General features: G+C 40.2%; 1 long non-coding RNA gene across 1 annotated transcript; it reads right to left on the bottom strand.

Moving 5' to 3' along the window:
- Positions 1-144,925: 144,925 nt before the first annotated feature.
- LOC132523764 (uncharacterized) lies at positions 144,926-249,405 on the bottom strand. The gene is made up of 4 exons (XR_009541644.1): positions 249,343-249,405; positions 246,117-246,214; positions 149,975-150,036; positions 144,926-145,111 (listed from the first exon to the last, which is right to left on the bottom strand). It is a non-coding gene; the product is annotated as an uncharacterized LOC132523764 (long non-coding RNA).
- Between the last annotated feature and the right edge of the window lie 38,953 nt (positions 249,406-288,358).

Raw genomic sequence — 288,358 nt, 5'->3', positions numbered from 1 at the left:
TTTGGAACGGACCAGACATCAAGATACTGGGAGAACACAGAAATGTATTAACATAGATAGATCAGTGGCTTTCCTTCTCTTTCTCTTTCTTAAATAAAAGCAGCCTTCAGCTAGGAAAGCTTTCCTCAAAGGTTCTTAATCTGGGAGTCTGTGGAATGAAGGTCCAAAAGGATCATCGGAGAATCTGCGAACACCCTATAATTACATGAAAAAAATTTCTCTATGTGTGTATGTGCATTTTTCCGGGGATTAGGGGTCAAAGTTTTCATTAGATTCTCAAAGGGGTCCACTGGTTTATGTGAAAACCTAATGCTTAAATAAAAGAAAAAGATGCTGTTCCTCATGTAGGGACTTTGGCCCTTGTCACTTCCCTCATGAACTCCCCCTTCCTCCATGGGATCCCCAAGGAGGCTCCATGAAACCCCCTGGGCTCTGCAGAGCACATTTAAAAAATTCTTGCTACAGGAATCACTTAAATAAAAATCTAAACTCAAGAGTTTTGAGCTATATGTTGCCCATAGACACTCCCTTCAACATCTGTGGATGGCATGTGGTCCAGGCCTGCCAAAATGAGGAACTTATAAAGAAATTAGGACATGATGAATATCTGCTAATAACTTTGGGACTTTCACTGCAATACTATGTCTAGAAGCAGTCTTGCTCCATTCAAGAAAACAGGTTAAATATTCTCCAGACACATCTCTTAGAATTAACTACAATAGCAGGAATTAGAGTATTTTCAGAGTTAATAATATCTGAACATTCTAACTTTTACTAGAATTAAATAAAAAATAATCTCTTACAGCCAAATAAAAAATGTTCTTTAGCCCTAAATCTACAGAAGGTAAAACATGAGGATAGAAGGAAAACATGAGATAATGTTGGTCAAGCTGATACTACCCAAGTGATAAGAAAGATCATCATCGATAATTTTGAGCATTCAGTATACTCATCTAAAAATATTTCGAGGTGCAAGTCATGTAAAATGTTTGCACTAGCCTGGGTTCTTGGTAGCAAGCAACAGAAATGGACATTGGTTAACTTAAGCAGAAAAATGAACTCAATGAATGGGTGTGGGTACCTCAGGGAATCTACGAGAAGGCTGGAGAACAAGATGTGGAGGGACTCTGGGAAGGCAAAAAGCAACCAAGATCCAGCCACAGGAACTGTCTCTTTAGGACATGCCCAGTGGTACCAGGGACAACAGGCACTCATTGTCACCACCCTCCATCAATAGACTCTCCAGTCCACTGTGCTGGACATCAGCCTCTGCAGCAGGAGCAATGAATAGTCTCTAACTAACCCTGGTCTTTGTATCAGTCCCTGAAGACCCTCTGGAAATTCTGTTCTGTATTTTAAAAAGATAATTTGTGGTGGTGTGGAGAATGCACAGACTCAGTAAGAGATTAGAGGGAGGGTGACCAGTTGTAAGGTTTTTATAATAATATAAGCAAGAATTGTCAAAAGTCCTGTGCTTGGTGTACTCAGGGCAGGAGTGCATCTACCCAGGAAAGGGCTGAAGACAGTGGTTCTCAAACTTTAGAGGGTGTGAGGACCACCTGGAGGACTTGTTGAAATACAGATCACTGAGTGCCACCCCCAGGGTTTCTGATTCAGGAGGTCTAAGGTCAGACCTGAGAATTTACTTTTTTAACAAGTTCTCAGGTGATGCTGATCTGGTTGGTCTGGATCCACATTTACACCCTCAATTTAAGAGACAAGTGGGGTTAGATGTGTGGTGAGCCCAAACAGTCATCTTAAGAGTGGTGGTGGGATCTTGAGTTTTGGCATGAGCATGTGAGAACAACACAGAGATTGCTTATCCTGACAGCTCTCCCTGAGAATTTTGGGCTGGGGTCAGGAGGAGGGGGTTTCATAGAGACAGAAAGAATAGAACACAGCAGACTTCCCTGACTCCACCAGCAGTACAGAGACCAACAATGCGGTAGGAGAACTTCATGACTACAGTAAGTCCCCTACATACGAACGAGTTCCGTTCCAAGAGCACATTCGTAAGTCCAATTTGTTCATAAGCCCAACAAAGTTAGCCTAAAGTACCCAACTAACACAATTGGCAATAAAGTACTGTACTGTAATAGGTTTATAATACTTTTCACACAAATAATACATAAAAAACAAACACAAAAATTAAAACATTTTTAATCTTACAATACAGTACCTTGAAAAGCACGGTAGTACAGTACAACAGCCGGCATACAGGGGCTGGCACTGAGTGAACAGCAAGAAGAGTTACTGACTGGAGGAGGGAGAGGAGGTGGGAGATGGCAGAGCTGAAGGATCGTCAGCAACAGGAGACAGAGGGCAAGCTGCAATTTCACTCACACCTGACGCTGATGGCACAGGTTCTGGCTCCTTGCTGGATTCAATTCTATGTACCCTCTTAAAATAATGATCCAGTAATGTCTGGGTAGTAGCTCTTTTTATCTTGTCATAGATGACACAGTAGCACTGGATTACATTCTGTATTCAGGTTCTGTGCCTCAAAAACTAACAGTGCCTCCTCAGATAAAGAAAATCCCCTTGCCATTTCCTGCATCATGAATCTTTTCATTTCTTCAGTTGCTTCTGCCTCTTGTCTCTCTTTATTCTTTCTCTGGGCCTCCAATTCAAGCAGGTCTTCATTAGTAACGCACATTCCCATCTTTGAAAGTTCTCAACTTGAAGGTTCGTATGTAGGGGACTTACTGTATTGATTTTCATCAAATGCATGTAAACTCCCTCCCACTGGGGATAGAACCATCTTTTATTCATAGTTTTTATTCCCAAAGTACCTGGCACACCGGAGATGCTAGTACATTCTTAATTGATTTCGTTAGTTCTAGACTAAGCTACTTATGATCAAATGTCAACTTATCTTCTTCTTTCTCCATCATCTCCCTGCAGAAGATCATATCCATTAATATCATTGGTGGGATTTCTCTTTCTTGTAAATATTGTAAATCAAACCTCAGAAGACCAAGGTGGATAGGTAAGAGATCAGCAGCCATATTTTCCAATAAATGTGCCCAAGAATTAAGCAATAAAACACCTGACAAAAAAAAGATCATGGAATATTATCTAGCCTTTAAAAAGAAAGAAATCCTGACACATTTGTGACAACATGGATGAAACTAAAGTTATGCTAAGTGAAATAAACCATAGGACTTAAATGACGAGTTAAAGTTAGGACACTATTAGATTCTATCAAGCAGATTCCTACAAGCTGATGGGAATTAGGCTGTTGGCCAAAGGGAATTATACCTTTTGGGATGTTCTGTGGTTATTCCCAACCTTGAGAAGGCTAGATGCAGTTAAATTTGTAGGGGCAGAACTCAATTCTCTCCTTCCTCATCATCAGAACAAATGAACTCAGAATTTACCACCAACATATTTCTGTTGATTTAAAGAATAATTTTGTAGGGAACCATCTCTGAGTTTTCTGTCTTTCAGGAAATTATTACAAATGTGGACCATCTTGAAGAAGGAAACGATCAAAGAATTATTAAACATGCTACAGAGAAAATGAATTTACTGAAGCAATAGAAAGTTTGAAGATGTTAGAAAGACAGAATTAGTAGTAGACTGTTAAGATTCGAAGATAATAGTATTGTGTTGGCGTGATCTTAACAGGGTCCTTAGGCAACGTGGTTAAAAGACCGAATCATGAATGTCAAAACTGGATCTGTTCAGGAGGTCCTCATAATGGATGCCCTAAATAAACTCTGGTTTCATCAAAATATTTCATGAATTACTAACAAAAAATTCCAGAAACTCGGTTACCAAGTCTTCTGGGACAATCTGATGTTTCAGATTTTTATTGGAGTTTGCCTTCAACCAATCGTTTCATGTCTCTGAGACCCTATTTGTTCATCTATAAAATGAAGTGTTAACGAAATTATTTAAATATACATTCCTCTTTTAATACTCAGTGAGGTCTATAACTCTTCTTTCAGACACATTGCCTTTATTTTTTAAAGCAAAAAATTACACAGGTAATACATGAAAATATTTCTTTATAAAAGGAATAAAACATTATAAATTAAAGTCGACTTTCATTCTCGACCCCAATCCCCCAACTCACCTCTTCTAATCACCATGATTACCCGCAAATTTTTTAAATGCTTTTGCTTACATATATCTGCGCATGGAAAATATAGAACCCTGTTTTATTTGTGTGTTTTCACATGACGTGTATTCTATTAAATATGTCATTCTGTGATTTGATTTGATTCTTGTTTGTTCCACAACATTCGTAAAGATCTTCCCACATCAGTACATTTAGATCCACCTAATTTCATACTATGCATGTACCATCATGCTCCCAGTCATACCCATCTTAATGAACATTTGTTTTACTGAACGTCTTTGAAAATGCCTTCTTTTGTGTACATGGAAATGCTAGAGTCGGTAGTGCAAAATGAATTTTCTCAGTCATGGATTTGAATCCTTTAAATTTTACTATCAACCAAATTATCCTCCAAAGTAGCTATACCATTTGATACCAGCAGTTCATGAGACTTCACTCTTCTCATGGAGAAGACTCTTGCTCACATCAAACTTTAAAACATATATACAATGGAATATAACTCAGCCATAAAAAGAAACGAAATTGAGTTATTTGTAGTGAGGTGGATGGACCTAGAGTCTGTCATATAGAGTGAAGTAAGTCAGAAAGAGAAAAACAAATACCATATGCTAACACATATATATGGAATCTAAAAAAGGTTCTGATGAACCTAGGGTCAGGACAGGAATAAAGATGCAGACATAGAGAATGGACTTGAGAGGAAAGGGTAAGCTGGGACAAAGTGAGAGAGTAACATTGACATATATACACTATCAAATGTAAAATAGATAGCTAGTGGGAAGCAGCTGCATAGCACAGGGAGATCAGCTCGGTGCTTTGTGACCACCTAGAGGGGTGGGATAGGGAGGGTGGGAGTGAGACGCAGGAGGGAGGGGATATGGGGATATATGTATACATATAGCTGATTCACTATTTTATACAGCATAAACTAACACAACACTGTAAAGCAATTATACTCCAATAAAGCGTTAAAAAAAAAAAAACTTGCCACCAGACTGGATGGAAAGAAACATGTCGTGTGACCCTGATTACAGGTGACATTGAGCACTTTTTCACATTACCTCTTTTTACATTTCCAGTTTACATATTGTGCCCACTCAAAACTTACTGGACATGGTCTCAATGGTCTGAGTTCAAATCCTGTCTCTGGTATCTCTTGGCTGTGTCAAGTCACTGAATCTCTCTGCCCACAGTTTCCTCAGCTATAAAAGGAGAATAACAAGGCCTGTTCTGTTTGGCTCGGTAACAAAAACTGATTGAATATTTTCTAGGCATTGTTGAGAGCTATGCAACTATATCAGGCAAAGGTGATAAAAGGAACAGAATCACTAGGAGTGATATAAAATAAGGGATTTATTACAAGAATATGACCTTTCACAATGATGGGGAAGGATTAGTGCTGTTGTTATGACTGGCACTGGCTCTAAAGTCAGCAGGGCAGGCGGTTGGGAAAGAAGTCGAAAGATAAAGATGGAGTTGAAGTGGAGAGAGCAAGGACAAAGTGGGACCCCTGACAATGAGCTGGAACCCACAAGGACAGACAGAAATCCACACTGGTCTCTTCAAAAATTCAAATTAAATGATGTGACTCTGGTGCCTTTCATCACTAAGCAAAATACACACTTGGCCCAGAAGTTGAAGAAGCTGAAGGATAATCCAGTGGACCTGGGGAAACTACCATCAAGATACAGGAGGCTGGTGGCGCAGTGGTTGAGAGTCTGTCTGCCAATGCAGGGGACACAGGTTCGTGCCCCAGTCCGGGAAGGTCTTACATGCCGTGGAGCGGCTGGGCCCGTGAGCCATGGCCACTGAGCCTGCGCGTCAGGAGCCGGTGCTCCGCAACGGGAGAGGCCACAACAGTGAGAGTCCCGCATACCACAAAAAAAAAAGATACAGGAGCAGCCGCATGTGAGAGGTGCAACAGCACCAGAGCTTGGTCTCATGCTTCTGGGGTTAATGAGAACACTGCTACATGTCACTTCCGCCTCCAACATCTTGTGGCTCTTGTCAACCTGGAACACTGCAGGCAGAGATTTCTGGGAAATGTAGTTCCACCTCAGCTAAGCATGCACACAAACAACATTATAAATCCACAACAGCAACTCCAGGAAATAATAACAAACATCAGCTGTGCTAGTTGCAAACCCATTATCAAAATGTTTGATCTGTGCACATCATGCTCATTTCATTCTAAATGCTGCATCTTTCTACACTGGTCCATGAAGAGTAACATCAAGGGAGAGAAGTGGTCAATTTTCTCTGCCTTCACAAGTCACAAGGAAAACAAAATTTTATAATAAAAGAGAAAAACAAAATTTGACAAGAGAAGAGACTGATAACAGAGGCTGAAATAAAATCTGTGGATCTGTATGCTGCTTTCAGGGAAGACAGAAGAAGCTGAACTCAATTCCCTTCTTTGTAGATCCCAGCCATGCAGAAGTGCTCAGAGAGCCCAACCTCATGGGTTTTCCCTATTGCCAAGTGAAGTGCATCTTTGTCTCTTGGAACAATCCTGCTTTACAGGAAAAGAATTAAAAAGTGAGGACCATATAAGGACTACACTAATTATGAGCTGGAATGTGTCAGCCAGAAATGAGTTACAAGCTGGCCAGGGCCTGCAAACTATAGTTAGATATTTAATAAAGTTCAGGCATGCAGCTGCAAGCACTCCTGGATGCTTGCCACCTTTTATTATGGTGGCGCCTGGCAACATGCTTGTAGTTAAGGGTCTGTCAGCCTTTCCATTAGACACTCCATCTTTTCAGGACTCTCTAAATCTCTTTTTTTTTAACCACGCAAATTAAAAACTTGTATGTAGCTTGTCCAAAATGAGGCTATTTTGTGGTTGTTGTTATTGTTTTTCAGATTTGGAGAACCTCAATCTGGTTTTGCCATTTACGGTACCAAAAAAAAAGAAGGAAAAGGAGGAGGAGCAGGAGGGGAAGGGGAAGAGGAAGGGAGAAAGAGAAAGGAAAGAGGGGGGAGAGGAGGAGAGGAAGAAAAGGAGGAAGGCATCCAAAAAAGACAAAGTTAGTAGACAGATTGTCAGTTTGGTCCCAAGTTTTCCTACAGAAGTGATGTGCTTTTTCTGGGACCACACTGAAAAAGGAAAATACACTTCAGCAAAGTGTTTTATATAAAATCTGTTTTTAGATAAGTCCAAAGATAGCTAAAGATGTGGAAAAAAAGCTTTCTGTTTCTTAGCTCGGTATGAGATTGTTAGCTTGATAACAAAAAAGAAATCAGGGAACAATTTTATGCTTCACCATATATTCTTCCCCACCCCTTCACCTCTGGTAACCACTAATTTTAAAAAGCAATCTTCCGTTGGGAAAATTTTATATACAACTCAAGAATACTGGGTTAAACAGGAGAACTTGTAGTAATTCCTCAGTTCTAAGGAAGGAAGGAAGGGAGGGAGGCAGGAAAGAAGGAAGGAAGATATCACCTCTGTAAATGTGCTCACTGGTGTTAAGATGCATCCCAAATTCAGAAAATAAATATAAATAAATAAATATATACATATTTGAGGGAAAGAGAAAGTGTCTTAGAATAAGAAAATAGGGCATATAACTCATTATCATTTACAAAGAAATTTCAACCAAATTTTGCCAAACCTTTCTTCTCTGCCCTCGATGAAATACTAGGCAGATTCCAATTATTTTTCTATCTATTATTCAGGTTTCAAAAAGCCAGTTAAGTGTAGAATCAAACTTTCAAGATCTTATTGAATTTAAAATTTCTCCCCTACCTCAGCTTGAGCCTAAACCTGCTTGGAAGTCTGCAGGAGTAGAAGGGATGTGTTGAACCTCTCTGTGATTTCTTTTACCTTGCCACTATCTCTTCTCCTCCTCCCCTCCCTCTGCTGCCTCTGGCTTCTCCAACTTTGGAGTGAGGTGAGGATTTGGTCTTAGTCAAACTGACCTCACAGCCAGTTCACCCAAGACAGTCTTGACTTACCTTGGGGGCTTGCAATCATACCTGTGGTCTAAGATATTTCTGTGAAGTGTTTGTAACCAACAGTTACATGAATTTCACTAGGAGGGGTCTGGTAAACCTCCACTCCCTACCTCCAGCTCCTATGATAGTTTTGTCTTGTAGCATGGGAGAAAGCAGAAGACAGACTTTCCATTAACATGTGGTTAAATCTGAGTGATGACCACAGTGACAGCCTCCTCCCTATACCTGACTTTTTTCAGATACAAAGGGACAACGTTTCCTTTATCAGGACAGAATGCAGGGCATAGCTATTGGCATCTTGGTATACCAGGCAGTTGTGCTAAGATTTAGACTGCACTGCAGCCTTCAACATGCTAAAAGCAATGAGGCTACCAAGTGGAAGGATCAGTGGGAAAGATGAGAAATTTGTAGGCTGCTTGCATGTGAAATATGTGTGAGAAACAGAGGCCGAGAAATCCCACCATGTAAAAAGTAATATGAAAGTTTTTATTACAAAGGTTTTTGGCATATTATTTAATGTACATCTGCAACTATTTATTTTATACTTTGATAAGTAGATATTGTAGATAACAAGAGCCAGATTTCTCATTATTGTAGAAAGAATTAAAGCTAAGGAAAGGGAGAGACTAGAATGAACTCATGTGTTGGATTGGAACCAAAGGTATGAACTCATGAATTCAATGTGAACTCATATATATGCAGATAGATAAATATAGAAATATAAATGTATTTGTGTGTACATATGTTTCCTAGTTCTGTCTGCTGAGGGAGCCTAGGAGCAATGACAATCTCATAGCAATCTGAGTACACCCAGCACCCAGATCTTGTTTCTAAATAACAGTTTCCAATTAAAAGAATCAGAGCTCCTTGGGAAAGAGGTTGATTCCACCACTGGGCCAGGAAAAATACAAGATGAGCCTGGAAGGTCTTGTGATGCCAGAAAATAAGGAAGTGTTTGAGAAAAGATAAAGGCATGCCAAAGAACAAAAACCCAATCTAGAGGGGCTCCCCATGTCAAAGCTGCAACAGTTTGATCAAAAAATAATTATAGGGGCTTCCCTGGTGGCAAAGTGGTTGAGAGTCCGCCTGCCGATGCAGGGGACACAGGTTCGTGCCCTGGTCTGGGAGGATCCCACATGCCGCGGAACGGCTGGGCCCGTGAGCCATGGCCGTTGAGCCTGCGTGTCCGGAGCCTGTGCTCCGCAACGGGAGAGGCCACAGCAGTGAGAGGCCCGCGTACCACAAATAAATAAATAAATAAATAAAATAATAATTATAGTACTTATTGTAACCCATAGAATAAAATAATTATCAATGAATGCATAATGGCATAAATGAATAATTGGATCGATAAGTGAATTGTGGGGGGCAGACAGCTCTTCTTTACAGAAGAATCCCAATTAATTAATGTAGGAATGAGAGAAATTTAAAAATCACCATTAGGCAAATACCACAGTAATAATTGTTGCAGGCAAGATGTACCAAAGTATGCTAAAATCATTGGGCAAAATTTGAGGAAAAACAAGATATTAGCATAGTCGCAATGTATCTCACCTTAGATATTTATCAATTATATAGGGGAAAATAGGAACATTACAATGAAGAAACCCAACAGACACTTTAATCAAGTGATTGAGATTAATATCATAAGCAATAAAACATTTACCATCATGAACACCCTGATATGATGCACTAAGAAGGACACAACATCACTTCTGTGGTATCTTTCCAAAAATGCACAATCTCAATATAATCATGAGAAAACACATATTGAGAGACATTCTACAAAAAAAGTGACCAGTACTCCACACAAGTGTGAAGGTCATGAAAGACAAGAAAAGAATTCAGAACTGTCATGACTCGGGGAGACTAAGGTGACACAGCAACTGAATGCAGTGGGAGTGGGCCCAGGAATAGGAAAGGAGCATTAGAGGAAAATTTGGTTAAATTTGAATAAAGTCTGTAGTTCACTTAACAATATTGCACAAATGTTCATCTCCTGTTTTGGTAACAGTACTCCGGTTACAAAAGCTTTCAACATTAGGGAAACTGAGTAAAGAGAATATGTGAACCCTCTGAACAATATTTTCAACTTTTCTATAAGTCTAAGATTGTTGTAAAATAAACTGTTTACCAAAAATGTCCTATAAAGGAGAAAGGTATTTTGTGTTTTTAAATTATTTATTTATTTATTTTATTGAAGCATAGTTTATTTACAATATTATATTAGTTTCAGTTGTACAACATAGTGATTCAATTATTTTTATAGATTATACTCCATGGAAAGTTATTACAAAATAATGGATATATTTCTCTGTGATGTACAATATACCCTTGTTGCTCATTTATTTTATACATAGTAATTTGTAACTTTTAATCTCCTACACCTATCTTGGCCCTCTCCCCTTCCCTCTCCCCACTGGGAATCACTAGTTTGTTCTCTATATCTGTGAGTCTATTTATCTTGTGTTATATTCATCCATTTTATTTTTTAGATTCCACACATAAGTGATAACATACAGTATTTGTCTTTCTCTGTCTGACTTATTTCACTAGGCAAAATACCCTCTAGGTCCATCCATGTTGTTGCAAATGGCAGAATTTCATTCTTCTTTATGGCTGAGTAATAGTCCATTGTATACAATACCACATCTTCTTTATCTATTCATCTGTTGGTGCACACTTAGGTTGCTTCCATATCTTGGCTATCATAAATAATGATGCTATGAATTTTGGGTGTATGTATCTTTTTGAATTAATGTTTTTGTTTTCTTCAAATATATAGGCGTGAAATTGATTGATCATATAGTAGTTATATTTTTAGTTTTTTGAGGAACCGCCATACAATTTTCCATAGTGGCTGTACCAATTTACTTTCCCACCAACAATGTAGGAGAGTTCCTTTTTCTCTACACCCTCTCCAGCATTTATTATTTATAGACTTTTTTGATGATAGTTATCCTGACAGGTGTGAGGTGATATCTCATTGTGGTTTTGATTTGCATTTCCCTGATGCTTAGCAATGTTGAACCTCTTTTCATGTGCCTGCTGGACATCTGTATGTCTTTTTGGAAAAATGTCTATTTTTTGGGTTTTCTGCCCATTTTTTAATCAGGTTTTTTGGGGGGTTTTTTTGGATATTGAGTTGCATAAGCTGTTTATATATTTTGAATATTAACCCCTTATTGGTCATATCATTCACAAATATTTTCTCTCATTCAGTAGATTGTCTTTTTGTCAATGGTTTTCTTGGCTGTGCAAAGGTTTTTAAGTTTAATCTGGTCACATTTGTTTATTTTTGTTTTTGTTTCATTTGTCTTAGGAGACAGATCCCCAAGTTTATTGCTATGATTTATGTTAAAAACTGTTCTGTCTATTTTCTTCTAGGAGTCTTATGGTTTCTGGTCTTACATTTACTTACATCTTTAATCCATTTTGAGTTTATTTTTGTATATGTTGTGAGGAAATGTTCTTACTCTTTTACATGTAACCGTCCAGTTTTCCTAGCACCACTTAGTGAAAAACTGATTTTTTCTATTGTATAATCTTGTCTCCTTTGTTGTAGATTAATTGACCATAGGTGCATGGGTTTATTTCTGGGCTCTACATTCTGTTCCACTGATCTATCTGTCGGTTTTTGTGCCAGTAGCATGCTGTTTTGATTACTGTAGGTTTGTAGTATAGCCTAAATTTAGGGAGGGTGATACTTCCAGCTTTTTTTTTTTCCCTCAAGATTGCTTTGGCAAATTGGGGTCTTTTGTGGTTCCATATGAATTTTAAAAGTATTTGTTCTAGATCCATGAAAGAAAGTCATGAATATTTTGATAGGGATTTCACTAACTCTAGAGAATGCTTTGGATAGTATGGTCATTTTAACAATATTAATTCTTGCAATCCATGAACATAGGATATCTTTCTATTTTACTGTACCATCTTCAATTTCCTTCATCAGTGTTTTATAGTTTTCAGAGTATAACTCTTTCACCTCCTTGGTTAAGTTTATTTCCAGGTATTTCATTCATTTTGATGTGATTTTAAATGGGATTGTCTTCTTGTTTTCTCTTTCTGATTGTTCATTATTAGTGTTTAGAAAAGCAACAGATTTCTGTTAATTTAATTAATTTTGTATCAGTGCAAATTTGCTGAATTCATTCATTAGTTCTAACAGTTTTTTGATGGAGACTTTAGGATTTTCTATAGATAGTATCATGTCATCTGCAAAGAATAACAGTTAACTCTTCCTTTTTGTTTCTTTTTCTTGTCTGACTGCTGTAGCTAGGACTTCCAATACTATGTTAAATAAAAGTGGTGAGAATGGGCATCGTTGTCTTGTTTCTGATTTTAGAGGAAAAGCTTTTCACCATTGAGTATGATGTTAGCTGTGGGTTTGTCATCAATGGACTTTGTTATGTTGAGATATGTTTCCTCTATAACAACTTTGATGGCAGTTTTTATCATGAACAGATGGTCATTTTTGTTAAGTATTTTTCTTTATCTACTGAGATTATCCTGTGATTTTTATCCTTCCTTTTGTTAATGTGGTGTATCACATTAATTAATTTACAGCTATTGAACCATTCTTGCATCCCTGGAATAAAGCCTACTAATCATGGTGTATGTTCCTTTTTATATGTTATTGAATTCAGTTTGCTAATATTTTGTTGAGGATTTTTGCATCTATATTCATCAGAGATATTGGCAGATTGTTACAATTACACAGATTGTTAAATAATCATACAGATTTAATAACAGTTTGAGCTCAAGAGAGTAATAAAAACTGTGACTATCAACCAAGGTGGCACTTTACAAATGATCTTCAATTCACACAATAATCTGGGCTGGGGAGGGGGCGGAGAGATGTCATTTGAACTTTAAAAATGAAGAAACCCTAGCTCAGGCATGTAAAGTTCCAGTGTCAAAACCAGTGAAAGGTAGAATTAGAATCAGTAAAACTGAGTGTGACTGACTCTAAACCCCAAGTTCTTCTTCAGTGCACACCTCCACTGTAGAGAAGCCAGTTCTGCATGGAGCAGGACATGTTTTGTGGATGTCAGTATAATTAAGAGCCTTACAGCTCAGTCTCTAGAATCAAATGATCAAATTCCCAGCTCTGCCATACCTTGGCTATGGAACTTTGGATTCTGAACCTTATTTTTCTCATTCGCAAAATGGGGATAATGGTGCCTACCTCACAAGTTCATTATAAGAATTTAAAAGATCTTAATACTCAGCATAGTTCCCAGCACATAGAAAGCTCTCAAGAAATGGTAGCTTTGTATAATCAATTAACATCCCTAAAAATATTTGAATAAAAGAACCTCTGTAAATATTGCTGAAGATCTAGTATCTAAGTGCTCTTTATGAAAAGCTCAGTTATCATGCTGCTGTTCATAGGAGATTTTATCAAAGGTTGGGAGTGGGGCAAGCTGTACTTGGATTCAGCATAACTTAAAACAGCTTACAGCATTTTTTCACCATCTTCCCTTGCTATGCATACTAAGCATTTGATCTTCAATTCTGATACATGCAAAGAAAACTTGATATTGCTTGTATTCGTTTTCTATTGCTGCTGTAACAAATAACCACATACCTGGTGGGTTGAAACAACAAAAATTTATTTATCTTACAGTTTTGCCGGTTAGAAGTCCAACATGGTCTCACTGGGAAAAACTCAGAGCTGTGTTTACTTCTGAAAGCTCTAGAGGAGAATCAGTTTCCTTACCTTTTCCAGTTTCTAGAGACTGCTCATATTCTTTGGGTCATGGAACCTTCTTCCTTCAGAGTCAGCAAAAGTGGGACTCCTTCTCATATCACATCACTCTGACCTTTCCATTGCCACATCTCCATCTCTGACTCTTTTCTGTTGCTTTCCTCTTCCATTTACAGGGAAGGAAACTGGGGCTCAGCAAAACTAAATAATCTGGCCAGCTGGTGTATAGTAGAGCCAGGATTGAAACACAGTTTTACATCGCTCCAAAACCTCTACTCTTAACCACTATGACAGAATATAAATCTAAGGTATGAAAAACAGTTCAGGAGTAATTCATTCTCCTATTAAAAAAATAAAATAAAAAAGACTAAAGCCTTGAAATGAATGTGTCCCTGTGTGACACAATTACTGGCAACACCTTGTTTCCACCCAGCACCTTGCTAGGGAGAACTTGGTTTGGAAGCCACTTTTAGGGTTCTGCACCGAAAAAGGTAACATGATGCTTGAGTTTATGTCTGCTTCTGAAAGGGCTGTAGGCTGAGACTCCACAGTTTCCATCCCAAGGATTTCTTGACTCAATCACACTCCCCTCTCCCTTGTAGGTTTCACCCAAAACAGACACATGGTTTCTATTCTAGACTGAGTCTTCACTGAACACTCCCAGGAAAGCCTGCCATGTTGTTTTCCAGCACATTCTTTTCAAACAAGAAACAAGCCAAAAATTGTTTCTGTTCTTTCACTTAAAAAGAAATTATGAAGCTTTCCCTGTGTGTGTAATGTCTTTATAGTTGTCTCTAGTAAATTATTTTCACATGTTGTCTACCAGACCCACTGACTCTGCTGAAAACCCTTATCCTCATGCCTGGGATGACCTCTCACCCAAGGGGCTGGTACCCAAAAGGCAACATGGTCCAACTGTGCTGTATGCTTCATTACCCGGGTAATTGCTGAGGCAAATGAGTTCTAGCTAATTACTAGTGTGGTCTTAATCCCAGCAACAAGTGAAAGCAAGAACTCTCACTGACATTTCACTCTATACTATAATGAATACAACTTGCAGTTTTAGTTGATGCCAAAACATTCACTATTATGAACAGAATGTGAAATCCCAAGAGAATTAGATAGATGAGCGTTTAAATGTATGGGATTTTTCTTTCCCTACCTTTAATTTGCTGCTAGGTATATTTTTAGTGCAACTCGATTTCCTCTTTACCCTAGGCAACAGCATGAGCCTTCTACTATAAGTTGCAATTACTATTAAGAATCACCTGACTTTAGAACCTGTTGAGAATACCATGTATCAGAAGTGAAGACATCGTTTGTAAGGATAAAAATGAAATACTAGATTTTAAAGTTCTTTTCAAAGATGAAAGCACAATACAGTCATAAGGCATCATTATTATCCCCTTATAACTATGATCTATAATGCCCATATAAAATATAATTTGTTAATTATTGCATGTGGTGTCAGTGATAAGCAGTAAAATGTAGCCTTTTTGGAATAAGTAATCCAAGAGTATTTTCTCTCATTCCCCAAATGCATATTTGAATTGCTCTGATTTGTGGATGCTTCCAATTTCCTACAAAGAGTTACCTTTGAGACTGATAGCACAGGTGGAGATAGGAGCATAGCACATTATTTAGCAGCCAGGCCAAGACTAAAATTCAGGTCTTCTGATGAGTAACTAAGTGCCCCTCAGCAAAGTATGTAATCATTTTGGGTTATAGCTTTCATATCCTTTAAGATGGGGCTGATAACTTACATCTAAGAATGTTACAAAGATAAAGTGAAACAAAAAGGAAAAAGCACTTTGGAATGTTAAAGGTATATGAAATCAAGGCTTATAGGAACAGTAGAATGCACTATTCATAACAACATTAGTAGTTTCCTCATGAAACGAGGACATTTAGCTTATTTTCTTGTTAAAACTGCTTTAGTACCACGTTTCTGCACTTAAGCGTTTTGGCAAGGGTGAAAGTTTTGTTTGAGCTACAAAACCAAATAGGAGAAAGGAGACTGTCACCAGTTCTTCTCTGATTTGAGCCCCAAGAAAAGATGGTTTAAGGATTTGTACATCTCCCAATTGTGTTGAATTTGGTTTGTTCCCAGCACTGCCTCACTTTATCTAGAAATCTCTCTGCATTCTCAAATGAGCACTGTTCTCTAGGGAAACAATGGCCTCAGTCAAACAGGGAACTTCCAAGAAGAATCCCTCCATCTTAATCTTTTTCAAAAAGAGGTTTGGACTATAGTCCAGGGCCCCGGGGGCTTAGATGAATTTAGAGAAGAGATGGGGATTGTAAATGCAATTGCTAATCCACCCCACTAGCATTTCCTATCTTGCCAGAACACAGATATTGATGGGCTCTCCTTTTCCTAGAGTACATAAATAAAAGCAAAGCTGGGCGCAGGCAAATTTACAAAGTATGCACGCACTTAGCCAACTAGCATTTATGGAGTGTCTGTGTGTACAGAGCACACTGTAGGTTCAGGAGACTCAGCAGTGAACGAGACAGATATTTATCTTTTACTCTAGCAGAGCAAGAACGACAGGAAACAAATCAATAAACAAGAACATGTCAGTTATTACAAAGCCTTTCTAAATCATTAGAATAAGGCTACATGATAGAAGTAAGTGGGTGATCAGAAAGTTCTTTCTGAGATGACATTATAAACTGAAATATCAAGGACAGGAAGGCTCGGGAAGACTAATGCCCCATCTTAGTGTGACCTCCCCACCTTTACACTGCTCCTTTTCCCTTCTTTGCTTCCCCTACTGCAGATCTAGGGCACCTACATTGAAGTAGCCTTCCTAGTTGCTTGAGCATCTTCTTAGCTTCTTGATTCATTCAGTCAAGACTCAAAAAAGGTTTTAGCCTTTGTTCACCACCTCTATCCTAAGTGTTGGACCACCTCAGACCAACCTGCAATGGTGGTATTAATAAATCTATGTTACTGATGGAGCTCAGAAATAATAACCACCACAGCAACCAAAATTCATTAGGTGTTTACCACGTATCCAAAATCTGATAGGTCAAAGCAAAAGATCGATGGCCACAGCAATCACCAGAGACTTAGGACCAAGGGTCTGCATTTTCCTGGGCTATAAAAACTTGCAGGGAATCTATGCACCCAAGGGACAGTGACAAAATACCAAAATCAACTGACAGATTATTTACCTCAACTGTGGCAGTGACGGATTGAGCCAGATTCATTTTTATTTTAAATATATATATATAATATTTAATGTGTACATAGTTTACATAAAATAAATATATATATTTATATACATGAAATCTTACTAGCCCTTGAGAACTTTTCTTTTTAATGTATTCTTATCCAGAGTAAGATATATATATTAAGTGAGCATCGTCTTTGATTAACTAGTTAAAATGCAATTAATGTTCTACGCTTGCTAATTAATTTTACTGATCAATATCTCATTAACAGTCCAAACACAGCAAATAGGACTCTTTTAGGGAGTGGAGAGGGGGAAGGGCACAGAATAGGCATTAAACTGGTAAACATCAAAACCTTGCCCTAATCAGGGAGCTATCATGACTTTAGAGGAAAGGGCTTTTGTGATAGGAAGAGTCAGATCCTCTAAGGGTCTAGTTATTTTCCTAGCTTCCTGAACAGAGGTACCTATTACATTGTGGTTACCTCTGGCTATTATTTTAAATTAGCTGGTAAAAGCTCAAGGTTCTTGGGGATTAGGATATATAAATATAAACAAATAAGTAAATAAATAAATAAATATTACATATTGTATTCCTTTAACTAAATTCTTTTAATATATGTCTTTATAAAATCTAAGGTGAAAAGAACTCCTTATAGATTCAGTTAAAGAGTCACATTAGCTGTGTGAGACTGACCCAGTGACATCAAGCAATTATCTTGGTGCCCTAACTAGCTAAGTAAAGTTTTTTTGTTTTGTTTTTTTTACATCTTTATTGGAGTATAATTGCTTTACAATGGTGTGCTAGTTTCTGCTTTATAATAAAGTGAATCAGTTATACATATACATATGTTCCCATATCTCTTCCCTCTTGCATCTCCCTCCCTCCCACCCTCCCTATCCCACCGCTCTAGGTGGTCACAAAGCACCGAGCTGATCTCCCTGTGCTATGCGGCTGCTTCCCACTAGCTATCTATTTTATGTTTGGTAGTGTATATATGTCCGTGCCACTCTCTCACTTTGTCACAGCTTACCCTTCCCCTTCCCCGTATCCTCAAGTCCATTCTCTAGTATGTCTGTGTCTTTATTCCTGTCTTACCCCTAGGTTCTTCATGACATTTTTTTATTTTCTTAAATTCCATATATATGTGTTAGCATACGGTATTTGTCTTTCTCTTTCTGACTTACTTCACTCTGTATGACAGACTCTAGGTCCATCCACCTCATTACAAATAGCTCAATTTCGTTTCTTTTTAGGGCTGAGTAATATTCCATTGTATATATGTGCCACATCTTCTTTATCCATTCATCCGATGATGGACACTTAGGTTGTTTCCATGTCCTTGCTATTGTAAATAGAGTTGGAATGAACATTTTGGTACATGACTCTTTTTGACTTATGGTTTTCTCAGGGTATATGCCCAGTAGTGAGATTGCTGGGTCATATGGTAGTTCTATTTGTAGTTTTTTAAGGAACCTCCATACTGTTCTCCATAGTGACTCTACCAATTCACACTCCCACCAGCGGTGCAAGAGGGTTCCCTTTTCTCCACACCCTCTCCAGCATTTATTGTTTCTACATTTTTTGAAGATGGCCATTCTGACTGTTGTGAGATGATACCTTATTGTAGTTTTGATTTGCATTTCTCTAATGATTAATGATGTTGAGCATTCTTTCATGTGTTTGTTGGCAATCTGTATATCTTCTTTGGAGAAATGTCTATTTAGGTCTTCTGCCCATTTTTGGATTGGATTGTTTGCTTTTTTGTTATTGAGCTGCATGAACTGCTTGTAAATTTTGGAAATTAATGCTTTGTCAGTTGCTTCAGTTGCAAATATTTTCTCCCATTCTGAGGGTTGTCTTTTGGTCTTGTTTATGGTTTCCTTTGCTGTGCAAAAGCTTTTAAGTTTCATTAGGTCCCGTTTGTTTATTTTTGTTTTTATTTCCATTCCTCTAGGAGGTGGGTCAAAAAGGATCTTGCTGTGATTTATGTCATAGAGTGTTCTGCCTATGTTTTCCTCTAAGAGTTTGATAGTTTCTTGCCTTATGTTTAGGTCCTTAATCCGTTTTGAGCTTATTTTTGTGTATCGTGTTAGGGAGTGTTCTAATCTCATACTTTTATATGTACCTGTCCAGTTTTCCCAGCACCACTTATTGAAGAGACTGTCCTTTCTCCAATGTACATTCCTGCCTCCTTTATCAAAGATAAGGTGACCATATGTGCATGGGTTTATCTCTGGGATTTCTATCCTGTTCCATTGATCTATATTTCTGTTTTTGTGCCAGTACCATACTGTCTTGATTACTGTAGCTTTGTAGTATAGTCTGAAGTCAGGGCGCCTGATTCCTCCAGCTCCGTTTTTCATTCTCAAGATTGCTTTGGCTATTCAGGGTCTTTTGTGTTTCCATACAAATTGTGAAATTTTTTATTCTAGTTCTGTGAAAAATGCCAGTGGTACTTTGATAAGGATTGCATTGGATCTGTAGATTGCTTTGGGTAGTAGAGTCATTTTCACAATGTTGATTCTTCCAATCCAAGAACATGGTATATCTCTCCATCTATTTGTATCATCTTTAATTTCTTTCATAAGTGTCTTATAATTTTCTGCATACAGGTCTTTTGTCTCCTTAGGTTGGTTTATTCCTAGATATTTTATTCTTTATGTTGCAATGGTAAATGGAAGTGTTTTCTTGATTTCACTTTCAGATTTTTCATCATTAATGTATAGGAATGCCAGAGATTCTGTGCATTAATTTGTATTTGCTACTTTACCAAATTCACTGATTAGCTCTAGTAGTTTTCTGGTAGCATCTTTAGGACTCTCTATGTATAGTATCATATCATCTGCAAACAGTGACATCTTTACTTCTTTTCCGATTTGGATTCGTTTATTTCTTTTTCTTCTCTGATTGCTGTGGCTAAAACTTCCAAAACTATGTTGAATAAGAGTGGTGAGAGTGGGCAACCTTGTCTTTTTCCTGATCTTAGTGGAAATGCTTTCAGTTTTTCACCATTGAGGATGATGTTGGCTGTGGGTTTGTCATATATGGCCTTTATTATGTTGAGGAAAGTTCCCTCTATGCCTACTTTCTGCAGGGTTTTTATCACAAATGGGTGTTGAATTTTGTCAAAATCTTTCTCTGCATCTAGCCAGATGACCATATGGTTTTTCTCCTTCAATTTGTTAACATGGTGTATCACATTGATTGATTTGCGTATATTGAAGAATCCTTGCATTCCTGGAATAAACCCCACTGGATCATGGTGTATGATCCTTTTAATGTGCTGTTGGATTCTGTTTGTTAGTATTTTGTTGACGATTTTTGCATCTATGTTCATCAGTGATATTGGCCTGTAGTTTTCTTTCTTTGTGACATCCTTGTCTGGTTTTGGTATCAGCGTGATGGTGGCCTCGTAGAATGAGTTTGGGAGTGTTCCTCCCTCTGCTATATTTTGGAAGAGTTTGAGAAGGATAGGTGTTAGCTCTTCTCTAAATGTTTGATAGAATTCGCCTGTGAAGCCATCTGGTCCTGGGCTTTTATTTGTTGGAAGATTTTTAATCACAGTTTCAATTTCAGTGCTTCTGCTTGGTCTGTTCTAATTTTCTATTTCTTCCTGATTCAGTCTTGGCAGGTTGTGCATTTCCAAGAATTTGTCCATTTCTTCCAGGTTGTCCATTTTATTGGCATAGAGTTGCTTGTAGTAATCTCTCATGATCTTTTGTATTTCTGCAGTGTCAGTTGTTACTTTTCCTTTTTTATTTCTAATTCAATTGATTTGAGTCTTCTCCCTTTTTTTCTTGATGAGTCTGGCTAATGGTTTATCAATTTTGTTTATCTTCTCAAAGAACCAGCTTTTAGTTTTATTGATCTTTGCTATCATTTCCTTCATTTCTTTTTCATTTATTTCTGATCTGATCTTTATGATTTCTTTCCTTCTGCTAACTTTGGGGGTTTTTTTGTTCCTCTTTCTCTAATTGCTTTAGGTGCAAGGTTAGGTTGTTTATTCGAGATGTTTCCTGTTTCTTAAGGTAGGATTGTATTGCTATAAACTTCCCTCTTAGAACTGCTTTTGCTGCATCCCATAGGTTTTGGGTCGTCGTGTCTCCAATGTCATTTGTTTCTAGGTATTTTTTGATTTTCTTTTTGATTTCTTCAGTGATCGCTTCGTTATTAAGTAGTGTATTGTTTAGCCTCCATGTGTTTGCATTTTTTACAGATCTCTTCCTGTAATTGATATCTAGTCTCATAGCATTGTGGTCAGGAAAGATACTTGGTACAATTTCCATTTTCTTAAAATTACCAAGGCTTGATTTGTGACCCAAGATATGATCTATCCTGGAGAATGTTCCATGAGCACTTGAAAAAAATGTGTATTCTGTTGTTTTTGGATGGAATGTCTTATAAATATCAATTAAGTTCATCTTGTTTAATGTATCATTTAAAGTTTGTGTTTCCTTATTTATTTTCATTTTGGATGATCTGTCCATTGGTGAAAGTGGGGTGTTAAAGTCCCCTACTATGAATGTGTTACTGTCAATTTCCCCTTTTATGGCTGTTAGTATTTTCCTTATGTTGAGGTGCTCCTATGTTGGGTGCATAAATATTTACAATTGTTATATCTTCTTCTTGGATCGATCCCTTGATCATTATGTAGTGTCTTTCTTTGTCTCTTCTAATAGTCTTTATTTTAAAGTCTATTTTTTCTGATATGAGAATTGCTACTCCAGCTTTCTTTTGGTTTCCATTTGCATGGAATAACTTTTTCCATCCCCTCACTTTCAGTCTGTATGTGTCTCTAGGTCTGAAGTCGGCCTCTTATAGACAGCATATATATGGGTCTTGCTTTTGTATCCATTCAGTCAGTCTGTGTCTTTTGGTGGGAGCATTTAATCCATTTACATTTAAGGTAATTATCAATATATATGTTCCTATTCCCATTTTTTTTTATTGTTTTGGGTTTGTTATTATAGGTCTTTTCCTTCTCTTGTGTTTCTTGCTTAGAGAAGATCCTTTAGCATTTGTTGTAAAGCTGGTTTGGTGGTGCTGAATTCTCTTAGCTTTTGCTTGTCTGTAAAGGTTTTAATTTCTCCATCAAATCTGAATGAGATCCTTGCTGGGTAGAGTAATCTTGGTTGTAGGTTTTTCTCCTTCATGACTTTAAATATGTCCTGCCAGTCCCTTCTGGCTTGCAGAGTTTCTGCTGAAAGATCAGCTGTTAACCTAATGGGGATTCTCTTGTGTGTTATTTGTTGTTCTTCCCTTGCTGCTTTTGATATGTTTTCTTTGTATTTAATTTTTGACAGTTTGATTAATATGTGTCTTGGTGTGTTTCTCCTTGGATTTATCCTGTATGGGACTCTCTTTGCTTCCTGGACTTGCTTAACTATTTCCTTTCCCATATTAGGGAATTTTTCAATTTTAATCTCTTCAAATATTTTCTCAGCCCCTTTATTTTTCTCTTCTTCTTCTGGAACCCCTATACTTCAAATACCGAGTGTGGAGCAAGCCTGCGGTGGCAGAGGCCAGCATGACATTGCACCAGCCTGAGGCACACTGTGCGTTCTCCCGGGGGAGTTGTCCCTGGATCCCGGGACCCTGGCAGTGGCGGGCTGCACAGCCTCCCCAGAAGGGAGGTGTGGAGAGTGACCTGTGCTCGCACACAGGCTTCTTGGTGGCGGCAGCAGCATCCTTAGCATCTCATGCCCGTCTCTGGGGGCCGCGCTGTTAGCCGCAGCTCGTGCCCATCTCTGGAGCTCCTTTAAGCAGCACTCTTAATCCCCTCTCCTCGTGCACCAGGAAACAAAGAGGGAAGAAAAAGTCTCTTACCTCTTCGGCAGGTCCAAACTTTTTCCCGGACTCCTTCCAGGCTAGCCGTGGTGCACTAACCCCTTCAGGCTGTGTTCATGCCGCCAACCCCAGTCCTCTCCCTGGGATCCGATGGAAGCCCGAGCCTCAGCTCCCAGCCCCACCCGCCCCGGCAGGTGAGCAGACAAACCTCTCGGGCTGGTGAGTGCTGGTCGGCACCAATCCTCTGTGCGGAAATCTCTCCACTTTGCCCTCTGCACCCCTGTTGCTGCACTCTCCTCCGCGGCTCTGAAGCTCCCCCTCTCCTCCACCCACAGTCTCCACCCACGAAGGGGCTTCCTAGAATGTGGAAACCTTTCCTCCTTCACCACTCCCTCCCACTGGTGCGGGTCCCATCCCTATCCTTTTGTCTCTGTTTATTCTTTTTTCTTTTGCCCTACCCAGATACGTGGGGAGTTTCTTGCCTTTTGAGAGCTCTGAGGTCTTCTGCCAGCATTCAGTAGGTGTTCTGTAGGAGTTGTTCCACATGTAGATGTATTTCTGATGTATCTGTGGGGAGGAAGGTGATCTCCACCTCTTACTCTTCCGCCTTCTTCCCCCTCTCCTAGGTAAGTAAAGTCGCCCTTGAGAACTTTGAATCAGGTCAGTGTGGTCATGTCACTCCTTCAATAAACTTTCAATGATTTCCCACTTCCCACACTGGGAACTGTAAACAGGTGACTTACAGGTGACCTACAGGCCTGCCAATGTCTTAGCGGGGAGTTCAGGAGAAGACACACAATGTTGTAAAGAACAGAAAATTTCACATTAAAACTCCCAGGTTCCCCCAGAATCCTTTGAAAAAAGAGGATTTTTGGCATGTTTGGGCCCCATTTCCATGTGGCATAACCAGCTGGAATTGAACATCAACTGTCTACAAGTTTCCATAAAAAGCAATTTCATTAAATGTCAGTTTCACATAATTTTCTAAATTCCATTTTAGTTTCTTTGATTCCCGAGAGATTTAGGAGTGTATTTCTGAATTTCTCAACCTATCCTGCTCCTAAAGTTATCTTTCTGTTATCAATTTCTAACTTAATTGTATTCTTTTACATAATGAGGTCTAAATGACGTTCTCAGTTTTTGTTGAGAATTGCCTTATGTGTAAAAACAAGGTTAGTTTTCATAAATCTTCTGTATGTTCTCTACTGGTTGGGAGAAGTGTTCCATATATGTCTATTAGATCTGGTTAATCTATACACTTACTTAGTGCTTATCTGCCTTGCCTAGAAATATCTGAGGGTATAGTCTGAAAACCTCCCACTAAGATGGCTGGTTTGTTTGTCCATTACTGTAATTTTGTCAAATTTTGAAACTCTTTCAGTAAGTGTGATATTCTCCAGACATTTTCCCAAATGTCTTTTGCCTTAAAATAAGCTTTATCTAGTATTAATCTGGCTATACCAGTTGTCCTGAGTTCCTATTTGTCTGGCATAATTTTTTCCATCCATTTACTTTCCATCTTCTGTATCTTTTCATGTGGACTTGTGCATATCTGAATTTGCTACACTGATGTTTATTTGTTGGTTTGTTGACCCAGTCAGAAAGTATTTGTATTTTAACTATAAATTTTAGTCTCCCAATATTTGTTTTGATTAATGATATATTTGGATTAATTTTTACAATCTTGTTTTGTACTTTCTCTTTGTCCAACTTTTGAATTTTTGCCACTTGTCTCACCTTCTTTTGGCTTGATAGTGTTGCTTTCCCCCTCATTTCACTTTTTTCCTCTTCTGATATGAAAATCTTATTTTGTACATCTATTCTGTTATTGGTATCCTAGAAATGATCACTATGCATATTTAACATATTTAACTTTTAAAAATAAACGTTAATCAATATTTTTATCTTCATTTTGAAAAACATATGAATCTTAGAGCACTTAAATATTGATCATACTTTCTGAGTTACCATCTATGTATTTGAGGATTTTGTTTCTATATCGATTTTATATGCCCATAAATTAGATTTTTAATTGTTTACATTTATCCCCATGTATACCATATTATTTATTCACCATTTCGTCTTGAATCTCAGGTGCTCCTCTGGGCTCATTTTTCTTCTTTCCAAAATACATTCTTTAGACTTTTATTAATGAAGAATTAATGGTAGTAAACACCTTCAGGGTTTTGGGTTTTGGTTTTGGGAGGTTTTTCTTGTTTGTTTTGTCTTAAAATGTCTTCATTTTGGCCTCATTTAAAAAAATATTTTCACTGGATATTCAATTTTATATTTAGTTGTCTATATCAACAATTATTTTCTCTTTGGTACATTGAAGAATATTATATTTTCTTCTGGGTTCCACTTCTGCTGTTAAGAAGTTAGCTGTCAATCTAGTTAATGTGCCTTTGTAGATATCTTTCTTTTCTCTCTGGTTGCTTTTTCTTTTACTGATTGCTTTCAAGATCATCTCTTTGTCTTTGCTGGTCTGCAGTTTCACTACAATGGTTTCAGATGGTTTTTTATTTTAATTCCAGTTGAGATCCATTGAGCATCCTTAATCTAAGGATTGTAGTTATCCATCAATTAAGGAAACTTCTCATCTGTTATCTCTTTGACTGTTATCTCTCCTCAATTTTCTCTATTTTCTCTTTCTGAGTTTTCAGTTAGACACTTGCTGGACTTTCCTACTATATCCTCCATGTCTCCTAACTTGTGTTTCATATTTTCTATATTTTTATATCTGTATTCTACTTTCTGGGTAATTTATTCATATCTGTCTTCCAGCTCATTAATTTTCCTGTTGGCTGCTTTCAATTTGCTATTTACATACTCTGTTTTTTTTATTTTAATTATTATATTGCTTATTTATGGAAATTTTATTTGGTTTTGCTATACAAATCTACTTCATCAATCTTGACAATTTCTTGTTCTTTTACCATCTTTTCAATATCCTCATTTATTTATTTAAATGTATGAAATATATTTATTTTATAGTCTATATCTGATGTTTATGCAGTTCTGGCAAATCTGATTCTACTTTGTTTTTTGTTGACCCTCTCTCATGGTATCCAGTGTCCTTGTATATTAAAAAAAAATTTATTATGAATTCATGTTCCTCTGACTTTATCTATGGACATTCTCTGAAATCTGTGTTTAAATCATATTCCTCAAAAAAGCCTCTGTTTTCTTCCACCAGTTGCCTGCAGGTGCTTATCAACACGGGCCACTTTGACCAAATTTTTGTCTGAGAATATTTTTAGACTACTCAGGTAGGGTGAATTATGGTCTCTAAAGAAAAGTGAACTCAGATTTATGGTTAGAAATTCTCACATGACGTTTTTGGATTTTTTTTCTTTTCTTTTCTTTCTTTCTTTTTTTTAAAAATATCATTCAGAGCAAAGTCCAAGATAGTCAAGACCCTTTTGTGGGGTTGGACTTTCTAGTTTGCCCATTGTGAGTGTCATCCTTTAGGGTCCTGTTTTTAAACAGGGTTTGTCAATCAGGCTTCTTGCCCTCACTGGGATTTAGGCTACGTCTTTTGACTTCCATGCTGTAAACCATTGAAACCAAGTTTGTACACAAGGATACACTGACAGATGCCTACAAGGGGAGAAAAGGCGTTTTCTCATCACTTCTTGCCTTGGGTTATTTTCTTTACTGTCCACTCATTTGGGCTTTTTAAATGTTTTATTTTAAAATATATTATCCAACATTTTAAGTGTTCTACACCTAGAGAAGAGAGAGAGAGAGACAGTCTGTGGCATTTTTGGCTAACATTCTTCTTTCCCCCATCAGATTGTAAATACTGTAAATAAAGCTACTGTGCTCTGTTTAACTAGATGTTCCTGGTACACATTTAGCATTTAATAAATGTTTGTTGTTTGAAATAAATCTGTTCTCTATTATTTGAATAAGATTCTGAAAAGACCTACAGAAAGAACATAATTTCCCTCTCTTGGCTTCACTCTTTTACTCACTCATAGTAATATTCCTTTTTGATTAGCAGATAGTCTTTATTCATAACATGTTAATTCACAATAACCCTCTGAATCAAGTCACCACATTTTTTACTGGAAAACTCAATTATCAGGAACGAGCCCAACATCAGTTGTTTGAAGTGAGATGATTATATAAAGTGTAGGAAGGCTTGACTTGGCAGTGCAATTTATCTATATTTAAGCTTGTTGTAGAATTCATTACCCAATGGTATCAAACTTTTACACCTAAGTGACCCTTTCATAAGAGATGAGTGAATACATAAATGGGGACCGAAGCTACAGTTTTTTTAATCTTAAAAAATTCATTAAAATATTTATTTTAATCACTTAACTTGATGCTTTTTTTTAGCAGAAATATTTTAAATTATTTACCAGTAAATTATATACCACCACCATCACCACCAATTTCAGAGCCAGGTGTCCATCAGAAAGGTGTACTGCATTTGCATTATGGCTTTGCCTACTTCCAGGATATGGGTGTGTACCCTATTTTTGAAAGCACCGCATTACCAAGTTAAAAAGGAGAGATATGTGACAACTCACAAAAAAGGACTACTCTGAATAGAGAGCTCTTTCACAACTCAGATGTTTCAACTCTAACCTTACCATACAGCTCTAATTCAGGAGTAGTGAGCTTAATCACATAAGAGGTACTGCTTGGAACATCACTGACCATAAAGGGCAAGGTAGGGACCATGGCAAAACAAGAGGACAGGACCTGTCCAAAGGGGTGGGGTTGCCACTCACCTCCAGCCAAGTGTTTCCATGTGGGAGTACAGGTCAGTGCTGCAGATCTCCTGAACCAAGAATCCAGGTTTTATGTGCATTCTCCTAATTTTAAAAGTTTGTCTCATTCAGGTGGAGTGGGGAACTTTGTGTTATTAAAAAGTTATAAAACAGAACAGAAGAGATGATTTTCATAATTTTAGAGTGGAGAAAAAGCTTTCTAAGTGTGACAGAAAACTCAGAACATAAGAATATATATTATATACCGAATACATAACTGGGCTACATATTTTTTTTTAATTCTGCATAACAAAACACCATAAACAAAGCAAAGTCACATGCAAAAGCTAGCAAATATTTGCAGACAAAATGCTAATTAAGAAGAGAAGGATGGAGACTGGTTCAAGATGGAGGAGTAGAAGGATGTGCACTCACTCCCTCTTGTGAGAGCACCGGAATCACAACTAACTGCTGAACAATCATCTACAGGAAGAAATTGGAACTCACAAAAAAAGATACCCCACATCCAAAGACAAAGGAGAAGCTGCAATGAGATGGTAGGAGGGGCACAATCATAGTAAAATCAAATCCCATAACTGCTGGGTGGATGACTCACAAACTAGAGAACAAATATACCACAGAAGTCCACCCACTGGAGTGAAGGTTCTGAGCCCCTCGTCAGGCTTCCCAACCTAGGGGTCCAGCAACGGAAGGAGGATCAGAGAATCAGACTTTGAAGGCTAGCAGGACATTGACAGGACTGAGGAAAATAGAGACTGCACTCTTGGAGGGCACACACAAAGTAGTGTGTGCATCAGGACACAGGGGGAAGGAGCAGTGACTCCATAGGAGCCTGAACCCAGACCTACCAACTACAGATTAGGGTCTCCTGCAGAGGCGGGGGGTGGCTGTGGCTCATGATGGGGACAAGGACACTGGCAACAAAAGTATTGGGAAACACTCCTTGGCATGAGCCCTCCTGGAATCCGCTATTAGCCCCACCAAAGAGCCTGTAGCCTCCAGTGCTGGGTCGCCTCAGGCCAAACAACCAACAGGGAGGGAACTTAGTCCCACCCATCAGCATACAAGTTGATTAAAGTTTTACTGAGCTCTGCCCACCAGAGCAACACCCAGCTCTACCCACCACCAGTCCCTCCCATCAGGAAGCTTGTCCAAGGCTCTTAGATAGCCTCATCCAAAGGAGGGCAGACAGCAGAAGCAAGAAGAACTAGAATCCTGCAGTCTGTGGAACAGAAACCATGTTCACAGAAAAATAAGCAAAATGAAAAGGCAGAGGACTATATACCAGATGAAGGAACAAGATAAAACCCCAGAAAAAAACAAAATGCAGTGGAGATAGGCAATATTCCAGAAAAAGAATTCAGAATAATGATAGTGAAGATGATCTAGGACCTTGAAAAAAGAATGGAGGCAAAGATCAAGAAGATGCAAGGAATGTTTAACAAACACCTAGAATAATTAAAGAACAAACAGAGATGAGCAATACAATAACTGAAATGCAAAATACACTAGAAGGAATCAATAGCAGAATAACTGAGGCAGAAGATCAGATAAGTGACCGGGAAAACAGATGGTGGGATTAAATGCCACGGAAAAGAATGAAGATGAAAGAATGAAAAAAAATGAAGACAGCATATGAGACCTCTGGGATAACATTAAACACACCAACATTGGCATTATAGGGGTCCCAGAAGGAGAAGAGAGAGAGAAAGGACCCAAGAAAATATTTGAAGAGACTATAGTCAAAAACTTCCCTAACATGGGAAAGGAAATAGCCATCCAGGTCCAGGAAACACAGAGAGTCCCAGGCAGGATAAACCCAAAGAGAAACACACCAAGATACATAGTAATCAAATTGACAAAAATTAAAGACAGAAAAATCATTAACAGCAACAAGGGAAAAATGACAAATAACATACAAGGGAACACCCATAAGGTTAACAGCTGATTTCTCAGCAGAAACTCTAAAACCCAGAAGAGAGTAACACTATATATTTAAAGTGATGAAAGGGAAGAACCTACAACCAAGATTACTATACCCACAAGGATCTCATTCAGATTCAATGAATAAATCAAAAGCTTTACAGACAAACAAAAGTTAAGAGAATTCAACACCACCAAACCAGCTCTACAACAAATGCTAAAGGAACTTCTCTAAGTAGGAAACACAAGAGAAGAAAAGGACCTACACAAACAAACACAAAACAATTAAGAAAATGGTAACAGAAACATAAATATTGAGAATTATGTTAAATGTGAATGGATTAAATGCTCCAACCAAAAGACACAGGGTAACTGAATGCATACAAAAACAAGACCCATGTATATGTTGGCTGCAAGAGACCCACTTCAGACCTAGGGACACATACAGAGTGAAAGTGAGAGGATGGAAAAAGATATTCCATGCAAATGCGAATCAAAAGAAAGCTGGAGTAGCAGTACTCATATCAGATAAAATAGACTTTAAAATAAAGAATGTTACAAGAGACAAGGAAGGACACTACATAATGATCAAGGGATCAAGCCAAGAAGAAGGTATAACAATTATAAATATATATGCACCCAACATAGGAGCACATCAATACATAGCAAATGCTAACACCTATAAAAGAGGAAATCGAAAGTAACACAATAATAGTGGAGGACTTTAACACCTCACTTACACCAATGGAAAGAACATCCAGACAGAAAATTAATAAGGAAACACAAGCTTTAAATGACACAATAGACCAGATAGATTTAATTGATATTTATAGGACATTCCATCTGAAAGCAGCAGATTACACTTTCTTCTCAAGTGCACACGGAACATTCTCCAGGATAGATCACATCTTGGATCACAAATCAAGCCTCGGTAAACTTAAGAAACCTGAAATCCAATCAAGCATCTCTTCTAGTCAGAACACTGAGATTAGAAATAAATTCAGGGAAAAAAATGTAAAAAACACAAACACATGGAGGCTAAACAGTATATTACTAAATAACCATGCATTCACTGAAGAAGTTAGAGGAAATAAAAAAAAAAAAAGAAAACCTGGAGACAAATGACAATGAAAATACAACGATCCAAAATCTATGGGCTGCAGCAAAAGCAGTTTTAAAGGGAAGTTTATAGCAATACAATCCTACCTCAAGAAACAAGAAACATCTCAAATAAACAATAAAAACTTACACTCAAAGGAACTAGAGAAAGAAGAACAAACAAAACCCAAAGTCAGTAGAAGGAAAGAACTCATAAAGATCAGAGCAGAAATAAATAAAATAGAAATGAAGAAAACAATAGCAAAGATCAATAAAACTAATAGCTGGTTCTTTGAGAAGATAAACAAAATTGATAAACCTTTAGTCAGACTCATCAAGAAAAAGAGGGAGAGGACTCAAATCAATAAAATTAGAAATGAAAAAGGAAAAGTTATAGTGAACACCACAGAAATACAAAGCATCATAAAAGACTACTACAAGCAACTCTATGCCAATAAATGGACAACCTGGAAGAAATGGACAAATTCTTAGAAAGGTATAACCTTCCAAGATTGAACCAGGAAGAAATAGAAAATATGAACAGACCAATCACAAGTAATGAAATTGAAAACTGTGATTAAAAATCTCTAAACAAACAGAAGTCCACGACCAGATGGCTTCAGGGTGAATTCTATCAAACATTTAGAGAAGAGCTAACACCTATCTTTCTCAAACTCTTCCAAAAAATTGCAGAGGAAGGAACACTCCCAAACTCATTCTACAAGGCCACCATCACTCTGATATCAAAATCAGACAAAGATACTACAAAAAAAGAAAATTACAGACCAATATCACTGATGAATATAGATGCAAAAATCCTCAACAAAATACTAGCAAACAGAATCTAACAACACATTAAAAGGATCATACAATAGGATCAAGTGGGATTTATCCCAGGGATGCAAGGATTCTTCAATATATGCAAATCAATCAATGTGATACACCATATAAACAAATTAAAGAATAAAAACCATATGATCATCTCAATAGATGCAGAAAAGCTTTTGACAAAATTCAACACCTATTTATGATAAAAACTCTGCAGAAAGTGGGCATAGAGGGAAACTACCTCAACATAATAAAGGCCATATATGACAAACCTACAGCAAACATCATTCTCAGTGGCAAAAAACTGAAAGCATTTCCTCTAAAATCAGGAACAAGACAAGGAGGTCCACTCTCGCCACTCTTATTCAACATAGATGTGGAAAACCTAGCCATGGCAATCAGAAAAGAAAAAGAAATAAAAGGAATACAAATTGGAAAAGAAGAAGTAAAACTGTCACTGTTTGCAGATGACCTGATACTATACATAGAGAATCCTAAAGATGCCACCAGAAAACTACTAGAGCTAATCAATGAATTTGGTAAATTTGCAGAATACAAAAATAATGTACAGAAATCTCTTGCATTCCTATACACTAACAACAAAAGATCAGAAAGAGAAATTAAGGAAACAATCCCATTCACCATTGCAACAAAAAGATTAAAGTACCTAGGAACAAACCTACCTAAGGAGGTTAAAGACCTGTACTCAGAAAACTATAAGACACTGATGAAAGAAATCAAAGAGGACAAAAACAGATGGAGAGAGATACCATGTTCTTGGATTGGAAAAAGCAATATTGTGAAAATAACTATACTACCCAAAGCTATCTACAGATTCAATGCAATCCTTATCAAATTACCAAGGGCATTTTTTAAAGAACTAGAATAAAAAATCTTAATATTTGTATGGAGACACAAAAGACCCTAAATAGCCAAGGCAGTCTTGAGGAAAAAAAACGGAGCTGGAGGAATCAGACTCCCTGACTTCAGACTATCCTACAAAGCTACAGTAATCAAGACAATATGGTACTGGCACAAATACTGAAATATAGATCAGTGGAAAAGGATAGAAAGCCCAGAGATAAACCCACACACCTATGGTCAAATAATCTATGACAAAGGAGGCAAGGATATAGAATGAAGAAAAGACAGTCTCTTCAATAAGTGGTGCTGGAAAAACTGGACAGCTACATGTAAAAGAATGAAATTAGAACACTCCCTAATACCATACACAAAAATAACTTCAAAATGGATTAGATACCTAAATGTAAGACTGGACACTATAAAACTCTTAGAGGAAAACATAGGAAAAACACTCTTTGACATAAATCACAGCAAGATCTTCTTTGACCCACCTCCTAGAGTAATGGAAATAAAAACAAAAATAAACAACTGGGACCTAATGAAACTCAAAAGCTTTTGCACAGCAAAAGAAACCATAACCAAGATGAAACGACAACCCTCCAAATGGAGAAAATATTTGCAAACGAATCAATGGACAAAGGATTAATCTCCAAAATATATAAACATTTCATGCAGTTAACTATTAAAAAAGCAAACAACCCAATCCAAAAATGGGCAGAAGACCTAAATAGACATTTCTCCAAAGAAGATATACAGATTTCCAGCAAACACATGAAAGGATCCTCAACATCACTAATCATTAGAGAAATGCAAATCAAAACTACAATGAGGTATCACCTCACACTGGTCAGAATGGTCATCATAAAAAATCTACAAACAATAAATGCTGGAGAGGGTCTGGAGAAAAGAGAAGCCTCTTGCACTGTTGGTGGGAATGTAAATTGATACAGCCACTATGGAGAACAGTATGGAGGGTCCTTAAAAAACTAAAAATAGAATTACCGTGTGACCCAGCAATCCCACTACTGAGCATATACCCAGCGAAAACCATAATTCAAAAAGACACATGCACCCCAATGTTCATTGCAGCAATATTTACATTAGCCAGGACATGGAAGCAATCTAAATGCCCATCAACAGACGAATGGATGGAGAAGATGTAGTACATATATAAAATGGAATATTACTCAGCCATAAAAAGGAACGAAACTGGGACATTTGTAGAGGCGTGGATGGACCTAGAGACTGTCATACAGAGTGAAGTATGTCAGAAAGAATAAAACATATACCGTATATTAATGCATATATGTGGGATCTAGAAAACTGGTACAGATGAACCAGTTTGCAAGGCAGAAATAGAGACACAGATGTAGAGAACAAACAGCAAACAACAAGGGGGGAAGGCAGGGGGTGGGAGGGTGGTGGGATCAATTGGGATTTTGGGATTGACATATATACACTAATATGTATAAAATAGATAACTAATGAGAACTTGCTGTACAAAAATAAAATAAAATAAAATTCAAAAAACAAAAAAAGAAGAGATGGGTGGTTCACAGAAAAGGAAATGTGTGAACAGCATCACCCATGATAAGAGAAATGCTAATTAAATTACTGCGATATACCATATTTCACTGGCTTTTTTGGCAAAGATCAAAGAGGTTTAAATTTCAGTGTTGGCAAAGAGATGGAAAACAAACGTCTCATACATTGATGGAAGATTATACATTGACAAAAGTCTACAGAATGGTATTTGGCAGAATTTATCAAATTTGTAAATATATGCTTATCTTTTAACCCAACAGGTCATTTTGTACTCAATACGTAAAATGAGTCAACAATACATTTACAAGGATATGTACTACAGTACTCTGTGTGCACACTTTTTGTCTTACGCACAAAGAAGAGGCTTTAAAACAACTGCTAAATCTTGTTCATACAAGAATATGTATGGGCGCAGATTTGATGTTTCTTATGTGATCAGCAAGAAAATATAGTGGTAAAGAGCCCAGGAATCAGATTCCTCATTGTTCAAATAAGATATACCACTCATCAGCTGTGTACTGTTTGGGCCGGTTACTTAGCACCATGGGACACAGTTTGGTCATCTGCAAAATGGCAGTGATAATAGTCAGTATTTCGTAATGGGGTTGTTGAAAGGCTCAAATGAATGCAATTCATGGAAAGGATTTTAACTATGTCCTAGTGTGGCAAATCATATTTTCCAAAGATGGCTCCCATCTCATGTACTCTTCTGCAATGTGAATTTGCCCTCCTCCATCAGGAGATGGAGTGTATTTCTCCACTCCTTTGAGTCCAGGCAGACCCTGGATCTGCTTTGACCAAGAGGATATGGAGAAAGTGATGTTGTACCTGTCTGGTCATAGCTCTTAAGTGGCCTGGTAATATTCACTTCTGCCTCGTAGAAGTCAGCTACCAAGTAACAAGTACAATACTATGAAACCACCATGCTGAGAGAAGCCCAACTCACCTGGAAAGGCCCTGAAGGATGAAATGCCATGTGGAGAGAAAGAATTCAAGGAGCACTTGAAGTCTCAGATACGTGAGTGAAGAAGCCATCTTGGAAGTGGGACGCACAGCCTCAGCTGCCCCAGCTGACACCATGTAGAACAGACACAAACCACCCAGCCAAGACTTTCCCGGAGTCCGGACCCCCAAAACCACAAGCAAAACAAATTATTATTTTAAACCAGTAACTTTTGGTGTAGTTTTTTACACAGTAATAGATAACCAAAATACCTTTTATAAGATGCTCAAAAAATGATACCTACTATTATTTTATACTAGAAGTGCATGAACTCCCTCAAAAAAACATTACAATAACTATCCATAATCATTTCATTGGTAAAAAAAATTTTTTAATTATTTTTAAAGTGATATTTTAAGTGCTGCCACAAAAGGGAGGTCTTCAGTAATTCCCCAGAGATTTTATATATATATATATATATATATATATATATATATATATATATATATATATATATATATGAAGGGATGAATAAGTTTAATCTAAACCATATAATATTGTTGGGAAATACTAGACTTGTGCAGAGCAAGCTTCATTTTAGAGTACAAAGGTAAACCAAATGCTCTCATATTTCACATTTTTTAGAGCCAATAAATATCCTTGGGAATGAACATGGGGGAAAAGATTAGAGATGAATCTCTCCCGCATGTATGTTTACCTCTTAACTTATTCCTGTTCTCTAAAGTGATTCATAAGATGGAGGCTGAGTCATGACTCCTCAGACATGTGAAATCTCTATATTGTAAAATGCATGGATAGGCAACTAATCAGGTGTCATTTGTTCACCCACAATTTGGCTGGTAAATACACTCAAGCTACATTAGTAAAATACACTTAAGCTGATTTACGTCAACAGACACAGCACAGTAGCATCTTCTCAACAATATTGTATTCAGATAGAACTACAGACTTTACTGAAATCTTTAACCAGTCTCTGCAGCACAGTAACCCCTCCCAGATTCAGCTGCCTTCCAGTTGATTTAGGTTAACTCCCCTCTTCTCACATTGAAATTGTTTTGTAAAAAAGGGGCAATGTCTTCACTCTTACAGAATTCCCTTAATACTGCTATCTCCCCACTCCCAGAGAGCTTTGCCTATGGTAGATGCTCAGTAATTATCAGTTAAATTAAACTTAAAAAACTGAGTAAGACCCAGCCTTGTCCTAAGAGAGATTTCAATCTAACAGAAATAGGGCAGAAAACAGCTATTGACCTGGTCTACAGACAGACTTATCAGTGACCTAAACACTTTGTTTTAAAGAGTAATAAATTATTTCATGGATCTAATCCCTTTACCCTTGAGTGCAATTTCTACTGTGGCTTGTGACTGGAAACAGGAATGGAGCTCTAGATTATGAGTCATGGGCTCTGAGAGCACAGCTTTTGACGGGAAAACGTTGTATAAAGGGAATTGACACAGAGAACAATAATTAAGATAATCATCCCCAGTCATCGCATGCTCACTGTGTGCCAAGCGTGGTATAGAACACTTTCTATATATTATTTCATTAATCTTTACCACAGGGCAAAATGAGTATAATTATCAGGATTTTAGAGTTTGGGAAACTTAGGTTTAGAGAAAACTTAATATCTATCTCCCTCCACCCACCCATCCCATCCACCATCACCACCAAAAACATTAAAGGTGGCAGTGAGACATTCCTATCCAGTCAGACTGATTCTGGAGGGATTTCAACAACAAGACCCTCCCTCTTGACCACGTGAGTGGCCCATTAGGTTCGCTTTCCCAGATCCCTGAATGTCGTGCCAAGTCATAGGAGAGACAGTAATTGGGGTGAGTCACCTAACAACAGCATCTTAAAAAGAGTTCTGTGCGCTCAAATCCACACAACTTCACTGGCTCCTTCTCGAGGCCTGATAAGGCAGCTCTTTATTTCTTCCAACAATGTAATTTTCCAGCCAGCATCCTTCCAAGTGTTTCTTTCTTTATCAGACTGAATTTCTACTGTGTTCAAGCAAGCAACAACTGATAACTTAGTACTAAAGAACATGATGAAAGAAGCATGGTTATCACACTGAGATGGGCACAAGGAGGTGAGGCCCCCATCTGTGTTGGGGCAGGGCTGGGAATCAGCTCAGACAAGCACTCATGAACCTGATCAAACCAGTGCCTATGGTCACCCAGACAGCACACCTACAGCAGGTGAAGCCTCAGGAACTGGGAAGTCGCTGCCCCAGGGGAGGAATGCCAAGACCACAGGCTTACAAGGTTGCTTCCGAATGCTCAGGATGAATTAAAGCTACAAAACACATGCTCAGACCTAGAATTCCCACCGCCAGGAATGGAAGACAACGCATGGCTTTTCTGTGAATGGTAAAACTGTTTCTTATCACCTTAGAGTGAACTGATGGAAAAGCAAACGCAAAAGATTGATACTGTTGTTTGCTGAATCCAAATACCAGTGAAATCCACAACCTTGCAAAGTCTCTTATTTGAACACTTGGGCCTTGATCAGGAAAGAGCAGAATTCTTCCAACTGGAACAGTGACATCTAGAGGGAGTGGAGATTTCAATAAATAAAACAGAGGGAGTGGAGAATCTCAGGAAGTCCGTTTCATTCTCACGAGAAAACAATGAAGCAGATGGCATTTTATAGACAAGAAAAACGTATAGGTTTCACACTGTAAGAGGCAGAGCCAGAACTCAAACCAAGAAAGTCTGATCCAGAGCCCACGCTCTAAACCACGGTTCAGCAAACTTCCGGTGAAGGGCTTTGCAGGTCAAACGGCAGCCATCTGCTCAAGGATTCAGCTCTGCCGATGTAGGCAAAAGCAACCATATATAATACAGAACAAATAAACATGTCTGTGATCCAATAAAACTTTATTTATGGACACTGAAATGTGAATTTTATATAATTTTCAGAGATCACTAAATACTATTCTCCTTTTGATTTCTTCAAATAATTGTAAAATGTTAAACACCATTCTTAGCTCAGGAGCCAAGCAAGCACTGCTGAAGTCTGCCAACTCCTGCTCTTAACCATATGATATTGTGTCAGAAGAACTGACACTGATCTTTTAAAATGGGTCCATGAGTCCTTGAAAATGTACCCTTGAAAGGCCCTTCCTAGGTAAATACAGCATGCGTTTGCTCTCTGGCTTACGAGCAGTGGGTCATCATGCTGCCAGGGATGGCAGAGCACGTTTTGAAAATGTCCATGTAGGCCCCATATGTAGCTGTACAGAGGACAGAGAATCGGGTATCCATTTCAAAAAAATGAAATAAAAGGTCACACAAGCAGGAGGATCTTGAGTGTTTGGAGAAAACACCCATGCTGATGTGAGGCCAGCTGAATTAGAGCTCTCTGCTAAGGAACTAAAGTACAAAGAGATAGGCAGGTTTACTTTGCTTCCTATAAATGATTTATGAGAACTTTAATATGGCTACTGAGTACGCTTTAGGTTGTTAGACATTTTTTTCTTTTGACCAGGGAAAAATTTGTCAGTTGAAGACCTCGACGTGTGAGCTTAGGTTCCAGAGTCAAAGATATGTTTGAGCTCTTCGGAAGAAGTTTCTCTCTGACCATTCTTCTCCCGGCTGCCATTTTGACCAATGTATGTTTCTCTGTGATCTCTAAAACTCAGACACCAATAATATGTAAAAGACACAGGGTCTACTACAAATTCTACATTTGCTTTCAAGAAAAGCAGGGAAGGGCTACCGTGGTGGCGGAGTGGTTGAGAGTCTGCCTGCCGATGCAGAGGACGCGGGTTCGAGCCCCGGTCCGGGAGGATCCCGCATGCCGCGGAGCGGCTGGGCCCGTGAGCCGTGGCCGCTGAGCCTGCGCTTCCGGAGCCTGTGCTCCGCAACGGGAGAGGCCACAGCAGTGAGAGGCCCGCGTACCGCAAAAAAAAAAGAAAAAAGAAAAGCAGGGAAGGCAGGAATGGGGCGGAGATGGGGGTCAGAGCAACTTTAGACTTGGCCACAGAGGTAAGATACCTTCAACCTAAGCACAGGCAGAATCTTACTTCCATCTTCATGTAAGTGGCTAAGAGTATTGAACTTTGTAGAAAGCCTGCACAAACCCACTACATTTAGATTTATCACAGGATAGCACGTGAAAAAGGTGTGTATCCTCTGTCCCCAGGGAGAGGGGCCTTGAGATTTAAAAAGTAAAACTGTGTCCAGAGAGATAAATATGTCTTCCCTTAAATCTACCCTATTTTTGTTTGATTTCCAGGATAGTCCACTTTTGGAAAAAAACTTTTGAAGTCTTATTCTGGTTGTTTTCTATTTGCTGGTTTATACGGAGAGTAGCAGAAAGGAGTAGAAATGGGTAGAATGAGGATAAAGGGAGTTGGCTTAGAAAGTCAGGGTTGATAGAAATTCTTGCGAGCAAATCATTTCAAAAGGTTCGACTACTGAATTTGTACGAGGCATTCCACGGATGATGCAGAGGCAATAAAATAGAGTTTAAAGCCCTTATTTGCAGGGAACTAGTCAAATGGGAGGAAAGTAGAATAAAATATATGCAGTAAATGATGATGCTTTAATTCAAGATTAGGAAGGAAATACTCTTTTAGCACTACAAGAAGAAAGAGAGTCTTGTTTGGGGTTTTATTTTTACATTTCAGATGTTTACTTGAAGATCCTTCTGCCTTCCCTCCTCTGGCCTCAGAATCTGAAGATCCGTATCCCTACCCCACCCTCAAAGGGGATAGAAAGTCACCAGCAACTTCATCAAGAGCTACCTACAAATGTAAGTGAAGGGCTTCCCTGGTGGCGCAGTGGTTGAGAGTCCACCTGCCAGTGCAGGGGACACGGGTTTGTGCCCCGGTCCGGGAAGATCCCACATGCCGCGGAGCGGCTGGGCCCGTGAGCCATGGCCGCTGAGCCTGCGTGTCCGGAGCCTGTGCTCCGCAACGGGAGAGGTCACAACAGTGAGAGGCCCGCGTACCGCAAGAAAGTAAGTGAAGTTTGAGGGAGGGCAGGGTCGGTTCCTCTGATCCTTAGGCCAGACGGGTCTGCTTCCTGTTTTTGTATGGCACACAAGCCGAGAACAGTTTTCACATTTTTGAATGGTTGGGGGAAAAAATAAAAGAATGAAATTCTAATTTCAGTGTCCATAAATCAGTTTGACTGGGACTCAGACAGGCCCTTTCGTTTATATACTACCTATGGCTGCTTTCCCGTTGACTAGTTCCACCGAGTCTGTATGACCCACAAAGCCTAAAATATTTACTGTCTGGCCCTTCACAGAAAGGTTTGCCTATGCCTGGGTGAGAGGGGTAACGAGTCAAAGGACTGAGGAGGAGAGGAGAGAGTCCAGGTGGCACTGCCACCTCCATCTGAATATGTATGTGGGGACACTGGGAGAGCCTAGAATGAATGCTTTGTGCCCTCAAAGAGATCAGGACGAGATGGAGAGGCTAGGAGATCCACTCATGAATGCACCTATAGGTGGCATCACATTGTTTAAATCCAAATTAAAGGATGGACTGAACATTCTTTGGAATTCTACTGGAATGCGCTAGAGCAGCAGACAGAAGCCTACTTCAATATAGATTAAACCTTCCAGAAAAAGTGCAGTATGTCTGTGTGTTTAACAGGAAGGGCTGAGTATGTAGAGAGATGCATATTACAAATATATTTTCAAAGGTTTGTAGTAATGAGTGGGACAGATGCAGAAGCCTGACACTTCACTCTTTTTTTTAATTGAAGTATAGTTGATTTGTAACGTTGTGTTAGTTTCTGGTGTACAGCAAAGTGATACAGTAGGTCCCTATGGTTTATCTATTTTATATATAGTAGTGTGTACCTGTTAATCTGAGGCTTCACTCTTGACTGTGTATACCTCAACAGTATTGCAGTAAGTATCACAATAAGCATTTTTAGTAATTTAACAGAGCACTGAAAACGGAAGATAAAAAAGGAAGAAAAAATATGTACCACTAAAGAATTGTAATCGCGAGTTTTGTGGATTCAAAGATGGTAGAAATCACATTTGGCATTGCAAGAAAAAGGAAGTAGAAGCAGCAAATCAAGAAATTCTTTAGGAGGATGTGACATTTGCAATAACCCTTTGAGCATCTGTAGGATTTGACAGGGTGAATAAGGCATCGTCTGCCAAAGAAATGAACAAAGGCACAAGGATGGGAGTGCTCTGGTTATGGTGAAGAAAGAGTCTGACCAGATGGTCTCCAGGCTTGTTGATTTGGGAACTGTGTTTACAAGACTGATTTAGTTGTATGGACACAGATAACTTCACAAAACAATCAGCTATAAAGCAATGTTTAGCTACTTATCAGCAGAGATTGCAGCTATAAGAAAACTACAAGAAAAAAGAAAGAAGAACATTTCTTTTACACTAATATAAATGCAGATGATACTGGGCCATCTTGAAGAAGTCCAGCCACACTTAATGCAGAATAACCAAAAGTGGATCAATCCAGTGACCTCAGTTTTCAAATTAATTAGCAACCATACCTTTTCCTGACGCAAATGAACTTGGAAAGCCGGGTCCCAGGTTTAAGGATGGTTGCTTTGCCTTCCTAGCAGTATAGTCTAAAAGTGATTCTCACCTGCATAATAAAATGTCGATTCTTGGACCCCGGTCCAAAACTACTGAATCAATATCTCTTCAGGTGGCAACTGAAAGTCTATTTTTATCAGGATACCAGGTGATATTTATGGACGAAAGTCTGAGACCCTCGGCATAGTTTCATGGTGACCACTATGAATGATCCTACTAAGCACAAGTTAGAGCATTTGGAGACATTGCTTCTAACTTGACTGTTCCAATTCACTCACTGCAAATTAAGGAATATAGGGTCACTTTGTTTCTGGCTCATCTGATCTCCATTCGGGACTACTTGGACTTAGAATCAATGTTTCTCATCTTCCCCAAACCTTCTCCCTACAGTTTCTAAAAGAGGGAAGTGAAGTAACTCCCAGAAAGCACAGGGCCTGATAATTAGATGATATCAATAAATGCTGTCTGCCTCCCTCCTTTTGATTCATCTCTTAACTCTCTTAGGTAGTTTGTCTTAAGGATTCCCAAAAGAAAAGTGACAAATGATCCCAGGTCCTTCAAGAACAGCCACAGTGACTCCAAGGTTCCCAGCCTCGTGAGTACTTTTCCTCCAGATCAATGGCTGCAGGCCATGCACTCTTGGTGGCACTGATTTGTAGTGGCTCCTTGTGCATTTCCAGGCAGTCAGGCTCCAGCTACTCTCTTGAGCAGGGGTTCTCAAGTTTCGCTCAACTGTGGAACCCTCGATTCCAGTGGGATCTCATGCTGAAGGCAGCACCCGAGTGGTGCCCAGTCACTGTCGTTGAAGCAGGGTGTGAAGACCTGCAGCCTGCCTTCCTCAGCCCCACCTCATCCTCTCAGACCAACTCCCCTGCTCGGGGGCACAGTTGGAAAATCATCCTCTAAGTCTTAGAGATTTTTGGAGCCTAAGAGATGGAAGAAACGTGGTGTGAATGCTGTAAAAGTGACAAGAATAGACTCTTGATCACGGGAAGGAGAACAAAGCCCTGCAATGATGTCAGAAACAACTTTGAAACATTGCTTTCATTATAAAAAGAGTAGGTGAAGTAAAACTGACCTACCCACGTTAGTGACAGCTTTGAGAAGTGTTCTCACTGATCCTACTGCCCTAATACACCACCCTGAACTACTTGGGATATTTGGACAAGTGGTAAATGGAAAGAGAACAGGTGTAAAAATCACATAATGTTGAATAAAGGTCCTGCGCGTAAGAACATATCAAAGCGACACTATAGGAAAGAGGATTGTCTTCGAGGGGCTTGGGTGGAGAATGTTAACGACCTGGGGCATTCCCCCAAACCACAGGACCTGGGGGTCTGACACTTCCCCTCCAGGTGGGGTGGGAGGCCTGGGGAAGGACAAAGGGGTAGAAAAAGCTGAGGGATGGAGAGAAAGGGAAGGGGGAGGGACACAGAGAGCCCAGAGGAAGAAGGAAACTTTGGGGTGTCCAAGGAGCCACAGAGTCAGCTTCACGACCTTTCAGCAGCTTCCAGGTATCTTAGGGTAAAGCCCACACTGTGGAAGGTGGCCACTGAGGCCCCTCTCCAGACGCAGCCCCTGCCCCCCTTCTTCAATAATTCATCCAGCCAGCATTTATTGAGCACCTACTATATGTCATGTAAATATACTATGGGCTAAATACCAAGGAGTCATCGTGTCCACCCTGGAGGTCTGTCTCCCTTCACTCCTGCCGTCACACTCTGCCCCCTGCCTGGACACTTCTCTCTCCCCTTGTGACCAGCTCTGCTCTTCCTTCAGATGGGTGCTTCCAGAGGCTTCCTTCCACCATCATCCCATCCCTGACCCTCCCCTGTGCTTCCACAGCTCACACTCCACTCTCCCAGACGTTCTCACACCCTGTGCTCTTGGCGGGCTAACTGCCTGCCTTCTTGACTAGTCTGGCGCCAGGGAGAGAACAGCAGTTATGTCTGAGGTCAGCCTTGGTCAGTGGATGTTCCCTGAGGGATCTAAGCCCTACAGAAAACAGGTGACTATCCTCTCCATCCTCCTAAGGGTGGCATGTTGCATAGGGAACCGGGGGTTAGATTCACTGTGTCCTCAGGAACTTTTCAATCAGCTCTGTATCAACAATATCACCTGCCCAGCTTATAGGAACAGAACTGGCAGGGAAAATCAGGGCTAGCTTTCAGATGCTGGGGAGACTGAATGATCTGGGATCCTTTCAGCACCAAAGGGGTACTGGGCCTGTAGGTCCCTAGACTTAGAACGACTTCTCACCTTGCCTTCCTCCCTGGCAGCATTTACTCGCTGGGCGCTTTCGTTACTTTCCCTTGCAGATGCCTCTGTTTCTCATTAGAGCTGGGGGCCTGACCCCCTGAGAGCTGATAACAATTTCACCCCTAGACAAACCTTATTGGCTAACTGGAAAAGGCAGGTTAATGGTGTCTGCACGGAAGGTATATTATTAGAAGTAAGTCTGTGAAGCAAACTCCCAATGACTCTAATCTTCGGAATGCTGACTCCAGAGGTCAGTAATTGGGTAGCGCAGAATTCACCAGAGCAGCAGGCCTAAGCCTGTCTTCAGACCTCTTTGAAATGCAGTTCCTGAGGTCAGGGAAATAATTGCTTCATTTGAAGGGGGTGGAAGAGAGCTGAGGGGAGAAGAAACAACCTTCATTATTTCTCCAGCTTATCAATGCACCATGTTCTCCATATCCCGATCTAATTAAAATAACACAGGCTGTTTGAGAAACTCAATCATTTCCACAGTGATTTTTGTCAGTTTGCCCCTCCTGCCAGCTCAGAGATGCCTAATGGCCAATAAGCCCAGGCTGTGGGACTCCTTCACTCAGTCATTAATTCAGCAACCAGGGTGCCGTGATGCTCGTTAACGTTCCTTACCCCTGTTCTGTGAAAACCCTTAATTAACAGGGAGGATATTTTAATGTCAGTGCTCTGCAACTTTCCGAAGAAAAATGCCAGTGTCATCAACTTGAACTCTTGACAACCACTCCTAAGACGAATCTTCTTCTCCTCAACCAGCTGGGCTACCTCTGGGTTCACATTCCAGATAACACAGGCCATGATAGTCTGGGAGCATGGTATCGACTCTCCAAGAAGTACCGAAACATGGAATCATTCAGAGGATCCCTCGGAAATTCGGCCATTGTATTGGGACTCTGGTCATCTGGGAAAAGTTCTAGTCATGATGCATTTTTTATGTTCCTGGAAAAGGCAAGAAGGACAAAGAGGAAAGGGGGGTATTGCTCTTTTTTTTTTTGGCTAATTCTGCATAACTCTTGTGGCCAGACTTAATTCAGCCGCACAAAGAAAAGGAAAATAATGAGCGAAAAAAAGATGTGAAATAAATAAACCCAAATTCACATACTAGACAAGAAAGAAGTAGGGGGAAATTCGGGGGGAAAGAAGACGTGATCCCACCATGGCAACGTCGGTATCAAGTTTTCTGGCCTCGTGAGACACACGCATTGCAAGTGTCTCTGGTGTGTATACAGCTCAGCCTGGTGTCCATCATGGGGGAACCACTGCAGACACAAGGAGGCAACCGCTGCCTGGTTGCCTTAGAGACCTGAGGCATGAACCTTTCATCCCCACAGCCTTGGGGCCTTGGAGTCTGGCCCTTCGATAGCCACACAAGCCCCCACATCTGACTTGGCACTTGGCTCAAGACTCTTCCAGTTGCACTTGCCATGGCGTCATTTTCAGAACCAGAGCTGAGAGCCCCCTGGGACTCAGGGCCCTTCCAGCATCTGACCTAGAATCTGCCAGCCCGGCCACTGAAATGGCACTTTGACTTGCCTTGTTGGTGAACAAGGCCCGGGTTAGCACGTCTAATCTCTATGGCCTGTAGAAGCAGTCAGCATGCTTAAGAGCTAGGGAAATAATTTAAAAATAATATGAAAGTCAGGGTAGTGGATATAAACCAACTCCATGTGAAGCAAGAAAACATTTCAAAACAAATTACCACTTCTCTTGGTGTACCCTAAGACACCAACTTTATAAATGTTATTAAAATAATTTTAAAGATCATTTTAAATTTTCCTCTTCTGTTAATCTTAATTGCAAGGGAGATGCGAGTGTTCAGGCCACAGCAGAAAAGTATTAGAAAGAAATATATCAAAGCCCAGAGTCTGGAATTTTAAAAATGAGATTCAGATGTGTCTATAAATCTGACAGAGAGTTGCAAGGAGGCCCTTCAAGCCGGGGTAGGCAAAACATGCCTGGAATTTGGTCTGTGACCTCACCTGGCCACTTGCTTCATTAAATCTGCTGCTTTGGGGCACACATGGGTCTGAGGTCGGCTGGGATGTTTTCATCCCACTTACACCAGCAATATTGTTTGCTCGCCTTGGGGGCTGCCCAGCGTCTGCCTCCTGCTCAAGTGTCATGACTCAGCCAAACTCAAGAGGCAGGAAACTGAGCTGGATGGATCACTGGTTTGATCTCAAGTGACAGATCCCTTGTTGTGACTTCTTTCAGCGTCAGGAGATTGTTGACGGGGCTGGGGAGGCTGGGGGCAGGCAGAATCAGAAAAAGAACAAGAGATTATTCACCAAGGTGGCGCCCCAATCCCACATGCTACCTGCAGGTCTACACATCTGTCCTGCTCCTGATGAAACCGTGCTCATAGGGTTAACAGAAACTGGTGACTCACAGAAATTCTTGAGCTTATTTTAAAGTTTGTTCAAAATCCCTCTGCTTGACACGGGGAGGGGGAAGGGTAAGCTGGGACGAAGTGAGAGAGTGGCATGGACATACATACGCGACCAAATGTAAAATAGAGAGCTAGTGGGAAGCAACCGCATAGCACAGGGAGATCAGCTCCGTGCTTTGTGGCCACCTAGAGGGGTGGGATAGGGAGGGTGGGAGGGAGACGCAAGAGGGAGGAGATATGGGGATATATGTCTATGTATAGCTGATTCACTTTGTTATAAAGCAGAAACTAACACAACATTGTAAAGCAATTATACTCCAATAAAGATGTTAAAAAAAAAATCCCTCTGCTTGTATCCAGCCTTCACTGAGCAAGCTCCCGTTAATTACTGGCATTAATTATTTTGTTACAAATTGCACACCCTCCAAGCTTCACATAGCCTAAACAATAAGATGTTTGCCAGAGTTGTTTTCCAGGAACTTAGAGTCGGCTGTGTCTAGATCCAGCCTCAGCTGACTAAGACTGGTTGAGACCCTAAAACTGGGCCTGCTCAGGTATCCAGAGAATGACCTTTTGATGTCAGAGGGCCCAAAACTCCACCCTCATATCATGCTAAGCCTCCGTATTTTAACCTACATCCCATGAAGAAGCCTGTAGCTCAGATAGGGCTGCACAGAACACCGATTAACTTCACCTTTTCCCTACCCCCATCACCTTTCCCCACCACTAAGACCATCCTGCTTCTTTATCCCATAAATGTCTCAAGCCCCTCACCTTTGGGGAGGCAGATCTGAGACTTGTTCTCTCATGTCCTTGCTTGGCTGCCTTGTGAATAAACCCTCTCTTTACCGCAAACCTCAGCATCTCAGATTCTGGGTTTGCTGTGCATCGGGCAAACGAACCTGATTCGGTAACACTGATGCCACCTGCACATCTGTATATCTATCCAGGGGACATGGAAAAGTGCCCAGAAGTCTAGCACAGGGAGGAATCATGAAAGAAACTGCAGGAATTCTGGAGCCAGGTAATTCTAGGTTCAATGCCTGGATTGTTTTTCATTCCCTAGGTGAGGCCAGGCAAGCAACTTAGCCTTTCTGTGCCTTGGCTTTCACCTCTGTAAAATGGAGTTAATAACATTCGTGTGCCACAATTGCCAAGAAGAACAAATACAATAAGATATGCAAAGTGCCTGGCACAGACAATTGGTCCTTTATTAAGATGTACTAGATCCTATTGCTTTCCTTTTCCATATTATCTACAACAGAATTGTCCACTTATTGGGGCAAGTAAAGGAAGACCTGGGAGACATAATTCTGTTCTCTTAACAAGGGGGGCAATGTAGACATGATAAAAGATGACGAAAATCAAGGCTCTTTAACCTGAGAGTCACTGGCAGCAAGAGGAGAGATTTATGGTGAGAAAGGAGATTCAAGTGGCATAGGACCTTTTACTTGGAAAAACATTCAATACTTTTTCGCAACCAATCACCCAGCTGAGTGACTGAGATAATCACGATCTGTTGGATTCATTTTCCAAAAGCCTGACTAGTCATGGAAATACTTTATGGGAAGTACTTTATAATGACCTTGTTTAATAGTTAAATTTGCTTAATAGTCGAGCCCACAAGTTCATCCTACTCGGTCCCCTTTCCTGTCTCCTGGCTTGCCACCATGTCACAAAATCCAGCTGTCCTCCCTTCTTTCTGGAGTGCAGACTTTTACCACAAGGTCCCTGAGAAAAAGGAAGACAGAGAGAGAGACAGAGACAGAGAGAGGCCGAGAGAGGCCTCCTTCTATGGCCCAGCTCTCCATCCCAAGACAAACAGCACGTTCTCTCAGGAGGGTTGACAGTGAGGGTCTCCATTGCGTTACTGCTCCCTCGAGGCCCAAGGACACCTAGTGATTGCTAATAATACTAGTCTAACTTCAGTTAGGGGTTGGTCATTTTTACATATGCCCAAGTGTAGACCAGCTGGTTGGTATAGATTCTTCCCCACAAAGTGAAGGACATACGCCATAAACTTCCCAAAGTCCTCACCATGTCAGGTCTGAGTCTCCCGGAAACACAGTCACTCCACAAAGAACACACACAATTTCATAGAACAGACAGCCGTTTGCAGTGCACACACACAAATTCTCCCAAAGAAACCCAGCTAAAGCATGTAATATGTGTTGCCAAAACCAAACCTAACAAATAAAAATAAAACCTCATTCTGTTTACTCCCCAGTTTTTCCCAGCAGTGGTTGGGTGGGTATTTGCTTACTGATTCATTACACATTCATTCATTCATTCATTCAACAAATAGTCATTTGTCACAGGTACTGTTCTAGGAACCAGGAATACTGCCTATTTTCATGGAGTTTAAAATTAATAACCCATTATAATCCTTTCCCAGAATTAAATACGCACATACATGTATACATACATTTTAAAAAAAAGAAAGCCTGTAATGGCCTATATGGGAAAAGACTCTAAAAAAAGAGTGGATACATGTTTACGTATAACGGATTCACTTTGCTGTACACCTGAAACTAACACAGCATTGTAAATCAACTACACTCCCAAAAAATAATTTAAAAAAAAAAAGCATTCTGGTCTCAAAGGCTTGAATTCAAGTCTTCCTCTCTGGTAAAATAAAACATTTCTAACCTTTGAAGTAATCATTTTTCCATTCTGCCCATTTTGGCTTTAAAAAAAACCATGAGGGACTGCATCCTGGATACACGTGACCTTAGCCAGCACTTGCAGATTCCCGGAATGCTGCTTCCTCTTCTAGATGGTCACAGCCCATCCGTGTAATGATCCATTGCATTCTTGCCCAGGATTTACCTTTTCAGGATCTACCTTTTTGTTTGAAAATACAAACATTCTCCGCTTCTAATCTTCCAGCCCATCTCTTAGTCTTCACAGAACTTGTCTGTGTCTCTATATTAAAATGTTCACGAGATCAATTATCATTGCTGCTACGTATAATGTGTTCTGGTACCCCCGGTTTACAATCTCCTTTACCTAAGGACGTAGGCACTGACATTTTGTTGAGGCTTTATTTAGTGCAGTCACTGTGCTGAGACCGTCACATTCACTGTCCTCTTTACTTCCCACAGCAGCCCCGTGAAGTCATTTCTTCACGGATGAAGATGCTGAGACTCGCTGAGTAACTCTGCAGCCATCTAGTCATGGGCAGAACCAGAAGCTGGCCTCAGCAGGGCAGGTGGAGAGAAAGGCCGAGGAGAGAGTCTGTCCTTGACCAAGGGGCAGGTGCAAAGCGGGAATACTGGCTGGATTTTGAGGTTCATGCCTCACTTTCACTCTGTCTCCCCACCGTCCTCCAGCTTGGTGTGTGGGCACGGATTTGCTCAGCCAAGTATTACTCAAACATTGACTTCTCAAGTTCTGTTGACTGAAATGGAATTGGCAGTTGGGTTGTTTTCCTTTCCTTTCCTTTTGTTTCCGTTACATAGAAAATAGAAGGCCTTTTCCACATAGCACTCCATAGGTATAGGACACAAGTGGGACGCAGTAGGTGGGGGACAAGTTCTGATAGCCTGCTTCAAATGTCTCCCGAAACTACTTTATTTCCCATTTGAAGGAGAAAAATGATGGGCAAAAAATGTCTTCACTGAATCTAAATTATCCTTCTTTGTAAGTTTTATAACTGGAGGTGAATCAAACTTAAGATTTAAGGAACAAAAGCCCAAAAAGGAAGTGTCTAGAAGTGCTTTCCTGCCCCTTAATGTGTCCTATGTTCTGGAGATACTGAATTGCATCCAGGAACTGCCACCTCCTCCAAGAAGCCGGCCCTGCCTGCTGTCTCCCACAGATGGAGTCTGTCTCCTATACGGGACCAGGAATGATGCCATATGTCAGGGAGCCAGATCAAAGTTCAGCAAAAACCACAAATGGATTTAGGCTCTTCAAGTCTGGACCATCAACCTTCCACCCGCATTTCGCGTGCAGGCCTTTACACGGCAACCATGTCTAGATTTTTAGAAGATTTTTCAAGATGCATGAGGATTTTGGGAGGGTTTCCTTTTCAGATAAATGCTCCAGTGTTGACTCCTCTGTGTCTGAGCTGGCTCAACTAAAAGCATATTCATTTCTGTGGGAATGTTGGAACATGGGGTGGAGGAGGTTCCTTCTGCCCACAGCTGGCTCTCATCTCAGAAGTGCAAATCTCCAAAGCTGATAGATCATTATTCAAAGTGGTGGATCTGACAGTAGGACATAGCTCTCTCATGACTGCTGGGATTTGGTGCCATTACAAACAACCTTTTAGATGAAAACAAAATGTTCAAAAGTGGGTTCAAAAGAGAAATTGCCTGGGCTTCCCTGGTGGCGCAGTGGTTGAGAGTCCGCCTGCCGATGCAGGGGACACAGGTTCGTGCCCCGGTCTGGGAAGATCCCACATGCCGCGGAGCGGCTGGGCCCGTGAGCCGTGGCCGCTGAGCCTGCGCGTCTGGAGCCTGTGCTCCGCAATGGGAGAGGCCACAACAGTGAGAGGCCCGTGTAATGCAAAAAAAAAAAAGAGAGAGAGAGAGAAATTGCCCTTACAGCCTCTTCTTTCTACCATGGTTCAGGAGTAGAGCTTTGAAGCTTCCTTGCCTGAAACAGTTCTCATGGTGACCTTTAAGCAAAGTCATCCAGTCCGTGCTCAAAACAAACTCTGCAAAGACCTTGCCTGCTCACCTAAATATTCAAATGTGAATTATTTGGAAGCCACAGCTGATTAAAGATGCATAACAGTATCTTGATTGACTAGCATATGATATTTGGTGATGGGATACACCCCTATTTCTGGAAATAAAAATCCTCTCAGAAATACTAATTTTTCTCAAACACTTTTTCCTGTCTAAAACACCCGAGGGATAAGATACACTCTCTCAGTCAAGCAGCTGACTCTGGGTGAGGTTTGGGGTTGGTAGAGAATAGGGTGCCCCTTAAAGGGATGACAGGCTCTACAATATTACAATCTGTCAGGGAGAGAATGGAGTTTAGAAAGCACCACAGGTGATTGGGATGTGCTCACCCAACATCCCCATCTCTCCCTCTGTCTTTGAGGAAAAATAAAAAGTGAAAACATTCATTCCCCCGCAAAACAACCAAACACCAAGAAGTTACTGAGGCACATATAACTTAGAACAGATGCTTCAAGTGATCATTTATCCAGCAAGGCTCTGTTTACTGAGAAGGGCTGCAGAAAGCCCCCAGCATTACTCCACTGAAGAATGTCATATAACAGATACATCCTAGTACTTTTGGGCAGTAATCATTATGGTCCTATATGTGCTACCAAGCAAAAATAAATCTACTATTTGCCATTTAGTGATTACAGCTTATATTTATAAAGCTAGTTTAGCAGTTTTTACTAAGAATATATACATTTTTTTCTCTTTTTTAATGTTTTCCCTTACATGCATTCTCTATCATTTAACAAAATTTGCTTATAAAACTGTTAGACAGGACAGAGTGAAATATTTCACTCACACTATTTTCTTAGACTATTCCTAAGTAAAATAAACATAAATGGCTTGGATTTTTTTAAATACTCAAGAGGCTGAATATAAAATAAATCATCAATTGCTTAATAACTTTCATTGGAAGAACTTGCAAATAGATTTATTCTGCCTCAACCCTGTCCTCATTCCCATATGGGAAAAATAAAAGCAAACTATTTTTGTTTGAATTAAAATCCTGGCCTTCATTGCATTCATGGCTGCTGAGAGTACAACACACAGTCAGCAGAACCCCCTGTGGTGTGAATCATTGAGGAAGTTATCAAGTCTACATAAGTTTTCCTATATAAGAAGCTTGACTTAGACCTTTCATTTCTGAAGAGTCTTACTTCCTATCTTCATCTTCATTCTTAAGCCATCACCAGAAGAGAAGTTGGAGGAGTCTGCATGAGAATTTCCATTCTAGGCCAAGCAGCACAGCTTTGGGCTCGCGTCATTGCCTGTGTACTTGGAGCTGCACAACCAGGAAGGATGCATGGGCTCCACTCATGTGTGGGCCACTGAGAGGAAAACTGGTTCCGTATGCGCGCACACACACACACACACACACACACACACATGCAATCTCACACCTCATTTTGTATCTGGCCTTCTGACAAGCAACATCACATAGTGATGTCAAGGAAACAGGGAAAGAAAAAGTCCAATCTGTTATTGCTTAAACCTACTTACGAGAGAAAATGCATTCAGATGACCTATTCAAAAGGTTTGAACTTTATTCCAAGTGGCCAATAGGAGAATGGGCATAAAATGAGCCAGTTTTCTACCTCTTTAAAGAATATGAACTATTAATATTTTTAGTTATAGGATTCATTTTGGTCAAGTGTCCACATCAGTCTCCAAGGAGTTTCCCCCTTTTTCCTAGGTTTAAAAAAAATCATGTGTCAAGAATCAAGTTAAAAATCACTGTTGGGGGGTGGAGTGTCTTCTGGACACAAGTGCTACTGGCTTTCAAAGCTGGATGTTTTGGGGACCCATCTATCAGGTGGAAGTCTTGAAAGCTGGGGTGCTAGATGTGGGGTTCAAGCCCTTTGCTCCTCAGGGAGAAGCTGGGAGTGAGGAGTTCCCGCTGGCATGTGTCACAGCACCGAGGGTGGGGTTTGTGCTGAGGTTGTATCTCGGTCTCTCCCACCCATTGTGAGGTGGGTTTTTTCTCGTTCTCCTGATGTGTAGCCATAGATCAGTTGGTTTCTGCATTTCTTCCAGAGGGAGTTGTTCTTTTGTAGCTGTAGATTCACTGTGTGCCTCGGAGGTGAGTTCAGGAGCCTCCTACTTTCCCATCTTGAGCCAGAACCTGAAATCACTATTGACATTCAGGAATGAGAGAAAATGGGTGGTGAGGAGATGAAAATGCCATTAGAACAGAAAAGGAAAGGAATTCTGGTATAAGTAGTCAAAGCCACTTAGCAATTTGGGATAAGGGTTCTTAAACACACACACACAAACCCACATACACCCTTCCTTCAGCAAAACTGCCACAGGATTTCTCCCCGGCATTGTCATTTCCACAGCTCTAAGGCTGGGCCATGGTATATTAATCAGTCAGTTTCATCTACCTCAAGCCTATGTAGTTCACAAAGATTTTGCCAATGTCCCCATGAGAATCATGAGTCAGTTACCCTACAATGGCTCAACAGCCCAGAGCCCTGGGCCCAGTGTCCTCTTGGTGGGCACTGAGAGCCTCTGCCTTCAGTCCAACCCAAAGCACCCCAGCCCCGTTGTCGATAAACATGTGTTCCCACAGTGTCAGCAGTGAGTTACTGGGGAGATCTGGGGATGCCTCATTGCTCAGTGTCGCTATACTGTGGTCCTGAATTGATTTCTCCAGGCTGTCCCTTTTTCCAAGTTTACTTATGATCAAGAGAAGTACACAGTGTTAAAAAGAGCCAGGCTGCACACACACTGAGGTCACTCTCATATCCCAAATGGCCTATGGCAGAGTCAGCAATAGGCCAAAACATGTGCAAGAATAAAGATGTTTTTCTTTCCCACATCTCCCTTTTCTGTTATGAAGTTGGAAGCACAGTTGCTGGCTTGGTCAGGGGAGGCAGCTGTCCACCTGTGTCCTAAATCTGCTACCCTAGTTGCGACCCCATTACATCTCCATGGACGCAATTTCCCATCTCTCCAATTTCTCTCTGCCAGTAGATCATCTGTGGCTGAAGGCTGAAATCTGGAACCAGCCTCTGACTTCAGGGATGAAACATTCTCTTTCAAACTGTTTCCAGAACAAGGGAGCAATGCCAGCTATTAATCTCAGAACATGGATTTAACAATACTTTCCAAAAAGACAAAATAATTTTCAGTCCAGCAAGAATACACACCCTAAGTGAAACTGATTAATGAAGTGCATTACTATTATACACAGAATAAACATTATTTTTAAAGAAGAAGGAACTGGAGCTACCTGCTAGCAGTTTATTTTCAGTCACCTGTAAAATAATATTGCCACGCGTTCACATTACAAAGCTAGTATTAATTTGTTAATTAACATATTATTGCCAATAATTTTAATCATGTTTGAGAGGTTCTTCAAAGGCATGGTATTAGGATTCATGATTCATCTTGCTACTGTCTCCACCTATGGCCTTACTAAATCCTAAATACTGAGATGACAACGGTAAAATTAAAGCATCCTAATCAGAAGACACAAAATAAATGTGCCACGTGGCCATGTACCCATTTTGATTCTTTGTATATGTAAATATAAGTTAATTTTGGATGTCTGGTTTGAATGGTATATTTCCCTTTCCACGTTTTTAATTAATTAATATTCTACTGACAGCTCTAGAGACTCAGCTCTAGATTGATTCGATAACCTTAAAGGGGAGCTGAGGACCTTAGACTCCCCTGGGTCTAGGTTGGGAGGAAGCGTGGCAAAGGCATCGAGGGGCAGCTGCGATGGTACATCGCTAGCTGTGTGACTTTAGACCAGTTACGGAACTTCTCTGTTACTCTGTTTCCCAATCAATACAGTGGGAAAAAGAATAGTGTCTCTCTCATAAAAGCTTTATGAGGATTTAACAAATTAATACGTATAAAGTTCTTCAAACAGGAAATACTTAGTAAGCACAAAGTAAATACTAGCTGCTTTCGTTTTTAATGGACTTTTCAACCACTTACTGGACTTTTCCACTTGACAGTGCCTCAGAATCTGCACATCTATAAAAGGTATTGCTTTTCTTTTCAGAGCAGCTCCCCCACCCGACTTCCTTGGAAATAAGACTCCAGGGCAGTGGCGCCACAATTCAACAACCACAGAAGTGTCACCAACATATCTGACTCCTCCTGTCCACCAGCCTGTCCTGCCATCCAACCTGCCACCAAAGTCTCTTGATTCTTCTTTCAAAACCGGTCACCTTGTCACATCCTCTCCATTCCAGCTGTAATATTGTGGTACAATAAGAAATGTGTATTTGGTCTTTATCCCAGGTTCCTGGCACAGAGCTTTTAAAACCCTTGGAATTTCCTGAATGATAAAGGTGAGAAGAGCGTCTTTTGTCATTCATAATAAGCCCCTTTCAACCTTACCTGCGTTTATGCAAAACCCCACTTGGATAATAGGGTCTGGTGCCAGAGGAACCAACCATGAGATGAGAGGATTGGAACTTTCAGCCCCACCATCCCCAACCACTGGGGAGGGGATAAGTGCCAGGAATTGAGTTAGTCACCAATGGCCAATGATTTAATGAATCATGCCCACGTAATGGACCCTCCATAAAGTCCCTAAATGCAGGGACTTGGCGAGCTTCAAGGTTGGTGGACACATCTGCAGGCTGGGAGGGTGGCGCATTCGGGGACAGAAGTTCCTGCGCTAAGGATGCATCCGAACCTCACCCTGTGTACCTCTTCATCTGCCTGTTCATTTGTATCCTTTACAATAACCTTCATGATAAACTGGAAACAGCAAGTTAAGTATTTTTCTGAATTCTGTGAACCATTTTAGTAAATTATCAAATCTAAGGAGGGGTCATGGGAACACTGATTTGCTGCCAAGTCAGAGGTGTGGGTAACCTGGGAACCCAGTGCTTTGGATTGGTATCTAAAGTGGGGACAGTCTCGTGGAACTAAGCCCTTCAACTGTAGGGTCTGTGCTAACGCTGGGTAGTTAGTGTCAGAATTGAATTAAATTGTAGGACACCCAGTTGGTGCCCACAGGAAAGTGGAAAATTGCTTAGTGGGGAAAACCTCCACATTTGGTGTCAGAAGTGCTGTGAATAGAGAAACAGATTTCCTGTACAGCCTCCACATTCCAGCGGAGACCCTTGTTACTTCAAACCTCAGTCTCACCACAGCCTCTGGTTAGCAGACTTCCCTCCCCCAGCCTCTGAGTCCCTGAGTCTGATCACCCCTCTGAGTCAATCTTCATGGAATGGGCTGTTCATTGACACATGTGCTGTGTGGTACTTCAGCTGCAAGAAGCAGAGCCTCACTCAAGGCTGCCTCTGTTGATGGGAACGTGTCTATGGGGAATGCACCACGTGTCTTTGCGTCATGCCTAGCATTGCCAGAGAAAATTGGGGACACGCTTATCCTAAAAATCATTTGTTGCTTATCTGGAATTCAAATTTAACCGGGTGCCCAGTTTTAGTTGGTTTTTCTGGTGTTGTCATTGTTATTGGGTTTTTTGGTGTGTTTGCTAAATCTGGCAACCTTACCTCACATACAACCAGGAGGACATCAAGGGTCTTCCGTTTACAATGGCAGCTGTAGTGTCTAAACAGAAGAGATCTCACCCGTCCACTGCCTCTAGGGGCTGGTGGGTGATGAAAATGTGTGCAGTGGGGCTTGTGTAAGATGATGTATGGCAACTAACACTGGTCTCACATGTTGGGAGGACACCCCGGGGAGCTTTGGAAAGTGTTATAAACTGGTGGACCCTCATCATATTCCGCCGAAAGCAAGCTGCTGCTACTCACCTCCACCCATTGTTGACGTCAGGGATGTGGCATAAATATTCAAGAAATTCCCAATTATTCGAGAGCTTTCTACTTGAAAGCTTTTGATATTTTAATGTTCACAAGTAATTTAATAATAAAACTTTGTTCTGGCAAGCCTGTGTGGACAGACAGAAAAAAAGGTGTGCTGGCCACACCACCTGGCCTGCAGTTCACCATCTAGAGATCAGTCCTCAACTGGAAAGTAGTATCCCTTGCCCCAGACATGGCAGGCCATTACAGTGGCTCAGCAGTAACACTGCTCTTGACCAATGGACTCTCTTGGTACAACTTGATTTGAACTCTCTGAAAGACAGGATCTGATTGGGCTAGCCAGTCAACTTGCATACAGTATTCTACTTGGTCATTGGCCAGCCTAGAGAAGGGTACACTCTAGTCCAATCAGCTGTACCCTGGGAGGAGCATTACAAGGTCCAGACACCCTCGCATCTCTCTCGCTCTTTCAACACCAGTCACACCGGGTTTCGTTCAGTTCCTCTTTCTTCCATATTCTGTCCCACTGCAGAGCTCTCTTGCATCTTTTCTCTGAGGTCATGTCTCTTCTCCCTTATCACAAAATTAACACCTTCACATACTTCAGCTTTCAGCCTGTCACTTCCTCAGAGAATCCTTCCCTGGCCTCTGAATAGGTCAAAAACCACCACTGTATGATCCCACTGTCACTGGGTACCCAATGGTGGTATTCAGAACATCTACTGGTACTGTGCCAACACTGGCCAACAGAACATGGGCCTTATCAGAATGGACTCTGGGACGACTGCGGAGGATTCCTTCTGTGCCAGGAGCTGACTAGTGCTAACTCATGGGGGAGCTGTACTGAGAGTGCTGGAGACAGGACTTGTGGGGCATCTGCCACAGGGGAGGGGGCACTCAAGGGGCCCAAGGCAGCAGGTACACTGGTGTTTTAATTATCTACTGCTGTGTAACAAGCCAGCCCAAAACTTAATAACTTAAAGCAATAATTTATTATTTCTCATAGTTTTGCAACCTGGGCTGGTTTCATCTGGGTGGCTTTTCTGCTCCAAGTGTTGGGGTAGGAATGTCTGAGATGGCTTCTTCACTCACAAGTCTGGTGTCTTAGCTGGGATGCCTGAAGATCCAGGACCTGGTTGAGCATCACTGTCTCCATGTGACCTCTCCCTATGGCTAGGTTTTCTCACAGCACTATGGTCTCAGGTTACTGGGTCTAAGGTAGATGACTTCCAAAAGAGTAAATTTAAGCAAAAACCATCAGTCCTCTTAAGGCCTTAGCTCAGAAGTCTCATAGCATCCCTTCAAAGCCTTCTCCTGGCCAAGGCAAGTCCCAAGGCCAGCCTAATTCAAGGACGAGGAAAGACTTCACCTCTTGGTGGGTGGAGCCTCACTTGTGTACAGAGGGAAGGAAAGGATGGTGGCCATCTGAGGAAAATACCTACCACAATCAATGTGGATGCACTTAAGTACCTTAACACTGATACAGCAGTTCAAGTGCATAGTGGCTGGATATCGGCCAGGTATGTGCCTCTCCTTTAGCTGATTGCTGCAGTTTTACATTTGTTCGTGATTTATTTGACCAGAGTCTCCAGGATGGCAGGAACAGTGACTGTGTTTGCACTAGTGTCAAGTGTACTGTCTGTCACATTGCAGCATTTGGTAAGTATCTGTCGAATGAATATTCCCTTTAAAAGACTGCATCCAAAATTATCACTGAACTGCTTCAAGTGACTAAAATGCTTCAACTTTTGTGTGGTGAAAATTTTATAAAGGGTTTTTAGAGGGGGAAAAACAAAGTTTAGTGTCAGAGTCCTGTTCTGGCAGAAGAACTACTTTTGCTTCAAGGCACTAGAATGCGTATTTTGGCACCAGTACCAGGTGTCCGTGGGAGGCAGAGGGGAGAAAACTGAGAAAGACGTAACACAACAGGTTTCTCAGTCCCTCCCCTGTCTTATGGATGCTCTTAGCGCCCAGCATGGATTCCCTACGACTGATAAAATCATCAGTAAGAAGAGCCACCCACCATGAGCCACCTCCCAGGAAGGCTCTCCTTAGCAAGAATGAATGCTTTCTTCCAGCATGGAATGCTTAGCGTGAGGCAAAGATTTTATTTGGGAAGCAGCCTGGGGTAAAGAAAAGAATTGGAGTCAGAAAAACTGGGGTCCTTTCCAGCTTTGCCACACTCTAAGGAATAACCCCAAGTAAGTTACTTTTTGCACTAAACCGCCCTCCAACATCTGCAGGGGGCCCAGCTAGCTTCAGGTCTCAACCCCTCCTGACCAGGTTAACTAAGTCACCTTGTGCCCTGTTACACGATGTGACAATCCCACTCTTCCAACCTGTTTGTGCCCACCAGTGATGCCCATCTTCCTGCTGATCCAGCTGTAACTGAGCCCAAGCTCATACTGCTTGTTGCACAACAAGCCAATCAATTGAGAGATGAGGTGTTGGGACGAGGAATAGTGACTTTATTGGGAAAGCCAGCAGACCAAGAAGATGGTGAACTAATGTCCTAAAGAACCATCTTCCCTGAGTTAGAATTCAGGCTTCTTTTATACTAAAAGGGGAGAGGGTAAAGTCCTGGTTCCAGTCAGACTCCAGAGGGGATGCGCTAATTTCTTCTTTCCTGCAGCCACTCCTAGGTGGGCCTGGTCGGGAGGTTTCCTGTGAGCTAAACAAAGGCATTTTAGCTTAGTGCTCATTACATGGGAGGCAGATTTCCCAGAGGTGGGCCATTATTTGTGTGTGTGTGAATTAGTTATACATATACATATCTACTTTTTTTTAGATTCTTTTCCCATATAGGTTATTACAGAGTATTGAGTAGGGTTCCCTGTGCTATACAGTAGGTCCTTGTTGATCATCTGTTTTAGGTATAGTAGTGTGTATATGTTAATCCCAGCCTCCGAATTTATCCGCCCCACCTCTCCCCATTATGTATAATTTAAGTTTATAGGCAACATCCCTTTAGAGATTAGCTTGTAGCAAAGGCAATAGAATACAAAGGTTAAAGTAAAAGAAATGGATCCAATATGAAGTCGGATTTTTTCTTCCCTGTTACTCAGTCTTGACAATCTGAGATGTATCACTGATGGGTCTCATCTGCCACATCTGCTAACTCCCCAGACATTGTAGTATTTGCCTCTGGAGTCTGCTGCCTCCCATCTCTATTCCACACACCGACTGCCACTCCCAAGTCTAAGTCCTCCTGGAACCCTGCTCTGGCTTGGTTCCTACATCCCTTGGTTCCTACAGATTCCGGGCTCTGCTCACTTCACTGCCCCTAAAGATTTCTGACTCTCCTTGCATCGGAGAGCAGACCCTGGCGGTTGTCTACCCAGGAGCCCTGAGGTAGACTTACCATTACTGTGAAGCCACTGAAGCTGAAACTCCCAGGCCACTCACTGGGCTGGGCTCCCTTCCAAAGCCCGGGAAAAAGCAAGCATCTCACTTTCAAAGTTACATATGTGTGTAAGATATTTTCACCACAATTGGGTGTGACCACTGTCATTTTCCACCCCAGTTTCCCTCCCTCACACTTCCCCCCCTGTTGAATGGTGGCAGGGTGTCTGTGGGTAGTTTATGGTGTACTGATAAGGGGAAGTGAAGTTGGGGATACATTCAGTCTGGTTTTAGTAGACTATGTTTATGTGGTTCACTGCAAGGTAAACCCACATTGGCTTAAAGCAAATAGTGAGGTTTAGGAACCATTCGGATTACATCCAGAGAGTTTTTTTAAAGCTGTAATACATTAAAAAGAAAATATAAATTGTGAATAAAGGTTACCAGTAGACTTTTGGATTATTTGATGATTTGATTAATAATTCAAATCATGGGAAACAATTTTAATTTCTTAATCGTTTGGCACAAAATACTGACACCAACAAATTCAGCACAAAACTCACAACATACATTAGAGTGAGGACATTGGCAACTAAGTGCTTTATGAGTGTCATGAATAAAAGATTAGTCAACACACTAGGCACAGGACAACACATAAGAGAACTTGAAATACCCTGAGACCTTACATCTCATTTATGAAAGCAATGGGTGGCAGTGTCTTCAATTTTAGCAACAATCCTAAATCTTTAGTGGCATTACTAATAGCAAGTTGTCAAGCTGAAAGACATTTTTTAAAACTACCAATTTTAAAAATATTTTGATCTACCACATTGGGAAAAGACTGAATTATCTTTCTATCATCACTGTAAAAATTATATAAAATCATTGTCAGGTGAAGAGGGTTTTAAAGAAAATGTTTCATAGGGATGTGCCAAGCAGTTATTTAAAATGTTGTTATTTTATTTATTTATTTTTGTTCCTAATTTTGTATTCATAACTTTATACACCTACTCTTAAAGAGGGAGCCCAGAGCATATAAACATCTAGCAACATAAAATTGGATCTGCCTTGCCAGTAGTCAATACCCCTTCCTCTCTCCTAAGAGAATTCAAATTTTTTTCAGGGACCCACTTTCCTCCATTTAACCCTCAGTTTCAAGGAAGATGGTTCCAGCCCCTGTCTCATGGGGTTGCATTCCTTCTGCCAGCAATTGCCTTAAGCATACACATGTGATACAATTCTGACCAACAGAAAGGACAAAGGTCTAAGGCAGATTTAGGAAAAGGTTTATATCTTTGATTAAAGAAAAAAGAAAAGCCATTCAGAGGGGGATGCCCTATCTTTGTCATCTAGACATTGTTGTGTTTGGATGTGATGTGTGGAACTGGAGCAGCTATCTTGTGACCATGAGGAGAGCTAGTCTCAGGACAACCCGTCAGAGAATGACATAGGGAAAAGTGCCAACCCAGGCTTTACATGCAGACTTCTGTGTGAAGTCATAATATATTTTTCTCTCTGTTAAAGCCATATAAGTCAAGTTTTCCATTATTTGCAGCTCAAAGCATCTCAGCTGATACACTTACTGGCATGGCTTTCCAGTGCCTCCAACAAGTCTCTTACGGGCGATTTTCTAGTTCTCTGTAGTCTTGCCCTACCCTACGTATCCTACCATATTCCCAGGTCTCCCAAACACACACACCCTCTAATCTTAATGGGACAACACGGTACACATGGTACACACTCCTTCCCACACTACTATGAATGAGAAATTAGTCACATGCCCTGTCTAGTTTTCCCTCCCCTTTATCCTCAGGTTACCATATCCAACTCAAGCTGTAAGGTCCACATGAAGACTTCTCTGATTATTTCAGCTTACTCATCTCTCTCCTGTATATTTCTATATCTATAGTTCTTTATCATATAATATGGCATATAATATTGAATTATACAAAATAATCAAAAATATCTCATCCCTTTTAGTCTCCTCTCATTAATTATAGCTCCATGAAGGTATCCTTTCTATCTCTAAAGATATAGTAAGAATTCTAAAAACACTTATCCAAATTCCATCATCTTAGAAATACTTTGTAATTAAAATTACTTACAGTACCAACAATATTTTTTCAACAACTTTCCTGTCAGTTATGTGCACAGTATGGCTTGAAAAAAATTTCCAAACATGTTTAAAGTTCAGCCCACCTCAAGAGCTAAAGATGCCTGATGCTACAACCCAAGCACAACACTGAAGACCTTCTAAAATGAATAAGAACTAAGAGCAATGTTAGGTCTGAAATGCAATTCTTTCCATTTATGTATAAATGTGAATGAGTTTTTTCATAATGAATAACTCAATAGTTGCCTTATAAGCTACTTAAAATGATTTTTAAATAATCACTTACCTCTCATTGCTGTGTGTTGAGTGGCTAAATTAGCACTATCTTTGAAAATGAAGACAGATCCATATGTATTCTATATAGGCAAAGGCTAAAACAAGACAGGCAGCTGCATTTTAGCTGGCATCTAGCCTTGAGTTATGGCCAATATATAATGCATATATTTTATTTTTTTTGTCACTGAAACATACTTTTGTATTTGACTTTATGGTGGTATATTTGCAAACATCCCTCCTGTCTGTGGATTTTAAGTGTACAGGTTTCTCTCTTCTGAGTTTTGAGTCAAGAAATCTGCTTGCTGGAGCTTGTGAACCACACCAGGATCTCCTGCCATCCTCCACCCCCGCGTTCCCCACCTCTCCCCTCCACGCCCTTTGGCATAGAGAGCTGCTCCACATGCATTGAAACACTCAAGAAATGCCCACTGATACACATCTACATATATTTATTCATTTATGAACCTAGGGGCAGAATAGGAATTATGACACAGTTGTAGAGAATGGACTTGAGGACACGGTGGGGGGGAAGGGTAAGCTGGGATGAAGTGAGAGAGTAGCACTGACATATATACACTACCAAATGTAAAATAGATAGCTAGTGGGAAGCAGCCGCATAGCACAGGGAGATCAGCTCGGTGCTTTGTGACCACCTAGAGGGGTGGGATAGGGAGGGTGGGAAGGAGGCGCAAGAGAGAGGGGATGTGGGGATATATGTATCCATATAGCGGATTCACTTTGTTATACAGCAGAAACTAACACAAAAATGTAAAGCAATTATACTCCAATAAAGATGTTAAAAAAATAAAATAATAATGGTACAAAAGGACAAAAAGGTAACTATGGGAGGTAACATATGTTAATTAGTTTGATTATGGTAATCATTTCACAGGGTACACATATATCCAAACATCATGTTGTATATTGCAAATATATACATTTTTATTCGTCAAAAATAAGATATTTTTAAATCTAAAAAATAAATCGTAACTTTTATGTAATGTATATTTTACCACGATAAAAAAAAATGAAGCTGGAGATTTGCTTCTATCACAGACTAGAAGTTAGTGTAACGTACTTTTACTGTGTTTACCTCACAGGGAGCTAGGCAATGACTCAGTGTCATTCGTCATCCCCACACACTTTGGATGTGGGAAGGACTGATTTGTACTTGGATAGGAAGGGTGCTGGAACTGAGAAATAAGCTATAAATAAAACCATGACAAGTGTCTTTTTAAAACCTTGAATTAGAGTCTAGATTTCAAATTGCATCTTATTTTATCTGAACAGGATCACTTTCTGTAAGCAAGAATCTGTGTCTGCATTAGTTTATGATCCCCTCAAGGCCAAGATATGCCTTTACCTGTCTTTTCAGTACATTCTCAGTACCTCTCATGTGAAAATACTATTACATTATTGGGAAAATTGATGAGAGAAGTCTAATGTAACTAGAGTGCCCACCACCCAAAACCTTTACGGAAACACTAGAAGTTAAAATGCTAAAGACTCTACTCAAATGGAGGTCAGATTCAATTAAATGGAGTCTTCCAAACTTTCAAAGCCAGTCAGTTTTCTTCTGCTTCAGAGAGCTTTCTTTTTCGTTTCTTTTTTTTTAATTTTCTAAAAGTTTTAATTATGGTAAAATATGCAAATAAAAATTACCATCTAATTATTTTTAAGCATATAGCTCATCAGTGTTAAGTATATACACATTGTTGTGTAAACAGTCTCCAGAACTTTTTCATCTTGCAAAACTGAAACTCTATACCCATTAAATAACTCCCCATCCCCTCTTCCCTCAGTCCCTGGTAGCCATCATTCTATTTTCTGTCTCTAAATTTAACAACACTGGATACTTCCTATAGGTGGAATCCTACAGTATTTGTCTTTTTGTGACAGGCTTATTTCACTTAGCATAATGTCCTCAAGGTTCATCCATGTTGTAGCATGTATTAGAATCTCCACCGTTTTTAAGGCTAAATAATATTCCATTGTATATATATGCCACATTTTGTATATCTACTCATCCACTGAGGGACACTTGGGTTATTTCCACCGCTTGGCTACTGTGGTTGCTATGAATATGGGTGTACCAATATCTCTTGGAGGCCTTGCTTTCAATTCTTTTGGGTACATACCCAGAAGTGGAATTGCTGGATCATATGATAGTTCTATTCTTAATTTTTTAAGGAACCACCACAATGTTTTCCATAGTGACCTCACCATTTTATATTCCCACCACCAGTGCATGGGGGTTTCAATTTCTCCACATTCTTGTCAACACTTGTTATTTTCTAATTTGTCAATAGTAGCCATCTTAATGGGTATGAGGTGGTATCTCATTGTGGGTTTTTTTTTTAACTTAATAGACGTTATCTTTTAGAGCTGTTTTAGGTTCACAGAAAAATTGAACAGAAAGTACAAAGAGTTCCCGTATGTTCACTTCCTCCACACATGCACAACCTCCCATACTGTTAACATTCTGAACCCAAGTGGTATGTTTGTTAAAACTGATGAACCTATGTTGACACATCATAATCACCCAGAGTCCATAGCTTACCTTAATGTACACTGTTGGTGTTGTACATTCTATGGATTTTAACAAATGTACAATGATGTTTGTCCACCATTATAGTATCATACAGAATAGTTTCACTGCCCTAAAATTCCTCTGTACTCTACCTATTCATCCCTCATTTTCCAGCACCATTGTCCATAGTTTTGCTTTTTCAAAGATGTCATATTGTTGGAATGGTACAGTGTATAGCCTTTTTGGATTGGCTTCTTTCACTTATTAATATGCATTTAAAGTTCCAGAGAGCTTTCATTTTGACTACCTTATTCTCACTTAAGTTTGCTTCTCACTTTGTCTATGATCTCTAATGAAAACATCACTAAAAGAAGGAAACTTCCCAGGCTCCACAAAAACATGGTTGTCAGTGGCCTATCAGCCATTGCTGGAAGTCTGGACCAAAGAGATGCAAGACATCTCCCTAAGAAGAAAGGAAATCCAAGGCCAAATTTTGCCTTGATCAGATTCCCCTTTAGCCTAATCTCATAGCATAGCCTCCCATATCCAAGAAATCTGCCACTGTTGGTCAACGGTGGCCATGTTATATTAGCAATGTTAGATAACATGAGATGTTTTAATGGAAGAATTTTAGAACCCTGTACAAACTCTTTTAATCTCCAAACACTTGAAAACTAAATGATACACATCTTTTTTTAAAAAATCCATGAATCAAACAGGATGTCTCATAGGAAATAAAATAAGACATAGAACATAGAGAATTTCAATGAAATGGAAGCTGTTTTTTCAAAAAGAAAAATCAACAAAATTGATCAACCTCTAGCAAAACTGACAAAAAAAAAAAAGAGAGAGAGAGAAGGCACAAATTACCAATATCAGGAATGAAACAGAGGATAGTACTACAAATCCTACAGACATCAAAAAGATAATAAGGGAATACTACCAACAACTTTTTTCACATAGATATGACAACTTAGAGGATATGAACCAGTTTCTCAAAAAGCACAAATAATCACAACTCATGCAATATGAAAGAGATAATTGGAAAACTACACAACTATTAAGAAATTGGATTGGTAAAACTCCCAAAAAGAGATCTCCAGGTCTAGATGTTTTCATTGCAAATTTTCCCAAATGTTTAAAGAATTAACACTAATTCTACACAATGTCTTCCAGAAACCAGGAGAGAAGTGTACACTTCTCAATATTTTTAATGAAGTTAATGTTACCCTGATACCAAAACCAGACAAAGACAGTAAGATAAGGCAAAAAAAGTAAGTAAAATGCTTACAGATGGGAAAGGAAGAAATAAAATTGCCTCCATTTTGAGATTATTTGATTGTCTACAAAGAAAATTTCAAGAAATCCACCCCCAAAAAAATCCTAGAACTAATTAGTGAATTCAGCAAGATCACGGGATACAAGATCAACATACAAAAGTCAGTTGTATGCCTATATATTAATTGTGAACACATGATAACTGAAATTAAAAATACAATTTATAATAACTCAAAAAAATGAAATACTTAGGGGTAAATCTAACAAAACATGTACAGGACTCAATGGCTGAAAACATCAGAACACTGGTGAAAGAAATCAAAGATATGGTATGTCTCATACGGACATGGATTGGAACCCTCCACCTAGTAAAGATGAAAGTTGATAAAAAGATTTAAATTGATTTCTATCAAAATACTAGCAAGAGTTTTTATATTTAAGACAAGATTATTCTTAAGTTTATATGGAAATGCAAAAGGAACTAGAATAGCTTAACAATATTGAAAATGAAGATTGAAACAGAAAGAGTGACCCAATTTCAAGATATTATATAGCTACATGAACCAAGTCTATGTGGTATTGGTGGAAAGATAGACTCATTGGAACAGAAGAGAGAACCCAGAAATAGACATACAAATATACTTGACTTTTTGACAAAGGTGAAAAGGAATTCAGTGGAGGAAGGATAGTTCTCTCGACAAATGGTGCTGGAACAAGTGGAAATCCATAGACCATAAAAATGAGCCTCAATCTGAGTTTATACCTTATACAAAATTTAACTCAAAATGCATCATGGACTTAAACATAAAATGTAAAACTATAAAACTTTTGGAAGAAAACTTAGGAAGAAATCTTCAGGATCTGGGGCTAGGCAAGGCTTGATTCCAAAAGTATGGTTCATTAAAGAAAAAATTGGAAAATTGGACTTCATCAAAATTAAAAACTTTTGCTCTGTGAAAGAATCTGTTAAGAGAATGAAGAGACAAGCTACAGACTGGGAGAAAATAGTTGTAAACCACATATCAGACAAAGGACTACCATCTACAATATATAATGAATTCTAGAACTCATTAAGAATAAAACAATCTGAATAGAAAATGGTCAAACATCATGTACAGATATTTCACCAAAGAGGATGTACAGGGGGCAAATAAGCACATGAAAAGAAGTTCAGCATCATTAGCGACTAGGGAAAGGCAAATTAAAACCACAATAAGATATCACTACACACATAATCTGAATGGTTAAAATAAAATATAGCAAGAAAGACAAATGCTGGGGAAGATGCCAAGAAACTGGATGACGTTTACATTGCTGGTGGGAATGTAAGATGGTACAGCCACTCTGGAAAAGAGTTTGGCAATTTTGAAAAAAACTAAACATAAACTATCATATAGCCCAGCACTTATGCTCCTGGGTATCTTTTACAGAAAAATGAAAATGTATGGTCATACAAAAACTGTACGTGAATGTTCATAGCAGCTTTATTCCTAATAGCAAAAAACTGGAAACAGCCCAAATGCCCTTCAACACATAAATGATTAAACAAACTGCAGTGTATTAATATCATACAATATTACTTAGCAGGAAAGGAATTAATAATTGATACATCAACAACTTGCGTGAGTCTCCAGAGAAATGTGTTAAGGGGTAGTCAATTATGATAGGATACATACATATGATTCCACTTACCTAACATTCTTTTTTTAATTTATTTTTTCCAGCTTTATTAAGGTATAATTTATATACAGCATTGTATCAGTTTAAGATGTACAGTATAATGATTTGACTTGGATGCATCATAAGGTGATTACCATGATAAGTTTTGTGAACATCTATTTGAATTAGTGTTTTCATTTTTTTCCAGATATAGACTGAGGAGTGGAATTGCTGGATCATATGGTGGTTTTATTTTTAATTTTTTGAGAAATCTCCATACTGTTTTCCATAGTGGCTGTACCAATTTACATTCCCACCAACAGTGCACAAGAATTACATTTTCTCCACATCCTCCCCAACACTTGCTATTTGTTGTCTTTTTGATAATGGCTATTCTGACAGGTGTGAGGTGATATCTCACTGTGGTTTTGATTTGCATTTCCCTGATGATTAGTGATGTTTTCATGTGCCTGTTGGCCATCTGTATGCCTTTTTTGGAAGAATGTCTATTCAGATCCTCTGCTCATTTTTGATTGGGTTGCTTTTATTTTTTTTTTAATGTTGAGTCATATGAGTTCTTTGTATATTTTGGATATTGACCATTTATCAGATACATCATATGCAAATAGCTTCTCCCATTCAGTACGTGGCCTCATCATTTTGTTGATAGTTTCCTTCTCTGCAAAAGTTTTTAGTTTAGTATAGGCTCATCTGTTTATTTTTGCTTTTGTTTCTCTTGGTTGAGGAGACATATCCAAAAAAATCACTAAGACCAGTGTCAAAGAGCATATTGTCTTGTGTTCTTCTAGAAGTTTTATGGTTTCAGGTTTTATACTTAAGTCTTTAATGCATTTTGAATTTATTTTTGTGCATGGTGTGCGACAGTAGTCCAGTTTGATTCTTTTGCATGCACCTGTCCAGTTTTCCCAACACCATTTACAGAAGAAGCTGTATTTTCTCTATTGTACATTCTTGCCTTCTTTGTCATAGATTACCCATGTAAGTGTGGGTTCATTTCTGGACTCTCTATTCTGTGCCTGTTTTTGTGCTAGTACCATACTGTTTTGTTGGCTGTAGCTTTGTAGTATAGTTTGCAATCGGGGAGCATGATACCTCCAGCTTTGTTCTTCTTTCTCAAGATTGTTTTGGCTATTCAGGGTCTTTTGTGTTTCCATACAAAAAAATTATTTGTTCTAGTTCTGTGAAAAATTCCCTTGGTGTTTTGATTGAAATGGCACTGAATCTGTAGATTGCCTTGCGTAGTATGATGATTTAACAATATTAATTCTTCCAGTCTAAGAACATGGTATATCTTTCCATCTGTTTTTATTGTCTTCAATTTCTTTCATCAGTGTCTTATAGTTTTCCGAGTACAGGTCTTTTACCTTTTTAGGTAGATTTATTCCCAGGTATTTTATTCTTCTATGAGTTTGTAAATGGAATTGTTTCTTTAATTTCTGCTTCTTACAGTTCATTGTTAGAGTATAGAAATGAAACCGATTTCTGTATATTAATTTTTTATCCTGAAAATTTACCAAATTCATTGATGAGCTCTAGTAGTTTTTTGGTGGCATCTGTAGGATTTTCTATGTATAGTATCATATCATCTGCAAACAGTGACACTTTTACTTCTTCCTTTCCAATTTGGATTACTTTTATTTCTTTTCTTTTTTCTTTCCTCTGACTGCTGTTGCTAGGACTTCTAACACTATTTTGAATAAAAGTGGTGAGAGTGAGCATCCTTGCTTTGTTCCTGATCTTAGAGAAATGCTTTCAGCTTTTCATCACTGAGTATGATGTTAGCTGTGGGCTTATCATATATAGCCTTTATTATGGTGAGGTATATCCCCTCTATACCCACTTTGTTGAGAGTTTTTATTGTAAATGGATGATGAATTTTGTCAAAAGATGTTTTCACATCTATTGAGATAACCGTATGATTTTTATTCTTCAATTAGTTAATTAATATGATGTTTCACATTGACTGATTTTCAGATATTGAACCATCCTTGCATATCTCGGATAAAACCCACTTGATCATGGTGCATGAGCCTTTTAATGTATTGTTGAATTCGATTTGCTAATTTTGGTGAGGATTTTTGCTTCTATGTCCATCAGTGATATTGGTCTATAATTTTCTTTTTTTTGTGATATCTTTTTCTGGTTTTGGTATCAGGGTGATGCTAGCCTCATAGAATGAGAAGCATTCCTTCAGAAGCATTCCTTTCTTTGGGGGATAATTTGAGAAGGACAGATGTTAACTCTTCTCTAAATGTTTGGTAGAATTGACCTGTGAAGCTATCTGGTCCTGCACTTTCATTTTGGGGAAGTTGTTTTATTACTGATTCAATTTCATTACTGGTGATTGGTCTGTTCATATTTTCTATTTTTTCCTGGTTCAGTTTTGGATATAACATTCTTGAAATGACAAAATTATTGAAATGGAGAATAGATTAGTGATTGCCAGGGGCTTATGGTCAGGGAGGGAGGTGCAGGTGGGAATTAGGAGTGTCTGTAAAAGGGCAAAATGAGGAATCCTCATGGTGATGGAAATGTTCTGTATTTTGACTGCATTAATGTCAATATCCTAGTTGTCATATTGTACTGTAGTTTTGCAAGACGTCACCATTGGGAGGAACTGGGCAAAGTGTATAAGGAATAGCTCTGTATTATTTAGTACAACTATATGTGAATCTACAATTAACTCAAAATAAAAAGTTTAATTTAAAAATGTTTTGTACATTGATTTCTTCAAACATTTATTGAACATCTACTACAAGCCTCTCATTGTATTAAAACCAAATGAATCTCCAGAGTTTATAGCTGCCATTTCAACAGTGGGATTATAAAACAAGATCCAGGAGCTTTCCCATGGGCTGGAGAAAGGATTTTCTTGGGGGGTAAATTCAAATTGTGAGGCAGAAAAACACTTCAATCAGCTCTCCAACAAATGAGAGAGAGTGTATTGATAAGTCTCTCTAGATGCATCCAGATGTTCAAAAACAATGGACGGGTTGAGTAGTAAGTTCTCAGATCATTTTCCCCATCTGAGGCCAATTGGACCCTGTACCTTCAGCTTTGTTCTCTCAGGAGAGAATGACCCTTCAGAGCCCTGTGTGATGCTGGCAGCCAGGATTTCGGGGCTCCCAAGGGAACTTGCCAAATTAGCCTCAGCCCAGAGCATGCTGGGAGAGGGAGAAGGTGTCACAGGGGTTAAGAGTACCAGCTTTGGACCTGCAAGTATCTGGGTTCTTGTTCTTTCCCTGCCGTCTCTTGGTTGTGTAATCTTGGCCAAGTTACCTATCCTCCTGAACCTTACCTTTTCATCTACAAAGTGAAGCATTTACTTCCTGGGGTTGTTCTTTCATTTGTTTAATACATTTTAATGGAGCACCTACAATGGCAGGCACTGTTGAAACCACTAGAGAAATTGCAGTAAACACCACAAATTAGGGAGGGAGGGAGGTAGGGAGGGAAGAAGAAGGGAAGAAAGAAATTCCTGTCTTTATGGAATTTACATACTATTAGGAGTATTCAGATGACAAATGAAATACATAGTACATTCAATAGTGATAAACAATTTTTGGAAAGAAAAGGGTGGGACAGAAAGGAAGACAGAATGTGCTAAGGAATGGGGTAGGACTTTGATTTGGGAAAATGTGGTCAGGTAAGTCCTCATGAGAAAGGTGACATTTTGAGCAAAGGTTATTAGGAACTGAGTGAGGAGGCCACACACCTGTTTGGAATTTTGGATGAGAAAAAGAGAGTAGTCAAGGGATGACTATGTAATGTGCGCCACACAATACCTGGGATATTGTTGGTGTTCAAGTGAGAGAGAGACAGAAAAGGCACTTAGCAAGGTGTTACCAGACTTAGAAGAATAAATTCTACCCACAATATTGGAAATGCAGGTGGTTTCGGGTGTAATAAAAAACAAGTCACTGCCTGAGTGCTCTGCGATCCAAGGCTTTGTCTCAAAGTGTGGCCTACAATTCAGCAGCATCAGCATCGCCAGGAGCTTGTTAGGAATGCAGATCCTCAGGCCCCACCTGGGACCTTGCTGCATCAGAATTTCTGGGGCTGGGGCACACTCACCAGCTCTTTAGGGCACGCGGGTGATACTCGAATTTTGAGAACCACAGGTCTAGAGGGAACACAAGAACGCTTCCCATGTGACTTTGAGGATGACACTCAAAGCAACTCTAGCACATTATCTCAATCCTTACCCCAAGGTAAATTCTCAGAGAATTCAGGCAGACCTGCAACGCAGACCCATCTCCATTAGCCCCAAACCTCATGTTCTTTCCATTGCTCTCACACCTTCACTTGACATGAACACAAACACACAGCAAAGGGGGGGGGTGTGCCCTTTACCCTGAGGCTCCCTGCACCCTGTTAGTTGTTTAGGGTCTCCAGGGTGTTGGCACGTTCCAGTATCCCCATGGAGACCACGGACTCTGCAATCCCTTCTTGGAGATTACTGGACACACAATTAAAAACAGAAAAGGCAGTATCTTGCTCACTTAAAGGCCAACTTTTTGCTTATAATAATTTTTTTTTAAAACCAAAGAGAAAACAACTTTAAAAAAATCAGTCCGGGGCTTCCCTGGTGGCGCAGTGGTTGAGAGTCCGCCTGTAGATGCAGGGGACACGTGTTCGTGCCCCGGTCTGGGAAAATCCCACATGCCGCGCAGCGGCTGGGCCCGTGAGCCATGGCCGCTGAGCCTGCGCGTCCAGAGCCTGTGCTCCACAACAGGAAAGGCCACAACAGTGAGAGGCCTGCGTACCGCAAAAAAAAAAAAAAAAAATCAGTCCTCCATCTGAGCCTTCACAGGTCTATGGATTCTCTGCGGACTCTGGCATCTGCAAGTCTATTAGTGACATTGGATGATGGCCCATGTGCTTCCAGGATCCTCCTGCACCAGAGGCGGCCCGTGGTCCTGCAGGCCTATTCAGTTTGTGCAGTGGAGGGGACACAGTTCCAAGGGTTAAGAGCTGGCAGCGGGGCACACAGAAGCCCAGCTACTGCCGCCACGGACCGTCATTCAGAGCCCCATGTAGGTCTCTTTTGTGCGGTGGGTGAGCTTTCCCACCATGGGTTCCGGTGACTTGGAATGCCAAGGGCCTAAACTTAATTAACTTCTCCGGGCCAGGACTCTTCCATCTCAGCCTGCATCCTGCTTCATGGGGCGGCAGGACGAAAGTGCTCTCTGCACAAACAGAGGCCAGGGACCTTAGTGGGAGCGTTGGCAAATACAACGGGGCCAGTGGCATCCTCATTAAACTCTGATTAGCAAGTGGACTTGATCCAGGCCAAATCAGAGCTGAATGAGATTTCTTTCTTTCTTCTTCTTTTTTTGCTGCCAGTTGATCAGATGTAGGCAATTAAGAACCCTCACACCTCCAGCCCTTGTATTTTTTTGAAGCAGGGAGCTCATACCAGTCAAGCCATAAAGACACTATTGTCCTAAGAACAATATTCCCCACTAATCTCACTTCTGGCAATTTACTTTTTCTTCCCAAGCAGATTTAGAAACTTAAAAAAAAAAAATCCTTGAAAGAGTACGGGGGTGGAATACTCCATGGTATCTAATCCCATCGCAAAGTGGGAGTTTTCTTGTTCCATTCAGCTTTTCTTTGAATGAGCACTGGATAAATAAACTTCTACTGCATCGCCACATTGATGCAGAGACCGTGAGGACCCAATTATGCATATGGGGCGTGTGCATTCTAGTTTGCAAATCAAACACAAAGAAGGCAGCACAAGCGTTCCCTTGTAATCAGTTCTCACTACAAATTTACAAACCTGCGAGGTGAGATTGGCCTTTGTTAAGTATTTAAAAGCAATTATTACCTTTCTTTAATTTTCTGGTGGTAATTAGACTTCTGAATACAGTCCAACCTGATCTGTGCCTGGAAGGATTCTTGTGGCTCTCTGTGGTCCGGGGGAGGGGGGTGGTGAGGTGAAGGGGACCTTGGAGCCAGCCTTGCAGGGGTTCCTGAGAACTCCACAACTTTTCCAGCCTGAGGCCAAGAAGTCTGACAGGCAGACACTGAGAAGCTATGTCCTTTTTGCCTATAAAGACAGAAGATAAAAGACAACGGGAGAAGTGAGACATGCAGAGAGCAATGGGAAAGACAGAAGCTCAGGGTGGCAGGGAAATAAGGCAACAGAAACTTGAGGCAGAAAAAAAGACAGTGAGGATTATCTAAAGCGAGGTAGAAAGGAGAGTCACCTCGCCGTTGTTACTGTGTTCACATTTTTATCCTCACTCACAGGATTCCTGTTAATGAGCCCGGCACCTCTGGGCACCCGGGCCTCAATGTCTTTGGGTTCTTACAATGAATGAAGACGCTAAGAGTCTCTCTGAAAAGCAAAATCAAAGGGGAAAGAAAGGAAGAGATTCCAAAAGCCCTGAAAAATAGCTAACCCCAAAGCTAACCCTTTCAGCAGGCCCCAAAGGTCATCTAACTTGGCAGGCAAGAGGGACCCAGGAAAGAATTGCAAACAGCTCCAGCCTGCCCAGACCCTAGGTGGAGGCTGGTCAGGAATTCCACACCCTGTGACAGTGCAGAGCCTGGCACTGTTCCTAATGGTTGGATCATCTCCTGAAAACTAAGGTTGACATATCCTCTGGATCTCTTATAAGGACAAACCATCTTTCAACTGTTGAGCTACTGAGGATTCGGATGGCTGTGCCCATGTCGGGGTAAGGAGGGGGGTCCTTTGTGTCTGGAGCTGGTAAGGGAACTAGACCAGAAGTCAGAGGTAAGTGGAGTTACTATGGAGGGAGCAAGGGTAGAAAGGACATAGGGTGGGCAATCTCACTGATGTCCAGGGAAACCCAAGGCAGAGTTCCTGGGCTATGAACCAACAAGAGGTGGGAGTTGCCATCTGCTCTATGGGTGCAAATTGTATCATTTCTCATCAGGTGCATCATTCTCTTCCAAGATGGAGGTGAGGAACCTCTCCCTTTTATAATGTAGTGTTTTGAGTCATTTAGACCTGGGTTCATGTACTGGCTTGATACTTACCAGATGTGTGATGCTGGTAAAATTCCTTAAACTCTATGAGCCTTAGTTTGTCTGTTTCTTTGTTTTCCTAAGTAAAGAGAATCCCTCCTCAAGAGGATTAATTAAAATAAAGTATGTAACTTAACACTTGCCTGTGACAGACAATAAATAAGAAAAACATGGCAAAATTGTTCTAATAGATCATTCAGGTCTGTTGATTCTGTTTAGGAGACCAGGCTAAAAAGAGAAGCAAGAAAAATAGCAATGTAACTGATGGAGAAAATAGATAGCTTTAATACACGTAGAGAGAGAGATGAATGCATTGCTATAATTCACAGTCAAATTCACACTTGTACTATATTAGGTACTGAGTGACCGTAACACGGCTTCTCCAGAGTCTCCACTGAGAATCAACTATTTGATAGGAGGTATAAATATGAACAAGCACCTTATCCAAGAAACTAACCTTGGGGGTGACTTAAGCAATGTAGCTCCCCTATGAGGCAGAATGCAATAAGAGGCAAAGGAGTTGAACAAAGAAACGCAGGGGCACATTGAGGAAGGAGAGATTAGTTCCAGATAGGAGGATTAGGGGAGGCTTTAGGTTGGAGCTGGCATTAAACCAAGACTTGGAGATAGGTAGAAATAAGAAGAAAGGGGATTCTGAGAGGCAGGAAGCAGGAAAGGCAAGGTACGCCTGAGAAATGATGAGCAAGGATGAGCCTGTGTCAATGGGTTAGGTGACAGGAGAGCTCGTTTGTCTTGACGGGTTGGACCTTTATTTTGTCTGTGGTGGGTAGAATGGAATCGTTTGACTAATGTCACTGGAGGAGTATATGTGTGGATTGGAGGTGGGGAGACACCAAAAGCCAGGGACCAGCAGAGTCCTTTACGGCAAGAGAATGGACAGTGGCCTGAAACAGGATGGTGGGAATTCATATAAGGGTGTGGATACAGGTACATAGGGAAATTGTCCTCAAGAGGACTGTCAATGTACTGAATGTAAGGGGTGAGGTAGAGGAAATCATTGTAGAGAACGTTGAAATCGGAGCCCGAGCACCACAAACACTGAAAGAGGAAGAGAATTGGGATGGTCAACATATTGAACTGGGGACCCCCTACGTAGGAGATGACAACATTTCAGCCAGTCATTTGTCAGGTCCTGCCTTTGTACTTATGGCTTTGAATCTCACAACTGAAATTAAGCCTAGGAACCTACCTTGAGAGCTGGGTTAATCAGGGTCAAGTATAGAAAACAGAAACGTGTCCAGGTCTCCTACACAAAGGGAATGTAATGCAGGGAATTAACACAGAGATGATGGAAGCACTGAGAGGCCAAACAGGAGATGTGAAGGCAACCCAGAAATTAGAACAGCAGGAAGCTGATACCTCCCCTGAGGCTGAAGGGACAATGAGTGAAGGAGGGGTCGCCGCACCCAAAAGCTTGAGCCATCTCACAGGAGCTTCTGGGGAGCTGGACACAGAACAAGAGGCTGTTCAGCAGAGAATGAGGCTTCATAGAGACCGTGTGCATGACAAAGAAGGCTCCCGCATTCTTCTCGCCTGACATGGAGTGGGCTGCTGAGGGAGGATGGGTATCTTGGGGTGGAGGAAAGAGCAAGTGTGATGGTGCCTTGAGAAGAGATGGAAAAAGAGCAAGTACTACAGGCAGTAGCATCCCAGGGCTGGGGGAAATGAGAAAGGGGGCAGATGGCAGGGCAGGGAGAGAAAAGGTGGCTGCAGGCCCACCTCCTACCTCAGGCCTCCACTAAGCAGTGCCCAGCAGCCTCCAGGGCGCAAAAGCTGGGTGGATGGCCCCACTGCATGAGCTCTCTGCCTTCCTCCGGCCCTGACACAATAGGGTGGCCTTGTCCTAATTTCGCCACTGTACCATTTATTACTGAGGGAATCTGCCCCCCTGATGTCACTGTTACCCCATTCAGTGAGATCGTCAGTGAGCTATAGCACATCAATGATTTTGAAATATTTGTGTATGGCCTTTTTCTCACACTTCTCTCTTTTTCTTGTTCAAAAAGTCTACTGATCATCAGTGCTCTTATTAAAGCTTTTCCAGAGATATTCATTGAAGGAAGCTAAGGAGCTTCTGGAAAATAAAGATTGTAAAGTGTCATCCAGGGGAACACCAAAGGTTATCTAATACAGTGTTTTCCAAAGAGTTCAGGTCTTAAGTATCACCCAGGCCTTTGTTAGAGTAATAGAAGAAAATCAATAAAATGCACCTAAACCATTGTAAAAAAAGGCATAGCTTCTCTGGCCTTCATTCATATCTACTGAATCAGGACCTCAAGGTGATTCTTAAGATAAGATCCTGCAAGTATAGGGAACACTGGTTTAATCCAACATTTTATTTAATCAACATTTCAAAGATGAGGCCCAGAGAGGTGAGGCACTTCCCACGAGTTCACAGAAAGTAGGATGAGACCCCAGGGGCCTACACTCCCAGCCCAGCCCACCTTCTGATACTGTGTCCCGGGAGAGGATAGGGCTGTAGGTGAGTAAACCAATGTTTTGGTGGGACAAGAGTTTTGGTGTTGATTTTTCTGTGCATACTTCAGAGAACGGTTGATATATATAGGTGTATGTATATGTATACATATATACACATATACGTATATACATGGGGCCTAGAACTATCAGGTAATGAGAAAATATCCGGTGAATGAGTGAGTGGTGTTATCCCAGGAAGTGGCCAGGCGGCTTGTTTTCTCATCAAGGAAGTTATCACCATAGAGATTTTCTGCCCGGAAGCAAGACCTTCCCTCTGCAGAGCCTGTCGGCAACGGTAAGAGTGCCGACTTGCTGTGCTTTCCAAACCTGCCATGTTGAGGGAAGGATCTCTTTTGTATAAACCTGTGAATGGTTCTTTTACCGGCATTTCCCGGGAGTGAGGAAGTGTGAGGAGAGATCCGCAGAGTTAATTAACTACCCCACCTCCCTCCCTCCTGTTTGCCCAGCTCATTCAAACACATAAATGCCACTACAAACAACCACTAAATCTACAGAGGCTTGTTCTGGCTGTCAAACACAGCCGTAAAAATAATATGCCCTCCAGCAGGAGAGGGGAAAGCTAGGATGGCAAAGCACTCACTAATTTTCAACAATCCCTCCTTAGAGACATAATCTTCAAATAAATATTTAACTTGCTCCGTCTTTGGTCTTAGATTATTTACAAATCAGGCTTAAAAGGCGATTTAAAATGATCCTTCCCTGAGCTATTTGCACACCTAGAGTTGCCCCCGGCATAGGAACGAGCCTTCCCGGAGGCCGGAGGCTGGCCTGTGTGGCCATACAAGGCCTGCCAGCTGGTGGAGCAGGTGGGCTGGCGGGCGGTGGGCAGCCTGCGCTCCCTCTGTCAGGTCTCTGTGCCCTCCTGCCCTTGTGAGGCAAGGGCACGGGCAGGCCTGCCCTTAGAGAAAAGTGGGACAGAATTTCCATCCCACGGTCACTCAGAACACCAGGATTATGAGGAAAATGAAGCAAACCCTAATTCCTGGGGCTAAGGATTTGGAAAAGAAACTCTGTGAAAGAAGTTGGGATGCTAGCTCCTGAGCACCTAGAAATGGATCTGAGTTTGGCACTGGAGGTAGAGATGAAGGGTGTATGGAGGCCTTCCGACCCTTGGATGACATTTTCCAAGAATACTTAAAACTCTCAAGAGGTTAATAGGTAGCCCAAAGAAAACAGGGATTTGTGGTCACGTAAATGTGAACCCACGTGTTCTCTTGTTGGAGACACACGAGCAGGGGTTGGCGCATTTTCATCTCTAAGTGGCCAACAGTAAATATTTTCTGCTTTGTGGGCCTTCTGGCCTTTGTCTTAGCTACCCATCTACACCGTTTCAGGGTAAAGTAGCCATGGAGAATATGTGAATGAATGGGCATGGCCCCGTTCCAATAAAACTTTATTTACAAAAGCAGGTGGCAGGTCAGATTTGTCCTATGGGCTGACGTTTGCTGACCTACTACCAGAATGTTAAAAGCTCCGCCGAGCCCTGAATTAAAGAAATACTGATTTTCATCTAATCCGATCTTTTCCCCAAGCATCTTTGACCACAAAACCCTTTTTTATCCCCACGTATCTATGGACATTTTGTGCAAAACTAGCAACCCATGGAACAATTTGGGAAGTAATATCCTGGGGAATGTGCTGGGAAGGAAAAACCTCTCCGTAAAAAGTTATAACACCCTGGCAATCTGAATATCTAATACTGGAGCAAAAGCTCTGGTCACCTGAGGAAAAAAATCATTCTCCACTTCTAGCTGGGAAGAAAGTAAGCAGAAGCAGAAGCCAAACAGTAATCAGAGACCAAGGGAATCTTCAGTGACAGAACCAGAAATCGGCCCTAAGGAGGCCCATGGCACGAGCTGGGACACCAAGGAAAGAAGGGCTCAAACGGGCAAGTCCAAAATCACAGGCTCACCAGCATGACTCTGATTGTCCCAAATCACAGGCTCAACGGACGTGACTCTGATTGTCTCTCAAGCTCCTGAAAGTTCTCAAGCCTGCTCAGAGCACAGTGGAAAGTGTAATAACCTGATAGGCTAACTGCTTCAATAAATAATGCCAAACACAACAGAAGTTTATTTCTCATTCGTATAAAGTTTCAGCAGGTGTTCCTGGTCAGTGGGCAGCTCTCCTCGACACAGCAAGTCAGGGACCCATGCCCTTCCTTTTTTGTGGCTCTGCCATTCCCGAGGGCCTCAGAGTCCTCTGCTGGATCCTCTGTATCTGACCAGCAGTCAGGGAAGAGAGAGGGCGTGGAGCAGGGAGCAGAGGCCTCTGGGGACCAAGCAGCCCTGTGAACACCTTGGGCCCTGCATAGTACAATAGAGCAGGAAGTCCAAGGTTGGGCGCTTGGTGCCTCCCTAGAGAACCAAAGACAATTCCAAGCCAAACGTACCGACTCTGTAAGTCTGCACATGGAATCTTTTTTTTTTATGTAAATAGTCATCTTTATTATAATTCATGAATACATTAGAAACTGACACAGACCTCTTTAATAAGACACCTAGGTTCTCATGGGCATCTGCTTTCCACTCATTGTTAGAAAAATCCACAGCTGACTTGAAGAATGTTTTAAAAAAAAATGGCCAAGAAATATCTTAGTGTCATTATGAGAAGTTTTCATCTCGTGGGAAACCTGAAAGGCTCTCTGTGCCTCCCAGGTGAAGAGCCTAAACTATCTTAACAGACCTGCCCACATTCAAGTGTCTTCTGGAATTCCTTATAAATTTCAGTGGGCACCCAGCCAATAGAACATTTTATTACTCTGCTGGTTTTTAAGGTACAGTTCCAGGATTAAACACTGTGCCCAAACTTAACCTTTCAAACTGTCCAGGCTTATCTTCAAAAAAGAGTGTATTACGCACTTTACCGACTCTCCCTGCCAAGTAAAGGACCCCAAAGCATTAAGTGTTAACTGCAAAGAAGTTAGATGAGGTCCTCTTCTCTCCCCAGATCAAGCTGCCTGGAATCCCGGGCGAATGCGAGCATCACAAACACAGGGCAATAGTGTTTCCCAAAAAGTGCACGTTGAGTCTTAACTGGATCTTCATTCTCCTTCCCATTCACTACCAGTTCTCTTCCCATTTATTCACTTTATTCTCTTTTAATGTCTCAGTCAGCTACCACAGTTCTTTTTTAGGCATAGGAGGAAATTATTAAATCAGACGTAATATTAAGCCATATTCAAGTGGGGAAAAGCAAAGAAAGAGATGCCCACTGAGGTGGATATTATTATAAACAAACAAAACAACAACCACAAAGCAAAGTAGAGCTTACAGAAACTCCTGTGAGCTTTTTCTTTTTTTGAGACACCCGTCCAGCTTGGATGGCTCTCTCCAGGTTGGGCTGCCCAGTGACCCTCCATCACCAGGAAGTCCACACCAACTCTGCATCCTTTCTAGAAGTCTCACTGCAGGCACTGACCTCATTCACAAACAGCCGTGTCCTCCTTCCATTGAGTCTGGGTGGATTCTGAAGCACAGTCAAGGCTGGACAGAGACCATGTTAAGTTGAGTCCGACCAGCCCCTCCCCAGCATGGGCGCCACCTGGTGGTTCCTGACCCCCAGCTGCTCACAGGCCACCCAAGCCCCGCAGACAAGCACAGCCTGCACGACCCAGCCAGCCAAAGTTAAATTCTAAAAACCAAAAAAGTAAATTAAATTGTAAAATTTAAATTAAATTTAAATTCTAAAAGGCGAGGATGGAGAGGAGAAATAAACTTAATTTAGAAAAAATAAGTACTTCTCCAGATAGTTCTGGAATACTCGCTGCTGTCTTTCTAAGGGGTGAGAAGCAGAGGAGGATGACACACCAGAGGCACGCGCTTAAGTGCATATTTTGATATTTCTAACCAACTGTTAACCATAGTTCTTTCATCAGGGAAACATCTTTCCCTGAAAACATCTTTTAAATACTAGATGTCAATGAATGTGATTTTTGGAAAAACACTAGGGACAATTCACAGGCCACACGTTTTCCACCCTCTGAGTCCTCACGTCATACATTTACTCCACCCTCCTCCTCCCCCTAATGTTGGATCTTTCTGGAATTTAAATCATAAACTCAAACTTTTCTCCCCTATCTTAGTCTTTCATTAATGTAAGAATAACTCATACATACACATTATATTCATACATTAATTATTTGTGCATGTAAGCATCCATACATATGCACATACACAAATATATTACACAGTTCCCGAATTACAAATACATTTAGTCTTCACCACAACACTGTGAGACAGGCATGGCAAAGATATCTCTCATTTCACAGATGAGGAAAGTGAAATCAGCTGGGTGAATGAGGTCCTGGAGAGCCAGCGAGCTACAAAGCAGGACCATGACACAGAGCAGCAGAATCGAGTCCCCTCCCCAGAGGCCCTGAAACAAGAGTGGAGGGTGAGGCCCTGAAGGTGCCTCCTCTGTCCCCCTCGTGCCTTGTATCTATCCACACACATCCACATCCACACTGCAAGTGGAAGCTATTCTTATGTCCTTCTAGTCTGCCTTAGGAGAGGAGGGAGAAAGAGGCCAGAACCCAGAGGTGGTGAGCCACCAGTCGGCAGGGATGTCAGGACGTAAGCTAAAAGTGCAGGAGGCCCGCCAGAGCAGAGCGTGGCCATCTGCTGCCCTCTGTGTGTCTCTAGCTGTATCTCCTAACATCAGATCTAACCACCCACAACTGTGAAGTCGAAGAGCTGAGGCTGTATCTTGAAATAAAAATCAAACACGTATACACAAATACACAGATGTGTTTTGAAAACTAAGAGAGGCAATGATTTCCTTACTCTGACCAAACACTGTTGCTTCAAGAGGATCTGGATAGCCTCAGAGGTTACAGCGTCTTACCCTGAACCCATTAAGACTGGCAGCCACTCCTTTTGGCAGGAAAGTGTCTGGTGGCTGGATGCAGAGGGCCTTGGGTGTCCGAAGCATGGTGCTGGTCAACCCTGCCACTTCAGTGGCCTGGAGACTGAGGTTTGTATCCATTTATGACAAAGCAGCCTGATCCCCATGCTTCTGTCACTGTCAGTGTCAGAGCTAGTTCACCCTGGTAAAAAACTGCACCCTAAGACTCTCAAAGTGAAAGGATTAGTGTTCCTGATAGAAATCCAGAGGCATCTGTACTATCAGAGGCATCTAATCCATCCAGGTGCTATTGTTTTCTCTAAAAGTATTGCTGCTTCTCCTTTTCTTCTACAGACATTTGTCTTCTTTGAAGAAAACTTATTTCACTCTCTGTACCTTGAGCACAGATGTCCAGTGATGGCCGAGATGCGAATGCTAACATCTAAGATTCCACTCCAGCTATAATCCTAACTTGCCCTTGTGGACAGAACTTCACTGGCCTCTGTAACTACTGTTTTTCTTGGAGGTGTATGAATTGTACAGTAAATACACAGGGAAATGATAGTGCTCATGATGACAAGGAAAGAACATTATAAAAAAATGTTACATGACTCAAAGCAAATTTATATGAAGTGAATTCCTGAGGGAAAGAAAAAAGGATGTACAAAATACAGAGAAATTTGGATTGGAAGTTAGGATTTCTCTCTGGGGCATCCCAGCAAGTTTTAAGGACCACCACATCTTACAGAGTCTCATGCTAGATCTCCGCCATATATTTCTGCCATCAGTAGCTAACACTGAGAGCCAACATCATCCCCCTTATGGAATTTGGGTAGCCTCGAATGGTCTATGACTGCGAAACAACTTCATCTCCAGGGCAAAAGAATGACAATGAAATAAGGCTGGAGATACAGAGTGACTGCTTATACGTTGAGTCAGTGATTACAAGGAAGCAACGGAAGGACAGGCCGGGATCTCCTTCTCATGGTCTTGATGGCCCTTGTCACATTCTGTTATGTGCTGAACTGTGTCCCCCCAGAATCCATATGTTGAAGCCCTAACCTCCAATACCTCACAATGTGACTGTCTTTGGAGACAGGACCTTTAAAGAGGTGATTAAGCGAAAATGGGGCCGTAAGGGTGAACCTTAATCCATTCTGACTGCTGTGCTTACATGAAAAGGAAATTGCACACACTGATACTACGGATGTGCACACACAGAGGAAAGACCATGAGAGGACACAGCAGGAAGGTGCCCATCAGCAAGCCAAGGAGAGAGGCCTCAGGAGAAACCAACCCTGCCGACACCTGGACCTTGGACTCCCAGCCTCCAGAACTGTGAGAAATAAAATGTCTTGTTAAAGACACGCTTCCTGTAGTATTTTGTTTTGGCAGCCCAAGCAGACTCATATACACCCCAGGAGGCTTAGATGGGACCAGGGAAAGCGTGGCCTTGGAATCAGGAGGCTTGAGGTTCATGTTGGGCTTTGCTGTTAGGCTTTGTCACTGTGAGTTCCATTCTCAAAAAAGGTCAGAGTTTCTGAGCATCACTTTCTTCCCATGCAAAATGTGAGGGTTGATTGGCATGGACTCTGAGGTCCCTTCTACACCACACTTTATGGCTGTACCACCTTCCACTACAAGGATGCCTCACCCAGATCTCAACTGTACCACCTCCCACAGCAGTGGCCCCAGAAGCTACAAGAACACTGTTGCCTCGGACCTGAGATACAGAAAACAAACTCTGCATTCTCCAGTGGCAGGAATTGATGAGCTGGGAAGCAGTGATGCGGGTTTTGTCATTCTCTCTAATTGGTTCTTGTTGAAAGCAGAGGTGCCTTTGCCTGCAGACCTTTGCAATCCAGACTGCTCAGGGATTCAGCCTGCCCCCTCACACGTTCTTCTCACACACACCTCTCCCACAGGGTTCTTTCTGGCTTGGATTGCCTGCCAAACTCCCAATTAAATATACTATGCAAGGTCTGTGCCTGAAGGAGGAAGCCCTTATTTGCTAAGGGGTTTAAATCACTTGACATGTGTGTGCCAATTTTCCCCTCCATATCATTTTTACTGATCAGCCCATTCTTTTTCCTTTTTTAAGAAAATGACTGCAACTTATTATTTTTAAAGAAGTCTTGATGGGATTTGGCTCAGGTGCAAAACAATATTTCAACCAACAGCAAAGAACACGGATGATTCCAAAGAATAAAAGGCAAAGGCACCTAAGACCACTTAAGTAAAGGTTAACTGATAATGTTCAGTGTGTCCGATCTAACACCACCACGTGTGTCCTAGCTCATCTCCAGCAATCTTAGCAAGTGGGGCACATGAATCCAAACTACCATGATTGTCAGAGGAGCTGCTGCCTTCCTCTTTCCTTTTCATTTCTTTTCTTGTTTGCTAATTAACCTCAGCAACCTAAATGAGTCCTGTATGTAGAGAGAGAAAAAATCAAGAGTGACATGCGAAGTGGATATGTTGTACCATCACATCACTTTAAACTTCATTTTTTCAACCAAAATGCCCTCGAATTATAGGAGAGTTAATTATAAAAAATGACCTGAGGAAAAAAAAGAGTTTTTGAATAATGAGAAAATTTCTAAGAGTATTTAGTTTACATTATTCCTGTTTCAACCTGACACTAGGTAATTGAGTTTCATCCTCTCCCAGGGCTTTTTTAAGGTCATATCTAAGCAGAAAACATTCTCATTTGGAGGAGTGCCTCAAAACTGAATAAACAGAATTGCATAAATTCATACAATAACAAATAAGAAGAGAAATAGCTAGACTAGATGTTACATAATAGTGGGTCCTAAAGCAGAAAATCTCTGCGTTTTGAAACACTAAACTTTGTGCGATTTGAGGCAGAGACTGATAACTCCAATATTATTGACAGCTCTGATGTCAGTTATATATGGCTCAAATGGTGAGGTCCAGGAAATGTATGGCAGAATCAGAACACAGATGACAGGATTATGACCAGACTCAAGACAGGCATGATGTTGGCCACTCCTGGAGGAGATGTCACTGTCCTGGAGTGAACACCAGCTAGGAGTCACACACATATATGATAAGCAATTCCTCCCTAGTTTTGAGCTTTAGTCCACTTCAGTGGGTCATGCTGGAGCTTCCTGGGCATCTTTGATGTGATCCACACTAGCTGAGAGTAATGTGTAAAAGTGGCAAGCAGACTTCATCCTAGTGCTTTATAAACATGTTAATAAAGGCAAGACTTAAGATTATTCTATTTTATTATTTTTGATGCTATTGTTAATGAGATTGTTTTATTAATTTCCTTTTCAGATAGTTTTCTGTTAGTGCACAGAAACACAACTGATTTTTGTATGTTGAGTTTGTATCCTGTAACTTTGTTGAATTCTTTTATTAGCTCTAAGAGGTTTTTGGTGGAGTCTTTAGGGTTTTCTAAATATAAGATGATGTCATCAAAAAAGAGAAAATTTTACTTCTTTCTTTCTGATTTGAATGCCTTTTATTTATTTTTCTTGTCTAACTGCTCTAGCTAGGACTTCCAGTACTATGTTGAATAGGAGTGGTGAGAGTGGGCACCCTTGTCTTGTTCTTGATCTTAGAAGAAAAGCTGTTAGTTTTTCATTGCCAAGCATGGCAATAGCTGTGGGTTTCTCATATACAGTGTTTATTGTGTTAAGTTACATTCCTTCTAACATTCTGCATTCAATTACAATGTGTGGGGCTTTCCCCCACACCAACAAGCAGTTATCAGATGCCAGCTGGGTTTCCTACGATTTAACTCAATTCTGACACTATCTACCTGGAGATAGCATCAGATCCCAAAGGCCATCCACTGGAGTTTTTATGGAGGCTTCATTACATAGGCATAATTGATTAAATCATTGGTCTTTGTTGATTGGATTCAATCTCCAGCCCCTCTCCTCTCCCTGGAGGTGGAGGTAGTTGGGGTTGGGGGGTAGTTTGAAAGTTCAGACCTTCTTACTGCATGGTTGGCTCCACTGACAACCAGTTCTCATCCTTTGGTGCCTTCCAAAAGCCACCTGATTAACATAACAAAACTCACCTTATTGTTCTCATCACAGGAAATTCCAAGTGTTTTAGGAGTTCTATGCCAGAAACAGGAACAAAGACCAAATATGTATTTCTTTTTTTTCTTCTTTAAAATGGAGAAACAACAGAACCATATTTTAAAATGTTACTGATCTGCATTTTGTAAGAATCCATTCAAAAAAATTTTTGACATAGAACATTATATTAGTTTCACGAGTACAACATAATGATTTGATCTATGTATATATTGTGAAGTGATCACCACAAGAAATCTAGTTAATATCTGTCACCACATATAATTACAAAAATTTTTTATGTGATGGAAACTTTTAAGATCTACTCTCTGAGCAACTTTCAAACATATAATACAGTATTATTAACTATAGTCACCATGCTGTATATATTTTTATTATAAATCACCATATCACACCTTCTATACCTAATTTGTTGACCATTTTATTATAAAAGGGTGTTGAATTTTGTGAAATGCATTTTCTTCATCTACTGAGATGATTATATAATTTTAATCCTTTATTTTGTTAATGTGGCCTACCACATTTATTGATTTGTGTATGTTGAACCATCCCAGGGATAAATTGCATTTGATCATGGTGTATGATCTTCTTAATATGCTATTAGTATGCTGTTGAATTTGGTTTGCTAGAATTTTGTTGAGGATTTTTCCATCAATGTTCATCAGGGATATTGTTGCATTTTCTACACGTATAGGCAGCTCATGGGGTGGGGAAAGGGGCAGCTATTCTGCTAATCATATTCTGTGGCTATTTGTCTTTCCTGGAAATATATGGAATTCTTAGATACTGCTCTAGAAATGAGTCAGCATTTTGATGTTATCATATTATGAATGAATGTTAGTCTACCAGCTCGGATAAACCATCACATGCTAATTTCTTTTAAATCGATTAAATTAGCCTAAAGGGGGATTCAATCTCAGTCTTTATTGGGGTGCCCTTCGCCTTCTCTGGGGCACAATGGTCCAAAGGGTTCATGTAATACCTGGTAAAAAGGGAGGGGAATTTTTCTAGTCATCTATTGCTACATAACAAACTATCCTAAAACATAACGATGTAAGACACAAAAGACTCATATGATTTCATTTATATGAAATTTCTAGAAAAGGAGGAGCTTCAGAATCAGAAAACAGATCTGCAGTTGCCTGGGGTTGGAATTAGGAGTGAAAATTGACTTCAAAAAGCACAATGGAAATTTCTGGGTGATGGACTTGTCCTAAAATTGACTTTGGTGACAACTTTTTATATTTACTAAAACCCATTGAATTGTTTTCTTTAAATGGGTGATTTTATGGTATATAAATTATACCTCAATAAAGATATTTTTTAAATGGTGGCATAAAATAACACTTAGTGACATAAAAAAATAACCACTTTGTTATGCTTATAAATTCTGTTGATGGGAAGTCAATCAGGGCTGAGAGAGCATGGCATGTCTCTGCCCCACAATGATTGTGGATTCTGATGGGAAGACTTGTATGGCTGAGGGCTGGAATCCTCTGGAGGCTTCTTCACCTGCAAATCTGGCACCTGGGCTAGATTCTGAGACAGAGCTTCCCTGTAAGGAGTGTCTAGAGAACCAGCTTTGCAAAAGACCAGAACAGAAGATGCAAGATTTCTTCAGGTTACATGCAAATCTCTAGGCCAAGTTAGATTCAAGAAGAGAGAAATAAGACCCCTCCCTTTAATGGGGGTGACAGGGCCACATTGGAGAAGAGGAGGTGGGATGAGAGATATTGTCCAGACCATCTTCAGAAAATAGAATCTGTTGCAGGACACTGGTTTTCAGAATGTCCTGGCCCCTTGGTCCTTGCCAGTCTTCTCATTGTTCTGATCCCTGAGGCCTCCCTGTGGGTGGGTAGACTTTACTTTTCCAAGAGGTAACAGAGATCATTTACAAAGAGAGATTCTGCAGCTAGGGTCCTTGCCCTCCCCAATGGTGTCTCAAAGGCTTTTGCCATCTGAGGTCCTGCTGGGACATTTCACTGTGTAGGCCCGGGTACCATCACTTAAGAAAGCCGCTGCCCTCTGACCATGTTTCTGATTTAGAAACTGTCCCTCGTTGTTGCTCCTGCTGTTCTGCTTCCAAGGCACTTGCTCTCCTGCCTCCCTCTCTGAGACAACTTCAGAAAGCATCTTCAATGAGCCTCACTTCTCATAAAACACAAAAAGAGATTGCTCATAAGCAGTAGCATTTATTTAGGGTTCTGTAAAATCTCTAAAACTGAGGAGAGAAAGAGAGAGAGAGAGGGAGAAAGCCCACCATTTTCTTTAAATTGGGGAAGGCAAAACACAGAACAAGGCACATCAATTTTTCAATAAGTCATCCTGCCACGATTGCCAAATGTACACCTGCACACAAGAGTGTGTACACAGGCATGAGAGACGGGGTTGGGGAGGAAGGTGTGGGAAGAGAGAGAGATCTGTCAAAGCCTCTGCAGTAACTTGCATACATTTCTCAAATAACAGAAACAGAGTCCTGCTTAAGAGCAGAAGGTAATAAATAAAGAAAAGAGGAGCAGCTGACTTCATGTAAAGAAGAAAATTTTAATGTTTTTGTCTTTTTTGTGGAGACACTTAACGCCAGCTATATCTCATTTTTGTGGGAGATAAAACCCTAATTTTTAAAATTCACAAGCTCTTTTTAACATAACCCATCAGTGACAGGCTACAGATCACTTTTTAAACAAATTCACTGGCTTATTTCTTTATCTATCAAAGAGTTCTTTAAATGACCAGAAGAAAATTTACTCTAGGTGAAGTTCAGGGGAAGATAGAGAAATAAAATTTTATTACTGATAAGTTAAGTTTTACCTGTTGTACAGCAGGTACTGTGCAAGGAGCTTTCCATTTGTTATATAGTTGAATTGTCCCAAATATGTGAGGGAGTTATTCATATCTAACCCTATTTTACAGATTAGGAAACAGGGACTATAGGAGGTAAATAACAAGTAAGTCTGTAACTGGGGAGGCTCTAAGTCAATACAGAGCTGCGTGTGGCTTCCCCTGGGGCTTCCTGAAACACCAGGAGTTGGATTCCAAGGCTCAGAAATGCCTTGGGGATCTCCTAAAGTGATAAATTGAGACCCATCTGATGCAGTCACTCTAATAGGCCATCAACATCTTTCCCTCTAACTCCAGTTCACTCCTCTGGGCCCCACTGAAAATATAGCTCATTTAGGAATTCTTCCCCATTAACTCCATCCCTGCCACCCCAGAGAGGGCTTTGCTAAATGCCCTGCTAAGTCTTCCCTCAGCAGCGCTCTACACTTATTCTTAACGTAGCACTGAACCTTCTAGATTATAAATGGCTTTGAGTGTCCATGTTCCACAATAGACTGTAAGCTTTTTGAGGGGAGGGACTGTATCCTACTCAGCATTCATCACGGTGCTTGGCATGTCGTAGATTATCAGATGCTTGACTACATGGATTAGTTATTAAAGATCCCCCAGCCATGACCAGTGCCAGAGCCCCTTCCATGGATTTCATGAAACATGATATTAAACTTCCAAATCATAAAGAGCTTTTTTAATGAAAAAAGATGGACAGGAATGACTACATAAAAATTTTAAACTTCTCTATGGTGTGAGACATACATATAAACAAAATTTTAAAGGGAAGTGACCAGCTAGAAGAAAATATTTGCAAACTAAAAAAAAAGAAAAAGAAAAAAGATTTTATATATAAAAAAAATTTAAGATATAAAGAATTCCTACAAATCAATATTAAAAGATACATAGCATAATAGGGGAGAGAAGATTATAAATAGGTAATTCAGAGAAGAACAAATGCAAATGGCTAAAATACAAAAAGATGTTTAATAATTAAAGAAATGCAAACTACAATGTCTATCAATGTAGCAAAAATTTTAAAGGTGGAGTTTACTCAATGGTAGTGCTGGTGTAAAGAAGTGGGCACCCTCATACAGTATTGGTATGACTTTTCTGAAGGGTAATTTGTCAATATTCATCAAAACCTTAAGTGTGCACTCCCTTAAATTCCATGATTCCTCTTTTAGGAACATATACTACAGAAATATCTCTATCATGTACACATAAAGATGTATGTACAAATATATTCTCTGCCAACACTATAGCAAAACCATAGCAAATTATAGCAAAGAACTAAATATTATAATAAAAAAATTGTATTTGCTAATAAACTTATAGTAAATGACTAAATATTGATCAATAGCAGAATGGTAAAATAAATTTTCTAACATTTCAGACCAAGGATCTATTAAATTTAATGAGGTTATTCTAGATGTGTTAATATATCTATGTCAAATAGCTGAAAAAAGTAGATTGCTGAATCAAAACTACAATGAGATATCATCTCACACCAGTCAGAATGGCCATCATCAAAAAATCTAGAAACAGTAAATGCTGGAGAGGGTGTGGAGAGAAGGGAACACTCTTGCACTGCTGGTGGGAATGTGAATTGGTTCAGCCACTATGGAGAACAGTATGGAGGTTCCTTAAAAAACTACAAATAGAACTACCATATGACCCAGCAATCCCACTACTGGGCATATACCCTGAGAAAACCAAAATTCAAAAAGAGTCATGTATCAAAATGTTCATTGCAACTCTACTTACAATAGCCCGGAGATGGAAACAACCTAAGTGCCCATCATCAGATGAATGGATAAAGAAGATGTGGCACATATATACAATGGAATATTACTCAGCCATAAAAAGAAACGAAATTGTGCTATTTGTAATGAGGTGGATGGACCTAGAGTCTGTCATACAGAGTGAAGTAAGTCAGAAAGAGAAAGACAAATACCGTATGCTAACACACATATATGGAATTTTAAAAAAATGTCATGAAGAACCTAGGGGTAAGACAGGAATAAAGACACAGACCTACTGGAGAACGGACTTGAGGATATGGGGAGAGGGAAGGGTGAGCTGTGACAGGGCAAGAGAGAGGCATGGACATATATACACTAACAAACATAAGGTAGATAGCTAGTGGGAAGCAGCCGCATGGCACAGGAATATCAGCTCGGTGCTTTGTGACTGCCTGGAGGGGTGGGATGGGGAGGATGGGAGGGAGGGAGACGTGGGAGGGAGGAGATACGGGAACATATGTATATGTATAACTGATTCACTTTGTTATAAAGCAGAAACTAACACACCATTGTAAAGCAATTATACCCCAATAAAGATGTTAAAAAAAAAAAGTAGATTGCTGAACAATATAATAGTTAATTAAATTTTTTGAAAAAAAATATGCAATTTGTTTGTGGATATTTGCATAAGCACTCCAAAAAGTTCTAGAATGATACACCCAAAGCTGTTAAAAAATATTTATTGCTGGGACTGGAAATGGAGTGAGCAAGAAAAACCATTTCTTTTTTTTGTACTATTTAAATTTGTCACAATTAGTTTACATCTCTTTTGTAATATGAAAAGAAGCAAGAAAGTTTTTTTTTTAATTCTGTCGTCTTTTTTATTAGCTATATTGCTATTCTTTGTAAAGATAGGTACAATGTGAAAAAAAGAGAGAGACTGAAGCTAGGCAGAGGGAACTCTGGTTTGAGAATGATGCAGTCCCAAAACTCCATCATCAACACCATCTTCTCCTTACTATGCCTAACTCAGGGAAAAGGTTCTTTGATAATTGCTTGACTAACTATTTTATTGAAAGTGTCAGTGTTTGGCTTACAAAATTCAATGGCATGGTCGCTTCCTTGAGGAGCTTATGAAGTCTGGTGAGGAGACCAACAATTAAAATAAAAAATTATATATCCAGTAAGGAGGGACAGTATATGTATAATGGAGGCTGAGAAAGCCAAGCTAATGAATCAGCCAGGAAAAGTCAGGGAAGGCTTCACCAAGGAGGATGTTCATAAATTAAGACCTAGACATTAAGCAGATTTTTTTCATAATTAAAAATGTAATTTTAAATAAATTTTTGTGTAATTAAAAATACACAAAATTGGGTTTTGCATAAAACCATAAAAGGGTTTGAGACAAAACAAATTAAATACCAAGTGAGAGAGTGGTAAGTGATTTCTAAGCTCATGTCAGCTTTAAAAGCATCCATTTTGATCACTCAAAATATTCATTGAGCACTTGTAATATGTTCAGCTCTAAATTGGGTGTGTGGGGAGAGGAGATGATAAAATGATGTGCCAAGGTCTCAGTCCTTAAGAAGTTGATCATCTTGATAAGGAAATCAAACTAATGCATGAAAAATATGTACCTAGCCATGCCCAGCCCATTAGGCTCTTCAAAATATTAACTTATTGGGGCTTCCCTGGTGGCGCAGTGGTTGAGAGTCCGCCTGCCGATGCAGGGAACACGGGTTCGTGCCCCGGTCCGGGAAGATCCCACATGCCAAGGAGCGGCTGGGCCCGTGAGCCATGGCCGCTGAGCCTGTGCGTCCGGAGCCTGTGCTCCGCAACGGGAGAGGCCACAACAGTGAGAGGCCCGCGTACCGCAAAAAAAAAAAAAAAAAATTAACTTATTGACATTACATAGCTAGGCACTAAATTGTATGGTGTAGATTCCAAAGATAATGGCTGCGAAAGACACAAATCAGATTTGTAAAATGAGGTACAGAATGTAAATATTCCCCTATATTAACACTTTTGATGAATCTAGTTTTTTAAATAAAGTTTTATGAAATCCAAATTCTAACCAAAATATACACTAACAAATATGTGAGTATGTAATTACTACAAACACTACAAATGCTGGTCATAACATAAAACTCTCAGTGTCAACTAAAGAAATCAGAAAAAGTATGACACAGTAGGGCTTGAGTTAGGCCTACTAAGACACGAAAGATTTGGATATAATGGAGATTAGGAAGAACATGCAAGGTAGGAAAAATGCCAAGCAGTTCCAGGATTCTCCATTCTGAACAACTTAATGATCCTACACTGTTCTTATTACCGTTGCTATCTATCCGTAAAATGCCCAGGGATGAATGCAGTTTGCTTTTGAAAATCATCACCAACGCTAGAGAAGGAAGCTGGCGTTTGATGGCTTACAAAGGCAGAAGTAACAGGGAAGCTCCTCAGGAGTACCAAGGACATCCATAAACTGTATATTTGAAGGTTCAAGACTTTTGCTTTCTTGCCTCTAATTAGTCTGAGTTGTACACTATTTGTTTCCAAGAAAAATGTGTTAGGAGAAAATAGCATTCCTAAAAGTCTTAGACACTATTGAGGTGATTTTACAAAAGCAGATGGAAGTGTCATATGAGAAACTAGAACTTTGGAAGAGGCGGGGGGGAAATAAGCTGGGGGAGCTTGAGGGAAGGGAGGAAAACCAGCTCTTGTTAAGTTTATGGACAATTAACATTTGCCATACTTCAGACTCCAGTGTTTAGCAAGGGCTTCTCAATATTAAAGGCAGCTCTGTGAACAATGGAGTCCTTTTTTTTATGCAGTTCACAGCTGTCAGAGATCATTTAACTCCCTATATATTTCCAAAAAGCGATGCCTTTAATAGGCGGTATAAACACCAGGGTTAGAGCACACTGAAGCCTGCCATAGACGCAGAGTGTTAGGGCATCACTCGCATCTGTCAGGATCTGGAAGGGAGGCCTAAGTAAATAATGCCATAAACTGCCTTTAGAGAAAGAATGGAAGACAGGAAAGGTGGGGGGCAGGCAGAATGGGAGGAGGAAAAGATGAGGAAGACAGCTGGAGAGAAAGAGAAGGAAAGAAGAAAAATAATACAAGGATGAGTGAAAGAGATTAAACTTCTGCCACAGAAGCTGAAAATACATTAATTAAAACTTCAATTCCTTTCCAAAAATGATCCATTTTCATTCAAATGTAAAAGTAGTCATAAAGTAACATGTTAAATCTCACCTGTCTGGCCTGAACAAATTTCCTAGTTATTAGGAATTCAACCAGAGCTCTATTATCTCAACAGAGTTTATATTTAATTTCCAATTTGTTTTCTTTCTTTTACAAGAGATCCAGGTATCACATGTAACATGCACTGATTTTTCTGTTTCTCTGAGTACTTTCAATGGCCTTACTGTTCTCCAAGACTAATAAAACCAGTGGTGTGATGTTCCTCCATTTGGGCTGGGATTCTGTATTAGAAATATAAATCCAGTACAGTTATTAAAGAGAGACTATGAAACTTAAGGAAAAGGCTCACACTTCTAATTCGGCAAGTGTAACCTGCAAGATTAAATGTTTTTGTGAGCTCAGCAGTGTTTGTAAAAATGTAAGAATCTTAAAAATCTTCCCTTCAAATGAATAGTGGGAAGAAGTAAAATGATCTTCATTATGTGATGTTAAGTAATATCCGAAATGCACTCAAGAATTTTAAACATAATTTTAAAAATAGCCAATCGTTAAAAACTGAATTCATGTGCGTGTCATATACCTTTATCTTCTTAAGTAATACCTGCATTTGTAGTAAAAGCATAAAAAGCTTAGCAGTACAGAAAAGTTTCAAGAAGGAAACAACTTCTACCAACCAGAAATAAGCAATGTTGAGTCTATAAATATTATTATTAGGGAATCTCTCTGAAAAATGTATTTTATCTAAAAGAATGAATGTTACGTCCATTATATCTCAGTAAGACTGGAAAAAATAAACTGAAAAATAAAAGTTTGATAGATAAACAGACATAGATACAGATAATGTGTGCCATTTAAAAATAGTTAATCTGACATTTTAACATTTAATAAAGGATAAAGAAACTGAAGTAGAGGAAATTGCAGAATTTTAGATAAATGTTTATTTGCCATCAAAGATTAAGAAAAAAGTTGTTAAGTCATTAGCAGCCTAGAGTCACCATTGGCTGCTGGCAGTTTAAAATACACATTTTATTTTTAAGCAGTTTGGATTAATTTTAAATAGTTTGGATTGAGGCCCTCTTTCTCTTCCTCCTGCCTCCCCTATCCCTCCTAATTTTTGTTGCTTTATACTATTTTTATATTGTCAAGATTTGAAACATTTACATAAACCATAATTTTCCCATTAGTTTCTTAGTTCTATATTGGCATGAATTTCATGCTCACAACTAGTCTTCCTACCACTCCTTCTTTGTTCTTGAGTTCTTTATTTTGATTCATCCCTTGCCCCACATTATTCTTTTAATGGAAAAAAAAAATATTTTGTAAAATATATTCCAAGGTTTTTCAGCGTAATGCAAGTCAAGGAAATTGAGTAAATGTAATTGTGCATTTAGTGAGAGTTAGGGAACACATGATCTGCTTAGGCACCTCAAACTTGAAAACACAGCAGGTCACTGGAGATGCAATTTGTGGGCAGGTTAGATATGCCTCCAAAGAGAAACCATGCAGAAAACTCTAGGGGCTGACAGAAGAGGCCTAGGAAGACAGGATAAATGTTCCAAATCAGGGGGAGGGGAATGTCAGCTACATGCAACCTCTTTAGAAGTGTCCAATTAGGGATCAAATGCCTCTTGAAGTAAGTGGGATCTGAGAGTCTGCCTTGGTACATTAATTATTTAGAGGCAAGGGGAACTACTTTTTAGGGGTGATTTGTTGCTTCTTCATGCCATCTCTGTTTAGACATTTAAAATTTACCTCAAACTCAGCCGATCAAAAACTGAACACACCACCTTCCCCTATACATCTGGACTTCACCATGTCTTCCCTAGTTAAGTGAGACGGCATCCTCATCTCCCACACCCCGCCCCCAGTTGCACAACTCAGAAACTTTCTCTCCCTTACTCCTGCATCCTATTTCCAATTCACTTCAGTTTTCCCCACTGTCAAAAATATTCAGAATTATTTCTTAGGATGATAAGTTATGGCTCTTTCTCATTCTATTCTCCAAAACATAGAAACATATCTATAAAACAGCACTTGTGTGATTAAATGGCCTAATGAATTTTTTAAGTTATTGTTTATATTTTACTCTGAAAAGGCAAATTTCTCAGTTTTCCATAAAAGTGAAATCCTATTAGCAGGAAACAAGATTTATAGTCTAAACTAGGGGTCAGCAAAATTATTTGTAGAGAGATAGTAATTATTTTTGGCTTTGCAGGTCATATAGCTCTGTTGCAATTATTCAACCCTGCCACTGATAGTCATAAAAAAGCAGCCATAGGTGATATGAAAACAAATGAATGCAGCTGTGTTCTAATAAAACTTTATTTATAAAAACAAGGGGTGGGCATTTAAAGAAGAATTAATACCAATTTTCCTCAAACTCTTCCAAAAAATAAAAAAGGAGGGAACACTTTCTAATTCATTCTATGAGGCCAGTAAGGGTCTAATATCCATAATATATAATAAACTCTGTCAACTCAACAACAAAAAGACAACTCAGTTTAAAAATGGACAAGGACTTGAATACACATTTCTCCAGAGAAAATGTACAAAAGACAAACATGCACATGAAAAGATGCTCAGCATCATTAATCATTAAGGAAATGCAAAATCAAAACCACAATGAGACACCACTTCACACCCACTAGGATGCTTATAATCAAAATAAGTGGAATTTAGTTACGATAAAGAGAGAGTCTTAAAAGCAGCAAGAGAAAAGCAACTAGTTACATACAAGGGAACTCCCATAAGACTATCAGCTGACTTTCAGCAGAGACTCTACAGGCCAGAAGAGGGTAGCACAAAATATTTAAAGTGATGAAAGGGAAAAAACTACAATCAAGAATACTCTACCCAGCAAGATGTCCATTCAGATTTGATGCAGAGGTCAAAAGTTTTACAGACATGCAAAAGCTAAATGAGTTCAGCATAACCAAACAAGCTTTATAAGAAATGTTAAAGGGACTTCTCTACACCGAAAAGACCAGAATATTGGGTTGGCCGAAAGGTTCGTTCTGGATTTTCCGTAAGATTTAACGGAAAAACCCGAACGAACATTTCGGCCAACCCAATAGGAATAAGAAAATTATGAAAAGAAAAATCTCATTGGTAAAGGCAAACATACAGTATAGGTAGAGGATCAAGCATATATAAAGCTAGGAAGAGGTTAAAAGACAATAATAGTAAAATCATCTATATTCATCATAAGTAATTCATGGAAACATATCCATGAAAGATAGCATATCAGTCCAAAATGGCTGATAATGAATTTAAAAAGTAACATCATGCAAGTGTTTTGAGGGACGACACGGCCTCGCTACTAGGATAGCTTAGCATTCATTTGGGGAAATGGCTGAGTGTAGCATAAACTCCCAAAGACTGGTATGTGTTGCCAAGGTAACCAGAGAAGGGATGGCCAGTGTCATCTGGGCTAGAGTGTGAGAGGTGCGGAGGGCACACCTGAGGGGCAGGGCACACATCATCAGGAGCACAGAGATGGGCCTCCAAATGGAAGGCGTTTGTTGCTCTCAGGTACATTCTTGGCATTTCATTTGAGAAAAATGTCTTGACAGCCAAAATGTCAGGAACATGCTTGTAAATAACAAATTCCTTAGAGTTACTGAACACATCTCACCCTCTTTGTCAAAAAAAGCTTGCACTCACCCCTTTGAAACTTACATAGACATACTGTTTGCGCAACAGGGCCTCTCCTGTCAGATATAACACATTTCCCCCCCTCTGGCAATGATTTTGAAACACGTAGTTATCCACTGGAGACTTAGTCTTGAATTCTGGCACCTGGGCATGCATCACCATGCTTTGTCAAGCTCTTATTAAATGTGTTGTGGGAGAGAGCAGGCAAGGCTGCCACTAAAAGCACAGCTGAAGATACAGGGTCTGAATCATTCATTCATCTGCTCATTCATTTGTTCTTTCAAGAAATATTTGAAGAGTTCGTTCATGGTACAGGTCAGAATCTGTGCTAGAGATCCAATAATAAACACAGTCCTCAAGGAATTTAGGGTCTATATGGAAAGTCCGATAGGACATGAATAATTATTATACAGGATGACATGCAATATAATAAAATTAAAGATGGAATGCTGTGGAGGTAAATGTGGCAGACACCTACTTAAGTAAAGGGCAGAAGTGGGCAGGGAAAGATCCCTCAAGGAGATATCTGAGCTAAACAGTTGCTCTGAAGATGGAAGCAACTGACTTGTCAAATTGTACTCTGATATTTAGCATAGTGGCAGAGAGCATAGGCCTGGGCACTGAAGCTGAACTACCTGGGTAAGGATCCTGGCTCTGCCCCTCATCAGCTGTGTGAACTTTGGATAATTAACAACTCTGTACCCCAGTTTCCTCATCTGTAAAATGCGGACAGTAAATGAGTTAATAATAGAATTTAGACTCAAATATAAATATACATATAAGTAAAACTATGTGTAAAAATAAATAAATATGTGTAGGACAGTACCAGGCACAAAGTAATTACTATATCAGTTACCTGTGGTATATGGTATTAATTAATATGAGTTGCTTCAAATGTCTTTGGGAAGCAGTTTGAGTAGAAACGGTAAATGTATGATTATATTAATAAAATATTGTTGCTGTAGTAACGAATAGTCTATATAATTTCTTTTTTGATAAAGCACTAGTCTGAACAAATTTGACCCAGGATCTCATGGTATACACAAACACACACACACACACACACACACACACACACACACACACACACAAAGCTATATTTGCCTTGAAAGCAAAACTATAGTAATATCTTAATCTTAAACATGAATTTCTTCTATTCTAAATTCTGTGATTTGCTTTGCGGCAAAATCTATGTTTACCAGACAGCTACCAATCCTCAAATTTCACTATGTTTTAATAATTTGGGATTCAAAGGGGACTTGTGGTTTAACAAGCCAAATAAAGAGAATAATGTGTCTCAATCTTAACATTGTTGGACAGGTAGCACCTCATGTTAAACATCGGCCCAGACATCAGACCATGTTGGCAAAAAGCCATGGATCCTGACATCTGCTTCAAAAACTACTTCCCACAACTATCTGGCTGGAAACAGAAATATCAAAACATTTCACAGGTAAATAAAAACTCTTTCTGGTGGGTGAGGCTTCTTTGCTCTGGAAGTATTTAATTTGTGATTCAAAATTCAATTCTGGGGTAACATGTAGTAACCAGATCTATAGGTCTTATCTAGGGAACCAGAGGTGGACGTGATGGGCCTGGGTTCTGCCCACAGAGCTAAGCCACCCAGAGGACAACTCGGCAAGTAAATAGGCAATTGCCACGTTGCCTGGAGTTTCACCTACCTGGGCTGGGAGAAGTCATAAAAGATGTGTGAGCTCAGGAATGACATTTCACCCCAAGCCACAATAAGCATTTCCAGTATCAGTCACTCACATTTGGTGCTGCATCTACCAGTCACAGAAACATAGGTGAGAAGCAAAACAAACCTATTAGCCACTTTTACATGGCTGAGTTCATATTCTCAGTGAAAACACCTGGGTTTCTCAATGACCACTGAATCATCTACTGCTCCACATTTTTCCCCCTTTCAAAATATTTTTAGACTCTTGGAGGTTACATCTTTGTTTATATTGTTTTCATTACGACTATTGATCAAGTAAGGGGTATTTTTTTGGCTCCAACTCTTTGCATAGAAATTATAGCATATCCAGAAGTAAAGCCACATCAAACTTAGTGCAAGCCTTAAAATACTAAATACTGTAGTTTTTTAAAAGCATGGATGATACAATCTGAAGTACTCAATTCTACAATGCAGACTTACACAGCATGCACTGGGAAAGAGGTAAGGTTTGAAATGCACCTTGAAAGACAGATAATCCAGGCATGTGTAAAGAGATGGAAAGTCTCTCCTCAAGATTTAGGGAGGGAGGAAGGCGTTGATAGTCTGAAATAGAAGATCAAGCTGCAAAGATCTGAAGTTGGGAATGAGCTTGACGTGTTTGTAAAAAGCAGGGAAATCAAACTAGAGCCAAGGCCCTATGCAAAAATGGGGTCAGATAAAGCAGAACACACCACTCTTTTTTGATGTGTCTGTGCTTGTACGCATAGAGAAATGTCTTCCCCACAACAGAGCACACAACTCAATTAACTAAAGTCCTCAGATAACAAAAATCCTTTTTTTACATTCAATGGCTGGGATGTGATTTTCTTAATTATAATCCTGTGTTGCTGCTTCTATATCATGAAATAAAAATAAGTGTTTCTGCGTTTATACCCTGCCATTTTGCAAAGTATATTTAAGATGGTTTGCAAAGACAAAGTACAATGAAAGCATGAAATAGAACTAGATACGAGGAAGAATAACAAGAAAACAAAAGCATGTATTAAATGAAGCCAGAAATAAGCTTAGTACTAATTATATGTCACATGGGGCCATAAATTTGTCTTCTGGCAGCATGAAGAGAGAAACCTGACGGTTACGGGAAAGTGGTCATTTAATCTGTCAGAGTCACACATATCGTTAAAGCCATTAGAAGCATTAGGAATCATCCACGTCCAACCCTGTCATTTCAAGATGTGGCAGCTGGGGCTCCAGATCCTATGAGTACAATCACAGAGCTAGTTAGGGCAGGACAGAAGTCAACTTTCAACAGTGTGGAAATTACTTCCAGAGAGGAGATTAAGAATTAGAAGTGAACCAATGAATAGAGGTCGCCTTCCCATGGATTTGGAACCTCCTTTGAGAGCAGTCAGATTTCTTCTGCAAAAGCCACCATTGAGATGTGAATTAAGGAGTATTATAAGTTCCTAATTAGATTACCTTAATTGCTGCTATACTCAACTACAAAACTTGAAAGAATGTTTGAGATCTGAATAGTCTTTATGAGATGATGCGTTTCTTGTACCTCGTTCAGCTTCAGCATTAAACTTCATCTGCGGATTTCACCGTCTCAACAGGCAGATCCATTTTCTGGTACTTGGGCACAGGCATTTTCTGTTTGGGTTTTTATTCATTCTAGGGAGTGTCGTAATCACATATCTTCACTCTGGTGGAAAAGTGTGTTTTTGCTAAAACTATAATTTACTACTTCGGGGTCTCTCCCACTCACAACAAAATGTTGACTCTACAGGAAAGACCTCATTACACAACTTTGTTGTAATGAGATAATAAAGGAATAATATTTAATACTTGCTGGAGACAGAGATACAGCTGTAATGTCTAATTGAAATAATAACAAGAAAGAAACGTGACGTCACACCCACGTGGTAAAGATAAAGACGAAGCAGAATCAACAAAGGTGGACCACAAAAGACATTTTGAATTTTGGAAGGTGGAAGTGAAGAAGCAGCCATATCATTACTACATTTAAAATGTCAGTTGAGGGATACCAAGCTCTACTGAGGCTCACATCATTGACACCAGGCAGCAGCCAGGCCTCCACTGGTCCACCATCCCCAGATTATCCTCTGTCTTCTCCAACTCCTGGGCCAGGTGCATGCTTTGCTCAAGATCACCCCCATTATTGAAGCTGGAAGCGATAAGAAACTGATTATTGTTCTAGTTCCTTCTCGTGGTTTGTAGGTGCTACTCATGGCCCCAGCTGGTCTTTGTTCTCCCCCTCTTTCATCTTCCTTTGCTTCCAGCTTCTCCAAGACCAGACACAAAGACCAGTTATTCAGCAACCAAAACTGCATGGGGTCAAATCCCTCTAAAAAATCTCTAGTGGTATTTGCCTTTCTTGGCATGAGATAACACTGTTCTTAATGGAATCAGCAGCTCTCATTCTTCTAACACTTGGGACTTTTCTGTTCTTTTAGAGTTTCTACAATTGTGCGGGATTTTTTATTGAAAAATAAAAGCATTATAACATCATTAAGGAATATTTTGAAAACATGAAAAAAGATCACTAATCCATAATTCCTATTCTCCATCAGGCCAAACGTTTTGTGTATTATCTCATAATCTACACCAGCACATGAGGCCATTTAGGGCTTGGCTTAAGTCTGTTTGGGCTGCTACAGCAGAACACCACAAGCTGGGCGGCTTATAAACAGAAAGTTGTTTCTCACAGTTCTGGAGGCCAGAAGTCCAAGATCAGGGTACCAGCATGGTCAGGTTCTGGTGGGAGTCCTCTTCTGGATTGCAAACTGCTAACTTATCACTCTTTCCTCACATGTTGGAAGGGGTGTGCTAGCTCTGTGGGGTCTCTCTCATAAAGGCACTGATAAGGGCTCCACCTTCATGACCTAATCACCTCCCAAAGACCCCACCTCCCAACACCATCACATTGGGCATTAGGTTTTCAACATATGAATTTTAGGGGGAGGGGGAGGTGGACACAAACATTCAGACAATAGCAGGGCTCCTAAGTTTTAATAAAGATTTTCTTGTAGAAAGTTGTTCATCACTGCTACACATGAGAAGTTTCCCAACATGCACAGGGTGGTCACAAATTAATAAGACATTCTTATGTGTGCTTTATAAAAACGTTTACAGTCATATTGCAGTAGCTTTATTGGACGGTCTATGAAGGAAGTTCAATGTGCCAAAGTACTATTTGGTTTATAAGATTATATATACAAGATTTCTTTGAAGATTTTTTTGTTTGCCCTGATCTAACCAAGTTGTCCAAATGACAGAATCACGTTCAGTTACATATATTTGCTGTGCCCAGATTTCGGTTTCCAAATGCCATTTCTCCCTAATAGCAACCAGTGGTCCTTGGAGAAATGACTCATCCTGGGTCTGACAGAAGCAAAGTATGAGAGGAGCCTAGAACCTCTGTCAAACCAGAGATCCAGCAAGCTATTAAGACTACTGGGTTGTTTCAAAGGAGACAAGAATCAACTTGAAGTGGCTCCTACTGGCCAAAGATGAAATAATTTGAGCATCGAAAAGAGTCATGGAGTAAAGGGGATCAGTATATGCCACCCCAAAATATGCCACTTTAACATAAGAATTATCTTGAGCTGAAGGCAATTGAGAAACAGCAAATACAGAAAGAGCTCTTTGCTCTCCTTCATCTGTCTAAAGGGAGGACAGGAGTTTCCCTTTGTGAAGGTGTTCCTTTCTCTAACATCAGGAAGAAAAAAATAACATTTATCACTGGAGTTGGATATGGTACCAAGAGGAGACTGCACAAACAAGTCTTTCTAAAATGACCCTTATCTTCCATTAATTTTTTTCATATATTTAACTTTCCACAATTTACCACCCCTAGCAAGCCAAGCCCCTTTTCCTTTGTCTCGTCACTTCCCCACAAATTTATTGCCCTTCGTTAGAACAATTATAAGTGTAGAGGTTTACCTTCCTCTTTGCACCTTCACTACCTTTTCTTTGAGGTCCCCATGGGCATACATTATAAACATTTTCTTCCATTAATCTGTCTTTGATCTGTTTAATTCACAGTGCTCAGGGACTGAACCTAAGAGGGTAGAAGGAAAAATTTCTTCTCCCATACAACTGCAATGGATTGAAACATACCAATTATGTTAAAAACTCAGAAAAATCCAACATGACACTAGAAATAATAAACAGTAAACATTGGTCACTTCTAGAGGAAACTAGGGAACTAACTCATTATTCTGAAAACTGGTAAATTAAAAAAATGATCAAGCGTTCATTCTACCCTTCTTGTTCAATCTTTTTTTTCAGAACAGCCAAATAGTTGATGAGGGCAATAAACACACAAGGAATCAGAGAATTCGAAAATCACCATTTGACGGCTCTTAATGATCATTAGTTGTTGCTAAAATCTTTAGGTGAAAGATCAATAAGAAACCAAGCTGACAACACCAAAGGCCACTGATCAACATTAACATCACCAAAAAGAAAGGCCATCAAAGAGTAGTGACCTTCCGAGGTGAGGAGATGGGAAGGAGACAGCCCTACCTAAGATGTCTCCTAGCTGCAAATATTGAACCTGAATCTAATCAAGCCTCCATATTAAACTGACGGTTCACAGCTAATACAGGGGCTAGAAGAGCATGGCAGATGACACCATGGGATACCATCATCGAAATCCAGAATGTGAGGAGTGTGACAGAACAGTTTTCTCCAGGATAGATACCTTGGGGTCATCTTTCACCTTTCCAATACATCAGTCTTTCTTCTTAGTCTGCCTCCAAACCATGTTATTATTCCTTTGCTATCTCTGTTAAATGTACTGTTTGTCTTCCTTCCCATGAACTGTAACAAATTTATTCTTGTCCTGATAAGCAACCTTTTCATTTTTATCGTGTTTAACACAGTTTTTAATTAAATATTAATATCAGGGGACTTCTCTGGTGGTCCAGTGCTTAAGACTAGGCGCTTCCCCCGCAGGGGGTATGGGTTCGATCCCTGGTCAGGGAACTGGGATCCCACATGATGCCAAAAAAAAAAAATTAATATCAGTTTTTGTTTAATTTGTATTCCCTCAGTAGATTCTAAAAGCTCCATGAGGTCAAAGATCATAACTCTTTTGTTCTTACTTGTTACCCTGACATACATTAAACATGCCACAATCATATGTTCAGTGATTGAAAGCTTGAATGACAAAATGAATAAATGAACAAGTGTACCAGCCTTCTAGGCCACAATGTTACTTCCAGACTTATTTTCCCCTTTCAATTCATCCTACATACCACTGCCATATGAACGTTCCAAAAACAAAAATTACAATTATCCTGTTACTCAAGTGACTTACTTTCATCTATAGCATCAAGCTAAACTTCTCTGCTTCCCTCTGAGGCCTTCAAAATATGTCCCATCATTCCTTGCTTACTGCAAAACATTTCCCACCAGCCCCTAACTTTTCTGCTTCATGGTTTCCTGGCCCTGCCACCTTCATCCTTGAGTCAGCCTTTTGCTAGAGCTTCTTCCACCCCCCGGGAGGAATCCTCTCCTTCTTTCTGACTGTCTGGATCCCACCAATTTCCAATATTTCCTCTACAGTAGCTTCCCCAGACCTCAATCATATTTCCCAGGTGCCAGAAGCTCAGAGTGCATTAAATAACTTCAACCTCTTTCATGTTCATTTGACAAAATGAAATACAAAGGAACTCAATTGGCAGCTCTGAGCTACTTAGAAAAACAGATCAAAACCCTCGTGTACCAGCTCCCAGTTCAATGCGCCCTTCACTCCACACACAAGGGACCCGCCTACACTCCACCTTATTCAAGGGCTGCATATTTTGCTGTGTTCTCCAAAGCCGCGGCCTCCAAAGTAGGGAAAGCCTACCCCAGGGATGCCCAATGGCATATAGTGAAAATATATAGCACTCCTATTCAATTATATTCTTCATGTCATCCTTTTAAATTTTCTAGTTCTATATGTGTTTTAATGTACATCATATATTAGTATCGTAGGGGATGAATATAAATTATAAATACATGCAATGCATATATGGAAGTGCATGCTTTTGTATATATAAAATGTTTTTAACTGATAGGGTTGTATCTTACACACACACACACACACACACACACACACACAATTAGTAGCATCTGCACTAGGCTGCCGAGCCAACTCTTGAGCATCAGTAGCCCTAAAATAAATATCTAGTGCTTATAGCTAACCAAGAAACTGTGGGGCCATTTTGAAGGAGGTCTCCCTCCTCGGCTCCCTCCCCTGCTCTTTGAAATGTCAATTTTTTAAAGCCCTTCAGTAAACCCCATGGCTTCAGGCAGTTTCAATCTGTTCAAATTCCTAAGGACACTTAAAGGCAAGAGAAGTCTTTCTTGAGGATTGTAGAGAGGATAAGTAGGATAGAAAGCTAAAGGTCATGACCCTGCTTACTAGAGCACCTGGGCAATATTTTCCTATGAGTTCACTAATAGTGAGTTTATTTTGGTAACTTTCTGGAGATAAATCAAGTTCTAATTGAAAAGCAAGCATTTGTATATTGGGAGAAAGGAAAGACACGTGCTAGGAGAGGCCACACGGCAACGCTATGCCTGACGAAAGCTGAAACCAAAATTCAAATATTTGCACAGCTCTGGATACAGAATTCAAATCACACATTTATAATCTCTTAGTAGGTCAAGAAATTACAACATAAAACCTTTGCAATAGAGGGTTCAAACAAGGTTTGCTCATTCTGGAAACAGGGATGAAAGAAAACTAACTGCCCAAATGAAAATAATTTTTATTTCTGTTCCGTATGGAAGCATATTTTACTTACAACAACTTAGCAAGGAGGTCTTTCTAAAGAGAAAAAGAAAAAGTTAGAGCAAAACACAATTCGTTGATTTGCTGATCGCTCCTACCTTCAAGTTTCAGTCCCTCATGATACTGACTGTAAATCTTGTCCTACTTTCCATGGGACAGTCTCTTTAGGAAAAATATTGTGTACTTCTTCAATGTTTTGGTCACCTAGAGAATTCACAGAATAAGATTTGTCTCAAACTTCAGCAAGAATTTTCAAAAGTTTATCTATTTTCTTCCCATAAAACTTAAGACACTGACCCCAAAAAAGATGATTTGTAAATTGCTAAGTACTTCATTAAGTACTTCTCGAGACAAGATTTCTGATTCCAAAATTAACCAAACAGAGTGAGTTGCATTCAGTAATTTATTCCTTGGATCTAGTAGTTCTCTTCCGTCAATACAGTCAAATGCGTTGGAAGTAGAATTAATTATATTTATAAAGCACTATACAGAAAAGTGCTGCTGGATAACTACAGATGTTCACACAGCTGTTGACTGCACCCCAAATCCACCACCATCTCCTGTACAGGAAATTATTATTCATTCTCTCTGGCTTCCTTCCTGTAGTCAGAAACCTGTCGAATGATGACATAATCAAGTATGCAGCAGCCTTTGCTCATCTAGAATTACAATACATGGGCAGTTCATTCCCAGAGGCTCAGTCCGTCCTGCCTGTGACCTCACAAAGAACTGCGAGGTGAGTGAGGGACCAGGACAGCCAAAGTACCGCCCCCAAGGGAAGGCGTGTCATACTCCTTTCTGTGAGACACTTGGATTTCAAGGCCAAAAGGAAAGAACTGAACACAGGTTAATGTGGTAATAATCGTCAGTCACTGCCTGTAGAAAGTTACTGGAACGACTTGAATACGGTTAATTTTGTCCTCTCAAGATTGAAATTAAACAATCTTCAAGTCTAGAAATATGTTTAAGACAAAAATCAATCCTGTATTTTACTGGTGAGTCGAATCTCTAAGATTCTAAAAACCTAGGTAAAATTGTGAAAAATCCATCAATTTAATTATTAAGACATTTGTCTCTGTCAGAGAAGCATGCACCGGGGACAGATGCAAAGAGACCACCAGTATCGGTAGCAACTTTGAAGTCAACTGCACAGAACTGCACAGTTAAAAGGGTCTCTGTGCAGAATGATGGGGTGGGAGGGGATTTGGAGGAACTACACTAATCAAGGAAAAATGTTACTTGCGTTCCTGAGCTGTGAAACAAGAAATTGTATTTGGCTGATGAAACCCACATGAGGTAGAAGTGAAGGTTGTTTTCATTTTTGCAAATATGTGACTCTTCACTGGCCAGTTAACTCAGCTGTTTGGGGCTTAGTATTTAACAAGGCTCAAGGATTCAAAACCCACATGGCCCAGCCGAGCAATAAACATCACAATGCAAAAGCTTCCTTTTCACAACCAAAGATTGATCTACTATCCCCAAACAGTCTCCTTCTAAAAGTATGATCCTTCATGCCGAAGTTAGTTTAGGGTAAACTGCTAAGCAGGATTGGAAGAGTGAAGCATTCTGTGTGACCTTGGGCAACTCACTTAACCTCTATGAGTCTTAGCATCCGCCTATGAAAATTGCAGTTTATAATACTACTGACCATGCGGGGCTGTTGCAAAGATTAAAGGAGTTACTACATGGAAAACTCTTAGAAGAATATGAGGAATGGTATAAATGCTCAATAAATGTTACCTGTAACTAATATGATTAGTTTCCTTATAAAATATTAATGTTGGGTCAGTGGAATTGCCTTCTTTTGTGAAGACAAGAATCAAGGGACCTAACATTAGAAACTGAGGAAGAAATGGTTAAGAGTAAGAACTAAAATGATAGTTAAGCAATGGGATTCAGTGAGTCAAAGTCAAAAATATCCTTGAAGAAGCTCATGTAAGGGGCTTCCCTGGTGACGCAGTGGTTGAGAGTCCGCCTGCCGATGCAGGGAACACGGGTTCATGCCCAGGTCCGGGAAGATCCCACATGCCGCAGAGCGACTGGGCCTGTGAGCCATGGCCGCTGAGCCTGCGCGTCTAGAGCCTGTGCTCCGCAGCGGGAGAGGCCACAACAGTGAGAAGCCAGCGTACCGCAAAAAAAAAAAAAAAAAAAAAAAAAAGAAGCTTATGTAAGGGCACACTGTGAAAAGCAAAGGAATCAGGAAGAGAAGCCGTGTTGAAGACTCATTTGATCAATATTAAGGAGCTGAGTGGGATTTGGAATCTCCATTAGATGTGTGGGCATTTCTTGAGGCAGAGAGGCAGCAGTAAGAATGCAACCATGCAGGTGGAGCTCTTTCCCCGGAGGACAAGGATTACCCTTGCAGGAAGAGGCATTTTGCTGCAACCCCAGACGAAAACAGTTTATTTGTGTGATACTGAGGTTGTAGGTGGAAGGACACAATCCATTAGCCTGAAGAAAAAAAGATCTGCCTAAAAACCTAAGTGTGCACCAGGAAGGCTGGCCCTGGCCTCACACCCGCTCCCAGGAGTCCGCTCCGTCGGTGCTGAGGTGTTGCGTGGGGCGGGGGTGTTGGCGTAGTTGCTGAATCAGTCCAGTGGGATCAGAAGCTAAGTAAACTTCCTCCGCAACAATAAAGACCTGTTAAACAAAGGATTATCCCCAAGTGGGGAAAAAAAGGATGTCTTTGCTGTCACTCATCGGTCCCTTCAGGGAACAACCTCGTGAAAGCCAGTCTCAGCCCCTTACAAATAGAGCAGCTTTCCCAAATCTGATTATGAGCCCTTTGGGCTTTGAAAATTATGGCAGCTTATGAAAAGTAACCACAGAGCCCTCTGTGGGTGTGGAGTAGGGCCCTGGGGGAGCGTCCTGAGCAGGGAAAAAATTCTAGCCCGGGCCCTCCAGGTCTAGTTGCCAAAGAAAAATACAGAGCCTTCCATCAACACGGAACCTTTTGCAGCTTTGTCTTAAAAGACAAACAATAAGTTCTTTCTGTTGTTTTGTTTTGCTTTGTTTTACTCATGTCAATATGTGTGGTTAATATAAGGTCTCTCTTAAAATTACAAAGGTTGCAAACATGATATAAAATAGTACAAATGAAGGACAATTGACACATCTCCCTTCATAACATCGTCATAAAGAAAATGAGAAGTGCATGATTTTTTAAATTATTATTCCTGAATTATCCCAGAGAGCCAGAGGCTAGGGATCAGCATCAGGTAGGGCTGATGCTAATGGCTGCACCGTGCCTCCCCTGCAGTGACAGACCTTGCTAATCAATCATGGTACTGTTTCTGCTAAACAAAATAGTCCAGGCATTCATCCATCCATCAGAGGTGGCATGGAAGTGGAGACCAAGTTGGGAAGATATCTAGGAATCTCTCAATGAATTCTGAACAAAAATATTCATAAGAGGGTAGTTAAGATGGAGCACCACAGTGCTGAGAAAAGAACACTAGATTAGGACAATGGTCATCAATCTGCAGTGTGCATCAGAATCCCCTGGGGGACAAACATCTGCCTTGGATAATAAACTCACTACAACCTCACAAGGGACCCTGAGTTGGAACAACCCAGCTAAGCTGCTCCCAGATTCCTGCCCCACAGAAACTATGAGATGATAAATGTTTGTTCTTCTAAGCCTCTAAATTTCTGGGTAATTTGTTACGCAGCTATAGATAACTATTACATACATTGGTTAGACTAATAGTGGCCCATTGGTTAGACTAATAGTTAGACTAATAGTGGTTAGACTAATACAACAAGGTAGCCTTTCCACCTTAGAGCACATGGAAGTATTTTGGATGATAGGAATGTATGTCCTTTCAGTTCACAAATAACCATGTGTCAGGTGTTGTGGAAGAGATGAATTAAAGTCCTTGTTTCCAGTGTCCTCAGTCACCAGACATGGAAAACCCCATTTCATCAGGGAAAAAATACTGAAGATCTACCAAACCTTTCTTGTAGTATGACACTACCTGTATAAATATACACGTGTACATAAAACGTGGAATATTTTCAGAGTATAAAGTGCTTAGGGACACATCTGGCAATCACCAAATAACAATCACCTAAACCTTACTAGCAACCATCTTGTTAAAAAAATTCCCCTTCTTTTCACCCACAGTGGAATTTCCCTTCTGCCTTCAGAATGCATTTTCCCAAGCTCTACTGCCGGAATCACATCAACCATTTGAAGGCTGCACAATGACTGGCTATGAGAATTCTCCCCATGTTGTAAAGTACATACACCAACATGTTAACGTTGATTATGATCATTGCTGGGTGTTTGAATTACTGGTAATTTAATCTTCATTGTGATTGCCTTTTTCAAGTTTTCTGCAATAAATATGTATTAATTTGGAAAGGACACAAAAGAAAATAAAGGCAAATTCTTGCTAAAAGTTACTACATATCCACCAATTAACAAATATGTGCTGTTTCTTTCAACATTTCAGAATCTGTTTCTACTGAGTTCCCAATTCATCAGCACAATGTACTAAACTTTAGCCAATGTGGCCCCAACCTTTCTCACAGATAAGAGAAACCCTGTGACTGGTTCATGTCCTAGAAGGAAAAATGTAAAAGCTTATTACCTGATTGAAAAATTTCCTTTATTTTCAGGTCTTTCTAGGACTGATGTCTATGTCTTGTTTCTAAGGGTCAGACCTGGAAATAGAAGGTGGGTTTGCCATGGAGCCTCACCTCTCGTAGGTCGCCTGGTTCTGACTCCTACCTGCATGGTAAAAGCGAGATTCCAGGCAACCCAGAGAATCCAGTGTGCCCTGAGCCTGGTCTCCAACTTTTATTTCCGGTCTTACCTTGGCTGTTGTATTCTAATCCCAGCTTGATCAAAAGCAAGGAACACTTTAAGTCTTCTCTTGACTCGTCAGTTTTCTCTTGAGCCATTTCTCCACCTGAATCTTCTTGTCCCTTCCCATTGCCAGCCTCATCAGCTGAAACCTGGATTATCTCAGGAACCTCCTCACTGTCCTCCTGGCCCCTACTCTCCTTCCTTCCAATCCACCCAGAAGAACAACCAGGACTGAAAACCCCATGCTCATCACGTCACTTATTCAAATCTCTCCCGTGTGTTCATGTTGCAACAACCTGAAGTCTGAAACACAACACAACATTCAACATCTCCAGACTCTATCCCTTCCCAACAGGTACCTCTTTCTGAACATCCCTCCACAGCTCACCCACAATTCCATCTAAACCACACATGTTTATTGAGCACCTGCTATCCCAGGTGCTATATTTAGAGTAGCGGAATAGACACAGAAAGGTTACAGGCCAGCAAGGGAGACAAACAATTGGTAGATAATTATGTAGAGTGAACTAAGAACTCTTATTGGTGGCGGGGGGGTGGGGTTGACCCTCAAGTAGCGCCATGGAGAAAAACATAATCCAGACTGAAGAAGAGGGTGGGTGGTCTTGGAAGGATTTTCAGAGGAGGTGATGCTCGAGCTAGAATTAGAAGTAAAGTGGAAGCGACATGGCTAAATAAGTGGACAGGGGGCTTTCCAGGCAGAAAGCATAGACAGTCTGGAAGGTCTGAGGAACTATTCAATCTAGGAGGAACTTATGAGATATTTGGGTGTGCTAAGCCAGGGCCAGGGAAGGGAAAAGCTCACTCTGCCGTTGCAAAATGGTAATAATAGACTGAACCTGGGCTTTGAGGTATAACAACAGTGCTCAGATCACAGACTAACCAAGCTACTTAGCCTATAAGAACCTCAGTTTCCCCATCTCTAAAATGGGGTGAAAAATCCCAACAATGTAGTGTTATTTTGAAGATTATAAAACAAAATGTACATATATCACTAAGCTGAGTGCCTGTCCCATATGGAACTTTGAAAAGAATGCATGCTTCTATGCTCCTTCCATTCTTTAATAAAAACAATAGCAAACTATTATGTAGCATTTGCTCTGCACCAGGCACTTTACTAGCATTTTTTTACTCATTGAATCTTAAGCACAACTGTTTGAGATGGTACTGTTTTCATATTCAATTTAACAGCTGAGGAAGCTAAAGTACAGAGAGGTTAAGTAACATCCCAAGGTCACACAGCTAATGAGTGGCAGAGTTTGAATTGGATTCAGGCTGTCTGGCTCCAGAGTTTGCACTGTTAACCACTATACTTACAGCGCCCATTCAGACTAGTTTGCCTGAGACAATCCTTGCTGATGCCTAGTTTTCAAGAGTAATTAATAATAGGGCCCATTTTCATTCTCAAAATTTCTCCCCTTTGGACAATTAGATGATCACCTAACTGCACTGGGAATCTCCTCCAGTCCCCATTGCTTAGCCCAGGTTTTCTCCAAGATACACATTGTCACTGACCCTCGGATCTGCGGGCAATAACTGGGATCAATCCTTTAGGAGGAGGTCCCTGCCTCTCACAGAGGGCTACAGGGAGCCTTCTGATTGCAATGCTAATGATTTGGGGTTTGGTGCTAATTCCCCTGAAGCTGAAGTCAGTGAAGGTGGGGATGCTGCCAGGTCTAAAGACAGATCCTCAGGTCTGGGCTGAGTCTGACATCCCCTGGTCAGAGCCAGGCGGTGGCAGTGTGTCTCCCTTTCATTGGGAAGAACACCCTCTGAGCAAGCATCCTGCAGGTCCTTCCCGTGAGTTGAGTCCCCATAGCTTTACGGTGTGTAAAAAGACTATGGTGCCTTTTTCTTAATATCTTCAAACTAGACCCAGCCCCTCCCCTCCTGGAGCTCACAGAGCTTAGAAACCAGTGACAGAGCAAGACACTAATCATTACAGGAGTAAATGTATTGGGTTGGCCAAAAAGTTTGTTCAGGTATTCGTAATATCTTACAAAAAACCCGAGCGATCTTTTTGGCCAACCCAATATGAATATATTTTTTAATGTGCAGTATTAAGAAGAGACAGGCTGCTGGAAGAGTGTTAAGCAGGGTTATCTGACCCCGTGTAGAGGGGGGTCTTAGAAGACTAGTTATATTTGCCCCCAGCTATTTTATAAGCAAGCTCCTGTAGGCACAGCCTCCTGGCATTTATCTTTGCCTCCCCTACAACCTCAGCCCCGGGGCATATAGTAGCCCCTCAATAAACGTCAGCTGCAATAAAGAAGTTACCACACCAATTCGGTTCAAGGTTTTACTCCCACCAGAGTTAATAAAAAGCTCTGGTTACATGCTTCTAAAGACAGGGCCTGTAATGTTTGCTTTTCCTCATTTTCAAGGCAGAAGTTTTAGAGTTCCAAACATTTCAGAGAAGGCTCAAGGGAGAAAGTTTGTGTAGCTAATGATCCAGCTTGGGATGGTTTATCTCAAAGCCGGGGGAGTTTTTGCTGCCTTTACCCTGTCAGCAGGGAACTGGCTCTGAAGATGTGGGAGATTACAGGAGCTTTCAAGACAAAGGAACATAAATCAAAAAGAATGAAAAGAAAACAAGATCCTTGATCCTCCTCCTGTTAATGTTCTTTTAAAAGTATTTTGTAAGAGAGTAGTGTCAGGGAGGGAAAACAAAGTTTATAAAAGGGAATTAAGCCAGAAGGGAAATGGCTGAAGGCAATGTAGAGCCCGGGTCTGTCCCGCCCCCCCTACTCCCCAACACACAAGTTTTTACCTTTTTCTGACAACCTTTAACAACCCAAAATGATTAACGAACAACTGGAGAAAGGTGTCAAAGAGATAAGCCTTTCCTCCCTCTCTTCCCCACTCTTTTTTTTTTTTTCATCTTTATTGGAGTACAATTGCTTTACAATGGTGTGTTAGTTTCTGCTTTATAACAAAGTGAATCAGTTATACATATACATGTGTTCCCATATCTCTTCCCTCTTGCGTCTCCCTCCCACCCCTCTAGGTGGTCACAAAGCACCAAGTTGATCTCCCTATGCTATGCGGCTGCTTCCCACTAGCTATCTATTTTACGTTTGGTAGTGTATATATGTCCATGCCATTCTCTCACTTTGTCACAGCTTACCCTTCCCCCTCCCCATATCCTCAAGTCCATTGTCTAGTAGGTCTGTGTCTTTATTCCGGTCTTATCCCTAGGTTCTTCATGACATTTTTTTTTTCTTAGATTCCATATATATGTGTTAGCATACGGTATTTGTCTTTCTCTTTCTGACTTACCTCACTCTGTATGACAGACTCTAGGTCCATCCACCTCACTACAAATAACTCAATTTCGTTTCTTTTTATGGCTGTGTAATATTCCATTGTATATATATGTGCCACATCTTCCTTATCCATTCAATCTTGAGAACAAAAAGCAGAGCTGGAGGAATCAGGCTCCCTGACTTCAGACTATACAACAAAGCTACAGTAATCAAGACAGTATGGTACTGGCACGAAAACAGAAATATAGATCAATGGAACAGGATAGAAAGCCCAGAGATAAGCCCACACACATATGGTCACCTTATCTTTGATAAAGGAGGCAGGAATGTACAGTGGAGAAAGGACAGCCTCTTCAATAAGTGGTGCTGGGAAAACTGGACAGGTACATGTAAAAGTATGAGATTAGAACACTCCCTCACACCATACACAAAGATAAGCTCAAAATGGATTAAAGACCTAAATGTAAGGCCAGAAACTATCAAACTCTTCCCCACTCTTGTTAACAATACAATTTGGTTCAGAAACTCTGAGCTGTAGATCTTCTTTATGATGCAATGGTTGGGCTCCACTTAATAAATCAAGATCAGAGTGCATTTTGGACAGAGAGGCATTCTACTCTGAAGGAACCAAAGTAGATCTGATTTGGATTTGAATATTCACTCTTCAACAAAGTTGTCCAAGTGCTATGGAAGCCCCAGGCCCTCTATAAATCAAGAAGCAAGCCAGACCCCCTTACCAGAACCCCAAGTAGAAACCATCCCACTCCAGGGCCTCCTTGGGTTTCTAGAAAGGCTTCTCCAAGAGGCATTAGCAGGACCTCAGACAGAAACATTAATTCCTACCCCAGGATCTGCCATGGTTAGGCTACTCCCACCCAGTGAAACTTCTCCTCAGGAATTAGAGTTGCCATATAAAATTCAGGATGTCTAGTTAATTTTGAATTTCAGATCATGTTTTAGTATAAGTAAGACCAAAATATCACATATTTGGGTGTCCTGTATTTTTATTTGCTAAATCTGGTAACCCTTCCAGTTATCAAACTCAATAGATCCTAAATATGTAGGGTTGCCAGGGAAGAAAACAGGATGACCAGTTAAATTTGAATTTCAGATAGTGAATCATTTTTCAGTACTAAATATGTCCCACACTGCATATTTAGGACACACATAAAATGAAAAAGTGATTTGTTGTCTATCTGAAATTCAAATTTAACTGGCCATCCTGTATTTTCATTTGCTACATCTGACCACCCTACTCACATGTCTTGTTCCCTCCAACAATTTCATGGACATGGATGTAAAGCTGAGATGAAAATGAGGACATTCTGGGCTGGGAGGAAGAGTAGGGAAACAGCAAGTTGTTGAAGAGTATGTGGAGAGAGAGACAGGGTGGGTCAGAGTCACACAGCTTTCCTTTAGTAAGCTTTCCTTTCCTAAGTCTTCAAAGTTAAGGCTTAGAGATATTCCTATTATTCTTGTGTTTTTTTGAAATTCCTATATCTGAATTATTTCACCTTTTCTATTTCTAATGTTGTTTATTCTCTTTTCTCTCTCTTTCTTTCATGTGTGTGCACGTGGGCTTCAGTAGTTGTGGCACGCAGGCTCGGTAGTTGTGGTTTGTGGGCTCTAGAGCGCAGGCTCAACAGTTGTAGCGCATGGGCTTAGTTGTTCTGTGGCATGTAGGATCTTCCCAGACCAGGGCTTGAACCCGTGTCCCCTGCATTGGCAGGCAGGTTCATAACCACTATACCACCAGGGAAGCCCTTGTTTGTTTTTCTAATCTGAGAATGTTCTCTTATGGTGGTACTTTTACTCTCTTGCTTCAGAATTTGGGGGTATGAGCTCACTTGCAGCAGAAGCAGTTCCTCAAGTGTGTCCTCCGTGCCCCAGCTTATGGAGGTCCCTCTCAGTGATTTTGAGTTTACTTTGCTGAGCCTACAGTCCTTACCTGTCAAGGGCCTCAGTTTAGTTTCTGTGTTACCAAGGTAGCAATTCACCTGCACGCTGCCCCCAGTGTGGCCTTGAGGTTCTGGTGTGTCACAGGCACTCTGTGTCTACCACCAAACTAAGGTCACATGGGTACTGCCAGTCAACAGGCCTGGGTTAACACTTTGTACAATATTCGAGAAGAGCAGGCTGAATAGGAGGCTCTAAGTTGGGGTGGGGTGGGCTAATGACAGGACCTTCCTCCTAGGATTTGTATGACGATGAGATGAAGAGTCCTGGCACACAGTGAATGATCAATAAATGTGAGATATTATTATGGTTATAATTGTATTGTTGTTATGGTTAATAATAAAAAGATTAACAAGGCACGAAAATTGGCACACAGGCTATACATAATAAATGTTAGCTCTTATTAAACAGTTTCTGATCACTTCAAATAACAAAGATGTTTCTATTAGACTTGTTAATTTATTCTATGACTACGTGTATCCACTATGTACAAAACGTCGGGCTAAAACCCCGTAGTGATTGTGTGTGGCTTTTGTGAGGACACAAAATAAATATATATTTATAAAAATAAATATTTATATTTTTAAATATTTAAATATTTATAAATAGTTAATTAATTATATATAATTAATTATAATATATATTATAATTAATATATATAATTATATAATATTATATTATATAATATATAATATAATAATTATATTATAATTAATTATATAATTAATTATATTTAATTATAAATTTAAATATTTATTTATAAAAATAAATAAAAATATATTTATTTTTATCTGATAAATATGAAGATTGCACCATACTACCATAGGGCGCACGTGTGTGTATGTGCGTGTGTGTGTGTGTCTGTGTGTGTAAGTAGACAGGGGCGACACATCATTAGTAGAAGGATGATGGTGACAACTACGACAACACCTGAGTTATTGTTGCTATTTTTAGGCAGAAGAGAGAAGTCCCAAGAACATAAATTAATATAAATCATAAATGAGGAGGGACATCTCTTCTGAGAAAACCGAAGAACAGAAGTGGTGGTTAAATGCGCCAAATGAGTCTTGAGGGGAAATGAAGAAACATGTCAAATGGCCTCAACTTCTCAGAATAGGAGACAGTCTCACCATATGTATCAACTGGAAGCTTATGGAAGATGCCAATTAGAAAGATGCCAATTTAATTCAAAGCCAATTAGGAGCCTAGTGTTTATCCGGGTGCTTTTGTGAGTGCTTCTTTGCCTGTTTGGGGGGGGGGGTTACTCTTGATTATTGAGTTTTTTCCATTCTCTGTTTCACCTTCTGTAAGCATGTATAGCTAAAATGGGTCTTTGCTCTTTAGTCTACCCTCCAAGCATGGAACGCACATGGAAACACCCGCAAAGATTCAAATATATTTTCCAAAATCATTACACTCTTAACTCTGTTAAAAAGTTAGAAGACAATATCATGGGGGCTGATCAAATATTTCCAGTATTTCTCAAGATGTGTTTAGGAACGATAACACTGATCATTCAAAATAGTGCTTTTGGGGCTTCCCTGGTGGTCCAGTGGTTAAGGCTCTGCGCTTCTACTACAGCAGGCGCGGGTTGGATCCCTGGTCAGTGAAGATCCTGCATACCACGGCGTAAGGCCAAAAATTTTCTTTTAATTTTTTAAATAAAAAGTTTTAAATTTTTTTTAAATTAAAATTAAAATTTTTAAATTTTTTTTAATTTTTTTAATTTAATTTTTTAAATTAAAATAAATTAAAATTTTTTTTAATTTTTTTAAATTTAAAAAAAAATTTTTTTTAAATAAAAAGATAAAAGAGTGCTAGCTGATAGAAACACAATGTGGCTCACATATATAATTCTAAATTTCTAGTAGTCACATCAAAAAAAAGTAAAAAGAAGCAGGTGAAACTAATACTGGTATTTTACTTTAACTCAATATATCCAAAATATTATCATTTCATATTTAATTAATATAAAATTATGATTGAAATATTTTATAATTTTTACTCATCCTAAAGCTTCAAAATCTGGTATGTCTCAATTTCGGTGCTAAATTTTCATCAGAAATCCTTTATCTATATTTAGAGTTCATGAAATTTACAATTGAAAAAGTAGATTTTGTGCCAAACTTGTTCTACACCTATTTAAAACCTCTTCAATAACGGAAGCATTTTAAAATTTAACTTAAGTAAATTAAACAGAATTAAAAATCCAGTGTTCAGGTGCACTAGGCACATTTCAAGTGATCAGTATTTGATAGCACAGATCAAAAGGATAGTTACAAATTTCCAACACCCAGGTTTCAGCTCTTAAAGTAGCAGAATTCATTTCTAGTTTAGTGCCATACTTCTTTTTCTGTTTCGTTTTGTTTATTGAAGTATAGTTGATTTACAATGTTTCAGGTGTACAGCAAACTGATTCAGTTATACATATATATATATATATATATATATATATTCTTTTTCAGGTTATTTTCCATTATAGGTTATCACAAGATACTGAATATAGTTTCCTGTGCTATATAGAGGTCCTTGTTGTTTATTTTATATATAGCAGTGTATATCTGTTAATCCCAAATTCCTAATTTATCCCTCCCCCTCCCTTTCCCTTTGGTAACCATAAGTTTATTTTCTATGTCTGTGAGTCTATTTCTGTTTTGTAAATAAGTTCATTTGTAACTTTTTTTTGGGGGGGGGGCTGCAGCACAGCAGGTGGGATCTTGGTTCCCCAACCAGAGATCAAAACAGGCCCTTGGCAGTGAGAGCACAGAGCCCTAACCACTGGACCACCTGGGAAGTCTCGTATCACATTTTTTAGATTCTACATATAAGTGATATCATACAATATTTGTCATTCTCTGACTTACTTCACTTAGTACAATAAACTCTAGGTCCATTCATGTTGCTGCAAAAGGCATTATTTCATTCCTTTTTGTGGCTGAGTAATAGTCCATATATATATACACACACACAGACACACACACATACATACATTCATACCACATCTTCTTTATACACTCATCTGTCGAAGGACATTTAGGTTGCTTCCATGTCTTGGCTATCGTAAAGAGTACCATATTTCTTGTTCTTTCAGTCTCCTTGAGTGCCACCCAACCTACTCCATCTGCAATAAGATTAGCCCAGCCTTCTGGGAGATAAAAACTGAAAAGAAAAAGGATTGACAACCAACTTTTTCCAAAGAACAAAGCAAGTTCATCATCTGAGCTCTACTGACATTTTCACAATGATTACACTCAGGTCTGTAAATATTACAGAAGTACCATAAGAACCCCATCTGCACATAATTTGGGAGTGTTTTTGCACCTAGTTTTTCATATTTCCTCTTGGGAATCACAGAACATTGGTACATGGTAAGTATTCAACAAATGCACGTTAGATGAACAAATAAATGACCATTCAAGTGCTAGTTTTCAGTTAATTATTTTCACGAAAAATCTGATGGAGATCATTTAAGGAACATTCCTCTGTCCTATTCTTTGGGCAATGTCTTTGACCAAGAGTGTTTCATCCAGAAGTGCTTGAAGACAGCAACAGAAAGATAGAGGAGGAGAAAGGTGCTGAGGTGGGGGAGCCCCCAGATGCACAACCAGAATTTTAGCTCCCACCCTCTCCTCCCCTCGTGTAGTAGCGGAACTGGACTGGCACAGCCAGGAAATGGGCCAAAGGTTTGTTCCATTACAGCAGGAATATTTCAAGACAGAAGGGCCAGCCTACACTAGAGACCAAAGCTGGCCCTGTGGGAACTGCTGAGAGCACCTCAAGGTGGCTGGGAAGGACTTATAAATATATAGGAAAAAATGTGGATTGTGCAAACTCAAATGATCTCAACAAGGAAGAGATGGGGAAAGCTCCATTTAAAAAAAATGCAAAACACTTAGGAATTGGACAAAGAATTACCAAATTAAGTCCACTTTGAGACAGTCATGTGCAAAGATGGAGAAGATGCATGAGTGGTGCCCGCCTTTAGGAGTGATGCCAGCGGAGCAAAAGCCCAAAACAAGGTTAGGCTTGAGGGAAACAAATGCTCAAGTTATAAAAAGGATACTGTATTACTTTCCTATCATCACTGTAACAAATTGCCACAAACTTCATGGCTTAAAATAACACGAATTTATTATATTACAGTTCTGGAGGTCAGAAGTCCAAAATCGGTTTCACTGGACCAAAATCGAGATGTCAGTGGGCCTGCATTCCTTCTGACAGCTCTAGGGGATGTTCTTTTTCTTTGCTTTTTCCAGCTTCTAGACGCTTTCTGCATTCCTTGGCTTGTGGCCCATCATAGCTCCATCCTCTGCTTCCATGGTCACTTCTCTTCTCTGGTCCTCCTGTCTCCCACTTACAAGAACACCTGTGATTACATTCGACCACCCAGATAAGCCAAGATAACTTCCCCATCTTAAGATCCCCAACTTAACCACATCTGTGGGGGGCTTCTCTGGAGGTCCAGTGGTTAAGACTTTGCCTTCCAATGCAGGGGGTGTGGGTTTGATCCCTGGTCAGGGAGCTAAGATACCACATGCCTCGCGGCCAAAAAACCAAAACATAAAACAGAAGCAATATTGTAACACATTAAATAAAGACTTTTAAAAAATGGTCCACATCAAAAACAACTTTTAAAAAAATCACATCTGGGATTAGTACATGAACATCTTTGGGGACCATTATGCAGCCTACCACAAATAAACAACTATTTTCAGGGAAAAATAAATTTTTCTTGGCGGCAATGGCATAATGCTAAGTGATGGCAAAAAGGAAATGAATCTCCTTAGTTCCCTTATGGCTTCCAAGTTCTCTGACAGAGAGATTGATCCCTAAATTGATAACTTTGGGACTCACAATCCCCTCCCCCAGCGCCTATAAGCTAATACATCACTGTTTCACCCAGGTCTCTATGGCTCACAGCATGTTCCTCTGTTATAACATTTAAACACTCAACAAATATTTACTGAGCACCTAATATGTAGAAGCAATAATCTAGTCATCCAGGATACATCAGTGAACAAAAGTTCTTACCTCAAAGAACTGCCAGGCTAGAGAGGAAGGCATACAATAAACAAATAAAGAAGAAAATTACACGACATATTTGAAAGTGGTTAAGTGCTATAAAGAAAAATAAAGCAGAGGAGCAGGGTAGGGGTGTCATGTAAGTTAGCTGCAGTGCTAAATCAAGTGGTTAGGAAAGGTGGCTGAGAAGATGGCATTTGAGCAAAGACTTGAAGGATGTGAGGGAGGCAACCACACACTTTCTTGAATTCGCTTTAAAAAAGCAACAGCAGATAACGCAAAGGCCCCTTGCAGGGGCCCCCTGGGCGTTTGGCGTGGATGGAGGCTAGCTGTGCTACAGGAGAATAAGCAAGGGGGCAGTTGCAGGGGACAGTTCCTAATGGGAGGGTCAGCTCGAGGAAGGCCTTGTCACACCAGGGTGTATAGGACTGTGAGCTCCAGAGAGCGGGACACAGCCTCATTCTCTTTGGTGTCCTGGCACCTTGCACCAGGTGAGCATGCATCGTTAGCACTTGAGAAATGCAGCTGGAGGGAAGAATCTCTGCTCGAGACATGGTTTTCTCTCTCCATCTTCACTGCACACTTCACCTTCCCTGCACACTTCACCTTCCCTTTCGGCATCCAGGACAGACGCCTGGGATGCCTGTCAGCACACTGTGCAGAAACCGCCCTCGAGGCCAAGAATTAGGAGTTGCAGTTTCAGGGGCCAGAATCCTGTGCGCTCAGCTCGCAGCCTCTGCCTCCCGCTCTGCTGCTCGCCCACAGCCCCTTCCTCACTCTCAGTGTCCCCAGCCAATGCCATCCCCCCTGAGCCCAAAGCCCTGGCAAAGCCCTGGTCCTTCCATCACCTGCGGGGTGCACTGGCTCAGCTGCAGTCTGGAGAGAATGGGAGAAAGTCGGGTGGGGATGGGAAATGTAAGAAGTCAGGGTGGGAAGAAAAGGTGAGAAACAGACGAAGCTCGTCTGGGGGACCGGGAGCCGGAGGGCAGAGGACGCCAGGAGCCGTTTGTCCCCGTGCTGCTGAGTAACAAAGGGTTAAGCGATTTGCATTACTGTATTCGTGTGCAGCCTCAGAAGCCTGGAGCTGCGCCTGGGTGGTCTGGTACAGTCTCAGGCAGCGACCTATTAGTGGCATCGCCTCGTGATTTATGCAGCTGTCAAGCTGCCTTCACCAGGACAAGTGAACTGCGGGCACCGGCCGGTAGCCGTGCTCCTTCCGAGCGGAGAAGTAAATGGGGGCCAAAGAGAAAGGAAAACAGCTCAAGGTGCCTCCCCTCATCCTCTGGGGCCTCTAATGACGAGTCCCCTCTATAGAAAAACATCCAGCTGCCCACAGGAGACCGGCTCACAGAGCCCCACTGTTTGCGACGGCCGGGCGGGCTTGGCAGGGAGCCACCACTGATGGACCAGGAGAGGCCAGGCCGACAGACAGACGGCCCCCACCCCGCTGCCCAGTGTGGCTAGGACACAGGGCCCGCTGTTTCAGGCTCCAGGGTGATGGTGACAGTGCCACGGTGTGGACCGTCCTCTTACGACCAGGGAAGCATCGTCACCCCGAGATGCCACCCACGAGGTCCGCCGCTGCTCTGGTACCCCAGCGGGCGCAGCACCTCCTCACCACGCAGCACAGGCGCTGGGAGCGTGGGGAAGATGCCAGCCCTGCTAAACATCCCGCTCCTATGACCTCTCCTTCACCCGTGCCCCTCCCGGGTTGCTCTGTTAATAACCACCAGACCCCACCAACACCACACACACCTACCCACACCTGCACACAGCCCTACACACACCTACATACACACACGCCCCTACACACCTATTATCCACAGAGGCCGTGGCCCCGGAGGAGAGAGCTATCTCTCTTATTCAGTGTTTGATTGACAGTGAAGTAGCCCAGGACATGTGCAAAACTTTAGAGGCCTGGGACTATGTGTGTGTGTGTGTGTGTGTGTGTGTGTGTGTGTGTGTGTGTGTGTGCAAGAGAGAGAGAGAGGGCGCACAGCAGCAGAACTACCCTTCTTAACACTGTCAGGAGGGACTTTTCTTTAACGGACCTCTTTTCTCTCTGCTGCCAACTGGCATGTGGGGCATTGTGTCCGTGGGACAGCAGTGGAAGGCAGGTGTTCCGTATTGGATTTGGTTTCCAGCCAGAACATTTTGGAGGTTGGGCCTCGGGCAGGGACGAACTCCTGATCGCGGCTGAAACAGAGGGAGAGCTGCGTACTTTCAGCCCAGGACCCAGGGACGCGGCGGGAACTGCTTCTTCCCTCCCTTCTCCTGGGAGTCCTCTGCCCGCCCTTGACTGCCAGGACAGTGGCTCCACCATGGGGGTGCCCTGCAGAGGGGACTGCTTAGCTGGACTCACACAGACACAGGTGGCACTGGCAGCTGCATGTCCCCGGGTCTCTTGACTTGGCCATTTCACAGTCCTGTCAGCACAGAAGGGAAGGGACAATGGCATTTATAACAGGCTTCCTGTTTGTTCAGTTAGGAAGCTGCTAAGGCCTCACTTTGAAATGGTGTCTGAAGGTAAATGTGCCAATTCGCCCTCCAAGCCCCTGACCCCCCTCGTCCCTGCCCATTCAGCGGGAAGTTTAAAAGGTTGACAGTTTCGTTCAGGGCATGGCAGCACTTGTAGTCCCCACTGCCAGGGGCCTCTTGAGGACCCTTATGCCCTTCTGTTTTCCAGGGCACCATTCTTCTGCGCTGGTCTGTGTATAAAGGGAGCAGCTGCGCTGGAAGCCGGGGCTGTACCAGTCTTGGCCAACATTCCTCCTGTAATTCCCCTCTTGGCCCTCGCCCCTACGCCCTCAAGTCCAGTCACGACAGACAGCTCGTGGTTCCTTGAGCTTGCTTCCAATTTCAAATCTAAAACATGGACCTTCTAAAAATAAAAATAAATAAATAAAACATGGACCTTCTGTGCTGTCCCCAAAAGATGTGTGATCACCTCCCTCATAGGAACCCCTCCCCTACCCCATACCTTGTAGGACGCACACGACGCAAGGACTCCTTTCGGGAATTGTTTTCTGGGAAGCTCCCCAGAGACCCTGGACAGAGAAAGTCACAAAGAGGTGGAAAGGATCCTTTCCCTTTTCTGTTGCGCTTGAGAAAGAAGGCTGGTGACAGAAGCATAAACTGTTATTGTTTGTCAGGTGCTTCCCCGCCCCCACCCCACGACAGACTCTGTGGGGAGGCCGTGCCTGGAAATAACAGTGGACGGGGCCCAGAGTGATGTTTTTCTGCTAATACTTCACCTGTAGGGCCTTCTCTAAAAAACTTAACAAAAGGATTGTTTTCTTTCCCTGAAGTTGAGAGAGGGTATAACTTGACATGAGAGGCAAGCTTTCTTCTGCGGGAGGTGTGAAATCAGTTTGCATCTCCTCTGTTCCTACACAGCTTCAGTCCTGCCGCATCCCGTCCAGGTCATTGCGATGATTTCGAAAAATCCACCCTTCCTGCTTCCACCATATTCACCTTCCTAAAATACGAGCCAGACGGCACCTCTCCTTCCTCTAAAATCTTCCCCAGCACTCCCTCTGCCTACCTCCCAAACTTGAGAGTGGCATTCAAGGCCCTCAACAAGATGGATCTATCCAGTCTCTTCTTCTATCTCCTCCCTGCAGAAGATACAGACGGTACGTGCCAATCTGGGTCTGCAAGAAGCAGACACCACAATGGGATTAAAAGTGCACAGATTTGGGGCTTCCCTGGTGGCTCAGTGGTTGAGAGTCCGCCTGCCAATGCAGAGGACACGGGTTCGTGCCCCGGTCCAGGAAGATCCCACGTGCCGCGGAGCGGCTGGGCCCGTGAGCCACGGCTGCTGAGCCTGCGCGTCCGGAGCCTGTGCTCCGCAACGGGAGAGGCCACAACAGTGAGAGGCCCGCATACCGCAAAATAAAAAAGTGCACAGATTTGATGAGGGTTAACACCTGTGGAAGGGGAAATGGGGAGGGAGCTGGGGAAGGCAGGAGGAACTCTCATACTGTCATGGCAGTTTGACCCCCAGTGAAGGAGGGAGGGAGGGAATGTTGGGTAGAAGCATCTGGGACTGCCGTAGAGCCTGAGAAATTTGCAACAAGGCCATTGGGGAGTGATGTCGGACCATATCCAGGAAGAGTCAGCCAACAAAGGAGTTTCATGGCTCCCAGGAATGGACAAATTTTAGTATCCCTGCCTGACTCTGCCACTGGCTGAGAGCAGCCCATGAGAAATGCACATGACCTTGATGAAACCCAGTGTGGATTGGTTTGAGGATTTCAGAGAGTAGCTGGGGCCCTTGGTCAACTGCACTCCTTGGAGATGGAGGTCTGCAAGGGGTATTCCCATGGGCATTCCCATAGCCACCACAAGATAAAAGTCAGCCAAAGAGATGACCTACAGTTTCCAGGGCATGACCTTTAATTCCAAACATACACACATTTGCTTGTGCCTTCCTCCTTGCCTGCCATGCTTTTCCTCCCATCCCACCACCAAATGAAATTCTACTCATCCTTCAAGGCTCCACTCTAATGCCACCATCTCCAAAAAAAAAAAGCTTTATTTCCTACATGATGATCCTTTGCCCACCCCTCTATTATAGCATCCCTTTGGATTAGAACTAGCTGTTTGCAAGTCTATCTCCTCTCTGTCCTTGAGGGAGGAGACTGTTTCATTTCTCTTTATACGAAGTAGTCTGGCATCACATGTCACATTAATTCATTTATTTATTCAACAAAATGTATTAGTTGTTTATTATTATGTGCCAGCACTATTCTAGGCCCTGCTACCCTGGCAACATACAAGACATGGAAGGAGCTTACTTTCCAGTCTTGGTGAGGGAACTAGAAGGATGACAATGTTGACAGTCAGAGCAGTAAGCAATAGTTGATACCATACCTCCCAAGAGAGAAAGGACAAGTTCAGAGATGACTAGATACTGGTTTTTAAAATTATACAGCAATAATTTGTGAGATCTTGGTATGCTAAAGTTGGGGAGTTAAAGCTGAGACCTCTACAAAAGTTGGAACTCTCAAAAGGCTGCAACACAATGAAAGGATTAATGAACATCAATGGCCCCATGTGCCCAACAGAACTACCAGGAAGCCTGTATCTACAATGGTTCTGGGTGGGCAAAAAATACACTGTACCCGTGTCTTGCACTAGTTTAAAATTTTTACTTTAACTGTGCAGCATGGGTTATGAAACCCCAAGCAAAAGCCAAGAAATTAACAAAGAAACATAAAACAAAAGCTCTTCTGAAAATAATTCTCCATTAAGAACTACAAAATGCTTGAGCAAACAATCTGCTATGAGGGAAAGTACCAGATACAACAGATGATTAAGTAATCAAGGGCTTCAGATAATAGAAAAACAATGTAATATAAACAATAAAGTAAGTATGTTTAAAGGATAAAAGGATAAAAACTTAGAAATATAAGACTTCATTATAAAATTTCATGTGTATAAAATTTCACAACATTTTAGACTTCATGAAAAATGAACAGGTATATTTGAAAAAGAACCAAATGAAATTTCTACAAATGGAAAATCTTTTCATTAAAATTTAAAATTGAATAGGAAGATCAAAGAACAGATTACCCAAGATAGATTTGAAAAAATTATCAAATACAGCACAGAGAAATAATGATAGAAAATGTGAAACAGAGGTTAAGAAACACGGATGATATAATGGTATGGTCCAGCATATGTCTAGTTGGAGTAGAAGCAATATGCAAAGAAATAATGTAGGAAATTTTTCTCAAATAGATGAAAGACATGAATCTTCAGATTTAACAAATATGAATCCTAAGCAGAATAAATAAATATAAACCTACACCTAGAATAGCATAATGAAACTGCAAAACACATATGTTAAAGAGAAATTCTTTAAAACAACCAGAAAGAAAAGAGAGATCTACAAAAGAACAAATATTAACTAACATAACCAAATAGCTATAGTAAGAGAGTGAAATATTGTGAAAATCTTGAGGGATAAAAATGTTCAACCTAAAATTTATACTCAGATAACATTCTATATTTTGTTATATAATCAAAAACACATAAGTACATTTCTGAAAAATAAATCCTGACATAATTTATAGTTCACAGATCCTCACTGGAAAAGATTTGAAAAGATACACTTCAATGAGAAGGAAAGTTAAACCAAAGGAAGGATATTAAGAGGTGAAGATACCAGAGGTGAAGATCACCTGACAAGTTGTTTAAAATTTAGGTAAATCTAGAAAAACCTTGGGAGGGAGGAACACTCCCAAACTCATTCTACGAGGCCACTATCACCCTGATTCCAAAACCAGACAAAGATGTCACAAAAAAAGAAAACTACAGGCCAATATCACTGCTGAAAATAGATGTAAAAATCCTCAAAAAAAATACTAGCAAACAGAATCCAACAGCACATTAAAAGGAACATACACCATGATCAAGTGGGGTTTATCCCAGGAATGCAAGGATTCCTCAGTATATGCAAGTCAATCAATGTGATACATCATATTAACAAATTGAAGGAGAAAAACCATATGATCATTTCAGTAGATGCAGAAAAAGCTTTCGACAAAATTCAACACCAATTTATAATAAAAATTCTCCAGAAAGTGGGCATAGAGAGAACCTACCTCAACATAGTAAAAGCCATTTATGACAATCCCACAGCCAACATCATTTTCAATGGTGAAAAACTGAAACCATTTCCTCTAAGATCAAGAATAAGACAAGGGTGCCCACTCTCACCACTATTATTCAACATAGTTTTGGAAGTTTTAGTCACAGCAATCAGAGACAAAAAAGAAAGAAAAGGAATCCAAATCGGAAAAGAAGAAGTAAAACTGTCACTGTTTGTAGATGACATGATATTATACATAGAGAGCTCAAAACTCTCCTCCATGAGGTGAGTGAACTTTCCTAATAAATCCAAATGAAACCTCATAAAAGAATTTCCTTCTGTGACTCCAAAGTAGCATCACCACACATAAATCTAGTGAGCTCCCCCTTTTCAATCATGTCATATGATATAAAAGGAATATATTTTTAAAACCACCTCATGTCTCTCTAATATATTTACAGTCTGAGTCACTTTACCCAGTGGTATATGCAGCAATGAAATACTTAAGAGGAAGTATTAAAAAAGATTTCTCCCGTCTCTTGGGTGTTTCCCTCTGAAAAGCTGGTTTCCATCCGTGTCTAGAATGCTGCTCTTCCCCAAAGCCACCTCCTGTGTACATCATAAGGATGGGGACACAGACAGAGCCTAGACTTGGAAGTAATTTAACAGTTTAAACTATATTTGAAATGTTTTCCTGTTTGCCAGACCCTGGTTTTGATCCCTTGTCTCCTAATTATGCCAGTCTCCAAGTCAGAGAAGGATAAAAATGACTCCAGAAATGTATTGTAGGTATTCAACAAAGGAGTTTTGTTTATTCATTTCTTTTCATTTTAATGCTCTCACATTATCCCTTCAACATTTGGATTTGCCCAGGAGGGATTCATATTTCATTAAGCAACATTCGTTCCTACTTTACTGTACTTCCCAATTTTTTCTTGCATTTTAAAAGGTGAGTTTTGCAAAAAGTGGGCTACAGAACTTATACCTTTTGAGTTCAATGCTACTTTAATAATTAAATGTAAATAACAGGGTAAAGAAATGCATACAGTCTAGAAGGAGAAAGACATGATGTAGCTAGAAGCATCTTTCTCCCATCTCCCCTCTCTTTCTGCTCAGCAGACACTATTTGTGTCTGTGTTGATTTTCCAAACCATAAGCTCCCAAAAGGAAGACTTCTCAGCCTTCTGAGTTCTATCTGTGACATGCACCTTCCTGCAACTTGAGCTGTGAGCTTTCCTTCCCTCTAAGCATTGCTCTGGGCCAGTCCCCGGTTCAGCCCTTTGGCTCTGTAGATCCCGAGAGAGAGATGGGCAGGCCCCCCAGGCCTTGGCAAGGACACCTGTCTGATTTCTCTTCTAGCATCCAGCATCCTTATCACAGCCTCCACACAGAACTCCACCCTTCAGAAGATTCCCAATGCCAATGGGATTAATAACGTCCTCGCTTTAAAGGTGGTAAAAGGGATGTTCCCCAGTTAGGGAAATACCATAGGTTTTGGAGTTGGGCAGACCTGGATTAGAGTCTTGGCTTTTACACTTATTAACTGTAATCCTGTACAAGTTACAAACTTCCCAGAACCTCAGTTTCCTCATCTGTGAGATGCATATCATAAAACCAATCCCTTTAGGGGATTACATGAAACAATATATGTCTCACCTATACTTCTGAGGGTCACGTTGTCTGGTACATATCAGATGTTCAACAACAAATATTAATTTCCTATGCCCTTTCTGGAAGTCCCACCCTTTTCCAATCAGCTACTTGATGAGCTAACTTCTAATCTGGACACTTTGTACTTTCTTTCACAATATCATCTCTGAACAAAACATATTTCCAATCTAACTTTATGACGTGTTTAAGGATTGGCATCACTAACCCCAATTCCCCTTCCTAGGTATTGGCTATAACAAACATCACTATCGTTTTTCTGGCCATCTTAGATGACAGGTCAATCCATCAGGCACTTAGTGAGCCCGCGATCATGCCAGGCACTATGCTGGATGCTTGGGATGCAGAAATGCGTCAAAGACATTTTAATGAGAGAAGCTCATTTTCTGGTATAACAGCAAGCTATCCTAATTCCTTTCCTCACTAAATGAATCATATTCATTTTCCTCAGTATGTCTTTTGGAGAAATGTTAAATTTTCAGAAAATTTGCAGCTATAAAAGAAAGGAATATACTATACTGGGCTGTTGTTTGGTAAGTGATGGGAGTAGGTGGGGAGATACTGCAATGGATCCAACTTGCTTTTCATTCCTATTGACAAACTAAGTCTCTTGATGTGTTTAGGAAGGTAAAACATATCATGTGCAGCAGGACAAAAGCTATTACCATGGGGCTTCCCTGGTGGTGCAGTGGTTGAGAGTCCGCCTGCCGATGCAGGGGACACAGGTTCGTGCCCCAGTCCGGGAGGATCCCACATGCCGCGGAGAGGCTGGGCCCGTGAGCCATGGCCGCTGAGTCTGCGCGTCCGGATCCTGTGCTCCGCAACGGGAGAGGCCACAACAGTGAGAGGCCCGCGTACCGCAAAAAAAAAAAAAAAAAAGCTGTTACCATGGAAGTTTCTACCATTTTTTCTCACTTCCTCCTGTGGAACCAAAGAGGAGAGCGGGAGAGGTAGAGACAATAAAATGTCATTAGATTGATTTAAGGGATAAAAGCCAATGAGAGCAGAGAAAGAAGGAAGATGCGTTACATGGACTGCTCATAAAAGGATCCTGTTTTGTGTATTAACGTCTAAGGAAAATGTGTACAAATTTATATATCTTTACATGAAATTGTACATTAATGAACCTTAAGAAATCTAACCTAACACGTGCTGAGGTCTGCCAGCTTATGCTAAGCTGACAAAGGTATGAGAACCCAGGAAAACACCAATATTAAGGTTAAGAAAGGAATATTGTACTTTCTGGTATCATCTATGGTATAGAATGGTAAGGAATGCACCTTATTTCTCATTTGTTTGAGGTTGTTCTGATACAAACCAACCTCTTTCCCATCCTACTACAGCAAGCAAGAAGGAAGGAAGGAAGGAAGGAAGGAAGGAAGGAAGGAAGAAAAGTTAGAAAGTGAACGCTGCCCATCATAAGATGGGCAGATCCCAGAGAGCTTCCTACATCAGACGCTACCCTTCAATGTGACTTTTCAATACCGACCGCTGGAGGTCCTGCTTGCTTTGTATTATCAAGAAATACAGTACCAGTGCCCTGTCATGATCATAGGGTTTCTCTGCTTTGTACTAAACTCTCAGAGTATTTCTGCCTTAGACTGTAGAGTTTGAAGATTCAGGGGAGCACAAATAATTTTCTAAAATTCTTCAAGGGACTCAGTAGAGCCATTCTCTTTTCTTTCTTCTGCCCTTTCACAAAAGTCCTCTGAGATTTTCTGAACCCAGGACCCTTGGAGATAGATTTTGACAAAAATGAACTGGCTGATTCAGATGCAATGACGACCAAGGCCGCTGGCAACCTAGGGAAGCACTACAGCTAGATGCAGTGATCATCCTAACCACAAATGCCTTTCAGAGGGGACCTCTGGGTGTTTTCAAAATTCTTAACTGCAGTCGTTTCTTGTAGTTTCCTTGGCTTTTACTCAAAAGACTGTATCAAGCTTTGTTCTTCCTTGCTTATTTTTGGAAAAAAAAATACTAAAGACGATAGTCTCTAACAAGACTACAGACAATATAGACTGAAGACTATAGATTAAAACAAGAGGGCCTGTTTTTTGCCCCGCTGTAGACTCGAGGCAGGTGTCCAGTCCTGTGTTGTCACTATGGTGTGTGTCTGGGCTGTGGGAAGTTCTGGGCTCTGCACCGCTAACACTGATGGTCAGCAAAACACACTTTTCTTCTCCCTACCTTTGATATATTTTACAATATATATATCAATATCCTCCATGGGTCTGCTCAATTCTTGTTGCTTTTTAGGTGGCTTATTGTCCCTTACACAGACTCTGTCATCTATTCACATTGCTATGGACTGAATGTTTGTGTTCCCCCAAAATTCATGGGCTGAAATCTAACCGCCCCCCTCCCCGTGACGGTATTTGAAGGTGGGATCTTTGGGAAGTGATTAGGTCGTAAGGGTGGAGTCCTCCTGAATGGGATTAGTGCCCTTATAAGAGATCCCAGAGAGCTCCCCAGCTCTTTCTACCATGTGAGGACACAGTGAGAAGACAAACTTCTATGAACCAGGAAGCAGGACCTCACCAGACTCTGAATATGCTGGCACCTTTAGGACAGACTAAGGGTTGCATGGAGCAGGCGATCAACAGGCTTCCCCATTGGCAGGGCAACCTCCCTGATTCCAAGTCCCTAAGAAGCTGTGCTGTTGCCAGAAACATCATGAGATACAGGTAAGGACTCTAAAGAGGTTCTCTTCCCTCGTTTTCAAGAGAAGGATTACATTCTCCTGGGCCTTATACTGTATCTATATTGCATCACTGGATGTTTACAACATCTGACAGTCAGCAAAATTGACTTTACTGTAAAGGAGAAGGCTATTTGAGGGAGGACTAATGCTTTAAAGTGACCAGTTCATTAGTATTGGGTTGGTCCAATACTAATGTTCGTTTGGGCAATGAATGTTTTCCGCGACGTCTTACCGAAAACCCCGAACAAACTTTTTGGCCAACCCAATAATTATTTGTTATCTTATGGTGACTCTCTATATAACCTCATAGCTCTAGAAACTTGAATAGAAAATACCTTGGTAATGAGGACCCCACCCAATCTAGAAAAGTGATTGGTTGATAGGCATTTGTAGGCAATGAAATGTCTCAATGCCCTTGACCCCTAGCAGCCACTGGCAACACTAAAAGGTACTCCTTTCATGGAGAAATGTGTCTGGTGCCTCCCCTGGAATGTTGTAATGGTCCTGTTTATCATTATGATGGCTTATAATGAACAGAAACAATGTGTTTCCCGGTAAGTCTTCCTCTTGCACAATTTTTTTTTTTAACATCTTTATTGGAGTATAATTGCTTTACAATGGTATGTTAGTTTCAGCTTCACAACAAAATGAATCAGTTATATATATACATATATTCCCATATCTCTTCCCGCTTGCATCTCCCTCCCTCCCACCCTCCCTATCCCACCCCTCCAGGCGGTCACAAAGCACCGAGCTGATCTCCCTGTGCTATGCGGCTGCTTCCCACTAGCTAACTACCTTACTTTTGGTAGTGTATATATGTCCATGCCTCTTTATCACTTTGTCACCGTTTACCCTTCCCCCTCCCCATAGCCTCAAGTCCATTCTCTAGTAAGTCTGTGTCTTTATTCCTGTTTCACCCCTAGGTTTTTCATGACATTTTTTTTTAAATTCCATATATATGTGTTAGCATACGGTATTTGTCTCTCTCTTTCTGACTTACTTCACTCTGTATGACAGACTCTAGGTCTATCCACCTCATTACAAATAGCTCAATTTCGTCTCTTTTTATGGCTGAGTAATATTCCATTGTATATATGTGCCACATCTTCTTTATCCATTCATCCGATGATGGACACTTAGGTTGTTTTGGGAATTCAATGCCAGGCAAACAACTTGTCTTAAACATGTTTTTCATCATTGAAAACTATTTCCTAATTCTACATTTTTCTAATTTTCGCTGGGAGAGGCAGGGAAGGGGAAATCTTCAAAAAGAAAAACATAACAATTTTTCTCATTTGTTTTCCCTGGACTTTCATGTCTTTCACCAAATTAAGAAGCCCTACTACTTTCTCTCTCCTCTCCTCCCAGTTCTGTCTCCTCTACTCTTGAGGCCCAAGATTTCGAGATTGGCTTTGGGCCCCAATACATTGGTCTCTGCTCCCAAACAGCCAAAGATCGTGAACACTTTCTCCACTGGCTTTTGTTTCTCCGCTGCAGCTCTTCAACAGACCATCATTATAATAGTTGATGGCAATAATAGGGGCCTTGATAACGCCCTGAAGAACAACTTTGCCTTTGTCACACACTCCATATAAGTCCACCTTTGTGTAAGTCTGGTTGACTTATATGTTGCTCATCTGTTTTGTTAGGTTTGGAAAGTCCTCCCTTCTCAAATAGAAAGCTATGTCTTATCAAAAGGAAGTAAATCTGAAGCTCTGGAAGTTCAAATTCAATTCCGTTAGAAATAGATACCTCCTGGTTATTTAAATAGAGGCTAAAGTTGGGTGAATCACCTCAACTTTTCATACTGGGGACACTTGAAGCCATGAATGTGCTGAGCCACAGAGCAGCTGTCAGATGAGCTGGGCTTTTTGTTACCAGGCCAGACCCACATCCATGCCAGAGTTTTGTGGTCCTTCAAGCAAAGGGCATCTACACAAACTCACACACACGCATGTGACAAGCACACGTGTGCTTCTGCACGTACACACAGAGTGAAGGCTGAGGGTTTCCAAAATTTTAATTTGTCCTACGTTAGCCTAAAATTTTTAAAGTTCTCTTTGTATGACCATTTCACAGGCATTGACTGCTAATAAATGAATTGTCTTTTCATTCTAGGACAGGAATTCTAGTTAAGTTGTTCTGAACATTAATATGATTATACACACACATATTTAGGTATTATTTAAAGCAAAACCAAATATTTACATAATAAATAATTACCTGCCAATATAAAACAACGTATTTTTCCATTACTGGAAGTAACAGAGTGAATTTGCCTCTCGGACTCTTGCTGACCCCACTGTACAAAGGAATTTTTTTTTCCTGAACAAAAGCTTTTTCCATGTCCTTGCTCTTAAAGATAAAGCAGTTTGCACACAGCTCAAGAGAGACGCAGCCCCTTGTTTCTGGGGTGCCAGCACAGCGCCTCCCCCCGGAGTCACTAGGATCTTCCTTCCCCATCTCTCCCTTGGCAGAATCAACTGCACGTGGACTGGGTTACTTGAGGAAGATGAAACAAGGCCGATAAATTGCATTGTTATCACTACTGTGCCCAGAGGCCCAAGCAACTAGGCACGTCTGCACATTGCAAGATAAATATAATCAGCAGCCCTTTGAGTCTGCAGCAGTGAGCTCAGCCGAACCCAGGCCGAGGGCCCACACATGGTGTCAATCCTTAACTTCCCAGGGGTTAGCCAGCTCTCAGTTCATCCCATTGCAGGTGAGCCAAGCCCTCTTCTCCTTTCACTTCCACCATTGCCTGATCCTTTGCTTGACTCACACGGTGTGTTGCCGCCTTCCCAGAACGTGGAAGGGCCAGCAGAGGACCGAAACCATCCAGTCTTGCTGTCTCTACCTCCCCACCTCACTTAGCTCACGCTTGCACTTCTTCCTTTCCACAGTAATTGTGCATCATTTTCCCCACAAGTGTTACTTTGCAATGGTTCTCATTTTGCTTAGTCAATACCTAGTTTATATGAAAATAATGATCACAGATAGGAAAAGGTTTCATGTGTGTTATCTCAATTGTCTACCAGCTGTTAATTGAATGCCCAACTGAGGTAGGTTAGAACGCTACCTATTTTATGAATGTGCGTTTTCCAGAGTGAGATTGAATGATTTCTTCAGGTTCATATAAAGAGAAAGTAGCAAAGCCAAGTCACAAACCCATGTCTGATTCCATATCCAGGGCCCTTTTTATTATACAATGCACTATTTTTCAATGAAAGTGAAATTTACGTTAACATAAAATTAACCATTTTAAAGTGTAAAATTCAGTGACCTTTAGTATATGCACAATGTTGTACAATCACCGCTTAGGTCAAGTTCCAAAACATTTTCATCACTCCAAAGCACTAGTGGCAACTGCTATCTGTTTTCTGTCTCTCTGGATGACCTATGCTGGATATTTTGTACAAATAGTGTCATACAAAATGTGACTTTTGTGTAGGGCTTATTTCACTTAGCATAATTTTTTGACCTTCACTCACATTGTAGAATGTATCAGTACTTCAGTCCTTTATAGGATTGAATAATATTCCACTGTTATGTGTAAACCACAATTTGTTTATCCATTCTTCCATAGATGGACACTTGGGTTGTTTCCACCTTTTGGCTATCGTGAATAATGCTGCTAAGAACATGCATATACATGTATTTGTTTTCAATTTGTTTGGGTCTATACCTAGAGGTGGAATCACTGGATTATACAATAATTCTATGTTTAACTTTTTAAGGAACCACCAAACTGTTTTCCCCAGTGGCTGAACCATTTTACATTCCCATCAGCAATGAATGAGGGTTCCAATTTCTCCACATCTTCTCCAACACTTGTTATTTTTCTTTCTTTAATTTTTTTTTGTTACAGCCATCCTAGTGGATGTGAAGTGGTGTCATATAGTTTTGATGTGCATTTCCCTAATGACTAATGATTCTCTCCTGTTGCAGAGCACAGGCTCCAGATGTGCAGGATCAGCGGCCATGGCTCACGGGCCCAGCCACTCCGCGGCATGTGGGATCTTCCCGGACTGGGGCACGAACCCATGTCCCCTGCATCGGCAGGTGGACTCTCAACAACTGCGCCACCAGGGAAGCCCATGACTAATGATTTTGAGCATCTTTTCATGGGCTTCTTGGCCATTTGTATATCTTCTTTGAAGAACTCTCTGTTCAAGTCCTTTGCCCTTTTTTTAGTTGATTTGTCATTTTCTTGTTGAGTTGTAGGAGTTCTTGATGTTCCAAATACTAGACCCTTATCAAATTTATGATTTGAAAATATTTTTCTTCATTCTCCAAGTTGTCTTCTCACTTTCTTGATAAGTCCTGTGATATGCAAAGGTTTTTAATTTTGAAAGAGTCCAATTATTCATTTTTTCTTTTGTTGCTCATGCTTTTGGGGTCATTTTACTTCTTTTCTACCTAAAGTACTTAGTCTAGCACTATACACCTAGTAGGAAGTCAACAAATGTTTGTCAAATGGTTTCCTATATCTATTTGGCTGAAGAGAATGGTCTCTAGCATCCCATCCAACTCAAACATTCTAGGACTCTAAGGCCATTTGAAATCATATTTCAGATTATATCATAATTTTCTTAAACCAACAGATTGTTTCTCATTAGACTCTTAGAAAAATCAAGAAGACATAAATCAGTTTGGGCATACATGTTTTTTGCATGTCTATATGGTATGTATGTGTTTACATGGTATGCATGTTTTTACATGGCAAGCACGTTTACATATATACATGGTTCTTACATGTTTGCATGATATACATGTTTACACAGTATATATGATGTTACATATTTACACTGTATACATGTTTACATAGTATATGGTACATGTGTTTTTACAAGGTGTGAATAGTTTTACATAGTATAATGTTTTCCTTTCTAAGAAAGAAATGGCAAGTTGCTAGTCTTCTGCTCAGGAATCATCAATGTCTGTTTTGCTGTTCTTGGCTACTGGACAGCTCTGACCTCCTTTTGAAAATATAGACCTTTGGGTACACTTTTCTCAGGCATAAATCATGAGGGAGAGGGAGTAACCTGAACGTTTAATAGTGTTGTAATTGCTCTTGGACTGCTGTACTACCTCTAGCTTATTATTCCCAAAGAAATGATACCATTTCAGTCTTTCTGGGGTGATCTATGGCTATGCTTTGCAGACAAGCAATTTATGTGGCTAATAAATCCAAGAGGAATTTCCCAGGTACGTGACAGAGAGGACTGGCTGTGTCTGCGTTGTCACTCGTTTCTCCGCATCCTCCGGACGGCGGACAGCGGAAGGCACCCCCAGCTAATACAGCCAAGAGCAAGCCCCACCCTCCGCCGCCCCACTGCTTCCCACACTCTCCAGCTCCTCCTGAGAGTTTTACAAATGCCTCTCACACAGTTCTTACATAGGCAATTGTTAAGCACGGCTTTGATCCAGTGGCTTCTAATCTACTGCCCAGTTTGGAATATTCGCATTCACAGCTGCTAGTTCTTTAAAAATGATTTCTTAATTATCTGTGCAAACCAATTCAAATAATACACTGATCCATCTTGTGGGTGTGGGGCCGAAGAGGAGAAATACGCATTGCATAACCACCATACCCTCTGAAATAAGGAGGAAAGGACGGCTCAGTGGGATCTGGGGAAAATAGGAGAAGTAGTTGTAAAAGCATTGTATTTGAGTTCTGCAAAGCCAGATATAAGGAAATAGCTCACAAAATCATAATTATTAATTCCTTAGGAAATAGAAAATTTCAGAAAAATACTGGTTGTATTTCTTAGACCTGGACCAATTACACTGTAAGAACAGTAGAGGGATTTCTCATCTAAAAAAAGGGAAACATATAAAACAAACATACAAGCAAAAAAAAAAAAACCCATTTATGCCTGTTTCCTCCCCTGTAAAATGGGTTAATGATAGTATCTATTGCATAGGGTTGTTGAGGGAATTTAATAAGTGAATGTGTGTAACAATGATTAGCATGTTTATAACAATGATTAGCACATAGTAGGTACCTCGTAAATTTTGGCTGCTTTTTAAAAATCCCTTACCTTAGTGATATAATAGAGAATAGAAAAAATGGAGACAAGAAGGTGGCTCTTTTGAACAGGAACTCTTCTTTCTTGCTCCTTTCTGTCCTTTCTTCTACACACATAACTTCTTTTTTGTTCCCTGTCTAGAGAGTTTTCACTTCTGTGTACATGTGTGCCTGTGTGTGTGTGCACCAGCTCATGTGAACACGCATGCCATGGTAATGGGAGTAAGTAACGTAATTCTGATGCTGCATCTGATCAGAGTGGCCAGACACTAGAGATACTAGAATTTATAGGGAATCAATCAGCAACAACTAGGAAAACTACTTCCTTAAAAATCAATCATATGTGCTGTATTTCATACTACTTCACCATTGTCTCTAGCCTCGTACTTACCACAAGTTTCTGACTTGTTCGTTGTGTCCCTCTCCATACCCATCCTTCCCCCAAACCCACTAGACTGAGACAGAGACCCTATCTTATACTTTCTGATTTCTCAAACCCACACAACCACACAAAGGTTGGCTAGATGAACAAATGGAATAAACAAGAAAGAACCGCTGCTGAAATAGCTTTCTGTTACTAAAGTGATAAAACAACTGCTAATCATAATCATTGGAGGAATCCCTTTATGCCTGGGAAGTACTTTTCCCTTGCTTTCTAAAGAATCAGACTCCCAAGTTACCAAATTAGAAATGATTTAGCATTGGAGTATTGGAAAAATTACATATTTTTGGTGGAATAAAAGGGCCAGAATTGGCCCTAAAAGCCATCTAATCCAGCTAGCTCATTTTGTAAAAGGAGAAAATAAGGCCCAGAGAGATTAAGTGCTCTGTTTAAGGTCACACAGCTATTAATCCTCAGAGCTGGAAACAGAACCTCTAATATCACTACATATTTTACTAAACATCTTTCATCCCATAACAGGCTTTAATAAGCTTCCTTTATTTTTATAACTGTCCTTCCCAAGGTACAATTCTAATGTTTTTCCTCATCTATAAAAATCTTCAAATAACCAACTTGGCAAATTACTAGCATTTACATTGTCCATTCAACTAAGAAAAATTGAATGGTAACTTACAAGTGGGAGAGTATGCTGGCTGCTCAATTATCCTTTTCTTAAGCAGAAATCATGAAACCTGCTTCAATTTCGATGAAGGAATGGGAGCTATAAAAATCCAGGCATCCTTGTGAATTTAATGAAGTCAAAAAGAACAATGACAGCAAGAGTAACAAAAATCTAAGACTTCAAAAAGTGTCTGCCTCACTTTCAATCAGAGGAAAAATGCCCTTTAGAGGTAAGGGTGCCAGATTGAACAAATAAAAATACAGGACAGGTACTTCCCTGGTGGTCCAGTGGTAAAGAATCCACCTTATAATGCAGGGATGCAGGTCTGATCCCTAGTCAGGGAACTAGGATCCCACATGCCATGGGACAACTAAGCCCGCGTGCTACAACTACTGAGCTCGCACCTTCAACTAGAGAGCCTGCATGCCGCAAACTACAGAGCCCATGCACTCTGGAACCCGCGTGCCATGCCTAAAGAGCCCACGTGCCACAACTAGAGAAGAGAAAACCCGCACACCACAACTAGAGAGAAGCCCTTGTGCCGCAACAAAAGATGTATTTTATCTGGCAGCAATATCTGAAGGAAATGGGCATTTCAACAATTGGGCTATGGCCCACTCTTCATTCCCCGTGCCTGGAGACATGTGACCCTACTATGAGCGTTCCACGGAACAAACACATGGCCTCAGGAATGAAAACCCCAGAATGATTAGGGAAGAATAGGATTCCTGCTTGTCAGCCAGATCAGCTCTCCTATCCCAGGCAGCCAATGAGGTGCTGGCCAAATTCTTCCATCCATCCTCTTTTCCATTGTGAAAGTTTCCTGCCTAAATTACGGGCATTCTTTACAGCATGGATGAGTTCCTGAATGGAGTACAAATGAAATCACATTTCTAATTGGAAAAGGACATCTTTATTTACAGCAACACTTAAACTCTCTCTCTATCACACTCACACACACACAAACACAGAAACAAATTCCACCCTCCCTTACCACAAAAGATCACTCTATAATTAAAACTGTATTGTATTTCCATCACAGTTTTTCTGAAACTGAGATAGGTAGATAGATCTCAGTTTCACATATATATATATACATATATACATAAAATTAAGATATATATGTATATATCTTGATCACAGCCTGGCACAAAAAACTACAAGTATTTCTAACTGTTTTCAATGAAAAAATCTGCATTGCCTCCTCACAGCTCACTTCCACTGAACATTCCAACACCACCTGCTTCTGTTTAAAGCAAAGAGTTGCCCAATTTTTCCCCCAAAACTGGGTTCAATTTAATTATGGCTTTTGTTTTAACCGACACAACTTGGTGATTAAGGCAACAACAGAAACCAAAAGAAGCTGGCATCAAGTTTTTTCCAAATAATTTGAGAAGCATCCTTATATATTCTTTGTCCCTGTAATACTGCCAACTGTGACATTAAAGACTCTCCAGGGGAAATATCCCTGTTAGGACCACTCATAGTTAATAGCGTGCCTTTCCTTTGGAAACTTGAAAGGACCCTCAAAGGTCTCTAGATACTTTAAATCAGAGCCTGGCTCTTCCTGATTACTTATGAATTACGTCAGAACCATCTGAAATTCCATGGCAAAGACACAGTAGAAATGCCCTATGTGTGCAACCGGTTAATGCCCATGGATTATTCATGAAGCACCACCATTCCAAATTGGTCTCAAGGAAACAACAGGACAAAGGACTCAGCAACCATCTTGACTAACTGGAAATCTGATCAGATGAGGTTAGTGTAGTCATCAGAAGTAAGGCCCTCATCAGATCTGATTTCCGATGAGTTTCAGCTGAATCTGAGTGGAAAATACAAAGCAGCTGCTATTGCTGAGACTGCAATAGTAGGGGCTAAGCTCCTTCCAGATCTACAAGTCTTGGGTAGTAAAGGATGCTCAGTAACATTCCCTCAAAAATTCATGGATATGAGCTCTGCTGCTACCCTTAATGGGTAGCCAGCTCATTTTTAGGAGGGCCAAAGACTGGGAACTAGGTGACGTATAAACATCTGAGGATGGATCCCAACCCAACCTTGAGGGGCTTTCTCAATGGAAATGACAAAGCTAAGAATCAAAGACAATACATGGTCTCTGGGTCGCTGCCTCATTTCAAATCCAAGCTGGGTTTTAGTGTTCTCTTTTTGTAGAAGGAGACTAAGACACACAGAAAGGGTGACGGCTTTGTCAGAAGAAGATGTGGGTGTGGCACATACTCCTGAGGCCATAAAGCAGAACGCAGGGATTTGGGTCAAAGCTCAAAAAATGACTCTCAAACCAGGGACCAATGGGGATGGAGACACTGAATGCTAACACAGACGTTAATGGTAGAAGCTGGGTGGAGAATTATCTTGAAAGGTAGGAGAGAGAATAAAACAAAGAGCTAGAGAAGATAACAAGAGAGGGAGAAAGAGGGAGATCCCCAAAGCAAAGTAGGGAGTGGTGCAAAATCACACTGAGGTATTTCTAGTGGGTGTTATTGGCATGTGGATAGAGCACCATGGACATAAAGATGCGCCCAGCAGGCCCCCTGCCATGAAGGACTGGTCTCAGCCACTGGGCGTGCTGTTGGCTCAAAGCCTTTACCATCAGCCTCTCCCAGGACTGCCTCAGCTGCAGAAGCTGGCTCATCCAAGTCACACCCCTCCCAGGGGCGGCCCATACCTAACCACTGATCCATCTCAGCCCAACTTGGGGCAACTCTGAAGGGCCATTCTAGCTCCAGAATCAGCTCCCATGGAATCAGCTGAGACTGCCGTGTGCCTGCATTCTGCCCACCCCGATCCGCTTCCCCTTCCCAAGGACACTCCTTAATAAACATCCTGCACACCAAACTCCATCACAAATCTGCCTCCCCACCTTGACGCCATCTATATCTGGGATTTCCTTGAGAACTTTCTAGGGAAACCTTGCTAAATCTCCAGCTGAACCATGGGATTATGCTTGGACAATTAATTTCTCATGCCTGAAAAATAATCCACAGGAAACTGGGATCATCAATTTGTTAAGGCATTTGACTCAACAACATGTGTTTCTTGGATACCAGAATTATTAACATTAGAACAGACTTATCAAATAAAAAGCAGCAGCATAGAGAACTAGCATGGATAAATTTGGTAAAGGGGGAGCTCTGCTGGAACCTTGTTTTTGTTTTCAGTTGTGTGAATCATTTTTGGCTGTGGAGACCTGAGTTAATGGTGATCTTTCATAGATCCCTTTAATTAAAAGCCAGGATGAGGAATGCTGTTCAAATATTGTTTGCCATAAATCACTCTTTATCTCCACTCAGAGACGGCTGAGAAGGAGAGACCTATGTTCTAAGATAAGGGCAGAGCCTCTCCCTCTTTACTCCCCTTGTACTCTCTTAAAAGTACAAACCTGAACACTAACTTCAAGGTCACCCTGAGTTCTGGGAAGCTCAGCCCCTCATCTGTTTGGATCTCTCCTAGTACATTCTGGGTGGGGCTTCCTTGACCACTAACCTATGTGCATAGCCATGGAAGAGGCAAAGCTCCATCTCTGAGCTTGAACCTGTTCTCACCTATTAGCTTATTGGCCAGAACACAGGCCCAGGAGCTTGAGTTTAAAGGAACAGAGACTTCTGATTTTGAAGTCAGCAGACAAGCTGAGCATCCCTGAAACTAGAACAAATCTAGAATCCGAGGTGCTCCCTATCTTCAGACATTGAGGCCAATGTCATTGGAAAACTGAGAGGCTAGGAGAGACCAAGACTGGACACTTGTTCTTGGAATATTCAAACATCTCTGGGCTCAGCCTAGTCACCACCTGTCACTTCTGCAAAGCAGCCCTCAGGACATGCTGTACTTTCAGCATTTTGTTTATGGAATCATGTTTCTTAGACGACTTTGCAACAAAGGTGGTCTTCTAAGCCAGCACTCCCAGAAGGACCCGTGTCAACCGGAGATGATACAACCCAGCAGTTGTGCACAAGTCACAGCCCTCGCTGACAGGAGAGAGGGTGGATGGAGACCAGGAAACAAGGCCATGGAAACCAGAGGCATAGCAGGAAATGTTAGATCAAATTTCTTTTCCGCTGCAGCTGGAATGGTGGTGTCCTCTGAACATCCCAGGGCCGGGCACAGTTAAGCAAGGGCTGTGGAGCCAGTGTGACAAAGGAGACTGCCTACCAGGAAGGAATGAGATGGGCTATGGCACAGACACTGGGATGTCAGACACTGACTCTGGAGGCTCTCTGGAAGGAGGTCCTTCTGATTATTAAGAGCTTTTTCTCTCTGCTTCTCAACTTTCAGATATGTAAGGATTACCAAGAGTGCTTTAAAAAGCTGATCATAGATCCTGTCCTAGAGTTTCTGATTTGATGAGTATGGAATGAGAGCCAGGAACCTAGTTTATTGATTTAATTATTTTTAAAGCGAATCATAGGTGATTCAGATGCATGGACCACAATTTAAAAACCAGAGCTCAGATCTACAGGGAGAAGTTTCCTTCTGTGGTTTTGCCATATGCTTCCCTGCCAGCAAGCTAGTCTGGATTATTTTGCATAAAGGTCAATCATAAATTCCTAAAACATCGATAGGATTTGAACAAACATAATCATTCTAAGGGGAGTAGGATGGGAAGTAACAAATCTTAAACCCTGAGTACATGTTAGAAACTGTGTTGGCAGCTTAACCTACTATTAGTTTATTTCCTTCTTACAAGACCCCCGAGTAAAAAAGCATCTCAGTTTTATAAATGGAGAAACTGAGGCTTGGAGAAGTTGAGCAGTAATTTGCCAAGGATCACCAAGCTAAGGTAACAGAGTGAGGATTTAAACCCACATATAACTAGCTCTGAAAGCAAATATGCCTGAATAGAAGAATCATCCAGGATATTTGTTTAAAATCCGATTCTCAGTCCACTCTCCTGGAGATTCTGATTCAGCATCTTTGTGGTAGAGCTCTGGAATCTGTATCTTTGGCAATTAACCCTGGTGACTCTTACCTTTTGAGTTAGGAAAATACTACTACCCATAGCACCCCCTAATAAAGTGCACACATTTGTGGATTCTTCCAGTGGGATTAGGAGGCGCAAAAGATCCAAGTTTTTGCCCTTTGCCTTCAGGGCAAAAGTGTTGCTTTTGAAAACACCTGATAATTTTCTTCAAAACTTGTCTTGAAAAATAAATGTGTGTTGCTATTCAGATGTTTTCCTTCCCTACATTGTTTCTTTTCTTAGAGAAAAACACTGGATTGGGATGAAGGAATTTCCAAAGCTATGTAATAACATATGAGGGTGGGCAACATTTTTCACATGACTCCCAGTAATAAAAACACAACAGATGGTTGAAAAAATAACCACAGAATTAGAGCAACCACTGTGTTCCATACAGAGGTTAATTAACTTGGTTGGAGTATCAAATTTCCACACTCCAATATCCCAATAGTCTCTGGTGTCCACAAACTTTAAGGCGCACCAGAATCACGTGGTGTAGGGGACGCTGCTAGGTAGGTGCTCAGGCACCACCCCCAGAGATCCTAATATAGTTGCTTCATGGTGGGGCTCAAGAATCTACATTTTGAAAGAGTACCTGGAGTTATTTTAATACAAATATCTACAAACCACAATTCAAAAAACTGTCTTAATATATCAAGACCATCTTGAGTAGTTTTTGGAAGTAGGTAGAGAATGGATGGAAGGATGAGTGGATAGGCAATAGATGAATAGGCAACAGAATATCAACCAACACATGTTACGGAGTCCAAGCTCATACTGCTTGCTGAACGACAGGCCAATAAATCAAGAGATGAGTTGTTGGGGCAAGGAATAGCGACTTTATTCAGAAAGCCGGCAGACCAAAAAAATGGTATTCTAGTGTCCCAAAGAACCATCTTACCCAAGTTAGAATTCAGGCTTCCTTTATACTAACAGGGGAGAGGGTGTGGTTGGTTGTTGCAGACTTCTTGGTGTCAGAATCCTTTGTTCTTGCAGCTGTCCACGTAGGTCAGGTCAGGATGTTCCTGTAAACCTCCAACAATTTATCCTCTGTTCTGCAACTTTTTATCTCTATATGAATGGAAAAGTGTTATACCTTTAAAGGTCAGAGGCTTGTGAATGGGCTATCCTGTATATTTCAGGCTATAGGCAATATTCTTAACTTGTAGCAAAAGCAATAGAATACAAAGGTTAAAGTAAAAGAAACAGACCCAATATGGAGTTAGATTTGTTCTTCCCTATTACACCCAAACAGACCATATGATTTAGTGGAAACTTTGCCTTATTTTCATTACTTATGAGTAATCCTACTGATTATTATAAATAATTTAACAGTGTTAAATATACAAGAGCTATTACTTCATGCATCCAAATTTTTTAAGTGTTCTACACCATTAGACCACAGTGTCTCTCACACCTCTTACTAAAGCAAGAGTACTCCAAGGAACAGTCGTGAGGTAGTTAACTGAAGCAAATCCTATTTTACTATCACTGTCCATGACAAAATTGGGCTGTTCTCTGAGAGGAATGATGGTATCCTTGGAATATAATAAAATAGAAGTGGGTAATACAATAAACTTTTAACAACTTGAAACTTCTGGCATTTGGACAAAACAAGAATATTAAATGATTTAATAGGAACCCTGTTTTGTGTTGTTACATGCTAAAAATGAAAATACAGTCATTTTATCAATAAAATGTGTGATAGACTAGGCATCACAAATGAAATGGGGAGTGGCGTATCTAATAAATTTTGTAACAATTGCTTAGCAATTTAGTGGAAGGAGACCAATTTGGCTTATTTTCTCAAACCATATATCAAAATAAATTCTAGATAGATAAGTGTTTAAAACTAGAGAAAAAGCAATGTAAAAGTCAGAAAGCAAAGTACAAATGTATGACAGATAATGGTGTTAAAAAATATTATGTTAACTCTATAAAAAATTCAAACACCAAAAGTATACAAAAAACAATAAAATATTGTCCCATACTCTCATTTCCTGCTGGTAGGAGTGTAACTGATATGGCATTTCTGGAAGCTAATCTGATAATATGTGTCAAATGCATTATAAATATGATTACTGTGCAATCCAGCCATTCATCCTCTAGGGGTTCATTCGAAAGTAAATAGACAGGTCTGCAAAACTGTATAAATAATGATGTAAGAATGTTCATCACAACATTGTTTTTAACAGCTAAATATATTAGAAACATCGAAATGTCCATCAATAGGCCAGCTCTACAATGCAACCGTAGGGAGCCTTTAAAGAATCGTGCCTTTATTTTTTGCATGAGAAGCTATCAGTGTAAGTAAAATAATTCAGGGAAAACATATCATGTTTGCACAATAGTGTTAATGTACTTAATGCCCTTAAATTTTACATTCAAAAATGGCTAAAATGGCAAATTTTATGTTATGTATATTTTACCACAATAAAAAAATTTTATTAAATCTAATTTTCATAAATGTTATAAAAATAGTTATTTAAAACAATAATAATATATCATTATTAAGAACAATATTTATTCTCTTAGTGGTGGAATTATGATTGATTTTTATTTCTCTCTCCTTTGATAAAAATCTGAATTTTTATGTTACAGGTATAATTTTTATTATTTTATTTATTATTGGCAAAGATAATAAAGCTACTTCCATTTTGAAACTAAATTTGTCTAGTATGTACTGAAAACAAGCAGAAAAAAATTATAAAAATTCATAAAATAAAAAAGATAAATTACCAGCAAATATATGGGAAAATGATCAACAATAATCACACACAAGGTAAAAATAAATGCCATTTTTAACTGCCAGTTTACACTTTATTTTAAGACAATACCTAATGCTGGTAACCTATGCCTTTGATTACTAGTGCCTCTCTATTGCCACAAATTTGAAAAATAATTGCCAATTAATATCTATCTCCTCCTACTCATTTCCTTTACTGTATCAAGCCCTGTGCTGTGCCCTGCTGTCAATGACATAAGAGCCTTCTCTCCATGCCACCTAAACCAGGCATCGTTCTGGTACCATTATTCCTCATTCATCTAGAACCACTTTTCCCACGTGCTTCACACTCTACTCCCCATTCCAGCCCTGTTTTTCCTCATTTTGATCTCATGATTCCTTTTCCTATTTTTGGCCTCTCTTCATTCCTCAAACTGAATTAACCATCTCCCTATTACTCCCTTTTGCCACCCATGAAGCAAGCCCTAATTAACACATTTCAAGAGAAAGGTGATTGTAATTCTTAATTTTCTTTTAGTATGTGGTTCTCTACCAAGTCACAGAGTTTGTAACTCATGTATATCTCAAAACTAAATTTGATGTACAAGCTAGAAATTTAAGGATGTCTCAAGACCATCATTCCCTATGGCATAGGTCATTCCACACTAATGGAATAACTTTATGGTAATTCATACCTTCAAGTTACTGTTTTATTTTGATTTCTAAATTAACCCTATTCACATGAGTCCTTATGCACCTCGGCCATGGTTGTTATTTCATCTACACAGACACATGCAGATCACGTATAACTGTCTCCAGATGTGTCACATGGGGATGGAATTAAGGAAGGAAATTAATTAACCTCCATGTCTTGTGTGAGATCTGGCAGAGCACAAGGTCCCAAGAGACCCTTGAGCCATTCTATCAAAACGTGACCAGTTTTCCTTAGCCATACATTTACCAAACACACAGGGAAATGCAAGGACAATGAGTAACTGAAGCCAGAGTTTGCATTATTAACGTATCCAAGTTTTTAGTTTCGGAGATTCTGTGCATCTGACATGCAGAGTAGAAAATGTATCTGGCTTATTCCTTTAGTGAAAACACCTCAGTAAACACCTTTTTCTCAGTTCATTTTCTATCCTGGAAGCAAAAAATTTTAAGTGGAGAGAAACACTTTGGAAGTTTATTTGTACTCACAGAGAAGGTGTCTGAAAAGGAAACTGCACCAGCTTCAGCTCTGCCTGTGATAACCCTCATGATCTTTAAGATATTTTTTATAGAAGAAAATATTTTTGAAGATTGAAAACATTTCAGTATGTGGTCTCATGTTTTGGGCAGAGGTTGAGAGCTTCTGAGCGAGATAAGAGAGCTATACATCAGTACATAAGCAGCCCATCCTGCCAACAGGTTTACCTTAGTTCTCTAGTAAACCCAAGTTCTATGTGGCAACTGTGAGCGTTTAGCTCAAAGGAAAACTCGTCAGACCCATTTCTTCCTCAGGGGTATCAGAATTATTTGTTTTTAGTAAACCAACTTCATTCTTTTATCCACAAACATCTACTGCGTCACTTGGGCCAATTCCTGGTACAAAATAAATGGGCCACACCTTTTGGCCACGAGGAGGGGATCTGAGTTATATATAAACATTCCCAGATAAGGCCATCTTTGACCATCTATGTTGACTAAAAACACAGAGTGGAACCCAGCCTATCCGGAACTGTCAGGCAACTTGTAGACATGTGAGCAGCCATGACACGTTGCTGTTTCAAGCCTCTAGTTTTGGGATAGTTTGTTCTGAAGTATTATAGTGGCAATAGGTAACTGTTACATGCACTACTACCAATAACATTTCTCTCTGTATTAGCAGTATTCACCAGTGTAATTAAATAAGAAGTTGAAAAGAGGCGGGAAACTAGCAACATATGCAGAAGTTATGATTACATATCTGAATAACCCCCGATTATCAAATTAGCAATGATTATAAACAATAAAAGGAATTTAATAAAGTAGTGGGATACAAAGTTATTATACAGAAAGCGATGGCTTTCAAATATATAAAGAATGCAGTTGGAAGATTAAGTGAAAAGAACTATAATTGCAACCAAAAAGATTAAATATATAGGAATAAACTTAATATTAAATGTGGGTTATGTTTAAGAAAACATTAAAACACCATTAAGGTACAAAATAAAAGATGTGGAAAAACTTGTGAGGCATACCACTTCCTTGGGAAGGAAGACACAGCATCACAAAGGTGACGCTCCTCCCAAGCTGATTCTTAAATTCAGTGTAACATACAAAAGATTTTGGTCTTTGTTTTGTCTTACTTTGCTTTGTTTTGAAGCTAGACAGGCTAACTCTAGAGTTAATATAGAAAAAATAAATTAAAATGCCTGAAAAACTCTAAAAAGGAAAGGTAATAAGAGAGGACATACACTACCAGACAGTAGAACATTTTTATAACTTTGGATTGCAAGTGGCCTTTGTAAAAATTACTCAAAATTTGAAAACCAGTAAGGAAAAGGTAATAAATTGACAACATAAAATTCAGAAACTTCAGTTTAGCAAACAACACTAAAAGTAAAGCAAAAAGACAAATAATAATTGAGAAAAATATGCACAAGTCATAGTGCATTAAAAAAGCTATTTTCTTTAATATTACATAAAGAGATCCAGAAATATAATAAATAAGACAATATGGAAAAGTGGGCAAAGGTGTCAACAGGGTATTTACACAAAATGAACAGAAATGGCTGTTAGATATAGGAAGTGATTTTTTTTTTTTTTTTTTTTGCGTTACGCAGGCCTCTCCCGTTGCGGAGCACAGGCTCCGGACACGCAGGCTCAGCGGCCATGGCTCACGGACCAAGCCTCTCTGCGGCACATGGGATCTTCCCAGACCGGGGCACGAACCCGTGTCCCCTGCATCGGCAGGCGGACTCTCAACCACTGCGCCACCAGGGAAGCCCGGAAGTGATATTTAATCGCACTTAGTGATACTCTGGGGGAAGCTAGGGTTGCCAGGCATCCTGTACAGACAGGCATGTCCTCTAGTAAATAATTTTGATCTTCATCCTGTACTGACTTTGTCAGAATGCCCTAAATGGCCAGAACACAGATTTTTGGTTTTAAATGAATTGCAACAATTTGACATTTAGAGCTATTTTCTCACCATGGTAAATGGCAGCACTGACTGAAAATCATACCTCCATAGGTAAAGATCTGGACAATCCTCCATGGTCCTCCATGGTCTCTCCTGCAGGTTTGGCTGAGGGAAGACCAAACACAGAGACTGAGAAATAGAAGTACACATTTTTCATATTGAAGAAAGAACGAGACTATTAAAGTTCCAAGTCGTGAACAAGTAACCATTATTAAGTAGAGATAAATTTGAATCAGTACACACACTCTAAAAATCAGTCAGTCACCAACAGCCTCACTCATCGAGCTGTGCTTCTGAGTCAGTGGGTCAGCAGTCCCCTAACGCCAGTAACCATACTGTCACCACGGAAAGGCCATTAGTCCCCAAACACCTATTTCTGACAGCCCACCACTCCTTGAACACCAGGCTTTCCAAAAACCTCACATAGGGTCAGCTCTGGCTTTCTTCAGAGACTGAAACTTTCAAGCCTATACTTTGCAGGCAAATGTAAAGTTCACCCTTTTTGTACCAATATCGAGTTCACTTTATTGTTAGTCCAGAAGTTTCCAATCCTTTCGATGGTTCAACCAGCTTGCAGTTAGTTATGGGTTTGGACTTGTGAAAGACACACTGAAACTGCCGTGAGATTACCAAATTCAATCTTTTTCATGATTGTGATGGTTGCTATTATATAGATATATTGTTTATTTACGTGTATTTGAAGTCCCAAGTGCCAAAGCAAAAATATAAATTTCACGGTGAATTTTCTGAACAGTGGAAATGAGGGAAAGGTCTTTTTGAAGCTTTTTGTGTGGCATATGATTATTCATTCAGTTTCAAAGTCATTCAATATGAAAGTCAGATGTAAGCTGGCATATCCTAACAGTAAGCGTAAGAGATGCATGATTTCTCCAACTAGTACCAAAGAAAGTAATAAAATGACAGGTTTTTTGATTAAGAGAAATTCAGATGATGAAGATCAAATAATTGCAGCAGATGTTGCAATGGCCTTCTACATAATATATTGTCAGTCTTTCAGGTCAAATGACCAAGTGTCTTGCTACCAGAAGTAGTTTCTAATTCCAAAACGCAAGCAAATTTTCAAGCGCCAAGACGAAATCTACCGCAATAATAAAAGTGTACTAGCTCCATTTACTATTACAGAGATTATCAAAAATCTGAACCCTTCACTTTTTTATGTCACAGCCTTGGATACTAGTAATCACAATGCAGAAAAAATTTCCCTTGTGCAATATTTTTCTCGTGAACAAGTTTTGAGTATAAGGCCATTGAGAGTAAAGTCCCTTCCATATGATACTTTAGAAATGGCAGCAAAGTTTTGCAGAGACTCACTTATTGAGTTAGGAGTGAATGAAAAAAACAATGGTACTGCTTTTGGTGGAGATAACATACAAATTTTGGTGCATGTTCGTTCAAGTAAAGATACAAACAAAACACTCAAAGTTGAGTGTAGCGTAGGTGGTTCTATGGAAGGTGTTGGCTGTTTTGCCCATGTTTTACATAATGCTGCTCAAACAGCATCTGGTGTCCTTTCTTGACATCAATTTCTTTTGCTGTCCATTGAATGTTCTCTTATTTCAGCATTTATACAGTTTGAACAGAATGATTAAAGGAGTTTTGTAATTTTGTTGGCCTTTAGTACTCTTCAAATTTGCTCTCATTCAAAAACCCATTGGCCTTCTTTAACAAATAACAGTGGATAGAATCTTTAGTTTATTTGAAGCACTGGAATCATACCTTAATTCTGAAGGAGAGACCCCAAATTTCTTGTTGACTTTTATATAATCCATTTGAGTAAAGCCTACTTATTTGTTGTTCACAGTTTTCAGTATCTCTTTAGCAACAAGAATATGCAAATTGAAGAAAAAGCAAACCATTTTGTTGAAGTACTTCACTGCTTAAAGAAACTCGTTAAATGTGTTTAAGAAAAGAATTGATGGAAAATGTATCCCTTCAAGTAACAAGCAAATGAAAAGATGCTCAATATCACTAATTATTAGAGAAATGCAAATCAAAGCTACAATGAGATTATCACCTCATACCTGTCAAAATGGCTATCATCAAAAAGTCTACAAATAACAAGTGTTTGTGAGGATGTAGAAACAAGGGAACCCTTGTACACTGTTGGTGGGTATGTAAATTGGTGCGGTCACTATGGAAAACACTATGGAGGTTCCTCAAAAAACTAAAAATAGAACTACCGTATGATCCAGCAATTCCACTCCTGGGTATATATCTGGAAAAAAATGAAAACACTAATTCAAAAAGATACACGCACTCTCATGTTCATAGCAGCACTTATTTACAATAGCCGAGACTTGGAAGCAACCCACGTACCCATCAACAGACAAATGGATACGTGGATATATATATAGGAATATTCCTCAGCCATAGGAAAGAATGAAACTCTGCCATTTGCAGCAATGTGGATGGACCTAGAGGATATTATTTTTAGTGAAATAAGTCAGACAGAAGAAGACAAATACTGTACGATAAACTTATATCTGGAGTCTAAAAAATAGTACAAATGAAATTATATAGCGTAACAGAAACAGACTCACAAGTATAGAAAACAAACTACATCAGTGGGAAGAGGGGAGTGGGGGGGCACATTAGGGGTATGGGATTAAGAGATATAAACTCCTATGTATAAAACAGAGAAGCAACCAAGATATATTGTACAGCACAGGCAATTCTAGCCATTATCTTATAATAACTTTTAATTGAATATAAACTGTAAAAATACTGAATCGCTATGCTGTACAACTGAAACTAATATACTATTGTAAATCAACTATACTTCAATTAAAAATTAAAAAGGATATAACAATTTTTTAAGTTGCTAAGCAACAGACGCAAATGTAATCTTGAAGAATGGAAAAGCAAGGTACGCCATGAAAAATGTTATTATGTATTCCGATAGATCTGAAGAGCAATTCTTAGAATTGTTAACTTTATGCAAGTGCGTGGTCAGTGTACCGGCTCATAATGTTAATGTTGAGGCTGTTGTCTTACTAATAAATGACCAGTGGACAAAAGAAGGAAGTAAAGTGGATGTGACCACTGTATAATCTATGTTCCAGTGTAAATAGACTCTAACTGCAAGTAATTCCATCAGCAAATTCTGCAGAACAAGGAACTATTATGGAAAGTTAAATCACCAGAGAAATATAATTAACAAAAGAGGTATGTAAGTTAGGTACACCTTATTTCAGATAAACAACAAATAGAATAATTACGTCCCATGCAATATCTTTTCATCTCATTGCCAATTAGAAATAATTCAAAAACAGCTGATTGTCCCATGTATTTATTTGTTAAATCTGGCAACCCTGAAGTCCAGCCCAAAAGGAGCAGAGAGACACTTACAGGAACTCGTGTGGCAGAGGTACACTTTCCATTGCAACTGAACCTGGGGAGTCTACCTCTGAGGTTGCTGGCTTACATCCTTTTACCACGTGACACCTGAAAATTAAGAAACTCGGAAGAATTCAGCCAAGAATTAGAGGGAAACTGAATCCTGACGACTTCGAGTGAGCTCTTCATTGCAACCCTAATCCCAAACTTGTCAGTTACATGAATCAGGACTTCCCCTTTTTGGTTTAAACCAATAAACCACGTCTTCTGCCCTTAACATCCAATGGTTCCCCGAAACACAAGGCTCCATCCCTACCTCTACGCTCCAGACTCAGGTGCCTGGTGTAGTCCTCCAGCAAGCACATCAGCTCACCCCATCAGAAGCCAGCTGCCTCGGTGGGCACTTGCACACAGGACTCTGCCCCATTGGAATTCATCTCCATCTTCCTTTCCTCTTGTCCCTGGAGCCACTGTACACCTTAGGCAACTTCCCCTCCACCAAGCCAAATTTCCCAGCCAGACCTCCATCTCCAGAAACACCTGGATCACGGTGTGGAACAGATGCCTAGCAACTTTAGTCTGGGGTCAGGAAACCCAAAAACCATCAACCATCTCAGGGACCAGAAACCCAGAACTTCCGGGAAGAGGGGATGGCTTTTCAAATTACCTTTCAACCTCTGGAGTCACCCCTGGCCACAAATATAAATTACTGAAAGCAGAGTAAGTAACTAGACCATGAATCCCTACAGAGGGATTGTCATTCTCTCCAACACTGAATTGCCTTTCCTCTGACTGTGAGTTATGAATAATCAGCCCCATCCCAGGCCGTATCCTTCCCAGCAAGGAACAGACCCTGATTCAATCGTGCTGTATCCACCCTAAGGGTGTTTGCACATTCACGCATATGTCCCCCTGACATTAGGTGTGGGCTCTGAGGCTTGGTGCGGTATAACTGCAGGGAACCCCATGCCCGTTGTAGTCAGTTGTCAGCAACACCTTCTGAAGCACCATGTGAACAAGATGAACAATGGTACCTGCGTTCATACCACCCTCTGAGCCCTTGGCCTGAGCACAAAGCATTTGAAAATGTTTCCTCTTTTCCCTCAGTGCTATTCAGTTAAAGAGCTTCCTGCTTTGGGGGAACTTCTTGATTTTCCTTGTGAGCATGATTTGGGGAAGAGAAGAAGCAAAACAGAGTTAGAAGCAGCGGGAGACTGGGGGTGAATCCTGGACCCACTAGCTCCTGTTTGGCCCTGGTCTGTATGAGCCCCTCGTGTGTAAATCCTATCTCCCTGACTCATCTCCTACATGTGTCTGCAGTAAAGCAAAGACCTAGGATCCAGGCACAGCTGGCTGTGTGGCCCAAGGCCAGTCACTCAGCCTTTCGATTTGTTTTGATTTTTCATTCTTTTAAAACTTTTTTGATTTTTTACTCTTTTAAAACTTTTTTGATATAATTGTAGGTGCACATGAAATTCTAAGAAATAATAGAGAGATCCTGTGTACTCTTCACTCAGTGTCCCCCAAATGGTAACAGTATCTTACAAAACTGTAGTACAATATCACAGCCAGGATATTGACATTGATAATCTATCCATTTCATGCAGATTTCCCCAGTCTTACTTGTACCAGTGTGTGTGTGTGTGTGTGTGTGTGTGTGTGTGTGTGTGTGTGTGTATTTAGTTCTATGAAGTTTTATCACGTGTGCAGATTCATGTATCCACTGCAGTCAAGATATAGAACAGTTGAATGCTTTTTAAAATTAATTTCTATTGGAGTGTGGTTGCTTTACAATGTTGTGCAGAACAGCTGAATCCTTTGTGTTGCTCTTTTGTACCCACACCCTCCCCCGCCTCCATCCCAAACACCTGGCAACCACTAATCTCATCTCCATATGGCAAATTTTGTCATATACTTTGTTACATGAATGGAATCACACCATACGTAGCTTTCGGGGAATGGCTTTTTACCCAAAGCATAATTCCTTTTCAAGTTGTTGCATGTATCAGTAGTTTCTTTTTTTAATTGCTGAGGAGTATTCTATGGTATGGAAGTACCACAGTTTAACTTTTTACCCATTGAAGGATACCTACGCTATTTTCACTTTTTGACTATTACCAATAAAACTGCTATGAACAGTCATGAGCAAGTGAAATGCAGCAGGACCCTATGGTCCTTCCCCCTCCCCCCACCCATGTCCTCAGCCTGCTTTTGTCTGTGGAAAAAATTTAGCCAGAGAATAAGTTTAATCAGAGAAGTGAGAAAATGCAGAAACAGAGGGAAACAGTCAAAGGAGACCAAACAATAATAGTTTTGTCATTAAACATAGTCAAGGACCTTTAGTTCCACCTTTAGGGCTATAGATAATATTCAGAGCCATATCCTGTGAGCTGTCTTATAGATGCTGAAACCCCCAGCAGGTGGAAGAAGTTAATTACATGATGACCAGGCAGCAGCCATGACACAAGCTGCCACAATTCCAGGAATTGGCCTCAAAGAAATGGGAACAGACAGACCCTGGAACTGAAGATTAACTGTACCTAACACAATCAAGATGATACTGGTCAGACCACCGATGACCAGTTTCAAGATGACAGTCAGAGCTGACTATACTGTTTCTACATGTAGCCCCCTCTCTCTGTCTATACAAGCTCTTGCCCCCTGCTTGTCAGGGGCGGGAGTCGGCCTTTGGACAAGTATCCGCCCACCCACCACACCGGTTGCCAGCATCCAAAATAAAGCAAACTTTCCTTTCCACCAACCCAGCCTCTTTATTGGCTTCCGAGCAGCGAGCAGCCGGACCCCACTCTTGGTTACACAAGTTTTTTTGTGATCATAAGCTTTCATCTCTCTGGGATGAATGCCCTAGAGTCTAACTGCCAAAGCATATGGTAGTTGCATGTTTAGTTCTATAAGAAATTGACAAACTATTTTCCAGGGCATCTGTACCATTTTACATTCCCAGCGCTCAGCCTTTTCAAGCCACCATCTCTCCCTTGGTTTGAAGTCCTTGAGCTTCAGCTCCACAGAAATATCACTTGCCTGAGTCACGTCCCCAGACTTCTCAAGTCCTGCCCTTTTCACCTACTTGTTAACAAAGTTCCTCTGGACTGCAATTTGTAAGAGTCAAATAACATTACGAATTTGTAGTATTGTCAGATTATTAATCTTCCTAGACTGTAGGCTTTGCTTTGTCTACAGCCTTTCTCACTCCAAAAGCTAAAGGTTGCTTTTCTGGGCTCAGGATCCAAAAGCTAGGTGAGATAAGAGTCGGAGGGAGCCAGAATGAGCCACACTGCCCTGAACTCTCCACCTCTCCACCACCCACTTAGGTGGCTTCAGTGCCTTTTTTTCTCAACACTGTTCTTGGGGTCCCACATGCTCCTTTTGCCTTTGCCTTTGCTGACTCCAATCATTTCAGTATCTTCTTTGCAATGATCCACCTAACTCGGCCCTACAATACTTGACCTCAGACAATGTGGTTGTGTATGAGAATGAGGAACTACTGGGTGCCTTTGGTTATGTTGAGCTCAGTGGTCTGATGAGGGATCCAAAGTAAGCCCAGGTTCGCTGAAAGCTCAGCACATGGGGGCAGGGCCCATCTGTGGTCCATCTCCTGGGAGTGTTTCTGGAGGAAAGCTATCACATCTCCTCGAAGTGCATGAACATCACAGGAAGGCACCTCAATCCTGATGGACAAACTCATCACCAAGGACAAGACCTATCACATTGTGAACAAACGTGGCTGGAAGAAGACACCAAGATTAGCTTCCCCAAACAGGGAAATGCTGCATCTGACAATATCCATGCAGATATTGTCTTTGTGTTTAAAGATAAACCCATTCACACCCCCTTGCCAGGATGGCACCCGTGTTCTCCACAATGACTCCATCAAATGCAAAGCCATGGGCCTGGGACAGACCGTGTGGAGGCAGGAGGTAACAGGGGAGAGCCATGATTAAATATGATATGGACATTCTTTTTCCTTCCCAAATACTGCTTATTTCTTGTTATCATTCCTTTTTCCCCCTTTTTCAGTCATTCTACCACCCAGCTTGTTCTCCCTCTCAGTCTCATTTTTCCCCAGGCAGATGAATGCCCCAGACACAACAATTCTTTTCCAAGGCCTTTCCCCAGCCCTCCCAGGAACCACCACAGCAATACCCACAACACACACCCTCACCCAAGACACACCCAGCTCTGTGTCCACTGGACAATGGCTATGTTTTCTAGAGTAGAAAAAATGGTAACTTTTCAGAAAAATGTTCCTGTTCCAGAGCCCCTCACTAACTGGGTGGCACTGTCACGGGTGGGAGGTAGGGAAGCCAGCCCAAGACAGGAGGGAATTTTCGTATCCCTGGCTTTAAATCAGTTCTCATTCAGCTACTGAAGAGTGACCTGAGTGCTACTAGGAGGTATGGGAAGATTTCTTGCTCAAGCCTGAAAATATAATGTCTCCTTCCTCTCCCAGCACTACTAAGACATTTCCACAATCCTTGTCTGCCCAGCAAGTCCCAGGGAGCAAGTGTTTTCAGCTCTGATATATCCTCCTCACTGGACTCTCCCTTTGTCTTATTCTGTTCCCTCCTTCTGCCATAAAATGTATCTTCTCCCATTTTTTAAAAATTCTGACCAAGCTGGGAGGACTCTGGTTCATAAATCAACTGTGTAATTTTTTTTTAATTTTAAGACTTTATGTTTTAGAGCATTTTTAGGTTCACAGCAAAATTCAGAGGAAGGTATAAAGATTTTCCATAGACGCCCCCCTGCCTCCCTACATGCCCAGCCTTCTTCATTATCAACATCGCTCAAAAGAGTGGTGCTCTTGTTACAATTAATGAACCTACACTGACACATCATCATCACCCAAAGGCCATCATTTATGCTACAGTTCACTTTTAGTGTTGTGCATTCTATGCATTTCATCAAATCTGTAATGACAGGAATCCACAATTATAGTATCATATAGAGTATTTTCACTGCCCTAAAAATCCTCTGTGCTCTGCCTGTTCATCCCTCCCTCCCTCCAACCTCTAGCAACCACTGATCTTTTTACTGTCTGTATAGTTTTATCTTTTCCAGAATAGCATCTAGTTGGAATCACACAGTATGTAGCTTTTCAGATTGGTGCATTTCCTTAGGAATATGCATTTAAGATTCCTCCATGTCTTTTCATGGCTTGATAGCTCATTTTTTTTTAGAACTGAAAAATATTCCATTGTCTAGATGTACCGCAATTTATTAATCTATTCACCTACTAAAGGACATCTCGGTCTTTGTAATTATGAATAAAGCTTCTACAAACCTCTGTGTGGAGATTTTTCTATAGACATAAGTTTTCAACTCATTTGAAATACCAAGAAGCATGATTGCTGAATCATACGGTAAGAGTATGTTTAGTTTTGTAAGAAACTGCCATACTGCCTTCCCAAGTGGCTGTAAGTGGCATTAAGTACATTCACATTACTTTGAAACCATCACAATTATTAATCTGCAGAATTTTTCAACATCACAAACTAAAATTGTACTCATTAAATGATAATTCTCCATTCTTCCCTCCCCCAAGCCCCTGGCAACCAGCATTCTACTTTCTACTCCTATGAGTTTGGCTACTCTAGGTATATAAGTGGCATCATACAATATTTGTACTTGTGACTGTTTTATTTCACTTAACATAATGTCTTCAAGTTTGATTCATGTTGTAGTATGTGTCAGAATTTCTTTCTTTTTTAAGGCTGAGGGAATTCCATTGTATGGATATACTATATTTTGTTTATTCATCCATCAATGGACACTTGGTGGTTTCCACCTTTTGACTATTGTGAATAATGTTGCTTTGAACATTAGTATACAGATATCTGTTTGAGCCCCTGCTTCAATTCTTTGGGGTGTATACCCAGAAATGGAATTGCTATGTTCATTTTATGTAATTCTATGTTTAAATTTTGGAGGAACTGCCAAACTATTTCCAGCAGCACCTGCACCATTTTACCTTCTCACCAGTGGTACCCAAGGGTTCCAACTTCACCACATCCTCATCAACACTTGTTATTTTCTGGGGCTTTTTAAAATAATAGCCACCCTAATGGTTGTGAAGTGATATCTCATTGTGGTTTTAAGTTGTGTTTCCCTGTGATTAGTAATGTTGAGCATATTTTTGTGCTTATTGGCCATCTATGTATCTTCTTTGGAGAAACATCTATTCAAGTCCTTTGCCCATTTTTAATTGGGTTGTTTGGGGGGTTTTGTTACCGAGTTGTAGGTGTTCTTTATATATTCTAGATATTAACCCCTTCTCAGATATATAATTTGCAAATATTTCCTCTCATTCTGTGAATTGCCTTTTTATTCTTCCCTTTGGTACACAAAAGTTTTTAATTTTGATGAAGTCCTATTTGCCTATTTTTTCTTCTTGGCTGTGTTTTTGGTATCATATCTCCAAAGATCACTGGCAAATCCAATGTCATGAAACTTTTCCCATAGGTTTTCTTCTAAGAGTTTTATAGATGTAGCTCTTATATGTAGGTCTTAGTCCATTTTGAACTAATATTTATGTATGGTGTAAGATAAAGATCCAGCTTTATCATTTTGCCTGTGAATATCCAGTTTTCCCATCACCATCTGTTAAAAAAGACTACCCTTTCCCCCATTGAATGATCTTGGAATCCTTATCAAAAGTTATTTTACCATATAGGTAGTTTATTTCTGGGCTCTCTATTCTATTCCATTGGACTATGTGTCAGTCTTTATGCCAGTATCACACTGTTCTGATCACTGTAGCTTTGTAGTAAGTTTTGAAGTCAGGAATGTGAGACCTCCAACTTTGTTTTTCAGTTTCAAAATTATTTTGGCTATTCAGGATCCCTTGAGATTCCATACAAATTTTAGGATAGATTTTTCTATTTCTGCAGCAAATATCTTTGGGATTTTGATAGGAATTGCACTGACGCTGTAGATTGCTTTGAGTAGCATGGACATTTTAACAATATTAAGTCTCAATTTGTGAACACAGGATGTCTTTCCATTTATTTGTATTATCTATCATTTTTTTCAGCGATTTTTCATAGTTTTCATGCATAAAGTTTTATATGCGTTAAGATTCTCAGGAAGCATAAACAAGAAACTAATAATGACTATCACAGGCTGGGAGTGGAGCAGATGGAGGCTTTTATATACTTATTGTACCTTTTTTATACTTTTCATGTTTGCCACAACAGTGTGAGGTGAAAGTGGCACATGGGGCACAAAACTTAAGGAGATGCTCACTCTCAGGTGCCAACAGTGACCTTGCATAAAACTGGGAGTGAGCGCCTCCTTAAATGATGGGCTCTAGGCTCCCACCCTAGTCCCTGGCCTCTCGGAAATTTTACTGAAAAAAATGACTCACACACCATTCTCATCTCAGACTCTGCTTCTGGGGAACCTAACCAGAGACAACCTCTAGGGTCTGCTAAAATGTCACACCCTCAGAGAGACTTCCCTGGATTCCAGCTTTCTAAAGTAGGGGACCCTTAACACCTCCTATTCTCTATCACAAATCACTGTTTATTTCCTTCATACAACTTACCTCCATGTCTACCACTCATTTATCTACTTATTGTTTCTCTAACCACAAGGTTGCACCCTCCGTAAAGACTGGGACCACTGTCCTAGCCCAGTTTCTGGCATGTAGTAAGCACTTAAAATATATCTGTTGAAGGAATATGTGCATGAATTAATGAATTTACTCCCTGAATGTCAAAATAAAGTTCAAGGTGGGTGACATTTTTCGCTGATAAAATAAGGATTCTAAATTCAAGTATCATCATGATAGTAAGAGGATGTATTTTTAAAGGGCTTTTTAAAGGTACAGTTAGACACAGTACTATGAGGGAAAATATTATTCCTGACGCCCCGCGAGGCCCCGGGTGGGTCCGCGAGGCCCTGGCCTGGCGCGCGCAGAACCTCGTGCCCAGAGGTTCCGACGCCCCATGAACCGTCCCACACCCCGATGCCAACGGTTGCCTCAGCGCCGTAAGCTTCGCGTCTACAGACTTCGGGGCCGCCCAGAAGCCAAAGCCCGTCGAAGGTCCGACCCCGCTGACCCGCTAGCATGGGCAGCTACCTGAGCATGTACCTGGGCATGGCCAAGGCCACACAGCCAGCCCACACCCGGAAGCACCGGTCCCCATGGTTCCCATGGACCGGGCCCGCCAGCGGCACCTGCCTCCCGATGGGCCGGGACGGGAGCCCAATCCTGTGCTACCGCCGCCGCCACCAGGATCGCGAGCTCTGGTTCCGCTGCAGGCGGCCGCTCCCCGCCGCCCTGCGCAGCTGGAAGTACTACCCGGTCCGCGGGTCCTCGGTGCCCCAGGGCTGGAAGCGCCTTCCCAGGGGGCCGCCCCTCCGCACCTCCTCGGGGCTGGGGTTTTCCGGCCATGGCAACGGTTTCACGATGAGGTCCCAGTGGAACGCCCGCCCCTCCTGCCACACGCAGAGCCTGGTGGACATCCGTACCGCACCCGTTGAAAGCCTAGGCAACTTGTCCACGTGTCCGCCCAGCCAGGAGTCCCCGGACCCCTGTGCCAAGGAGACCGCGCTGAGGGCCCTCAGCCGATGGGAGGAAGGACAAAGGCGGCTCGACGGGCCTCTCAGGTCTGAGAGCCCCGAGCCCAGGCTGTCGGCCTTCCGGCCCGTGATGAGCAATGGAGTGGTCCCTGTCTTTGTGCCCAGGCCGGGGCCTCTGAGAAGAAGCATCTGCTCCGGGTGCAAGCGCCTCCGAGAAGAGAACACTGAGCCCTGGCCTGAGCCTTCCCTGTCTGCCGCCCACTCTGCTGTGAGGCCCCCCCAACCCCCACCCGCCCAGGGCACAGTCACAGAGCCTCGCTGGAGAGATGGGGGCTGATCAGCACTCCCGGGCCTGGGCCTCCTGCAGCCTGACGTCCCCCTTGAGTCCTGAGAGCCAAGGCCACCTCCTCCTGACACTCAAATCCACATTTCTTTTACCCAGCTGACCCCTGCCCTACCCCTGCCTGAGCGGACCACCAGGCCAGCTCCCTCCACTCCAGCCAGGAGCTGCCAAGCCCCAGAGCCACCTCTCCTACCTGCAGAGCCCGCCCCGAGGAAGCACTGCTGACGTCCAGGCCTGCACTCTCTTCTGCCCACCCACCCTTGCTGCCTTTGCATCTGAGAAGACCCTTCTCGGAGGACCCTTCTCAGGAAGGCGTGCTTCTCCCCTATTGCCCACTTCATACGGTTTAAAGGTTGTTCTTATTTTAAATAATACTAAAATAGCTTCATTATCTTAAAAAAAAAAAAGTTTCTCAGAATACTACTTCCATCCAAATCACTGTTCAAGAATACATGTTTTTTAATACTTAAAAAAATAAAAAAAATACTATTCCTGAAACTCATTCCTTTTTGTCAAATCCATATACCCCATCTGGCTCTGTTTTTTTCAGCCCCTAGCTACTGCTTTTTCTTTTCTTTTTTTTTCTGAAATATTCCTACATATTTCCATTATGTCATGTATTTTGTAACTATAGCTTAAATATCTGATTTCTTAATACTCTCTGGGCCAGCAGGTCTGGTTTGCCTTAGATAAGCCCCATATTTGTAACACAATGATATGATCAGTGCACCTAGGGACCTCTTTTATCTGCTTTATCCTTTATACAATGTAAATGCTCTACAAGCTTCCAGGACACAAAGACTTTTTTTCCAAAATATTATGCCAATTCTAAAGACGTCTTTTCCCCCTCAAGGGCCTATGAATGTTTGTAGACATTGGAGATTCTTACAATATTCCTTTGTAGCAAGCAAGAGCAGAGACTTGGGAGAGGATTGAGATATGGAGACCCTGGGGCCTGGGAGAGTATTGCACTTAGGAAAATACTCAGAGGGTGAAATTTCCAAGAAAGCAGTTGCTCCTAACATGCAAAAGGCTTTGCTGGTCCCCTAGCCAAGAGGACGGTGCCCAATGGGACCCTCTGTGTGTGAAAGCATTGTGTGGATGTGTGCTTTCCATGGATGTGGTCTTTGCTCAGATGTTCAAGGATTTGCTCTAGGAGTCAACAAACCTTCTGAAAAAGGCCAGATAGTAAATACTTTAGGCTTTGCCAGCCACATATTGTCTCTGTTGAATCTTCTTTGTTTTTTACCTTTAAAAATATAAAAATGATTTCTAGCTTGAGGACACTGTGAATAAGACTGTCGTTGTCTGCCATAATTTCCCAACTCCTGATCTAGAAGACAGGAAGGAAGGAAGGATGTTACCCATGCTTCTCCTGGTTTCCTTTATGGTTTCTTGTCTAAGCCTTATTATCTGCCTTCTCCCTAATACTACTACTTACCCATTCATTGGTGTGTATCAGACCCTGCGTCAGGTGTTTTAAATTCATTGCAGAATCTCATTGACTAATCCATTGAGGTAAGTACTATTATTATCCCCATTTTGTAGATGGGAAAATTGAGGCTTAGGGAAGTTAAGTAACATTCCTAAGTTCCCACTGCTAATAACTCACAGAGTCAAGAATCAAAATTAAGTCCGTTTGATTCCAACTCTCATTTGTTCTTTGCAGTAGAACGTGACAATAGCAGCCCTTCCTTTACATATTTCCAATCCATCCTACACATTTTACCCATTGAATCTTCCTCAAACATCAGTTTGATCATGACATTCTCCTTCTTAGAGTCCTTCAGTGGCTCTCCATCTTTTACCCAGTACAGTAAAGGCACCTCCATTTAGCTCTTGATATGACCCCAACTTAGCGTCTCAGCTTTATTTCCATGCCCGTATATTTCCCCAGTCCTCTGGTCCTGCTGAATTGTCCTATTTGTTCTCCCATCTGGCAGCATGGCCCTCTTCCACCACCATGTTTTTCCTCCAAGAGCATTCTCCTTCCCACCTCCCATCTTCACTTACCCACCTTCTGCCTTCTCGCAGACTCAGCCCAACTATGTCTCCTTCATGAAGCCTGCTGTGGACCCTTTCCTTCCAGTCAGGATTTGATGATGCTTCTCTTAGCACAGCTATGGCCCGTTGCTTGCCCCTTTGTCTGGGAGTTAAACTTGGGGGCTGATGTTTAGGGTGTGGCGTGGACATGATCCATGCCATTTGAAGGTCCCCTTCTTCCAAGTGGCCCGCAGCTGGGCTTGGATATGCCTGTCGTTGGCACCTGTCCCATACTAAGACCTTCTAGTTTCCTTGCATGCTCAGTATCTCCAGGACCTGGTTCTTGTTTTGTTTGATGATCTACTGCATGTCTCAAGGGCATAATTTTGCTTTAGCTAGAGTTTCATTAAATAGACTTTCCAGTTGTTCGTCACTCAAGCCTGGTCTTGCAAGATGGAAAATTGAATTTGGCCAATTCTGACACTCCCTCCTCAGACCATGTCTCAGGTTTTCAGCTCTCTTGCTAACTCCAAGACTCACACGCATCAGGCTACCTACATTTTTAAGGTATCTCCTACCTGACACACTATTTTCAAATATATTATCACATTTAATCTTTACAAAAACCCTGTGAGGCAAATGGTGTAGCCTCATTTTACAGATGAGTAAACTGAGGTTGATAAGAGTTAAAGGACTTGCCCACAGGTCAGTGTTCTTTACTGAGCTCATTTCCCCCAAATGCCCCTCAGGGGCAATAAGCAGCCGCTCCAGGCTCCCAGCCTCTCACATCCAGAGGAATCATCTTCAGTGCGTTTCAGTAAATGCTGTAGCCAAAACCTCAGGAGGGAAGGGGAGCGGCAGGGAGTAAGAAGAACAAGAAATATCCGAAGGCATTTCTCCCTGGAACCTCTTGCCCGTTTCTATGAGGCTCAGACCTTTTGCGGTATGAAGGAAATTTTTCCTTACCTAATATTTTTACTGTCTTCTACCCTGTCAGGCTTGCCTTTGCTGCACCCCAGTCTCCTGTGGGGACTTGTAATATGAACATTTCATTTCTGAATCTGCTACATCAAACACCCTTAGGGTAAAAAAGTGTGTGTGCGCGCACACACGCACGTATACACATATATATGTATTTAATAGCTCATGGGAAAACCACATAAAGTTACCCTGCAAAGTGCATGTGATTTTCACATGGTGTTAATTTCACACGTCAAGGGTAACACTGAAAAAGATGTGGCTATTTTAAAAAAAAATTTAAACAAAAAAGAAGAAAGTGAACAAGAATGAGGTAGGAATTGAAATTGCTGAAATGCTCATTCGAAAAACAGACTAGGTAAAACTCCAGACCCACCAACAAGAAGTGAGACAGGCCTGGGGTGAGGAGGGTTGTCCTGAATGGCCTGGTTGCCACAGCTTCCAGCTAAGAACTTTCTTTCAACAGCCATAAGGCGGCTTCCAATCTCTGACACTCTTGTCCTTTTTTATTAATGTTTTAATTTTATTGGAGTGTAGTTGATTTACAGTGTTGTGTTAGTTTCAAGTGTACGGCAAAGTGACTCCGTTTTACATATATATTCTTTCTTTTTTAGATTCTTTTCTCATATAGGTTATCACAGAATACTGGGTAGAGTTCCCTGTGCTATACAGTAGGTCCCCATGGGTCATCCATCTTATTGACATGCTTGTCCTTAATCAAAATTATCAAGTAGTGCTTCCCTGGTGGCGCAGTGGTTGGGAGTCCGCCTGCCGATGCAGGGGACACGGGTTCATGCCCCGGTCCGGGAAGATCCCACATGCCGCAGAGCGGCTGGGCTCTTGAGCCATGGCCGCTGAGCCTGCGCGTCCGGAGTCTGTGCTCCGCAGCAGGAGAGGCCACAGCAGTGAGAGGCCCGCGTACCGCAGAGGAAGGAAAAAAAAATTATCAAGTAGGTAAATTTTGTCTCTGAGGAAATTTTCTCAAACTATTTCTGATGTTGTTTCCTTCCTTCCTTCATTCATTCAAGAAAGAGTTCTTGATCTCCTGCTGTGAGCCAGGCAGCCTTTTCGGTGCTATAAAGGTAAAACTGACATCTGGTCCTACAGAGAGACTGGACTTCACCATGGATAACAGAAGCAACAGCAACCGTTTGTTAAGTGCTCCCCATGTGCCATTAGTTATTCCATTAATAGGCACAAATAGCCCACAAGGTTCGCTTCTCATTATGTCTACTAGGGAAATGAGGATGTTCAGGAATTTGTCCTGCCCCATGCTCAATGGTTTCTGCCTCTAGAGCCCAGCCTTGATCTACTGTGCCCTCTAGCCCAGAGCTGTTTTGTACAGATAAGATGCAAGCCAGGAATATAATTTTCAATTTCTAGTAGCCACATTTCAAAAGAGGTGAGAAGAAACAGCTGCAACTAATGTTAATTTTATATTTTAGTTAACCCAAAATATCCAAAAATACTATCCTATCCACATGTAATAAGTACAAAAACTATTGAGAGGGTATTCCCTGGCAGTCCAGTGGTTAGGACTTGGTGCTTTCACTGCCGGGGCCCGGGTTCAATCCCTGGTCAGGGAACTAAGATCCTGAAAGTTGCATGGCGTGGCCGAAAAAGTAAATAAATATTAAAAAAAAAAAAACTATTGAGATACTGTACAATTTTTTTCTTCTTCGAAGCCTACTGCATGTTTTACGTTTACAGAACATCTCAATTTGGACTGATCCCATTTCAAGTGCTGAGTGGCCACCTGAGGTTACTGGTGACAGTGTGGGACGGCCCCGCTTTCCTTCCCCGGGGCGAGCACATTAGCAGCCGTCCATAGCAGGGCAAAGCATGGATCAGCCTCTCTGAGGGCACAGAGGACAGCTCGGTACTCCCGCATTAGTGGAGGGATCAGGAAGTGAAGCCTTCGTGGAGAAAGTGATATTTGAGCCAGACCTTGAAGATGAGGAGGGAGTGGGTGGGCGCAGGGCAGAGGTCATTGCGGGCTGGGGGTGCAGTGTGAGTAGAGGGAGAGACACCAGGAAGGGCAACACCAGTCCAGGTTGCCAACACGTAGGGTCATGGGGAACAGCGTTTTCACCCCTTCTTACCATGCCCCGTGGAGAGAGATATGTTTTACACATATTTACCCACACATTGATGCAGATACACACATGTATCTACATCTACATACATATGTATGTATACATACACACCTATATAACTGACCTTACTACATATGACACACTAAGATATCTTCTGTTCTATTTAATTCTCTTCTATTATAATTTTTTGATGCTGGTGGGATCCACCAAGTGGATTTCACAGCCACTCTGTGAAATGGTTGGGACTCACAGAGACAATGAGGAGAACATGCACTGTCTACATCTCTAGACCCGCTTCTCCCTCTTCTTCTTACTTCTGCTTTTCCTCAGTGCAGGTGAACCAGTGGAACTGCTTCACCTCTGGCTCCAAAAGGAAACATATGACACTAGCATGACCCACCAGAGCGATGGATCTGGTGGCTACCATGACAGATATACACATACGTGTGTGGCCAATCAGAGCCAACTAGAGCTAATCCCACAATTTTTGCTGAGTGATCAGAGCAAGGAAGAACCTTTTACGCTATACTTGGGAGGTGACAGGAGCAGAGGGCCTGCTGAGAGGGAATTCAAAAGAGAGGAAAGCAGGTCCAAGAGCAGAGAAGAACAAGTTTTCAAAGTATTGTTTGTACCCCTGGATCAGGCCATGCCTGAAACCCCACCCAAAAATCTACCATGAGACTTTTAAATTCTGTGAGCCAGTGGATTCCCTTTCTTTCCTTAAGACCAATTGGGTTGGGTTTTCTGTCACTTGAAACCAAAAGAATTTGATTGATTAAATCTCCATAGTGTCACTATGGATACTCAGTGCCTTTTCATTGCCTGCTTTTGAAAAACTCGAGGCATTTTTCTTCTGAGCAGTTCTCTGTCCTTTACAATGTTCCTTCCCTCTTCTCCCCAATTCAGAATCCCTTTTCTCCATGCATTCTTTTCACCATAGCATTAATGTCTCATAAAATCTTAACCTGGCTGCTTCTCCTAGGGATATTTGCATTTTTAAACTCGCTGGCCAAAGAAATAATCTAGAATAATTAGAATTTCAGCAGTGAGGCAGATAGGTGGGGGAGATACCTGGGAACACACATTCACCTGGTATCTACTCTGAAAGATTGTAAGTCCAGTTCTGTACACAGGGACCAGCTTTCAAAAAGAATTTAAAAGGCACACTTTTGTTGTGGTGGTAGTGGTTGCTAAGTGATGAGTTCTTTCCTGAAACTTCAAGTTTCCCTCTGGATTTGTGACTCTCCAAAACCCTCTAGCTTAATTTGAAACAAGGCACCCAAAGAAGTGTCCTGCGGATACTTGGTTCCTTATAGGAAAGTATGAACCCTTCAAAAATAAATGCACTGCCAACATTTCAGAGCTGCAAAAGGTTGTACCTAGAACTGTCAAATGTCAAAAATAATTACCAGGCAGGATGTTACTCACACATCTAGCCAGCATGATCAAAACTAATCCTTCCTGCTTTCATCTGTCTGAACAAAATTAGGTAGGAAAGCTGCCCAGCCTGATGCTTTGAGGCAACAAGGATTTGGAAAGGGAGAGTCCTCAACCTAATTCTGGAACATTCTCTTTAGCTGTCAGGGGTAATTTTATATACCCACCAGTCACTTTTTTAAATTGAAGTATAGTTGATTTTACAATATCATGCTAGTTTTAGGTGTCCAGCACAGGGATTCAGCTATATAGAAACATACACATATTTATAGATTCTTTTTCAGATTCTTTTCCCTTATTGGTTATTACAAAATATTGAGTAGAATTCCCTGTGCTATACAGTAGGTCCATGTTGGTTATCTATTTTATATATAGTAGTGTGTATCTGTTCATCTCAACCACCTAAGTGGGGGGAGGGACAAACTAGCAGCTGCTGTTTTTATTTGTGTGTGTGTTTTTATACACACACATATAATTTTGCATAAATGCACAGATTGATTGTATCATACTTACCAGGGTTTTTAACATTTTCATTGCAAAGTAAAATATAATACAAATGCAGAAAACTATTCAAACCAAATGTACATTTCAATGAATTATAACCACCACCCAGGTCAAGAAACAGAACTTTGCAGCCACCTTAGAAACCTCTGTCAAATGCTCCATTATAGCCACTACCTGTCTCCTTTTTTAAAAATACCACTATCTGGACTTTGTTAATTATCTCTTCTTTGTGTTTCTTTATGGTCTTATCACCCAACTGCGAAATCCTAGACAGTATAGCTTAGTTTTGCCCATTTAAAAAGAAAATTCTTCATTTCTTCCTGTCATAGTTTCCCCCCCTTCTTTTCCTTACAGATTATCTATCAAAGAACCTGGAATGCTGTGTTCAAAGACGTTGGGGGGTTTTTTTCCAGTTTTTTTTTTTTTTTTTGCGGTACACGGGCCTCTCACTGCCGTGGCCTCTCGCGTTGCGGAGCACGGGTTCCGGACGCACAGGCTCAGCGGCCATGGCTCACGGGCCCAGCCGCCCCGCGGCATGTGGGATCTTCCCGGACCAGGGCACGAACCCGTGTCCCCTGCATCGGCAGGCGGACTCTCAACCATTGCGCCACCAGGGAAGCCCTCCAGTGTATTTTATGCCTGCTTGCCCTCATGCCTTCCTCCCTCACCCATATTCCACAACTTTTCTCCCCTACTCTGCACCAAGCAATCATGCTAACAACCGTGTACCCTTCAGTCTTTTCCTCTAAGCTCGTAATTCACATGCAGGTAACTTCTTGAGAGATGAACCCAAGAAGCAGGAATGAGGGAGAGGAAGAGTTAAACAGTGTTATCACATCGTTTGCCTCTGTGGGCACCAGACTCAACCCTCCGAGGAACTGCAGAGACCACGCGTCCGAGCTGCCAGAGCATTTGTCCACCAACTCATCCCTCTGGGCTGGGGCTGCACGTGGGCTGAGATGCTCCGGCAGGCAGGCAAGTGCTCTCCTGGACATAGGAGGAAGCCCTGAGACAGAGCAAGAGAGGCCCTGAGGCTTCCCTGGTGGCACAGTGGTTGAGAGTCCGCCTGCTGATGCAGGGGACACGGGTTCGTGCCCCAGTCTGGGAAGATCCCACATGCCGTGGAGCGGCTGGGCCTGTGAGCCATAGCCGCTGAGCCTGCGCGTCCGGAGCCTATGCTCCCCAACGGGAGAGGCCACAACAGTGAGAGGCCCGTATACTGCAAAAAAAAAAAAAAAAGAGAGGCCCTGAGGCATGCACATGACCGGGGTGCGGCCAGCATGCAGGTGACCATGCACCACAGAGGCACCCAAATCACAGGAGGACCACAGGGAAGTGACACAAGGCAGGGAGAGCGCCTGCTACTTCCCCTCCAACCCAACCTGGCTCCTCCAACATCTCTCCCTCCATCCCAAAGATGGCTCTAACTTTCCCGCCTTCACCATCTGTCTCATGCTTTTTCCTTCCCATGCAATGATCACTACCCCCTGACTTTAATCTGAGCTTAAAATAATTCTACTATCTTTCAAAATCACACTTTGAGTACCACACTTGAGAGGCAGCATCTGTGGACTTTGGGGCCCAACGCTAGTACCAAGTCCTGGCTCAGCTCTTCCTGCTGCATCTGAGACTTAAAGTGCTTCTCTGAGGTCACGGCGAGGCGTACGGATTCACCAAGGACCGACGCACCAGCTTCTGACTCGGCCAGAGAGTCTGCGGAAGACAACATCTCCCCTGCACTAAAGGTCTCAAAGCAAATGCCCGGAACGTTCCAGCCAAATGAGCTCTGCTTCCCTGGAAACAAGAAACACCTTCAATAAAAGAGAGCAGCAGAGGGACAGAAGGAACAGGCTTTGATAACTTGATAAAACTAGTCTTCTCTTACTAATGCCTTCCCCCTTTCCCCATTAAGTTTATAAAACTTCCTGAAAATGATTAGGTAAAGGATAGGGTGAGTCCACTGTCTCTAGATATATCAAAGAAGATCTATTTTTCCTGTTTAAAGTTTCTTTTAATTTCTAAACATGGTTTTTTTCTTTTGTTCCCCCCACCCCCGCTCTGCTTTCACATCATTGGGTCCCAAAGAGGTTAAATTACCTTGAGTACTTTTTGAAAACTGACAAATAAGCAAACACATGGAAATAAAGTTAGTCACAGCAGCAGATGTTTGCTCAGACCTGATTAAACAAATAAAAATCTGATTCAAGGGGAAAAAACTAGTCTTCAGCACAACCTTTATACAAGTCTTATCCCCTCAAACCCCTCCAATCAGTTTTCTCCAACCCCCTTTTCAGTCACTGTGGCCTGGGTCAGAGAAAGAGATTGAATCACCCAATAAGAGCAATCATCCGATCTGCACAAAATTTAGATTGTTTCCAGACTACACTGGAAGATAAAAATTTTCTCTCCAGGGAAAAACAAATAAGAGAGGGGTAGGGAAGTATTCACCTTCACTCATGAAAGGGGAAGCGTCTGGATTTGACAAGCTGGAGACAATTCAGGTATGTGCCACCGGTCACATTGTGTAAATGTCATTTCCCACTTGCCTCTGATGTTAAAAATTTCAAAACTGACACTATCTCATGGTCTGAGTTATTCCCTGCAAAATGACAACAAATAATTTTACCATAAACAAGTTAGCACAAAAGTCCTCCACTCCTAATTTAATTTCGGGAGAACGATGTTAATCCTTTAATTATGCAGCATGTTGATTTGTCAAACTGACTTTTTTTCTGCTGAAAAATACTTTGCTAGCACAGAGGGTGTGATAAATATCTGCTCCAAGAATTTAGAGTGTTCTAGAAAAGCTTTCTTCTGAAAAAAAGGAAAAAAAAAAAAAAAGCAGAGAGTGGATGATCTCTCTCAGAGAGTAGACAACCAACAATGCAATGACCTCCCCACTTCTGCCAACCTCTTGCTGGAGGAGCTACAGACAAAAGCCACGGGAGCAGGCTCTCAGTGCTGGCCAGCCTGCAGTCAGCTACTAAAGGTGTGTTTCCAAAGGGTAGAGCTAACCTTGAGCGAAGTTCCCATATTAGCCCTGGAAATGGGGTAGCTGTGCTTTGGAAAAAGCGCACCGAGAAGTTGGGGCAGGAGTTCCGGCTGTGCCATGTGGGAGCTGTATGATGCTGGCCGAACCCCAGAACCTCTATGAAAGTCACTTTCCAAAAACAGGAATAGCAACCTCCACTTTACAAGACTGTTGTTAGGATTAATGAGATGCACCACCAGGGAAGCCCAAGAATATTCTGTACAATAAGAAAAATCTGAATAATCCAATGAGGGAAAAATGTGCAAAGATCCAAAAGCTATAGTCTGGAAAAAGAAACCCAAAGAGGCAGTTAATAAATGAAGGGGCTTAAACTCATTCATAATAAGATTCATATTAAAACAGACATAAAAGTCATTTTGGGGGCTTCCCTGGTGGCGCAGTGGTTGAGAGTCCACCTGCCGATGCAGGGGACACGGGTTCGTGCCCCAGTCCGGGAAGATCCCACATGCCGTGGAGGGGCTGGGCCCGTGAGCCATGGCCGCTGAGACTGCACGTCTGGAGCCTGTGCTCCGCAACGGGAAAGGCCACAACAGTGAGAGGCCCACGTACCGCAAAAAAAAAAAAAAAGTCATTTTTGCATATAAGAAAAAAGTTTGATTATATCTAGTCTTGTCTGGGATGAGGGAATAAAACAACGTTTTTTGGAGAATACTATTTCAGAGAGCCATTTGGCAATCACTATCACAAATTTTAATGCACATATCCAGCAATTATATTTCCAGAAATGTAATTTTCCTGCAGATGTGTAAAAAATTATATGAACAAGGACATTTTTGGCAGCAACGTTTGCTTGCATAAAAGGGGAGGGAGTCCTAAGTGCCCACTATTAGGAGACTAGTCAAATAAAGTATGAAGTATTCATACAATGGAATAATAAAACAGTTTAATAAGAATAAAGGAGATCTATTTATACTGCGCAGGCTCTAGAGCGCAGGCTCAGTAGTTGTGGCACACAGGCTTAGTTGCTCCGTGGCGTGTGGGATCTTCCTGGACCAGGGCTCAAACCCGTGTCCCCTGCATTGGCAGGTGGATTCTTAACCACTAAGCCACCAGGGAAGCCCTATGGTCCACCTTGACTATAAAACTCTCTGGAAGTATACGAATTCCTTACTTGGGAACCTGAAGAACATGAAAACTGTCTACATAAACTCAAAACCTCCAGAAAATTTTGAACATAAATGTATCTGGCGTAAAATTTGTCTTAGGTATAACTATTTTCTTTTTTCTGAGTGTATTTATGGATACTCCACTTCATTCCAAAAAGAACTTGATTTATTAAAATGTATGAAAATTGTTCTATAGTATTAAAATAAGTGAGAAAATCTAACAGAATGCAAATGGGGGAGGATAAATAAATGAAGTTAGAAATAGGATAACTGGGGGGAAATTGTATGCTATGACATCCCGGTGTCTCCCTAGCTTCAGTGGTCCAATGTCTCTGCAAAGAGAGAAACAACAGTTTCAGATTTCACTGTGCCCACAAGGTTACAGAAAACCAATCACTTGTGAAGCGTCCAGTTATTCAGGGTGGTGAATCCTGAGAGAAATTTCTTTCATGATTCCTTATAAGAAAATATACTGCTACATTAACAGTGTTCTCAAGAAAATCGTACAGAGGTGAGTTTTCATGGGCCAGTATCTATCTGGGTTATGGAAAATAGAAGGGAAAATATATCATTTCTCTTTACTTTTTAGTGCGGGATCTTCTTCAAAAAAACACAAAACAGAAAAAAACAGACATTTACTCACCCAGTTCATAATCATGATATGCAATTTAGATCACCAAAATTGCAAAAAAAAAAATGCTAATGACAAAACAATGTTTGCCTACCTGCTATCTCCAGCACCTAGCAGGGTGCCTGGTGTATGTAGGCATTCAATAGAAGTGTTCAAACATGATGAACTTGGATTTTGTGTAAACATTCTAAAACATTCTCTTCTGCTGTTTTCCACGATGTTTTTTTATCAGTGACAAAATGGACTACAAGGTGGGAAAACACACAATAGAAGCTTGGAATTTCTTTCAAAACATACTCCTTCCTTTCTCTACTTGCCCCAGGAGTTGGGAGGTGGGGCAAAACCGTTAAAAGATAAGTTTTCTGGCATGAAACCAGGAACAGTTCAAAAGGTGCTATTGTACTGCTGTCAGCTTGAGGAACTGTGCCACAGAACTCGTAAGAATGATATGGGAAACCTGTGATTTAATCAGCTGCAGACTCGTTACCCACAGGACCTACACAGAGATGCATCCATCCATCAGGGTGTCAGGTACGTATTTCATAAAGGTTGGGGGGCAGGGTGATTTAGGAGTTAGGGCAGAAGTTGAAGGCAGAAGCTAGAGTCCACCCAAGCGCTTCTCCCTGGTAGGGAACCTTATGCTGGTGGCAGCTACATGGCCTCTCACCTTTAAAAATAAAGAAGTAAATCCACCGTGCCCTTTGGTGAACCCCCCACCGAGGACTGACACAGACTGACTTTTCACTCCCTAGTAACAAAACTCATTGCGACAGTCAAATGTTTTACCCTCTAAAGGTCTAATTTTGCACTCATATATTAACGTAGCAGCCCTTCCAACATGGAACACGTCCCTAACAGAAGTCTCTAGAGGAAGGGCAGCTGCACCAGAATGCGAAGGTCAGCAAGGGAGAGAGAAAACCCAGAAGCACCTCAAACCAGCTAACCGCTCACTACTTATCAAACCATACCACCATCTCTGGGAGTCGTGAAAGCACTAAACCGCCTTCTGTTAGTATAGTCTCATCCTCGTAAGGCAGTCAACCAAAGTAGCACAAAAATTGAAATCCCGACGGCCAGCTGAAGCCAGGCCGAGTGCCCTCATGTCCCCTCAAGCCTGAAAGAAACAGCCACACCAATGGCCAGCCAGGCTTCTGAGGCTGGTGAGGAAAGGGGGTGGACCACACACCCATCAACCACAGGCTCACTTACTCCTTTTTTCATTCGCTTACTGCTTTCCTTTCCAGCGAGACTGCAAATCCATGCCTTCTCTTCCCTTTGTATCTCCAGCATTGCCGAAGAGTCCTGAATGAGTTAAACATCATCCATCAATGCTGACTGATCAATACAATCCTGTGTGAACAGCCAGTGGAACACATGCAACGGCACCATACACACCAACTGAAATAGGAATGTATCCTATTTTTAAAGACATCTAAAGAACAAAATTCTACATATTTTATTCTGCAATCCAACCCAAGACCTTGAACTGCAATATCAAAGTTCCAAAATTCTATCACACAAGTAGGAAAGGATGCAAGTGACGAGACCAAAAGGGGCTGAAGAATGTAATAAAAATTAACACCTCTTTTCCAGGAAGATTAAAGGCTCCATCGCTATTCCTTTGCAGATGAAGAGAGTCAGCTACAAGAGATGGATTGTGAAAATAATTGCACAAAGAACAAGGTGTCAGAGGAGGGGCAGGCTGGGATGGGAGAGTCCATTGGGCAGTCCCAGGGCTCCTGCTACCACATGGCGCTCTCTCCCTTACCTGAGACTTGAAAGAAATTCTCTTGCCAGGCCCCCAAGGTGTCACTGCTACAAAACAAATTACAGATGCCCTAAGAAAGTCCCTTCTGCAAACAGTATCTCTTGCTAGACATAAACACCTCCTTTCAAAGCTTGAAATTTATTAGCGCCCAAATGATGTTTATGACCCTGCAGCTTGTGATCCTGTCATGGATTCTATCAACCAAGGAGACTGGATTAGCTCATGGACCTAGGCATTTACGGCTCTGAAGTGAGCCACTGTTCAAAGAGGGCCGAGGACAGATGGAACTGATCTACCCACAGGTGGATGAGCACCACCGGTGCAGAACGGGCCTGGGCTGCCTGAAAGAACACCCAGGACCAAGGGCTAGAGGCAAAATAATCAATTGGGTATCAGCACCACAGCCAACAATCAACCAGGAGCCATAACCGAAAGAAGCTGGCCACCGGAGGGAAAAAGCAACCAAGTGCTGCGGCAGTACCACAACCAGCAAAGAAAAAGCAGCAAGGTTTTTTCATAGAAATCAAACTGCAAAAGATGAATAAATGTCAGTGGAATTTCTTCTTCAAGGAACTTTCCGAGTTATCTATTTAAACAAATACAAGAGGAATGCATTTTCGACATTGTGGTTTGGTTTGGTTTTGATCTTTTAATTTTTAAAAAGCTAGGGTTGTGTGCCTTTTTGAAATGCAGTTTCAACATCTGCAAACTTAACCAGAACACTTCAAGAGAAGAGGAAAATTTGGACAAACACTGAAGGTTACTCACTGGGTTAGGAGTTCAGGGAAAGAGAAAAAAAAAAAGCAGAGTCAATTGAAATTTATTGAAATACTAAACTCCCCCAAAATATAGATGGTATAAAGAAATAATCACTTTAGTATTTTGTTATCATCTTCTGCAGTAGCTCCTAATTTTTCTTAACACTAGTTAATTCATAATTCATTGTTATAAGGAAAATACAATATGACAGTAATGAAGACATTTAAATTACAAACTCTGACCTTTATCTTTGGGCTCCATCTCTAGAAAAAGAGTAATTGCATCAGGGTCTTTTAGAAAGCCCTTTCAAAGAGAGACTTCTAGATTTATTTCCTGGGTAGCAGGCTCTGAAAGGTCAAGCCAATCCTGAATGGTGTTTCAGAGCTTTAAGTCTTTTGAGAGCTGAGACTACATCTTTATTCACACATATTTGGACGTTATTTGACATATGAAAAAGAAAAAACTGCTCAGTCTTGGGTAGGGTGAAAAAGATGAAAAAAGCATGGTCTCCACAGATTCAAGGAGCTTACCTTCCTATTAGGACATCTGCACAAATAACTAAAACACACACGTGTGTAAAATGTATAATGGAATGGACTAAATGTATGCTCTGTATTTATTTCCTTATACACACTTATACATGAAAAAGGTATCCCTCATGTATGTGTGTGTGTGCGCATCTGGGTGCATTATGTGTATGCGTATTCATATGCATATGTATATGTATATTGTCCAATATATGTATAGATCGTCTAAGAGCTTGTGCAGGCCTTCTCCATAAGCGGCATGTGTGTCCTTCTGTCAGCTTGCCCACTTGCCATTCTCATGGAGGTAGATTATAGAAGGGTGGTCTGAAGTTGTTAATCAGTTCTTGAGCTATAATAAAGCACTGCTCCTAAAAATTTTACTCACTCTCTGATTATTATCCTTCCCAAAACTTACTCTATGCCTAACCAATAGCAAATGAATGTACAAATTGTATTTATTTTTAAAGTTTCTCTTTACACTTTCCCTTACATATTTTGTCAACTTCAGAACTCCAGCAATATTAACCACTACTACATCTGAATGTGACAGGATTAGGACAGTAGCAAGATAGGCTCGATTACTCATTCCCAGCTTGCCAGTCTACACATCATTTTACGTTTGTCATGCAGTTTTGTCAACTCTCTGCCTTACACGTTAAAGAAGCTTTCTGGGAAAGAGTTAACCACCAGTTGATGAGCGATAACCTTTGTTTTAGCTTGAAATCTAGATTCTGCCAAGTCTTTGGAAAAGTCAAATTGGACAATTATCTACATAGTTGAGGGGCAAGACTGTTGCCTTTCTGGTCTGGGTGATCCGCCGTGATTACCAGCAGATTCTTGTCGAATGCCCACTGGGTGCATATCCTTGTGGAAAGGCATTTTCAGTCCTTGCCCTTAGACAACAAATGAGAATATCTACACAGAGCCGTTGAATTACCTCGCGGGGCCCTACTTCTCTCGCTCTCCATCCTAGTGGAGACCTGGCTGTGTTTTTCTCAGGACAGTGCTGGTGTCTGCAGGGCTGGGGCTGGGCGTGAGGGGAGCCGGTGAAGGCAAGCCCTCCTGCACTCTAACCAGAGGAATCACGGCATGCCTGCAGCAAAGCACTTAACCTATTTGTGTCTCCATCTCCCATTTGTAAAACAGGGTAATTATAACCTCCCTGCCCTATATGCCTGTTGGGAAGGTTCATTAATGTTTGTAAATCACTTTGAAGATGGAGTGATTGCTCACTGCTGTGGCAGGTGGAAGATCTCTGGCCCCAGTCCTTCCTCCCTGTTTCCTGGCAGCTGTCTTAGAGAAGAGAGAAAAAGTAACAAATTACTCTTGCCAGTCCCTTTTCCTATTTACATTGAATATCCAAGGGTAAACTTATTAACACTTTTTCCTAAATTTCTATGTTCTCAGTTCTACATGTTTTCATCACAACCCAGAAAGCATTAATATTTTTAGATGTGATAACTTAAAGTTAACATCTTTGTAAAATTGCACAAAGAAGGGCTTCCCTGGTGGCGCAGTGGTTGAGAGTCCGCCTGCCGATGCAGGGGACACGGCTTTGTGCCCCGGTCCAGGAAGATCCCACATGCCGCAGAGCGGCTAGGCCCATGAGCCATGGCCGCTGAGCCTGCACGTCCGGAGCCTGTGCTCCACAACAGGAGAGGCTGCAACAGTGAGAGGCCCGCGTACCACCAAAAAAAAAAAAAAAAATTCCACAAAGATTATGGAATTATCATCAATAGTTTTTCTATGCATCAGTTTATACCCATGTTATGTTCAAGGGTATATTTCTATGAATTTAAAAACATGAATCTTGAATGCTATCTCCTAGTATATCTAACACCTAAATCAGTTAATGTTCTTCAAAAAAAAAAACACATTTTAAGTTGCACATAAAACACATACATACACAAATACACACTTAAGTGTGTGGAGTGAACATAGATATATCATTTTATGTTAAAAACGCAAAACAGTGTACTTTAAAAAAAAACCCACTTGGGTATTAAAATGTCTCACAAGAACCACATTTTAAGGATGCATTAGTTTACTTTGGTTGCTTTTCTTTAATTTCAAAAATATAACATTTAAAAAATAAACTTTTGGACTTCCCTGGTGGCACAGTGGTTAAGAATCTGCATGCTAATGCAGGGGACATGGGTTCGAGCCCGGGTCCGGGAAGATCCCACATGCCACGGAGCAACTAAGCCTATGCGCCACAACTACTGAGCCTGCGCTCTAGAGCCTGCGAGCCACAAGTACTGAGCCCATGTGCCACAACTACTGAAGCCCGCGTGCCTAGAGCCCGTGCTCCACAATGAAGAGTAGCCCCCACTTGCCACAACTAGAGAAAGCCCATGCGCAGCAACGAAGACCCAATGCAGCCCAAAATAAATTAATTAATTAATTTTTTTAAATAAATAAACTTTAAAAACCATTTTGACTTAAATGATCATCATTAAGGTGCTAGCTACATGAAACATGGTACATCCAAACAGCGCGCACATGTGTGTGTGTATGGAATGGAATTCTAGATATGTTTTTAATTTAAAAAAAAATAAAACATACTTTTCATACTTTTCATACCTATGTACTTTTCATAGGTTATCATTTATGTTTTAAAAAGGGATATATACAATCGTCCTTTGGCATCTGAGGGGGATTGGTTCCAGAACCCCCTCGGATATCAAAATCCATGAATGTTCAAGTCCCTTATACATATCTCATGGTATAGTATTTGAATATAACCTATGTACATCCTCCTATATACTATAAATAATCTCTAGATTACTTATAATACCTAATACAATGTAAATGCTATGTAAATAGTTGTAAATACAATGTAAGTGCTATGTAAATAGTTGCCAGTGTATGTGAAGTTCAAGTTTTGCTTATTGGAACTTTCTGGAATTTTTTTTCTGAATATTTTCCATCCATGGTTGGTTGAATCCACATATGCAGAACCCTCGGATATGGAACCTTCAGATTCAGAGGACCAGTATATGTGTGTGTAGGCATGTAAATATATGAATACAGAAAAAAAGGAAATAATAGTTACTTCTGGAAAAAGAGATTAGAGGACTTAGATTAAAGGCTGTAGGAAAAAGTCTTAACATTTATGTATACTCTGTTTGGCTTATTTAATATTTTTAACATAAGAATGCACCATTTCTAATTAAAAATGTAAGAGTCACATTAGTATATTTTGTTATTAACTTGACATCTATGATATTTTGTCTTGATGACATAATTGTTTTACAGTGTATACTACTAAGGAAAATTGTCAACTATGCAGAAAGTAAACTGGTGTCATAATATTTCAAAATTGTCTGACTTAGGGGTATATGGGAAATCCCTGTACCTTCTGCTTAATTTTACTGTAAACATAAAACTGCTGTAAAAAATAATGTATTTTTTTAAATTGCCTGCCTACAATAGGATGAAAATGCTGTAAAATATCACCCCAGCTATGCTCAAATGAACCTCAAGACCATTTTCTTGGCCTAAAAAGATATAGATACTCACTGATGAATATGTAAAATATTTATCCATTACTGTAATGTGATCACGCATAGGGAATTGCTTTATACTCCTCTCCCAGAATTAATCTTCTTGTAAACAAGGAAAAGCTCTTTTTCATATAATTTCCCCCAGAAGTCTAGCTCAACACGTGGCAAATAATGATATTCAAAAAATATTTATCAAATAAATAAACGGACCTCTCTCTGTGATATCTTGCCTATTCTAATTTAATAGGTTTCTTTAATGGGGAACTTTTCAAAACCTTTAATAAATAATTTCACGTTGTAAATTCAATGAGTTAAATATAGTACACAGCATTTCCTAAACTTATTTTATCATCAAAAATTTTGCCCACAAAATCCTTTGTAGTATTAGAGGTAATAAAGTCTAGACAACCTAATATGGAAAATATTGCATTGGCTTTTAATTTACACCTCATTGTTTCCTAAAATTCAAGGTCAGCAGAGACCTGTAGTGTTCAATGAATATTCATGGGGTCCCTGCATCTCCCGTACTCCCTTATTGTTGGGTCAGGGCCACATGATTGTAACTGGCATATAGGAATGTGAGAGCAAGTAATGCGCCATTTCTATTCCAAGGCACTTGAAAGTCGATGGATCTCCATCATCTTTCCCTTCCTTTGCTGGGACTAGTCTGGAAGTCAGTTGTTGAAGTGATGAGCTCACAAGTTGAAGGGAATCTCCAACTCATCAGATGTAGAAGACCACCTGCCAACTTACATCAGGGCTTGTGGTGAGCAAGAAATGTACTTTTGGAAACAACCTAAATGTCCATCGACAGAGGAATGGATAAAGAAGATGTGGTACATATATACAATGGAATATTACTCAGCCATTAAAAAGAATGTAATGCCATTTGCAGCAACATGGATGGACCTAGAGATTGTCATACTGAGTGAAGTAAGTCAGACAGAGAAAGAGAAATATTGTATGATATCACTTCTATGCAGAATCTAAAGACAAGTGATACAAATGAACTTATTTAAAAAACAGAAACAGACTCACAGACTTAGAGAACAAACTTATGGTTAGAGGGGTGGGAAGGGTAGACGGAAGGGATAGTTAGGGAGTTGGGGATTGACATGTACACACTGCTATATTTAAAATGAATAACCAGGGGATTAGGAACCAAGATGGCAGAGTAGAAGGACATACTCTCACTCCCTCTTGCGAGGACACCAAAATCACAACTAGCTGCTGGACAATCATTGGCAGGAAGACACTGGAACTCACCAAAAAAGATACCCCCCATCCAAAGAAAAAGGAGAAGCCACAATGAGACGGTAGGAGGGGCGCAATCACAGTAAAATCAAATCCCATAATTGCTGGGTGGGTGACTCACAGACTGGAGAACACTTATACCACAGAAGTCCACCCACTGCAGTAAAGGTTCTGAGCCCCACGTCAGGTTCCCAACCAGGCAGTCTGGCAACGGGAGGAGGAATTCCTAGAGAATCAGATTTTGAAGGCTAGTGGGATTTGATTGCAGGATTCTGATAGGACTGGGGGAAAGAGAGACTCCTCTCTTGGAGGGCACACACAAAGTAGTGTGTGCATCAGGACCCAAGGGAAGGGGCAGTGACCCCAGGGGAGACTGAACCAGACCTACCTGCTAGTGTTGGAGGGTCTCCTGCAGAGGTGGGCGGTGCCTGTGGCTCACAGTGTGGACAAGTACACTGGCAGCAGAAGTTCTGGGAAGTACTCCTTGGTGTGAACCCTCCCAGAGTCTGCCACTAGCCCCACCAAAGAGCCCACGTAGGCTCCAGTGTTGGGTTGCCTCAGGCCAAACAACTGACAGGGAGGGACCCCAGCCCCACCCATCAGCAGTCAAGTGGACTAAAGTTTTACTGAGCTCTGCCCACCAGAGCAACAGTCAGCTCTACCTACCACAAGTCCCTCCCATCAGGAAACTTGCACAAGCCTCTTAGCCTCATCCACCAGAGGGCAGACGGCAGAAGCAAGAAGAACTACAATCCTGCAGCCTGTGAAACAAAAACCACATTCACAGAAAGACAGACAAGATAAAAAGGCAGAGGGTTATGTACCAGATGAAGGAACAAGATAAAACCCCAGAAAAACAACTAAATGAAGTGGAGATAGGCAACTTTCCAGAAAAAGAATTCAGAATAATGATAGTGAAGATGATCCAGGACCTTGGAAAAAGAATGGAGGCAAAGATGGAGAAGATGCAAGAAACGTTTAACAAAGACCTAGAAGAATTAAGGAACAAAAAAAACACAGATGAACAATACAATAACTGAAATGAAAACTACACTAGAAGGAATCAATAGCAGAATAACCGAGGCAGAAGAACAGATAAGTGACCTGGAAGACAGACTGGTGGAATTCACTGCTGCAGAACAGAATAAAGAAAAAAGAATGAAAAGAAATAAAGACAGCCTAAGAGACCTCTGGGACAACATTAAAGGCAACAACATTCATTCACATTATAGGGGTCCCAGAAGGAGAAGAGAGAGAGGAAGGACCAGAGAAAATACTTGAAGAGATTATAGTCGAAAACTTCCCTAACATGGGAAAGGAAATAGCCACCCAAGTCCAGGAAGCGCAGCAAAGTCCCATACAGGATAAACCTAAGGAGAAACATGCTGAGACACATAGTAATCAAACTGGCAAAAATTAAAGACAAAGAAAAATTATTGAAAGCAGCAGGGGAATAACAACAAGTAACATACAAGGGAACTCCCATAAAGTTAACAGCTGATTTCTCAGCAGAAAATCTACAAGCCAGAAGGGAGTGGCATGATACACTTAAAGTGATGAAAGGGAAGAACGTACAACCAAGATTACTCTACCCAGCAAGGATCTCATTCAGATTCAACAGAGAAATCAAAAGCTTTACAGACAAGCAAAAGCTAAGAGGATTCAGCACCACCAAACCAGCTCTACAACAAATGCTAAAGGAACTTCTCTAAGTGGGAAACACAAGAGAAGAAAAGGACCTATAAAAACAAACCCAAAACAAGAAAATGGGAATAGGAACATACATATCGATAATTACCTTAAACTTAAATGGATTAAATGCTCCAACCAAACGACACAGGCTTGCTCAATGGATACAAAAACAAGGCCCATCTATATGCTGTCTACAAGAGACCCACTTCAGACCTAGGGACACATACAGACTGAAAGTGAGGGGATGGAAAAAGATATTCCATGCCAATGGAAAACAAAAGAAAGCTGGAGTAGCAATACTCATATCAGAAAATATAGACTTTAAAATGAAGGATGTTACAAGAGAAAAGGAAGGACACTACATAATCATCAGGGGATCAATCCAACAAGATATAACGATTATAAATATATATGCATCCAAAACATAGGAAAACCTCAATACATAAGGCAACTGGTAACAGCTATAAAAGAGGAAATCGACAGTAACACAATAATAGTGGGGGACTTTAACACCTCACATACACCAATGGACAGATCATCCAAAATGAAAGTAAATAAGGAAACAGAAGCTTTAAATGACACAATAGACCAGAGAGATTTAATTGATATTTATAGGACATTCCATCGAAAAACAAAGGATTACACTTTCTTCTCAAGTGTGCACAAAACATTCTCCAGGATAGATCACATCTTGGGTCACAAATCAAGCCACAGTAAATTTAAGAAAACTGAAATCATATCAAGTATCTTTTCTGACCACAAAGCTATGAGATTAGAAGTGAATCACAGGAAATAAAAAACACAAACACATGGAGGCTAAATAATACATTATTAAAAAACCAAGAGATCACTGAAGAAATCAGAGAGGAAATCAAAAAATATCTAGAGACAAATGACAATGAAAACATGACGATCCAAAACCTATGGGATGCAGCAAAAGCAGTTCTAAGAGGGAAGTTTATAGCTATACAAGCCTACCTCAAGAAACAAGAAAAATCTCAAATAAACAATCTAACCTTACACCTAAAGGAACTAGAGAAAGAAGAACAAACAAATTCCAAAGTTAGCAGAAGGAAAGAAATCATAAAGATCTTAGCAGAAATCAGTGAAATAGAAACAAAGAAAACAATAGCAAGGATCAATAAAACTAAAAGCTGGTTCTTTGAGAAGATAAACAAAATTAATAAACCATTAACCAGACTCATCAAGAAAAAGAGGGAGAGGACTCAAATCAATAAAATTAGAAATGAAAAAGGAGAAGTTACAACAGACACCACAGAAATACAAAGTATCCTAAGACACTACTACAGGCAACTCTATGCCAATAAAATGGACAACCTGGAAGAAACAGACAAATCCTTAGAAAGCTATAAACTTCCAAGACTGAACCATGAAGAAACAGAAAATATGAACAGACCAATCACAAGTAATGAAATTGAAACTGTGATTAAAAATCTTCCAATAAACAAAAGTCCAGGACCAGACGGCTTCACAGGTGAATTCTATCAAATATTTAGAGAAGAGCTAACACCCATCCTTCTCAAACTCTTCCAAAAAATTGCAGAGGAAGGAACACTCCCAAACTCATTCTATGAGGCCACCATCAGCCTGATACTAAAACCAGACAAAGATACTACAAAAAAAGAAAATTACAGACCAATATCACTGATGAATATAGATGCAAAAATACTCAACAAAATACTAGCAAACTGAAGCCAACGACATACTAAAAGGATCATACACCATGATCAAGTGGGATTAATCCCAGGGATGCAAGGATTCTTCAATATTCGCAAATCAATCAATGTGATACACCATATTAACAAACTGAAGAATAAAAACCATATGATCATCTCAATAGATACAGAAAAAGCTTTTGACAAAATTCAACACCCATTTATGATAAAAACTCTCCAGAAAGTGGGCATAGAAGGAACCTACCTCAATATAATAAAGGCCATATATGACAAACCCACAGCAAACATCATTCTCAATGGTGAAAAACTGAAAGCATTTCCTCTAAGATCAGGAACAAGGATGTCCACTCTCACCACTATTATTCAACATACTTTTGGAAGTCCTAGCCATGGCAATCAGAAAAGAAAAAGAAATAAAAGGAATATAAATTGGAAAAGAAGAAGTAAAACTGTCACTGTTTGCAGATGACATGATACTATACATAGAGAATCCTAAAGATGCCACCAGAAAACGTCTAGAGCTAATCAATGAATTTGGTAAAGTGGCAGGATACAAAATTAATGCACAGAAATCTCTTCCATTCCTATACACTAATGATGAAAAACCTGAAAGAGAAATTAAGGAAACACTCCCATTTACTACTGTAACAAAAAGAATAAAATACCTAAGAATAGACCTACCTAGGGAGACAAAAGACCTGTATGCAAAAAACTATAAGACACTGATGAAAGAAATTAAAGATTATATCAACAGATGTAGAGATATACCATGTTCTTGGATTGGAAGAATATATATTGTGAAAATGACTATACTACCCAAAGCAATCTACAGATCCAATGCAATCCTTATCAAATTACCAATGGCATTTTTTACAGAACTAGAACAAAAAGTCTTAAAATTTGTATGGAGTCACAAAAGACCCCGAATAGCCAAAGCAGTGTTGAGGGAAAAAAACGGAGCTGGAGGATTCAGACTCCCTGACTTCAGACTATACTACAAAGCTACAGTAATCAAGACAATATGGTACTGGCACAGAAACAGAAACACAGATCAATGGAACAAGATAGAAAGCCCAGAGATAAACCCACACACCTAGGGTCAACTAATCTATGACAAAGGAGGCAAGGGTATACAACGGAGAAAAGACAGCCTCTTCAATAAGTGGTTCTGGGAAAACTGGACAGCTACATGTAAAAGAATGAAATTAGAACACTCCATAACACCATACACAAAAATAAACTCAAAATGCATTAGAGACCTAAATGTAAGACCGGACACTATAAAACTCTTAGAGGAAAACATAGGAAGAACACTCTTTGACATAAATCACAGCAAGATCTTTTTTGATCCACCTCCTAGAGTAATGGAAACAAAAATAAACAAATGGGACCCAATGAAACTTCAAAACTTTTGCACAGCAAAGGAAACCATAAACAAGACGAAAAGACAACCCTCAGAATGGGAGAAAATATTTGCAAACAAATCAATGGACAAAGGATTAATCTCCCAAATATATAAACAGCTCATGCAGCTCAATATTAAAAAAACAAACAACCCAATCCAAAAACGGGCAGAAGACCTAAATAGACATTTCTCCAACGAAGACATACAGATGGCCAAGAAGCACATGAAAAGCTGCTCAACATCACTAATTATTAGAGAAATGCAAATCAAAACTACAATGAGGTATCACCTCACACCAGTTAGAATGGGCATCATCAGAAAATCCACAAACAACAAATGCTGGAGAGGGTTGGAGAAAAGGGAACCCTCCTGCACTGTTGGTGGGAATGTAACTTGATACAGCCACTATGGAGAACAGTATGGAGGTTCCTTAAAAAACTAAAAATTGAACTACCATATGATCCAGCAATCCCACTACTGGGTATATACCCAGAAAAAAACATAATTCAAAAAGACACATGCACCCCAATGTTCATTGAAGCACTATTTACAATAGCCAGGTCATGGAAGCAACCTAAATGCCCATCGACAGACGAATGGATAAAGAAGATGTGGTACATATATACAATGGAATAATACTCAGTCATAAAAAGAAACAAAATTGGGTCATTTGTTGAGACGTGGATGGATCTAGAGACTGTCATACAGAGTAAGTCAGAAAGAGAAAAATAAATATCATATATTAACGCATATATGTGGAACCTATAAAAATGGTACAGATGAACTGCTTTGCAGGGCAGAAATTGAGACACAGATGTAGAGAACAAACATATGGACACCAAGGTGGGGGAAGCAGCGGGGGGTGGCGGTGGTGGTGTGATGAATTGGGAGATCGGAATTAACATGTGTACACTGATGTGTATAAAATTGATGACTAATAAGGACCTGCTGTATAAAAAAAAATTAAATTAAATTTTAAAATTTAAAAATAAATAAATAAAATAAAATGAATAACCAGCAAGGACCTACTGTATAGCACAGGAACTCTGCTTAATATTATGTAACAACCTAAATGTGAAAAGAATTTGAAAAAGAATAGATACATGTATATGTATAACTAAATCACTTTGCTGTACACCTGAAATTATCACAGCATTGTTAATCAACTATACTCCAATATAAAATAAAAAGTTAAAGAAAAAAGAAATATACTTTTGTTGTGCTAAGCTGCTGAGATTTCAGAGTTCTTTGTTACGATAGCATAACCTATCCTCTCCTGACTAAATGTATTAATGGTCGTGGCATTCCTTCATATAACAAATACATACTGAATGCCTACTATGTGTCCAGCATGATATTTGAGGCATCCTATAATAAGCATATTACAAAACTGCCAAAAGAGAAAAAATAAAAATATATAGACTGAGGGTTGAACAGCCTCATTCCTTTGAAGGAAAAGTGCTGAAGCTGGGTGATTTTTGTCTTGGCAAGCCTAGGAGTTTCTTCAGAAGAGGCTGTCCAAAAGCAAGCTTAAATGCAAAGAATGCAAATCTGCCCTAATTAACTAGTGTTTTACTTTGTCTGAATTATTCCATACTTTCCTAAAGACTAGGTGTTCTCTAAGTAAGATTGGGAAGCAGTATGTCCAGACATTTTTCTGCTGTCCTGTCATATCTGTACAGAATTCTTGGCTTTAGAAAAATAAAAAACAACTACAAATCGAAAGGGAACACTGCAAGTGGCCTAACATATCAGAAATTGTCACCAGTCCTTGTCAGTCAGCATTCCTGTGTCTTTGTCATAATTAGCCAGTGTGTCTATGAATTTTCTGGATTAGGGCTGCTTAATGTCAGGCCTCTTAAGAGCTTCATAATCTCCAATGAAATATTCACATGAGATAAAATTCCACTGCTCTTATGTACTCTGATTCAACATCTATAACTGCCTTGCGATATGACAGCGAATCGAAGAGGAGGAAAAATGTGGGGGGACATTGAGGCAGAATGCAGAAGAGGCCTTTTAGTCCACTGTTCATCATTTTGTGTGGCAGAAAGTCCGGATAAAGGGAGCTACTCGGTGTCCACTTCTCTGAATCTCAAGCATATCTTCTTAAAGTTGAGAGTCTGCCTGCCGATGCAGGGGACAGGGGTTCGTGCCCCGGTCCGCGAAAATCCCACATGCCGTGGAGTGGCTGGGTCCGTGAACCATGGCCGGCTGAGCCTGCGCGTCCGGAGCCTGTGCTCCGCAACGGGAGAGGCCACAGCGGTGAGAGGCCCGCGTACCGCAAAAAAAAAAAAAAAAAAAAATCAGCAGGATTTCAGCAATCACAGTGATCCAAAAGAGTTTGGAATTTCAACACAGACTGTGAGACAAACCTCAAGTCATGGGAAAACAAAACTATCGTTAATTTTCTGTCTCTAACCAGCTTCACGACTTTGCATGATGGAATATCCACAGCCACTTAATGCTGCCTGTCCCTCCCTTCCTCCTGCTGCTGCTCCTCCGACTGAGGCAAAAAGCATTTTTAAATGGCTCTGAAGAACCTAGGGGCAGGACAGGAATAAAGACTCAGACGTAGAGGATGGACTTGGGTACACGGGGAGGGGGAAGGGTAAGCTGGGACGAAGTGAGAGAGTGGCACGGACATATATACACTAACAAATGTAAAATAGAGAGCTAGTGGGAAGCAGCCACATAGCACAGGTAGACCAGCTCGGTGCTTTGTGACCACCTAGACAGGTGGGATAGGGAGGGTGGGAGGGAGACGCAAGAGGGAGGGGATATGGGGATATATGTATATGTATAGCTGATTCACTTTGTAAAAAGCAGAAACTAACACACCATTGTAAAGCAATTATACTCCAATAAAGATGTTTTTTTAAATTTTTTAAAAAGTGTTTTTAAAGGACTGTTTTGGAAAGGTTGTTCCCAGGTCTCTGTGTACTGGCCAGGGCCTAACCTCGAGTTTATAGAACTCCTGGGACTCTTCATGGAAGCTATAATGACAGTCCAATTTGAAATCTGGTGTGTTGGGCAAGAAAACCACAAATGCTGTCTAGGCACTTTATCAACCAGGCCCTGCCTTTGAAAGATAAGCCCCTCCAAGGCAGAGGTCACGGTTAGAACGAGCTATTGCAGCTTAGCCTTCTGGCCAAAACTCTCAAGAATTAGGAGGGGCCCTGCCCAAAGCGAGCTCTGAATACACTCATTCCCTCTTATTATTATTTTCATTTTTAGCTCACTAATAACTTATTTAATATTGAGTTAGTGCCCACTGAGGTAACTAACCAGATTCTCTTCGAACAGAATTGTAAAGTGCCTCTGAGCCCTTGAATAACCAATAGCTTGCCTTGGGTTTTTTTTTTTCCTTTCTTTGAAAAAATCTCTTATTATCTTGAAATGTTTTCCTTTATTAGACATTTTTTCAAATTACAAAAATAATAAAATTTTTTTAAATAAATATTTTTTTCAACTTTCCACAAGATGCATGAAGAAAAAGCTGTCTAACACGTCCATGTGCATCTTCCATAACATTCTCTAGGCACATATACAAGCGTTACCGAGTCCAAGCTTATTCTGCTCGCCACATGACAGGCCAATAAATAGGGAGATAAGGTTTTGGGGCAAGGAATAATGACTTTACTCAGAAAGCCAGGAGTCCAAGAAGATGGCTGCCTAATGTCCTAGAGAACCATCTTACCCAAGTTACAATTCAGGCTTCTTTTATACCAAAAGGGGAGGGGGTGTTTTTGGCTGTTGAAGACTTCTTGGTGTCAGAATCCTTTGTTCTTGCAGCTGTTACCATAGGTCAGGTCACAATGTTCCTGTAAACCTCCTACAAGACAAATATTATTCTCTGTTCTACAACTTTTTATCTCTATATGAATAGAAAAATATTATACCCTTAAAGTATAACAAAGCCTTGAGAATGGGCTATCCTGTATATTTCAGGCTATAGGCAACATTCTTAACTGGAAGCAAAAGCAATAGAATACAAAGGTTAAAGTAAAAGAAACAGACCCAATGTGGAGTCAGATTTGTTCTTCCCTATTACGGAAGTACATGCAAATACAAAAGTACACACACATATACATATAGATGGGTTCATTGACGATTGGATAGCTTTTGTTTTACAATCTAAAATAGTGCTATCTCCATTACTTTGATATTTTCTTTTTCAATCTACAGCAGTTGTGTCTACAATTTGGTTGTTCAAACTCTAATCCTTTATTTCTACTTTTTTATACATATATGCATACACACATTAATTTTACATAAATGGAATTATATCATATTTGACAAAGATCTGCTTAGTGCAGTCTTTTTTTTCTTTTCTTTTTCTCTTGACCTCATTTTTTCCTATCCCCACAATTCCTCAGTATCCCATGTTAGTAGACTAAAGTTATTGTCTTTATTTTTCTCTATGCTCATATCATCATAAACACACACCTGGAATTTTGTTGGTCCATGTTTAATCTACAAATTGGATCACTTCATACAGATTCCTCCACATCCTTTATTTTCTCATTCCATACTACTCTCTCTACTATATCTCTAATTCTTTGTTTTCAGTACTTAAAAATATACCTTGGTGAGGTGATCCCCTTTAGCTCTTTGCTTCCAGCTTGCATTTGTTTGTGTTTTTGCTTTTCCTTTACTAACAATGCTTCAGTAAATGTGCTTGTAAATATAACTTTCCATATTGATGCTTTAATTTCTAAGGAATACAGTCACAACAATGGACTGCTAGGTTGGAAACCATGTGATTTTTAAAATTTTAATAGATCGTTTTAATGGCTAAATTCATTAGCAGTTGCCTGGTTATTTTCATAAACACAGTGTTAATTCACCTTGCTACTAGCCATGTGTAGGTATTACAGTCTTTTAAATTTTTGCCAGTGGTATTTCATTGTTACTTTATTTGTGTGTGTATGATTTTATTGGTGTGTGTATGATTTTTTTATTTTTTCTTGAAATATAGTTGATTTACAATATTATATTAGTTTCAGGTATGCAACAGAGTGATTCAATTTTTTATTGATTACACTTTAAAGTTATTATAACATATTGGCTATATTCCCTGTGCTGTACAATATATCCTTGTAGCTTATTTTCTTTGTTACTTTAATCTGTATTTTCCTAATTACCAGTGTGTTTGAGTACCTCTTCACAACTATTTTAATTATGTTGATTCACTCATCTATAAATTACCAATAATTGTATTGGGTTGGTTCTCTTTTCCTAGGTTGCCTCTTAAGTGACACACCTACAAGGTGAACAGAAGACAGATGGAATTCACAGCCAAGGTCTAGAATAACTGGGAGGTGACTATAGTTAATAATACTGTATTGTATATTTGAAACTTGCTGAAAGAGTAGATCTTAAAAGTTCTCATCACAAGAAAAAAAATTTTTTTTGTAACTAAGTGTGGTGATGGATGTTAACTAAACTTATTGTGGTGATAATTTCACAATAGATACATATATCACATCATTATGTATACCCAAAATTAATATAATGTTAACTGTCAATTATATTGCATTTAAAAAAAGAATAACTGGTAAGAACATGTGCAATGAAAAGAGGGGATGGGAACTGCAGTTAATTTTGCCAAAAGGCCAGTGATAACTGGAAGGTAGCTCTACTTTGAACACAGATCTGAGGATGGGCATTAGGACACTCTCTTCTTTCTCAGTCATGAATTAAGCAGACTCTCCCAAGAGTTCAAGTGCTGAACTGGCCTAAATTGTGGAGGAGCAAGTTTGGTGGAAGGAAAGGGGACAGAAAATAAAGAGGAAAGGAGAAGGAAAGTAGCATGTGGAGAATGCCTGCCTTGGGCCAGTTACTGGAGTAAGCATTTTGCAGATATATTCCCATTTTTTCCTTGCAATGAACCTATAGATACTTAGGTTCTCTTCTCTACAGAGTCTCAGAGATACCAGGTAACTTGGTCCTTCATCATTCAGTTGATGAGGGATGGACCTAGGAGTATAAGCCAGGTCTGTCTCATTCCCACATCTATGCTCTTTCCCAGCCAAAGTGAAAATACCAGTGGAAACTTGAGTAATAACACTGTGACCTGCACAGAAAAGTCAGGTACATACAAGGTTCAATGCCCACCATCCTGGAAGCCTTGTTCATAGCTTTGGGTTCTACTCCCCTAATACCTCCATTCCAATAGTCAACACCACCCTCATATGACCAGCCAACCCGAATTTGGCAATTCGGTTTCACAGTGTTTTTGATCTTCAACACTTATTAAGACTCTCTTGTGGGCATTTCACTAAGTGAGATAAGTCAGCTAGAGAAAGACAAATACTGTATGATTTCACTTAGATATGGAATCTAAAGAAGCCAAACTCATAAAAACAGAGAATGGTGGTTACCAGGGGCTGGGGTGGGGGCAGGGGAGAGATCAGGGAGATGTTGTTTAAGGGAACAAACTGGCCACTAGTAGATAAATAAGTCCTCAAGATCTAATGGGCAGCAAGGTGATTATAGACAACAGTGCTGTATTATAAACTTCAAAGTTGCTAAAAGACTAGATCTTTTTTACTATAATCTCTTCAAATATTTTCTCGGGTCCTTTCTCTCTCTCTTCTCCATCTAGGACCCCTATAATGCGAATGTTGTTGTATTTAATGTTGTCCCAGAGGTCTCTTAGGCTGTCTTTATTTCTTTTCATTCTTTTTTCTTTATTCTGTTTTGCGGCAGTGAATCCACCAGTCTGTCTTCCAGGTCACTTATCTGTTCTTCTGCCTCAGTTATTCTGCTATTGATTCCTTCTAGTGTAGTTTTCATTTCAGTTATTGTATTGTTCATCTTTGTTCTTTAATTCTTCTAGGTGTTTGTTAAACATTTCTTGCATCTTCTTGATCTTTGCCTCCTTCTTTCTCTGAGGTCCTGGATCATCTTCACTATCATTATTCTGAATTCTTTTTCTGGAAGGTTGCCTATCTCTACTTCATTTAGTTCTTTTTCTGGGGTTTTATCTTGTTCCTTCATCTGGTACATAACCCTCTGCCTTTTCATCTTGTCTAACTTTCTGTGAATGTGGTTTTTGTTCCACAGGCTGCAGGATTGTAGTTCTTCTTGCTTCTGCTTTCTGCCCTCTTGTGGATGAGCCTATCTAAGAGGCTTGTGCAAGTTTCCTGATGGGAGAGATTGGTGGCAGGTAGAGCTGGGTGTTGCTCTGGAGGGCAGAGCTCAGTAAAACTCTAATCCATTTGTCTGCTGATGGGTGGGGCTGGGTTCCCTCCTGTTGGTTTTTTGGCCTGAGGTGACCCAACACTAGAGCCTACCGAGGTTCTTTTGGGGGGCTAATGGCGGACTCTGGGAGGGCTCAAACAAGGAGTACTTCCCAGAACTTCTGCTGCCAGTGTCCTTGTCCTCATGTTGAGCCACAGCCACAAACCGCCTCTGCAGGAGACCCTCCAACACTAGCAGGTAGGTCTGGTTCAGTCTCCCCTGGGGTCACTGCTCCTTCCCCTGGGTCCTAATGCGCACACTACTTTGTGTGTGCCCTCCAAGAGTGGAGACTCTGTTTCCCCCAGTCCTGTCAGAGTCCTGCAATCAAATCCCATTAGCCTTCAAAGTCTGATTCTCTAGGAATTCCTTCTCCTGTTGCCAGACACTCAGGTTGGGAAGCGTGATGTGGGTAGTCGAAAGCTTCCCTAACATAGGAAAGGAAATAGCCACCCAAGTCCAGGAAGCGCAGAGAGTCCCAGGCAGGATAAACCCAAGAAGAAACACGTGAAGACACATAGTAATCAACCTGACAAAAATTAAAGTGAAGAAAAATTATTGAAAGCAACAAGGGAAAAATGACAAATAACATACAAGGGAACTCCCATAAGGTTAACTGCTGATTTCTCAGCAGAAACTCTACAAGACAGAAGGGAGTGCCATGATATATTTAAAGTGATGAAAGGGAAGAACCTACAACCAAGATTACTCTACCCAGCAAGGATCTCATTCAGATCAGATGGAGAAGTCAAAAGCTTTACAGACAAGAAAAAGCTAAGAGAATTTGACACCACCAAACCACTCTACAACAAATGCTAAAGGAACTTCTCTAAGTGGGAAACACAAGAGAAGAAAAGGACCTACAAAAACAAACCCATAACAATTAAGAAAATGGTAATAGGAACATACATATTGATAACTACTTTGAACGTGAATGGATTAAATGATCCAACCAAAAGACCCAGGCTCATTGAATGGATACAAAAACAAGACCCATATATATGCTGTCTACAAGAGACCCACTTCAGACCTAGGGACACATACAGACTGAAAGTGAGGGGATGGAAAAAGATATTCCATGCAAATGGAAATCAAAAGAAAGCTGGAGTAGCAATACTCATATCAGAAAATATAGACTTTAAAATAAAGAATGTTATAAGGAAGGACACTACATAATGATCAAGGGATCAATCCAAGAATAGGATATAACAATTATAAATATATATGCACCCAACATAGGAGAACCTTAATACATAAGGCAACTGGTAACAGCTATAAAAGAGGAAATCGACAAAAACACAATAATAGTGGGGGACTTTAACACCTCACTTATACCAATGGACAGAGCAGCAAAACAGAAAATTAATAAGGAAACACAAGCTTTAAATGACACAATAGACCAGATAGATTTAATTGATATTTATAGGACATTCCATCCAAAAACAGCAGATTCGCTTTCTTCTCAACTGTGCAGAGAACATTGTCCAGGATAGATCACATGTTGGGTCACAAATCAAGCCTCAGTAAATTTAAGAAAACTGAAATCATATCAAGCCTCTTTTCTGACAACAAAGCTATGCGATTAGAAAACAATTACAGGGGAAAAAAAGGTGAAAACCACAAAAACATGGAGGCTAAACAATACGTTACTAAATAACCAAGAGATCATTGAAGAAATCAAAGAGGAAATCAAAAAATACCTAGAGACAAATGACAACAAACCAAAACCTATGGAATGCAGCAAAAGCTGTTCTAAGAGGGAAGTTTATAGCTATACAAGCCTACCTCAAGAAACAAGAAAAATCCCAAATAAACAATCTAAACTTATATTCAAAGGAACTAGAGAAAGAAGAACAAACGAAACCCAAAGTTAGTAGAAGGAAAGAAAGCATAAAGATCAGAGCAGTAAAAAATGAAATAGAAACAAAGAAAACAATAGCAAAGATCAATAAAACTAAAAACTGGTTCTTTGAGATGATAAACAAAATTGATAAACCATTAGCTAGACTCATCAAGAAAAGAAGGGAGAGGACTCAAATCAATAAAATTAGAAGTGAAAAAGGAGAAGTTACAACAGACACCGCAGAAATACAAAGCATCCTAAGAGACTAGTACAAGCAATTCTATGCCAATAAAATGGACAACCTGGAAGAGATGGACAAATTCATAGAAAGGTATAAACTTCCAAGACTGAACCAGGAAGAAATAGAAAATATGAACAGACCAATCACAAGTAATGAAACTGAAACTGTGATTAAAAATCTTCCAACAAACAAAAGTCCAGGACCAGATGACTTCACAGGTGAATTCTATCAAACATTTAGAGAAGAGCTAACACCCATTCTTCTCAAACTCTTCCAAAAAATTGCAGAGGAAGGAACACTCCCAAATTCATTCTATGAGGCCACCATCAGCCTGATACCAAAACCAGACAAAGATACTACAAAAAAAGAAAATTACAGACCAATATCACTGATAAATATAGATGCAAAAATACTCGCAAACAGAATCCAAAAGCACATTAAAAAGATCATACACCATGATCAAGTGGGATTTATCCCAGGGATGCAAGGATTCTTCAATATATGCAAATCAATCAATGTGATACACCATACTAACACATTGAAGAATAAAAAACATATGATTGTCTCAATAGATGCAGAAAAAGCTTTTGACAAAATTCAACACCCATTTATGATAAAAACTCTCCAGAAAGTGGGCATAGAGGGAACCTACCTCAACATAATAAAGGCCATATATGACAAACCCACAGCCAGCATCGTTCTCAATGGTGAAAAACTGAAAGCATTTCCTCTAAGATCAGGAACAAGACCAGGATGTCCACTCTCACCACTATTATTCAACATAGTTTTGGAAGCCCTAGGCATGGCAGTCAGAAAAGAAAAAGAAATAAAAGGAATACAAATTGGAAAAGAAGAAGTAAAACTGTCGCTGTTTGCAGATGACATGATACTATACAAATGGCCAGAGAATCCTGAAGATGCCACCAGAAAACTACTAGAGCTAATCAGTGAATTTAGTAAAGTTGCAGGATACAAAATTAATGAAAAGAAATCTCTTCCATTCCTATACACTAACGATAAAATACCTGAAAGACAAATTAAGGAAACACTCCCATTTATCACTGCAACAAAAAGAATAAAATACCTAGGAATAAACCTACCTAGGGCGACAAAAGTCCTATATGCAGAAAACTATAAGACACTGATGAAAGAAATTAAGGATGATACCAACACATGGGGAGATATACAATGTTCTTGAATTGGAAGAATTAATATTGTGAAAATGACTATACTACCCAAAGCAATCTACAGATTCAATGCAATCCTTATCAAATTACCAATGGCATTTTTTAAAGAACTAGAACAAAAAATCTTAAAATTTGTATGGAGACACAATAGACCCTAAATAGCCAAGGCAGTCTTGAGGGAAAAAAACAGAGCTGGAGGAATCAGACTCCCTGACTTCAGACTATACTACAAAGCTACAGTAATCAAAACAGTATGGTACTGGCACAGAAACAGAAATATCGATCAATGGAACAGGATAGAAAGCCCAGAGATAAACCCACACACCTATGGTCAACTAATCTATGACAAAGGAGGCAAGGATATACAATGAAGAAAAGGCAGTCTCTTCAATAAATGATGCTGGGAAAACTGGACAGCTACGTGTAAAAGAATGAAATTAGAACACTCCCTAACACCATACACAAAAATAAACTCAAAATGCATTAGAGACCTAAATGTAAGACCAGACACTATAAAACTCATAGAGGAAAACATAGGAAGAACACTCTTTGACATAAATCACAGCAAGATCTTTTATATCCACCTCCTAGAGTAATGGAAATAAAAACAAGAATAAACAAAAGGGACCTAATGAAACTTAAAAGCTTTTGCAAAGCAAACTACAAACAAGGCAAAAAGACAACCCTCAGAATAGGAGAAAATATTTGTAAACAAATCAACAGACAAAGCATTAATCTCCAAATATATAAACAGCTCATGCAGCTCAATGTTAAAAACAAACAAACAAATGGCCACGAGGCACATGAAAAGCTGCCCAACATCACTAATTATTAGACAAATGCAAATCAAAACTACAATGAGGTATCACCTCATACCAGTTAGAATGGGCATCATCAGAAAATCTACTAACAACAAATGGTGGAGAGGATGTGGAGAAAAGGGAACCCTCTCACACTGTTGGTGGGAATGTAAATTGATACAATCACTGAGGAGAACAGTATGGAGGTTCCTTATAAAACTAAAAATAGAATTACCATGTGACCCAGCAAGCCCACTACTGGGCATATACCCAGTGAAAACCATAATTCAAAAAGAGTCATGTACCACAATGTTCATTGCAGCACTATTTACAATGCCAGGTCATGGAAGAAAGCTAAATGCCCATCAACAGACAAATGGATAAAGAAGATGTGGTACATATATACAATGGAATATTCCTCAGCCATAAAAAGGAACGAAATTAGGTCATTTGTAGAGATGTGGGTGGATCTAGAGACTGTCATACAGAGGGAAGTAAGTCAGAAAGAGAAAAACAAATATCGTATATTAACTCATATATGTGGAACCTAGAAAAATGGTACAGATGAACCAGTTTGCAGGGCAGAAATAGAGACACAGATGTAGAGAACAAACGTATGGACACCAATGGGGGAAAGTGGTGGGGGTGGGTGGGGGTGTGTTGAATTGGGAGATTAGGATTGACATGTATACACTAATATGTATAAAATGGATAACTAATAAGAACCTGTTGTATAAAAAAAAAATAAAATTCTAAAATTTAAAAAAAGGCTAGATCTTAAGTGTTCTCACCACAATAGAAAATGAAAACTATGTCATGTGATAGAGGTTTTAGCCAACACGCTCAGTCGTCATCATATTGCAATATATAAATGTATCAAGTCATCACATTGTACACCTTAAACTTACACAATATTATATTTCAATTATATCTCAGTGTTTAAAAAGACTATCTTTTGTGTCAGTCTTCTTTACAAAGGGTGGTTTTAAAGTCACCAAGATTAAAAGCAAATATTCACTTTGCCACAGACTGAATGAATATCTCAGTTTCTGTACAGCTGGTGATTACAACCAAATTTATCATTTACCCATTAGCATTACAATCTGTTCTTGTAATGAAAGACAGTTATATAAAAGGACAAATGTTAGGCATCTATCCAAAGGAATGTCCTTGGAGTAACAGCTTCAGATACCAATTTAGATATAACCGATCTATTAAGAGGATTTCAAAGGAATATTGGGAGGGATTTTGGGGTAGTGATTTTTATTTTCTCCATTTGCAACTTAACAGTTACCCCACTAATATGTCCTACTTGTCTTGTCTTCTTTTTAACTACTCTGACTTTTCCCATCAGAGAAATCCACAAATATCTCATTCTGGAATGAAATCCAATCATTCAAGATCAAATCTCCATTTAGGACTTGAGAAAATAACCTTAATATATAAAGCATCCTTGGATTTTTCCATGAAGTAATTGACTGTGCAAAACAGAAAATATTACTCATAACATGAAGTTATCAGCACTGTACTAGAGAAGACACAAAACAGCCGGTCCAGCTGTCTCAAAGGCTCTAAGGGGCAGACACTCAGTTGAAACATTTGCTTTGACTTCTCATTTGACTGTCAAGTCTAATTACATAAGGGTGATTTGTGGTCCACACTAATTAGCTAAGAGGTTTGGACATTAATCCACTACTCAATAAGCAGCTCTCTGCGATGAGGTGATTTTCAAAAAAGACCAGTTCTGGCTTTATTGGTCTAGGATCTATTAGGATGAGGATATATACACACATGCTCCCGAATGCCAGCTGAAGACATGCAGACTGTACACTTTTACACAGAGAGCTCTTTCTTCCTGGTTCCCTCTATGTCTTGTGGGCACATCACCCAGGAGCAAGTAGGGTGAGTTGAAGAAAGTGGGGAATACCACAAGGAGAACTTCAGTAAAAAGGAACCTGTGTATACCTGATAAAGGACTAGTATCCAGAATATATAAAGAACTCTTACAACTCAAGAATAAAAAGACTAATAACCCAGGTAAAATAGGGTTAATTCACGTTTTCCCAAGGTAGATATACGAATGACCAAGAAGCACATAAAAAGGTGCTCAACATTATTAGTCACTAAGGAAATGAGAATCAAAATCAAAATTAGCTATCACTTCACACCTACTAGGATGGCTAGAATAAAACGTCAGATAACAATAAATGTTGGCAAAGATGTGGAGAAATTGACTTTATAGATGAGGAAACTGAGACACAATGAGGATACATACCTTCCCAAAGTCTCAAAGCTAGATTCAAACGAGGTTTTTGTCTTTAGAGTCCATACCACTATGCTATTTTGCATCCTCTATGTTCTGGAGCTTTCAGAAAGCTACTATGAAAATATCATAATCAAGCTAGCTTGGACAGTAATGGGATGGGCCAGAAGAGGAAAAAAAACATGTGGAGGAATTGGAACCCTCATACACTTGTGGTGAGAATATAAAATGGTGTTTTAGAAAATAGTCTAGCAGTTCCTCTAAAACTTAAACATGGAGTTACCATATAACCCTGAAATTTCATTCCCAGGTATATACCCAAAAGAAAAAAACATACATCCACACAAAAGCATGTACATGAGTGCTTATAACATTATTCATAATGGCCAAAAGTAGAAACAACTCAAACATCCATCAACTGATAAATGGATAAATAAAATGAGGTATATCCATACAATGGAATATTATTCAGCATAGAAAGAAAAAAAGTAATGATACACACTACAACATAGATGAGCCTTGAAAACATTATGCTAAGTGAAAGAAACCAACCACAAAAGATCACATGTGATATGACAATTCATAAAAAATGTCCAGAATGGGGATATCTGTAGAGACAAAATAGAGACAGAGAATAGACTAGTGGTTTCTTAGGGCTGGGTGGATGGAAGGGGAGGAGGGATAGAGTGGAGATAGATAAAAGCTATGAACTTTCTTTTTGAGGTGATGAAAATGTTCTAAAATTGTGCTAATTGTGGCAAATATCTGTGAATATGCTAAAAACCCACAGAATCATTCACTTCAAATGGGTGGATTGTACGGTATGTGGATTATATCTCAACAAAGCTTTTTTTTAAGGAAATAAAAAGGAAGCTGTATGATAAAAAAAAAACTCTCGCTGGCTGTCACTGGTAGAAGTGAATGGCAGGACAGAAGAAGAAAAAGAAGGGCTGTGGAGAACCCATGGTCCCATCCAGTGGCAAGTTAGTAAATCAGATGAGTGGCCTAAGAGTCACACAGCTGGCATGACAGCATCAGAGCCCCTTCATTCATTCAGTCATTTAACAAATGTTTATTGAGCACCTTCCATGTGCCAAGTTATGCCCTAAGAAAGTGAGATATAGCTGTAAACAATTGTTTGAAAAAGAGAGAGAGAGACAGTGAAGGATGTTTACCGTAGTATTGCTGTGCTCTCAAAAACTGGGAACAACCTGACTCTCCATAAGGTATGGTTAAATAACCATGATGGAATTTTGTGCATCTATGCATTTATTTTAAATTATTATTGCAATCTATATCAACGGACCTGCTAGTATATTGAACCGTATGAAATTACCAATCTTATAGGTCAAAATGGTCAAATATTGGCAAATATTGTTATGTTAAAAAATACATTGCATGTAGGCTCATCAGTTGTAACAAAGGGACCACTCTGGTGGGGGATGTTGATAATGGAGGAGGCTATGCGTGTGTGGAGACAGGGGATATATGGTGAATCTCTGTACCTTCTAATCAATTTTGTTATGAACCTAAAACTGCTCTAAAAAATGAAGTCTATTAAACTGTAAAAAAAAAATGCACACTGTGTTTAATAATATATGTATCTATATTTGTATATGTTTTCACTAGGATAGGGGAAAATGTGAAAGATAAATACTTGGCTGTTACTATTGTGTATGCTAGGAGGGAGAGAAATGCCCGTGCGTGTGTGTGTGTGTGTGTGTGTGTGTGTGTGTGTGTGTGTGCACCTGTGTTGAGGAAGTATTAACTTTTTCTTTATATATCTTCACATTCTTTCATTTGTGACAATTATGTATTACTTTCATAATTAATAAGCATAATCAAAAATTACAAATAAAAAAGAGAACACAGGAGGTGCTTATGGAACTGAATCCACGATCCAGATTCATCGTCCTTTATCTTCAAGTTTAGTTTTAGGGGCAGACTGTCTAGACGTGAACACCCACCATATGCTGAGGAAGTTTCATAGAAGTGGGAATTGGCTGTGGATCTGGACTGTCTCGATAGCTACTCGAAAGGAAACACAATAAAAATAGTTTTGTGACATTTGTGATAAGACTATAGTACAAAGATTGATCAATTGACGTCATTAAATCAATTGCCCTTTGTGAGAGTTTCTGAGGACAAAGAAGTCCAGAGGTATTTTATGTGCAACATGAAATACGAGGTAGGAAATCAGCAGAGATAAGATTTCAGTACATTGATGTGTACCTTGATGGATTCCAATTTCCCTCCCGAACTCCTAAACGAAATCACAAACATTTGCTTCAAGTCCGGAATAAACTTGGAGCAAAGAGCTTATCTCTTCTTTTTTTAATGAATTGCACTTTATATCATGCTCCTCCTGGGCACCTAAGAACACTGGCAGCATCACAACTCGAGAGGCATGATGGGATCGTGGTTACAGGCACAATCTATGGGCACAGGATGCCTGGGTTCAAACCTCAGTTCTGCCACTCACTGATTTGCACAACCTCCTCCACCTTCACGTGTGTCCAGTTTCCCTATGTGGTCATTTATAAGGTGGGGATGACCATGAAAAAGCTCCTCTAGGGACTGTTATGAGGATTAAATGTGCTAATATAGGTGAAGCATTTAAAATTGTGCCTGGCATTAAACCTTGTATGTTTTGTGCATTAAAAACTTCTCACACCTAAATAGACATTTCTCCGAAGAAGATATACAGATTGCCAACAAACACATGAAATGATGCTCAACATCACTAATCATTGGAGAAATACAAATCAAAACTACAATGAGGTATCATCTCACACGGGTCAGAATGGCCATCATCAAAAAATCTACAAACAATAAATGCTGGAGAGGGTGTGAAGAAAAGGGTACCCTCTTGCACTGTTGGTGGGAATGTAAATTGATACAGCCACTGTGGAGAACAGTATGGAGGTTCCTTAAAAAACTACAAATAGAACTACCATATGACCCAGCAATCCCACTACTGGGCATATACCCTGAGAAAACCATAATTCAAAAAGAGTCATGTACCAAAATGTTCATTGCAGCTCTATTTACAATAGCCAGGACATGGAAGCAACCTAAGCGTCCACTGACAGATGAATGGATAAAGAAGATGTGGCACATATATACAATGGAATATTACTCAGCCATAAAAAGAAATGAAATTGAGTTATTTGTAGTGAGGTGGATGGACCTAGAGTCTGTCATACAGAGTGAAGTCAGAAAGAGAAAAACAAACAGCATATGCTAACACATATATATGGAATCTTTAAAAAAAAATGGTTCTCAAGAACCTAGGGGCAGGACAGGAATAAAGATGCAGATGTAGAGAATGGACTTGAGGACACGGGGAGGGGGAAGGGTAAGCTGGGACGAAGTGAGAGAGTGGCATGGACTTATATATACTACTAAATGTAACACAGATAGCTAGTGGGAAGCAGCTGCATAGCACAGGGAGATCAGCTCAGTTCTTTGTGAGGGGTGGGATAGGGAGTGTGGGAGGGAGATGCAGGAGGGAGGAGATATGGGGATATATGTATATGTATAACTGATTCACTTTGTTATAAAGCAGAAACTAACACACCATTGTAAAGCAATTATACTCCAATAAAAATGTTAAAAATAAATAAATAAAAACTTCTCACAAAAGGTAACCCTCCTACACTGTTGGTGGGAATATAAATTGGTGGAGCCACTATGGAAAACAGTATGGAGGTTCCTTTAAAAACTAAAAACAAAGTTACCATATGATCCGCCAAACCCACTCCTGGGCATATATCCAAAGAAAACTCTAATTCGAAAAGATACATGCACCCCAGTGTTCACAGCAGCACTATTTACAATAGCCAAGACATGGAAACAACCTAAATGTCCATCAACAGATGAATGCATAAATAAGATGTGGTACACATATACACTGGAATATTACTCAGCCATAAAAAGAATGAAATAATGCCATTTGCAGCTACACGGATGGACCTAGAGATTATCATACTAAGTGAAGTAAGTCAGACTGAGAAAGACAAATATTTTATGATATCACTTATATGTGGAATCTAAAAAATGATACAAATGAGCTCCTTTACAAAATAGAAACAGACTCACAGACATAGAAAACAAATTTACGGTTACCAGAGGGGAAGGGGAGAGGGAAGGGATAAATTAGGAGTTTGGGATTAGCAGATACAGACTATTATATATAAAATAGATAGCAACAAGGTCCTATTGTATATTCAATATCTTGTAATAAACTATAAAGGAAAAGAATCTGAGAAAGAATGTATATATACGCATATATATGTATATATATGTATATACATATATATAATCACCTTGCTGTAGAAACAGACACTGACACATTGTAAATCAACTATATTTCAATAAAAAACAAAACAAAAAAACTTCTCACAGCTTTGGCATGTCTTTCAAAAACTGGATATTACATGCTATTTTCTCTCATTCACTCACACATATGTATTGATTGACTCCTGCCTTCCAGGCACTGTGCTAGGTGTTCAGAATAGTAAATGAATGAATGAATGAGTGTCACAATTTCTCTGTTGAATGGTCCATTGCATATTTCAAAGTGTGCATATAATAACCTATATTATAAATCACTATATTTTTTCAAAGCAGGGAACAAACAGAAGTTGTTGGGGTTATATAATTAGTGGTGAAAGAATACACAAGTTTGAAGTAGGACAGCACACACTAGCTCCTCAAGGAGGAATGCCACTAACATGAGTGTGGCCACAGGACTTGACACCCCAACTGGGCATTTGTGGTGTGACTATAAATTACTGAGGCTAAATCCACAATCCAGAAATTTGACCTTGTTACCTCATGAGTTTGGTGAGTAACATCAATGCTTGGCCAAGTTTAGAGCACTATGTCTGCAGGTAACCATGCAAATTCACACTGGCCCACATGCACAGGCCTGAGAGAAAGCAGAGAACCAAAAAAGGGGTCTAACCAAAAAATGCTGAACTATGTGCCCCTCTTTTTAAATCTTTTCTCCCTGGGTTTCATGGGACAAGAGGAGAACACTTCAGTGTACTGGTTTGTGATTTCTATGTGTTTGGATGTGTAAACAAAGGAAGAGATGACTATGGAAACACCAGTGATCACTGGAAACTTAGGTCACCAGCAGCGTTTTCGTGGCTCAATGATTTCTCCAAATCAGTGAGGCTATGGTTTTGAGGAGACTTGACAATAATACAGCAGACCCTGTTTGATACCCACCCAGGTCCCTGGACTCTTTAATCAGTAGAAATTGATAAGAGGTCAGATGAGGAATTCAGGCAAGGCTTTACTAGGACTCATGCTGCAGCAGGGTGGGGCGGGGAGGGTGATGGGGAGGCTAATCTGGTCCCTTAAATGGGGTGAGGGCGGATCGGTGGGTGGCTCAGGAGGCATGGCTTAAGTGGCCTGCCACCCCCTTGGTGGTGCTGTGTGCAGGGATCATGTGCTGGACCCTGCTTTCGCTCTTGGCGCCTCAGAAGTGGCAGCTGGGTTTTGGCCTTTTTGTATCTTGCTGTTCATAATTTGCCCCAACTGCGCATGCGTGCGGTTATTTTTTGGTCCCTTATAATTTCTTCGTACTCTGATGCTGGAGGAGACGTCTGTCCAGGTGCAAGCACTCTGGTAAAGGATCCCAGGTCCCAGCCTATCTCACATGCAAGAAAATGCTTAGTGTACCCTGAAAGCACTGGCCGCTATTCCATTCACTCATTTGTTTATTCATTCTGCAGTTATAGCTCTTTCTATGAGCCTAATGGTATGCTAAAAGCTGAAATTACAAAGAGTTTTTAAAATTCAGAGCAAAAAAACAGGTACTCTCCTCTAAAATGTATAAAGGTTCACTCAGAAAAGAGTCAAAGTTCCTAGCAAAATAAATACACAATTTGGTATTGCTTTCATGTGGGCAACCATCAGACTAATATGTCATTATATCAACTGACCACAATTCAGGTACTGATTTCTCCGGAGCTGGGACAAAGCTTAGGAAGTCTCAAGAAACTAGAAGATAAGTAAGTGATCTTTCCCAGCATTGCTCCTGAAGGAACACTAGTCAAAATCATGCTTAGAAATGTCATTCCTATTGAGGATAAAGAAACAATACCTACTTGGAAACATTGCCATAACAATAGGCATCTTTCTGTTTTTCACGAGGCAAAGTTCAGCTTTAAGTAACATTCCCCAGCAGACACCCCCCTCAGCTGGTTGGGGGTTGCCTCCCTGAGTACACCTCCTCATCTGGAGACATTCTTTAATGCCCATGCTTCTCTGCAGGCCTCAGCATCGTATTGTCACTGGGCAGCTGTAAAATCTTTATAGCAGCAGGAATCTATTGACAGGTGGGTAAACCGTACATGCAGTAAAAATTCTGTGTGTCAGAATTCAGAAGTCAGGGCAGAGTCAGGCATCTTGTTGCATGCCTGCTAATGTAGAGTTTCTTGAAAGTCAGAGAACCGTTTTATTAGGGCATTCCCACCTGTTCACTCACCTTGCCCCACCTAAAAGATTAATACACAAACAACCAAGCAATTAAATAAGGCAACCAGTTGAAAAATTTGTTCAAAAATATGGAAATTTAAAACACAGAGAAATCATATTTGTTTGAGGACCTAAAGGATCCAGATATAATACTTGAGCTGCCCAAGAGGTCGGGGTGGGTCTCTTTTTCAACGCAGGAAAATTTCACTTTCACTGTTGCATTGTGAAAATAACTTACAATGCAAAAGGTGCCCTAATTCTGCCATTTGCACAGAGGAGTTCTCTGAGGGTTATCTGCTACCTGACCTGTCCCAGGCTCACACCCTGTCTAGACCAAGCTGGCCATTATCAGCAACCTTTAGGTATTAATCAAGAACCTACTCTGACCTGCCTAGCCTAACAAGCAAGGTGTGATAGAAGATGCAAGAGGAAGAGGAAACTCTGTTGCTCCAATGATTATAACTCTAAATAAGGAAGCTTCAGGCTTGATACTCTCCATTCCATCTGAGAGATGGCTGAGATGACAGGGTGCTTTTCAAGCCCTTGAACAAAAGAAGCCATTTTCTTCTAACTGCTTACTGAACAATCTCTCTGACCCCTGATGGAAGGGAAGAAGCATTTGAAGCCCTATCGCTCTGAGGGCTCCCATCAGTAGGTCCAGGTCCATTCATAAATTTCAGTCTGTCTAATAGAACCCTAAGATGACCTTCCACCACATCTTCTTGCCTAAGACTCCTGTGGGCATGGAAGGAGGAGGGCCGTTGGTGGTCTCCTCTTCCCAGCCCCCCATGCAGGGTGCCCCACCTACTTATAGATACGTGGTCAGCTCCAAGGAAATGACAAGTGGTCTTGGTGATTTTATTCCTCTTATTCCTCTTTTGCAGAAGGATTAGGAGCAAGTACTTCCAAAGGAATATAACATTCTTAGGAAGAAAAGGCACCCAGTTGAGAACCATGCCTAACCCTGAACTCTACCTCTGCTCTAAACATGCCCTTGTAGGGAGCTCCATGGCCATGGTGATACAATGGTACCAGGTGACCAGGCCCACATGATGGAATGCCTGACTTAATCCATTCATTGAACAAATACTCATTTACACATCTGCCATGTTCCCGGATTTTCCAATGCTAAATTTTCTGGCCAAATCACTGAAGAGTCTAATTCCCAAGTATGAAGTGGTAACAGGGACAGGAATGGCACAGAGATGTACAAGTTATGTACTGCACAAAGGTACTCAACCAAGGAGGTGAGTAGGAATTGAAATCTAGCCCATGCTCCTTTTACCAAGCCGGATACCCATGGGGCTACATCTGCCCAGGGGAGTACACCTTTCCCTAAGGTACAAGAAAAACATTTTCTAGTCAAACAGAGGCCGTATGCTATACAACATACCACAGTATCCCATTATGAACTTTATCCCCAACAGATGAGGTAATTTGCTATTGCCTCAGTCTCCCCATCTGTAAAATGGGGACAATAGCACTTCTTTGTGTTTTATGCCTTGAGATAGTCATTATAAGAAGCAGACTGAGCTCACTAGAAAGAAGGTCTTCAAAGAATGTAAAGCTCATATTAAATATTAGACTTTATTTCCTCACTTTGTCCCAAGAAAGTACTACTTACTAGCTATCGGTCATCCTATGATCAGAGAGGAAAATAAAACTATTTTGTAGCCCTTGCCAAGGAAAGTTAATGAAAACTCTTATTCCACTAGCTATGTAACGGCCAGGAGAAAGACCCACCTAGGACCAGCTGCACAGCTAAATGCCTATTCAGGAACCCAACGGAAACTTCAGATCAACTCCTAATCAACTGTGCTCTCAAGTTTTATATGAAAACAAAGGTCATGAACAGGACTACTAACCAATTTTTGCAAAGAGATGGAGAAGAAGGGGACTTTCTTTCCTTGAAAGCAGATAGTGTGCCTCTCTCATCCTTGAGTTTCAGGGCCTGAATTGAACAGTGGTTGTTCAATCAATGTTTGTTGACATTTGTGCTGAGTAGCCCAACATGTGCTTCCAAGTGGCCGATCCTCCCCTTCAGCGGAGAGATAGGGATCCAGATAAAGGATTAGGAGGGTCCTAAATAATTCATATGGAATCATCTAATTTGGTTAAACCTACAGAAAAGGGACTTAAATTTCCATGTTTAGAAACTTCCTGTATCTAATCTAAATCTTGCATGTTCTTATTCCAGCGTTAGTAGCATCAGAAAGCATGGCTTTGAAGCAATCATTCTGATTCTACTGATCCAGACTAAAAGGTTGACACTTTAAGGAGTACAAACTTAACTATATGAATACACTCCTTTCAACTTCTAAACGGATATATCTTTCCAGGTAAAAATCTAAATGAACCCATGTTAGTGTCATTCGGTCATTATATGACCGCTTGCTCTAAGGACAGTGCTTCTGAATTTCTTTTTGCCCAATTCATCATTCAGTTATAGACTGTATCTTCAGCCTTGAAGGCCAACAGATGGCTTGCTAATTATCTAACTTAAGGAAAACGTCACGACAATAGTAAAGAGAAAGCAAGTCCTGTGGTCCCCATCGTGGTGGCTGGCAGAACCTCACTATCTGAAGTCAGGCTGCTCTTTTCTTCCTCTGATTCACTTCTCTCCTGAGAGTTAAGGAAGCAGTTTGCAGAGGTAGATTCTCGTGAACAACACTCACCCAGGCTTTAAACGCGTTTCCTCTGGTTTCAACAGCATCAATTCCTGCAGCACACACAGTAACTACTCAGCCACTGAGTGGCTTCATTTTCCTCCCAAGCATCTGGCTACTTAGGAACGTATTGACCGCCACCTTGTGGAACCAAAGCAAACACACTTGTAAAAAGTCTGTTCTATTCAATTTTTTGTCACTCGAAATTTTTTTCTCATTTTTTATCACTTTTTCTTCTCCGGGAAGGAGTTTCCATGCTGCTCTTGTCACAGGAAGCATCTCGCACCTGGCAGGGAAAAAAACAATCCTGCTTGCTTCACGGACTGTCATTCTTGGTCAAAATGGAGCTATGACACACGGAGAGCAAAAACTGCCATTCCCTGGAAAGCTCCTAAACCTCACCGACAATGCCAGGAATTGAACCACAATCCCAGATAATTATATTTACCAGAAAGGGCCTGCCCATAATCTCTCCAAAAAATAATGTTATTCACATGTGTTTCGTATAGAGATCCACATACATTGGTGTAGCCATGTTTGGATTCTAATCTTAGGATAGAAAATTAGCCTGACCTAACAGAAGTGTTTTAAATTGCCTGCCCTACAATATATCACATCACTTGCTTTCAATGCAAGACTTGGTCTGGTTTATTTTCCATTGCATTTTTCTGTTGCAAAGACATTTCTATAGCTGTATATATCTCTATAGATGGCTCTAAGGGAAGTAAGGCTATACCCATGTTTGGATAAACATATCTATCTGTTTTACCTCAGACTGAACTATCTCATCATGGGAAAGTTTAAGTCTGTTAAATATACACCAAAGTTTTTAAAGTGTTTGATTATAAGCAATGTGTCTGTTTTTAAAAAAAATACAAAACCTTTTCACTTTGGAAGAAGCTAGTTTTGTACAGTTCTTCTTAGCAGCTACGATTTTTTTTTTTTTTTTTTTTTTTTTTTTTTTTTTTGCGGTACGTGGGCCTCTCACTGTTGCGGCCTCTCCCGCCGCGGAGCACAGGCTCCGGACGCGCAGGCTCAGCGGCCATGGCTCACGGGCCCAGCCGCTCCGCGGCACATGGGATCCTCCCGGACCGGGGCACAAACCCGCATCCCCTGCATCGGCAGGCGGACTCTCAACCACTGCGCCACCAGGGAAGCCCAGCAGCTACGATTTTTAATATCTGAGTAGATAACTTATATTACTGCAGCTTTGGCCTGAACCAACATAATGGTTACTAAAACTATACACCATGGGCATTAAATCTGAACAGATACAATGTAGGAAGCAGCTAGAACCGTCTTTCAGCAAAGCTCCTTCTTTCATGAAACATACTATTTTTACTGGAAGAGAGAACTGACTCTAACCAGGGTTGTGATTTTCTCAGCACAAATACCTTTACAAGGCCTAAGAGATTCTGGAGTTGAAAGTTCAGTAGAGGAGTGGGGGGAAGAATGTGGGGCTCTCTCAGAAAAGCTCAGGAATCTCATAATACTAATGTAAGAACATCTGGGAGGGAAAAAAGTGTGACACAAGGCAGGCCCTAGAAAGGGAGCCAAGCAAATGCTTTTTCCCATGTTGGTCAGGAGCCCTGTAAGTTTCAGTCTCAGGTTTTCAGAGTATGGTCAAAGCTAGGAAGGAACATAACAGGTCGAAAGTCCCAGGAGTGGAATAAGTAATGCAAGGAAAATAAACAACAGATTGAAAAATAAAATGCATTCTTGATACTATGCGATAGGCCCTATTTTTTATCTCTAAGTCCTCAAGAAGAGAAATAAAAGAGAATCCAACTGGAAGTAAGAAAGATCCATGAGCTCTTTCTGAGGAAAGGAAGTAAATTAGTCACCAAATATTTATTCAGAATGTTGTGGTGGCCATTGGTGCTGTTCATCAGAGTGATCAGTCTCCCAGGTTCAGGGGAGAATTGTACTTCCTAGCTCCCAGGTGATTGGGTGAGGCCATGGGATTGATTTTGGTCAATGAGTAGAGAGCAGAAATGACATGGGTCACTTCCAGGACAGAATACTGACTTGCTGCAAGACTCAAGTACTCTATTCCATGTGGCACAGTGGCCTGTAATTCAAGGTGGTAGCTGCTTAGCCACCCTGTGTCTCTGAGAGAATGAGCACAACCCCTTGGCTATCTGCACTGAAGTGTAATGTAAGTGAGAAACAAACCTTTGTGGTTTAAGCCATTACCATTTGGGAGATGTTTGTTACTGCAACATGATGAAGCCAATCCTGACTGATACATACCCCCAATAGAGGCAATATGCTTGTCTTTTTGAAGTGAGCAAAGGTGTGTGACACATCCTTTTATTCAGGCAAAGAGTACCTGAAGCTTGTAGTGGAAAAGCAGGGAGGGCATTGTTTAGTGTGAGAAAAACCTTACATTTAAAAGCAGCTTTCTGTCTTCTCAAAGGAAGACTGAATTCACCTACCAGGCTATTGTTACCTTATTTTAAGAAAAACACCAAGATGTGCCCTTTGGTTACATTCGTGCAAATGAAGAACGCTCCCAATGGTTGTTAGAAAAAAAAAAAAAAAACTCTAATTTAATTCAGCTCTTTTAGGGAAAGGAGTTAAGCCTAGATGTGGAAATGTCAATTGTTCCACAGAGTTGAGTCAATGCTCATTACAGATAAAATACACATTCATAAAATGTCACTAAATTTGCTGTACTTTTTTGCCATTTTGTATCTTCTCAAGCAACAGATATTGAAAGTACAAACCACAGCGTGGGGGCAGGGGTCCATTAAATCCTCTGACTATAAAAGGAACTGTTGCTTTACAAGCACTGAGGAACCGCCAGTTTTAAGCAACAGATTCTTACTTCATTTCTAAGAAGGCTGGAACTGACAGTACAGTCAGTGCCCTGGATGCAAGGTGGGGATGAAATCTCCACAGAACACCATTCCTCCTTCATGCACCACTGCAGTTCTGCTACCTGGTGTATATGAGACCCACTATCTTTGAATTTCCTGCCCTCAGACTGATTAATATTGACATACACATATATGCATGTCCCTACATATAGGTTCATTCTAAAGGCAGATCTTGAGAAGGTCAGAAATGAGACAAACTTGAAAGACCATAGACAAGGTCACCCATAGACAGACCTGGCCAAGATAGTTAAGATGCCACTTCAGTCTGACTCTTTTATCTATGGAATTCAACACCAAGAGGCAAGGCTTTCAGTTCTAGCTCCAGCTGGCCACGTGTAAGTAAATGAAAGCAAGATGCTGTTTGCCACACTGCGTGAATGTGTTTAGAGCTTGGCACCAGCAAATTTATGTTCTATTTTTGTAAACCTGTTTGTAAAATATACCCTCTACTTGACCAAGAGTATAATGATGTCTACAGCTAAAACTACCAACAAGAGGAAGGTCTAAAGATTTCAGAACTAAACAAACTGTTGTTCTGTTGGTTTTCTTAATCTACTGCTTATTGTATTTAGTGTCTTCTTCATAACAGGCACCATATTAAATGCTTTTTATTGTTTATTGTCTTTATTATACACAACATCACCTATATAGCATAAAATGCCATTGTCCCCATTTTAAGGAGGAGAAAAATGAGGCTTAGAGAAGTTAATTAAACTGCCAAGGTAATCAGCACCTTAACTGAGATTCACAAACAGGTCTGTCTGTTTTCAAAGCCCGGGTATGTATTTCATAACATCATTCTACCTGACTACTTTCCAGAAACTGCAGCCATCTGGTTTGGGGCATCGTGGACACTCTTTGATCTTTTTTTTTTTTTTCTTCTTCGGTACGCGGGCCTCTCACTGCTGTGGCCTCTCCCGCTGCGGAGCACAGGCTCCAGACGCGCAGGCTCAGCGACCATGGCTCACGGTCCCAGCCGCTCCGCGGCATGTGGGATCCTCCCGGACCGGGGCGCAAACCCACGTCCCCTGCATCAGCAGGCGGACCCCCAACCACTGCGCCACCAGGGAAGCCTACTCTTTGATCTTTTATAAACATTTCACATTTGGAAATGGTGACTATTCGTGTCACTTTCAAATAAAGGAGCATCAAGGAAGTCAGAATTATAAGATCATAGACCTGGAAAAGGCCTGAAAGCTGAACAGTGATGTGGTGGACTCCATCACGCACTAACAAAAGGTGGACAAGTCAGTGACTATAACTCAGTGTAACCATCTCAACAGCCAGCTGGACTGTAGACTCCAAAATGAGTGCTATTTATCGAAGTGAACATATGCTGTAATGTATCAGTTTTCGGGTGTTTATTTTTAAAATCAACCACTTTACTGAATCATCACACCTTGTATGTGCATCGTAAACAATAAATCCAAACATCAGTTAAGGACAACACTACATTACTAATTGTATCGTAACCAAGATAAACTATTCTTCATCTGAAAAAGCTTTCACATCTTCATCATATATGTTTTTTCAATGACTACAACATTAAGTCTTTCATTGTGGACCTGTATATTTATATATATTTATTTTATGTATATTTGGTAGAGTGTGTGTGTGTGTGTGTGTTTACTGGTCAAGTTATTTTAAAAATCACTAGTCAGTTCTCTGTGTTTATGATAAAGGGTGTACCTTCTCATCAGTAGAAGTCATTAAGTTATTTGGAAGCTTTTCAATTTTAAATAAATGTTGATATTTTCTCCCTCTTTTTAAATAATTATTTGCTTTGAATTCATCATTAATCCATTGATATTATTCTTACCCAAGTAATTTTTTAAAAACAGAATTCACTTGATATTTGTGATCAAATCTGATAATCATTGTTTCATGCAATCCCCACTGAGTAAAAAATTAGTATATGAACAAATAATTAAAGCCAAATTATTAGTTTTTATGCATTCGAAGTATTTTTTAGGAACAAATAATCATACTAAACATAACCTTTTATCTTAAATAGATATCTTAATTTCATAGAATATTCATATATAGAAATAAATGCAAACTATGAATATTTGTCATTTTTTATTTTCTCAAATTTCTCTCTGGAAACTTTTTAAATTTAAAAAATTTGTTAAAGTAGGTTAAAGCATGCTACTTTTCTCTTTTCTTGTAAATTGTTTTCAGAAATAACATACATAAAGAAAAGTTCAGAGACCATAAGTATAACACCCAATGAATTTTCATAAAATGAAGAGACACATGTAACTTGCACCCAGATCATGAAACAGAACATGACCAGCACCCCAGGGCCTCCTCCCAGTCACAACCTTCTGAGAGCAACCACTAAGCTGACCTAACCCCATGGCTTCGTTTTGTCTCTTTTCATATTTCATATAAATGGGATAATCCAGTATGCACTCTTTGTGACTGTTGCCTTCCTTCAATATTGTGCTTCTGAAATTCATCTCCATCGTTGCATACAGTTGCAGTTTGTCTATCCTCATTGCTGTATAGTACTGTATCGTAGCATATACTACAATTTATTTCCCCGTTACACTGCTGCATGGCACATGCATACACCAAAACATTATGCCTATTTATCTAAAATTCAAATTTAACAGAGCCTCCTGCATTTTGCCAGGTAACCCTAATCCTTGCCAACACTTACCATTTTCAGTATAAGTGCCTACTTTCTTTAAAAAACAAACAACTAAAGCCACCTGCTACCCTTGTAGAATTGCATCTACAAAATAAAAGTGAACAGTTAACAGTTGTTCAGTTCATTTGAATGGACAGGGAAACTGGTTTGTTCAGGAGTATCTCTTTCTCCAGAAAAAAAAAAAGTCCATTTTCTGTAATGAAGTATGTCTTTTAGCTATCTACATTTATTAAATCAACTGGAACATGGCCAAGTCTTTATTTTTGATGTGTAAACAGCCTTAATTGTGTTAACAGTTTGCTTACAAATATAGATGTTGTAGTTATAACAACGTTTATTATTTCAATCAAGTCCTTTTATTCTTCAAAGCATTTTACAAATTACAAATTAAGCCCTACAACAGCCCTTCACCACCACCCCAGGGAAAAAGGGAATACAGTCCCAAAGTCAAGATATGAACCAACTGGTCACAGAGTAAATTTCAAACCTAAATCCAAAGATTTGGTCTCCATGTTCCAAATACCAAGCTCACATCAAGGGGGAGCATTAATATTCCACCTAACAAAAACTATTGCCATTCTGCTTTTCCATCTAAAAATGGGAAAGAGAGTTAGGGGTCAGGGAATGCTGAACTTTCAACAGTGCTTATTTTCTTTCTTAGATATAAGCCTCATCAGCAATGTTTCAGCCTCAGTAAAGTTCCGATTTGTTTTTTGATTCTAAAAATGTGTACGTATCAAGACCACCAGGTTCAGACAAGTGATAGCCACAGAAAGCCAGAATAATATAGATTCGTGAAAATTTAGGGGGTGTCCAGAGGAAATTCTAATATTAAATTCCAAATGATCATTGGCTGAGGAATTCTGAATTAGAAATATTCTGCTGTTATCTTCCAGTGTGATTACTAAACTAGTACTGAAAATTACGGAACTAGTACAATAAGACTGGTCTAAATTTCTCTCTTGACTTTCCCAGCCACAAAAATCTTGGCATGGGGGAACACTGTCCTAAAATGACTATTGTTCAATCCAGATCCTGAATGAAAGTGAGACTCTGAGGTTGTGTTGGGAACAGTTGGGATATTTCTGGGGAAAGCATCTCTAATTCCATATTTGTCTTCAAATATTAACCAATGATTTATGAAACTTTCCTTGACAACTAATATTTTAAAAAATAGAAATTGTGTATTTTCCAGAGTAGTTTTCATCCTGAATTATCCCCTTAGTTCCTCTGGAAATATCTTCATCAAATTGCTTACACTAAAGACATTTGTCTCTTTCTTTGCACTTCTTTTCTATTGAATGAAGGAAAATGGCCATTTAAAATGGAAAAATGTAAGTCTAAGTATGATTGGTGGCTATGTACTGAAAAATAAAAGCGTGAGATCTAGAGGATATACAATTGGGGGTGACAAAACATAAAGTTTTGTTCACAAGTGCAGAAAGTTAGACAAAATATATTCTTTAAATTAAATGAGCCAAAGATACACCATTGGGTAGGGAAGAAAAGTTGGCAAAGAGTCACAAAATTAAAAAGGGAGAGATTTTTTAATGACTATCTTTACACAGTCAACTATGATCCAGTATGGACAAAGAAAAATACGTTTATTTTATTAAGTAGACAACTGTTTAGCTGAAAAGGGGATTTTTAAGAGGTGAATTAGTGATGTGCCTTCAAGTCCATGAAAGGTTTGAAAGGTTCCTATTTACCCCACAAAACTCGTCATCATCCCATGACCCCCACCCCTGCCATCTTCCTCATCTCCATAAATGACCCATCCATTTCCTCATGTCACACACCCAGGAGTCATTGTTAATTCTCTTTTCCTCATTCTTCTCCTCATTCAATCCATAGCCAAACATTGTTTTTCCTATCTCCAAATTATGTCATAAATTGGTCCACCCGTCCCCGTCCTGACCTACACCTCCCCCTGTTCAGGCCCCTGTGATAGCATCAGGGCAGCAGCCTCCTACATGCCCTCCCTGTTTCCATGCTGCCCATCAACAGACCGTTCCCCATGTAGCAGGCAGGGCACCTTTTAAACTCTTAAAATTAGGTCATATGACTTCCTGACCTTTTTTTTTTTTTAATTAAAAAGAAAACTGAGGGCTTCCCTGGTGGCACAGTGGTTGAGAGTCTGCCTGCCGATGCAGGGGACACGGGTTCGTGCCCCGGTCCGGGAGGATCCCACATGCCGCGGAGCGGCTGGGCCCGTGAGCCATGGCCGCTGAGCCTGCGCGTCCGGAGCCTGTGCTCCGCAGCGGGAGAGGCCCCAGCGGTGAGAGGCCCGCGTACCGCAAAAAAAAAAAAAACCCCTACTGTTCCATCAAACTTCTTAGTACAGCCCACAAGGAACTGCACTAGCACCATCAAGATACATTTGCTGAATAAATAATACATACAATAAAGGAGGATTTTTAAGGGAGACTCCCAAGGAAAGAAGTAAGCCCCGGAGAGTAATAGCAAAAGATGGGTAGGGAGGCAGGAAAGATGATCCGTAAGTGTGTATGTTCTAAGCAGTTCATTGCCTGGTCTTTGTGATCAACTCCCAGAGAGGCCCCTGAAACTCTTCTATCTTCAGATATCGTCTCTGCTTGCCCTCCCATCCCACTTCCCAGACTCCACACTCTGGTTCCATTACTTCAAGGTAGTGACTGAGGAAGCCAGAGTCTTTTGGGGGTCTTATCAGCCAGTTCTCTGGGTGCCAGGGTCTCTCCCTGCTGGTTGGCACCCTGCATGGGGGCTCCTTGGTCTGTGGGGATGGTGACTGCTGGGCTGGACCAGTTTCCTAGACACCAGTGATGTCACGAGCCTTCACGGGGCTGCAAGTGGCTGAGATAAGACCAGGCAGATCTCAAGAATAACAGAACATTGAGTAGAATTCCCTGCGCTATACAGTAGAGGTCCTTGTCAATTATCTATTTTGTATATAGTAGTGTGTATATGTTAATCCCAAACTATATGAGAAAAGAATCTGAAAAAGAATGGATATATGTATATGTATAACTGAATCACTTTGCTGTACATTTGAAACTAACATAACATTGTAAATCAACCATACTCCAATATAAAATAAAAATTAAATGAAAAACCAAAAACAGAAAAGAATCCAGAGATTATCGAGAAGTCTTTTCTCTTAGCCACACCTTCACTATTTCACACTGAGATGAGATTAGACACTAACCCCAGAAACATGTCATCATCTACTATTTGCCATCTGTTGTTTATAATACACTTCCCATTCCTAACATTCCTAACTGTGTGTTCAGTTATTCTCAATTATTTGCTTACCGTTTTTGCTTACCGTTGTATAACTTGAGTTAGGGAATCCCTCCAAGTATGTCACTACAGTTGGATATCTGAATTGGGAAAACACCAATTTCAGTTAAATTTTGGTGTGTATCAGGTCAACAGTAAGCCTCACAAAATGCTGCCCTGACAAGTTTAATTCCTATTTGAGTGTACTGTGCCTTTTTAATGCCATCCATCCAGCAACAGAAACTTGACATATAAATGTCAGGACTAACAAATATAATTTGTGCAGGCGTGTGTGACAATTACATGATTTATTTGTCGACAACTACAGGAAGGCCTATTTCAGTTAAAAAAACAATAGCATATCATTAGCACTAATGTAAAATTACAAAACTAAAAAAAGCAATGCAGGAAGGGCTAATTAATAATCATTAGTGTCAATTTGAAAATGTGTTTTCAATTCTTGGGCTGTCTCATAAGAACAACAACAACAAAGTAAACATATTTAAAGGTGACACTAATAAATTGTGACCTGGCCAGATATATTTTAAGTATTGTTAGAAAACAAGGACAATCTAAATATATTTATTTAAAATCAAAGGTTGCAACTTGAGAGAACAGTGTAAACATTACATGGAAATAAAAGAAATCAGACAGGAACTTCATTTTTATTCCCTACTGTCCTTTTAGATGTGCTCTGTGGGGCTATTTCTTCCCATGACCCTAGAAGAAAACTTGATCAGTTCCCTTTATTATTCTGGTCCCTTTTATACAACATGAACAGCTTGTACTCCAAGTCACATAGCAGTGTCAGTTTCAGATTTAAAATGCCCCATGACATGTAATAGGTAAAGCTTTCATCTTGTTTTAAATTTTAAAGAATGTCTCATGACCTCCAAATCTGGTCCACTGCAGAGAGGAAGGCTGCAGTTGGAGGAGGAGATGCTGCGGGCACATTCTCTCTTTCCCCATCTATATCTTCCATTCCTCTGCCCGCATCCGGTAGCCCTCCAGGGTCGGAGCAAGGAAAGGAGAAGAGAAAAGGAGGCAGGGAAGTTCTTGGATGCTACTGTCTGAGAACAGGACCGCGGTGCTCTCTGGACTTGACATTTGTTTAAAGCTGACTTTCTTTCTCTTGAATATTTCTGTGGGTTTTTCAGATACCGTTTCCCCCTATTGGTAGGGATTTTGTACTTGCAGTTCCTTCCATCTGGGCAAATGATTCTCTAGTCCAACTGGTTGCTGGAGCCTTTTCCTGCAGCGAATAGACTTCAAGTGGCAGGCCTCTAGTGTCTTTCTGTTGAAGAAGCCATGCCCCTCCAGATGGAATCCTGGGGAGGAAGTGAGACAACCCTGCTCTGGTTTTCTCTCGTGAGAAAGCCTGGTCCATAAGAAACACTCATGGGTCCTGTGCTCCTACAAACTCTGAATGCAGGTTGATTCCAGAGATGCGGGAAGCTCTCCCGTGGTTCACCATCACAGCAGCGGGGCAGTCGGTCAGTCATCCTATAGACTTCTAAATTTGAGTCCAACACCGGCTCACTCTACCTACGAAACTGCAGGGCCCACATATTAAGCTGTCCAAATTTTCCCATTAAAATCAATCTCCCTGGGCTTTAGGTAAGAGACAACCATAGCTCTCCCTGAAGGCTGGGGAGGACTTGCAGCACATAGACAGATGGTTTTAAAAATCCTCTCCTCTAATCTCCAAAATCTGTCTGTTATAACCTTAATGTGGGTGGGAAGGATACAGGATTAATGAAACTGGGCTACAATGAGATATCATCTCACACCAGTCAGAATGGCCATCATCAAAAAATCTAGAAACAATAAATGCTGGAGAGGGTGTGGAGAAAAGGGAACCCTCTTGCACTGTTGGTGGGAATGTAAATTGATACAGCCACTGTGGAGAACAGTATGGAGGTTCCTTAAAAAACTACAAATAGAACTACCATATGACCCAGCAATCCCACTACTGGGCATATACCCTGAGAAAACCATAATTCAAAAAGAGTCATGTACCAAAATGTTCATTGCAGCTCATATCCAACCTGTTCTTCACCCTCATTTTGGAATTATATACATGGATATACATATATATGTATATGTATATCCATATATATATATATATATAAACACACACACACAGTTCTCCCTTCTCCCTAGGCATTCGAGGGGGATTGGTTCCAGAACTTCCCCTGGATAACATAGTCCACTGATGCTCAAGTCACTTTTGTAAAATGGCATAATATTTGCATATAACCTACAAACATCTTTAAATCAGCTCTAGATTACTTTTATTTTTTAAATTTAGATTACTTTTAATACCTAAATACAATGTAAATGCTATGCAAATAGTTGTAAGTACACAGTAAATGCTGTGTAATTAGTTTCCGAGTGCAGCAAGTTCAGGTTTTGCTTTTGGGAACTTTCTGGAATTTTTTTTTCCAAGTATTTTTGATCCGCAATTGGTTGAATCCATGGATGGAAGGAATGCAGATATGAGGGGCTGACTGTACGTTAATTATAAGGAGTGGGCCTTAGCCAGTATTTCCATTTTAGTAACCTGCTGCACTAATTTTTTTGAAACATTCACTGCTGAGGCTGGTTAGACTCTCCAGGTGAATCAGTTGCTAAATACGCCTGGGGGGAAACCTGCTGCCATAACATACTAGAACATGCTTCCACAGGCTATCAAAATGTCAGCATAGGTCTACTGGAGGCAAGAGGAGAAATCAGATTAACTTCTTAGACCACTCCCAACTCCAGTGCTATGATCATGACCAGGTGATTCAACAGAACACCGATGGAAGAGCCTACAGGCTTTTCTGTAACTCAGCCCCACGTCCATCCCAAGACCACCACCAACCCCATCTTTACTGCTCCTCTCCTCTAACACTGGCAGGCTCCCTGTTTCCCAGGGAGCTAGGAAACATACCAGCTGACTCCAAGGACACGTTCACAAGTTGAAGACAAGACCAGGCTACCAAACACCTTGGGCAAACAAGAGGATAACACCAGCAGCAACCACAAAAACTGGGGAACAGTGAACGTTCTTATAGCCCTGGTACCCTCCTGAGGAGACAGATGGAAGTTCTGGTATATTCAAGCCCCTACCTTATATTCCTGAGAGTAAAACTCTATGAACCTTTGGTGGCCATATAATTTATCATCCATAATGAGGCAGTTCTGAACAACTTGTATGTGGAATCCAAAAAAAACCCAAATGGTACAAATGAACTATTTACAAAACAGAAATAGAGTCAGATGTAAAAAACAAACTTATGGTTACCAGGGGGAAAGGAAGGGAGAGGAATAAATTGGGAGATTGGGAATGACATATACACACTGCTATTTATAAAATAAATAATTATAAGGACTTATTGTATAGCACAGGGAACTCTCCTCAGTACTCTGTGTAATGACCCATATGGGAAAAGAATCTTAAAAAGAGTGCGTATACATATATATATAACTGATTCACTTTGCTGTACAGCAGAAACTAACACAACATTGTAAATCAACTATACTCCAATAAATTTTTTTTTAAAAAGTCAAGTCCTTTATGAAGTGTCTTTATTGGTGAAAGTACAAATGGGTTAACAGTCTGCATAACTCACTGCCAAACCCAAGACCAGAAACTCATGTCTGAGAATTTCAATGTGAATATACCCTCATTTGATTTTTACATGAAACCACATAATTACAGGACTCCTGCATCTTTGGAAAATACTAGCTCTTCCTAATTGATCTTTTTCTCTTAATGCAGAAAATTTGCCCTTTTAAATCTTCCACTTTCAACTGTTACAATCATTTTTAAAGGATTTAAGCCTAAGCTATTAACTATGGCTTCAGAACATCAGTCTGAAAGATGGGAAGCAGAAATATGATTTATGTATAACACATCTCAACTAGATAAGAAGAAAACATTATCAAGTGTAATACCCACCACTGTTGGCCAGTTTATTTCCTAAGCCTTACTGAACCTAATCACCTAAAGAAAATTCTGGTGTTATATTTCTCATTATTTTCTTAAAATAAATATTATATGGATCACTTATTTCAGATGGCCTTTAACATCAAGTTACTTTTCCTTTATGCAATGTGTGAATATCATCCAAATGACCTCATTAATCCTATTAAATTGGAGGGTTTTGATTGAGAGGCTTGAATAGGGAATGTTTTGTCCTTTGAAAAGAATAATGGTTTATTAATATCAGTGGCTCAGTTTCTGAATTAACATGGAGTGGTGTGAATATTTCACATATATACAGCTCATTAAATGGATAAACATAATCACCATTCCATACTAAAGTAGCAAAACGTTGCCCAAAGAATAAAAATTCACTTTCTTATTTATCATTATCTTCCTCAGCCTTTCTCCTTAAATTCTACACATACCTTCCGGTAACATTGGTTCTCCAGTTGTTAGGAAAGTTCCACTTCTCCCTCATAAATGAGAAAAAGTACCTTTTTACTTTAACTAAAATTTTACATGGTATTGTACAATTTTCAAAACATTGCTTATATGAGTTTGCCCATTTAAAATAGCACTTTGGAGCTGCCCAGTTGACTCAAACCAAAGCTTTTCTGCCTCCAAACGTTAAGAGCCAGTATAACTTAGGTGGAGAAGAGATCCAGAAACTTGAGGATCTACCTAGGGAAGATGGCGGAAGAGTAAGACGCGGAGATCACCTTCCTCTCCACAGATACACCAGAAGTACATCTACGCGTGGAACAACTCCTACGGAGGACCTACTGAACGCTGGCAGAAGACCTCAGACCTCCCAAAAGGCAAGGAACCCCCCACGTACCTGGTTAGGGCAAAAGAAAAAACTAAACAGAGACAAAAGGATAGGGACGGGTCCTGCACCAGCGGGAGAGAGCTGTGAAGGAGGAAAAGTGTCCACACACTAGGAAGCCCCTTCGTGGGTGGAGACTTCGGGAGGCGGAGTGGGGGAGCTTGGGAGCCGCGGAGGAGAACACAGCAACAGGGGTGCGGAGGGCAAAGCGGACAGATTCCAGCGCAGAGGATCGGGCCGACCGGCACTCACCAGCCGAGAGGCTTGTCTGCTCGCCCGCCGGGGCGGGCGGGACTGGGAGCTGAAGCTCCGGCTTTTGTCGGAGCGCCGGGAGAGGACTGAGGTTGGCGGCGTGAACACAGCCTGCAGGGCGTTGGTGCGCCGCGGCTGGCCGGGAGAGAGTCCGGGGAGGGGTCTGGACCTGCCGAAGAGGCAAGAGACTTTTACGTCCCTCTTTGTTTCCTGGTGCACGAGGAGAGGGGATTAAGAGCGCTGCTTGAGAGGGCTCCAGGGACGGGCGCGAGCCGCGGCTAAGATTGTGGAGCCCAGAGACGGACATGGGACGCTGAGGCCGCTGCTGCCGCCGTCAGGAGGCCTGTGTGCGAGCACAGGTCACTAGCCACACGCCCTTCCGGGGAGCCTGTGCAGCCCGCCACTGCCAGGGTCCCGGGATCCAGGGACGACTCCCCCGGGAGAGCGCACGGCGCCCTCAGGCTGCAGCATCACGCCGGCCTCTGCCGCTGCAGGCCCGCCCCGCACTCCGTGACCCTCCCTACCCCCCCGGCCTGGGTGAGCCAGAGCCTCCGAATCAGCGGCTCCTTTAACCCCGTCCTGTCTGAGCAAAGAACAGACGCCCTCCGGCGACCTACACGCAGAGGCGGGGCCAAATCCAAAGCTGAGCCCCTGGGAGCTGTGAGAAAAAAGAGAAAGGGAAATCTCTCCCAGCAGCCTCAGAAGCAGCGGATTAAAGCTCCACAATCAACTTGATATACCCTGCATCTGTGGAATACCTGAATAGACAACGAATCATCCCAAATTAAGGAGCCCTGTGGATGAAAGGCTCTTGGTGCTGCAGCCAGGAGTCAGTGCTGTGCCTCTGAGGTGGGAGAGCCAACTTCAGGACACTGGTCCACAAGAGGCCTCCCAGCTGCACATAATATCAAACAGCAAAAATCTCCAAGAGATCTCCATCTCAACACCAGCACCCAGCTTCACTCAACGACCAGCAAGCTACAGTGCTGGACATCCTATGCCAAACAACTAGCAAGACAGGAACACAACCCCACCCATTAGCAGAGAGGCTGCCCAAAATCATAGTAAGTCTACAGACACCCCCAAACACACCACCAGACGTGGACCTGCCCACCAGAAAGACAAGATCCAGCCTCATACACCAGAACACAGGCACTAGTACCCTCCACCAGGAAGCCTACACAACCCACTGAACCAACCTTAGCCACTGGGGACAGACACAAAAAACAACAGGAACTACGAACCTTCAGCCTGCAAAAAAGGAGACCCCAAACACAGTAAGATAAGCAAAATGAAAAGACAGAAAAACACACAGCAGATGAAGGAGCAAGATAAAAACCCACCAGACCTAACAAATGAAGAGGAAATAGGCAGTCTACCTGAAAAAGGATTCAGAATAATGATACTAAGGTTGATCCGAAATCTTGGAGATAGAATGGACAATAGAATGGACAAATTGCAAGAATCAGTTAACAAGGACCTAGAAGAGCTAAAGATGAAACAAGCAATGATGAACAACACAATAAATGAAATTAAAAGTACTCTAGATGGGATCAATAGCAGAATAACTGAGGCAGAAGAACGGATAAGTGACCTGGAAGATAAAATAGTGGAAATAACTACTGCAGAGCAGAAAAAAGAAAAAAGACTGAAAAGAACTGAGGACAGTCTCAGAGACCTGTGGGACAACATTAAACGCACCAACATTCGAATTATAGGGGTTCCAGAAGAAGAAGAGAAAAAGAAAGGGACTGAGAAAATATTTGAAGAGATTATAGTTGAAAACTTCCCTAATATGGGAAAAGAAATAGTTAATCAAGTCCAGGAAGCACAGAGAGTCCCATACAGGATAAATCCAAGGAGAAATACGCCAAGACACATATTAATCAAACTGTCAAAAATTAAATACAAAGAAAACATATTAAAAGCAGCAAGGGAAAAACAACAAATAACACACAAGGGAATCCCCATAAGGTTAACAGCTGATCTTTCAGCAGAAACTCTGCAAGCCAGAAGGGAGTGGCAGGACATATTGAAAGTGTTGAAGGAGAAAAACCTGCAACCAAGATTACTTTACCCAGCAAGGATCTCATTCAGATTTGATGGAGAAATTAAAACCTTTACAGACAAGCAAAAGCTGAGAGAGTTCAGCACCACCAAACCAGCTCTACAACAACTGCTAAAGGAACTTCTCTAGGCAAGAAACACAAAAGAAGGAAAGGACCTACAATAATGAACCCAAAACAATTAAGAAAATGGGAATAGGAACACACATATCGATAATTACCTTAAATGTAAATGGACTAAATGCTCCCACCAAAAGACACAGATTGGCTGAATGGATACAAAAACAAGACCCATATATTTGCTGTCTACAAGAGACCCACTTCAGACCTAGAGACACATACAGACTGAAAGTAAGGGGATGGAAAAAGGTATTTCATGCAAATGGAAACCAAAAGAAAGCTGGAGTAGCAATTCTCATATCAGACAAAATAGACTTTAAAACAAAGACTATTAGAAGAGACAAAGAAGGACACTACATAATGATCAAGGGATCGATCCAAGAGGAAGATATAACAATTGTAAATATTTATGCACCCAACTTAGGTGCACCTCAATACATAAGGCAAATACTGACAACCATAAAAGGGGAAATCGACAGTAACACATTCATAGTAGGGGACTTTAACACCCCACTTTCACCAATGGACAGATCATCCAAAATGAAAATAAATAAGGAAACACAAGCTTTAAATGATACATTAAACGAGATGGAGTTAATTGATATTTATAGGACATTCCATCCAAAAACAACAGAATACACATTTTTCTCAAGTGCTCATGGAACATTCTCCAGGATAGATCATATCTTGGGTCACAAATCAAGCCTTGGTAAATTTAAGAAAATTGAAATTGTATCAAGTATCTTTTCTGACCACAACGCCATGAGACTAGATATCAATTACAGGAAAAGATCTGTAAAAAATACAAACACATGGAGGCTAAACAATACACTACTTAATAATGAAGTGACCACTGAAGAAATCAAAGAGGAAATCAAAAAATACCTAGAAACAAACGACAATGGAGACACAACGACCCAAAACCTGTGGGATGCAGCAAAAGCAGTTCTAAGGGGGAAGTTTATAGCAATACAAGCCCACCTTAAGAAGCAGGAAACATCTCGAATAAACAACCTAACCTTGCACCTCAAGCAATTAGAGAAAGAAGAACAAAAAAACCCCAAAGCTAGCAGAAGGAAAGAAATCATAAAAATCAGATCAGAAATAAATGAAAAAGAAATGAAGGAAACAATAGCAAAGATCAATAAAACTAAAAGCTGGTTCTTTGAGAAGATAAACAAAATAGATAAACCACTAGCCAGACTCATCAAGAAAAAAAGGGAGAAGACTCAAATCAATAGAATTAGAAATGAAAAAGGAGAGGTAACAACTGACACTGCAGAAATAAAAGAGATCATGAGAGATTACTACAAGCAACTCTATGCCAATAAAATGGACAATCTGGAAGAAATGGACAAATTCTTGGAAATGCACAACCTGCCAAGACTGAATCAGGAAGAAATAGAAAATATGAACAGACCAATCACAAGCACTGAAATTGAAACTGTGATTAAAAATCTTCCAACAAAGAAAAGCCCAGGACCAGATGGCTTCACAGGCGAATTCTATCAAACATTTAGAGAAGAGCTAACACCTATCCTTCTCAAACTCTTCCAAAATATAGCAGAGGGAGGAACACTCCCAAACTCCTTCTACGAGGCCACCATCACCTTGATACCAAAACCAGACAAGGATGTCACAAAGAAAGAAAACTACAGGCCAATATCACTGATGAACATAGATGCAAAAATCCTCAACAAAATACTAGCAAACAGAATCCAACAGCACATTAAAAGGATCATACACCATGATCAAGTGGGGTTTATTCCAGGAATGCAAGGATTCTTCAATATACGCAAATCTATCAATGTGATAAACCATATTAACAAACTGAAGGAGAAAAACCATATGATCATCTCAATAGATGCAGAGAAAGCTTTTGACAAAATTCAACACCCATTTATGATAAAAACCCTGCAGAAAGTAGGCATAGAGGGAACTTTCCTCAACATAATAAAGGCCATATATGACAAGCCCACAGCAAACATCATCCTCAATGGTGAAAAACTGAAAGCATTTCCACTAAGATCAGGAACAAGACAAGGTTGCCCACTCTCACCACTCTTATTCAACATAGTTTTGGAAGTTTTAGCCACAGCAATCAGAGAAGAAAAGGAAATAAAAGGAATCCAAATCGGAAAAGAAGAAGTAATGCTGTCACTGTTTGCAGATGACATGATCCTATACATAGAGAACCCTAAACATGCTACCAGAAAACTACTAGAGCTAATCAATGAATTTGGTAAAGTGGCAGGATACAAAATTAATGCACAGAAATCTCTGGCATTCCTATATACTAATGATGAAAAATCTGAAAGTGAAATCAAGAAAACACTCCCATTTACCATTGCAACAAAAAGAATAAAATATCTAGGAATAAACCTACCTAAGGAGACAAAAGATCTGTATGCAGAAAATTATAAGACACTGATGAAAGAAATTAAAGATGATACAAATAGATGGAGAGATATACCATGTTCTTGGATTGGAAGAATCAACATTGTGAAAATGACTCTACTACCGAAAGCAATCTATAGATTCAATGCAATCCCTATCAAACTACCACTGGCATTTTTCACAGAACTAGAACAAAAAATTTTGCAATTTGTATGGAAACACAAAAGACCCCGAATAGCCAAAGCAATTTTGAGAACGAAAGAAGGAACTGGAGGAATCAGGCTCCCAGACTTCAGACTATACTACAAAGCTACAGTTATCAAGACGGTATGGTACTGGCACAAAAACAGAAAGATAGATCAATGGAACAGGATAGAAAGCCCAGAGATAAACCCACGCACATATGGTCACCTTATCTTTGACAAAGGAGGCAGAAATGTACAGTGGAGAAAGGACAGCCTATTCAATAAGTGGTGCTGGGTAAACTGGACAGCTACATGTAAGGGTATGAAATTAGATCACTCCCTAACACCATACACAAAAATAAGCTCAAAATGGATTAAAGACCTAAATGTAAGGCCAGAAACTATCAAACTCTTAGAGGAAAACATAGGCAGAACACTCTATGACATAAATCACAGCAAGGTCCTTTTTGACCCACCTCCTAGAGAAATGGAAATAAAAACAAGAGTAAACAAATGGGACCTAATGAAACTTAAAAGCTTTTGCGCAGCAAAGGAAACCATAAAGAAGACCAATAGACAACCCTCAGAATGGGAGAAAATATTTGCAAATGAAGCAACTGACAAAGGATTGATCTCCAAAATTTATAAGCAGCTCATGCAGCTTAATAACAAAAAAACAAACAACCCAATCCAAAAATGGGCAGAAGACCTAAATAGACATTTCTCCAAAGAAGATATACAGAGTGCCAACAAACACATGAAAGAATGCTCAACATCACTAATCATGAGAGAAATGCAAATCAAAACTACAATGAGATATCATCTCACACCAGTCAGAATGGCCATCATCAAAAAATCTAGAAACAATAAATGCTGGAGAGAGTGTGGAGAAAAGGGAACCCTCTTACACTGTTGGTGGGAATGTAAATTGATACAGCCACTGTGGAGAACAGTATGGAGGTTCCTTAAAAAGCTACAAATAGAACTACCATATGACCCAGCAATCCCACTACTGGGCATATACCCTGAGAAAACCATAATTCAAAAAGAGTCATGTACCACAATGTTCATTGCAGCTCTATTTACAATAGCCCGGAGATGGAAACAACCTGTGTCCATCATCGGATGAATGGATAAAGAAGATGTGGCACATATATACAATGGAATATTACTCAGCCATAAAAAGAGACGAAATTGAGCTATTTGTAATGAGGTGGATAGACCTAGAGTCTGTCATACAGAGTGAAGTAAGTCAGAAAGAGAGAGACAAATACCGTATGCTAACACATATATATGGAATTTTAAAAAAAAATGTCATGAAAAACCTAGGGGTGAAACAGGAATAAAGACACAGACTTACTAGAGAATGGACTTGAGGTTATGGGGAGGGGGAAGGGTAAACGGTGACAAAGCGATAAAGAGGCATGGACATATATACACTACCAAACGTAAGGTAGATAGCTAGTGGGAAGCAGCCGCATAGCACAGGGAGATCAGCTCGGTGCTTTGTGACCGCCTGGAGGGGTGGGATAGGGAGGGTGGGAGGGAGGGAGACGCAAGCAGGAAGAGATATGGGAATATATGTATGTATATAACTGATTCATTTTGTTGTGAAGCTGAAGCTAACATACCATTGTAAAGCAATTATACTCCAATAAAGATGTTAAAAAAAAATAAAAAAATAAAAAAAAGAGATATAGAAAAAAATAAATAAATAAAAATAAATAAATAAAATAGCACTTTGTGAAGGTCAGAAAAAATTAATTTTCAATGGTTCAATGTAATATATCTCATTGGATCCTTACAACCATCTTGTGAGAAAGATATTATTATTGTTGTTTTACTTATTAGGCTGATTTTTTTAAAAAAACATCTTTATTGGCGTATAATTGCTTTACAATGGTGTGTTAGTTTCTGCTTTATAACAAAGTGAATCAGCTATACATATACATACATCGCCATATCTCCTCCCTCTTGCGTCTCCCTCCCACCCTCCCTATCCCACCCCTCTAGGTGGTCACAAAGCACCAAGCTGATATTCCTGTGCTATGCAGCTGCTTCCCACTAGCTATTTTACATTTGGTAGTATATATAAGTCCACGCCACTCTCTCACTTCATCCCAGCTTACCCTTCCCCCTCCCCATATCCTCAAGTCCATTCTCTACGTCTGTGTCTTTATTCCTGTCCTGCCCCTAGGTTCTTCAGAACCGTTTTGTTTTTTGTTTTTTGTTTTAGATTCCATATATATGTGTTAGTATATGGTATTTGTTTTTCTCTTTCTGACTTACTTCACTCTGTATGGCAGTCTCTAGGTCCATCCACCTCACTACAAATAACTCAATTTCATTTCTCTTTATGGCTGAGTAATATTCCATTGTATATATGTGCCACATCTTCTTTATCCATTCATCTGTTGATGGACACTTAGGTTGCTTCCATGTCCTGGCTACTGTAAACAGAGCTGCAATGAACATTGTGGTACATGACTCTTTTTGAATTATGGGTATATGCCATCATCAAAAAATCTACAAACAATAAATGCTGGAGAGGATGTGGAGAAAAGGGAACCCTCCTGCACTGTTGGTGGGAATGTAAATTGATACAGCCACCATGGAGAACAGTATGGAGGTTCCTTAGAAAACTAAAACTAGAACTACCATATGACCCAGCAATCCCACTACTGGGTATATTAGACTGATTTAGAAAGGTTAAGAAATTGACACAAAACCATTCAGTAAAGTGCATGCCCAATATTTAGGTCCCAAATCTTCTAATTCCGAATTCTTTTTTTTTCCTACTATGATGTGTTAAATGCAATACATAGCTCAGGGCTTTCAAGGTGTCTTGTGCAGAAAGTTCAGGGTCTAAACAAGCGCAAGAACCACTGAGATTACCTTTATTTAAGTGCTGGAAAACAAATTATAAGGACAAGGAAAAGAGAAGCAGAAGAAATATAAAGAGTCCTATTGTATTCTTGATCAGCTGGGACTATCAAACCCCCCTTTATGGGTGGAATCAATGCACAGAACTACATGACCTCTCAGACCATCCGCTTTCCCTTTAATTTGTGTTTTCCTTTTTCAAAAATGGATTTTTTTTTCCTAACTGATGTAATGATGAGGGTTACATCTAACTGCTGAGGGTCAGCTCTTCATAGAAAAAAGCCAGAATCATCTAATTCATCTTTTGAATGATCTTGATTCACACATGTCACTGGTCCTATCAACACACCAATGGTTACCAAGTAGAACCAGTGTCGATAACCTGCAAGGCAGACCTGCCAGCATTTTTAGGCTGCTTCCCAAGAATTCAGACTCACAGGTAGCAACAAGCACATAAAACCTGAGTGTTCAAGAATTGGAAAATAATAGATCTGAATCAATCTGACATCTTCTTCAAACCTTCTCCAAATTCTCAGTCCCTTCTCTATCACATCCCCCATAATAGAAATCCAGGGCTGCACAGGAAAAGAAATGAAAGTTCAGATGCATCTTGTCTACTCAAACAGAAGACACCCTTTGCTAACTTGTCATTGTATAAATAACATACTCTCTTCCACTAAGAGACCCCTGCTCTGAAGAAATGTTAAGAGTGACCTAGCCTTTCACATCTGGACAGCACATCTTGGCAATGCAATGTGAGAGAATGGTCTTCAGAAGATGGAAACATATTTAGAACCCGCACATTACAGGTAAGTTAAGCAGAAGGGAAGACCTAAATTCGCTTTGTAAACTAAATTGGTAAAATATGTTCTATCGGGGTGGGAGGGAGGGGTGTGGGCATAGTATATATTGATACCCACCTACTCAAGAAACCTCGAAAATTCTAGAGTTGTTAAAGTGACAGACTCAAGATGCAGAGAAAGCTGATAATTCTGAGCACAATGCATTTTACTTCCGATTTTCATTTTTAAAGATGTGCTTGCCTGACTTTTTTCAGACGTGTCTAAATTTCTCTGCTCCTGGACCCTAAGGATGAGTACCAAATGTTTATGGCAGGCTAAAGTGACTGCACCTTTGGAGGATATTTCCCTGTTTCTTATTTAAGGCACTAGTAATTAATCTGAACTGTCTTTTTTCAGACATAGAAGAACCAGATTCTCCTTCCCTTCCTGTCCCCTCCCCACCCTTGCAGGAGAAACACGGAATGCTTTTCCTGTCATCATAACCTTCTTGGATTTTTGAATTGTATTTTCTGATGAATCTGTTAAAGCTTCAGGCAGTTTGAGATCTGAGGTATCTGAATGGCAGGAAGTGATTTACTAAGATATATCCCCAGAGAACAAAGATTGGAACTAATAGTGATTTTATTAATAATATGAACACAGATTTTCTACATATAAATCACATCAGCATATGTTTCTAGGCTCAATGCCCATAAGCTTCCAATTTAGACTAGAAAGTAAAAAAAATCACATTCAACAATCTTATATTGTAGATTTGATATGGAACTAGTGAATTTTGTTCAACAAAACCATTCACCTCTAGGGAAAAAACCTAGTACAATAAATTGACTAAACCCAGAATATTCTTATGGCAAATTGTTAAAATAGTTTCAAAGAAAAATCATGAAAAAAATAACATAAGAATGCTCCCATAAAACACAAGTCTTAGATTCATGCTAATCTGTGGTGGGTTTGACATTTAATAATACATTTCTAGTTAATTGCTTTACCGAAATCTCCCTCCGGCCAACTGTCCGGATAATGCATTCCTTGCTTTTTAGTCAAAGAAGGGAGAAAGGGGGGGGGGGGAAGCCTTACATCTAGGCTTCTTCAAATTATTTACTAAAAAAATTTTAAGCAGCTCTGAGGTTAAGGATCTGAGCTCATTATTTATTTATTTAGAAACATGCATCTGGATCCTACTAGGTGTCAGAGACCAATAAAGCCCTGCCTGTCTTTAAGGAATTCACAGTCTAGTGGGAGAAAATGGCATGTAAACACTTAAGAATACGATGTGTGAGTGCTAGCTCCAGTACCAAACACTCCACAAACAACTCCGTTCAGGACGGTTCTCATCACCTCCAGAGATGAGGCAATTAATAATAGTGTCTCTGTACACAGGAAGCACAGGACTCTCTCATAAACACTTTACAGCGTCATGTTAAGGCTAGAGTTAACAATTCAGATAGATATTATTTGCTCCATTTCACAGATAAGAAACACAGCTTTACCTTGTACACTATTGGTGGGAATATAAATTGGTGCAGCCACTATGGAGAACAGTATGGAGGTTCCTCAAAAAACTAAAAAGAGCACTACCATATGATCCAGCAATCCCACTCCTGGGTAGATATCCAAAGGAAATGAAATCATTCTCTTGAAGCAATATCTGCTCCCCATGTTCACTGCAGCATTATTCACAATAGCCAAAACATGGAAACAACCTAAGTGTCCACGAACAGATGAAGGGATAAAGCAGTGCGGTTTGTAAATATAATGAAATATTATTTGGTCAGTAAAAAGAAGGAAAGCTTGCCTTTTATGACAACATGGATGGACCTTGAGGGTGATATGCTAAGTGGAATAAGTCAGAGAAAGACAAATACTATTTGGTCTCACTTATATGTGGAATTTTAAAAAGTGAAACTCACCAAAGCAGAGAGTAGAATGACGGTTGTCAGGGGCTTAGAGGTGGAGCAAATAGGGAGATGTTGACAAAAACTGCAAACTTTCGGTTATAAGATGAATATGTTCCAGAGATCTAAGATGGAAGTGTTAACTAACCTTATTGTGGTAATTATTTCACAATTGTATACATATATCAAATCATTACGTTGTACACCTTAACCTTACACAGTGTTATATGTCAGTTATACCTCAATAAAGCTGGGTGAAAAAAACTTGCATTTCAATTCAAAAGCAGCCATAAATGATACATAAATTAATGTGCATAGCTTTTTTCCAATAAAACTTTATAGACACTGGAAAAAAAAAGAAACACAAGTTTGGAATGTTTAGATCTTTGCTGTTCAATGGGTACAGTTTCAGTTATGCAAGATGAATAAGTTCAAGAGATCTGGTGTACAGCATTGTTCATATAGCTAACAATGTTGTATTGTACACTTAAAAATTTAAGAGAGTACATATCATGCTTAACATTCTCACAATGATAAAAAAAATTTTAAGGAAAAAGGAAAAAAAGAGATCTGCAGTACCATGGGGGGTGGACAGAAATGGAAATGAACTCAGTATCTCATGCCTCGATGACAGTGAAGGGAGAAAACAAATAGCAAAGTACAATGTCAATACCCCAAATTCAGTGTATTTTCTCTACACCAACAGTGAACTATCAGAATTGACATTTTTTGACTAATGAATTTTTTATTGAAATATATTTGACATACAATACTATGTTGGTTTCAGATATTCAGAACTGAAATTTTAAAAATACCATTTACAGTAGCACACAAAAATGGAATAATTATAAATCTAGGAAAATATGTACAAATCTATGACCAGAAAACTATGAAACAGTGTGGAAAGAATTCAAATAAAATCTAAGTAAATGGAGAGATATTCTTTAAAAGAAAAAATAAGATATTTAAATCAACTGTCTAAAGCCACATAGCTAATTGTCAGGAAAGCCAATACCTGAAGCTCCTCTGGCTTGACATTCGTGCTGACTTAACTAAGCTCTGTGCAAATGTCTCATTGTGGATAAACCAACCCTCAGTCGCCCTTTTGTTGTATTACTGCAAACTGTAAAATATTGTTTCACCAAGGGAGACTCTTACTGAATTCTCAAGACAATTTGCTTTTGGAAAATTATAACTCTATTCCACCAGAGCATAAATTATAATACATTACACAGTCTTAGGACCTAAGGCTCCATTTTAATGTGAGAGCTAGAAGTGAAGAACTTCTAAACACCTGGAAGTGCCTTTTTACCTTATTCTAGAGTCGCTCCCTTATGTATCCCAAGATATCTGAAATCTCTTGCAGCTATTTGAGCTCATGTAAAACTAACCCTGCAGAGAACCATCAGGGTTTGTAGCAGATGTTTAGAAGCAGGTTGGTTAGATATTTAACTAGTTGAATTAGATGTTCAATTAGTTAAACTGTTAATTCACAGGTTCAGATGAGACAAGGCTTCCCTCAGTGGGTCCAGCCATGACTCAGTTCCACACTAAACCAAGCTTACAGATGGGATGGAGCCCATCATGTGACCCTTGGTCTCCAGTCACAGAAAAACTTAGAGTCCATCTGCCTGGGAGGCCTCCTTTGCCCTGCCCAGGACCCCAGGGCATCCAGGATGTCTTGGAGGCCTCCCTTCAACAGACCTAGACAGCCATCAGCAAACAGATCCACCTTCTATCTTGACTGGTTTCTTGAGAGGCATTTACAGATGGGTCACCTGTTCTCTTTAAATCCTATAAAATGTTTCTGAGTATACAGTGCAGGATACAGCCACCATTTTCTAAACAATTACACATAGTGATTTCCTTACCTTGCCCTAAAGGGGAAAACGTACACACCTGCAGCAAATTCACTAAATGTGTGTTCCCCAATTATGCTTATATTTAGGACAATATATTTTTTTTCATGTCTTAAATATGGCCAAGTTAAAGCCTACATTGTTTTGGCTATTGAAGATACTAATAAGTGAGAGAAAAAGAATTTTGATTGGTTTCATCCCATAATACTTATAAGGGAAAAGTTTTCCTCCTATTAAGACAGGAGTATTACTTCAGTGTTTCAATTATTAGAGTATTATTTTCCAGTACTTTTTTCCTAAAGAAAAAACAGGTCTCATAGACCTCACCCTTCTGTCCCTTTCCACTAATAGTAGAATTATCAGAGGTTTAGTGTTTAATTTGGTAATTGAGTTTTTGGTTGTGCAGGTGTTGGAGGATGTAAGGATGATTCTAGCACAAAAACTGGTTGGTCCATTGATGGAAACAGGGATCATAGGAGGTGAATCATTCTGAGGTGAAGAGAATCAGAAGCAGAGAAAGATCTAGACTGGAATCACAGATTTGGGAGTTATTATACAAAAGATGCTGAAGTGGGCTCTAGAATTTCTACCACCCCCTGCCACACACACATACACAAAACACAGGCCTGTCCCTGCCTATGTAGGTGAGGCAGAGACCTCATTCTGATCAGTGTGTTGGACAGATCTTGCAAAACGCTACATTCCTAGTTCATATATTTGCACCCTACATGGGATGGAGTCAAATGCATGTAGTCGTGCTAATTCAATTGTTCTCACCCTAAGACTAAGGCATACCCAAGCACATCTGAGAACAGGCTATGTGCACAAGGGCCAAAGGAGTCACAGGGGAAATTACCAAGGTTAATTGATGCTAGGTCCATTTCACGATAAGAAGCCAAATAGAGGAAGATTTCTGAATAAAATATGTGCCTGTTGTGCAGATTACCCTGCCAGTCTTAGGGACACATGCCTCATGTCCTAAGTTGAGACAGGTTTCTTAAAAGCAAAGAAACACCCACGGATACTCCATGGTGCTTTGAGAGCACAGATGGAGCCACGCTGGGGCAATGGCTTTCTCAGAACAACCTCTGTGCAGAGGTGAGCACCACGAACAAGAGCCACCAGCAGTCTTGGCATGAGCTTTGCCAAGCCTCACCCCTGCAGTAGGCATCCCAACTGGCAGTGGTGTCTTTTCTTTTTAAGATTTATTTTATTATTTATTTTTTTATTTTATTTATTTTTGGCTGCATCGGGCCTTAGTTGCGGCACGCAGGATCTTCACTGAGGCATACGGGATCTTTTGTTGCGGAGCGCAGGTTTCTCTCTAGTTGTGGCATACGGGTTTTCTCTCTCTAGCTGCAGCGCACAGGCTTAGTTACCCTGCGGTATGTGGGATCTTAGTCCCCTGACCAGGGATCGAATCCGCGTTCCCTACATTGTAAGGCAGATTCTTTACCACTGGACCACCAAGAAAGTCCCAGCAGTGGTGTCTTAACAGGTGAGAATTAACGATGATGCTCCCAACACAGACCCTAAAACCTTAATACCAGGTATCAGGGTCATCAGGAAAAACAATATGGCAGTCTGTTCTTTCCAGTGTGAACCACACCTGAAAAGGCGGGAAACGGCAGATGCCACGCAGCACCCAGGAAGCACATGAGAAATTACTCCATGTGGACTCCTAACACTGTGTAAGAGGAATTTGGGAATCTGGAATTTTCTGAATTTGTAGAGGTAGAGCCTATTTGTTACTTATTTTCATCTTAATCTTACCCTTAAGACAGTGTGACTTCAGAAGGACAAGTCAAACTGAAAAACAGGGCTATACAAGTAAAGAAAAATAAACAAATTTTATAACTCCCACCATTTCCCCATGCATGAAGAAGTATCTATATCCAGTCACCCCTCATAATGCAGAAGTTTCTGATTTTTTTCCCTAAGAAAATATTAAAAATGACATCACAGTTTCCTTTTCACCCCCTGGCAATGAAATGCTTATAGCAATTGCTCGTCTCTTAACCTCTCTTGTAGTCATACGGGCCCCCTTTTGCTTGAAGACAAGAAAGAAGAATCTTGTAGGATCCTGCTTTCTAATATTCATGGTTATCAGAAAAGAACATGTCCTTGGAGAATTCAAGGTAAACCTGAGACACAATAGCAGGCACTGTTCTCACAGCTAATTGGGGGAATCTGGATGGTGCCCAGGTTTGAACCACACAGAAGTAATTATTCCTTGCCCTTCACAGATAACTTTAGAAAAGCATTCCCTTACATTTATGAACTTTTCCCTCTGCAGCATGAAAAATGCAGGAATGTAGCTCAGCCTGCCTTGCTTAGAGGAGATCTGTTTCCCAAAATTGAGTGCATTTGTTTAACCTCGTTTCCAAAAAAAAAGTTGAAAGTTTAGCTCAAGATTTGCTTTTGGGGAGTGGAGGGATGGAATTTTATCAGATTAGTGGGAAAGTGATGGTGAGTGTCTGCCAAAGAATCATACTGCTTTCTTTTTCTTTAAAAAAAAAAAAAATACAAAAAAACCCCATGCTGATTTTGCAGTGGGAAGTCTGCCCATATGACAAATTAGTCAAGATGAAATGCAGTGGTTTGGCCTTTCTGGAAATTTAATTCTCAGGTTTTGAAAAATCTGGGGAAAACAAGAAATCTTATTGTTAAAGGACAGTAAATTAGCATAGTGGCAGCAACCCTGGTAAGAAAAGCTCGTCTGCAAACAGGAAAGAAAGTTTGGAGACATTCTGAAGTGGAAAGGTTGCTTATAAAACAGCCATTTAAAATAACTACATGGAGATAATCTAAAACACGGAGAGAAAGAAGCACAGGAATAAAGGGAAGAATGAGGAAATTATGTCCAAGGAACTGAAAGTCCTGTACAGTTTTTATCCTTTGCCTCATTTTGCCCAAATGTCAGGACCCAGGTGCCTTTGGCTAAGATTTTAAACAGAGTTTAGACCAGAGTTAAAAACTTAAAGGTAAAAAATCTGAACCAGGGAATTCCTTGGCGGTCAGTCCGGTGATTAGGACTCTGTGCTCTCACTGCCTAGGGCGCAGGTCAGGGAGCTAAAATTTCATAAGCCACCCGGTGCAGCCAAAAAAAAAAAAAAAAAAAAACCTGAACCAGAGGAGAGAATCAGAAAAGAAGAAGCAAGGTCAAGAACATAAGAAGTGAGAGCCAGGTGGCCAAGCCAAGGTCAGGAACACTCAAAGTCAAAGGAAAGGGACAGAAAATCACCAAGTTCAAGCTCACTTACTAAAAGAGGGCAAGGCCAAAGAGGCCAAGGAGTGCTTTAACACTGCCCTTTTCAGACTTTTCCAAGGAAACCCTAATGATAGAGAAGAGTAGATTCACAACCCCTAGAGATTCTGAGACATTTAGGCAGCATTTGTAAATATTATATAGCTTAAAAATTAATGGAAAATATGCATTTTCCCCATACAGTAGATTTGTTGTTTCCAATATAAAGTTAATATAAGATCAGTTTCTTCCACTGAGCAAAATAGAGTGCTCAGGAGGACACACCATATGCAAAAGCACAGGAGAAACCCCACCCTCATGCACCTGGGAGATGAGAAGCCATGCTTGAGAAGCTCTGGGCTCCACCGTTATCCTTGGCTGCACTTCCACATGATGTTGGACCCTCACCATCCCTAGGACTCAGGACGAAGCCTGCTTCATCCACGGCCATCAAGGTAGCCAGGGACTGCAACTGTGTTTGCTACTTGGCACAAGGGGTGCCAAGTAGCAAGCACAGTTGTCTCAGAGACTTGTCTCAAGGCCACAATAATGTCTATCTGTTACAAAATATTTTTCCAAATGCCATGGAAGCCATATAAATGGGTCAAACAAAGGAAAATGTGGAGGCATATGCAGCTGTAGGAGCACAGGGTACCAACTTCTAGCTGTCCATGTCCCTGACCCACATCAAGAACTCAACTTCTGAGTTCTTCGATATATGAGTGAAAAAAAAGATGTAGAATCTAAGAGCTAAATGGAAAATTTTTTAAAGGAGAAGAAACCAAGTCCAACAAAGAATAAACAAAAATTATAATTCACATCCTGACATATCAAAGCTATTTTTCGCAGATTCTCCATTTTAATAAAGGACAGGACTTCCCTGGTGGCACAGTGGTTAAGAATCCGCCTGCCAATGCAGGGGACATGGGTTTGATCCCTGGTCCAGGAAGATCCTACGTGCTTACACAACAACTAAACCCGTGCGCCACAACTACTGAGCCTGCACTCTAGAGCCCACGAGCCACAACTACTGAGCCCATGCGTGGCAACTAACTGAAGCCCGCATGCTCTAGGGCCCATGCTCCACAACGAGAGAAGCCACCGCAATGAGAAGCCCACGCACTGCTACAAAGAGCAGCCCCGCTCACCGCAACTAGAGAAAGCCCCCGTGCAGCAACCAAGACCCAACACAGCCAAAAATAAATAAAAAATAAGTTTTTTTAAAAAAGAAAAGAACAAAGACAGGCTGGTGTGGAATTAAGTTTGGGCGTGGGTTGCCCAGAAGGTAGTAACCCAGGCAAAGTCAATGAACAAAACTTTATTGGGGCAGGGGTGGGGGTTGAGATGAAGAGTTATTATTTAATGGAAAGAGGGATTTAGTTGTGCAAAATGAAGAGTTCTGAAGATGGATGGTGGCGATGATTGCATAACAATATAAATGTATTAATACTTAATACCACTGAACTGTACGCTTAAAAATGGTTTAAAATGTGATACACACACACACACACACACACACACACACACAAAATGCAATATTATTCAGCCATAAAAAAAGAAGAAAGTCCTGCCATTTAAAATAACATGATGGATCTTGAGGGCATTATGCTAAGTGAAATAAGTCAGACAGAGGAAGACAAATAGTGTGTGATCTCACTTATATGTGAAACTAAAAAAAAAAACTGAACTCATAGATACAGAGAACAGATTGGTGTTGCAAGGCGGGAGGTGAGGGGTGGGGAAATGGGTGAAAGTGGTCAAAAGGTACAAACTTCCAACATGTACAATGTGGTGACTATAATTAAAAATACTGTATTATATATTTTAAAGTTGCTAAGAGAGCAGATCTTAAAAGTTCTCATTACAAGAAGAAAAATTTGTAATTACGTGAGGTGATGGATGTTAACTAGACTTGCTGCTGTGATCATTTTGCAATATATACAAATATCAAATTAGTATGCTGTACACCTGAAACTAATATGAAGTTACGTGTCAATTATATCTCAATTAGGATGGTAAATTTTATATTATGTGTAGTTTACCACAATTGAAAAAAAAATCTTTACGGGAGAGTGCAGTCCCAGGGAGCAGGAATAAGGGAAAGGGGAGGCAAAACCAGAAGGGAGAGAGAGACAGAAGAAAGAGGCCAGCGATACAGGGGGCTAGCTGCTCCATCCTGCAGGATTGTCTCAGGAACTTCATGAGGGGAAGGGAAAAGCAATTAACTCCAGGCTCCACCCTGCAGGTTGGACACAGTTTGCCCCACAAAGTAATCTCTTGTATGCATCTGGAGTACACATCAGTGAGAATCAAGTGGTTTCATTGCCTGAGGCAAGACACAGTTGAGTTGCACATGCATGTAACTGGTCAGAGCCCTATGAAATTGATTATAGCAGTGGTGGCTGGAGGAAGAGACAGATGAGGCCATAGGGACGTGAAATGATGTTCAGTCCACAGATGAAATACAGAAACAAAGGGAGACAAAAATACTCTAAGTAATGTTCTGATGCAATGCTAAGCAATGCTCCAGTTTTGAAATTATCATTAAATACACTATTTTACAACTTCTTATCATTTGCCTACCACCTTTTACCATAGCTACATACCACGTTTATAATTAAACACTGGATTTTTTTTAACATCTTTATTAGAGTATAATTGCTTTACAATGGTGTGTCAGTTTCTGCTTTATAACAAAGTGAATCAGTTATACATATACATATGTCCCCATATCTCTTCCCTCTTGCATCTCCCTCCCTCCCACCCTCCCTATCCCACCCCTCTAGCTGGTCACAAAGCACTGAGCTCATCTCCCTGTGCTATGTGGCTGCTTCCCACTAGCTATCTATTATATGTGTGGTAGTGTATATATATCAATGCCACTCTTTCACTTTGTCCCAGCTTACCCTTCCCCCTCCCCATATCCTCAAGTCCATTCTCTAGTAGGTCTGCATCTTTATTCCCGTCTTGCCCTCAGGTTCTTCTGACCATTTTCTTTTCTTTTCTTTTTTTTTTTTTTAGATTCCATATATATGTATTAGCATACGGTATTTGTTTTTCTCTTTCTGACTTACTTCACTCGGTATGAAAGATTCTAGGTCCAACCACCTCACTACAAATAACTCAATTTCATTTCTTTTTATGGCTGAGTAATATTCCATTGTATATATGTGCAACATCTTTATCCATTCATCTGTCGATGGACACTTAGGTTGCTTCCATGTCCTGGCTATTGTAAATAGAACTGCAATGAACATTTTGGTACATGACTCTTTTTGAATTATGGTTTTCTCAGGGCATATGCCCAGTAGTGGGATTGCTGGGTCATATGGTAGTTCTATTTTTAGTTTTTTAAGGAACCTCCATACTGTTCTCCATAGTGGCTGTATCAAGTTACATTCCCACCAACAGTGCAAGAGTGTTCCCTTTTCTCCATAGCCTCTCCAGCATTTATTATTTGTAGATTTTTGGATGATGGCCTTCTGACCGGTGTGAGATAATATCTCATTGTAGTTTTGATTTGCATTTCTCTAATGATTAATGATGTTGAGCATTCTTTCATGTGTTTGTTGGCAATCTGTATATCTTCTTTGGAGAAATGTCTGTTTAGGTCTTCTGCCCATTTTTGGATTGGGTTGTATGTTTTTGTGATATTGAGCTGCATGAGTTGCTTGTATGTTTTGGAGATTAATCCTTTGTCAGTTGCTTCTTTTGCAAATATTTTCTCCCATTCTGAAGGTTGTCTTTTCATCTTCTTTATGGTTTCCTTTGCTATGCAAAAGCTTTTAAGTTTCATTAGGTCCCATTTGTTTATTTTTGTTTTTATCTCCATTTCTCTAGGAGGTGGGTCAAAAAGGATCTTGCTGTGATTTATGTCATAGAGTGTTCTGCCTATGTTTTCCTCTAAGAGTTTGATGGTGTCTGGCCTTACATTTAGTTCTATAATCCACTTTGAGTTTATTTTTGTGTATGGTGTTAGGGAGTGTTCTAATTTCATTCTTTTACATGTAGCTGTCCAGTTTACCCAGCACCACATATAGAAGAGGCTGTCTTTTCTCCACTGTATATTCTTGCCTCCTTTATCAAAGATAAGGTGACCATATGTGCGTGGGTTTACCTCTGGGCTTTCTATCCTGTTCCATTGATCTATATTTCTGTTTTTGTGCCAGTACCATACTGTCTTGATGACTGTAACTTTGTAGTATAGTCTGAAGTCAGGGAGCCTGATTCCTCCAGCTCCGTTTTTCCTTCTCAAGATTGCTTTGGCTAGTCGGGGTCTTCTGTGTTTCCATACAAACTGTGAATTTTTTGTTCTGTGAAAAATGCCAGTGGTAGTTTGATAGGGATTGCACTGAATCTGTAGATTGCTTTGGATAGTAGGGTCATTTTCACAATGTTGATTCCTCCAATCCAAGAACATGGTGTATCTCTCCATCTGTTTGTATCATCATTAATTTCTTTAATCAGTGTCTTATAATTTTCTGCATACAGGTCTTTTGTCTCCTTAGGTAGGTTTATTCCTAGATATTTTATTCTTTTTGTTGCAAAGGTAAATGGGAGTGTTTTCTTAATTTCACTTTCAGATTTTTCATCATTAACACTGGATTTTTTTAAAACTAACTCATTCTTTTGATTTAATTTTTGGCAGGTTATTGAGGTATAGTCTACATACAGTAAAATTCACTCTTTTAAGGTGTGCAGTTTGATAAATTTTGATAAACACAGTTGTGTAACCACCACCACAATCAAGATACATATTTCTATCATCCCATAATTTCCCTTGGGCCCCTTTATTGTCCAAATCCACCCCTACCCACAGGCCTTGGCAATCACAGATTTCTGTCCCTATAAATCTGCCTCTTCCAGACTGTCTTTTAAAAAAGAATCATACACTATGTTACTTATACAATGGAATATTACTCAGCTATAAAAAGAATGAAATAATGCCGTTTGCAGCAACATGGATGGACCTAGAGATTATCATACTAAGTGATGTAAGCCAAAGACAAATAACATATGATATCACTTATATGTGGAACATAAAAAAAACGATACAAATGAACTTATATACAGAATAGAAATAGACCCACAGACATAACAAACATGGTTACCAACGGGGAAAGGGTGGGGGGATAAATTAGGAGTTTAGAATTATCATAAACACATTACTGTATATAAAATAGATAACCAAGAAGGACCTACTGTATAGCACAGGGAACTATGCTCAACATTTTGCAATAACATATAAAGAATCTGAATATATATATATATGTATGTGTGGTGTGTATATATATATATATATATATATATATATACACATATTCCTGAATCGCTTTGCTGTCCACCTAAACTAACACAACACTGTAAATCAACTATACTTCAATATAATAAATAAATAGAATAAAGCCAACATTACACACAAAAAAACATACAGTATGTGATCTTTCTACTTAAATTTGTTTTCTGTTTATTATAAAGCATAGGTGTGATATGAGAGTCATATTGTAATACACATCAAAGCACATATACCATTACAAAAATTAAAATATATCACCTATATCATATCTTCTACCATCATTTGAAAAACACCAAAGGATTTGACTGGGCCGGGTTGGGAGTGAGTGTAAACTAGCATGAGACCAAAAGGTGCGTGTGAAGAACACAGGCAAACATCAGCTGCTAGAAGGTATACAGTGCAGACAAAGGACATTTGAGCATATAGGTGGGCAATGGGAACAGAGGATCCATGAAGAATTGACCCCTGGAATTTCAGGCAAGTGTTCCTTGATTCAGACCCAGGGTTTATGGGCTATTTACAACCTCTGTGTGAACACCAGCCAGAACAGAGGAGCACTCTGTATTCAGAGCTTCTGGAACACGAGGTTGGTGTCCAAGAGAAGGACTCAAACTTGGGAAATAAGTCTGGTCTCCAATTAGTTCATTCACTCATTCAAGAAATATTTATTGAGCACTTACTATGTGCCAGGCACTGTTTGTGTTTCTGAGGGATACAACAGTGAAGAGAAAAAACAAGTCTTCAATGGAGTTTACATTCTAGACTTAGAGACAGATAATCAATCCATGAATATATAATATGATGTCAAACAGTGATAAATCCTAGGAAGAAAAATAAAGCTGGCTGAGGGGATACAAGTGGTCCTCTCTTAGATAAGGTGGTCAGAGGAGACCTTTCTCAGAAAATGCTTTTAAACAGAGACCTGAATGAAGAAAAGCAGCTGCTAAGGGCCACTTCTAGGATGAGGGTCAGTCTATAAGAACTTTCCACCAAACTCCCAATTCAGACTAAAACTCATTGTAAATTAAGTGTAATTAAGACAATTCAAAACATGCACAGAGAAAAATAAATGCAGGTATTTCTCTACTCTTCATAAACCTAAATGACCATTTTGTTTAAGACAATATGACCCAGAAATTTGCCACTTTTGGCTACTGGGTTTACTGTTGCATTGTTTAATCATGATGTGACAAAACAATAAAAAATATAACTGGTTATTGGCTTAAGGACAAGACTACTTAGGCACTCATGAGCAGAAAGTCATAGGCTTTTAAGACAACCTGTATGGGATGAAACAACACAAAGACAAACCTGGTCTTCTGATAATGAGGCTCTGGGTGAGGTTGCCCTGAGAAGATTATGATGGCTTTTATCTTCCTGGTGAGTGGTGAGGGTGTGGGATACTCTAGGACACAGGTTGGCCAATTACAACCTGAAGGCCAAATTCTGCCCTAAGCCCCTTCACTGGAGCACAGCCATAACCATTCACCCTTTCATTTATGTATCATCTGTGGCTGCTTCTGCCCTACAACCACAAAATACCACATACTGGGTGGCTTAGACAATAGAAATTTATTTTCTCACAGTTTTGGAGGCTAGGGTCAATTTCTGGCAAGAGCTCTCTTCCTTACTCATAGACAGCTGCCTTCTTGCTGTTTTTCCACATGGCCTTTGCTCACTACATGTGTGTGGAGAGAGAGAGAGAGAGAGAGAGAGAGAGAGAGAGAGAGAGAGAGAGAGCGCGAGAGAGCAGTCTCTGGTATCTACTTAAAAGAGCACTAATCTCATTGGACCAAGACCCCACCCTCATGACCTCATCTAATCCTAATTATTTCCCCAAGGCCCAGTTTCCAAATACACATCACATTGGGGGTTCGGGCTTCAACATATTAATTTGAGGGGACAAAAGCATTTGATATATAACAGGCCATAATTTTTTAAATGAAAACCAATGTTTTAACCAAGTCTCATTTTATCAGTTAGGATTTTGTTCTTCAATCCATCCTCTGAAGAATCACAACAAACCACTTTCCAGAGTCAGCACAGAAAGTATTGAGTATAACTTCATCTCTCAGTTAAAAGTAGGTCTTCTATTAAATGTAGGAGCAAAGGAGGTTTTTTATTGCCTCTGAAAATTCAGTAAGTACTCATTTAGATCCCACAGAGCACATGGCACTTGGGAGATTACCACTTGGAATTCTAACTAACCTTTACTTTGCTGGTTTTTCTCCTTCCATCTCACTCTAGGCCCACAGTATAGTTCTCCTTATTCTTCAACAACTGGTAAATCGCAAGAGATAGAAAACCTAATGGAAAAACACAACATAATCAAGAGCCCCGATGAAAGGTAATGTGGGGTGTTTTCCTCCTTGTGATCCAAATAGAGAAACAGCTAATCTTGCAATTGTGTTCATCTGCCTGTCTTCTAGACCTGCAAGTCCCATTCATCTCTAATAGCAATTTGGAGAAAATGGGTAAAAAATCTAAGTAGGAGGTAAGGGGGACTTGTGTTTGGACTGTATACCATTTCTTTCTTTCTTTTTTTTTTTTTTTTTGGCTGCTTTGGGTCTTTGTTGCTGTGTGCGGACTGCAGCTAGCGGGGGCTACTCTTCATTGCAGTGCACGGGCTTCTCGTTGCAGTGGCTTCTCTTGTTGCAGAGCACGGGCTCTAAGCACGCAGGCTTCAAGAGCTGCAGCGCATGGGCTCAGTAGTTGTGGCTCGTGGGCTTTGTTGCTCCGCAGCATGCGGGATCTTCCTGGACCAGGGATCAAACCCATACCCCCTGCAATGGCAGGCAGATTCTTAACCACTGTGCCACCAGGGAAGCGCCTGGACTGTATACCATTTCTAAATTCTCATCTCAACAGCAAATTAAGACCAGAGAGGAATAATTTAAACTATTTATTTATATCATACTTTAAAATAAGAAGCCAGCTGGAAAGATGGCAGCTTGAAGCCAGTGTGTCTCCTAATGTCCCTTTCTAAAGTAGTATAACAACTTGATCAGACAAGGCAATATGAATTGCTTTATCTCTTAGGGAAGGTAATCTGCCACTCTCTATTAAAAAGTAAAAAATGCCTATCCTCTCTAACTCAGGAAGCCCACTTTGAGTAAAGTGGCAATACATAAAGATCTATGTAGTAGTGCTTTGATTGCTGGTTATTTGTAATGGTTTAAGTATTGTGGAAGAAAATGCTAACCAAAGACACAATGCGTTGTGTTTGGGTTGACAGACAAAAATTGCTTTCTTTTAAATCTACTACAGTAAGAGATATCTAAGTGCATTGTTCATCTAACACCCCCAAGACAAAATGATTTGGAGTACAATGGACCTTAGGAAAGGTTTAATAAGCTTCCTGATGAATCATTTACATTAGCTGTTACATTTTTAAATCATCATCAATTTTCACAATAACCACTGTTTTATGACCACCTATGTAATTATCTAAACAATGTTCCTAAAATGTTTGAAAGAACTAAGCTTTATAAAGAGTCTATACATGTCTACAAAATAAAGTTTATAGGAAAATTCTTGCCTTTTTCTCCTCATGTGTCAGGAACTTAAGAACAAATCTTAAAAGCACTTACTTTTCAGCTTCTCCTTAGCCCTGAGAATGGAGCTAGCAAGAATCTGATGGTTTAGTGCTCAACTTTCATTCTTAAAAGGAAAATTCATATTTCCCTTTTAAGAATGATTTCATATTTCTGAACTTATATTTCCCCTAAGAAAGAAGTGGATATACATTTCTTGTATGATGTCTATCAATTGGCTGAATAAATTGTGAGACCTAAATAATATGAAATATTACACAGCTTTATTTTTCAAAGTGAGTTTGGATCTACATTTATCACACCACAGGGAATTCTACATTGTGTAAAGTGAAAAAAGAAATTTGCTGAATTTCTTCAGCAAAGAAAAATGAGAGCATAGGCCAAAAAAATCCAGTTTAATACATAGAGTATATGTATGCTGTAATCCTAGTTTTAAAAAACAACCAAAAACAACCTCTATGTAGGTATATTAGGTATATGAATATATGTGTTCCATCTCTGTGTGTGTGTGTGTGTGTGTGTGTGTGTGTGTGTGTATATCTTTGTATGAACAAAAAAAGGATTGGAAAGAAAGCATTAATTCTAGGCTATTAACATTTGGTTAAAGCAGATGCAGCTAGGGGGAGAGAATACTGTAAAATTTTTCATTTTACATCTTTATATTGTTTAAATAGTTATAATGATCATAAATTACCCTTGGAAATAACAACAGAAAAAGTAAAAGTAAAAAAGGAAAATAAAGGGGGAGGGGAGCATAGATGGTGCCATTAAGTTCTTGCAAAGTTTTTTGTTTCTTTTTTTTTTTCTTGTGGGGTGATGAGGGTCTGGATGTGCACTCAGGGAGGACCTCTCCCTTGCTCTGCAAAAACTCTAGGAGGCAGGTACACCCATCTCCACTGGACAGATGAGCCAGCTGAGGCTGGGAGAAGCTGAGCCGTGTCTCTCTGCCTCCCAGTTCCAGTCTCACACCCTCCCCACACACTACATCACCAGCACGGGTTTAAACACTGGTGTAATAACTATCTGTGCAAGCCCACCTGTCAGGCACTATGCTAGGCACTGGTGGGGAAGGCTGGGGCCGCTCTTTGAATAAGTCCCAGATGGGCCCTCTGCAGGAAAGGCAGCCTTGCACGCACTCACGTCCCACCTCATGCCCCTAATCTCTCCTCAGAGGCAGGGGCTGCAGAAAAATCCTGACATTTATTGAGCATCTACTATGCGCCAAGCCCTATCATAGGCGGTTAACACGTTTGGGCTCATGTAATCCTTACAAGAATCCTCTGAGTTAGATTCTATATTATTCTCTTTTGACAGACCAGGCACGAAGTGGTTCAGTAACCTGCAGCAGGTCACACATCCAGTTAGTGGCAAACCTGGATTCACACGCAGCTATTCTGGCCCTAAGTCCCGGGGTCTCAACCACTATGCCCTAAGGCCTCCTCCTTTGGGACCCAGCTCCCCAAGACTCAAAGAAGGCAAGCGCCTCGTCCCCAACATGCCTTGCAGCCCAGTCCAGCTGTGACCAACCATCCTGGCTGCAACCCCCTCTGTGCGTTCAAGGCACGAGGGCCTTTCCATTTTAAAACCCGGAGCGATTGGTCATCCCAAGTCCGGGACTCCTTCCACTTCCCCAGAGTACGAATGGGACCTGAATGCATTTCCTCCTTCCATGCATATACGCCAAAAGAGAGACTCTCTACCGGTGGAAACGCAGGCATCGGCCACAGCGCGTCCCCCGCCCCACTCTCTGAGCCCCAGCCTCCTAGGTCGGATCTCTGAGCCACCACCCCTCACCTCTGAGCCAGCGCCCGCCAAAGGTTTCAACCGGCCGCGAGAGCACGTGGAATCGCCACCGCCCACCCAGGGGAGCCGCCACCTACCTCCACAAACTCCCCCAGCAAAATTCGCTTCCGCGCCTTCCCTGCGCGCCGCTGGCTCACCTCCTGGCGGAAGTGACGCAACCGGAAGCCGGAGGCGGATCATGCTGGCCGAGGGGGCGTTGTCTGGGTGGTTCGGCTGCCGACGAACCCAGGCGAGCGGCGCTGAAGGCGGAGGCCCCGGCAAGAGAAAAGAGGGCGGCGGCAGCGGCAAGAGAAGAGAAGGCGGCTGGGCGTGGAGCGGCCTCCTAGGGGAAGGTGAGCGCCAGGCCAGGAGGCTGGCCTCTCGAGGGCGTGCGGGTTCGGCGCAGTGGGAGCACCCCGGAACCCCGGCTGGGTTCCCGAGGGCCGGGCAGGGCATGGAACCACCGACGCCCTCACATCCCCGGGCACCACGAGGGTCGGTGGAGCTGCCAGGTCAGGCGTGTTAACCCGCGGCCGCGCGGTGCTCTGGCTCAGAGACTAAGACGGGTCTGGGGCCTCGAGCAGGGCCTTCCCCTTCGTGCAGCTCCCTCGGCATGGAAACCCCACCCGCCTCTTGCAAAGTTTTAAATGTCAATAATTTATTTCCAGTAATCTATATTGTTTCCTTGTTTTAGTTAATTTTTTAACTTTAGGTAATTGCTTTAATTAATTCTTTCCACTTAGAATTCTTCCAGGATTTCCTTTTTTTTCTATTTTTTCTTTTTTTTCACATCTTTATTGGAATATAATTGCTTTACAATGTTGTGTTAACTTCTGCTGTACAACAAAGTGAATGAGCTATATGTATACATATATCCCTATATACCCTCCCCCCTGAGCCTCCCTCCCACCCTCCCTATCCCACCCTTCTGGGTCATCACAAAGCATAGAGTTGGTCTCCCTGTGCTATGCAGCAGTTTCCCAACAGCCATCCATTTTACGCTTGGTACTGTATATATGTCAATGTTACTCTCTCACTTCGTCCCAGCTTACCCTTGCCCCATGTGTCCTCAAGTCCGTTCTCTGCATCTGCGTCTTTATTCCTGGCCAGCTACTAGGTTCATCAGTACCAGTTTTTTTAGATTCCATATATGTGCATTAGCATATAGTGTTTTTCTCTTTCTGACTTACTTCACTCTGTATGACAAACTCCAGGTCCACCCAACTCACTACAAATAACTAAATTTCACTACTTTTTATGTTTGAGGAATATTCCATTGTATCTATGCACCACATCTTCTTTATCCATTCATCTGTCGATGGACATTTAGGTTGCTTCCATGTCCTAGCTATTGTAAATAGAGCTGCAATGAACATTGTGGAACATGTCTCTTTTTGAATTATGGTTTTCTCAGGGTATATGCCCAGTAGTGGGATTGCTGAGTCATAAGATAGTTCTATTTTTAGTTTTTTAAGGAACCTCCATACTGTTCCCCATAGTGACTGTATCAATTTACATTCCCACCAACAGTGCAGAAGGGTTACCATTTCTCCATACCCTCTCCAACATTTATTGTTTGTAGATTTTTTGATGATGGCCATTCTGACCAGTGTGAGGTGATTACTCAATGTAGTTTTGATTTGCATTTCTCTAATGATTAGTGATGTTGAGCAACTTTTCACATGTTTGTTGGCCATCTATCTGTATGTCTTCTTTGGAGAAATGTCTGTTTAGGTCTTCTGCCCATTTTTGGATTGAGCTGTTTGTTCTATTGATATTAAGCTACATGAGCTGTTTCTGTATTTTGGAGATTTCTCCTTTGTCCGTTGCTTCATTTGAAAATATTTTCTCCCATTCTGAGGGTTGTCTTTTCGTCTTGTTTATGGTATCCTTTGCTGTTCAAAACCTTTTAAGTTTCATTAGGTCTCATTTGTTTATTTTTGTTTTTATTTTCATTACTCTACAAGGTGGGTCTGATTCACGTCATAGAGTCTTTTGCCTATGTTTTCCTCTAAGAGTTTTATAGTGTCTGGCCTTACATTTAGTTCTATAATCCATTTTGAGTTTATTTTTGTTTATGGTGTTAGGAAGTGTTATAATCTTATTCTTCTACATGTAGCTGTCCAGTTTCTGCAGCACCATGTATTGAAGAGGCTGTCTCTTCTCTACTGTATATTCTTTCCTCTTTTGTCAAAAATAAGGTGACCATATGTGAGTGGGTTTATCTACATCTATTGAGATGATCATATGGTTTTTATCTTTCTGTTTGTTAATATGGTGTATCACATTGATTGATTTGCTTTTATTGAATAATCCTTGCATTCCTGTGATAAACCCCACCTGATCATGTGGTATGATCCCTTTAATGTGCTGTTGGATTCTGTTTGCTAGTATTTTGTTCAGGATTTTTGCATCTATGTTCATCAATGATATTGGCCTGGAATTTTCTTTATTTTGTGACATTTTTGTCTGGTTTTGGTATCAGGGTGATGGTGACCTTGTAGAATGAGTTTGAGAGTGTTCCTCCGTCTGATATATTTGGAAGAGTTTGAGAAGGATCGGTGTTGGCTCTTCTCTAAATGTTTGACGGAATTTGCCTGTGAAGCCAACTGGCCCTGGGCTTCTGTTTGTTGGAAGATGTTTAATCACAGTTTCAACTTAAGTGCTTGTGATGGGTCTGTTAATATTTTCAATTTCTTCCTGGTTCAGTCTTGGAAGGTTGTAATTTTCTAAGAATTTGTCCATTTCTTCCAGGTTGTCCATTTTATTGGCATATAGTTGCTTGTAGTAGTCTCTCATGATCCTTTGTATTTCTGCGGTATCAGTTGTTACTTCTTTTTCATTCCTAATTCTGTTGATTTGAGTCTTCTCCCTTTTTATCCTGATGAATCTGGCTAATGGTTTATCAGTTTTGTTTATCATCTCACAGAACCAGCTTTTAGTCTTACTGATCTTTGCTATTATTTCCTTCATTTCCTTTTCATCTATTTCTGATCTCATCTTTATGATTTCTTTCCTTCTGCTAAGTCTGGTTTTTTTGTTTTGTTGTTGTTGTTGTTCTTCTTTCTCTAATTGCTTTTGGTGTAAGGTTAGGTTGTTTATTTGAGATTTTTCTTGTTTCTTGAGGTAGGATTGTATTGCTATAAACCTCCCTCTTAGAACTGCTTTTGCTGCATCCCATAGGTTTTGGGTCATCGTGTTTTCATTGTCATTTGTTTCTAGGTATTTTTTGGTATCCTCTTTGATTTCTTCAGTGATCTCTTGGTTGTTTAGTAGTGTATAGTTTAGCCTCCATGTGTTTGTATTTTTTACAGTTTTTTTTCCTGTAATTGATACCTAGTCTCATAGCATTGTGGTCAGAAAAGATGCTTGATATGATTTCACTTTTCATAAATTTTCCAAGGCTTGATTTGTGACCCAAGATGTGACATATCCTGGAGAATGTTTCATGTGCACTTGAGAAGAAAGTGTACTCTGTTGTTTTTGGATGGAATGTCCTATAAATATTGACTAAGTCCATCTGCTCTAATGTGTCATTTAAAGCTTGTGTTTCCTTATTTATTTTCTGTTTGGATGATCTCTCCTTGGGTGTAAGTGGGGTCTTAAAGTCACCTACAATTATTGTGTTACTGTTGATTTCTCTTTTCATGGTTCTTTTCATTTGCCTTACATATTGAGGTGATCCTCTCTTGGGTGCATAGATATTTACAATTGTTATATCTTCTTCCTGGATTCATCCTTTGATCATTATGTAGTTTCCCTCCTTTTCTCTTGCAATAGTCTTTATTTTAAAGTCTATTTTGTCTGATATGAGTATTGCTACCCCACTTTCGTTTGATTTCCATTTGCATGGAATATTCTTTTCCATCCCCTCACTTTCAGTCTGTATGTTTCCCTAGGTCTGAAGTGGGTCTCTTGTAGACAGCATATGGGTCTTGTTTTGTATCCATTCAGCCAGTCTGTGTCTTTCAGCTGGAGCATTTAATCCATTTACATTTAAGGTAATTATCAATATGTATGCTCCTGTTACCATTTTCTTAATTGTTTTGGGTTTGTTTTTGTGGGTCTTTTCCTTCTCTTGTATTTCCTGCCTAGAGAAGTTCCTTTAGCCTCTGTTGTAAAGTTGGTTTGGTGGTGCTGAATTCTCTTAGCTTTTGCTTGTCTGTAAAGCTTTTGATTTCTCCATCGAATCTGGATGAGATCCTTGCTGGGTATAGTTATCTTGGTTGTAGGTTTTTCCCTTTCATTGCTTTAAGTATAACCTGCCACTCTCTTCTGGCCTGCAGAGTTACTGCTGAAAAATCAGCTGATAACCTTCTGGTGATTCCGTTGTATATTATTTGTTGCTTTTCCCTTGCTGCTTTTAATATTTTTTCTTTGTGTTTAATTTTTGTTAGTTTGATTAATATGTGTCTCAGTGTGTTTCTCCTTGGGTTTATCCTGTATGGGACTCTCTGCACTTCCTGGACTTGACTATTTCCTTCCCCATGTTGGGGAAGTTTTTGACTATAATCTCTCCTAATATTTTCTTAGACCCTTTCTTTTTTTCTTCTTCTTCTGGGCCACATATAATTTGAATGTTGGTTCATTTAATGTTGTCCCAGAGGTCTCTGAGATTGTATTCAATTCTTTTCATTCTTTTTTCCTTATTCTGCTCCTCTACAGTTATTTCCACCATTTTGTCTTCCAGCTCACTTATTCGTTCTTCTGCCTCAGTTATTCTGTGATTGATTCCTTCTAGAGTATTTTTAATTTCAGTTATTTTGTTGTTCATTACTGCTTGTTTGTGCTTTAGTTCTTCTAGGTCCTTGTTAAACATTTCTTGTATTTTCTCTATTCTATTTCTGAGATTTTGGATCATCTTTACTGTCATTATTCTGAACTCTTTTTCAGCTAGTTTGCCTATTTCTTCTTCATTTATTTGGTCTTGTGGATTTTACCTTGCTCCTTTGCCTGCAAGATATTTCTCTGTCTTCTCATTTTGTCTGATTTATAGTATTTGAGGTTCCTTTCCCTAGACTGCAGGGTCACAGTTCCTCTTGCTTCTGTTCTCTGCCCCTGGTGGTAGGGTTGTTCCAGTGTCCTGCGTAGGCTTCCTAATGGGAAGCACTGGTGCCTGTATTCTGGTGGGTGAAGCTGAGTCTTTTCCCTCTGATGAGCAGGACTGTGTCAGTTGGTGTGTTTTGGAATGTCTGTGAGCTTAGCATGACTTTAGGTAGTCTGTGTGCTTATAGGTGGGTTTCTGTTCCTGTTTTGTTTGTTGTTTGGTATGAGGCATCCATTGCTGGGAGCTACATGCAGTTGGGTGGAGCTCTTGGCGATTAATCTTCCCTGGGGCCAGGAATTCTCTAGTAGTCCAGCGTCCTGGACTCAGTGCTTTCACCCCAGAGCCTCAGGCCCAACTTCCATTCGAGAAACCAAGACCCCACAAGTTGCTCGTCTCAGCAATAAAGGGGATTAAAAAAATAAAAAAGACTAACAAAACCCCAGGCAAACAGTGAAAAGTAAAATCAGACACACAAAAACAGGGCTTCCCTGGTGGTGCAGCAGTTGAGAGTCCACCTGCTGATGCAGGGGACACGGGTTCGTGCCTCAGTCCAGGAAGATCCCACATGCCGCAGAGAGGCTAGGCCCATGAGCTGTGGCCGCTGAGCCTGTGCATCCGGAGCCTGTGCTCCACAACAGGAGAGGCCACAACAGTGAGAGGGCTGCGTACCGCCAAAAAAAACCCCACAAAAACAGAAACAAGGAAACATGCACACATACAAAAGAAACAAAAACAGAACCAAAAAAAGCAAGAGAACAACCAAACAAACAAAAGAAACGAAGAATGAAATAAAACTATTAAAAAGAAAACTAGGAGGTGGAGTCAAGATGGCGGTGTGGCAAGACATGGAGTAAGTGTCTCCCCATAGTGAGGGCACATGCCGGCCGCTGGTTGGGGACTCTGACGACCAAGGAGACAGGAGGAACCCCAAAGTGAACTGGTAGGAAGTAGGGGGACTGAGGGGGGAGGAGAAGTGGAGGCCAGACACAATCGGCAGCCCTGAGGCCAGGGAGATCAGGAGAGGCAGAATGGAGGGACTCTCCAGGAAGAGCGGGAGAGGACCTGTGGGTGATCGTCTGGCCCACATGGGCAGGGGAGCCTGCTGAGCTCCCAAGCCAGTACCCCCTCTCCAAAGCCCCACCCAGGACACATGGGTCCTGGGAGGTATAGGAGAGAGGCCGGGGAGATCGGGAGAGGAAGGGTGGAGGAGCCATCTGGAAGGAGGGGAAGAGGAGTGGAGGGCAATTGCCCTTCCCACTTGGGCCCGGGGAGCCTGCTGAGCTCCCAGGCTGCTCCCCAGTCCTCCAAACACCCCTTCAGGCTGCATGGGTCTTGGGGGTATAGGAGGGAGGCTGGGGAGATCAGGAGAGGCAGGCAGGAGGGTCCCTCCCAGATCTGAGGACCAGGAGAGGAGAGAAGGGTATTTGCTCTGCCCACTCGAGGCTAGGAAGCCTGCTGGGCTCCCAGGAGAGGTCCCCTGCCGTCTGAGACAAAGGGTGGGGGCCACTCCTGGGCCCCTTCTGTTCCTTGAGCCTAAGCCCCACCCTCCACAACCCCCAGGGCCTTTTCCAACCCTGTGGGTCCTGAGCATTGGTGCCGCCCACCACCCAAACCTCACCCTTGATTAGGTCCCACCCTCCACAGCCAAGGCCCTCCCCCCTCTTTTTTTTTTTTTTGGCCGTCCCACGCAGCTTGTGGGATCTTGGTTCATGTGCCCAGGATCAGGTTGAAGCTCCTGTGGTATGATCTCTGAGTCCAAACCACTGGACTAACAGAGAACATCAGACCCCAGGGAATATTCATCGGAGTGAGGTGCCACGGAGTTCCTCATCTCAGCACCAAGATCCGGCTCTACCCAATAGTGTACAAACTCCAGTGTTGGAAGCCTCAGGCCAAACAACCAGTAAGACAGGAATACAATCCCATTCATAAAAAAAATAAAAAATGAGACAGCAAAACAATTGTCACAGATGAAGGACCAAGGTAAAAACCTACAAGACCAAATAAATGAAGAGGAAATAGGTAACCTACCTGAAAAACAATTCAGAGTAATGATAGTAAAGATGATCCAGAATCTTGGAGATAGAATGGAGGCACGGACTGGGAGAATACAAGAAATGTTTAACAAAGATCTAGAAGAACTAAAGAACAAACAAACACAGATTAACAACACAACAACTGAAATGAAAAATACACTAGAAGGAATCAATAACAGAAAAACTAAGGCAGAAGAATGAATAAGTGAGCTGCAAGACAAAATGGTGGAAATAACTGTCGAGGAGCAGAATAAAGAAAAAAGAATGAAAAGAATTGAAGACAGTCTCAGAGACCTCTGGGACAACACTAAATGCACCAATATTCAAATTATACGGGTCCCAGAAGAAGAAGAGAAAAAGAAAGGGTCTGAGAAAAAATTTGAAGAGATTATAGTTGACAACTTCCCTAATATGGGAAAGGAAATAGTCACCCAAGCCCAGGAAGCACAGAGAGTCCCATGCAGGACAAACCCTAGGAAAAACACACCAAGACACATATTAATCAAACTAACAAAAATGAAATTCAAAGAAAAAATATTAAAAGCAGCAAGAGAAAAACAAAAAATAACATACAAAGGAATCCCCAGCAGATTATCAGCTGATTTTTCAGCAGAAAATCCTCAGGCCAAAAGGGAGTGGTAGGATATACTTAAAGTGATGAAAGAGAAAAGGCTACAGTCAAGATTACCCTACCCAGCAAGGATCTCATTCAGATTCAATGAGAAGTCAAAAGCTTTTCAGACAAGCAAAAGCTAAGAGAATTCAGCACCATCAAACCAGCTTCACAACAAATGCTAAAGAAACTTCTCTAAGCGGAAACACAACAGTAGAAAAAGACCCACAAAAACAAACCCAAAACAATTAAGAAAATGGTAATAGGAACATACATATTGATAATAACCTCAAATGGAAATGGATTAAAGGCCCCAACCAAAAGACACAGACTGGCTGAATGGATAAAAAACAAGACCCCTATATATATGCTGTCTACAAGAGACCCACTTCAGACCTAGGGAAACACACAGACTGAAAGTGAGGGGATGGATAAAGATATTCCATGCAAATGGAAATCAAAAGAAAGTTGGAGTAGTAATATTCATCACAGATAAAATAGACGTTAAAATAAAGACTGTAACAAGAGATAAGGAGGGACACTACATAATGATCAAAGGATCAATCCAAGAAGAAGATATAAGAATTATAAATGTTTATGCACCCAACATAGGAGCACCTCAATAGTAAGGCAAATGCTAACAGACATGAAAGGAGAAATTGACATTAACACAATAGTAGTATTTACTATTTACACCAATGGACAGATCATCCACACAGAAAATAAATAAGGAAATACAAGCTTTAAATGACACAATAGACCAGATAGATCTAATTGATATTTATGGAATATTCCACTCAAAGTGGCAGAATACACTTTCTTCTCAAGTGCACTCAGAGCATTCTCCAGGCTACATCACATCTTGGGCCACATATCAAGCCTCAGTAAATTTAAGAAAATTGAAATCATATCAAGCATCTTTTCTGACCACAAATCTATGAGATCAGAAATCAATTACAGGGAAAAAAAAGTAAAAAACACAAACACATGGAGGCTAGACAATACATTACTAAATAACCAAGAGATCACTGAAGAAATCAGAGAGGAAATCAAAAAATACCTAGAGTCAAATGACAATGAACACACGATGATCCAAAACCTGTGGGATACGGCAAAAGCATCCCCCAAGAAACAAGAAAAATCCCAAATAAAGAAGCTAACCTTACACCTAAAGGAACTAGAGGAAGAAGACCAAACAAAGCCCAAAGTTAGCAGAAGGAAAGAAATCATAAAGATCAGAGCAGAAATAAATGAAACAGAAACAAAGAAAACAATAGCAAAGTTCAATAAAACTAAAAGCTTGTTCTTTGAGAAGATAAACAAAATTGATAACCATTTAGCCAGACTCATCAAGAATAAAAGGGAAAGACTCAAATCAATAGAACTAGAAATGAAAAAGGAGAAGTAACAACTGACACTGCAGAAATACAAAGGATCATGAGAGATTACTACAAGCAACTATATGACAATAAAATGGACAACATGGAAGGAATGGACAAATTCTTAGAAAAACACAACCTTCCGTGACTGAACCAGGAAGAAATAGAAAATATAAACAGACCAATCACAAGCACTGAAATTGAGACTGCAATTAAAAATCTTCCAACAGGGCTTCCCTGGTGGCACAGTGGTTGAGAGTCCGCCTGCCGATGCAAGGGACGTGGGTTCGTGCCCCGGTCCGGGAAGATCCCACATGCCATGGAGCAGCTGGGTCCAGGAGCCATGGCGGCTGAGCCTGCGTGTCCAGAGCCTGTGCTCCGCAATGGGAGAGTCCACAACAGTGAGAGGCCCGCGTACCGCAAAAAATAAATAAATAAATAAAACTTCCAACAAACAAAAGTCCAGGACCAGATAGTTTCACAGGTGAATTCTATCAAACATTTAGAGAAGAGCTAACACCTATCCTCTCAAACTCTTCCCAAATTTGGCAGAGGGAGGAACACTCCCAAACTCATTCTATGAGGCCACCATCACCCTGATACCAAAACCAGAAAAAGATGTCACAAAGAAAGAAAACTATAGACCAATATCACTGATGAACATAGATGCAAAAATCCTCAGCAAAACACTAGCAAACAGAATCCATCAGCACTTTAAAATGATCATACACCATGATGAAGGGGGATTTATCCCAGGGATGCAAGGATTTTTCAATATACACAAATCAATCAATGTGATACACCATATTAACAAATTGAAGAATAAAGACCTTATGATCATCTCAATAGATGCAGAAAAAGCTTTTGACAAAATTCAACACCCATTTATGATGAAAACTCTCCAGAAAGTGGGCATAGAGGGAACCTACCTTAATATAATAAAGGCCATATATGACAAACCCACAGCAAACATCATTCTCAATGGTGAAAAACTGAAAGCATTTCCTCTAAGATAGGAACAAGACAAGGATGTCCACTCCCACCACTATTATTCAACATAGTTTTGGAAGTCCTAGCCATGGCAAAGAGAGAAGAAAAAGAAATGGAATACAAATTGGAAAAGAAGAAGTAAAACTGTCACTGTTTGCAGATAACATGATACTATAAATTGAAAATCCTAAAGATGCCACCAGAAAACTACTAGAGCTAATCAATGAATTTGGTAAAGTTGCAGGATACAAAATTAATGCACAGAAATCTCTTCCATTCCTATACACTAATGATGAAAAATCTGAAAGAGAAATTAAGGAAACACTCCCATTTACCACTGCAGCAAAAAGAATAAAATACCTAGGAATAAACCTACCTAGGGAGACAAAAGATTTGTATGCAGAAACCTATAAGACACTGATGAAAGAAATTAAAGATGATACCAACAGATGTAGAGATATACCATGTTCTTGGATTGGAAGAATCAATATTGTGAAAATGACTATACTACACAAAGCAATCTACAGATTCAATGCAATCCCCATCAAATTACCAATGGCATTACAGAACTACAACAAAAAATCTTAAAATTTGTATGACACAAAAGACCCCGAATAGCCAAAGCAGTCTTGAGGGAAAAAAATGTAGCTGGAGGTACCAGACTCCCTTCAGTCAATACTACAAAGCTACAGTAATCAACACAATATGGTACTGGCACATAACCAGAAATATAGATCAATGGAACAGGATAGAAAGCCCAGTGATAAATCCACACACCTATGGTCAACTAATCTATGACAAAGGAGGCAAGGATATACAGTGGAGAAAAGACAGTCTTTTCAGTACGTGGTGCTGGAAAACTGGACAGCTACCTGTAAAAGAATGAAATTAGAACACTACCTAACATCATACACAAAAATAAACTCAAAATGGATTAGAGACCTAAGTGTAAGACTGGACACTATAAAACTCTTAGAGGAAAACATAGCAAAAACACTCTTGAGTAATGGAGATACAAACAAAAATAAACAACTGCGACCTAATTAAACTTAAAAGTTTTGCAAAGCAAAGGAAACTACAAACAAGACAAAAAGACAACCCTCAGAATGGGAGAAAATATTTGCAAACGAATCAATGGACAAAGGATTAATCTCCCAAATATATAAACAGCTCATGCAGCTCAATATTAAAAAAACAAACAACCCAATCCAAAAACGGGCAGAGGACCAAAATAGACATTTCTCCAAAGAAGACATATAGATGGCCAACAAGCCATCTGTGAAAGCTGCTCAACATCACTAATTATTAGAGAAATACAAATCAAAACTACAGTGAGGTATCACCTCACACCAGTTAGAATGGGCATCATCAGAAAATCTACAAACAGCAAATGCTGGAGAGGGTGTGGAGAAAAGGGAACCCTCTTACACTGTTGGTGGGAATGTAAATTGATACAGCCACTGTGGAGAACAGAATGGAGGTTTCTTAAAAAACTAAAAATAGAACTACCATATGATCCAGCAATCCCACTACTGGGCATATACCCTGAGAAAACCATAATTCAAAAAGACACATGCACCCCAATGTTCATTGAAGCACTATTAACAATAGCCAGATCATGGAAGCAACCTAAATGCCCATCGACAGACGAATGGATAAAGATGTGGTACATATATACAATGGAATATTACTCAGCCATAAAAAGGAACGAAATTGGGTCATTTGTAGAGACATGGATGAATCTAGAGACTGTCATACAGAGTGAAGTAAGTCAGAAAGAGAAAAACAAATATATTAACGCATATATGTGGAACCTAGAAAATTGGTACAGATGAACCAGTTTGCAGGGCATAAATTGAGTCACAGATGTAGAGAACAAACGTATGGACACCAAGGGGGAAAAGTGGTGGTGGGGTGGAGGTGGGGGTGTGATGAATTGAGAGATTGGGATTGACATGTATACACTAATAGGTATAAAATGGATAACTAATAAGAACCTGCTGTATAAAAAAATAAAATAAATCTAGAAACAATAAATGCTGGAAAGGATGTGGTGAAAAGGGAACCCTCTTGCACTGTTGGTGGGAATGTAAATTGATACAACAACTATGGAAAGCAGCATGGAGGTTCCTTTAAAAACTAAAAATAGAACTACCGTATGACTCAGAAATCCCACTACTAGGAATATACCCTGAGAAAACCATAATTCAAAAACAAACATGTACCACAATGTTCATTGCAGTACTATTTATAATAGCCAGGACATGGAACCAACCTAAATGTCCATCAACAGATGAATTAATAAAGAAGATGCAGCACATATATACAATGGAATATTACTTAGCCATAAAAAAATAATGAAATTGAGTTTTTTGTAGTGAAGTGGATGGGCCTGGAGTCTGTTATACAGAGTGAGGTAAGTCAGAAAGAGAAAAACAAATACTGTACGCTAACTCATATACGTGGAATCTAAAAAAAAAAAAAAATGTTACTGATGAACCTAGTTGCAGGGCAGGAATAAAGAGGTAGACACAGAGAATGGACTTGAGGACATGGGGTGGGAGGGCGAAGCGGGGGCAAAGTGAGAGTAGCATCAACATATATACACTACCGAATGCAAAATAGTTGGCTGGTGGGAAGCAGCAGCATAGCGCAGGGAGATCGGCTTGGTGCTTTGCGATGACCTGGAGGAGTGGGATAGGGAGGATGGAAGGAAGGGTCAAGAGGGAGGCGATATCGGGACATGTGTTTTCATAGGGCTGATTCGCTTTCTTGTGCAACAGAAACTAACACAGTATTGTGAAGCAATTATACTCCAATAAAGATCTGCCAAAAAATAAATAAATAAGAAATAAAATAGAATATCATTTTAAGAATTGTTTTAAAAATAAAAAATTTTAACATTTTAAAAAAGGAACAAAAACACAAAACCAACAAATAAAAGCAAAGCAGGGTGCCAGCTGAAGAATGAAGCAAAGAAACAAAACAAACCAAAAAAAAAAGATTTAAAAAAAAAAAGAAAAAAGTGAAAGGAGAAAGAAGACAACAACAGAAAAGCAACATAGAAATATAAAAAAATAAATAATTTATTAAGGAAAAGAAAGACAAAACCCCAGAGAAATGGTAAAAACAAAATCAAACAAAAACAGAAACACATGCAAAAGAAACAAAAACAGACCAAATAAAACACAAAGCAAGAGAACAACCAGACAAAGAGAAGAACCCCAAAACGAAATCAGACAATTAGAATCAGAACTAAGAAAAACACAAAACCTAAAATCAAAACCAAAATAGTGTGCCTACTGAAGAATAAAGCAAGGAAACTGAACAAACTGATAAAAATGATTTTTAAAATAATAATAAAATAAAAAGGGAAAAAACACAGAACAACAGAAAAGCAAAGTAGAAATGGAAATATAAAAAAAAATTAAAAGAACACAGAACAACAGAAAAGCAAAGTAAAAATAGAAACATATTAAAAAAATAAAAAATATGTTATAAAACACGAAGTTCCTAAAAGACTAAATTAAAAAAAAACCTAAAACAACAACAGGACTTCCCTGGTGGCTCAGTGGTTGAGAGTCCGCCTGCCGATGCAGGGGACACAGGTTCATGCCCCGGTCCAGGAGGTTCCCACATGCTGCGGAACGGCTGGGCCCGTGGGCCACGGCCGCTGAGCCTGCGTGTCTGGAGCCTGTGCTCTGTGACGGGAGAGGCCACAGCAGTGAGAGGCCTGCGTACCGCAAAAAAAACAAACAAACAAAAAAAAAAAAACCAGACAAACACCAGAAGAAATCCAGAACCAATTATGTTCCCTGGGGTCTCAGCTGTCAGTGTACTTGCACACGCTGTGAGCCACAGCCCATCTCTGCCTCCCCAAGAGGCCCTCCTCTGCCTCTGGGCTGGTCTCTGGACCTGTCGTGGGCCCTGTGAGGACCACTCAGACTCTGATCTGCCCCAATTCCTGCGTGTGCTTCCCCAACATCTACAGCTGCCAGAGCTAGACCATTTTCATTTGTGGGAACACTCATTGTCTACTCAGATATTCCACAGACGCAGGGTCTACCTAGGTGATTGTGGGGATATAATCTGCAGCTTGTGCAGCTGATGGGAAGATTTTCAGTACTCTTCCTTAGTCGCCCCATCCCTGGTGTTCAGCTTTGGTTTTGTCCCCACCTCTGCGTGTGGTCCACCCATAGTAGTCTGTTCCTGAGGCTGCCTTGGAGCTCTTGGGTCTGCCCCAGTGAGGATAGGGCACAGAGATAGTATGAGCTCTTGGATCGTGGGAGCCCTGGCAGCACAAAATGTGCAGGAAAGCCGGTGGCCGGTGGCGCAAGAGATATGGCCCTAGTGAGGGCCAGCCCTGGCTGGGCTTTTTCTGGTGCCTGGCAGCCAGTGTGTGAGGGCCAGTCCTGAGAGGGCTTCTTTTATTGTTCGTTGGCAGGCGCCGGCATGTGGGGAGAGAGAGGCTACAACAGTGGCTCCTCCCACTGCGTGTCACTCAGCAGTAGCACCTGCTTCCATGGCAGTCCAGTCTTCCTCCATAAGCATTCCCTGCTGTGGATTTCCTCCCTCCCATCCCCTCAGTCTGTCTCCCCACAGCCAACAGCAGTTCTTGCCCCAGGCCAGTTCCCTAATCCCCACACTCCAGCTTCCAGCCCCTTGCACACCTGTGAACACACGTCCCAGTCTGGGGCACACAGGGCCGCCGTACAGACCATCTGTGTATTTCTCACTTTGTCCCGTCTGCCACAGATCGGCTGCTTCACCCTCTTCCGACAGCTTCAAATGCTTCCCTTCTGTCCCAGTTGATTTCCCTGTCAGAGAGGGGGGTTCCCTGAATTCAGGAATCTCTCTTCTACTTCAGCTCCCCCACCCTGGGGTGCAGGTCCCATCCTGCTTCCTCTTCTCCTCCTTCTCACTTCTTTTTTTTTGTCCTACCCAGTTAGGCAAGGATCTTTATAGTCCCTTCCGGTGTCCAAGGTCTTCTGGCTAGTGTTCAGCCAGTGTTCTATGAGAATTGTTGCATCTATAGATGTATTCCTGATGCATCTATGGAGAGAGGTGAACTCCACGTCTTCCTACTCCTCCGCCATCGTAACTCCACTGTCAGGATTATTTTTGATAAATTAGATTTATCTAATTTAACTAGCAGTTACCAATTTTATTAATAGGATTTATACATATTCAGGAATAATCTAGCATTAAACAATGCTGTGTAGAAACGAAGAACTAAGTTGTAAGCAATCAAAGTTTAAATGTTTCTAATGTGAAAGAAAAAACTGGAAAAATCAATAAGGGACCATAGGCCTTTGATTTGAATAAGTTCATCTATAATTTGCCAATGCCTTCAGACCAACTTTATAGGTATATATCAAGCTGCTGAGATTTACCAAGTAAAATCACTCTCCAAGTTTCAAGTAAGTATGTATAAATGTGTCCACTAGTGAAAATATCAAATAACATTTTGATAGGACTGTATAAAAAGATGACTACTGCCTTAAGTACCCTAGCTTAAAAGAGTGCTCTTTGGGGGCTTCCCTGGTGGCGCAGTGGTTGAGAGTCCGCCTGCCGATGCAGGAGACGTGGGTTTGTGCCCCGGTCCGGGAAGATCCCACATGCCGCGGAGAGGCTGGGCCCGTGAGCCATGGCTGCTGAGCCTGCGCATCTGGAGCCTGTGCTCCGCAACAGGAGAGGCCACAATGGTGAGAGGCCCGCGTACCACAAAAAAAAAAAAAAGTGCTGTTTGGGAGACTGACCTTGACTACTGGAATGAGATGACATAAGAGAGGATAAAGATGCCCCACAACCTTCAGCACCCCCGTTGTCTTTAGGCAGGATCAAGCATAATTCTGACACCATGTCTGCTCTGGAAGCCCGAGGCTGGGGGGTGCTGGGAAGGGCAGGGAGAACAATCTTAGTCACAGGTTGTCTGATGACAATGACCTTGGGCGAAAGTACTCAGGACACCTGAGAGGAAATGTCTGCATCTTCCTAGGCCTAAATTCCTTCCTACTGAGGAGAACATGCAAGACAATGTGAATATGTAACTACATGATTTGACCACAACTACATGACTTGATCAAAGGTGAAGGAGCAATGACAGATCAGCATCCTCAGGAGCTCTGTTGAGCCTACAGCCTCAAGTTGACTCTTTTTATAACTCAAATACATGCCCTTCATGGCCTCCTTCTGCAAGGAACAAATCTTCCCAAACTCCTCCCAAGAACTTTCTTCAAGGTAAGCTAACTAAATCACATGTGATTCTGCCTTTAATTACTGCTTATGACATTTGCATATGGTTTTATGCATTAGAACCCTGTTGCCAAAAAGAATCAAGACAATCGGGGACAGAGAAAGCACAGACATCTTTAACTCTACTTGGTCAGATATCTAATCTACCAGGTAAATAATTCCAGAGCTCTGCCTAGTTTCTCAATAAAATATTAATAGAATAATGATATACCCTTTATTATAGTTCCTTACTCTGATTTATGTAAGATATAATTTACCCCAACCCATCTTCCTAAGGTGACAGACAGCCTCTTAATCAGGCCCAATTGCTGTGTGCAAAAGCATAGTTTTGATTACTGATGATAACTCTGAGATAACGCAAATTGTTCCATTGCTCTGTGTTCCCCACTTTGTAAGATTTCCATCATCCCCTTACAGAACTGTATGGATTTGTTAACCCCACTCCAGCTCCCAGTTGGGGTAGAAGGAGACTTCTCATACTCCCAAAAAGAGACCAAATCACAATCGCACATCTCCGATCGTTGGGTTTCATCTTGCCCTAATACCACTTCAAGACCAGTCCCTTTAAAGTGTTCAGTTCCGGGCAACTCAGGACATGTCTCAGGAGATCCAGGAAACATCCCACAGCCCCATCAACCTCCGTTCTATGTAAGTCAACACTAGTTACCTAAGAAGTGCATGATGAGGCGCACCCTGAACCCCCATAGCTGGGTTATAGAAAACATAGAAATAGTTATCACACCACTCAACACATAACTATTATGAAAGGTGATTTGGGATAAATGGTGGCCTGTCCTAGGCTCCATTTACTCATTAAAATAAGCTCTTCCATCTGATGAGCAAGGCTTACATTCTTAACTCACTCTCCCACTCTAATGCCACGAACTGAAATGTGATTGCTAATTTAGTACTTTTTCCCTTTGGTGAGGAGACGCTGGCTTGAGTTTTTGCTTCAACTTTCCATACTCAGCAAACATCTTGAGCTTTTCTCTGCTGGGAAAAGGGTGATGTTGGCTTTGATTTCCTGCCCCATAATTTGTGTCGTTTTCCAAGAAAATGTGTGAATATTCACAACCGACAAACAAATTCAGGCGTATATAAAATCCTTACTCATGTGTGGTTCATACTTTCCTCTCCTCTGCAAATGGGATCTGTCAAAAACAAATTAAGTAATTACAGAGTGTTGCTGCAGCTGTGTGTATCCTTCATTACATTATGACTGTGGTTAAGGGATGACTCTCTCCTGCCTGGTTTTTAAAATATTTATAATGGAAGGCGGGTTGTCAGGGCATGTTCTACTGTTGCCAGAAAAAACAAAAAGTAAATGAAAATGACGTTGATGGCATGGCATGGCTGTGTGTGAGTGTGTGTGTGTGTGTGTGCGCCCATGTGCATGTACAGTAAATGTTCTACTATGTTGTAAAAGTTATTCTAGTTACCTGTTTTTTCTAATTTATTTTCAAAAGCCCATAAAAATAGAACAGTGTCTGTCAATTCTCAAAAGACTCAATAAATAAAATATCCTTAGTACAAACAGTGGGATTTACTAACCCCAATTTATCATTTCTTTTAAAAATCAGCAGTCTCCACTAAAAAATAATATATAATTAAATAACAAGTATTTATCCAAGAAGATAACATCTTTAAGACCTAATGATCCTGCAAGGTGAGTGGTTGGTTACTTTTTGTTGTTTGAAATCTGTAAAAGGAAAAGAATAAAAAGTAAAGAGGAATGAAAACTGGTTGATTATTCTAGAATGTCTTGCTTTAAAAATCCTACATTAGCCTTTGGACACTGATAACCTCAAAATCCTTAATTTCAGCATTCTAAATTAATAAGGATGAGAGAAGCAAACTTATCATTGAAAAGTTTGTGCCTACTTTCTTAGGGAAAGTCCTCCATCTTGAGGTAGGTAACTTTAAACAAACTGGATTTTCACAACTGTAAGAATACATGCATTTAATGTAAATACCAAGCAAAAGGCATCTGGATAAGAGAGGAGTTGTTGCACATGTATTATGGATTAAATTTATATCAACTTTTTTAAGATAATACAGTTTACTTTAAAATATAACACTCAAAGAACGTTAGCGCTTCAACTGGAAGAAACAAAAAAAGTTAAAATAGAATTAAAAGACACCAAAGAAACATAAACATAAACCAAGAAACAGGCCATAACTAAATGAATAAAATGTAGAAAAAACAAAAACAAAAAAATTAACACATACCCAAGTTAGAAAAAATTAGAAAATCCCCATTGTGCCAGATAAAGAGAGAAATCAAGGCCAGAGGAAAGTGAGGACCAACAGCAGCTTCAACCTCAATCACAGACCATAGAGGCTCAGGATTAGTGCCTCTATGAGGACAGGAGATAAAATGTCTACACAGAGGGAAGACCTGTAGTTGGACATCCCATGTAAAGCATGGAGCCTTGAAGAACTACCTCCTCCATGAAAAGACTAAAGTCACTCCTCCCACCTAACTGTAAAAGCAGTTCAAAAGCTTACCATCTCTCCAGGGACTTGGGTGAAAAACAAATCAACTGTGAGAAATCAAAACCCCAGGTACCCATTACACACAGATGTAGGGTTTAAATCATGTAGCTGCTACAACAAACCATGCAGTTGATACTGACATAAAAATTGTTGATATATGGGCTTCCCTGGTGGCGCAGTGGTTGAGTCCACCTGCCAATGCAGGGGACGCGGGTTCATGCCCCGGTCCGGGAAGATCCCACATGCCGCGGAGCAGCTGGGCCTGTGAGCCATGGCCGCTGACCCTGCGTGTCCGGAGCCTGTGCTCTGCAATGCAAGAGGCCACAACAGTGAGAGAATGGAGGATAGGAATAAAGAAACTCAGTCTTTCCAAGACAAGTTAGGAAGGCAGAAAGCAAAAGAAAAAAAAAAAGAAAAAAAGAAAAGGCACGTGAAATAGAAACACAAAATAAGATAATTAAAATAAGTCCAATATGCTAGTAATCAAAGTGACTGTAAATGAAACAAATGTGCCTGTAAAAGCAAAGATTCTCAGACAAGATTTTAAAAAACAAAAAGAATCCAGCTATGTGCTTTCTATAAACATATCTACAATGGCTCAAAAAGGTCAAATGTAAACTAATGAAAGGATGAAAGAGAATATACCAGGCAAATACTAAGAAAGAAGAGGAGGAGACGGAAGGAGGACGAGGAGGAAGGGAAAGAAAGGGAAGGAGGGAGGGAGAGAGGGAAGAAAGGAGAGAGTGAAAGAGGGCAGGAAGAAACCAGTATAGCAATATTAGACCAAGAGATCTTAAGACCAAAAAAAACACTATTTCAAATTAAGAGGGTCATTATTTAATGATAAAAAGAGCAATATACCAGGAAAATATACTTGCTTTAAATCTGTATGCACCTAACCCGGTAGCCACAAAACACATTAAATAAATAGTTTTGAAGAAATATTGACTGAAATTAAGACTACATTTGATTTCTTCTGTTTACTAAAATATTTTCCACTATTAATTACTTCCTAATTAAACATTAACTTGTTCATTGTAAAAGATTTTGGTGACAATTATGTCTTAAACTACAAATTAATGGTAAATAAAGCAAAGTCCCTGTCCTCATGGAACTTGTATTCCAGTAGGCAGACACATTTATTTCAAAATAAAATTTGAAAACACATGGCTCATATGTGAGAAATAATACTAATATCTAAAATAATATGCAGCACTCATATGATTCAGTTATATTGTCCAATGTCTAAATGGTTCTCTGATAATAAATTACATATTATTAAGAGATGTGCTACTCTTTTAAGAGCTCCACTTTGTCCAATGGGTTTCATATGTTTGTTCACATATATATTTGTTTCTCACTTTTATTGAACATGATTACAAAGTTGACACCCCACAAGATGAAATAATGAAAGACAATAAGAATGATCTAATGTTAAATATACAAAGCATCAAAAGAATAAGAGGTTACTGCCGAGTGTGCTTGTGGCCAACTAATAATGGTTATAAAAATAATGATTTCATAATCATTGGCTTGTTACATGAGAAATGTAGCTAAAAATCCACCACAGTTCCATGATTTAGGAAGTATAAATAGCAACACAGCACTTTAGGACACTCTTTCATCATTTGCTTTACTCTCCTAATGTAAAAAGCATAGATTCACTTACAATTCTTCTTTGAACATATGTATGTATTTCCACTGAATCATATATTAAGATGATATAATGATGTAAATACTTAAGTCTTCATGAAGTGCATCTCTTTTCATTAACTGCCAAAGTACACATAATATACGCCAGAAGAACAAACTACAACATAACTTTTTTAGATATGGTCAAAACACAGTTGGCACAAACTACCAAAAGAAATGTAGTCAAGTAGCAAGTGATATTTAGTTTACAGCCTGAAATATTTACAGAAACTATCAAGCATTGATGATGAATGATAAGACTGTACTTACAAATAATTTCTGCTATAAATAACATGCATAGTTTTAGCCAGTATAAACACAATTCTAACAATTAGAATGAAAAAGAAAGTCCTGAGAGTACATCTGGTCCCCCCAAAAAAGTCAACTTGATACGAAAAGAAAAAAAAAAAGTTTCTAAATGCTTAGAAAGCTTACCTAGATTGAAAACAAAAGTTTCAAATTAACCTTATATTTATGGAGCCCCATTTTGCTGTATGGATGATTTGTCATCTCTGGATTAGTGAGAACTTCTAAGTTATGTTTTCCCCATAAATGGGTCAGGTAACTGAGAGTTTTATCTGGGAATCTATGTCCCCAGATGGTCCAGCATTTGCTTGGAAGAAGCTTTCCTTGGATTTAATTTTCTGATAATCATGCACTGAAATGACTCATGGTGCTTTTGCCCATTTTATCCAGCCAGGTCTACCCAGAATCTCTATGTGTGTGTTACTTAACTTGCACCAACTCTGAGGAAGAGGGAAATTAACCTGAAGTTTTTGTGCATTCCTAGAGTCAATGAGTTTCCACTTTCATGTCTTCAAGGAGGAGGGCGGTGCAGGGAGAGACAGGCAGTGAGAATGTGACAGACTATCCCTGCATAAAGGTGAGACCCCACAGGGTAACACCTGCCCAGTGAGAGTGAAAAAGAGCTAAACTCCACCACACAGGAAGAGGACTGCATGGAAACTTGCTTACCCCATCCTTGAAGCTAAAGGGAAAGGAGAGAAGGGGAAATATCTCCTGGGGGTTAGTTCTCATTCAGTGGCCCTCACTAGGGTTTTGGTACCAATTCTGAGTGCTTAGATAACCCAAAGAATCTGAAGTGGAGAAGTCAGCTTAAAGTAGCTGCAGACGGAATTATTAAGGAGAATAAAGAAGATATTATATTTAAAGGGATAATGGATGAGATTTTTCAGAATTGCTGAAAGATACCAGTCTTCGGATCATGGCACTCAATGAAACCCAAGCAAACATACGCTAGATGTATCACAGTGAAACTGAAGAATGTCAGAGATGAAAAGAATTTTTAAAAACAGCCAGAGAGAGAAGATAGATTACAGAGAAATGGCAAAAAGACCAATGTCTGACTTCTTGATATACATCCACCAGAAGCCAGAAGATAACACACTGAAAGAAAGAAAATAACAAGCAATCTGGAGCTCTAGTTCCAGCAAATATTCTTTTCAAATAATAATGGTAGAATCCAGGTGGTGAGTATATGGGTATTCACTATAACATTCTTTCAACTTTGCTGTATGTTTGATAATCTTCATAATAAAATATTGGAAAAATACTTTTCAAGAATGAGGTGCAATAAGGACATTTTCAGATAAACGGAAACATTGTAAGGACTGTACTTTAGGCAAGAGTATTGTCTAAGAGCAAAAGGATTTGATGTAAAAAAAAAAGGTGAGCAGAGATACTATAGTAGTAAATAGACAAGTAAATCTTTAAAAGTCTCTGTCTAAAACAATGATAATACCCTGGTTTGTGGCAGAAAATATTCTAGAGATAAAATACAACTGCAATAGTGTATAAGGGGGAAGGAGAGTGAATAGAGTTTAAGCTTTCTGAGGTCTATTTTATCAGAGAACAATAAGGATACTGATTAACTTAAACTTTGACAAGCATATACCTTAAATTAGCTTTCATAGTGACTTAAAGATAGAGAGGACATAAATTCCAAACAAAAACAGAATTAGAAAAAAACTTAAAAACAAACATACATGTTGCTGCAAATTGAATTATTTCCTTCTTTTTTATAGCTGAGAATTATTCCATTGTAGTTATGTACCACATGTTCTTGATCCATTTATTTGTTTATGGACATTTAAGATGCATCCATGTCTTGGATATTGTAAATAGTGCTGCTATGAACATTGGGGTGCATGTATCTTTCTTTTTTAAAAAAAATAAATTTATTTATTTATTTTTGGCTGCATTGGGTCTTCGTTGCTACACACGGGCTTTCTCTAGTTGCGGCGAGCAGGAACTACTCTTCGTTGTGGCATGCAGGCTTCTCATTGCAGTGGCTTCTCTTGTTGCAGAGCATGGGCTCTAGGCACATGGTCTTCAGTAGTTGTAGCACACAGGCTCAGTAGTTGTGGCTCACGGGCTTAGCTGCTCCGTGGCATGTGGGATCTTCCCAGACCAGGGCTCGAACCCATGTCACCTGAATTGGCAGGAAGATTCTTAACCACTGTGCCACCAGGAAAGTCCCTGCATGTATCTTTCAAATTATGGTTTTCTCCAGATATATGCCCAGGAGTGGGATTGCTGGATCATATGGTAGCTCTATTTTTAGTCTTTTAAGGAACCTCCATACTGTTCTCCATAGTGGCTGTACCAATTTACTTTCCCACCAACATTGTAGGAGAGTTCCTTTTTCTCCACACCCTCTCCAGCATTTATTATTTGTAGACCTTTTGATGATGGCCATTTTGAACAGTGTGAGATGATACCTCATTGTAGTTTTGATTTGCATTTTTCTAGTAATTAGTGATATCTAGCATATTTTCATGTGCCTTTTGGCCATCTGTATGTCTTCTTTGGAGAAATGTCTATTTAGATCTTCTGACCATTTTCTGATTGGGTTGTTTGTTTTTTGGACCTAGAGATTCTCATACTAAGAGAAGCAAGCCAAAGACAAATATCATATGATAACGCTTATATGTGGAATCTAAAAAAAATGATACAAATAAACTTATACACAAAACAGAAATAGATCCACAGACATAGAAAATAAACTTATGGTTACTCGAGGGGAAAGGAACAGGGGGAGGGATAAATTAGGAGTTTGGGATTAATGTATACACACTACTATATGTAAAATAGATAACCAACAAGGACCTACTATATAGCACAGAGAACTATACTCAATATTTTGTAATAACCTATAAGGGAAAAGAATCTGAAAAAGAATCTATACATATATGTATAACTGAAACACTTTGCTGTATACCTGAAACTAACACAACATTGTAAATCAACTATATTTCAATTAAAAAAACCAAAATTAAAAAATTAAAATAAAATAAAAAATAAATTCAAAGGATGTGAATAATTTTTTTAAAAAAAAGGAAAGGAGGGAGGACTAGAAAAAAATGAGACAAAAGGAAAGTCCATAATAAAGCTAAATGGACTAAATGAAAACAAACTGAGTTTTTAAAAAAAATTCAGAAGGCAGGTTATGCAGTTTGTAAGTGATGGCGCCTAAAATCAAAGGACATATAATGGTTGATAAACATGGGAAATATATATACTAAGTATACATACACCAATCAAAAGCTAAAGTAGCTATATTAGCATCAGACAAAATAGTCACTAAGGCAGTAAGATTTCTATTTCTCAGAGTAGAATGCTGAATTGAACATCCTTCACCAAACTTTGAAACTCCCAAGTCAAGAGTAATGACTCTTCCGACATGGTAACTTTTCTTTTTATCCTCAGTCTCTATAACCCTCTACCTTCATTTCCCTTTGACATAAGACATACCTGGAATCCTCACAAAATCTGGTCCCTCATTCTGAGTTCTCTGTCCCAGTTCTTCCACCTTTATTATAATAGCCTTACCCTCTGGGTTTCTGCCTTTCTCCAAACTTATTCCACTTCCACCAACCCTCAAAACTCAACTTTTCCAGCAATTCCCTGGCAGTCCATTTGTTAGGACTCAGCTTTCACTGCCGGGGCCTAGGTTCAATCCCTGGTCAGGGAACTAAGATCCTGCAAGCCACACAGAGCGGCCAAAACAACAACAACTACAACTCGATTTTTCCATCTCAATCCTGGTGTTGAGGATTAGAGAGATCCAGGTCCCTTCTTGACCTCTGAACCAATTGCAAAATTGGGTAAAACAGATGAGGTGCTTTATCTTTAAAAGATAAAGCTGCCTTTCCCAAATTCTTATATTTAAGATCTTTTCTGAATACAGTGGCCAAAGACATTTGTAATGATTTTGTCACCATAGCTATACTTTGAGAATGGCCAACAGTTAGTCTGTCTCACAAAGCATGTCACATGAGAGTGATTAGTGAGTAACCAAGCAATAGACTGGAATTCTCCTTCCAAGCATACTGACCTGAAACAAGCACAGGGCAGATTGTGACTTGTTAGGGAAAAAGTGAGGGAGGGGGCATTGGCTAAAGGTGACAACGAGAAAGGGCCAAAGAGAACAAGAACAAAACAGAGTTTACTTACTTTTTAACCTGGATTGACACTGAAAATGTTAACATATTATTGGAATTGGACATTTACCAAAACCTGTCAAGAGGAAAGGAGAAAATAAGTTGATCCCATAAAGTACAAATCCCTTTTTCTTTTTACTAAAGGGTGGAGGGCAGAATTATGATTAGTATTGAATTTCTATATTTTTTTTCTCTAAAACACTTCTAGCCAAATGAGAAAGGCCTTGACTCATGTAGAAGACCAGGATCTAGGTGAAAAGAACTTATTTTCAGCCATAAGTATCAATATTAATTCACCTTCTAGCTGGAAAGAGAAGGTATAAACAAGAAAAAAGGCTAAACTAAAAGGAGAGATTTAAACACCTGCTCAAGAAGTACAAGAGATATCACAAGACCAAAAGTGAATGTCAAAAGAATTGTATCCCAAAGAAATGCTAAAAAAGATGGGCTGATAATATTACTATAGCATTCATTTCCATGCTGAAAGATAAGCAAAGGCAAAGAAAAGAGCCCCACATAAGCCTCTCTGAATAAGTACCTGGAAACACAGGGAGAATCTGAGAGAAAAAGAATGAGCAAAATGTTGCATAAACAGTAGCAGAAGGGGGTGAGAGCTGGCGAGGAGGGGTTGCTGCCTCATTTGCTCAGCCCACCGCCCTGTTGCTAGGGGAGAGTAACACTGTGGGAGTGAGTCAGGCAAGACAGAAGAGAACAGGAGGCGTCCTATCTCTGCTAAGTCAGCTGTGGAGATAATGTAGCGCAGACATTGGAGACCCGCGGAATGGGAGCTGATGAGACAGGGAGGAAGAATGCATCCCAGCTCCCACTCTGCAGCCACATCAAAGATTTCAAGGATCAGCGAAAATGCCCAACCCATTACGCAAGCAATCCTGGATACCCAGAATCTAATCTGGTTGATGAGTTTATTCAGGCCACTTTTTTGTGGACTTGGTACAAAAATGCTCCAATGACTTTTCACCAGGGAAGCAAAACAGAAAAAAACAATCTTCATACACCACCCTCATCAACATTCTCCAATGGTAATAAAACAATTCTATAACTCTGCTAATTCCTTAACATAAAATCATGATCCCCAAAGACCAAATTATAGTCTCAGACTCCTTTCTCTCTCTTTTTGAGCCTAGATAACCAGCCTATGCACTTATTTTCAATCCCAGAAATCAAAGGATAGGTACACTGCTCCCTCTACTGGCTTTGCAAGTGCAGTTAAAGATGAATTTAACCTCAGAACTCTTAGCCTTTTAGCAAGATTCCTCTCTCCAGTGACCAAGAAATAGAGGGATGATGCAAGTTTCTTTTTTTTTTTTTAAACATCTTTATTGGAGTATAATTGCTTCTCAATACTGTGCTAGTTTCTGCTGCACAACAAAGCAAATCAGCCATACGCATACACATGTCCCCATATCCCCTCCCTCTTGTGTCTCCCTCCCACCCTCCCTATCCCACCCCTCTAGGTGGTCACAAAGCACCGAGCTGATCTCCCTGTGCTATGTGGCTGCTTCCCACTAGCTATCTATTTTACATTTAGTAGTATATATAAGTCCATGCCACTCTCTCACTTCATCCCAGCTTACCCTTCCGACTCCCCGTGTCCTCAAGTCCATTCTCTACGTCTGTGTCTTTATTCCTGTCCTGCTCCTAGGTTCTTTAGAACCTTTTTTTTTTTTAGATTCCATATATGTGTGTTAGCATACAGTATTTGTTTTTCTCTTTCTGACTTACTTCACTCTGTATTACAGACTCTAGGTCCATCCACCTCACTACAAATAACTCAATTTCATTTCTTTTTATGGCTGAGTAATATTCCATTGTATATATGTGCCACACCTTCTTTATAAATTCATCTGTCGATGGACACTTAGGTTGCTTAAAGTTAACCTTAACCAAAGATTTACAGAACCTTTACCAAACATCACATTAACAAGTTAATGTAAACATGTATACTCCAATAAAGATGTTTAAAAAATGTTCAAACCCTTAAAGATAAATTCTATTCAGTTATTTTTACTGATATTTGCTGGAACTATTGAAATTTTCTGATGTTGATGACCCTGGAGAGTCAAAGACCAGAAAACGAATTTAAGAAAGGAAAATAATAATACAGCCATTTCAGATGTTTTAAAGCAATGTTCCCACACATTTCCTATTATCTCTCTTCTCAATACTTGCAAAACTTTTGCCACCCTGTTCTTCCATCACTGAAATGTACAAACATATACAGTGTCCACCTTCAATTTTTTCTGAATTCCCAGGAAAGTGTGTAGATGTACAGATTTTTTTAAGTAAAAGTGAAAATCTTGCAGTGTCCCTGGTAATTGAAAACTAATAGGCATAATGGCAATGGTCTAAAGATGCCAGCAATTGAATTCCCCTTACAGGATGGCTTAATGGCTATTTCCCCCTTATCAATTACGTAGCAAGTAGTCCAAAGTTGATGTTTCAGAATGTATCGTCTCTCTTCCAAGGTTGCAGTTACACCCCTAACTGATGTATTCAACCAAATTCACTTATTTGGTCATCTGGTAAATATTTACTGAGCACCTATAATGTGTTAGGCAATGTTCTAGGTGCTGCGGACTTAAGAGTGAACAAGTGACCTCATCCCCTGTTTCTCATTGAAAAGACAGAAGCCAGCTTAGTGAGTTCCCATTCATTCTCCTTAGCTTTCAATGAGTTTGTACACCTCCACATATACTTGGTCAAATTCTAACTCTGTGAAGTCTTCTTTGACCAGCCTGGGCCATGAGTCTCACACCAACTCTGACTTTTCTGAAATATCCTGTTATTAAGCCACTACATATTTCCTATCTAGACATGGGTTGGTATACAGCTGTATGCCAACAAATTAGATGTTATTCATGTCTGTTATTGCCTTGAATTAGAATTTAAAGATTTCATTGCCATCTGACTTTTCACATATATCTGTGGTTTTTCCTCAACTAAATTAAAAGTTCTTTGAAGCAAGAAATACATGACCTGACATAGAATTATATAAGAAATCTTAAAAAGGATACAAAAATAAAATCATATTAACAACCCATCTGTTTTGAAAAGAATATTACATTAAATACAGTTCATCAGCAAAGTTTTATATACTGTAAAAATTAAGCTGGTTATTCATAAAAATTAGATTTTTTCATGTTAAGATGTTAATTTTAGGGGCTTCCCTGGTGGTCCAGTGGTAAAGAATCCAACTTCAATGCAGGGGACATAGGTTCAATCCCTGGATGGGGAACTACGAACCCACATGCCACGAGGCAACTAAGCCTGCGCACCGCAACTACTGAGCCTGCACGCCTCAACTAGAGAGACTGCGTGCTGCAAACTACAGAGCGCATGCGCCTGGAGCCCACGTGCCACAACTAGAGAGAGAAAACCCACACGCCACAACTAGAGAGAAGCCTGCGTGCCACAACGAAGAGCCCGCATGCTGCAACGAAAGATCCTGCATGCCGCAACAAAGAACCCATGTGCCGCAACTAAGACCCGATGCAGCCAAAAAATTAAAAATAAATAAAAATTTTACAAAGATGTTAATTGTAATCCTCAGGGCAATTTCTAAGAAAATAATTCATAAAACATAATGAAAGAAACAACAGCAAGAGAATTTAAATGTCATACTAGAATATATCTATTTAACACGAGAAAAAAGGCAATAAAGAAATTAGAGGAACAAAAAGGATATAAGATATATAGAAAACAAATGACAGGCAAAATCCTAGCTTATCAGTAATTATATTAAATGTAAATGGACTAAACATTCTAATCAAAAGGCAGATATTGGCAGACTGGATTTTTTTAATGATCCAACTATATGGTGTCTATAAGAGACATTGTTTTGATTCAAAGACACAAATAGATGAAAAGTTTAAAAATGGAAAAATGATATAGCATGCAACCAGTAACCAAAAGAGAGCTGGGGTCCTATATTAATATCAGGTAAAACAGACTTTAGGAAGAAGATTTTATGATGATGAAAGAGTCACTACATCAAGAAGATATAACAATTATAACATATGTGAATCTAATAACAGAGTCACAAAATACATGAAGCAAAAATTTACATAAATGAAGGAAGAAATAAACAATTCAGCAATAATATTTGGAGTTTTCAGTAATCCACTTGCAATAATGGGTAGAACAATTAGGCAGAAGTTCAAAAAGGAAACAGAAGACTTGAAAAATATTATAAACCAATTAGACCTAACAAATATTGATAGAACACTCCACCCAGGTACAGCACAATACACATTCTTTTTTTTTTTTCTTTTTTTTTTTTTTTGCGGTACGTAGGCCTCTCACTGTTGTGGCCTCTCCCGTTGCAGAGCACAGGCTCCGGACGCACAGGCTCAGTGGCCATGACTCACAGGCCCAGCCGCTCCACGGCACATGGGATCTTCCCGGACCGGGGCACGAACCCGTGTCCCCTTCATCGGCAGGCGGACTCTCAACCACTGTGCCACCAGGGAAGCCCAATACACATTCTTTTTAAGCATGCATGAAACATTCTCCAGAATAGACTGTGTGTTAGGGGAATAAAGGAAGCCTTAATAAGTTTAAAATGATTGAAATCATACAAAGTATGTTCCTTGACCATAATGGAATGAAATTAGAAATCAATAATAGAAGTAAATTTGGGATTTTCACAAACATGGGAAAATTAAACAACACACTTTTAATAACCAGTGTATCAAAGAAGAAATCACAAAGAAAATTAGAAGAAAGTTTGAGATGAATGAAAATTAAGACACAACATGGCAAATTTGTGGAATGCAGACAAAGCAGTGCTTAGAGGAAAATTTAAAGCTTTAAATGCCTACATTTAAAAGGAAGATCTAAAATCAATAACCAAATCTTCCACCTTAGACTAGAAAAAAGAAGAGCAAACTAAAACCAAAGCAAAAATAAGAAAGGAAACAATAAAGATTAGAGTGGAAATAGATGAAATAGAAACTAGAAAAATAACAAAACAAAAATAAACTAGAAAAATAACAAAACAGATGAAATAGAAACTAGAAAAATAAGAAAGTAACAAAAATAACAAAATAGAAACTAGAAAAATAACAAAACTAGAAATAGATGAAATAGAAACTAGAAAAATAACAAAAGAAATACAAAATTGACGTCTTTAGCTAGACTGTTCAATAAAAAAAAGAGAGAAGATTCAAATTACTAAAACCAGGAATGAAAGAGGGGACATCACTATCAGCCTTATAGAAATAAAAAGGATCATAAGAAAATACTACGAACAATTATATGCCAACAAATTAGATAACCTAGATGAAATGGAAAAATTCCTAGAAAGACAGAAACTACCAACACTGACTCAAAAAGAAATACAAAATCTGAATACAGATTCTGCTATAAAATTAGTAATTGAAACACTTCCTACAAAGAAAAGACAAGACCCAAATGGCCTTACTAGTAAATTCTACCAAAGAATTAAAGAGGAATTAACAACTTCTCAAATTCTTCCCCCCCAAAAAATAGAAAATATGAAACACTTTTAAATTATACTATAAGGCGAGTATTACCCTGATACCAAAACCAAAGACATCATGAAAAGAAAACTACAGACCAATATACTTCATGAATATAGGCACAAAACCCCTCACCTGATACTAATGAACCAAACCCAGCCATTTATAAAAAGAATTATACACCGCCACTGAGTGATTTATCTTAGGAATGCAAGATTGGTTCAACATATGAAAATCAACCAGTGTAGTACACCACATTAATAGAATGAAGAGCAAAAACTACATGATCATCTTGAAAGAGATTGACAAGATAACATCTTTTATGATAAAAACACTCAGAAAACTAATACAAGGAAGTGTCATCAATCTGATGAAGGTCCTCTACTAAAATCCCACAGCTAACATCATATTTAATGAAGAAAAACTAAATACTTTCCCACCAATATCAGGAACAAGACAAGAATGTCTGCTCTCATCACCTCTGGTGATCATTGTACTAGAGGCTCTAACCAGAGCAATTAAGCAAGGAAAAGAAATAAAAGCATCCAGATTGGAAAGGAAGCGAAATTATCTCTATTCACAGGTGACATGATCTTGTATATAGAAAATCCTAAAGAATCCAAACAAAAAAAAATATTGGAACTAATAACTGAATCAGCAATGTTGCAGAATAGAAAATTAATATACAAAAATCAATTGTATTTCTATACACTATCAATGAACAATACAAAAATGAAATTTAAAGAACAATTCAATTTATAATAGCATAAAAGATAATAAAAATACTCAAGAATGAATTTAGTAAAAGAAGTGTAAGAATATACCCTGAAAACTACAAAGCATCATTTAAAAAACTTAAAGAACACCTACATTAATTGAAACACCTACATTAATTGAAACACACATAAGATGGCAATACTCCCCAAATTTATCTACAGATTCAACATAATCCCTTTCATAATCCTAGCTACCTTGTTTTGCAGAAATTTATAAGCTGATGATCCTAAGACTCAAACGGAAATGCAAAGGACCCAGAACAGCCGAAATAACATTGAAAAAGAAAAAATTAGAGAACTCATGTTTTCCAATTTCAAAACTTACTACAGGGAATTCCCTGGTGGTCCAGTGGTTAGGACTCTGCGCTTCCACTGCAGGGGGCACGGTTCGATCCATGGTTGGGGAACTAAGATACTGCAAGCCATGCAGCAAGGCCAAAAAAAAAAAAAAAAAAACTTACTACAAAGATACAGTAGTCAAAACAATGTGAGGGCTTCCGTGGTGGCTCAGTAGCTGAGAACCTGCCTGCCAATGCAGGGAACATGGGTTCAAGCCCTGGTCCAGGAAGATCCCACATGCCGCGGGGCAACTAAGCCCGTGAGCCACAACTACTGAGCCTGCACTCTAGAACCCACAAGCCACAACTACTGAAGCCCAGATCCCATGCTCCGCAACAAGAGAAGCCACTGCAATGAGAAGCCCGCACACTGCAAAGAAGAGTAGCCCCTGCTCTCCACAGCTAGAGAAAAGCCCACGCACAGCAATGAAGACCCAACACAGCCAAAAATTAAATAATTAATTAATTTTTTTAGAACCCAACAATGTGAGATTGGCATAAAGCTAAACATATAGATCAATGGGATAAATAGACCCATACATCTATGGCCTGGTTTATGTACCAGAAATAAATCCATATATCTATAGCCATTTGATTTTCGACAAGAATGCCAAGGCCATTCATTAGGGAAAGAATAGTCCCTTCAACAATGATCCTGGACCACCGGATATCCATGGGCAAAAGAATAAAGTTGGATCCCTACCACACACAATACACAGAAATCAACTAAAAGAAGATCAATGTCCTAAAGAGCTAAAACCATAAATCTCATAGAAGAAAATCTTCCAAGAGGGGAACTCTTCATGACCTCAGATTTGATGATGCATTCTCAGATATGACACCAAAAGCATAAGCAACAAAAGAAAAAGTAGATAAGTTGGACTTCATCAAAATTAAAAGCATTTGTGCATAAAGGACATTATTAAGAAAGTAAAAGACAACATGCAGAATGGGAGAAAAAAGTATACATATACACATCAGATAAAGGTTTAGTATGTGGAATAAATGAACTCCTACAACTCAACAGTAAAACAAAAAACAACCCAATTATAAATGGGCAAAGGACTTGAATAAACAGATTCCTAAAGAAGCCATATGGCCAAAAGGCACATGAGAAAATGTCAACATCGTTAGGCATCAGGGAAACGCAAACTGAAACCACAAAGAGATACCACTTCACACGCACTAGGATCACTATAATCAAAAAGATAGATAATAAGTGTTGGCAAGGATGTGGAGAAATTTGAACTGTCCTACATTGCTGGAGGGAATATAACATGGTGTAGCCATTTTGAAAAACAACTTGGAAGTTCCTCAAAAATAAAACACAGGGTTGCCATATGATCCAGGGTTTTCACTCCTAGGTATAAACTTAAGAGAAATCAAAATATATTTCCACACTAAATAAAACTTGTATACAGATGTTCATAGCAACCAAAAAGTAGAAGCAATCCAGTTGTCCTCAACAGATAAATGAATCAACAAAATGTGTATACTATTCATGCAATGGAATATTTTTCAGTCATTAAAAGGAATGTAGTATTGATATATACTGCAACATGGATGAAAACATTATGCCAAGTGAAAGAAACCAGACATGAAAGATCACATATTGTTCTTTTTAAAGATATTTTGGCTGTCCTGGGTCCCTTGCATTTCCATGACTCTTAGGATCATCAGCTCGGCCATTTCCACAAATAGAATCGATTTCATAGAAATGAAATCTATTTTGCAAATAGGCAAATCTATAGAGATAGAAAGTAGATTAGTGGTTGTCAGGGGCTCAATGAGTTGTCAGGGGGAAGAGAAAATGACCACTAATGGGTGCAGGATTTCCTTTTGGGGTGATGAAAATGTTCTAAAATTAGCTACTGGTAACGGTTGCAGAACTCTGTAAATCTGCTTAAAACTACTGAATTGCAGACTTTCAAAGAGTTGATTTTATGGTATATGGATGTATGGTATATTTCAATAAAGCCGTCATTTAAAAAAATCCAGTCCATCCTAGAAAATTGGGATGGCATAGTTATTATATTCATTTTTCATTCTAGCCCTCACAATTTATAGCAAGATGCCTTGTACATAGAAGTGCCAAAAATACATACATGTATGAATGCATATTATTGTCCACAAAATGCCCCAAATATTAGTTGGAGTTTCTCAAGGGATTCAAACTCCTTGAGGCAAAGCCCATGTTTTAAATTTCATGAACATTCACCACTATTGGACCTTGCATAATGATTACACTTAGCCTGGAAATAGTTACAGTGGGTAAAAATGCTCAGCATCTTAATCCACCTGTAACTCATGATTGTTAAGGAGGCCATGCTGTCATGGGAGGACTCTGAAGTCAGACTATCTAGGTTTAAATCCAACTTCTATGATTTAATAATGGTATGATCTTGGATGAATAACTTAACCTCTGTGAGCCTTATTTTCGTCATCAGTAAGGACAGGATTAATGATAATATTGATAGTAACCACCTTCCAGGGCTGTGTGAGGCTTAAATGAGACAAGGGGTGTAAAGTACTAATATGGCCTTATTATTCATTCGTAGAGTTGCTCGACATTCACTGAGCACTGATTTTAATGCTCTGCCCTCAGAAGACAGAAGTAGAAGACAAATCAATGCAGTGAAGTGCTCTCGCTTGGAAAGACATCCAAAGAACACAAGAGGGGTTCCCAAGGGGTGAGAGGCTCTGTGTGTATGTGGATGGTCAGAGGCACAGGGTATGAAGAAAAGTTTTATGGAAGAAGTACCACTCGAAAAGAACGTTTATTTAACTTAAAAAAAAGTATTCATTCCCCAGGTTGAGAGAAACAGGGAAATAGGACATTCCAAATGGATGGAGTGATAAAAGGAAATCATCATTTTTTCAGGGGGCTGTGATTAACTCAACACAAGAACAGATCCAAGGTGAGAGCAGTCACAGAAAAGCCTAGGGAAACAGGAGCCGGATCGTAGAAGTCCTTGTTTTCCCCCTCACTAGGGCAGACTGAATTTCCTGGCAAGCGGGAATCACCCCTCCCCCACTCCAGCAGAGTCATTTTCTTTGGTTGGTTTTCTTTCCAAAGGTCATAGAGCAAAACAGAGGAAAGACTGAACCTTTGAGGCAGCTTGAGTATTTCCAGAGTGTTCTGGTGATGTCAATGCTGACAAAGCCAGTCATTCGTTGGCTGATCATCACTGAGCACCCAGAGGCTGCAGGACAATTATCAGGAGTGACAGTTTTCCTTGATAAATGCATCTGTACTTTGCATAATTCCCAGTTTCCCTTGCGTGCTCCCAGCATGCACTACTCCCACATTGGGCACCGGAGGTTGAAACAAGATGGCAGCTCCCAGAGGAGTGCCTTCAATTACCCACAACAAGCATCTGGGCATAAGCCCCCATCATAGGTGATTATGGCCACAGGTTAATCCAGCAGTTCCTCCTAATTGATAGCTTGGAGTATTGAAGAAGCCAGAAGTGACCACAACTCTCCAAGTTTTTGGAAAAGCCCAGCTGGCTGAGTGTCAGCTTTCCGTTAGACCAAACCTTGGTGTGTGGTTTAACCACATCACCCTTTCCTGGAATCTGGCCCTTTGGCTGACACTCCTCTGTGGAGACAGAGTGTCCCTTTTGTGGTTCAGAAATACCATGTAGGCTTTTCTTCTGCCTCAGCATTCCCATTTCTCATTCTTTCGACTTCTTCCAATCTGTTCTTTGCTTCTCTCAGAAATATGCTCAGTCTTTCCTCCCTCATTTTTTCAGTTTATTTTCTTCAGACTTGTTTTATTTTTTTCTTTTCCTTCAAAAGACCTGATGTCCCTTTCTTTTCCTGCTCCTTGATTTCTCCATTTCTCTCTTTCCCTCTGCCCTCCTCCCTCCTTCTCTCACTTCCTGTCTTTCTATTTTTTTCTAAACTGAACTCAGATGAAAACAATAGATTAATCATATTGTATATTTCATAACACTCTCAGCAGTTTCCATGCATGGCCCTCTTTTATTTGGTTCATGTTTTTTCTAATTTCTTGTTTTTAATAATGTAATAAGCACCAATGAATCTAACAACTATTGAAACAAAAAGGGGGATCTCACAATATCCTACAGCAAAACATTTGGTAGCCTTCTATCGTAAGCCCTGGCTCCGCCACACAGGGTATCCACCATGCTGAATCCTGGCCATCATTCCTTCCTTTATTTTAATACAGTTTTATTGTTTCTACATGTAGTTCTAAAAAATGTCTTACTCTAGTTTTTTAAGTTTATGAAAGGTATGGTGCTTTTATCTACTTCTTTCTTTGTTTTAGCCTTACTTTATAGATTTCTTTTTACTTTTTATTTTGAAATAAGTTCAAAGTTACAAAAAAGTTTCAAGGATAGTACATAAACTCCCATAGAGCCTTACTGATATATATTATTTATATTTTACTTATGTATTTGTTTGTTTGTAGAGAGAGAGTTATTATTCTCCAACTCATTTGAAAATAAGTTGCATATATCTTCCTTCTTTAGCCCCTAACACAGGGGTCCCCAACCCCTGGACCATGGACCAATACCAGTCTGTGGCCTGTTAGGAACCGGGCTGCACAGCAGAAGGTGAGTTGCAGGCAAGTGAACGAAGCTTCATCTGTATTTACAGCCGCTCCCCATCGCTCACATTACCACCTGAGCTCTGCCTCCTGTCAGATCAGCAGCGGCATTAGATTCTCATAGGTGCGTGAACCCTACTGTGAACTGCGCATGTGAGGGATCTAGGTTGCGCGCTCCTTATGAGAATCTGATGCCTGATGATCTGCGGTGGAGCTGAGGTGGTGATGCTAGCGCTGGGGAGATTATCATGAGCAGAGAGGTTGAACTGCACAGAGGCCATGATAAATCAGTTGCTTGCAGACTCATATCAAAACCCTATTAGTGAGTGGCAAGTGAAAACAAGCTCAGGGCTCCCACTGATTCTGCATTATGGTGAGTTGTATAATTATTTCATTATATATTACAATGTAATAATAATAGAAATAAAGTGCACAATAAATGTAATGTGCTTGAATCATCCCGAAACCATCTCCCCCCACACACCCCTGCCTGATCCATGGAAAAATTGTCTTCCATGAAACCGGTCTCTGGTGTCAAAAAGGTTGGGGATCACTGCCCTAACACATCAGTGTGTATTTCCTAAGAATAAGGAAAATCTCTTACATAACCACAAATGAGGAAATTTAACATTGATACTATGCTTATACTTTAGCAACAGTCCATTTTTTTTTTTTTTTTTTTTTTTTTGCGGTACGCAGGCCTCTCACTGTTGTGGCCTCTAACAGTCCATTTTTAACTATCCCAATACAGTAAGTCCCCCACATATGAACCTTCAAGTTGCAAACTTTCAAAGATGTGAATGTGCATTTTCATGTCCAATCATGTAACTTACTTCAAGTGTCTGGCATTATCTGTAAAAATTGGGTACCTAGACTAACTTTATTGGACTTATAAACAAATTGGACTTGCGAACGCACTCTCGGAATGGAACTCGATCATATGTAGGGACTTACTATAACAGCATTTACAGCAGTTTTTTCAAGTACAAAAATCTGATTCAGATTTGCACATGACATTCAGTTGTGTGTCTCTAGTCTTCTTTAACCTCAAACATTTCCTCCACAATTCTTTACTCTTCATGACATTTAATATTTGTCTGGTATCTTGTTAACATCACTCAATTTGGGTTCTCCTGATGTTTCCTTTCTATTGCATTCAGGATACACTTTTTTGGCAGGAATACCACAGAAGTGATGCTATGTGCTATGTAAATCATATCCAAAGGCCCCTCATTAGTGACTTTAGCTTTGATCCCTTGATTATGGTGCTACCCTGTTTCTCTAGATGACATATTTGCATATATTCTTTGGAAAATTACTGTTTCACTTAATAGCACACTGTTAAGACTCACCCACATTGATGCATGTCACTTTTCTCTCTCTCTCCCACACCCACCCACAGACACACACACCAGCCTACACACACACACACACACACACACACACACACACATTTTCTTATTTTCTTTCTTCCTGTCTTCAATTTTCCAGCCACATTCTTACTCAAAATCAATTTGGAAGTATACAACTCTTAGCTGAAGTATGTACCATCTCTTGTTCAATTACTACAGACTAAATCTCCAAAGATTGGTGTATAACGTGCCAAAGATATGTGTTGTTATGAAAATAGGTGGCTTAGCAAAGAAGCAGATACCAAAGAGATCATAAAGGGACCCTTCGCCTTTTACTCACTCACCCAACTAACCTGTCGACATTCATTAACTGAGTAACTATTATGTTCCCAGCACCAGGCTTGACTAGAAGGGGGCATAAAAGTACAAAACCACAAAGGGCTTAGAAGCCCAATATATACACACACACACCCCACCAGCACTTCACCGTGGACACCTCTCTCACACTTCAAGGCTCAGCTCAAAAGTCACCTTCTCCTGCCAATGCAGGGGACACGGGTTCGAGCCCTGGTCCGGGAAGATCCCACATGCCGCGGAACAACTAAGCCCATGCGCCACAACTACTGAGCCTGCTTTCTAGAGCCCGCGAGCCACAATTACTGAGCCTGTGCTCTAGAGCCTGCAAGCCACAACACTGAAGCCCACGTGCCGCGACTACTGAAGCCCATGAGCCTAGAGCCCGTGCTACGCAGCAGGAGAAGCCACTGCAGTGAGAAGCCCATGCACCACAATGAAGAGTAGCCCCCACTGGCGCAGCTGGAGAAAGCCCACGTGCAGCAACGATGACCCAACGCAGCCAATAAATTTAAAAAAAAAAAAAAAGTTACCTTCTCTGTAAAGCTACCCATCCCTGCACCAACCCTATGTACCTGAGAACCTACTACTTGCCAAGCACAGTATTACATGCTTTCCTCAGAGCAGTTCAAGAAGGCTCTGCCTTCTTATTTCAGCTCTCCAATACAAACTGTGTCCTTTCCGTGGTCTATTTAGTGCCACATTTTTCACAACTTTGTGCTTTTTATTGATGATTTCACTGTTTAAAATGACCCCCAAGCGTAGTGCTGAAGTGCTGTCCAGTATTCCTAAGTGAAAGAAGGCTGTGATGTGCCTTACTGAGAAAGTATGTGTATCAGATAAGCTTCCTTCAGGCATGAGTTTTAGTGCTGTTGGCTGTGAGTTCAATGTTAATAAGTCAACTATATATTAAATAAAGTCTCCTTAAACAAAAACATACATAAAACAAGTTTATGTATTGACCAATTTACAGAAATGTGACCAGAGACTGTTAGGACCCTAATTCTGTATTTTCCCTAAGAGTAATGCTTTAGTATCGGTAGTTCAGTGTTCCTGGTGACTGTAGAAAATAATAATACTGTGAGTAATAAGAATCAACTGTAGTAGGTGACAAATAAATATATGATGAAAAGATGAAGGAAAGAAGCCATCTGTTGGAAAAATGACATTAACAGAGGAAAAGTTGCTTTATGAACCCACATGAAGCCAAATATACATAAATAGATTTTATATTAATATAATAAAG

This window comes from Lagenorhynchus albirostris, chromosome 7, assembly GCF_949774975.1.
Source record: "Lagenorhynchus albirostris chromosome 7, mLagAlb1.1, whole genome shotgun sequence".
NCBI lineage: Eukaryota > Metazoa > Chordata > Mammalia > Artiodactyla > Delphinidae > Lagenorhynchus > Lagenorhynchus albirostris.
This window is presented reverse-complemented; position numbering and strand designations above follow the sequence as displayed.